The following is a 288,358-nucleotide window of genomic DNA, read 5'->3' on the forward strand; positions in this document are numbered from 1 at the left end:
CTTTAAATTGGGAATACTCTTATACCCATGGCAACATGCCCTACACAGGCAAGAGTTGAGAAGGGCATTTATACCCAGGTCAAGGATCATGACCAAAATATAACAAGGCCGTATTTAATGAATTTTATGATCATTAATAGCTGGAAATAGCAAAGTATTGGATATATTTAGAGATACATTTAACATCTCAGGCTTTAGATACGCCACTAAATTTTCACGTTACCATTGAAGCGCAGTAAACGCGCCGATAAACTAAATTCAAATGAACACTATTTCAGTAATGTAAACGATTACTAACAAAAAGCGCACGATTCTCTGAAATTTCTGTCGTTACGCTGACTTTCGCGAACATACAACCAAAACAAACTAGAATTGCATGTATATGATTGGAATTAATCTTGTTTTGTCGGTTTATAATCTTATTTCTGCTGTACATTCTAATAGGATTTAGAACTTGATAAGTTCGTTTCAATATGTCTGGTACTACAAATATCCGATGTTCTGCCTCGCGACGGCACACCGTGTCATTATAGCCTATCGGAGAAAATTTTTCAAGCAGGGTATTTCCGATCTAGTCGCTTTTTTTATTTCCAATGCTCCACTGTATTTTCCATTCCACATTTCCGAGAAAGTATTTTCAGAACCCAACGAGAATGTAGGCGCGCAATTAAGAGAAATAAATATGTCTAATGATGTTGGAAGCTGGCAATTTTGTCTTCCTCTCTGTCGCCAGATATACATATAAGAGCATGTGTCCCGCATTGAAAGCAGTCATATCGGGAAGTTGCATTGGCAGAGTCGGAACCTAGCATGGCGATGCAAAACTTTGGATTTCTGTGTGGATTTCTCGTTGCTGCGGCGTCAGGTAACATATACGCACCCCCCATACATTTTCTATCGTACCCCACAGCTTAATTAAACAGATCATAAAGCATAACCCGCGATATTGCGCCATGCCTCATTTCTATTGTTGGGGGCGAATCTATAGCACGTCAGTTTACGACGATCTCAACGCAGAATTTGAGCCACTGCCGCTATGTGCATTGGTTGGGTAGATTGAATGGTTGATAACGACATCGCATTGTCAGTACGCATGCATTATATGCCTTGCAAACATGTAACATAATCAAGTTACAAGAAACATATTTCGTTTGAATACGACGAAACGACATTGTATAGCAGAACTAGCAGTCCTACACGCAATCTTTTGCTCCAATAAGGAATACAGCAACGTCACAACACAATAGCACTACGTAACCAGATTCCAAAAGACTGCCCGCAAAAAAGTCAGACATTAGTTAGGTCAACGATAGCCTGATTATGACTTCATATTTTCAGCATACTACTCAGGACAACCAGTGGTACATACAAGGAATCCGCTTATTCATGGACCATCAAAGCCACTCGGATGCCATCCCCCTTTTTTCAAATACGGCTCTTATTCGCCGGCAATTCCTTCCGGTGTCTGTCCTTACGGCACTATTCTTCATTTCCAATGCAAACAAGGATACCGCTTTAATGGGCCAGAGCATGCCAAGTGCACGGCGTCGGGACATTGGAGCCCTCCGCACATTCCGACCTGCCACAGTAAGCAGCACCGACGGATGCCGAATGCATGCATAATACCTAGCCATGATTTTATATGTTCATTTTCATACGCAGAAATCGACAGATGCAAGTATCAAAATCCGTGTGGGCACAATGCCCACTGCATTGAATCCAAAGGACAGTTGAAGTGTCTGTGTAAAAAGGGGTACTACCCAAAGGGAAACAAATGTATCAGTAAGAAGCCCATATTATGTATGTGTTCATTGTCAAGGAATTAATCAAAAGGATTGGTTTTTAGCGAAAGTATGCTCGGTGCCAGTACTGAATGCACATTGCCAGTACAGCCCAAGATCACAACACCAGTGGCTTCCAGGGCAAAAAATAAAATTCGTCTGCCCGCCCGGTTACGTTCTTGAAGGGGCGCAATACGCGAAGTGTTTACACGGTGGCAAATGGGACCAGGCTTCGCCCATTTGTAAAAAGCGTGAGTACTCACAGTTTGAGATCTGCAAAATTTATTCTCGTAACCGGGTGGATGTTTTAGGAGTTTACTGCAACGTTCCCAGTCTTCCACATTACTGTAGCTACACTCCACAATATCAACGTACATGGGATTATGGGCAGAAGATACAATTTCATTGCCCGAAAGGATTCAAGACGGTAGGAAGAGCCTACGCAAGTTGCATGCACGGTGGCCAATGGGACTCCTACCCTCCAAAATGCGAACGACGTAAGTAACATTACCTAGGGACATTTCTTGAAATTCGGGGTGTATTCGAATGTGCTGATAACCAACCCCTCTAAGCGGGGTACCCAACTGTCTCTTGGTGAGTGCCCGTGTTGGAAGTAAATATACGCAAATAACGATATGATATATTAGTCAGATCAACACCTGGTCTGCCCATGTGCATTGTGAATAGGCTACTATACATTTACATTTCATTATTGATACACGAAGAAGATATTCAAGCGATACCAGCATTCAAGACCTAAATCGTTTTAAATTGTAAGATAAGGGTTCCAATGAGTTACGCTATGAACATAATCAATGACTTTTTGAGACTTGAAAGTGAAATATTCTCTCCATACTCTGCCGTTATAATAACAGCGAAATCCATCGACAATGACGAACTGAAGTACGTGCATTTTTCGACATTATGATCTTACTAATCTAATAACGTGTTTTCGTCCGTAAAATTGACCTGACCAACATTATGCGTTCGTCAGTTAAAGTCACTAATTTCATAAGTAATTGCGCTGTATCAATCCGATCTCCTCTGTCTTTATGTAGGTGTTGTGTGTCACAAACCGACACTAACACCCCACTGTGGTTATCAACCGAGGTATCAAACAACGTGGCATCCCGAACAAAAGGTTAAGTTCTATTGCGCGTACGGTTATCAGCTAACTGGGCATCCATACGCCAAATGCGGGTACGATGGAAGATGGAGCAATCCTGCCCCAGTATGCAAAAGTAAGTTGTTGGCTTGCATATCTGTCACCTTGACGCAGGGCGGATCGTGGAACTGTACCTTGTTAAATTCAGAAATCCAAGTGTATTGCAAAGCACCACCTCTGCCGTATACGTGCCACTGTCAGCTGTCCACACATTACAAACAATACTACACAGTTGGAGAAATGGCGAAATTCTCCTGTCCACATGGTCTGAAGTTGAACGGATTTGCGGTGACGAAATGCATGTACAACGGACACTGGTCACATCCTACACCTGTTTGCATAAAACGTAAGTCCTTGTATTTTTGTGTCGACTATCCGCAGGACTATTAATATATCTGTTTGTTTTTGCTACAGCGACACCGTTCAGGTTTGGATTGGGCTTTCTGACAAAACTAGGATAAAGATAGAAGATGTACGCCGAAAAATGGAAACTTTATATCTGTTTATTTCAAATAAAAATTGTTGTACTTTTACAATGATTGTCAGTTCGATATAATTTCATTCCACGTTTTCTATACGAAGACAACTCTATCCTATAATAAACAACTCATTATTACAATTTATGGTGCATATCAGAGATGAGCATGGATCAGAATTGGGATTTGTGAAAACCGGATTTGGGAAATTTTGACGGATTACGATAGGATTAGGACTTGAAGATATTTTGCAGGGGATTAGGATTACGATTGGAGAGAGAGAGAGAGAGAGAGAGAGAGAGAGAGAGAGTCATTATTTTTCATCCAACCAAAATACATAACATGACGATGATGATGGTGGTACAGAAAATATGCATGTACAGTATTCGGTGTCTGATAGGAATGATCGTGAAGGTCGACTAGTCTGATCACACCCGCATCAAACAGGTACACTTGTCTCTATACAGTCTGGCTGTAAAAAATGTTACTTGAAACAGGAAAAAGAAAATTAAACGATGGTCGCAAATGATCATATGATCAATGAAGCAATGTCTGGGCGAGATAGGACAACAGTGTTAATATCACAAGAGGTGATTGAGTAGGTCTTTTTTGAATCTAAGGCAATTCACGGATATCTTGTGGTAATGCATTCCAGATGATAGGTCCTGAGTAGTCGATAGGTCTCTTAGTTAGGTTGCTATTTGGTGGGGGTAAGTAGATATTTCCCTCCGACGAGGATCTCGTGTAATGGGTGTGGACATTTTTAGCAGGTGTGAAAAAGTCATCAAACACAGAAGGCAAACTATTGGAAAAATATTTGTGTATAACTTTTCATACCTCGAAGTGATATAGTTTGTTTACTTGTAAAATTCGATGCTTACGGTAGTAAGGCGATAATAGCAACAGCAATATGTTTAAACTGAAATAAATTTCAGCATTTCAAAATGCTTTACTAAGCGTTCTTCCGTAATTGCAAATCAGGTCGCGGGCCGCAAAATATGACCTCGCGGGTCGCGTGTTGGTGACCCCTGCTATCACCATGCACGCCATTTTTCATCAACACCCCCATACAGCCCCCTGAGCGTCTCCGCCCGCTTCGAAATCCAAATCACCCTCCTGGGTGACGCTGAAGCCCAGGGAATAACTGGTGTAGGTATAGACTAAGCCAGTGGTTCTTAACCGGGGTCCGCGAAACCTCCAAATTTGCAAAATGGTTGATGACCTAAATTTTATTTGTTTTAAATTAAGAGAAATCCCGAAGTACTTTTGCGTCATAACTGCTAAAACTTCAGCACTCACATAAACAGAATGGCCGTCTGAGATGAAATATTCCACTGTGCAAACTCATTTTATTTGCCAAATTGCCAATAGCCTACTTATGCTAATATATTGCTGTTTAGGGATGTTTGTTTGAAGAGATCCATATTCTCCTCTGATATGCATGCCCGCTATTCCAGAGTAACTTAAGACGAGCTGCTAGATAGAAATGACTAGGCGTTATTATTGGCCCATGTATGTTGCGACTTGCGATCATAGCCGTCGTCGGAAGCGTTGCGCATCATTATTACATTCGCCGCCACCACCTGTCCTTGTAGAAATGGATTTTCGGCACTTGCTGTTGTTATATTCATAGTGTTTGTCGACTACTATGGTCATTTACACCAGGCCAATGTTCTTTAATTTCATTCCATAGCTGCCGACTTGTACCATGGCCCACACCTGGGCTTTTATAAGACACCGCTTACACGGATCAGATGGCGAGAACGAGCTTAGATAAACCTCCAACACTTACGTAGCAATTCTGGAGTCGACCTCGGTCGGACTCGAACCAGCAACCCATTGGTGTTGCAGCTGTGGAATATACCACTACGCTATCTCGCCACTGATTGTCGGTGCTCGTTCAAATCAAATAGACGGCGTGCATTTTCAAGATATAACACTGTATTTCAAGAAATGCAGCGACATAATTCGCTTTGAAATAATAAAAAGTCTTCCCAATTTCTACATATAAAGTATGATGTCATTTTCAAGAAAGGTCATTTTGCTGTTGTTTATCACTATTCACTAGCCTACAATTAATAATTGCACAAGACAGATGACGGTTGCACGACGATGGAGGTAAATTTGAACTACGACTTGGGGGTCCGCGAAGGTCCGTGACGGTCCAAAGGGGGTCCACGAATACAAAAAGGTGGAGAACCACTGGACTAAGTATTACAACCCTCTGCAAATTGCGTCAACAGTGTCGCACAAAAGATTCGCGCAAACATGGGTGTCTATAGAAAGTCGGCATCGGCAACAAGATTCAGCTACATACGTATGGGCCTTGAGTAATATAAAGACAGGAGTTGAAATTAGACACCATGCAGTACTTTGTAATATGGAAGGGAGCGCTCACAGTTCAAAATTGGGGAGATATGTCCTTGATCTATAAGCAGGGTTGCCATACCGTCCTTATTTCTAAGATTTGTCCTTATTTTGAAGGGCCAGGTCTTAGAAAACTCGACTGTCCTTATTTCTAAGAAATGTCCTTATTTTCGACTTGCGTCCTTATTTTGTCTTATTTTCAACAACTATACAGAACTTCGATCGTTTCTTCTGGTATCTGTGTTGCATAATATTCTAAAATTACGCTTTTACGTCGAGATTTTATGACATCATAAATGAATGAAACTCCCGTGGCGTCTAGTGGTGAGATAGCTAGGGCATAGCGGGTGGCATAGCAGTTTCGGCTGTACCAAGCTATCGAAGCGGACGTCATTTTAGCAGTAAACAGCAGTACCAGGTTTCTGCAGTATAGTCTACAGCAGAATAGGCTGTGGGAAGGTTGCATTTATTGCATAGTGAAAAAGGGCGCAATGCAGACGACACTTTGGTTAATAAGTAGTAAAGCTATAAACCATTGATAAATTTATCTAAATGATATTGCACATAACAGTTTTAGCTAATAATAACGCTAAATCTGATTATTTAAAATGAGCAAGCTTAAATACGTTTTTCGTGACGATTATGAGCGAGAATTAAAGGCATCAAACGGTGCTTGAAAGGCGCGAGTATTTCACGCATTGCTATATCTGTAATTGTGACATTAACCTGGACGCGATAGGAAAGACCGCTATTTCAACTCACATTGATACCCAAAACACCAGAAGTGTGTCATAGTGAATAATTCGAGCCAGCCGATGAATATTTTTCTCACAAGTCGATCAGCACCAAAGACCACAGACTACAAGGCAGCTGCTTCTGAGGGTATCCGGGCGCTTCATAAATACTATCAAACACCAGCAATCATTCCTCACCCACGATTGCACATCGCAATTGTTCAAAACAATATTCCCCGATTCCAACATCGCAAAGAAGTTTGCTTCGGCCAAGACCAAGACTGCAAGTATTGTTGCTGGAGTTCTTGCTCCATATGCTCAAAATAAGATTTTGTCTGAACTTGGTGTACAGCCTTTTTCCATCTCCGTTGATGCCTCTAATCCCAACGAGGTGAAGAAGTTTGGTGTTTTGGGGGGATGGGGGGGGGGGGGACTGACGAAGTGCCCTGAGTAAAGGTAAACCTAGACCTGAGCTGTCGTAAGATCCATGAAGCACTTTCTAATAACAAGGAGTTGCTGCAGCAGATTATTTCTGGCGAAAAGTATGGAATGTGATAGGCCACGGCTCGTATAAGTATGCAGAAAAACGCTTTTTAATGCTAATCTAATTTTTCGACTGTCCTTATTTTTGGGTCTATGTCGATGGCAACCCTGTCTATAAGTCTAAACTTTACACACACTCTTAGCACATACTCGTCCTATATACCGCGAAATTCATATACCAACAGTAATTAGCGAACGACTTACAAAGCGATCTTCATCGTCATTTTATTAAAATCTGTACACATCGATGACTGGCACACATAAAAACATCCCGCACTGTCTATATCACAAGAGCATCTGCCGTTTATGCGAGAAATCGGCGTACGTGTTAACGCTATGTAAAATACGACAAGAGTCCAATTTGTGCTTGGAAAGAGCTCGTGGAGTTGTTACGATGTTTCGGGTGATTCCCACATTGATACCCGTAGTCATGGCAGCATTCCTTCCCGTATCGTGTGGAACAGAGAGTCTCGCACGAACATTCGTTCACAGTCGTTTTGCCTTCACCGCATCTACCTTTGCAAGAGCCGCGGCCTAGAAAAGTAAAATATGAATGTCTCATTTCCTAAATGACGTCATTTGCTCGTAATCTTAAATTAGTGAGATATAATGAGAGACAATGACGTACATTATTGTCTGTAGGCTCACTCATTAGAATCGTGCAATTCCGTTTAGTGACCAAAACATCGATAACAGTAATACACCAGGTATAGATCCAACTAATTGGGCCTCGGGTAGTATAATAGGCAACTTCTCTGAAGGATTGGAACCTATACGAAATCGGAGTAGCAGTACCATTGCGGTGTGATCAATATAAGATTCAAAACCTAGATTGGTCAATTAGTCATCATAATGTCAGGTAGCTTACTGCATTTGTCTTCATAGTCGTTGCAACAATCTCCTCGTTCCTGGCACATTTTATCGCATTGACAAGGCAGACCCGCGATTTTCGGAAGTGCACACCTGTGTTCGCAACCTTGTTCTGAAATGCAAACACATTGATGGGTGTACACTGTACAGTAGTACATAAATTCTCCTCCAAGCCGACCGACGCTAATATCAAAATTAATGATTATAGTGAATGAAATCCATAGCATATAGAGTGACATCACAATTTACAGATGCAGATTTTAGATGGAGGAAAAGATCGTTTTCCGCACCATCCATTTACACTTTAATGGGGAATAATTAATTGGCCTGTCCCTACCCTATAATGCCTACATATTTACCACTTATCTGGAGTCACTACCAATAATACAAGAGTTGAAGTGTAAATTCAGATTTCTGTTTGATGTCAGCAACCCACGGGAATGTATCGGGCAGTGCATGAGTATATGAGCTAGAATGGAATCTAAGCTACAACCGCAGACTATGCATGGTTTGAAAACAGGATCAGCTCGATAGTACCAACCCTATACATAACCTATTTTCAAACAACCTATTTTCAAACTAAGTGCTGAGCTCTGAGTACATCAGCACAGACCTGGCGAGCTATATAGGTAAATACCAGTGTTGTCATGAATCATGATTAGCTTTTGTCTAACTAGAAATAGGATGATTTCAAGGCCATCTTATTTATATCGATTCCAGCACTGATTAATCCTGTTTTCACTAATTATAAAATTTAAAGTAACGAACAAAGATTAGAGCGCACCTTGACAAACAGGAAATTCTTGTTGCCAGGCTCCGTTGATTTGGCAAATGGAATATGATTCTCCGATGAGAAGATAATTTTCATCACATTCGAACTCGACAGCATCGCCCGGGCTGAAACTCTGCCTCGGTGCCGACAGTATCCGACCGTTGCTGGGTGGCTGTGGCTTGGAGCAGGTGACAGCTGTTTACGAAAGTAATCAACATTTGATACGTATACAACACTGGAATTGGTGACGATCAATAGAAAATACTCCATAATGGGCAATGGATACGCAGCATTTTTGTGATTTTCCAAATAATGGAAAACGCTAATGGGCATGTAAAGTTAAACGCATTGATTACTGCTTCACTCCCCAATCCCAACCCAATGAAATGCTATGTACGGTGAATGAAGTCCTAGAGGTGATGAATAATATACGGGTATGTTTGTAAAAGTTGTCACATGCTAAATAGGTGGTCATTACCTGGCGTTGTAGTGTAGGCTATGCGAAAAGGGCTAAGGTGGAAAGTATATTACCACCATATTAGAGGATGGATTAGTATAACACCATATACCAAGCTACACCGCAAATGAGAATAGTGTTTTTTTACCCAACCGTACGGTGTAAACGACACTTTCAGATATCAAATTGTGCTTTCGCACCTTTTCAATGCTGTGTGAACATGAGTAAAATACACTAATTGTTATGGTGGTATATCCCAGGGGTGAAGTGGATTCTGTCTTACTGTACCATCCCAAGAAATCCCTTTAAGGTTTTACACGAAAACAGATCCACTACACCTATGGGATATATCTCCACAAGCACTGGTGTATTAGAATCATTATCAGCCATTGCGATTGGTGTGAAACCACAAGTTGCTACATAAAAGAGTGTTAACTTGATTTACACCACGCATATTGGTGGAAATCTGATAAATACACCTAATGTCCACTCATGGATTTACAGCGCAGACAATACCAGCCACGTCATGGCATAGCAATGGGAAAGGGATATAGACGACAAATACAACAGTTAATAACCGCCTATCTGCGAAAAAATACCTATATTAAAAAGGGCAATGTCCCTCGGCTTATTGATGGTCGCTGGATACATGAGCATTAGGGCTCTTCAAAAATGACCTTTTTTCTTAAGGCCCTAAGGTGCAGCTAGACTCGCAAAATTTTCAAATTGCGATATTTTATGAACAGTCAATCCCAGATTCTCAAAAATTGGTGTGTAAGCTATTCATACCCAACTTCATGTACGGTATAAATTTCAGCATTTCACAGTAATTCCTTGGGCCCAAATTGGGGGGGAGATTGGTGAATCGGACGGTTAGTACGGGGAAACGCCTGTCTCATTAATGGATGCTGAGAGATTCTAACCAAGGCTTCATAAAGTGTTATGAGGTCTCTAACCACCTGGTGAACTGCTTGAGACTAACGAATTTTCGAAAAAATTACCAAAATATTTGTTTGATATCAGTACGGTGCCGAATTTTCTAATTTTTTTCACAAAATTAAGATCATCAGTAACATAGTAAGTACACCTAAACTCCTATAGCAAAAACAATAAGTTCACCAGGTAGAACAGTCTTATTGCTAGTACTGAGCAAAGTTTCATCAGGATTGAAGGTCACCTGATATCAAAATTTCCTGTCCCCGTGACATCATATTACCAAAAACTAGAAATGGGAGAAAATCAACTTTGAAAATTGAAAAATATTTTGATGAAAAAGTAAAGCAGTCGTATGAAATTTGTTACTTTTAAATGGTGCAGGCATGCTTCAATCAGTATATAGCCAAATTTGAAGACAATTGAATGTGTCTAAATGCAAAATAAGTCGTATAAAGTATGATTGATTTGATGATTTTTTCTCAAAACTGCTATACCATATTCGAAAAATTTGCAAACCTTGAACTAAACGTCAGTTAGATGTTGTGAAAATGGAACAACATGTCAAGAATATTGTGACATTGTCAAAATCCCCATTTCAGTTGGTATGAGTCAAGATACTACACAAATATTTCCCCCCCAACATCTTTCAAACATACAATTTTAGCATCAATTTCATCATAACACTGCGACACTAATTTGAGTTGCATAACCCTTATGCATAGCCTGTGCAGTTTCAATATCCTTTGCCGGATGAGCCACAGTCAGGCAATTCACAGTGTTGAGAACAACTGCATCAAAAATGTAGAAATTGCGAGGAAAAACGATTCCGCCGAATCCGAACCATCATTATCAGATGTTGAAGGCGGTGAAAGCTCCAATCTTTTTCAAAAGATTTCTTCGATTGTTCAGCTCAGGAACGACTGGTTCTTTCCTACCATGGTTTTATCTTTCACTATGCCAAATGACTTCGTAGTGTATGCCTTTGTCATAATCGCCAATTAAGCGATTAGCTAATAGCTATCAACAATATACCAATGCAATCTTGAAAAATATACAATACGATAAACAACGCTCATAATATCAACAGCTTTCAGCTCTTCCCAGGTAAGCGATCGGCTGCTGGGCTGCTGAATGTTTTGAAAGTCACGCTTCATCGATTAGACATATGGCTCTTCTATTTATTGTATAAAATCAGCTTGGTAGAGTGCCTATAGACAATTTTGGGTGAGTTTAAATGAATGAAAGTGTATGGGGGGTGAATTTCTACGAAAATGGGGGATTTGAAATCGTATTTTTACATACTTCTAATTCGAAATCAGACAAGAGCAATACATTTTTGAAAAGAACTAGTTTCATACTTCAAGATTCTGCAATAAAAAAAATTTGGAAAATTTTGTGATTCCAGCTGCACCTTAGGGCCTTAAATCGTACTGGCTACTTGATAAAATTGTTAGGTTACCTAATTTAAGCCTACACACCAAATTTGGTTCAATTCCAACCAGTAGCCGCATTGCTACAGGAGAAGAAAGTTTCTATATATTATATAAAAATAAATAACAAAATTTTTAAAATGTTAGGTTGTCTATAGAAACGATGTTCACCAAATTTGGTTCAATTCCAACCATTGATATACACCTCAAGTGACGCAAGAATTTTTGAATTACCTTTACAGGTCGGCGGTTTTCCGACATAACTTCCAAACTTCCCACATCTCAAATGGGGATCGCCGATCATGCGATACTTCACCCTGCATCGATACGATACAACGTCGCCGGCGATGTACTGCTTTTTCTTGGACGAAACACTTCCGTTGCTGATAGAAGGTGGCAAGCCGCATTTCACAACTAGAGAAGGATGATCGGCAATGTGTCAAGGATATTATAAAGCATGATAGACGGATACAAATCATATAACTTAGTATACGTGGGGGTAGCATCACATTTTTCAAAAATCAATTTCGCTTTCAATTCAATTCTAAATACTATTCATAACTATACTAAGACCACTTCGGATGCCTTCTAAATCAGTGGTTATCAACCAGTGGGGAATTCAGGTTGGGGAACAGATGCACTTGCCAAATAAATACATACTGTATATACATATGTACGGAGGTATAACACTGCGACATTGGTTACCAGTTCACCACTTTGGAAAACACGTTTACCACGAGCACCATGACGTGCAATGAGGCCCCGCGGGTATTTCCCGGAGACCGATGCCCAAGAGGTAAATTTTGCAGTAAAAGGCGACGGCTTATGTCTACTTACAGATGGGATATTGATCGTACTCAAATAAGCAAATAGCATGTCAGAGGCATCCAGCTTATCACTCTTATAAACTAAAGTTTGATAAAACGTAACGAGTAAAGTAAAAAGAAGATACGATCATAGTTAACTCGACCTCGGATTCAAGTTTGTACAGAGAATTTATGGGCAACTGCCACAATCAATGGTTTTCTTTACAAATTTTATTGGAGGGGGCTTTTTTAAGGTTGGATACTGGATAGTGGGATTTTAGGTTGTGGGGAACGAAGACTAGAAAAAAATCAGAAGTGGGGAATGAAGAAAAAAAGGTTGAGAGCCACTGCTCCAAGTTCTTTTATTAAGAAAAAAATGTTATAAGTAGAGAAAGTATAGAAGTACATAACCACTTGTCGAAGCACTTCAAGTAGAGTTTGAAGTAGAATATTGCCCTACTTCTTCAAGCGGTTATGATTTTAGACTTATTCCATTTCTTCTTGACAGTTTTCATGATTTTAAACAAATCTAGGCCGTAGAAATTGACGGCGTTACTTCTAGTTCTAATTGAGTACTGACGACGGCTACTTTTACTACTTCTGATAGCAGTAACATTGTGAATTAGTTTTTAAAAGTCTACTTTTTCTCTTTTCAAGTTAAAACAAAATTCCGAGACCGCTACCTTGGCATGTGGGCGAAGTTCCCTTGAATTTTCCGTTTGGCAAGCATTGCGTTTCAAAGGTGCCGACTCGCCGCAATCCGGCCTTGCAAACGTACGTTATCGCCTGTCCGCATGTGTAGTTTTGTAGCATCGGTTTCAGCATCCCATACTTCGGAACCTCCGGATGACCGGTGCATTGTTTCACTGGTAACCATAGCCAACTTATCGATCTTACGATATTTCCGCCAAAATACGCCAGAAATCTTACGTTCGCATGTCGGTACGTCTTGCGAAAATGCTCCGCTTGACGTGCAAACGGCGGTGCGGCTTCCCCGAATATCGTAGCATTTGTTTTTGCAACTAAATTCCACAATGTCACCTCCTTTGTAAGATGTTTTTCGTGGCACGGTAGCACCGTCGGCGGGCTGACCGGGATAATCGCACAGTATGGCTGGAATTGAAACGAAACTATACTATACCATACTCTTCTCTTTACCCTTGAATTATATACCCTTTAGTAATTCTAACGGATAACAGCTGGTGAAAAATCAACGTATGAATTCGGAATATATATACTGGTGACCTCAACCAGATCCGGTCGCAACGCATTTCTAAATGTTACGGTTTTCTATTAAATACGTCATGGTGGGCGGCTTTTGAATATGTACGGAATGTCAGCAATCTTCTAATTGATATGATAGCATTTAGACGGGTAAAATATCTTTTGGAATACTGACGACCTTACATGTGGCGGTCAAGCCTGGACTTGATTTGCTCAACTTTCGAATTAATAGTAAATTGAATGAGTATACAACACATTCTTTATTTTCTCATTAATTCGTTTTTCGTTGATTATGTCATTTCTCATTTTGGGTCGCACAATATAACTTGCTAAACAGTGGGTCGCGAAATGAAAAAGGTGTGGTTAAGGTGAAGTAAAGATGAAAGTTGAACAAGCTTCAATATACCGATGTCAACGCAACACTAGCAAAAAGTGATCGGCAGATGCATTCGGCATCTGGCATTATACCCAATCTCAATAACAGATTACAGAGTAGCTATTCCTAAAATTCGCTACATGCAAAACGCATTGTTGCTTTCTGCATTTCTACTCGATCGCATTTCATAAAAGGACCTTTAACTCACTTGATGCGACGTCAAACTATTTTTGGACTTGTAAACAAGTTTTCAGCGGCTGGGAAACTTGTAATCCGCTGGATATACTCGCGGCGGCACCAAAACAATTTCAACGAAATAAGAGACACGCGTCTGCATGGCTAATCCTTATGACAGACAGCTTCAAAACGCCCACCGTACTGTTTGATGTATCCTGCAGGGCTTGATTAGATCGAGGCAATCTCCTTAAGAACTTGTTTTTCTCAAAATAGTAATTAAAAGTTCCTTGGGTATATGAACTGGTGAAAAAAGATTTGCTAGATCCACGGAAATTGAAAATAATGACATGGATCTAAGGAGGGGAATAACGATGGGGTGTGCAGGATCATTTGCGATGGCCACAAGGATGTGTTTTGTACACCGTGTAATTTTGAGCGTTAATCAATACTTTGGATGCTTCATTTGTGTCATACCGAGTTAGTTGGCATAAACCAATTTGTGATTACAAACACATTTCTCTCGTAATCGTACTTATTGCATAGCATATCCATTGGTTTGCATCGTAAGTAATGATATGTCTGGCTGCGAAATGTGAAATTTTTCATACATTGCTAATTTTGCAGCAAACAATACGTTCATATTTCCAAATTCATTCCACTCGAAGCTTTTCGACTGATTCTCATCAGTCAGCGAACGTCAGTAAATGCGGTTAATCTAATTCGAAAGAATTTTATATTTGTGACGTAATAATGACAAATATACAGAGTCACGAAATGCAGATAACAACGTTTGGTGCTGATGAGAGTCAGTCGAAAAGCTTCGAGTGGAATAAATTTGTTTGCTGCAATGTCGAAGTTATGTACTTCTAAAAGCATACACTGCTAATTAGACCCGATCTCAAGAAAAGTTAGGATCGTCACCACTCCATGAATAACTGTTGAAGCTTCGATTTCGAAATGTTCAAAGTGCTAAGAACCATTGTTCAACCATACAATCACATCACATATCAGAAAATTTTGCTGCACAGCCACCATGATCAAAATAAGTGATGCTGATTTTACCCGTTTGCTATGTCCCTAGTTGTCCATACCTTTGCATTTAGGCGGGGAAGCTGAGAATTCACCAGTAGTCTGACAAGTCGCAGAATCCTTCCCAACAAGATGGAACCCGTCACTACATTGATAACGTACAACGTCACCGAGACGGTACTGCCTTTTCACCGGGGTTGTTTTACCATTTCCGGACACACCCGGATACCTGCAGATGATTCCTACGCAAAAAAGACGCTTAGACATCGCGTGTAATACGGATAATACTTGAATTCACATACTTCGACAATTCGGAGTATTCGCGGAAAATGTGCCGTCGTTTTGACACGTCGCCGAATCGGCTCCGAACTTCCTATAGCCGTCATCGCATCGGTATTTAATGGTGTCGCCAATATCATAGAGCTGTTGTTTCGGAAATATGCTTCCGTTGTTTAGTTCTACCGGATATTTGCACTGCCGTCCTGTTTCAAAAAGATTTTCTCGTTAAGCAAGCAAACTTTACAAGCGCTCACATATGGCATTCTCCGAAATTTGTAAACAATATCTTATATCAGACGAGTTAGATTCGATGATTCGATGAAAATTGATGATTGTGATATAGAGTATTGTAAATTCAGTTTGTGAAAGCTCAATACAACGGTTGTATACTGTGACGCTAAATGAAATCAGTACGGTTGCCAAATTAGATCCACGATAATTACAACGAGGATCAAAATAGCGCGGATCTACGCAAGCACTTGAGATGAGGTATTTGATGCAGCGCCAATACCATGCTGAAGTTTCACGGAATTATACTTACTGATACACAACGGTGCTTGTGAGGAGAAAGCCCCCGTGGATAAACATTTGGATTCTTCGTCTCCGCGCAGCTGGTACCCAGCGCTACATTCGTAGGTAATGAAATCGCCTATTCCGTATCGTAGCTTAAAAGGCTTGAATCCGCCAAATTTCGGCTTTTCAGGAGTAAGACACGTTATCTCTGCAATAACAGAAAAGAGTTAACATCACTGCATCACCGCAACATTATGCACCAGTGCTCTCAAATTACAATGCTTGATATCGACATATATAAGTTATATACCATGTCTATATATTATAATAATCATCTGAAAGATATATGCCTAATACTTACTGCGGCACAAAGGCGGTTCATTATCGAATTTTCCAGAGGCGATGCATCTTGCCTTATTGCTTCCAATCAATTCGTAGTCATCGTCGCACCGATACTCAACTGTTTGATTGAATGTGTACGAACTTCTTCGGGGAAATGTTTTGCCGTCAGTGGGCGATCCAGGATAGGCGCAGGTAATTGCTGCCGAAACATTGAACAGTAAAACCCTAATGGTAAACCGAGATGCCTACATCATAAAGTTAACTAAGATATTGTAGATTAACTGCTATACACCAGAAATACTGCAAAATGTTGTACTGAAGTCACGATTTCGATAGTAAATAAGAATTATTCCGTATATACAGTCGACGCCGTCTTGACTATACAATAAATAGACATCGCATAAGATCATCGGCCTACACTAAATAGCAAAACAAGCGAAAGATGGTTTTAGTTATGAATTCCATCATTGTTACGCAATTCGGCGGTAAGTTGATGCTGCACATTCATCAATTACGATCGTTCCCAAACTGAGATCATCGAATGAAGGAATGATGATTTTGAATACATTCTACGTTCTGGGTGTAGGGCGTAGGCCAGTGTAACAGATTCAACTGAAAAAATGATCGTGTTTAAAGCACTTTGGTAACGCGGGACCATAAGATTGATATGTATTGGGAAAAGGAGTCCGTAATTCAGAATGGGATCACCTGACTAGCACGTGAGTTTAAGACCAACATTGTACCACCATAATACCATTGAAATATGTGATTGTGCTCAAAGCTCCGTCATCAAGTATGTTATGCGTTGGAAGCATATCGACTGGCGGTCATAGGTAACGTCAAAGTAATAAAATTGTCCATATTTACGTTCGCAACGTGGCTGCGCTCTATCGAATGTCCCGTCTTCGCATTCAGCCGTTTCGTGACCATTGATCCTGTAGCCCTCGTGGCAGAAGTATCGTATAGATTGACCCTCACCGTAATTCAGAATATTTGGGCGAAAGTAGCCGTTTGCGAGTTCCCCGGGGTTCTTACATGTGGTAACTGAATTTACGACAATCAATCGACGTTACAATTTCGTTAACACAGTTTAAGAAGATATACATACTTTTGCAGGTTGGCAACGGCTCGGACCAACGCTCATTTTCCTGGCAAGTGGCGACATCGTCTCCTTGGATTTTATACCCGATGTCGCATGTGAATGAGACAGTTTCCCCAACTCTGTATGAACGTTTGTTTGGTCGCACATCACCTCCATTTAGCAGTCCCGGATTGGAACAGGTTCTTACTGAAAAAGCAAAGATCGAACGCGTTAGCAGCCGCCATATACATGCATATGAGAAGTTGTTTGAAGTGAAGGCTTCATCAGGAAAAGCGTATCGTTTCGATATCGATTTACTTCAATATAGTCGCGATATGTGATTAGATATACCTCCAACATATCGGTAGACCATTGCAGCCTCGTGAATATCAAAACAATAATAGCCCGCGATTGGAGATGCGACGAGATTATTGACAGTCGTCGATAAGCGCCCTGATTGACACTCGTCATCGCCCGACTGTTACACACTTCTCTGATGCTTTAGAAATGCGCGATTGCCAAGTAAGTCTCTTTTCATAAGTTTGCAGTGTGGACATAACATTTTACGTACGGAGTTTCATGAAATTGATCAATTACTATGTCACAGACAAATGCGGTACCAATATCAGTGCGATATAATGATCAAAGTCGCGTCACATATATACTTACTCCGTTTACAAGTTGGAAATGGTCCTGAAAACTTTCCGCTTTCGCGACAACTAATTTCGTCCAATCCCACGATTTCGTGGCCTCGAAGGCAGGAAAATTTGATATCTTGCCCGATCGAATATGTGACCAAATCGGGGAACATTGCTCCGTTGATAGGTTTTCCCGGATTCGAACATACATTTCCTGCAAGTAGTAAGCGTATTGGAAGGATATCGCAACACTTACATAGGCTACTCAGCGCAATCACAGGATGCTTCAGGGGCGAATTTGACTTAATATGGCAACCAGGGCGCGTAGGATCATATTAAGGTCGCGAAGGAATAGTGATGATGACTATAGGGAAAGTTTTTGTTGCAGTCAAATCCGTGGAAAGTTGCATTTATTTTTCACAAAAGTTCCACTAAAAAGTGGACAAGTGCCTTGAAATTATATTAGGGTATGAGATACTCGAATCGATCCGTATTCAAGGCATTGTAGCTAAACTCAGTGTTGGCGACTTCAACAAAATCAATATCCTGGAAAAATTGACCCAGTGAAAACATAATTTTCATCAGTCTAGCCCAGGGGTGGGCAAACTACGGCCCGCGGGCCGCATGCGGCCCGCAACACCGTTCTGTGCGGCCTGCGAGAGTCTAAAGAAAATATTATTATTAAAAATATTGATAAAATGCGTACTAAAAATCGAATTAATGCTGGGCGCGAAATCTTTCACCATCTTAAGGGAGGCGTGTCTTAAAAAGTCTGAGAACCACTGTTCTAAGGTAAATACTTCCTATAGTATTTTTTATGTTTAATTTCTGGCGCGACAACCCGATCTCACGGCCAACGCAGTTTGAATGGGTTCAACTGCTAAACATCACAAAAATCCTAAATGAGATTGACATAATTCGGATCACGAGTGTGATTTCAGATTGGCCACTCCAGTTTTAATTTTTTCAGTGATGTGCTTATAAAAACGATTCGCGCGTGTCTTAGGAAGATTCGTTCTCTGTATGCGTAGAACTAGGGTATTAATATTTTATCTACACATATAGTATCAGAGATATCTGGATATCTGGATATCATCATAGCAATGTTCGGTTTGTTTGAAATAAGCATATATATTATATTCGTGTCCTGTCCTTACTATATAATCAAATACTTATATTGCGTTTTGGTGTATAATCCCAATCTTATATAGTGCGGCCCGCAAAACTTTGCCCACCCCTGGTCTAGCCTGAATGTACGTTAAATTAGAAAGGATATCAAATTCAAACGACAGTGAAATAATCAAGCGATCCATTTACTTATAGTGCCAAATATTTTCAGTAAATAGTTGATTGCATGATAAATCGAAAAAAGTTGTATAAAGTTTCATGAAAAATCGAAAAAGTTGCAAAAAGGTTGAATGAAAAAATGGAGAAAAGTTGCAAAGAGTTGCCGAATAAGACTCCTTCAAACAACCTGAAACGCAATACTACATAACTTCTGAGTATTTAGGAAGCTGCCGGACGCTGTTACAGAAAGTTGCAGAAACTTGCCGTAGATGAGACTTTGCAAATATGAGGGGATGGAAATATCGCCATACCATGGGGTGAGATTCATGACGAGTCGCCAAATATTCTTTTCTAGCTATTTCTCGATTTCACATGTTATGAATCCCGAACACTCGACATATGATATTGATGTTGCAAGTTTGTAGAATGCGAGGCGCTGATTGTAACAACACTAGAGATGTATTGATTTCCTAATAAGCATACTTTGGCAGATTGGATTTAGCCGCCTGAATCGTCCATTGAAATCGCACACATTCTCTTTCGCGCCGATGATCATATATCCTGCTTTGCAGGAATACGTTATAGTCTCGCCAACGGTGTAGTTCGGAATGTCGGGGAAGATAGACCCGAATAAGGGAGCGCCCGGATTCGCGCACACCTCAACTGCAACATTGGATTTGGAATAGACTCTATAACGTTAGAGCATATAGACCCACTATCATATCTACCTTTGCAGGTTGGAACTCGTCCCGTGAAATTTCCTTGACTTGTGCATATGCTAGAAGTCACTCCTGAGATAGTGTACCCTCTGTTGCACCGATAGGTAATCCGTTCAGCCACCTCGTACGAGACCTTTTTCGGTTTGGTGACACCGCTGACTGGATTCCCGGGAAATCGACACGAGACTATTATCACTGAAAAACAATGATTTGTGGATAAGAAAAGCTCGACTAGTTTATCGTTGGTATTTTGGTATTCATGGTGTGGTGATTAAATTCGTCAATGGTTATTTTACATCAGGCCAATGAGCCTTAGAATTCGCGAGCTGTCCACATTTAGCGCCGTGCAATTTCGTTCTATACCTTTCGTAAAACAGTGCTTACGTGCATCCAATGAAGGAAAATATGGATAAACCAACAGCAGTTACGAGGTAATTATGGTGTCGACCTCCATCGGACTCGATACCCGCACGTATTGATATTGCGCATATTCAAATTAATTTCCATCGGTAAGTTGATTGATTGGCCCCTGAATTAATTAATCCTAAAGTTGTTTGAAATATTACAATCGCTGGAAATGGTGCATATATATATATATACAAATGCGACTTCGCATAAACCTCAAACAAAAATCCGGGCGAAGTGTTCAAGCCAATTATCCTTGCAACTCTGGGCTCTACTAGCATTTATGAATATAACTATGATAAGTCATTTACAGCGTAATAACTACACTCTAAATTGCTATGACGGAGCCTAGAATTTTAATGACAATAAGATTGTGGAAAACACTGTGAGGTCGTATTGAAGTTGGAGCTGACTGTGATATAGCCGTGCGGTATATGCCTACTGTCCGGACAAATGTACATGAAATGATATAGATTAATAAAATATCTTCTATTTACGTTCACAAGTGGGCGGATCGTTATCGAACTTTCCGTCGTCTCCACACCGTGCGGTGTCTTCCCCTACCAGTCGATACCCCTCCAAACAATTATATCGCACTATGCGCCCCACTGAGTATGATGGAAGAGATGGCGAGATAAATCCAGAAACCGGGACCCTCGGTCGTCGACACATCTTCCCTGTCAAATCGCAATATAAAGTGATGACACGTTGGCAAATTTAACGGATTGCCTATAGTCTTACTTGTGCAGACTGGTGGCGGGTTGCTAAAAAGTCCATTTCGAGAACACACCGACTCGGTTTCGTCATTAGTTTCGTACCCGTCGATGCACACATATGTAATCGTCGTTTCAAAAACGTACTGGGGCAAATCAGGATTTATCGAGGCGTACGTGGGTGATCCAGGATTGAGACACGTGATACCTGAATTATAGAGCAGTGATCAAATTCGTGCGTGGTGTCGGTAGGGGCTATCTTACGATAAAGTGCGTATGTACGTAATCGCATAGTGCTATAAAATCTTATGACTTAGTATGTTTTGACCCGATTGATGGTAAAACTTTTTGATCAACTTGGAAAATACGTGAAAAAACATTTAGTTTTTTAATGGTGTATCTTTATCAAACTCCCCCTGATATATTATCACCACAACATTTTTGACTAATTCCGATTGAAAACGGTTTAATATTCAATCTCGCCCATGAATGAATCCAGAATTACCATTCATGGCTTATGGCGTATTTAAAAGAATGCTGTCATCATACCATGGGTTACTTAGACAATGGATTGATTTAGGCAGAACATAGCGGAATCAATTTAGTAAAGTAAGTAACTAAGTATAATCCGATCCGTTTTTGATGAAGTTTTTCAGTAACTGTGAAAAACTTGGAAAATTGTTGACAAAATAATACCTTTATGCGATGCAATTTTTCACGTTGGTTCAACATGTATGATATTTATGTCTCAATGCGTTTCGTTTCATAATATACTGTAAATGAACACTGAACAGTACAATGTACCTACTCCGTGTCCCGTTTGTTTGTGTTATTCATTGTTTTTAGCGACTACAATGGTCATTTACACCAGGCCGATTGCCTTTATTTTGATTTCATACCTGCCGACTTGTAGTACGGACCACTTCTAGGCTTTTTAAGACACCGCTTCCGCGGATCAGATGGCGAGGAGGAGCCTAGATAAACCGTCAACAATTAGGTAGGAATTCTGAAGTCGACTGGAATCCAACTAGAATTGGACTGGAATCCGAAACCCATATGTGTGGCAGCTGTAGATCATACAACTACGCTGTCTTGCCACTCCCTGTTCCGTGCTTATTAGTGAAGTATCGTATTTTTTAAAACCGTCTCGCTGTTGTTGTATAGTATACTAAAAATAACTTACGTTCACACGTTGGAAAGGAAGGAAAGAATCGTTCGTCCTCGCCACACGTACTTTCACGCGAACCCCTCAATTTGTAACCAGAAACGCATTCGAATGTCACCACCTGACCCACAGTGAAGCTCAATCCCTCTGGAGTCATGGTGCTAAATTTCGGCGCGCCCGGGTTCGAGCATGACTTTCCTGTAAAATAGTGTGAGCGTTTAAATACCCCGCCAGGATTAATATATTATGACTGCAATTTCTTACTTGCACATGTCGGCACCTTTCCGTTGAACTTGCCGCTTCCCGTGCACTTAGCAGTGACCGTTCCGATCAGCTCGTACCCCGGGTTGCAAACGTATCTGACGGTATCGCCCATGAAGTACGACTTCCGCTGTGGAATTGTAGAACCGCCAATCGGCTGGCCGGGAAATGAACACACGACTCCTGTCGGAAGAAACGAAGGAATAAACTCAAAAGTATGTCTTGCGAGTCTTCATCTTCAAGCATTGTCGGAACAGCGTGGACTTTATAGCAGGGTTAGAGATGCACTACACACGTAGCGGACAGAGTGTCGTAACAAAAATCTACGTTGGATATATCATAATTGTCTTTCTTATCGGGAAAATGAATAAAGGTAATCATAGGTACATCTTCACAGGTCGATAATTAAACTTATGCCTTTACCGTCAGTTGACTTGTGTTGTGATTCGACTCCTGATAATTGCGGAATTTAGTTAAATAGAAGGGTCTTCGAATAATTAACAGAATTACCATAAGTGAACGTAGAAAACGAACGTTTTATTTGGAGAATAATTTAAAACAAAAATACCCCTAACCATCAATAAATCCAAATGTTGAAATAGTGCTAGCATATAAGGTGACCAATTCCAGGGCTTGGACTAGGTTTCAATTTCGGGGACCATTTCCTGAGGATTTTACACATGAGCTCTTTCGCCTTATATCATCTTCAAAGTATGATTGAACATGGTAGTAGTCTAAAGAAAACCTACCTGTTATTGTAATTGCAAGCGACCCAATACATCACTATAGTAATAGGTTGAAATATTTCGGGTATTCCACTATACTGTAATTTTATGTGGATTAATATCCTACTTGTACACGATGGCTTCGGCGCTGTGAACAATCCAGTGGGTAGGCATTCAGCCTGCGTAGTACCGTCCAACGCATATCCAAAATTACAGTCATAAATCACAGTGTCTTTTACGTTAAAGAACGGACGCGTTGAGGATATGGTACCGAATGCAGGTGGTCCTGGATTCTTGCACGTTGGTACACCTGGGGGAGGAACAAAACACAGTCTCAAGCTTGTAGGTCACATACAAAAACACTTATTATTATACGTTCACATTCCGGCTGTGTAGCGGAGAAGGCTCCAGTTTCGAGACAGGTAGACGAGGCTAGACCCTTCAGACGATACCCGTTGTCGCAAGTGTAGGTTATCATCTGATTGACCGCATATTCGGGGAGGTTGGGTGTCAAGAATCCGTTATTTAATCGACCCGGATTACGACACGTTTGCTCTGTAAATTATTAGAAGCAACTTCATTTTGAGACCTTATGCGCGTAACTGTATAGATAGAGTGAAAGTTTGTACATTTAGGGATATTCTTCTAATACTACATGTAGCCGGAATGCTGCTGGTACACAATCTTAATGATTGAAAGAAACATGTTAACAGAATGCTACGTTAATAAAGCATGATATTCTCAGTATACAGGACATTCTGAAATCCCTAGATGTGCTAACACAGGTCACTGATAACCGATTGTATAAAATCACTCGGCCCATGCAACCGTGATAGTATGGCCGATATTTACTAAGTATAATAGTAAATTACTTTGATGAATGAATTTGCAATAAAATGCTAGATACTTGTAACAAAAACGAATCCCTCAATAATCTCGCGACTGCAGGAAATTTATAACACTTCATTACGTCAGTTCCACAAATGGCTACTCAAAAACCGTACCAACAAAGCATCGGATAAATACACGTTTTACACATCGATTTGGGAAAATCATGTAGATTATGATTATATCACGGTTGATAATTGAAAATTGAAAATAGGTGTCAGAATATTGTTGAGCATATAATTCGAGTTTAAATCGGCGTTTATTAAAAAAGTGTTCAAGTGAAATATTGTTTTCTGATCGCGAAATAAATCAATCAAGAATGACGTACGTGAACACAAAGGTGCTATGCCATCGAATAGTCCAGTCGATGAACATTTCCTAGTTTTTCTTCCCACCAACTTGAAACCTTCTCTGCATTCGTAAGAGACAGCATCGCCAACTTCGTACGATACTTGCGACGGCGACACCGTTCCGTCTTCGGGATTTCCAGGGAAACGACAAGTCATCGCTGAAAACCCGTAATTTCAAATTCGCGACTCCGTTAGTACTCATACCACGAATTGGCTTACGTCTGCAAGTCGGTAAATCCGTTGAGAACTTCCCAGATTCCGTGCAGGACGCGGACGTAAAGCCCTTCAACACGTAACCGCTACTGCATTGGTAAGTAATTGAGTCTCCGACGGCGTAAGAATCGGCCCGCGGAAAGGTCTTGCCGTTTGCAGGCTCTCCAGGATAGTCGCAGGTAATTTCTAAGAGCATGAGTGGGAGGTTTTTCAGATTCAAATAGAAGATCAAAACTGATTTGTTATTCACCTTCGCAGGTTGGAATTCGTCCGGCGAAAGCGCCGTCTCGATTGCAAACCATCGTTTGAGAGCCCACGAGTTTGTATCCGTCGCTACACGTGAACCGAACTCTTTGGCCCACCGCATACGAAATGAAGTCAGGCGATATCTTGCCAAATTCGGGTCTACCCGGGTTCGTGCATTCCTTGCCTGAATCGTCGTAATATCGTTGGATTGTTGCAATTGTAAAAGTTAAAGATATGGAACACCCGTTTTAAAATCCTAGTTTATATTTACACCACACAGCAGGTCAATTTATAATAAATTGATGCACGAACATATAGGCCCATCATGTGTACAGGATGTCAATGTTCGAATCCGTGGAGTATTGTAGTAACTACTAACTGATATCATACCCAGAAAAATGGGGTTTAATAATTGTATAGTTTCTACATCTAAACTTTTCACGGTAGAATCTAACGGCCATACTTTGCATAAACAGACCAGCTACAAGCTATTGATCAAATTCAACAAAAATTACGTGCTAACCGCCCATATCAGTACGAGTGTTGAGGATAAACAACTCACGTTCACACGTCGGTACTCGACTGCTAAAATCTCCGTCCGATCCACATTTTGAAATGTCGTCGCCGACCAGCACGTATCCCGTGTCGCAGGAGTACTCCACAGTTTCATCGATAGAATAGTTCTTTCGAGACGGAAATACAGAGCCTCGCAAGGGTGCGCCAGGAAATGGACACGTGATTTCTGAACATACAATTATACATTTTACCGCCTTCATCCGTATCACCAATATCGACCAGCTGAGGGAGCTACATATAGTGGAGCTATCACGCCAAAATTTATATCTATTGGGCTGATGTTTCCGAGTGCGAACTCGCAATTAGTAGATAGTATATTTACTCATTTTGAAATGCACCATTTCAACGATTTTATTCGTTTTCATCAAATATATATTGCCTTGAATCGTTCACGTGCATCTACAGCTGTCACAATTGCCACGGGCGCCGATAATATGTGAAATGTCTAGCCATGACCATATAGTTTTCGATACACAGTAGCATCATAGTATAGTGTAGTTAGTATCATATAGTTTTCGACACAAACCTCTACAGGTGGGTGTTTTAGATCCAAACGATCCACTCGCTTCGCACTTGGCAAAGGAGTTCCCTTCAAGCCTGTACCCATCGTTACATCTGAACGTAACCCGCTGTCCGACGTTATAAGCCGTTCTGTCCGGCAATATGTTTCCGTTCACCGGAGACGACGGTTTCAAGCATACGTTTCCTACAAACAATATTTGTGAGCGGAAATCGATTAAAATGCAACTGCAGCGAAAAAAAATACTTTGACATTTCGGCAACGCGTTTGAAAATGTCCCGTCGGCTTGACAAACGCTCGATGATTTTCCTAGCAATGTGTATCCTGAAGCGCACGTGAAGTACACCGTGTCGAGCACGGAGAATTTGGTGAAGTCTGGTGATATCTCACCGTTCAGCAGCGAGCCAAGACTGCTACATGTGACGCCTGTCGCAGAATGAAAATTAGAAGTCGTAACGATTGTCAGGAATAGTAAAAATCTCATGTCAAGTTGCATACGTTCGCAAATCGGTACTTTCGCTGTGAAAGCGCCATTTCGTTGGCAAGAAGCGCTAGTCACTCCGCTGATCTGGTATCCGTCGTCACATCTGAAGTTGACTGTCGCATTGATAGCGTATTCGGCGCGTTTCGGCACGGTAATTCCATTGGCAGGTTGCCCAGGGAATGAGCAAGTGATTTCTGTGAAGATTCAAAAGTCGCATTTCGCCGCCAACAGATAACGAAAAGTCAGCTAAAATGCGCAGAGCAAAACGCCCACGTCCAAAGCGTGTATTTATGTATTTGCAAGCCTTATATCTTCTAGTATTGTCGTCCTTTAAAGGTATAAAGATGTTGTAGTGGACCAATTGGTTTATCGCGCGAATGTGAAAGACTTTTCGCTTTGGTTAACTTACTTTCGCAAATCGGAGTTTGTTCCGAAAATTCGCCCTCTTCATTGCAAATAGCCGACGAAGCGCCTTTCAAGGTGTATTCATCATCGCATTTGTAGTTTATCACCTCATCAACGGAATACATTTTTCTGTTGGGGAGCACAGATCCGAACCGTGGTCTACCCGGGTTTGCACAAGCCACTCCTGAAAAGAAGCCTCGGTCACATACATTGGTAACATGAGATCACGCTTGCACGAAAAACGCACGTGTGCATTTTGGTAGGTCTTCCGAGAACATGCCCGAGGCGAGACATACCGCACTTTCGGCGCCCAGTAGAGTGTATCCGTCCCTACATTCGAAGGTGATCCTGTCTCTGAAATTGAATTCGGCGCTCGTGGGCGAGGTGTCACCGTTTCTTGGATTTCCTGGGAACTTGCAGGAAGCTCCTAAAATTGCACATAAGGATTCCGGTAACCGCTTCTTAATATTCATGAGGATAGCAATGGGAGTATAAGTAAGGCTATTAAATTCAACTTCCGAGATAGTTATGAATATGTAGTACTTATTTTCAATTTTCGACATGGATCGTACTTTTTTCACGTGATATTGTCATTATACCGCGCAGCACTCTCATTGACCATGGAGTGGAAGGCCGATAGGCGATACGCACCAAATATATTTGCATTGTAAATAAATAAAAACAACCGAGAGTGTGATCTCTTCACTGTTCACGCAGAGTTGGATCAATTACATTATTTCAGTTCAATTACAATTACAATTACAATTACAATTACTTTCATGCATGTTTCAATTACATTACAATTACAATTATTCCATGCTAAAAATATCAAATTACAATTACAATTACTCCTTGCATGCTTCAATTACATTACAATTACAATTACAATTGCTGCTGTTGAACATGTAAATGAATAATCTAAATTCAACCGTGCTCCTTGACAACCGTAGCGTCGTAATTAACAACAATTCAAGTCTAGTTCAGATTGTGTAGTAATAAATGCGTTTATGTGCGTACATAGTATGCTATCTAAGATGTCATTGTGACGTAATATAAGCGTGTTTTGTATGCTAGGTAATTATGGCTCACGTAATTGGAAATGTAAAATGTTATTTACCTAATTTCCTATGGGTTAGGATTAAAGATAGGGTGCAGTATGTCGTTGAAAAAAGTATTATAATTTATGCACGTGTTGGATTTGCGTATATAGTATATAATTAAAGAAATAATACTATTTTTATCGAGGGACGTAGGAATTAGGTTGAGGAGTAAAAACAAAACCGTGCTTTGTCAGATAAGACGTTATATAATATCCAGTGGTCTGGTTAGTTAGCCAGACGAAGTAACGATGCAGCATCGTGATCTGAAATCGTATTGCAGATTGTCAACCCACGGATAGATGCGCAAGATGTGAGTCACGGATGAATGCACCGACAAACGTACTGCAGAGCCGGCTAAAAGCAGCAAACTTTGTAGTCCTAGAGCTGGCGATCCAAGCATTCAAATTTCATGCATCTGGTCTTTATCGTAAGCTATTGATGCAATAATTCCGAAAATACAAATTAAAATCTCGTCAGAGCAATGTAACTGCTCCAAAATAGCCGTTTAAGGCCGACTGTTCTGAAAAGTGAGAGCGCCGCAGCAGCATGACCACAACAATTCAGAACAATGCCGATTCCCAGACTTTCACGACTATTTTGGGATGGTACCATTGCCTGGAAATATACTTTTATTGTGGAATCAGTGCGACACTAGCTTTCGATTAGGACCATACATATCAAATTTCGACGCTTGGATCGCCAGCTATGGGATTATCAATTCTGCTGCTTTTAGCCGGCTCAGCAGTTCGCTTCTCGGCGTATTCAATCGTGAGTCACGTGTTGCGAATCCATCCGTTGGTTAGTAATCTAATAATTGCAGCCGAGGCCAGCATAGCGGTAAAAATAAAAAAACTTCGCCCGCAAGGGCGCAGTCACGGGCTTCCGCGAATGGATCCACCAAATTCCTTGTCGACATTTAAAGAGAATGCATTATAAGTCAATTATTTTATGTTGTGCTTGTCAGGTCTCAATAGCAATTTAATGTAATTGAAATTGTAATTGAGCAAAATTTTTGTCAAATTACAATTACAATTACACAAAATAAAAATGCTTCAATTACAATTACATTACAATTACATTGCAAAATGTAACTAATTACATTCAGCTCAATTCCAAATTACAATTGATCCAACTCTGCAGTGTTCAGATTGATAGATGTTGCAAAACCATATACTATTAGAAGTTGCAAGTACAGAATACTCAATAAAATCATGCAATTTGTCGTGAACTGACTTTTGCATTGTCGTAACTGACTTTGACTGAGGCTTTATTAAAATGACAAAAACCAACGTGTTTTTGAGCGACATAGAACAGAACACAATATTTATTACGGATCACCACACAATTGAAACGCAAGTGCAAGTGAATGTGAAACTTACTCTGGCATTTTGGGATCTCACTATCGAAATGTCCATCGTCTCCACATGTTGATTTTGATTTACCAACAAGCGTATACCCTCTCCTACATGTGAACATCACTTCCTCGTCAATGGCGAATATAGGCTTGTTTGGGGATGCGTAACCAAACGACGGTCGGCCAGGGAAAGTGCATGCGCTCTCTGCGACAAAAGTAATGTTTAAATTAACTGTCACGTTCCTGTGCGAGCGCAAGTAATCCCTAGAGAACTACAGTTAAATCTATCGATGTTCCACATAGAACTAGCAATGGACAAGGCGGTCATGGAATGAGAATTGGGTGGGCGACCGAGGGTTATTGGAAATTGAATATTAGCGTTTCACACCCACGCTGCGGCTCCCTGTAACTTCACCAAAAGTCAACAAATAATATTGGTCTGGAACATTTGATGAAGCGTCACTAGCCCAAATAATAACTATGCTGTGCCAAATAGATTTTGCCTTCAAATACTACTCGCCCAAACGGTTATGTTTTCTGGCGACTTTGACTTGTATACTTAACAGATTTTGACGCAAAGCTGCTACATTTCATACTTCGACTTTTTAAAGTAGAAAGTCGTTTTTGGAATCAACTGGGTGATATTATCCTCTTGAAGGTCAAATAGCTCATCTGGTATGGAAGCAGACTATATTTCCGAAAATTTCTCTATGAGTGAAGTTATCAGTAGGGCCGGGCAAAATCGAGTACCAGAGTGATTTGATTCTGAATCACGTAATATGCTTCGAGTCGGGTCGAGTAATCGAGTAATCGGAATCCACTACGGGGAGGATGCGAATGGAACAAATCATGACAACCTCATAAAAGAAGTAAGAAAGCAGGCCGCCAACATCAAATCAAAAAAGCTATCATGGATCGGGAAAATACAGGCAATCAAGGCATACATAATGACAAAAATAACTTACATATACTACAATATTCAGATCACCGAACAACGAAGAAAAGAACTGGAAAGGATAATCTACAACATCCTGTGGAGTCCGGAAAACTTGGAGCAGAAATCGAGAATCACTCTAATTAGACCCAAACAGCACGGGGGAATAGGGTTCCCCGACGTGGCCAGCACAATACATGCCAGGAACGCCAAGCGCATACAAGAGATCGAATCTATTACAACACCCAGTGAGATATGGCACGCGGAAGCAATCCATAACATGGGGACCAGGGTGAGGTCTATAAACAATAACCTCTATAACAACTTATATACCCACAGATACGCGCCCTCCCGAGACTGGAAGAAGGAAATAGACTCATACGACTCATTGAGAGGAGAAAACACGCAAACGTGGAAACTGACCCAAAAAGAGATATACGTCGCACTAATTCGAACCAAAACGCAACATGATGACCAAGAAACACCAAATTGGAAGCAAATATGGTTATACGAAGAGGCAATCAAACATCAAATATCAAATATTCAACGGGTAATATCCTACAGAATAAACACTGAGGCATACTTTTCAGGTGCAAGAAAAAACCAATCTGGATGGGCCAAGAGAAAAGACCAGGTCCTCAAAAACGATTGTAAATTCTGCCGTAAAAACCACGATACCATGTATCACATCTTCAACGCATGTCCAATTTATAAAAAGATATTCTATATCGTCAGGGCGGACATCGAGGACGTAATCGGAAACAACATCAACGTGTCCATAGAAGAGATTTACCGAAACATCTACACGGGACCACATAAGAAGACCATCATCACAACCTTCATGAATATGAAGACCGAAATATGGATATGGAAGATGACGCTCGATAAGAAAAATGAATACGCAGAAGACGCGAACACCGAAATCGAAAACATAAGAAGACGCCTATTATCGAAAACCAGACGACAGCAAAACAGAAGTTGAAAGAACGCAAAAAACTGTCGAAAAAAAACAGTCGAACCACAAACGCGCGCGCGAACGCCAAAATATCCGATATATGTAATACGCATATCGCGAGAATAATGTAATTTGAATATTTTCACCGCAATCTCAAACCATGACGCCATACTATCACCACTTCTATCTTATTACATCTCATGCATTCATGTATATATTGAAGAAAAATGCGCACCTATACAACCCCCCCCCCAAATGCCCCAACCACCCCTTCCCAGCCACCATACAGAGAGCCTAAGACCATTCCGCCCCATAACCCAACCAACAGTTGACTCTAAACCTGAACCACCTCAAAGCTTAGCAAATCCCGAACAGAAAAACCCGGACCACGCCCTATCCACTTGCTAAGTGAAAGAATGAGCGTCACCCTTTCAAAAATAGCACATCCACCCATACCCCACAAGACAACCCCCATCCCAAGATACGTATATCATTTATCGTAACATTGCACTTCTATACTTATGAAAATAAACCACTAAACCAGTAATCGAGTAGCACGCATCATGACGTCATAGCAGAATGTAATATGTCAAAGTTCAAATATGTACCTTTTATGCGACCAGAAATAATATAATACCTGTTATCCATCAATAAGATACTTCGGTATTTTTTCGACCGTACCGATTTCATTGCACTTGGTGACAATGTTGTAGGATGATCATGACTTCGGAAATGTGCTATTTCAAGTAACGTTCGTACCTTTGTACTACATTTTGTATGCTACGATACGCCCAATCATGGTTTCAAGGCATCAAAAGTGACAATTGATATCGAAACTATATTTCTCTTTGATAAATTACCTTTCAGTTGCGAGGAGCGTATAATTTCTCTATTCGAAAAAATCGCCGTGTACTACTCGACTCGAATCATTAAAATTAATTCTCGATTCAGATTCGAGTACTCGAATCCTTGTGACCAGCCCTAGTTATCAGTCATATAATTAAATAAATTTATAAAATGAGCATGCCAGAATTATATTTTAGTAGCAATATTTCCAAAATAATGATCAGATCTATACTTCTTACTTATGCAGCTTGGAAGCCTTTCGTCGAAAGAGCCACTTTCGGTGCACCTGGATGTTTGAGTGCCTACGAGAGTGTATCCCTCCTCGCAATCGAACTGTACTTCTTCCCCAATCTCGTAGAAGCTGCGGGTAGGAGAGGTGTAACCCTTTACCGGATTACCAGGAAATCCGCAGGAGACTCCTGAAGAAGGATGGCCAGACATGAGATTCCATCTATATTACTATGATTCAACCAGAACTATATGTGGATGTAGAGCCTATGTATGTAGATGTAGAGCAGTGGTGTCAAACTCAAATTGCGTCGGGGGCCGGACCAGGGAACTGATTCCAAAATGTTACCTCGTGCCCTTGCATTTCACCTGAATACTTCATTATCAAGCATATGTAGATAATACGTGGATATACTAGCAAGTCGCAACACCTTTATTGGCGCATGATGGAATTGGCAGAAATACGATGATTTTGTGGTTGAAGAGCTATTTTTGGTTCATCATTTCATAAAACTCCGAGTTCGCTGTGCATTTTTCGCCTTCTCGAAATAATAATACAATAATTTATAGAGCGCCGAATATAGCAATATATCAGTACAGAATAGGCGCAGAACAGGCGCAGTACACAATAGGCAATGGAATATATAAATAAAAGATATGTATAAAATCGCGAGTGCATATAGTTGTTGGGCAGAATAAATACTACTGTAATTCGAATGCTCGTGTAAATAAAACGGTTTTGATTTTGCGCTTGGAAACATATAGTGAGTCAGATAGTCTGATAGAAACTGGATTGATTGTTTGAAACTGATTGTTCCACAGAATGGCGGCTGATGAAGAAAAGTTTCTCTCGCCGCAGATTGATGTTTTGACTCTTGGAACTGATAAGAGTTTATGTGACTGAGAACGTAACGCCTTTATAGGATTGTAGATTGTCACTTCTCTCCATGCAATTGAAAACATACAGAGATGAGGTGTTAATGTCCCCGAATTGTTCGTTATATTGTGACCAGAGTGAAACCGGGTGGTCATACTGGTGCCTATGAACAATGAACATGCTCGACATTTGCTGTGTCGGTGGAATATTTAATGTATGAAATGCCATCTAAATATGTTACGAATGTGATGAAAAATATAACGATTTTTCAATCTACGCAGAATTGCTTCGCTGATGAATTCGTCTGGCGGGCCGGATGCAGCCCGCGGACCGTATGTTTGACACCCCTGATGTACTGTGATGTAGAGCCTATCTATGTAGTTGGAGTTATCTAGCTATTGAAGATTGTCAGATAGTCTGAAAGCTGTGACGGATTCAAACGCAAGAAAATAAAGGATGAGTGAATGCAAAATAACCCTGATTTTATTACTTTTGATTGCAAACACCTCCCGAATATGAACGACACAGCCAATATGAGTAATCACAATGCAATTTCATATTTCGATAAAGTTGAAAAGACAAAGCCAGATGTTTGCTTATATATGATTTCATATTATATTTTATCTGATGTATAACTGCTCAAATTTGGTTATATTCGGGAACCTATTAATCCTAAAAATGACTCATACTTTCGCAAGTTGGCGATGCTTCCGAAAATCTTCCGTTGGTACCGCACATTGATGTCCGACTCCCTGTCAGTTGATATCCTTCATCGCAGGAGAAAGTGACTTTTTGATTGTACATATACTTCGGCAAGTCAGGAGCGAAAGATCCGAACACCGGCTTAACAGGAGGTCTACACGATTGCTCTGAAAGCATAGAGTATAGTTTCAAAGTGCTTAAAGCACGAGTATGGGTTCGCGATTGTGCTCGTTATTACCAGAACAATTCGGCACTGCGTCTGAAAATTGGCCAGATGACAGACATGTAGCCGATGTTGATCCAACAACCTCGTAACCTCGAATGCAGGAATACGTTACGCTGTCTCCTATTCCGTACAACGGCGAAACGGGCGAAGTAAAGCCATTGTCCGGAACACCGGGGAAAGAACAGGATACTCCTGTAAAGCGTACAGCAATTATTATGAATATTCCCTTTCATCGCAGCAACGAACTGTCTTAGTGAATATATGAAAATATAGTTAATGATTTACTTCGATATCAGATAAGCCCACATCCCTATGAATATCAAAAGACTATAGCAAGACTGTGCGTAATAAATGAATATCCATGATTACTTTTACAAACGGCTTGGCCCTTCGAAAATTGTCCATTTGCCAAACAAACTGCTGATGTAACACCCGATATCTCGTAGTTCTTGGTGCATGAGTAGGTAACTTCATCTCCAACAGCGTATCTTGGCTGGAATGGGGAAATTACCCCGAAGCTGGGAGCGCCTGGGTTGTCGCAGTATGCCACTGCGATAAGAAAATATGGTTAATAACAAAGTTGATCGTATGAAAGTCGACAAACTTACATTTGCATGTAGGCAGGAATCCCGAGAATCGTCCACTGTCGGAACAGCGACTAGACTCAAGTCCGACCAATCGATAACCGTCATCACACTCAAAAGTAATGACGTCATTCACGGTGTATTCGTCTTTCTGCGGTTGCGTCTTGCCGTTATCCGGACTCCCAGGAAACTCGCAAGTGACAGCTGTGAAGAAAAACGAGTCATGCGTGAAAGGCTAGTGAATATACACAGTATATACACAAAATGTAGCTAACAATGTAATTGCCAATAAAGTTAAATATATATTCTTAATTCCATGTTTAGCATTATATTATGTAACAAAGTAAACTATAGTTTCAAACTTACGATTGCAAGCGGGAATGGAGTCTGAAAATTCTCCGTTATCTTCACACCTTATGAAAGATGCTCCTTTCAATTCATATCCCTCCATACAACGGAACGACGCTCGTTGGCCCAAACCGTATTTTGACCGGTCTGGATAGATTTCGCCGAATCTTGGAGCGCCAGGATTGTCACAGGTGATCCCTAAAAATAAACAAAGTTCGATAGAGCACGATGAAACCATCACATCATTGATTATCTGAATAATAGCTAGGGAGCATCAATTGAGCTAGGAAAGATATTCAATTGCCACCATAAAGGATGTGAAATTAGTGACTTTTTCAGTCATTGGCTACTTTGCCCAGCTATATTCAATAGAAACTTTACTCAATACATTTGAAACAGAACTTTCATGCAAAGAAAACGTGATTGAACATGTGTGAAACCAAAGCAAAATCAAGACAATTCGTTGACGCGTTTTACGGTAGGGAATATCCAGTCCGTACCGTTATTCTCAACTCGATATCTTGATGTAGGCGTGAAGTAATGAAAGGACATGGTGTCACTTACTGCTACAAATCGGTATTTCATCTTCGAATACACCCCCCACGCCACAAGTAGTTGATTCCAATCCGTCAACGACATAACCGGGAATGCATTCGAAGGTAATCAGACTGCCGACAGAGTAGGTTGGCCTCACTGGCTCGGTAAATCCGTTTTCGGGATTGCCAGGAAAGCGACACCCAATTTCTAAAAATGATATCGAAATTCAAAAAGACGCCAATCCGTTGTACAAATTCCGCTAGTTATTTTCTTACCTTCACAAAGTGGTATCCTGGCAGAGAACACATTTTCGTCGACGCAGGTCGCAATGCTTGCTCCTCTTATTCTGTAGCCGTCATTGCATTTATAAGTGACGTCATCTCCCACATTATACGTAGCTTGATCTGGGGATATGGTTCCGAACGCAGGAGAGCCCGGGTTCCGACAGGTGATAGCTGGAAATCAAGTTGATAAACGTAACGCAATGTCATGCATTGATAAGAGTGGGACATCTCGAAGGAGAATGCAAAATGACACAGAGATAGAAGCATGCTATAGACTGGCGTAATTCACAAGCCGAGATCAACATCTACAATAATAGTAAACGGAATTGTAATGCACTGCGCCTATGTATTAAAATTTGATCACAGTCTCTGAATTCTATATGCAGTTAGGCAATGTACAAAAATCTATTCACCAGAGCACATAGGTAGAGCTTGACTGAACAGTCCACTTTCGGTGCAAACGGAAAACGAAGATCCTTCCAATTTGTAGCCGTAGTCGCACGAAAACGACACCCGATCTCCAACAAAGTATTGTCGTTTTGGGGGGAATATCGATCCCGATTTGATTGAACCAGGAGACTTACATGACACTCCTGGAAAGCACGAAGACGGAGTAATCAAATGATGATCAAATTATATTGAGAAATACTTAAATGTGATAATCACGATATTCAAATTCAACATCAATAATAAATCCTCGTACAGTCATCTTAATTCATGTAATACAGTATAAACTCATAACTGGTGCATCCTGCACACTAAATTTGAAACCCTGGTCAGGTTAAGGGTAAGTTTAGCTTTTGTTATGGAGATTGGATTAGCTCAGAGTTTAGGTTAGTTTAGACGCGAGCCCATTATCGTAGAGATATTTTAAATTGGTCATACTTTTGCAGAGGGGAAGTCCTTGTGAAAATTGACCACCAAGTTGACATATTGAAGACTCTGCGCCCTCCAATACATAACCACTCCGGCAAGAGAACTTTACTGATTCGCCAACTCTATAATTGAGCTGCTGTGGAAAGATTGTACCGAACTGTAAGAATCCTGGACTTGGGCACGTGAAAGCTGAAATAATAAAATAAAACGTTGAATAATCATGATATTCTCTGAAGTAGCTTTGTAAACATACGTTCGCAAGTTGGAATATCCCGAGGGAAAAAGTCATCTTCTCCGCATGTAGCTGAGACCTGGCCAACCAAATTGTATCCTTCGTCGCAGGCGTATGAAATAGTGTCTCCATACTCATAAGTGGATTGCGAGGGAGTTATGTTCCCGTTCACAATTGGCCTCGGTCGCACACACGTAATACCTGCCAAATCGACAGCAATATGATACTAATTCATTTTACGTGTAATAACTATAACATAAACCTTCGAAGTTGACTGTAATAATTGCGTTACTATTGTCGATCATGATTCATGTAAGCCGGTTTTATAATTAAAGATATTTGTGACATGTTCATTAGCTGCTACATATCACGGAGAGCTGCTGGTTATCGCTTAAACCACCAGGTGATTATGGAGTACAGTGGTGGCCCTATTAACGGGGAGGGGGGTGGAGGGTGGGTGGGCGAGACTTACCGGGGGGCCCTATAAGCATCTAATCGTAAATTCTGGGGGCTCCGCCCCCAAGACCCCCTTTCGCATCTGATGGAATTATCTATCTTTCACTGCGTCAAAGTTTGGCCAGATGCTGGATTCGGCCATATCTATCATTGCATGTGTGCAAGGATGGGCTACATCAAAACTAAGTCATTCTACCGCATGCAGAGACGTTATGAATATACGGATACGGGACTTTTCTAACAAATGCAGAGATTGGATGATGATTGACACATCTGTACGGAATCATATTCTTGCTTGGTACACGGTTTCCATGTTTATTCGCTATTATCCCTGAGAAAAAAGCGCATAAACCAAATAGGGGGGCCCTTCGACCAGGGGGAGCGGGCGACTGCCCACCCCGCCCACCCCCAAAAGCCACCACTGATGGAGTACCATTTCTAGGGTTGCATTTAAAACAAAAATCAATTTAAAACACACGTGTTTAAACATGGCCCTTGTTTAAAACATTTTTATTTTTTCTAGCCATGACACGCGAAACTTCAATTGTGACATCACAGTTGATTGACATTGACAATTGTAAATATACGGTAAATATGGCTCCTTCGACGACAAGGGCTCCCGACCACTGTCATAAACAGACACAAAATATCTTCAACTAGGACTACATCGCCATGCAACAATTTTAACGGTCAGCGATCACCATCATCAGAACACCCATTCCGTACCAATAATTATCTATATCTAATTGCTATAACTGTCGAACCAACGGCGATTGCGAGAGTTTCAACTACTCCATTTCGTATACATCGACTATATGGGGTGCAAATCGTCCGTAGACTCACACTACATGTACAATTATGGCATAATTATACAACGTTTGAAAAAAACACAATTTTGTGTTTCAAGAAAAGGCGTTTGTTTAAAACACTGTTCAAGAGATGTTTAAAACACCGTTTGTTGTAAATGCAACCCTAACCGTTTCACACACTGCAGAGACTTTCTGGTCAATCGCAACATATAATAGTGTTTGTTGCTGTATATTTATAGCGATAACTATATCGTATTATCATCATCAGATCACATCGATATAGCTAAATGCACAATAGCATATCGTTCTTGTTGAAGCATGCTACACATGTTCATGTTCAGTCAGCAATGATCGAGAAGTATTGATCAATGCAAATCCACTGAACTTACGATCGCATCGCACTTGTTCCACGTTGAACTTCCCGGATCTCAAACATTCACCGACGCTTCCGCCGACAATCTTGTAACCTGATGAGCAGGTGTAAGTAATGCCGTCTCCAATCGCATACTTTGACTTGATCGGGAAGAACGAATAAGTCGATGATGAGCTCGGTGCATTGCAAGTGATTGCTGTAATAACATTATAATTACCGTACGAATGTATCGCACAGGTTATATACGCCATACTGTCACAGTATAATGTAATGATAAATCATATACACGAGGAATATTCAAGCAACAGTTTGACACACCTTCACATCTTGGCGTTCTCTCTGATAATGTGCCGTCTATTTGACAAGTTGCCGTCTCAGATCCAACCAGATTGTAACCCAAATCGCATGAGAATCTGACACTATCCTTATATGGTATTGACACTAAGCCTCGTGGCGATACGTCGCCGTCTCGGATGAAAGATGGAATTTGGCATGTTATTTCTGCAAAAAATATTGTTTGAAGTTTGGCAGTGCTGTTATAACCCTCGCTAAGGTTGATCGGGCCGAGTGTTGGATTATTCTGATGTTTCACAGACCTACCTTTGCATATGGGCTCGCGGAACGAGAATTGGCCTGTCGCTTGACACGTTCTGGTGCTGGTACCCTCCAAAAGAAACCCGTCGTTGCATTTATACGTTATGACGTCTTGATACTTGAAAAAACTTGACGATTCAACCAGATAACCGTCATCGGGCGTCGACGGTCGTCCGCACGTAACAACTGCACCAATAGATGTAGACAATGAATATTATCTTAGAGCTTGAAGGCCGAAGGGAGACAGTCAAAGATGAGCAAACGTATTCAGCAGATACATGGTGACGTCATGTTGATAGCTAAAGTTGCTTGGGGGGTTAATTCTGTTATAGCCGGTGATTTTAGGGTGTGCCGAAGTGAACGATAGGGAATAAAATTAATAAATGACTATAATACTGATTCTCTTTCTCACGGTGAAAAGTGCTATTTACCGGCTTCGGATAGCACGCAAGCCTCCTCATCATAGTCATTGATCATTCAAGGAGATGTAAAGCTAGGTAGGACCCAAGTTGTGCCCTTACACTATAATGGTGTCGGAAGGGTGTTTTACACATAATTTTACGCGGTCCTGTATTATAAAATCCAGACTAGTTGAACGTTTTCAAAGTCATACACTTAATCAGCCCAAAAGACAAACCTTTGCACTCAGGGACTTTGTCGGAATATTGGTCTTGTCCCACACAAATCGTTTCCGCTTCACCTTCAAGCTCGTAGCCAGTATCGCAAGAGAACAGCACGGCGTCATTCAGATAATACGTCGCGCGATCGGGAAACACATCTCCATTATCTGGGACCAACGGCCGGGCGCACGTTATTCCTGAAAGTAATGTAGGATTGTTACACTATTCTGCGATATCCAGGTATCAGATATACCAGAGGCATACTAAGTAAAAGGTGACCGCTTTCCCTAGTTAAGCAGCAGTCAAACTGATAGTTCTCGGAAGCGTTTTTTGGTACGTAAGGATCCGTTATAAGTTCAGTCATCGGTCTGTCTACAACTGGGCAAGTGGACTTCTACCGGATTCAATAAGCCTTCAATATAAATAAGTTAGAGACAAGCATGTTACAGTGTTACTACATCCACTTACTTGCGATGTCACAAATTTGTCCAACAAGTTACCAAAATACAATATAACCATCTATTCTATATACAATCTAAGGCCAGCATAAATAATGCATAAAATGCGAGTTGTATGTAAACTCAGTATGAACCTATCCATATTGTTGCCCGCGCTATACTAGAATATTACAAGCCAGAACGAAATTACACCAATTTGTTGAAATCCACACTAATGAACACAAGAAGCTTCGCGCTTACGCTCGCAGATTGGTCCAGCCGGTGTGAAGGTTGCCTTATCCTCCGACGTCAGAGTGCAGGTTGACTCCTCGTTGCCGACAAGGCGATATCCAGTCCTGCACGAGAACCTGATCGCATCCCCGATTCCGTAATCTGCCCGCAACGGCTCGACTTGGCCGTTTCGCAAACGATTTGGCCTCGCGCAGCGAATATCTAGACAACGGAACGCCATCATTACTCAATTTCAACGCCTATGGGATTTCGCAATTGCAATGTCTGTCCTGTGGCTGTGCGTGGGGGCGAATCCAAAGACATGGAAAGGAAATATTCCACAGAAAAGCGATTTCCCAAAAACAGTGGTTCTCAACCGGGGTACTGTTTCGACTGATCAAGGCGGCCCGCGAGATCATGAGATAATGAGGGTTTCCGTGGATATAAACATTAGTGAGGACGTCGAAATACTGACAATACGGAAGTGGATCACAAAAAAGGCCATCAATAAATATGCTCCGACTCTAAGGCCGTGATTGCGATGGGCCGAATCTGAGGACCTTTTATGTCATCAGCTTTCCAAATCTTGCACTCGGGGTACTCATAGTGCCGTCGTGTCGCCGTGAACTATTTATATCTTTCGGCGGGTATCGCGAGGTTCAGAACCACTGCCGTGAAACTATGTGGTGTAAACAAGGGCACACTCCGATCAGTTTGGAAGGGACGGATAATAATTGGGGATGGGTAGCAGTAATTTGTAAACAAGGATGTGACGTCGAGGATCGGTTGTGTCTTTGTAAACATACTTATTGTGATGGTTATGCGGTCGACAAGTTTGGAGGGTAAGGATTCGCACATTTCGCCTCTTGGTTACGCCACGGAATGGAAACAAATTCTAGTTTCGTCGCTTTATTACTAACGTTTTTAACGCACCAATGTAGACACGGGATATAATAATATAGACTTCGAGAGCAATAACATGCTCGGCGGTAATGCGCACGCTTACTTTTGCAAGACGGAATTTCGTTTGAATACAGATTTTCGTCAACGCAAATTGCTTCGCTCTGGCCGACCAATGCAAATCCGGACAGGCATTCAAACGACAGCCGATCGCCAACGTAATAAATCGACTTCAACGGCGTAACGCGAAGGTATGTTGTCCGGGGCGGACCGTTGCAAGTCTTTCCTGTAGGGTAAATATACATGTGATTCTGTCTTAATTATATTCGACTGTTTTTGGGACACGTACTTTCGCACAGTGGAGGCTGCGGTTGGAAGGTAAGCTTGTCACCAACTCCCACGCACGTCGACACGCTGGCCCCTACAAGTTTGTAACCCTCGTCGCATTCGTACAGTACTTTCACGCCCCGTATATAATTAGAGGTGTCGCTGACTAGTCGTCCGTTTTGGATCTCTTTCGGGTCTTCACATCGGCGTCCTAATAAGACAGATTGACTTTCAGCATCGCTACTTCCGTCACATGGCAGTCATACGTACTTCCGCAAGTTGGCGCGCTTGGTTGAAAGGAAAGGGAGCCCAGGTCGTTGATTGTGCAAATTGAGCTGTCGCTGCCTTCAAGTTCATAATCATCGTCGCATCTGTATTGTATGGTATCGCCTTCAAAGAATTTTGGTCTCTTTTCCTTGTTTGTGATAATTCGTCCGTTCAGTATTTCTCCAGGTAGAGTACACGTAGGTATTTCTAGCAGAGGAGAAAGTTTGATTCGTATTGTGCGTAATCAGAGGTATAAAACGAATGGTAACATTTCTTTTCTCGAAGGGTCAAGCATTCGCTTCAGTCAATACAATTTAAAGCGCGGCTAACATCAGATCATGCACCGGTAATTAAAAATGGCTCTAACAGAACACCTGTTCACAAACAAACAGTAGCAATTATGGTCCTACGTGAACTACTGGTCCGTAGCCCTATTGTATATTCGATTTTTCCACAGGTCTGGACCAGGCTATAGATGACGTGATTCGTGTTATTCAGCAGGAAGAAAATGGTACGATTGAAAGAAAGAAATGTTCATGAAATATTCGTTAATCACTGGTAGTCAGAATCTCACTTTTAGTTTACAATTTTCGTCAATTCAAACTGGCAAAAGAATCGCGATACAGTAAAAAGAAAAGGAACAGTCGAAGGCACTGCAGTGGTTCTCAACCTTTTTGCCTTCGCGGACCCCTTTTGGACTGTCACGGATCCCCGCGGACCCCCACAAGTTTTCGTTCAAAATTAGCTGAATTATCGTGGAACTGTCATCTGTCTTGTGCAAATATTAACTGTAGGCTACTGTAAAACAAGCCACAAAATGACTTTTCGTGAAAATGGCATCATACTATCTGTAGAAATTGGGTATAGACTTATATTATTTGGAAGCGATTTTTGCAGCTGTATATTGTCTTGAGAATCTGCTTCTTCGATTTAATATGAACGATCATGAGTGCCGAAAATGTTTCCACAAAAATAGGCGCTGAGGAAAGTAATATTACCGCGTGACGCTTCCAAAGACACCTTCTGCTGTGATCGCAACATATATGGCACCATAATTGAGAAACAGGGTTTTAAATGAACATATAACGCCCAGCCTAGTCATTTCAATAATGCATCTCATCTCGAAGTTATTCTGGAATATTCGTTATGTATATCATAGTAGAAAATGGATTTCGTGGCGAGGTTTCAATCCCTTCATTGAAATTCCGAAATTTCCATTTCAAACGTCCCCAACGAGGCAACGAAACGTCTCCAAACAGCAAAATGTTTTTATCAATAGGCTATTGGCAATTTGGCAAATAAAATGAGTTTGAACTTTATGATATTTTATCTCCGACACCATTATTGATGTGAGTCCTTAAGTTTTAGCAATTATGAAACGAAACTGTAACATGCTTTCGCGAATTTAATTATATTACAAATTAGGTTTCAATCATTTTACAAAAAGGTTTCGCGGACCCCCTGAAAATGCTTCGCGTACGCCCGGTTGGGAACCACTGCACTAGGTGAAGTCCATTAATTAAACTATAACCTTGGCCTACTAATACGGTACTAAAATAGAATTGCATGTTCAAAAGAGGCAATTGTACACTCATTTATAGAGAAATATCGAAAAAACATGGGCAAGCGATGAATACAAATGTTTCTGCAAAGGGTATACAGACCCACTCGCTGGGTCAAAAATTCGATCACGTAACCTCAAAATGTAGACTAGTCACAGGAACGGTTGGTAAAATTTACATATGGGCTATTAATATGTCTGAAAAACGTGTTGTAGGCTACATAGTTGGAGTCACCTTCGCAGGTCGGCACCTCCGCGTCAAAAATTCCCGTCTCAGTACATGTCAAAATCTTCGCTCCAACCAGTCGATACCCAGACCCGCAATCAAAGGCAATTTCGTCACCCACCAAATATATGTCTTTCACAATCGATATTATCTTGAGAACGCCGCCTGGTGGCAACTGCGGGTTGTTACACTTGATGACAGCTGAGAGTAAAATACAGCTGTTCTTATTACTGGAAATGATTGTGCGATCATAAGTCTCATATTTTGATACACTGCAGTGCATTTCGAGTTGTCGTTTTCGGTCTCCGTGATGGTAAGAGGAGTAAGATAGGCACTTTCCCTATCAATTCCGGATGGAATCAGACTTTTAATGTTATGTTATTAATGTCCTTGCCGAACCACTCCTCCATTATTACAGTGTTCGCAATACAGCGATGATTGTTGTGCTGAACATCAATACAGACAGCAACCCAGCCGAAAGCACCTGTTGTTTCCTCAGGGTTGCCATACTTTTGAATCAGGAAAGGAAGACTCTTTTTTTCAAAAATCATAAAAGTTATCTTATTGAAACAGAAAACAACTGATTCTGAAATATTTACTGGAAATCTTGTTGCGATGACTGAATAAAAGGTCATCACTATGATTCGACTCGCGAATGACCCACTCGAACTTCCGCATTGCCTATACGTCGCATCATTTATGTCGATTTTCAGTTAACCCCGTCCATAAGCCCAGCTGTAAAAGCTTTGAAGGAGGACGAATTGTCAAAAAGGAGGACGTTTAGGCGTCCTCGGAGGACATTGTCAATTTCCTGGAAAGGGCGGAGAAATCCTCCTAAATGAGGACGTGTGGTAACCCTAGTTTACTACTATACACAATTGCACAATACCCATATGATTATGGATTCTTACCGTTACACTGCGGAATCTCTGCAGAAAAGATCCCAGAGTCTAAGCAAGTCGCCGTATCGGATCCATCAAGCTCATAATCCGGCTCGCAACTGAAAGAGATCGATTCCCCTATGGAATATTCAGTCTTTTCCGGCACAGTGCTTCCTTGGTTCGGGCTTCCGGGGAACAAGCACTTAGTTGGAGGTTCTGCCAGGTGACATGTAATTAAAACATGGTACGAATCCTCGACAGAGGTGGTGAAAGTAGTCAGGATTGTTACCCAAATAGAAGTAGACGGACGTAATGCCGTAAATTTCTACTCAATTACAGATAGAAGTAGGAATTTCGATATATGCTGAAATACATCAGGTATAGGAAAGTGAAATGTCTGAAAAGTACTCAAGTAAGAAATTATATAAAGTAGATTTGGTCGAGTAATCGCGTACTTTATACTATTAAATCGAAACGAATAACGCAAAATGACCGTGGCGCCACCTATTGATCAATTTTTGAAGATATGCTATGTTTCCAGGGGCTATTTCACCCGGTTGTCATGATAAACGTGATACAAACCAATCAAAAGACTACATTATGCCCTACAGAAGCCCGAGTGTAAAAAGTATGAAGGTTTTAGTCAAAAAATACTCAGTAGGAGTGGAAGTAATCTGAAATCATTACCACTTAACTAAATAGTGAAAGTACTCATACTTGGGTACTCCCAAAAGTAGAAGTATACTTCGTTACAGGCTATCTCTGGTAATCTGGGATACAAAACATGAAGTTGAGAATATGCCTACTCACTAGGAATGCTGTGAACGTGAGATTCACGTACGCGTTCTGTGTGTGAACCTCCGAAATTTAGAGGTTCACGTTCACAAACGAACCTTGTTAGGTTCTGCACTGTGAACCATTTTCATATATTACACTTTTCACGTCATTACAATATCTTTGGTGGAAATTTATGGCATTTCAACTGCGGACCACTCTAGACTCTATGCATGGCGCTGACAGCATAAAAAATCAACACTAAACGAGCATGCACCTTGACAATCTCAAAAATGTTACCGGCTTTGTTGCAAAAGTTTGCTTGAAATATCCAGCTTTGTGTTTGTGAATATTTAGTGACTCTCTGCTGTGAGCTTGATCCGAAATCGCACAACATGAAGAGTGAAATACGCTACATGTAGGTAGTCCGTGCATGATGCTTATTCAACCAATCAATGTAATTGATATCATTTTCTGATGTAAAAAAATCTAGGAATCGTACGGGGCCATCTCGATTTCATAAGTTTATTGCATCATTCATGAAATAAAAATCCGTGCGATTTTGGTGTTCACCGATGCTGTATAACTTGTTAATGGGGTAAAACCCGTTTTACAATCAGCTCAATATCAACGCAGCAAAACTCAGACTCCGCATAAATTGTACGGTCTGTCCTAGACCATTAAGGCGTAAGCTTATATGCCCTTGCAAGTCCTCGTTGAAATTGTTGGCAAAGCGTCGGAAGATATTGATTTTATCGGATTATTATATCATTTTAATTGCTCCAGTTGATACATTTGGCAACACTTAAAAAGTCAGTATGAACTTCAGCATTGTGGCATTATGTGGCCCGAGTCATCGCGAAGTATCGTGTACATTAATATATATCACTTCACTGAAATGTAAGGTTGGAATTAGCAATATAACGTCAAGTGACGTCATGAGGTTCACGTTCGCGTTCACACAGAACCTTTCAAAAAGGTTCACGTTCACACGAACCTGAACCTTTCCGAGGTTCACACCATCCCTACTACTCACTAATGCAGGTTGGTATATTCCCCGAAAAGCTTCCGGACGCTGAACACGTTGTCGAATTGACTCCGGAGATCAGAAATCCAGACGAACAGCGGAACACCACCGATTCTCCGACAGCGTAAGTGGATTTCTCGGGAATAGTGTTACCGTTCGTGGGATTGCCAGGGAAATCGCAAACAACATCTGAACAAGGAAGCATACCACGTGACGCAAACACGCTGTCGAAACTATTATTACGGAACAAATTAGCGTGTAATTTTCCATGGGCAGTCAATACAAAGCGGCCAATTTATTTTTGTTTCGCTCAGACTAGACCCTGTCGTTTTGGTGATTGCTACATTCTACGTTGAGTTTTGGCAATTTTCGCACTATTACTCCGACAGTCCGCCGTAAATACGGTCGTAATAACGCGAGGTCAGTTCCAGTAAGCTTATTGGCGTTAATAGTAGAAAATTGTTTCCGCTGTAAATAAAATCCTGACACGCACCAACTTGATAAAAGTGTTGAACGCTGTTCAGTTACCTTTTAATTGTAGTCAAACACACACGGACCATTCTCGATATCTAAAAGTTTGAAATCAATTAACTCTATATGCAGTTACCAACGATATAGTTCGCAAACTGCTAAGCTTGTAATTCCTATTATATATCAACAGACTTTATTGACCGACGCATGCCCACAATGTATTTTCTACTGCTTTATAGCTTACCTTTTGAATAGTATATTCATATTGAAATGAACCCGAATATTTTCGGCTGACACTCGTCAGGGGTAATCGTCAGCAACTAGTAGAGAATTCGAAAGAACAGCGTATATCAACAATCGTAACACAAAATATGACGTCACCAGCATGAAATGTCGAATACGAGAGCGTTCAATGTACTATTTTTAGATGATACACGAACTCTTTTTGTTGACACAGCCTTGGCTGGTGTATTTTGATAAAAGCCGACTCCAAGGCGCACAAATGAAAGTGTGAGCGACCCTTTCCGAGTATGCGAAATCTGTCGTCTCGATAATTTTTCGCACAGGCGGGATTATCCAACAAGTGTTTGCCAATTGCAGAATTTATGGCCTTTGATTGGTCCGCATCAATCTTGAGCGGGTGAGTTAAGGGTGAGCTTTTCATCGAGCGTGTTCTAATGAATCTAGGGACATGCTGATTTACGCGTTCCTGCAAGCGCTTTGACGTTCTTCCCACGTAGCCACAATCACAGTGGCACTTAAATTCGTAAACTACATTGCTTTGCTGAAGTGCGGGTAGCACGTCTTTACGTGTTGCGGGGAGCAGTTGCGTTGTCGTGAAAATCACGTTGGTCTTCACTGTGTCGTAACACTTATTGACCGCTGAAATCAATTGCTTTTCAAAGCGGGTGGAAATAGGCCCTATCCAAGGTAGATGGATGTAAACATCTTTGGTTGTTCGTTCGGTAGGCTCTATTGACTTTTCTGCATTGAAATGCGTTACTTTCCTCTCTATGCCACGGTTGATGACATGTTCAGGGTAACCGTTATCAAGTAAGATTTTCCGGATATTGTCAAGTTCTGAGTTCAGTTTATTACCCGAACATATCATCAACGCTCTATGCACGAGGGTGCCTATGAGGTTGATTTTTCTGCGGCTAGGACTAAATGAGTTCCAACGAAGGTATTGGCCAGTGAATGTCGGTTTCCGGAAGATTGATGTTTCAAATTTATTGGTATCATGTTTTTCGACTAAAACGTCCAAAAATGACAATGAGTTATTTCGTTCTTTTTCAATTGTGAATAACAGAGCCGGGTGAAGCGAGTTTAAGTGAATGAGAAATTGATCACAGTCTATCTCATTTCTGAAAATGACAAAAGTATCGTCTACATAACGTCGGTACAACACCGGTTTGACGGACACACGCTGGGTGAGAAGCTCGACCTCATAAAATCCTACGAAAATGTTAGCCAAAGTTGGTCCCAAGGGAGATCCCATCGATATGCCGTCTATTTGTTTATAGATAACATCGTTAAAGCTAAATTCAACAGAACATGTAGCTGCCTGTAAAAGTTCAACAAAAACTTTACGCGGCATTGAGGGAGGTGCTAGCTTACCGCCGTAAAGCGCGTTCGCACAAATATCGATAGTCTCTTGCAGCGGAACGTTTGTAAAGAGACTAGAGATTCTTTCGAATTCTCTACTAGTTGCTGACGATTACCCCTGACGAGTGTCAGCCGAAAATATTCGGGTTCATTTCAATATGAATATACTATTCAATTGTATATTGAAGTTCTGTACCTCAAAGAAGCTGTTCAGCTTACCTTTTCTACGACACACCGGCGTCTCGGGCTCAAATGCCCCGGACCGTGTACAATAAGATCTGGCAGATCCATGCAGAGTGAATCCATCTTTGCATTCATACATAACGTACTCTCCAGCACTGTAGTGTCCTTTTATTTCAGACAAGGTGATCAAATATCCATTAGGTGGAGCACCGGGAGGTGGGCATTTCGGTTGGGGTTCTGAAATGTAAAAGCTGCTTAGTTAATTGAAAAATTCGAACCGACACTTACAAGACTTGATTCATCTCATATTAAACAGATCAAACTATATTCACAGTAATATGGTTCCTAATATGATAATACTTTGAGTATGAGAATTAGATGTAACATGCTCGCTATAATCATGTGACAAATATTCTTACTTATGCAACTTGGTACTTTATCAGAAAACAGTCGGGTTGAAAGACACTTCTGCGAAGATACTCCAACAAGGCTATACCCAGTGTCGCAAGAGAATGTTACAATGGCACCGACCGCATACGTTGCTTTCAAGGGCATTATCTGTCCGTTTGAGGGCGCTCCCGGATACGTGCAGCTTTTGCTGGTGTGTATCACTATGACGAAATGCATTGAAAATCATAAATGCGATAACACAGGATGCTAAACAAATTCGAGACTTGATGCAGATTCAAGTATTAGTCAAAATGAAGATTGTATGAAATGAAAAGAGTGTAAAGGTTGTCAACGTAACGTTACATATCGTATGATGTGCCGGCTTAACAACTTCCAGATTTAAGACTTCATTGTGACGTCATAACATCTATATGTATTGTAATATCCGTTATCGCAAATTTTCTTGATACAATCTCATTCGCCCTCCAGTCTACCCTTGAATGGTCAGACACGGGCTTTGTGATTGATAGCAAAGTAGCCCAAGCCAAGTCATCAACAGCAGCGCGATATCTTCTTCAAATTGAAATGATTATGCAATATGACAACGTTCTTTCTGATAATTACAAGCAGTGTACCTTTGCAGGCGGCGGTGGAGGAGAAAAGTCCATTCGAAAGGCATGTCGCAACCCCTTGGCCGATTAAGTGATACCCATGTTCGCAACTGTAAGTGATACGCGCACTCTCTTGATAGAATGATTTTTTGGGAGTGATCACCAAGCCAGGGTACTCGGTGGGGTAGCAATAAACTTTTCGCTTTTCTGAAATGTAACGTATACATGTAATTGAGCGGCTACACCTAACCAACGGAGCATCATTGAAATTAGCTTCGCCAGTGAATTGTGACCAGAATATAATCATTACAATGGAGATACCATCGCCCTCGTATAAATGTTGGCTTCCACTAGTGTCGCCTACTCGTCTCTATACCTCAAACGCCCTTCCACCCTGACTTAACCAACTTGAAGATTTCCAGGTTTTCTAAATACGATTAAATTTAGAATTACAGCTTCGCATTTTTTCCGAATTAGACTAGCATTAGAATCATAGCTACGTAGTGTTTTTTTCGAAATTTTAGTTTGGAATTAGAAATATAGCTAAATCGGTTCTTCCAAAATTAGATTAGAATTAGCATCACTGAATCCGCCAACACTTGGAAATCGCATCAAGTTTAGTTCGTATCAATACAGAGTCCATTCTCATAAGGTTGTACAGCAAACTTGGCTCGTTTCGCAGTATACTGTTCTTCTGTAATATTTTCGTAAAAACCAGAGATCAGATTATAATTGAAATTACAACATAGAAGCATTTCACAAGTTAGATTTGATTTAGAATTAAAGCAAAGAAACGTTTAGTAAATTTAATTAGAATTAGATTACTGGCATTTCGCTCTAATTCAGCGGTTCTTAAGCTTTTGTGATCGCGGACGCCTTTGAGTTTTGTGGGCGGCTCGCGTACCCCCAAATTAGAAAAGCCGGTGACTGGAAGGTCCTCACATCGGGCCAAACTCTATTTACGCCTAAAATGAGATAACTAATGACTATAGACAAGACAGTCACAATTCCGCACACAAGGTGCCATTCTCACAAGATAACAGGGTAGTTTCTTGATAACGTATCGCCCGTTCACGGAACCCTAAATGGACCGCAGACCCCAGTTTAAGAGCGCCTGGTCCATTGGTCTAACTTCCTTAACTAGCTAGTTGACCAAGTCCGCTTTCACCTACCAGTCACGACTAACAAAGAACTCCAACTTACCAGCACAGGAGACGCCACTCAAGCTCGGGCTCCATCCTCCTGCTGTACATTTCGTGGTTATCCCATCGCCATACGTTTTGTGTTGGGAAGCAATCTTATATTCGTCTTTGCAGACAACAGTTATTGACGCCCCGATGGAGTATTGCGAATATAAGCTGTAACTCGTGAAGAAATTATGCTGTCCTCTAATACCTGCGTGCGGAATCTTCGGAACACGACAACCTGTTAAAACTGGAAGTAGAGCGCTTGTTAAAAAGAATTTCTTTGCTGCAGCATTCCGTTTATGATACCATGACAACCGACAGTTGTTAACAGCACACAGTTAAAATCAACAATGCGATTACCACATTCGAAAAATGGGATTTACTCACCTGAAAAATATGTACCCTCCGCATTGAATATATAAATGGAAAATGTAATCAGTCCCACTAAACTCTTAATCGCATCCATACCCAGCAGTTGGGATGTATGAGATAGTGCTAACAGTCAACTCGGTTCTTCAAAAGTATGTCTCCACCAAACCGAACCTTACAGGAGACAATCAAATATCAAAATGATCAGGGCAATGTAAAAGCGTCTATTTCACTGAACAAATTCTAATTAGCAGCAGGTACAAAATCCTGAAGGCTGCGATCATTTAGAACACCCATTCTGTTGCTACACGGAGTTGAAAAAAGCAAGTCCGCCTGGGCCAAATATCTCACCGAAAATTTTCACACATTAAAATTCTTTCGCATAAAGACCAAGATCGTGTTAAATAATGTACATAAACATACACATGATATACGACATAACAGTGTGTGAATATGTAATTAGTTGGGATGACGCGTGGCAATTACAGCATTAATTGCAACCGATGGTCTGTGCCTTGAGTATATTTGTTTCGGAGGTTAAACAATCAGAAGCTGCGTCACGAAACTGGTTTGATCGCAGCGATGCGAAGCGATACTTCCGTTGTGAAATAGCGTTTGTTACATCACAAACACCTCAATTATCGTCGATTTAGAAAATTCGGGTGGCAATCTCGGTTTCAGAATCACACGAAACCTGAAACTTGAGGTACTAGTTATGTGTGCAAAAGGGGTATCAGCATCTGTGCATTTCAGAGAGTCTTCGCGTAACGGCAAAAATGTACTAGATTTACGAGCAACATTTGTGCAAATGTTGAACTACGAAACGAGATATACTAGGTTTGTGCTGCAGAAAGTACTGTGTTTACTTTAATATGTCCCAATCGTAATGTGGTAGACGTTTCGAGTTCGCATGCCAAACACTCCAAACCCCAATTCTTAATTAATTACCGGTCACTCTCACTTTTGTGAAATGTTGACGCGAATCTGTCTAAAATGTTGTAGGAAAATTGAAAATCGTCGAAACTTGATACCTGGATTGTAATTTAGCATACTAACACAGTGCTTACCCACCACTTCGCGACCCACAATGAGACTTGACAATACGAATGAAAAACAAATTAATGTGAAAAGAAACAATGTATTGTGTACAGCAGGGGTTACCAACTTGTGGACAATGGCGCCGTAGGGGGCCCATAAATGACTTGGGTAAAAGCTATCGTCTCTATGATTAGACAGATATGAATCAAAATTGAATAATAATACTAATACAGGCTATTTCTTGAACTTGAGTTTACGTTATTTGGTTTTCTTTTACATTTGAAATCATGAGTAGTTAAAAATTTGTGCAATTGCTACCCCTACAAAAAGAAGGAAGTATGATCAAATTCATCTTTAAGAGCGGCTCTATCAGTATCAGTATCAGTATTAGTTTATTATTATTTTCATCATTTCAAAATACCACAAAACTGCAATACAATGAAAAGATAGCTAGGTGTCGAAACGACTTAGAATAGTCCTTGAGATCAGACACCCACCTGGGCCTAGGCGATGTAAAGAGGAGGCATGCATACTGAATGAAAGTAAAAGAAGATAATATAAAATGACCAGCGACAAAATCAGATGGCAAGTGACGGAAGCCGAGATCGATATATCAGGTCGTGGTCCGGTGACTTGTGAGGGCTGACTAGTATTCATTCCGTAGAAATTGCTTGTATTTTGACTTGAATGTGGACATGCTCGACGACTGTAGTCGAGATACTGTTCCACACTTCAGATCCGGCATATTTGATAAAGCGATGATCTTTTTGGCCCACCACACGATAGTTGGACGACGTGGACACGCGTGTGCCATATACTTATGCACTTTTGATACCGAGGTAAAGAAGTCATTGAAGCTTTCGGGGCAGTGACCGCAGTGGAAATGATACTTAAACTTGGCAATTTCTAGTCTCAGCATTACCGAATCCTTTGAGCAGTAGGCTAAGTATCTATACATGACACGGAATTGTACAAGCCACAATGTGCTTCATATTAAACCAATTAAAGAGTAGGCTACCCAAAGCTTGATAAAATTGTCATGCCACTGCTGCTGTATTTCCCATCAACTTGCCGCTGTGAATGTGGGTTTTCAACAATGTTAATTTTGAAGATAAACCAGTGCAGTGTCTTGGGTATGCAATATGACATTCGGCTTGCTCTTTCCACCATACCAAACCAGCAATTAACAGATAGTCAGAGTAAAAGCAAGCTCAATCAACATTATAAATTAATGCGTTTCATAAGAAGTAACCGTCATGCTTGTTACGTGCTGTATTTTATCGTTCTGCAAGCTGCTACTGTATAAAATAACGTTTCTCTCAGGCAAGTCGTTAGGTGCCGCCAGTGAGAAGCCAGAATTTGATGTTTTCAATCAGTGTGGATGACATAAATGTAAACGTGCGTGTAAATAGAATGGTCATATCATGCCCCTGCAAGGTTTGCCGGGAAGCGAGTGGCGCAGCGTCGCGACACAAATGGCAGTGGTTCGAATCCCGGTTAGCACTAACTTCTATGTGGCGACCGTTTTATGGGCTCCTCATCGCCGATCTCATTGCAGTGAGCCGAGCTATAAGTCGGAAGCAAAAGAACCGTTGAAGCGCGCCTGACAGAGACTGCATGAGAGAGTGCAAGAGAATGAAAGTCCTAAAGAAATGCATCGAACTGTACTAAATATTGACATGTCGTGGATCACGAAGTCTTCAAAAGGCTATAAGCACCGCTGTTTTGTGTAATAATCATCATGTCCAAGCGAAGTCACAAGGTGTAGCGCTGTCCTGCATCCGATAATGTATGAATCTGCGTCATATGAAGACACGTAAGCTATATGCATCGCATTTCAGTAAATATGATCCGTCCAATGGAGTTACTTTTGTGCTTGCTATTGACACTGGCCTACATTGGAATTACAAAACTGCCTTTATCAAGTTATCAATCACGCTTACCGTGTAATTACATAAGAAATACAAGCATATGTCGTGATCCGACCACCGCCGTTGTGAAAATTTTGAGACCTGAGAAGCTTATACTACACATGTTATGTCTCTCTGCCACAACTAAAAACACGACCGATAAACACCAGTCCGAAATGTGGCAACATTGGAATAATAGCAAAATTGATAAAATGCTCTTAAGTTGAATCAGGGTGTGCTCCGTTAATAGTACTTTTCGATTGCTAGTTTGACAAACTGTGCTGCAGACCGACAATTCGGTCGCATATACCGGTATATGTCAAAACGCTAATCGGCGATTGAAATACATATATTTCGCTAGCCTTGGATGTGACCATAACTCATTCGAGTATCCAAAAATAACCCATGCTCCGATCGATTATACCGCAATTGTGATTCTATAATGTACCAGAAAGATGAATGCGCACAATGACATAAAACAGTAATTATTACGTTGATTTAATGACGTCTTTGATTGAGTAAAACGAGCTTTAGGCTGGAAAGTGATTATCGATTTACGTGTCGCCGAACCAAAACAGATTCAGTCATTGCAAATAATAATTTAAATACTTTGCTCGCGATCATTTTCAATTTCCTCTGGAGATAGCTGACATCGTTAGTGAGACATCGTGGATACTCTGTCTTTGGTGGTGGACTATCTCGAGATGTAAGCTACGTTGTAATTCATTGTCGTTTCATGCGATGAGGTTACGATTACTCTTGTATGTGGCTATAGTTACTTTGCAGCAGGTTCGGATTGAAGCTAATGGTGAGATATTAGTTGATTTTGATTTTCCGAGTATGTAATCTATACTTTGCATGTAGCCGATAACAACAAGTTGGCACAGATAGTGAAATTTCAAACGATATCGTAACCACAGGCATTGCACAATGCACAGTACAAGAGTCGTGTACGGTAACATCGTGAACACTGAACAGACCCTGTGGGATGTGTGGCGCCAATGACTCGTCTGGATGTAATTATCCGTAATTGCAGAGCAGTGACAAAATGAACGCTTCAACACTATATTTCTGTGCAACTGTTTTGTAGGTTTTTCGGGACTGCAAAATGTTTTAACCTTCTCAAAAATCTCAAGGAATGTAGGACTGTAGGTTCACAGCAGCCCCGCAATAAGTCCATCTGTCAATTCCGGAAGTTGAAATAGGATTGGCTACACTGTAGCATAATTTACGAATGTTATCATCAGTTCATATTGATGCTGTAATAAATACTAGTTCGTCAGAAAAAAAAACGAGAGTCTAACAGCTCATCATCTGTTCTATGACTGCCTATGTTCGCTATAGCAGTTACGTTTATGATGAACTGAATTGTGAACACGCTCGTCTCTTTATATCATTGTAAGCAGCGTGCTACGCGTTCTGGTTTCGATGATATGTGGCTGCTAATTCGTGTGACTTGATGCGTGTCGAAACCTTAATCACCATAAAACCAAGGAAATATTGATAGTTAAAACTATTGACACTATCAACACGCAGGTACCAATGTACCGGTAGAAAATCGGAATACCCATCATTCATTGCTACCAACGTATCTTTGAGTGAAATCGGAATACCGACGAGTGTATGCATATCAGTATATTAGCTAAAATACGAGTTTGCTAATTGCTATGCAAGATGCAGGCCTATGCGTCGATGAATGTTCATTAGGGCTCTTCAAAAATGACTTTTTTTCTCAAATCGTACTGGCTACTTGATAAAATCGTTAGGTTACCTAATTTAAGCCTACACACAAAATTTGGTTCAATTCCGGCCAGTAACCGCTTTGCTACAGGAGAAGTAAGTTTCTATTTATTATATGAAAATAAATAACGAAAAATTTGAAAATTTTCTGTTCACCCCACGAAAGTGTTAGGCTGTCTATAGAAACGATGCTCACCAAATTTGGGTCAATTCCAACCAGTGGAAGCGGAGTTATTGCCGTCGAAAAATTTGGATTTGTATATAATAGTATTTACGGTGAGCACAACTATAATAAATAAACAAAGAATCGGTCACCGTAAATACTATTTTATTCAAATCCAAATTTTTCGACGGTAATAACTCCGCTTCCGCTGGTTGGAATTGACCCAAATTTGGTGAGCATCGTTTCTATAGACAGCCTAACACTTTCATGGGGTGAACAGAAAATTTTCAAATTTTTTATTATTCATTTTTATATAATAAATAGAAACTTACTTCTCCTGTAGCAAAGCGGTTACTGGCTGGAATTGAACCAAATTTTGTGTGTAGGCTTAAATTAGGTAACCTAACGATTTTATCAAGTAGCCAGTACGATTTGAGAAAAAAAGTCATTTTTGAAGAGCCCTAATGTTCATGTCTCAAACCACAGCCTGTACGAATTAAATTACTTCCATGTGATGACATCTCCTGTTTCAGACTTGACACCTTCCTGCCCGCAACCTCCTACTTTAATGAACGGGCATTTTCGACCGTTGAAAACAGATTTTCCCTACGGTTCTGTCGTGTTCTACAAATGTGATCCAGGATATCGACTGGAAGGGAGTAGAAAACTAGGTTGTATTGCGGCAGGAAAATGGGACGGAAAAACGCCCAGATGTTTGCAAGGTACTGCGTCAAATTCTGTGAATTTCCTCTGAGAAATGGTAGATTTTATGCATCCCTAGCTATGCTTATATGACTACCAATCTCGGCAACAGTATTGTACAATATTCGCAGAAAAGGACAACGGGAAATCAACATGTCGAATAAGTGAAACCCCTGCCAATGGTCGCGTTTTTCCGAGTCTTGGGATTACCGTCAACATTGGGAAGCGCGTAATGTATAAATGCCGGAGAGGATATAAATTGATCGGGAATTCACAAACAATATGCGTCGCTGGAAATAGGCTGCGTGAGCCAGTGCCGCATTGTAAACGTGGTTAGTAACATTTTGATTAGCGTGAAATATTGGCCGTTTGTTTACTACCCATGCGCCTGACGTAGACAAGGAAAGTTATGGAATTGGGAAATGAGCCATAAAGATGAATTTTTCGACCGTGTTAGCCTAGGTAATCACAGCACGCTAGGGCTAGATGATTGCATTTTAGGATGAGGAGGGATTTTCAAATAAGCTCTCAAAAATGAATATATCCCGCCCTTCTATAGACATTGAATAAAAAAACTGGCTATTCCGCTCATACTCGTACGACATATATCCAATTCCAGAGATTGCGATTTGAAATAATTAAATGGATCTCATAACCAAGCTACTCTTGTCAGTATCGGGCGGCTGTACGATACCAACCAGTATAAAATTTGGAAAGCTGTCACCCAACTCCGGGAAGCTCAGATACGGAGAAAAGGTTAGAGCTCGCTGCAATCGCGGGTACGTTCTGAAAGGAAGCATGGAAAACACCTGCTTGTATAATGGATCAATATCGAATCGGCCACCGAGATGCACCAGGGTTTCCAGTCAGAGGCTTTCAGCGGCGAGATCACTTAATTTTGGTATGTTATCTTATTATTATAACGGAGTGCTGTCTTAGAAGGTATCATCGCTGCCATGGCTGGATTAACCTATAGGGAAGGTGCACACAGGGTAGTCTCCTTAGGGCCAGCCAAAAATCTAGGATACATTATCACAAGCTTATATCTTTAACCATTGCCACTAAGGTTGCATTTAAAATAAGGGCACAAAATAATTAAGTCATAATTGTGTAAATACTTTCGCGATAACATGTAGTATGAGACTTCAGACGACTCGCACTGGATATAATCGACATGTGCAATATGGAATGGTTGGATCCCTCGAAATCGTCAGAATCTAAGCTCTAATGATGGTGACCACCTATTGTAAAATTGCTGCATGCCAAATGTAGTCATTGATAAGATATTCTTTTGTCCGTTTAAGACACGGGTCAGAATACTTGTTCGTCAAAGAGGTCATATACGCCCTATATTTTCAATTGATCTTCGTAAGGAGCGATACAACAGTGTAAATCCACTATGACGATATTTTCCGACCAGCTCGGCTGTGTATTTTGCGTTTTTGAGAACCCCCTCTAATATCGTGAATCGCATTGAACTGGTTCAAATTCACATTCAATCACCGGAACGGTAGTGCTGGCCATCACATGGCAATCAACCTGATAAATGCGGGACGGAGCCTTCAGACCCTCTTACCCCATCGGGAAATATCGCCACCTTTTATCCGTCCGATTGACAAACTGTGGTATACGCGATTCGCGAACGATTCGAAATAGATGTTGGAAAACGCAAGACTTATTTGGTTCTATCGACTTAATAAGCACTAACCAGTGTTTTGAAATTCAGTGTGCAGTTATTTCTTGTCGTTTATTACAGTTACGGAATCAGATTTGTCAATATTAATAACTGCGTTGTTGAAGCATGCTGTTGCTATTTCGTGAACTCAGGTAAAGATTGTTGCTAATCGCAAGATAAGATACTGTAATCACTCACACGTACCAGACTAAACGAAAGGTGAAATTACTTTTCAATCAGCATTTGAACACGGGGAGCATTATTTTCCTCCGGGTGGCATTTGTACCACGCAGGGTTTAGATTATTCTGTGCTGTATCATATCAATATCGAAGGTTCCGGACTTCTCATGAAGTCACGTGTTCACCAAACATTCATTCACAAGTATTTGGTGTGTAGTGGCGTGGAAATGGTCAGCGCCGAAATGCCGATGACTGTGCGCCTAGACTAAAGTATTTCAACGGCCTCAAGCGATGCTCTCGTAATTGCGAATACAGGTAGACTTATTTCAGTAAAATATGCGCATTTCGTTCGGGAGTTGGGTATACGCAGAATGAAACCCAGAAATGCATAGTGCGACACTAAAGCGCGCGAAGCGAAGCGAGACAAAATTTTAAAATTGAAAAATTCTGCACCACGATATTCTACCTTATGCTGATTAACGATATAAGGCCGTGCCAACATCGAGTTTGCTTTACAATTAAGCTGCCATAAATTTTTTACATTCCAAAAATGTTTTTTTTCGGGATCGTTTGTATATTCTCGCAGTCCTAAAAACTTGTCTCGCGGACCCCAAAAGGACCGCGAGCCCTTGTTAGAGAACCACCGACTACATCTTGGCATGGTACACTTGGTTTTGTTCTACTGAGTTCACTACCGCCTGGTGCCGGCTAGTTCGTGGGTCTCTTGTGTCAATGTGTGGTATGTCGTGTGGATCAGAGTTTGAGGATTTCTGTAGTTCACATAAAATGAAGTGAAATCGGGAGTTGTCCAGCGTAACGCTTTTCGTTTCACCGAACAACGACAGAGACAACAATATATCATAAATGTACCGTTATATTTTTAAGGACAATCGGAAAACCCGTTACCGCAACGGCGCACGCAAGTACTTTGCCGATTACCGAGCCGTAGCATCAAAAACGGGATAGTGATATCCCCTGTTGACAGCGTCAGAGAAGGAGACATAATTTCGTACAAGTGCGACAAAGGATATGCAATCGAAGGCTCCGACACCAGCACATGTTTCAAAAGTGGGAATTTTTGGCCGCGGCCTCCGGTATGTGTCCGCAGAAATCGGAAATCGTCAAGGAAAGCGATATGCAACTTATACGCGTTTTTCAACGGCCGTATGACGACGTCACGAAAAAATGCGAATTTCCTCAAAGTGGGAGAAGTCGCGAGGTTTTTGTGTAACGCCGGGTACAAACTCATGGGATATAAAAAAACGATTTGCGGCAGAGAAGGGAAATTACTGCCGGGTGGAGCTCCGCACTGCGTGAGTGAGTGTATTAAGTGTGCTCGTAGTTGGTGACTTGACTCGACTGGGACGTTGAATTCGCAGGGTATTGCGCGGCGCCTCGCACGGAGGAGAACGGCATCGTTTACGGAATCGAAAACGGGATTGTGTTCGCGGGAAAGCGAGTATTTTTCGACTGCAAGGTTGGGTACAAGCTGATTGGCTGGGATCATACAGTGTGTCGGTCAAACGGGACGTACGAGCACGAACCGCCGCTGTGTGTTAGATGTGAGAAGGATATTTCTTTTCGTTGATATGTGCTGCATTTTATATACCAGGGTGCAGGGCTGTAACCATCAAGTCACAAGGTTCCGAGTTACAAGTCAATCTCACGTTTATGGCTTTGACTCGAGTCATTTGCAATTCACACCCGAGTCCAAGACAAGAATCGGAGGGTCGAGTGCGAGTCATTGTGTTGAGACTCGAGTCCTAGTCTAAGTTACAGTGTTGATTGCTCATTATCAAGCGCATGTCACTTCTTTACGACTTTGTTTTGATGATATCAAGTGCCTCGCATTCATCGTATACTAATTTCCTCACACCTATAACATATATATTCAAACAGATAAAAGACTGTTTCAGACCCTATTTCTAAGTTACCACGGAATGCCTATCGCCATCAGATACATTACCAATATAAATGTACAACAGCAGTCAGTATAGTTCCAATGTCTATACCATTCTATCAGTTCGTTTCTTAATCGCAAAAAGCAGCATTACCAAACCCAGTTTCGAACGTTAATTACCCCTAAAGGTCATCCAAATCCAAATGTATGACTTGAATCGAGTTGTGATCTTGTGAAGAATGTCTTGTATCATATCACTTGGTTGAGTCGGGTACAATGTTGACTCGAGTACAAGCACAAACTGACTCGAGTCATTGCACACATTGACTCCAGTTGAGTCTGGTCATTTTCTATATTTAAAAAAATGCCTCGAGTCAAGTCGAGTCACAGAAAAAATGCGACTTAAGTCGGACTCAAGTCAACACAACCCCACCAGGGTGTAAGCTAATCCTTCAACTGCGGAAGACCCTGATTCAATATGCTAATTTTCGTATTAAGATTGCTGTAAGAAGCCGGTTATATCTGTTTTCGGGAGAATGATTGAGAACCACGAATATTACGTTAAAGGAGAGATGGTCATCTTCAAATGCGTCGAGGGCTACGAATTGGTCGGGTCTTACGCGTCGGTTTGCCATACATCCGGACAGTTCGTACCAAACCCTCCCGTATGCAGAAGGATAGGTAAACTTTAAACGCTATACTTCGTCCATTAATTGCGGAAATCTCGGTCATATCCCGTATATAATGAGATGGATCGTATGAGCCTTCGATAAAACCAGTCCTAAAAATATTGCTGAAGCAGATACGCAGAGGACTGCGTAATATTCATTACTTATTGTGGCGTGTCCTTACATCAGATCCATCAGTAAACATCACGTGTCCTAGTGATCGAATACGATTCCAATTCACGACTTGACTGGATGTATAAATTTACCCAGCATAAATTGGTATCAAATTAGTAACACTGTTTGTATGGTGATTTTTCGGACAACAAACACTAAGCTTGTGTCTGCATGATTCGTGGTAGTGGACATAAAATTTCAATGTCACCCTGAATTAGACAAGACAGTTAAATAAGTTGACAACATCCCGTCATCCATGCCTTGTAGTTAATAGAATACTATCCATTTCTTAAATATTTAATGCCACGAATACGCATTGCGGCTCTGTGCAGATAATTATATGAACTGAATAGTACTACTGTTCTTGCAAACCAGGCGCGCAACATGTAATACCGACGTCCTGCGAAATCGGCAAGATAGACCCTGCCGTGAAAATAGAGCCTGACCGAAAGGTTTTCGCGATCGGATCGTTAGCAGCCTTTTCGTGCGAAGCAACTAGCGAATTGCACGGACCGAACACCGCTGTATGCGAATTGGACGGGCGATTTCACGTGACACTACCTAAATGTAAGTGAAGGGTGATATAGATCATATTCAGAGTTTACCCTGGAGCCCACCCTGGAAAAATCGTAAATGCTATCCTCCACTGTAGTGTACATATCGTAAATCCGTGTTGTTGTTGTTGTTGCTGTTGTTGTATGAGTTTAATATTGGTTCCCGACTTCTAATGGCTTTTGCACCAGCTCTAATGAGAGTATTATATATCGTTTCGTGTCTTTGTAAATCTTGACCAGTTAGTACAGGGGTGGGCAACATACGGCCCGCGGGCCGGATCCGGCCCGCGAAGGGATTTTGTCCGGCCCGCGGACAGTTTTCCGTCTTACATGATAATGTGGCCCCCGGCCCCAGTCTTCCGAGATACTTGCTTACATACGTCGCATTTTAGTGACTGTATGTCATTATACACATTTATGCGCAGCGAGCGAGGGTGGCGCTTATACGCGTAAGTTCGTCGAAGCGAGAAGACTTGTTGCATTATCGCCATTTACGATATACTAAACCCTAATGTCATTTGTGGTAATTATGGTGTCTGTCGACTACAATGGTCATTTACACCAGGCCGTTTTTTTTAATTTTTGATTCCGTAACCGTTGACTTGTAGCACGGCACACGTGCAGGCTTCTGTAAGACACCGCTTATGCCAGGGGTCGCCAACTTAACACGGGTCGGGCGCCACTTTTAAATTTCGTAGAGGCCGCGGGTCGCATGAATTCAATATCGAGATAAAATTGGCCACACAGTTGAACAACCACGCTGTCTCGTCACCTACTAAACTTCAAGGAATTGATATCTTAGAACATTTGGGGTACAGGGCTTATCGAATGCCTCGAAATCCTAATTAAGGATTGCATCGTGTGTTGATTGATCAGAGAGAAGCAGACACGGTGGTGCCTGTATGACAATGCTGTTCTCAAATCCACATTGTCTTCGTCATTATTGGCGAAAAATGGCTTTAAAGTTACATAGCTGTCGTTAAAATACCGTCATTAAATACGATTTATTCCTCTATAGGTGGATAAATGGGCGAATAATGTATCGATTCAGCAATCCGGCCCGCCAAGTTCCTAATTTTCCTATATCCGGCCCGCCGACTGGAGAAGTTGCCCGCCCCTGAGTTAGTAGGACATATTCTAACAGAGTACCCAGCATGGTGATAGGATTAACCAGGAATGTTTCCGAGCGGAACGAAACCGCGTCTCTTGTTTGGTCTTGCAGATAGGCTGCTGTCGAGGGTCTTCATATTTGGTGCAGTGAATGACTAAATGTTCAACTGTTTCAGGTACCCCACGTAAATCTGTGCCGGCTAAAAAGACATCTTGGCAATTTCTAATTCTTTTCACTGATATATGTGGATTAGCTGGCAATAATAATAGCCATCAATATGTCTAGGTGTTGACGCACTGATAAAACAACACCGTCCATTCAGGTTTAGCAATACGCAAGAAATGCTCTCTTCCGAAGCTCGAAGAAGACGTGACCGTCGACCCAAGTCATACCGAATACGATCCCGGAGCAGAAGTCAAATTTTCGTGTGGAAAAAACTTTCTGAAAATCGACGGCCCGGTGTCCGGTAAATGCCGGGACAACGGCGAATTCGATATCAAGCGGATGCCGAGATGCGCCCGTAAGTGATTGGCTGGCGGAAGCATATGGATTGTACCATATATCCTGATTCGAGCACCAGAAAATGTTTGTTACATATAATAATTAGTAGGGCGGGTACTCGAATTCGATTCGATTATTATCAATTCTGATAAGTATTGCGAATTTACCTTGCGAATTTACCCTTGCGAATTTACCAACGAGAATCATAGTTTATTGGTCGCCGTAAGTGGAACTGGAAATTATTGTTGTTTGTGGTTTTCATGGTGTTTGTCGACTACTTTGGTCATTTACATCACGCCAGCTGTTTTCGTAGCTATTAAGTAGCTACCGACTTGTCTCACGGCCATCTTCTAGGCCTTTATAGGAGACGCTTACACGGATGATATGGCGAAGAGGGGCCTAGATAAACCTCCAACACTGAGGTAGGAATTCTCGAGTCGACCTCAGTCGGATTCGAACCCGCAACCCGATGGTGTTGCAGCTTTTAATTATACCACTATGCATGAAAGTTACAGCTTTACAGTTTCCGCATCATTTATCGTGTTATGACGTCATAACAAGGGATACAAGAATATTGAACTCGCCTAGAAGTAGTAACTACACGATCGCATCATTATGTGCAAAAAACCTGTACAGTGTGCGGCACCGCGACTCCGATGAAGAATACTCAATGTGAAAACGTAGCAGCGCAGCATCATTATGAGTACATTTGTCCCACTCACGAGTTGCGGTGTCGACGGACACACTATCCGTCATTTTATATAGCGTATAACAGCGTTCTCATGTCTACACATCGTCTTAATTTCAGTGTCATGGTCACTGCTCGCTCTCCTCGGGTGATTAGCATGCATCTGCTATCAACAAGCACACGGCGGGATCACACCCTTCGCGGCACGGGAAGAACCAAGAACTTCAATCCGCCAATGTTATATTTTGACACACGGTCATTGATACCGTTGCTTTTGATATACGAGCCAAACTGTTCATCAGGAGACAACTGTATATAATTCCGTAATGTATGCAATATGCATACATGTTCTTGAATTTTCTGGCAAATGACATCGATTACGATTACGTTCTTCCGTCGTTCTTCCGTTATTATTCATGGTTATATCTATTCCAGTTGCGTTCAAAATACAGCTACATGTCGAATATAATTCATAAAAAGACCTCTATAGTCAAGCATTCATTCTGTATTGGATGGTAAAAAGTGAAGAATAAAATGACGTATTGCTCCTATTGCATCAGAAAAAAATGACTGTCAATTACTTGATACTAACACATAGCTGATGGGTAGTCTAGTTGTCAGAAACGAGGTAGGCCTACTTATTTACTTTTCGAAGTATTACAAGTAGATATGCCTATTTACTGCTTCATCAGGTGGTTGCCATTTTTGACTACTTCTACTTCTACTTGACAGTGGTCAGTTTGAGAGGTGCCCGCAATTCCAGCCAGTAAAATCTTGAGCAACGTGCAGTCCTGCATGTAAATACGGATAGTCGGATTTTATTTGATTCAAGATCGTATTGGCGGTGTCGCCGATTAAAAGGTCACCAACTCGTCCTAGCTATCCACATGTGCGGAGCTCGTCGACCAGCTCACATTCTGCAACCTGCGTGAGGTTTGAGGTTTTGGAAAATTTATGATAATGTATCATTTAAATTCTGAGATTAATTTAGATTCGCGAGGATGAAAAATATCACGGTAATATCATCTCATACGCTCACCTCAGTCAGTCTTAAATTGGCTGATATCAAGGAATGGGTGTTGAATTGATATGTAAATGAGGCAGAAGCAAAACAATGACCCAGCCACCAACGCACACCGTGTGGCTTTCTCTTATTAGGTGCTCAGTATTATTTACTCTAAAGTGCGCATTACTCTGTAGTACATGTATAGTCAATATTTATTCATTAAGTTGAGATCATTTATTATAATATCTGAGAACAGAAAGTGCATAGACAAAGCAGGATATTTTATGGAAAGAAAGCGTATACCTGCTGTTTGCTTTCCGAGTGCGATGACCAAACGTCTCATCTTCTTTGGAACCAAACTATTGCTTCCAGAAATACCATGCACGCAGTGTTAGTCAGTATTACGCAAGGAGAGATTACAAATTTCACCGGAGCACTAAACACAAGTTTTGTGACAGGAAGTGTCTAATTAGGCAACGCAACTTTCTTCTGAATTTCAACGGAGTTAAAAATTCGATGCTAATTTATCTGCCTAACGCTCGTCAACCGTAGAAGCACTATGGACTACTTGGTCGCTGCTAATCGTTTTCATACATCGCGCGTGGCTCATAATACAAAACGAAAAGCCAAGGCTCATCATAATATATGATATTATAGACTTTTATTCTCGTTTCTTCAATATAGTAAGTAATTGTACCTGTGGCACGAGTTCGAGCAGTGACCCAGTATCGTACAATAGTCGCTAAAGTGTATTGAAGGCCGCAGCCACTTTCATGGTGAAAAAGCGGATATTTACCAGTTTTTAGTATGTGACCACAGGCAAAGACTGTTTTTCTCGTGTAAGCATTGTCTGATGATAAATGTTAAATGGATATACTGAGATAGCCGGGCCTTCAGAATATATGTGTGCATCAATGTGCGATGGCTAAATCATTATGAAATTCCAGTATAGAGTCAAGATCTGTACTTGCTGATTACGATCTTAAAACGTATGGTTCGACTCGCCGACTAGAGATAATTGCAGAGATTTGTTACCAGAAACTGGTCTTCCTATCTCTTTGCGCTCATTATCCTGATAAATGTTTAAAGAGGCAATTTTCGGTCGTGGAATACCGTCACTGTCACAGGTTATAGCAACATCCTGACATCAACCGACGGTCAATCTTTGCATGGATTTGACGCCAACACCCATGATATCTCGATTGGCATCTGCAGGAGCGAATATATAATCCCTCATGCTCTGATTTGTACGACTTCAATGCTTGGTCAGTATTTAGAAATGCGACTTAGCTGTTTGAAGATGCGGATGATGTATCCATTACATGGGCTTCTCTTCTTTGTATCTCCACGCGATCCGTACATGTATCCATATCCGCATCTGCATAGTCTATATCAGTGCTTGCCGATATTTTTCGTCGTGGTACACCCTTTTAACGTTAACTTCAAACTCATACACCCCTCACCACATAACACACTGATTATGTATAGTAAGCCTGATCCAGGGGTGTTCGACCTTTTTTCTATTCACAGCCTTACTTCGATTCAATATATATAGGACATATGGCCCATCTGGACGTCATATACTCATATTAAATTGACTACTGGGGACTTCGCATCGCGGAGAGCCCTTGTGGTATCATCACTGAATTCTTGAGATATACCTTGTGTATAAAAGTTTACACTTGCAGCGGCACAACATTCCCGCAGACTTACTATCTTTGCACAAAAATTGGAAGTGTTATCTGGATTCCCTCTCTAGTCGCGCGGAGCGCGAACAATTTTTCCACCTTGAAAGTTAATCGAAATTTTGGGCACAAAATGAGTGATGATGCATCTTCCGGTTTTCATTAATCACTTTGTTGCATTTTGTCATTTTGAAATACCACCATTAGGCATAGTCGAAATATATATTGGAATCGGCCAAACGTACGGGTGTATTATTTTCCTTTGCGATTCGCATTGGGACGGCGGGGCTCAGATTACACCATTATATGAAAAACGAAAAATCCAATACGCCCTGAACCGCACCAATCGTGAACAAAGTTTTCGAGTCTAATTAAAATCTCTCAAAGATTTGGAACCAATTCGTTAATTCAAATTGCATATTGACGGTCGCCAACTAACGATAGTTTATTATGCTCAGAGGGCTGCATAAATATTGTTTAACTTAACGGATGCGAGCGACCGTACGTTTGCAAGGTTGGCAACTTCTGGCCCGTTGAAATAAAGGCGAACAAGGCTGCAACGGATTGGAAATGCTATACATTAATCAGGGCTCGAGGTTACAGGACCACCGTCTAGCAGAGCGGCCCTCAAACTCGACCCGCCAAGACACCCATTTTAATGTGAATCTGGTACACCCCATTACACCCCATCTAAGTGATATACACTTTCCCTTTTAAACTTTTGGTACATCCCAGGGTGAGGGTGTACGATACACCCGGTTGAAGAGCCCTGGTCTATATAGGTCATTATCTGATGGGCGCGATCAAGCGCTGTGCTGGGACGTGTAGTAATGACAGTGTTTGCCTTTGGAAATGCAAAACATGATAGAGTTTAAGCTGAAAGTCTCTAGGTAAGTGGTCGCTGTGAATCAGGACACTATCAATGTGGGACTTTAGATTGCCTAGAATCTAAACTGTTCCCATACCTTCCTTATCGCCGAAATACTGAAACTTCAGATAATTGTCAGAATGTTGCATCTGGGTGTGTGGCATTCACTTCAAGGTAATTGCATCATTATTTGCTAAGTCATGAATATTATGATCGCGAAATTGCCAGGGTAGGCTAATATTACACCATGATGTCGCGTTTGAATCAGATTTATATTTCGATCAACACTGCTCAGTGCTCAATGAACATCATGATGCCTTAAAGGCTATTCGTGGATTTTGTATGGTCATGCTCATAGATCATTTTTTATTGTGCTGATCGTGTTCACAGCGCGAAGACAAAACTCCGGTACCAAAGCGCCCTCCCGAAGCCGCATATTCGACATTGTAGTTTCACGATGCTAATATAGGAAGTGAAATTGCCCGAGGTGTGCAAATTTTCACATCAGCATAAGTCACAATCAAATTACCCAAACACTTTTGACCGTCATGCACTGGCATTGCCGGATACCGATGAATCTACCGCGTGATTTGTTTCAGCAATCTTCTATAACATATCTGCCTTGCTGCAGAATATCATTCATTCGACATAATTACGTGAAATTCCACATCCTACAATTATACTCTGATGTATTATCATAGTAAGGTACGCATTTAATTGTGGAAGTGTTCCGCGCAATGAGGAAAATATTATATTCATGATGAGGTTCAGGGGATGTTGATCCCGTCACAACAATCTACATACTCGAACCTTTAATTTTTTTCTGAAATTACACATAACATGACGTCGGTGTTCGCCTAAATGATCAAAAATGAATATTACCTCTAAAAGCGGATAATGATACCAAGTGACCGGTTTCGAATCCATGCATCAAATTCTTCTTCGAAAGCGAGGGTTGCTTTGAATAAAATCAGCCGGAGCGATGGGGAGCTGCGCTTTATCTAGATATCAGGCAGAAGACAACGTACAGGAAATATGTGTAGTTGGACAACATATACGATCACAAAGTTACTGCTGATTGCAATGCTAATGAGTTGGTGTCAAAATACGAATGCAAGAACAGGTGAGGTATCGAAAACGTTTCATAGCACAGTGCATCCTACGTACCTAATTTAATATGCGTCGTTCCGGCCATTAATGCATCCGAATTTTAAAAAAAGCGTCACCCTAATGTATGAACGTATGCAAATAATTGAAGTGAACATAGAGATATCAGGCATTTCAGTCTTCACAGTTAATGCTGTATAGTCATAAAATAGTTTTTTTTTGTCGGATGAGAAAGATTATTATTGTCCGCTCTTGGAGGGGCGTGTGCAGCACCGTGACAATTATTATGCAGTATGTAGCCGGTTCCAAATTTCTACTAGTAGTTCTTACATCCGGCTATACAAGATCTCTTCAACACGCAAAGATGTGCTTCCTGCACTTCAATAAAGTAATGTAGTGTACGAATATAAGTGCCACTGTGATTGTGGCTACGTGGGAAGAACGTCAAACCGTCTGCAGGAACGCATAAACCAGAATTTCCTCAGAGTTATCAGAACAAGTGTATCACGCTCGTTGAAGAGCTCACCCTTAACTCATCCGCTTAAACTTGATGCTGACCGATCAAAGGCGGTTAATTCTGCCTTCAGCAAACATCTGTTAGATAATCCAATTTGTGCTCATAATTATCGAGACGACAGATTTCGCGTCGTTGGAAGGGGCCGTTCACACTTCCATTTGTGTGCCTTGGAGTCGAATTTTATCAAAATACACCAACCAAAACTCTGTCAACAAAATGAGTTCGTGTACCACCTAAAAATAGTACATTCAACGTTCTCTCATTCAAAATTTCATGCTGGTGGTGTCAGATTTTGCGTTACGATTGTTGATATGCAATGTTCTTTCCAATTCTTTATTAGTTGCTGACGATTACCCCTGACGAGTGTCAGCCGAAAATATTCGGGTTCATTTCAATATGAATATACTATTCAAGATTAGGATACCAGCATGACTCAAGGGGTGCGAGAATTATTGCTGTGTGTTACATATTCCGTTTTCGACAGATCCACTGCGCTCCGGGCAGATTTGCCGAAGACCTTACATTAGAAAAGGACGGGTTGAACCTAGCTTCCCTGCATATTTCCAGCATGAGATGATAGTAATCCATTGTGCTCACCCGTACATCAAAATTGGACCCGGCGTAGCAATTTGCCAGTGGTCTGGGATCTTCACAAATTTACCGGACTGTGTTGGTAAGTCGCATATTAGACTGGGAAATGAGTTGACGTGACCTCCTAAAGGCATCCTGGAGGCCACAATCCTACCTACAAACAAATCTATATACATATATAGGTATGGTAATTGGTAATGGCTCTTCGACACGCATGACAGATGTCCAGTGTCCATGCCTACAAATATTCTTGTATCAACTCACTATGATTTGCATGTAATGCCAAGTGTGCTTTTGGGTTAGGCTTATCTTTCCTTTCTTTCCAGCTTAATCATTTGATTGAGTGGCTAACTACTGAATAAATGCATAACTTAGGAAGTTACATTACGCGGCACGATAGTTTTAATTATGCATTTATTTGCGATGACCTCCGAAGTGGCGCTGCCCATAGTTGCGTAAACCACGGATGGAAGTCGCCCACTAACGACAGTAATCTTCATACTGCTGAAGATACTATTTGTCAGCTCACTGTTGAGGTTAATCCAACAAGGCCACGTCTGATATGCAATCCCGGTACAGATGATATATTTACACATATAACAGACTACGGACCAACCCGTCGCTTAGTAAATCTATGGGACACGTTGATAATACAATACCATCGTGTTCCGTTAGCCCAGCAATTCTTGACGGTTTTTCTCGCACGAAACCGTAAATTTACTTGGGTGGTTTCGTGAACCCCCTAAATAGGAAAGCTGATAAGTTGATGAAAGTAGAAAGTAGAACACTTTGTCAAAATTTTCAAAATTAAAATACCGGTGGAAAATCCTTAAAAATTGATCAATTTTTCCCACTTCGTAGTCGCTTGACTAAAAAAAGGTCATCTTTCTCGCTCAGCGCCCAAGATACTGTTTTTACCTGCACTTTATCAGGTGGTTGACTAAAAAAATATAAAATAAAAAAGGTCAACTTTCGCAGAGCTCCCCCGTTAGTTCAGTGCTATTTAATGGTATCTCGGTCGAATTTTGCCCATGTTTAACCAAAATTCTAAAAAAGAGGACAAATTCTCTAAAATGAGGACATTTAGTCGTCCTCGGAAGACATTTTCAAAAACCCGAAAAAGGAGGACGTATGGTGACCCTAATATATTGCCACCTGGTATGGTTATCGGCGGAAAAGCGACCTGATAACTGAAAAGCGGTCATGTAAGTAATAACTTTCGCTCGTGACATGCGGTAAGCGCGGAAAATATGACAAAATGAGGGTAGGCCTATGTATAGTTTTAGTTTCAAAATTGGCCTTTCATAACCCTTTTAAACTACTCCCACAAGGTACACGGGTTGCAGACTAAAAACCCATACTTTAGGCGGCCCTATCTCAACGATTAGACGTATTGAGCTGCTTGGCAGAGCCTGTTGCCAAACGTCAATGTATCAAACGCAATGAATGAACCTGTATCTTGCAGCCTGCGTTACACCGCGCCCTCCCAACGGATCGGTCAGACCTCGAGTAGCGAGAGTTTACCAAGACGTTGAATTCCGATGTGGTAAAGGGTACACGCTCGAAGGCGAAGCCCATCAATTCTGCAAAAGGGATGGAACTCTTTCCGGCTCACCGCCAACCTGCAATCGTAAGTACCGGTAGGAATCGACCATCATGATTGAAAAAACGTGTGTGATCACGTGCTGTATACATTTTACCCCTCGGTAAGCATAATGTAAACCAGTGGTTCTTAACCTTTTTTCCTGCGCCCTCTTTCAAAAATTGCCCGGTTCTGGCGATCCTCTATTTTGAGCACTGTTGTAAAAACAATGGTTAAGTGGTCGAAGTCCGGCTTCGGGTAGGTAGGGGAGATGTGGTACCGACGGATCAAAAATTGAAAAATGATCGCTGGCCCCGAAATGTTCAGCCGAAAACAGCAGATCTTTTGCTGGCTCAGCACTTTCATACAAGCTTTACCTATCGCGCACATGTACATGAATATCCGTCTTTCCAAAAAATATTTATGGACGTTCAAAATTTGTTGCTCGAACGTGTCATCGGTCCCCACCCGGTGGGTCCAATGGCACACGACCCGGGGACCTATGAGACATACTCTCAAAATCTCAGATTTCTTGCTCAGTATTTTAATCTAAGCTACAGTAAGGCAAAGAAGAATGTTTGGTCGCAACCGTGAAAAAATAGAATAAATAATAACTCAAATGTTGCCATAAAATCACGTTTCGATTTAGGCTCGAACTTATAAATTTGAGGGTACATACATATTGCCCGAAAATCGACAGTGTGACATGCAAATACCTCGTTATAGCGATAAAACATCATATGCAATTATTACATAAAGAGTTTCTGTACGTAGGCATGTTTCAGTTGTTGGATGATTAATATGCTTGATTATTTTGCTTGATTTGGATATTGTATCATCGGGCCCCACCCTACGAATTTTATACACGAATTGAAAAAAAATCCACTCAAGGAAGGTATTGAAAAAATAATAGGTGCCATTATATAGCCTGATACAAGCCCTACACTTCACATTAAAAATGATTGCTGGTTTGTTCGTGTTGAAGGTTACAAAGAAAAATGTATGTGTCGATCGAAATTTAGTTTACACCCCCAGAAACAAAAAACATCTCTCAGAGACCCCATAGCTCGCGCACGTCGAATTTCTTTGTATGCGAGGAAAGATTTTGCCAGCTTGCAATTGTGGAAAAGTGTGCGGAGTGTAATCATGGAATTATCATGGAGAATTTTCAAAGTATTTTCGGTCCCAGTGATCCATCGGTACCACATCTCCCCTACTTCACTGTCAGACCACTCGACTAATTAACGGTATAATTGTATGTGCTTTTTTCGGGATCATATCCAGGTTGTTATAACAACCATCGGTTATGGCCTCACAGCATGTGTTTCGAGATTGATGCACAGTTGTACACGTGTACACAGTGTGTACACATCCCAAATTCTCCGCTGCGATTGACAAAACGGCGAAGTTAATTGTATTGGGTTTATTTTTATTGCTTTGTGCGACTACTAAATCAACTGAGAATGTGGTAGAGATCTTTGCTCATATTAAATTTAGTACTGCACCAAGCTCTTAATTTTAACATGAATGGGGGTAACAACACTATACAGTATCATCCTTTATGATATGATGAACAAATATTCTGAAGATTTAATTTTGTAGCTCTTAAAAACAAGCATATTTAGTCAATCATTTCGGCCGAAAAGCTTCAAAACATCTTTAATGTACACTCGAAACTTATACAGTACAGTGCATTTTCGATTTCGATACGCAGTGCGCTGCAGGTAACAATACCTAGTTCAAAATATTTTGTGGAAAATTATCCGTGCTATCAGTATCAGTATCAGTTTAATAATACTTTCATCATTTCAAAACACCACGAAACTGCGATACAATGAAAAGATCGGAAGGTGTCGAAACGACTTGGAGCAGTTGGCGTGACGAAAGTGTTTTAACGGGAAATATGCAATCCAAATTCTAAAGTACTCCAAATTCATTTTACATGAATTAAAATAAGCCACTGCATTCATGGAAGCATGGTCGGCGGGTATTTCGTGATGAGCTCAATGAAAAACGTTGTGATTTGACAGATTTTGTCGATTCAGGGATATCCCTGTGTCGAATGTTAGCTTGCACTGAGAACTCGGGGATATATAGAACTATGGTTCTACTATATAATCATATGTCCTTACTACCCATCTACTACGCGGCCATTTTTTCAGATCCCCCCATACTGCCCCCCATTTCGCCCACTGAGCGTTTCCGCCCCCTTCAAAATCCAAATCGCCCCATGGGGGAGGGGCTGGAGACAAGGTTAAGAACCACTAATATAAACAAACACGCAGTCGGCAGTGGCAGTGAGGTTGCGCAGATATAAACTTCGGGAATGGCAAGATATATATTATGCATTATTTATCACAGGGGTCGCCAACTTAAATCGGGTCGCGGTCCACGTTTCCAATTTCGTAGCGGTCGTGGGCCGCATGAATGTAATATCGAGATAAATTAGGCTCCACAGTTTAGCAGCCACGTTCTTCGAACTTTACGGTAGTACAACGCTGTGCTCTCAAACATGGGCGACGGGCATAGTTGCATAGTTGATCTTGTGCGGAAGCCTTAAGTCATTTTCTAAGCGTCTTGCTTTTGGCAGTTTCTGGGCCCCTGCACGTCAAGTATGGTTACCATATTTTGGAACCGGGAAGGGAGGACACTTTCAAGATCTTCAGACTTGGAATACAGGAGTAAAATCCGGAAAAATGGTAGATTTTCCACGATATTGTAGTTAGTTGGCTAAAAATTGAAGGTCAACTTTCCGGCTCAACTCCAAAAATACAGTTTTTTTTTACACTTTACGTTGGTTGACTAAAACAAAAGGTCGTCACTTTCGTTCAAACCACGAATTTCCTATTTAGCGTCATTTATGCTCATTTTCATTCGAATCCATCCACTATCTTAGCTCTAAAAGCTGTAAACGAGGACGAATTGCCAAAAAGGAGAACAAATGATCCTGAAGGAGGAGGTATGGTAACCCTAACGTTAAGGCAATATTCCTATTCCACTCTGTTATATCTTGCTCCGTATAATGCTAATTCATCAGCTAACAGCTAGTGAGGAATAGTGACGTTGGGCACATAGAATAGCTTATTTTGAACAACAAGAGCAATATTTTAAAACTGAAATCAATTTCAGTATTATAAAATTCTTTACCAAGCGTTTACTTCCGAAATCTCAAATCAGGTCGCGGGCCGCAGAATGTGACCTCGCGGGTCGCGTGTTGGCGACCCCTGATCTAACCTAATATAATCCTATAGCAACAACTAGCATGTGATACATGTATGATTTGACAGGAGATCCATCATGCGTTAAGCCGGTTCTGGGATCGAACTTGAAAGCTATACCGCAAAAGGATGAATATGCAGTCGGAGACAAAATCATATACTATTGCCCTCCCCATCAAAACATATATCCCGCTAATGCTACTGTGTCAGTGTGCGGGAAGGATTCAGAGCTTAGTGGAATCATTCCAGAGAAATGCGTTAATGGTGAGTTCGAGATTGTGAAACGTTATCGTGAATGTTATATGGACATTTCCTGAATTTTGGCGGGGCATAAACTAGGGCTGTGGAGTCGGAGTCGGTGGAGTGGGAGTAGGATTAGGAGTCTTAAATTTTTTTAGCACTCTTTGGAGTCGGAATCGGAGTAGGAGTCATGAAAAAAATACTGAGTGGAGTCGGGGTAGGAGTTTGTGAAAATGCTCCTGACTCCGACTCGACTCCGATTCCAACTTTTTCAAGAAAGCAAGTGCTTTTGAAGGTCTCTTAAATTAGTCATAATAAATAAAATAGTATTTGTATGGCCCGACAATCATTGTTATTAGTAACGGTACCGATAACATTGGACATTATATGCAAATTACAATTCATCTTCGTGACCAACGCAAAATTGCTGATGCAATCAGAAATTGGTTCAACTTTTGGAATTATGCCATGATACTGTGAAAGAGTGAATAAATCGTATAGTTTTGTAAGTGTCAACAACATATGTAAAGGCAAAATAAAAACAATATTTCTCTTAATAAGTAGTTCAGCCGCTTGGGCAGAAGAAATCTTTAATAAAGCGTGCAAGTATAGCCCTTGTGTCATGAATACTTGACAGGTAGACATATACTAAGACTTCTCCCTAAATTTCGTTTCTGACCACCATTTATTAGTAGTGAGAGAGTGTAGGCTTGTCATCAGGATAGTGTGCAGTGAGAAAATTTGTACATCTCTGCATTAGTTGATGACTCATACACAAGAACTACACTTTTATTGTTTTTATCCACATTATAATTATACCGGATGGGATATATTTATCATGTTTGAATGATTCATACATATCACAGAACATTCGTGGCTTGTCTATATTATAAAAACTTATAACATATGAAAAAAGGAAGGATATTTCGTAAAAAAAGACTTCCGTGTTTATTGTACGGTGACTGTTTGAAGCTATGTCAAAATGTAACAATTTTGCACGCCATCGTGAATAATCTGTTTGCATATGTTTAATGGATATATGAAAGTCGTTACACCATCACCGTGGCATATAATAATTTTCGAAGTAAATTTGTAGTACTGTAGGAGTCGGAGTTGGAGTCGGAGTCGGAGACGGAGTCGGTATATTGAAAATGCATGGAGTCGGAGTTGGATTTAGTAACTTTTACCACCGATAACCCCTGCTAAACCTAGGGTTGCATTTAAAGCAAATGGTGTTTTAAAACAATTTGTTTAAAACATGTTTTAAACAGTGTTTCAAAAAAGGCAATGGCCAAATGCTTGTTTTAAATTGATTTTTGTTTTAAATGCAACCCTAGCCAAACTTCCCGATTTCGTTCCAGCGACAGACCCCATTGTGTGCACTCGACCGTCGACCTTATCAGCACGCGTCAGTTTAAGACCTCACCGGGATAGATATGCAGCTGGGACTGAAGTGAAGTTCTTTTGTAAAGATACCCGTCAACGTCTGCGTGGAGAAAAAGCATCAATATGTAAAGCTGATGGCACTTTTTCGTTCGTGCGATCACCAACCTGCCTAGGTAATTGATTTTTTTTTATTAGAAGAATAGCGTTAATGATGCTATACATCGGCATAGCCATAGCCAGGTTAAAATTTTATTGTAGTAGCAATTATGCTGTATTTTCAATCAATGACATGACGTGATATAATAAATTATTTTGAAGTGCTAAACCCATATATCATCGTATTTTCATCACATCATAAAATTGGCGGTGAAGGTGTGTTCCTCCACCTGTAAGTGGGAGGTAGGTGGTATCTGTTTAATGGTGGCGAAATATCCTCGTGTGAGAGCTTGAGCTTATATAACCCTACTGTATTGTGATAACTCGTTGGCACCAATAACGTTAGACAACCATTTGTAATTTGGAAGCGGTGTGTGACGATATTTTTCTGACGTGAAATACTAATAAGCCAACAATTGTTTGCGAGAATAAGCAGTCATTTGGCTTTTAATAAACCGCACTTCAAATTAATTAGCGTCATGTGACGTGAGCATATACGGCTATAGACGCCTTTAATTACATGTGACTTTGTAACTGCCTGATTTCTTAACATGTCGCTTTGTGTGTTTCAGATTGAGCAATCTCCTCTCGGCGACATCTCCGCTGTAAGATAGCGGTGCCGATATATCTGATATTTCTTTCTTTAAATTATTCTCAAAATAAATTCGTCCAAGTTTTTAAGAAAGTATTTTACGAGCAAAAGAAAGGGTGTTGGGTTCCATTGTCGTACAATGCGCAATGAATGTGTTCATTGCTGTTACAATATCAATGATCAAAAATTAGGCGTGGACTTGAAGACATATACATTTAAAAATAAGTGCAACACAAGGGCAGCGTCAGTTTCAAAGCAATTACACTTGCTGCGAACGACATTGAAAATGCAAAATTTATGAATTGTTGATGTTAACATCTAAGACAGGTGCGAAGAATCAATGCAAATGGTAACAACTTGAGAAACTGATGTTAGTTGATTTACGAATGTGAATGTCGGATTTCTAATTTTGTTTTATAATAAATTAAGCTTTGTCAACTGAGAAAAACTCCTAGCTGGACTCACAGAAATGGAAAATCTTCTTTTATTCGTATAATTTTACATACTGATTTATAAATTGACTATATATTATTTTTGCATTCCAACACGTCAATTAATTGTGACAGTAAGAAAGGCGACACGTGAAGTTGCATTGACGTAGTCGAGTCTACAGATCTGTGACATGAACATTGTTCACTCGATGGGAAAATACAAAAATAATCATACGAATGCAGAGTGATAACTAATAAGAATGACACATGCGTCGATACATTTTGGGAGATAATATATAGTCAGGTTATTATTGTCTCTGCAGTATAAATTTTTATTTCGTATTGATTGTGAACAGGGCAGGCTTGCGTTTCGTATGATAGATCACGAAATTCTGTAGTACAAATCCAGATTCTCGACGTTATATATGATTGAGAATCTTCATAGCCAATAATCGAACATTATTATCTCCGGTGATATATGATTGGTCAGAATAAAACAGAAATTATAGGAAAGCCAGCCACCGCTTTAGCAGTAGATAAGTGTTAATCTTATGGTGACCAAATACCCCATTGCACACGCAGATTATAAATATATAACTGCAGAAAAGGCTAAATGGGCCGAATGCTATCAAAATATCGTTTAGAAATTAGGACGTCATATGATAACGACACTTGAATTATTGAAAATGCATTGAATTCGGGTCTTTTCACTGACCAACTAATCCAATTGCATCCTACAAGGTTGTTAATAGCCTGAGGCGAATTGAGCGCATATATCCTGTATAAGCTGGGGAATTTTACATACGCCTAGATTAAAGGTCATATTTGAGAGTCAAACTAATCCAATCTCAGGAATCCACTTTCCAAATTAGATTTAAATTTATGTAACCGATTCCAGGAGGAGCGCCTTTACGTAATTAAGGAGATTGCGGTGGATTGCCGCAATTTATTACTATTTGTGCAACTTACGCGTGTCTATTCCAACAACACATAAACAGTTTAACGCCAATATAGCATCACATACTATACATGTAATTGTCACATACGAAACCGGCTATGATGGCATTGAAGCTATGTCGAGGGAATAGCCTACCACTGTAAACTCCCAATAAGTTGGGTCGAATTAGTATTTGGACGACGCAAAAAGCTTGATGATTCTGAAGGAGTGGATTGGACGCTTTTCGCATATACTTCGCAATGGTCCCTAGTGCAAACCCTATACATATGTGCTGTATGTACTCATCTAGAAATTGAATAGTATATTCATATTGAAATAAAACCGAATATTTTCGGCTGACACTCGTCAGGGGTAATTGTCAGCAACTAGTAGAGAATTGGAAATAACATTGTATATCAACAAAATATGACGTCACCAGCATGAAATTTCGAACGAGAGAGCGTTCAATTGTATATTGAAGTTTTCTACCTTCAAGAAGCTCTTTATCTAGGAATATATACCAACAATGCCTACCAATGCCGGATGTGATCCAAATTACCAAAACTATGACCATAAATCGCACAAATACAGCCACCATTGTATCAAAATATGTCATCAGCTTGATCCTGGTATAATGTTTTTGGAGCAAGCAGATAGACTCCGACGTTAAATATTGGCGGAGAGAATGACAGAGCAGTTTAAAGAAAGTCATGCAGTCACATGACTATCATTATCCCGAATAATACAAGGAAAATTAAATATTACCGAAATATAAACCCAGACAGAGTATCTTCTGACACCATATCGGTATGCAGGCCAGATGTGCTCTATTTTGTAATATACAGGCCAGGATAATTGCCAAATTCGCGCAGCGGAATTTGTTCCATTGATTAATGAATGCATTCATTGGAAATACAACTGCAGGGGCATGCGGAGTTTTCTGCGTATTCAAACATGGTATACATGAAGTAATGCATATACTTGTGCTTATCATGAGTCAGTGTATATGCCGCAAAAAACATCAAGGACAAAAATAAACTGCGTCCTTTCCTTTCCAATCCGAATCACAATCCGAAACCAAAGCATATGCAAGTGCATGGTATAGGATTTTCGATATAAGTTCTATGCTAAGTTCGCTGAAAGTAATCCATGATTCGATGACCATCCAAACCGACACGGCCTTACAGCAATTCGCAATGTGGGAAACATTTTCATATTAAGTTTATACGATCTATCAGTTATATTCAAGTCTCAGTGCACGTTGAAACGATTTCGCTATTCATGGTGTGATGTCAATGTGCAGCCGAAATAATGCACCACTACTGATCGTGGCCGGACTCGCAACTTTACACGACAAAACGAAAGCAATGCCAGAAAGCAAAAGTACCTGACGCAACGAAAGCATGACATCATACAGCAGTAATAGAGTAAAACTGTGGCCACTGCTGTGTCGATATTAGCAAATGCATATAGCGGTAAATGTTATAAGCTTATTTCAACAATACTGACTTTGCGGAAATAGGTGAATCTATTTTGAAGCTAGTCGACAAATCCGAAATTTAAAATGATCTGGCCTACCTCATTAAGAAACTCCTCTAATTTTATCCATGCACTTAAACTTAAAGTATATGAATCGCACAATAGATGACTGAGCCTGTCCCCTCCTTCAGTAGATTGCAGAAAATATTTGATGGAACAGCATCAGTGCGAAATGCTCGAAACAGCGAGCGCTTCCAAGCTAAACAACATATAATACTCCTTACGTTATGATAGCCCACAAAAATACCGGCTTACTCCCCGAAATCCCATCCTTACGAGAATAATGAAGAGCCTAATTGTTTCAATTCATCTCACGCAGGGATTACCGCTCCAAGATCTAGAGTGCATCATATAGGAAAACAATGAAGATCCCTATAAATACTCATGCAATCGAACATGCGCTGAGAAAACTCGTAACCGCACCCAGCAGGTCGAACGAAAACGTATATTCATTTGCTGTTGGAATGGGAATTACTTGTGTGATATTGGCAGCGTTGGCTGTCGGGACGCACGCTCAATTCATATACCGTGAGTGAATTATGGTTAATGTCCATTGTCCACGTACTCTCTCTGTTGGTGACATAGCAAATTCGCTAGATATGAGTTAAGAAACCAAAGTCAAATTATATATCATATTGCTTGCCACAGACGCCGGTTGCAGCGACCCGGTTGTAAATACCGTCGGTTACTTCTACCCCTTGTCATCATCCGGTATCCATGAGATCGGGGCAACAATCAGGTATGGCTGTCCTGAAGGCTTCATGCTATACGGTTCCGAATACGCCAGCTGTAAAGGAAATGGACAATGGGACGCAATTCCGAAGTGTTTGGGTAGGTTTCATTGATTCTGGATTCTCGTGTATCAATGTAGTAAATATTAGTGTTCTTTCATACGTGTTCTTTCATAGTGTTCTTTCATACTAATTTTAGTCATACTGTCCTCTATTTGTGTTCAATTCTATCACAACGTGCAATTATATTGCATATACCTCAATTTCAGAATACTGCAATTACCCCAGTCGACCGCAACTGATAGCCATTCCAAATACAGACGCAATAACTATGGTGTACATGGCCGGTCAAAATGTATCTTTTAAATGCGAGCCAGGCTACAAACGAGTTGGACCTCCAGCCGCCACGTGTCTCGGCCGAAATCTCTGGAGCGACGAAGTCCCAAAGTGCGTGTTGGCGCAAATATACTTCGCAACTTACCTTAATCAAGGTAACATGATACGTACGAGGATGAATAATACTGATTGAATATATGATTTGCGTCGTGACGTCAAGTCTTTACAAAAGATTGGCGGCACAGAGAATCGCGTATAATGCACATTTACATATACCATACATGAATGCGAATCCTGATTTTGTAAACCACGTAAACTCTTGGGCATTTCCTGATCACCGCGCTCAGATCATACTATATAGTATATACGAAAGTTGTTCTTCGCCTTTACTAACCAGGCGCTAATCTTCAAGCCTTCGGTGAACCCCAAAATTTCGCCTATAGTCAGTAGAACAGTAATCTTTCACATTACACACCTGATACATTACTGTAGAAGACTGGTTCATAAAATCAATTGTGCATCAACAACAGTGTTAAAAGAAAAGAAAAACAATAAAACTGGATATACACACAACACAAAGGATTATCATTAATATTTACTGCAAATCGCTGTGAATTTTGCTCTATGAGTCTGATGTGAGTCTTTACCTCCAGCGAACCCATGAGACTGTCTCAGCCAACCCCAGTTAAGAACCAATGATCTATACGACCTCGGACAGAGACAGGTTGTCTTTATAAAAATGACTCATACAAATACACTGCGTCACGAAATGCAGTATAGCTATCTGTGCAAAATCGATGAAACGATCAAACCAGACTTTAATTTTTGAGGCTGAATTGAAGTTACCATAATATCGATATATCAGCTTGGTATCAGCTCTACCAATATGCCCATTTGTCCATACATAAAATGACTTCTGCAAGGTATTACCGTCACAAAGTATCATATATACAGCAGGGTGTATATTACCGCCGTTGGACTGGTCAACCATGTCCTACGCACCAAGACCGCCGAAGAACGGTCGTTATCCAGTCGGAGCGAAAGTCACGTTCACCTGCTTTGACCGCTATAAGTTGTACGGATCGAAATACTCATATTGCTTGGAGAACGGAGAGTGGAACGCGTTGCCGGAATGTTCCGGTAATATATTTCGTCTCATTGTGGCTGTGAGCAGTGAGCACATATGACGTATGCCTGGGGTGCTCGCTACTTGGCGGGGTGCGATGTATTTTTCTGATGCAGATGTAACCGTGATACCAACCTTCCTTTGCCGTACCCAGATCCGAATGAAATGCTAAACCTTTTCATTTATCTGTTTTTCTCCTCAGGATAAATTTTTACTAGCGAGAATTCCGAGGTTTCAACCCTTTTGCCATATATTTAGGGTTTGAATTGGTATATGACAATTATATGGTAGTAATCAATATGCTTCAGATATTCCCATGAATGATTGCAGTCATACATGAATTCTCAAAGACAAGTGTTACACATTGTAAACAGTCTGCTGACATGACGGAAATTTTCAGCTTATTATAACCGTTGTGCGATTTTCAGATGGCTGCTTCATGGGCAGCAGTGATCACGCTATTTTGAAACCGGCACTCGGAAAGGGAAGGATGACTTACAATCAAGGAACGCAGGTTCGCATTGCGTGCTCAGACGGATACCGCGTTTTGGGAGCGAAGGTAGTCACGTGCAAAGAAGATGGTTCGTGGACCCATTCGCTCACATGCGCAGGTCGATCCCCTCCACACCTAAATATCGCACATAAAACATTGTGACTTGTAGTGGACTTGGAGCCAGCAACAATACATTCTGATGGCAATCAAAAATATTTATCGTCATGCTGTTCTTTCCCGTAATTTCAGAAGTGTGCGATGCAGTTCCAAATGAAAACTTGGTGTATTTTCCGAAACCTTCCGCCGACAATCATGTGTATAGAGTCGGGCAAACTGTGTCGTTCCGTTGCGAAGCCGGACATCGATTGGTCGGTGCAGACAAAGCCACTTGCCTAAAGAAAATCAAATGGAACGCACCAATTCCGAGATGCGAAAGTGAGCAGAATTGCTTCGACCCAACATCGACGATGGGTCGGGTCATGTTTATTGCCTTACCGATATCGGGCTTTTGAGCCAATACCGCTAAAACCGATTACTAGCACCTTCACCAATACCCCCCATATTCAACAAACTTTTAAAAATTTGTGGTTACCATACGTCCTCTTGCAAGAGGATTTGTCCTCTGTTTTTCATAATTTGAAAGTGTCCTCGGAGGACGCCTAAACGTCCTCCTTTATGGGCTTTTGTACTCTTTACCTATAGAAAGTAGTAATATGCTATCATATACGCGACCCCAACGCAGTGAACGGCAGAGTTTAGTAAATAAAATAGGGTAAATCGGTAGTCGAGTCAAAGTGATGACCTTTTTTTTAGCAAACATCGTGAAAAATCGGGTAATTCGGGGGTCGAGCCGAAGTGATGACCTTTTTTATATTTTTTTGGTCAACACAGTACTATCGAAAATTTGTCAAAATCCCCGCTTTTCTTTTCCGGTGCTGGAGCTTTCATAATATTCGACAAGTGCCCTCTTTTTCGGATCTCAAAATATGGCAACCATAATCTAATTCAACTGGCATTTCCAAAACTTCGGTGCTTCATTTGAACAGCTTTGCATCCTTACTATATGATTGGACATGAAATAAACTAGAATGGCTGTATCTGTACACCTGTACACGGACGTGGTCAGTAACGAAGCACTTATACTTTTGTATAGTACTCAAGTAGGTTTTGCATACTTTCACAACTTACTCGAGTGGGTATGATTTGAGACCAATTCTGCTTAACAATTTGTCAAGCTAAACTGGGCCTAGAATGCTGAATCTTGTTGCTTACATCGAAATCGCTAATTCCACATGTACTTGGGGCAAAATGTACGACATTACTTCTACTTCTACTTGGTCACCAACGATGACAACTTCGACCTCCACTATATTCGTAGTCTAGTGGTTGTTGATTATAGTTGTGATGATTCCCTACTACCATGTTGTGACGTCACGGAAATTGCCCATATTTTTCTACCTTTAATGGCCGATGCCGATATTTCTTTCAAATTTTGATATCGACTTGATATTATCGGCAAAGCGGTAATCGGTTGGGCTTTATTTATGAAAGCTACAGTAATGTAATCTGGTCAGAACTAACGAGAGTCGGGTCGATTCATATGACTATATCACACATATTGTTTCCTGTATAAAATTTCGAAAATCAATGTATGAAACATGTAGGCTACTTCAGTACTCTAGTTTCTCCTGAATCCGTTTCGCCTTGATCAGGACATCGCTCAGCACGAAGATTGCTTTGCTTCTCGTTGCATCTAGAAATCATCACACGTTGCAGCGCGCCAACTGTTTCTCATTCGTACGCAAGCTACGCACCGAAGAAAAGACTGTATCGCGTCGGTGACACTGTCACGTGGAGCTGCGATCCTGGTTTCAAGTTGGAAGGCAGGACCGCCGCGACCTGTTCGATTAAAGGCAAATTCTTTCCGCCACGACCCATCTGCAAAGGTTATCGTTATTGCTGATTTAGTGTTCGTGGTCGAATGGTCATTTACATCAAGCCTGTATTTCGTATTATGATTTCTGATCCGCCGACTTGTGGCACGTCCCAGTTCGTAAAGGTAAGGCAAATGTAATGACAATATCAGGTAATTTTAGGAAGGAATTTTAACAATGAGCAAGGAGCAATGAGCATGCATCCACTTTCTAACTCTTTCTGTATAAGGGCCCTGGGTGACCCTGGCACTATCATATATCGATACCTTTGTACATATGAGTTTGCTTATATGTGTTTTGTATGAGTGTGTTTCCATCTGTTCTTTGCGTGAAGGAATATACAATTGCATATATATATAAATCGGTAGTTATCAGAGGTGGTCAAAGTAGTCAAGAAAGCTACTCAAGTAGAAGTAGAAGTAGCGACGAAAAAATCTACTCAAGTACGAGTAGAAGTACTTCTTCAATAAGCCATCTAAAACTACTTGAAGTAGAAGTAGAATTGACTGACTTTAAATCTACTCGAAGTAAGTAAGTAGTTTTGAAAACAGTCTTAATTCGTTCGCATGAACTGTAAAAAGCTGCGAATTGAGCTATGCGGCAGGTGCAGACAGCTTGATTCGTATTGAGGCATCCAAGGAGGTATCAATTTTCGACAGAATAAGCATTGTTTCGCATCATGAGACGCAAATTATAGTATTGATATGAAAATGCGATACTAACCCTTTGTTTACTAGAAGACCCCGTTTTTAGAGAATATCATAGCATCGCGCCATACCCCATATTATAAGGCCCCAAGTTTAGGCGACGACCAATACTTGTATCGGATACGGTTTCATCACTTTACGCGATTAGTATACGTCAATAACAAATATTGTGGATCGTAAAAGTGATATTCAGTGTAGCTTTATTTTCGGAAAATAGAGGCATTACTACACTTGCTTTTATGCTTCAACATGTATGTTCTGCAGACAAAAGAACTTAAAGTAATTAGAACTCAAAGTATGATACTCGCAATTGAAAGTGAAATACAAATACCACTTCTAAAAACCGAAAAATATATTTCATGTCTTTTGTCCATAAAGCTTCGAAATTGACCTCCTAAAACAGGTGTAACGTTAAAAAAAAAGCTGGATTTTCAAGATTATCAAGACACGTAATGGGCTGTTAGATTACGATATGATAGGTAATTGCTAGATTGCGAAACATTAGTTTCAAACGTTATGGTGGGCCATATTTACTGTGATGAAATATTTGATACGGGCGACATTGCGGTGTGAGAGGAACCAAGCAATCCGGTACCTAAATTATATTCACTGATACTTTCGTGAAAACATATTTGTCACTCCATCACTACTATGCAGCGTTGTAAACAAGGCTCCGAGTCACAAGTCAATTTAACTTTTACAGTTTTGACTCGAGTCAAGTCGAGTCATTTTCAATTCACCACCGAGTCAAGTCCGAGTCCAAGTCCGAGTCTTTGTGTTGACTGTTCAGTTTCCAGTTAAAGTCTTGCTAAACCCACTTTTTGTTACTCTGTTTGGTGATGTTGAATGATTCGCATTGATTTTCCTCACTTTTAGCAGTTTCTGATCGCAATTTCAAGTACCAATACCCTAGACGAAATCCCAATAGCGTGGTTACTTTACTATTCTTCGAAATTACAGTGAAATGTTGGTCTTGGCCATCTGAGTCTCTAGTCATATGACTTGGTTCGAGTCATGCTCAATGACTCGAGTCAAAGTCGAGTCAATACACAGATTGACTCGAGTCGAGTCGACTCATTTCCGTATTTAGAGAAAATGACTCCAGTCAAGTCGAGTCATCAGAAAATCGTGACTCGAGTCGGACTCGAGTCATTCCAACCCTGCTACTATGCATGAAGCGCAACAAAATTTTTGGGCTATATTTGACTTTATGAATATTAAATGTTGGTATATCGTGAAAACAACCCCGAAATTCCTCAGGCTATCTTTCGTAATGGGGGATTAAACTACTTCTACTTGACAAACTGAAAATAGCGAAAAGTAAGTAAGTAGATCACAAAATATTAGGAAGTAGAAGTAGAAGTAGAGAAAATCAGATCTACTTGAGTAAGTACCAGAAGTAGATGAGATCTACTTGAGTACTTCCAAAAAGTAGAAGTACTTCGTTACTGACCACCTCTGGTAGTTATATACGTCAATCAGTTCCATACCGGAAATTCAGTCCCGCCCGATCATTACATCGGTTAAGTGGCTGTAATCATCTAAAAAATCATGCTAAGGGTTAGGATTGCGATTCGTTTATCTTTATGGCATACGCACGATAGTAGATGTTGTATGCGACGGGGTCGCATCTTCAAGTAGAGTGGTTCGCATGGTTAACACACATAGCCTATAACACACGACTTCAATATGAGCGAGGTTATATTGTATATAGACAATGATTTAAACTGAAGTGTACAAATTACAGCCCACATTCCCAAACATTATTGCATAGGGTTGCATTTGAAGCAAAAATCAATTTATAACAAACATGTTTTAAACATGGCATTTTTTCTTGAAATGGCATTTATCCAAAACACCGTTTTCACAGGTTCCAAATGAAGTGTTTTAAAACACCTCTTGTGTTAAATGCAACTCTAATTGCATCCTCAAAACGAACTTCTAATCACATGGTTGTGTATAGGTATTGGTGCCACCGTCGTAAAACCGGGATCGTATGTTGCGTCGAAGAGGGCCTGCAAACGACCGCGTGACATCCCCGGTGGTGTGATAACCCCCGTGAAGGAATACTACACGCACAGCTCCGAAGTGGAGTTCAGTTGCTTTCGCGGAAGATACCTGGTTGGCATCGCGAGAGCTACTTGCAGAATGAGAGGATTTGACGACAATTTGCCGAAATGCGAACGTAAGCGTTGTTATGAGACTTGATGTGCCGTTTGGGATAAAACGAATCTCCTCGTCGTCATAAACAACAACCGCTGCTGTGCAATTAATTCGTGATTAGCCATGTCTGACGATACTAAATGACTGAAGCAGCGACTTATTCCGGTCAATTTGGAGGTAAGATCACAGAGACGAGTGTGACAAGTGGCACCATCAAACACGCCGCAGACAATACCTCTGTATACGATCCGACTTTAATCAGCTGCGTTTCAAGTTACGCAACTGCGTTCTACTGCGCGATTTGTTTCGAGCCGTGTTTGCATCATCATTACCGAGAGATGTCAAATCTGGGTATATCAGAAAATTAGACAATGTTATATGCATAGCGTCACAGCAGATGTGAAAATAGTTTACCAGATTATTGTTGAGTTTTGTTGACTTAAACGCAGTATACACTGTAAACGAAAATCTTGTATTTAGCCATTTTCACCATGGGATAGGTGAACGCCACTTTTTCGTACAAAATCTTACCTGCGGTATTCCAAATATACCAATACATCAAATACACCAATTCTCGCGGACCTATATCCTAGACAGAACTAGAAGTTGTGCGTGATAAAAATCATTCGACTCCTATACTTTCTCCTGTACTGGAATAGGGTTGAAAGAACAATTGTGTACCATCAAGTGTCGATAGCCAGATTTTCACCAGGCGCTACGATAGAAATATACTATCTCCCTCCATATATTGTCAACCCGTGTATTTTCCGTGTTGTTGTTTCATAATTTACATAGAGATCATATGAGCATTTCATACTATATGCGCTGCGCATACCATGAAATATGTATAACACTTGTGACGGAATATCAATAGATATCGAATAAAGACCTCAAAATTGCACGTGCGCACTATTCTCATCCATATATCTCGTCGGGTAATTGATGGCGTCGAAGTATTGTCACTGCGTTTGATACTTATGAATCGGGATCATTCTTACCACAAACAGAAACATCCATCCAAACATACAAATCAATTCATCTGCACCTATATAGGCATCCAGTGCAACCCGCCGCGGCGCCCTGCTAATGGCGTTATTTTGGATTTGCCGAAGAAAACGTACTTCTTTGGAGATACAGTCCGATACGTTTGCAACTCAAACTTCGTCATGTACGGGCAATCGTCGGCGAAATGTTTCGCGAACGGTCAGTTTTTTCCGGGACCACCAGCTTGCAGACGTAAGCCGATTTTCTTTCCATTAGCGATTTTCGACTTATCAAACCAGTTTATTTCATTCTTAACGATCATTCCAGCTTCTAAGCAAAATCAAAATATTAACAAACACGCCTTACACCATATTTACAGCGATTTCTATGTAATAGAAATTACTATCTTGATATTAATGACCAGAATGGCATGTTGTGATTGGAATAGGGTCGAGCAAGGGTTGTGTGGCGAGATAGAGCATTGGTATTATCCGCGGTTGCAACACCAATGGGTTGCGGGTTCCAGTCCGACCGAGGTCGACTTCAGAATTCCTATACCTAAGTGTTGGAGGTTTGTCTAGGCTCCTCCTCGCCACCTCATCCGCGTACGCGGTGTCTTACCAAAAGCCTAGAAGTTGGCCGTGCTATAAGTCGGCAGTTACGAAATGAATATGAAAAATATCGGCCTGGTGTAAATGACCAATTTAGGGTTGTCCAAAATTTGGAAAATCTTACGAATCCTACGTTGCAATGTCTTATTCTATAGATTATTGATAAAAAACGACACTGAGCCTGAAAGAAGCTCACAGGAACGCCGTTAAGATTTCGTGCAAAGCGTTTGAAAGTAGCTGCCGAAGAACGGGCGTGCCACCGACCATAGAACGGCGAGAAGTCTAGCAATCACGAAACCACGACTATTGATTGGCTAATCGGCTATGCTTCAATGACCACGACAGCAGCAGCTTGCTGTGAAGGTGATCAAGGAGTCTGCTACCGGCGGCGATTCTGAAGCGCATTGTATGTAGGTTGACAGATAATGATTTAGGATTGATTCAGGGTATGTTGAGGTACGAAATACATGATGAACAAACAACAGCTGCTTCACAAAAACGTCTAAAGCATGGCCGCTTTATTGTGAAGGGAATCGCCGTAGCCTATATGCCTGGTTTTCAACGAGAGAAAGCATAGGCGCTTATGCAAGTAGCGACGAATTCCTAGTTTCAGAAAGAATATATCATTATTGAATACAAAGATAAATCTTAACAATGACACTATAATTTGTGTGATCTTATTGGGCTCAGGTTGTACCACATAGTTGGAGTTTCGAAAGCTCTAATGATCGGCTGAATCAGCGGGTTATGCTTGGCGCTTGTCAGATGCTTGCATCAAAATGTATTTACTTGCAAGTGTTGTCAAAGTCCTTGATGATGACGCAGAAAAGAGGTGTAAAAGTAAGCACATACTATGCTGGACATCATATGTCAAAGTTCTTAATATCGCGCAGAAAGGGGGTGTAAAAGTAGGCACAGACAATGCTGCATAGTGCATAGCATCCAGCATAGTTTGTACATCATATCAAGCATAGTCTGTACTTGCATTTAAACATCGTTTCTGTGGCATCATTAGGGACTTTGAAAACACTTACAAGTGAATTCAATTTGCTGTAAACATCTGACAAGTGCCAAGCCTTAGCGACGTTTGATTCAGCCGATCCCTAGAGCATTCAAAACTTCAATTATGTACTACAACATGAGCCCAATAAGATCACACAAATTGTAGCGTCATTGTTAAGCTTTATCTTTGTATTCAATAATGATATAGCCTTTCTGAAACTAGGAATCCGTCGCTATTTGCATAAGCGCCTATGCTTCCCCTCGTTGAAAACAAGACATATAGGCTACGGCGGTTTCCTTCACAATAAAGCGGTCACGCTTTAGACGTTTTTGTGAAGCAGCTATTGTTGTTCATCATGTATTTCGTACCTCAACATACCCTGAATCAATCCTAAATCATTATCTATCAACCTACATACAGTGCGCTTTCAGAATCGCCGCCGGTAGCAGACTCCTTGATCACCTACACAGCAAGCTGCTGCTGTTGTGGTCATTGAAGCATAGCCGATTAGCCAATCAAGAACCGTGGTTTCGTGATTGCTAGTCTTCTTGCCGTTCTATGGTCGGTAGCACGCCCATTCTTCAGCAGCTACTTTCAAACGCTTTGCACGAAATCTTAACGGCCTTCCTGTGAGCTTCTTTCAGGCTCAGTGTCGGTTTTTATCAATAATCTATAGAATAAGACATTGCAACGTAGGATTCGTAAGATTTTCCAAATTATGGACAACCCTAATGACCATAGTAGTCAACAAACACCATGAATACCACAAACAAAGAAGAGCAAGGGTTAGTCTTGCTCCAGGACTTCACGGTAACTAAAATATGATGTGAGCTATGATAAGGGTATGGTGGGATCACCGTTACGACAGTCCCGGTCCAAATTCTATATCCATCCAGCTCTAAGATATTCGTAATGCGACTTCTGATCCGAATCCTTGAATCTCTTATCAGCACCATCTTGTCGTCACCATTGCGATTATAAGGAAGGGCGTCCGTGTCAATGTGACCTTTATTGCGTGAGTCGTGGGGATTGTTGCATGGATTTCAGCAATCACTGCCGTAAGTATATGCCCCTCATCGACATGTTGTGGATTTTCCACCAAATTTATATTTTCATACAACAGGGCGGTTAACTTACTGAGGAAACGGTGAAATCTCGTCAGACAATGGACTGTTTCTTACATGAAAGGCATCTCAGGCATCCGTTTATCTACCCTATTTGTTCTGGTGCATTTCAATGATAGTGATCTTTGAACTTTGGCTGCGATTGCATTCCGAATGAATATATATCCATGGTGACTGAAAAATTGGTATGCATTGTAGTAGAAGTTATGTAGAACATTTGGTGGCATTTTACAGCATATTTTCTTCCTTTATTAATTTATCATGTTCCAATATTGCAACGGGACGACAATATAACAACGCAGATATAAGATGTAAAAATGAAATGGTGCTGAACGAGGCGTGGATGTGTAGTGAGGAAAACAGGATAGATATATAATATACATCTTTACTGTGCGTACACAACTGCACCGTGTTGCAATTGAGAGTTTTATATGTGGATGGAAACTGTCCTGAGCTGTAAACAAAGCACATATCCATCTTAAATATATCTTATCTGTCTTTCTGCAGATATTGTGAGATGTATTTCAGTTATACTAGGATTGTCATGGAAGGCGTGGAAATATCGAACAACATGAAGCATTGACGGGCCACTCGCAGCCACTAATTACTCATTAATTACAGCCAATACTTGCAGTGCTAGTGTACATAATACCTTAGTTCCTGAATATGCTACTTATACCTCTCAAGATAATAGATATGAACCTACCATAATCAATTAATTATATGCCTGTAGACAACACTAATTAGCATGACTGTGACCATGAGCGAATAACACGTGGAAGGTATTTGGGGTGTCGAAATATAGCGCTAGTATAGTCGTTAATCAAACCGCAGTTAAGTGGATGGTCAAAACATATTTTGACTATTGTTAATCATCAGGATGTCCGCGCACATCTCATAATTTGGTTTGGTTAAAACTACCAAACTTGCGAGCAATTTCGTGACTTCATCGGGGATTTATGAAGTCCCTGAGTGTTGTGAAACAGATTATTATTATTACTTCGCGTAAAAACCAACAATATTGCTTCGTGTAACCGCCCTCATATCGACTGGATTGTTTCGGGGGATTTTAGCTAAATAGTTAATATATTGCAGTTAAAGGGATATAGAAATTTCAATCGTTGGGTTGCCATATTTTGGAATCAGGAAAAGAAGACACTTTCTTGAAATCAGATAAGTTAGTTTACGGCTGATTTTGCAATATTTACTAGAAATCTTGTTGTTTTGACTAAAATAAAATTGTAACTCCCGAAATTCCCTCTTTCAACTTATCAGTGTTGACTCAAAAAAGACATTTTTCTGATTGGACTCCCGCGTAACACGTCGTCTGTCTTTTAGGCCAAAATTTAACGTCTTTCGTTGTCTTTTGGGGCATTTTAGGCGAAAAATGAGGACAAATTGTCAAAAAGAAGGACATTTGGGCGAAGCAAGGACATATGGTACCCCTAGTATACGTCAGTACCCACTACAATCCACCTGTTTCGTGACGGCTATTTGAGTAAGCCGCTGCTAAGGAAATAGCTGCAATAAAACCGGAAATCACCTATAATCATTCATTTCTTCGCCGATTCCTTCGGAACGTAACGTGATTTATTTTACGATAAGAAGATTGAATGCCAAGGATATATACATCATCGGTCTGTACGCTCAGTTGAAAAGTGTTGCATTTGTTGTCGGATTACTAGCGTAGCTGTCAAAGATTCTTATAGCTGATCAGTCCAGGAGCAGGATTGCATATACCACAGCTGATTGCATAAAATATTTGAATCGAAAGTGTTTGCGAAAGCGAAAGAATTGCACTGTTTCGCCCTTCCTTGGAAATGCATGAGAGGGCTGGGAAGTACCGTTTATAAATATTCGCCAACTGTCTAATTTAATGGACTTACTGCCGTTTGTTTTTGCTTTCAGGTATCATATTCTGAAAGCACGTTCTGAATTGGATAGTATAAAACTCATTAGCAAAAATTATTATAATTGCCGCGGCATCGTAAGCAAACGAATTTGAAGAAGCGTGATAGTGGAAAGATATTGAATACTTTAATACCTCATGTTAGAGACGACTCGTTATCTGTGATGTAAAGAAGCGGCTGTTTATAGAACTTACATCACGTCGTAATGACAATGCAATCACGCGTTCGATAATTCGAGCTTAGCGACAGCATCGGCTCACTTACAATACATTACCGACGGCTCACAGCTGCTGGACTGGTACTACAATCCGTAAGATATGGTCGAAGGAACTCATTCATACTTTATGCCTTTTGGTGAAATCATGACTTTGACGGAGAGACAAAATCGCATACTTATTACAGAAGTAATGCGGAGAGTAAAGTGATAGAGCTGATTATCTCCCACTTTCTTCATCATTTCGTGTAGTCAATCCGTATATTCTATGGAATTATTGCGCTTCTCACTTAATGCAAATGATAAGCGGCCATTTTACATGCTGAGAATATCACCCGTTTATTTTATGCTTTGTGCAAGACACGCCGTGGTAGTCCATTGTATTGCCAATTAATTATAGAGGTGGATACTACGATATCTTAGATCCATAAGCACAGCGACCAATTCAAGTAAAACACATTCGCAGATTATGCATCGCCTATGCAGAATTACAAACGTTTAAAAGCATAACGCGATGTGAACTAATATTGTACGCCTGCATTAAAACTTTTCGGTTCTTGAATTAGTTTTCGTCAAAGTATTCTCATACTTATCGATATTGCGTTGGTCATGTGAAAATCCCCTCACACTGACGGTTAATTTAATGCACATAAAATATCCTCACATACCAGCCAACAAAACATCCGGTCATTTCCCCTCAAGGCATATCTGGTTTGGAGAATATCCACTTCGTCTTTTCTTGTTCAGAAGAAAGGAGAGAGCGCATGTAGTCGAATTGATGTTTTTAGAAGAATAATCCGTTCTTAAATCGGCCATGATCCTTATTTCACTATCGATTTGGATTTAAAAAAGCTCACCTCATTACAGAAGACAAGCAGACAAAAGTCCTAGTTTCATTTGGCTATTATTAGAAGCGCCGATGTTTGGGAATACCGGATCCGTTGTATAAATTCGACACTGCGAAATCTGAATTGGTCATTCCAAGTTTTGCGTCCATCTATAAGCTTCCGCCGCTAAGTATGAAAAGCATTGGGTATATTCTGTTGGCGGTATCTGTTGCCTTACCGTACGCCTTGACCGACGACAATGATGATATCTACACAATATACGGTAGGACTCATCACATCAGACACAGGGGCTGTACAGTGTACACTGTGCATAAATGGATGTTGTATTTATTTCAGATCTTCAAGACAGACGACCAAGGAGAGATTGTTCATACCGCGCCATTCCACACGGCATTATGGAACCCGATTCCGCAACCTACACATCTGGAACTACCGTGAGGTATTCATGCACAGTAGGGTACGCGTTGGTGGGTGCCGGAGCATCCACTTGCGAAGATGGTCGATGGAACAGACCAGTTCCGAATTGCGATGGTATGTAAAAAGTAGCAATGACAGTTTACTAAACGACTAACCGGTTTGATTTTTGCAGTCCAATTTACTCCAACAACCACACCCAGTACAATAGTATGCTCGTATTACGCCCCGGATGATGGTAAAGCGATACCGCAACAAAGATCATACGAGCCCGGAGTATCTGTGGCGTACGTGTGCAACACTGGATATAAGCTGGTCGGGACTTCGATCAACATTTGCCTGAAGGACGGGACATGGGTGTTGAAAGCACCGCAGTGCAATCGTAAGATCTGCTACATTAATCTTTTGCGTGGTAGCTATTGTTGATTTGTATATGACATCAGCACGTAATTTGTAACTGAGCGCTTAGCGTTGGAATAGTGACTCAACTGGAGAACTCTGATTTACTTTATCTACGCGGGGAATCATCACAGTTATCCAACGCATCCCAATCAAGACTCCTGATCTTCTATTAGAACTACCGTTTGAGCTGGTAAAGGTCTAATTTACGTGTAGTTTCGTAACCAGCACCAAGTCTCCCACTATCAAAGCACCTACTATTATCAAGCATTGTAGATATATTACGAAGGAGTTCACGTAATGTCACACTAAATATGATATCTCCAGTACAACTCTACTGTAAGCTATGACCACTGACCAGCAATTGACCATGCATAAGATCAACAAACTCCATTGCCAGCAATTCATTGACCTAATTAAAATTCGCTTGACTGATTTGAAAATAGTAATTGTCATCAAGCAATATAGTTGATTATTTATGATCGAATAGATATGTTCTGATTGGTATATTCTATCTTATTCCGTCTTAGTAAAGAGCCTATTTGGTGTTTGTGTCGAAGCTGTGAGGATGTCTTCCGAGAGGATTCGCTTTGAGGCATCGTTAATGGTAACTCGGAAATATACTTAAATAAGCTTGATTGAATCCCTCATGTCGACAAATGAGGCAGTAGTTGCATTCTTCTACATATATTATTAACATTACTATCTGCGATATATCACATCGTCGCTCATTCCTTCTTAGCTGTGAAGAAGACACCCAAGCCGTGCAAAAAGCGATTGCTGGCCAACGGAGAGGTGATTCCCGGTAAGGCCATGTACAAAAGCAAGGATGTCGTTCTCTACAGCTGTAATGAGGGTTACGTGCTGAAAGGCGACGCGGCTTCAGCGTGCTTTGAAGGAGAGTGGACGTCGCCGCTACCAGAATGTGAAGGTATTGTTGTTGTTGCATCTATGGTTCCTAGCATGGGTCGGAATGGCGAATATTATAGAGCCATAAGATGACAGAACACTTGGTGGTATGATTTTGCAGCTGCTCACTGCTGTGTTTTTATTGCGATATTGACGGTGCTGCAGAACTGATAATCTAAGATAGGGGTATGAGACCTTTTTGAAGCTCTGGACGGATTCTATAAGGCAGTGAAACCGCTGGCCGTACGAATGCGTTCTAGTAGTTGCAAGGCCCTCGTAGTCTCATTGCGAATTGGTAAAGGTGATGGCGAGACCAACAAGAAAATTCGATATCGGCGTGTGGCAGATTGCGTAGCCCTGATCTCAGACATATATATTGAATATCCAAAAGGAATTCGTTCGCAGCTGCAGGATTACTGAAATTAACATATTTAGATAGCGCCTGCAGAGTAACAACGACTTCCAAAAATTTAAAATGTTTTATAGGATTTCGCCAAATATTATTTCGGTTTTTGATCTGAATACAATCCAATCCTACACATCACAATCTATAATCACAGATTAAACGACTCTTAGTAACATTCAAAGTTCACGTTATCATGTCTAAGCTGAAGATAATTGGCCATGTTGGTGCGTCGGAAAATGCGGTCATAACAGATGAATAGAGTATAGACTTGTTACCATGGGAACAAACAAATAGTCTATGCATTGCGATGGTTATGCATAAGAATGACTACGCTTGTGTTATTATCCTCCTTAATCTTACTTCCACTTCTGCTACAAAAACTGTGTCGACGATAAAACCATGGTATGACTCATCACTGCGAATGAGCTTTGAAGCTATTCAATTTTTAGAAATTCGAAGTTATTTGGATGGATAGACACATGACAGTATAGTCTAAAAATTGTGCTATATATATTAGGGGTGTTCAAAAATGACTTTTTTTCTCAAATTATTCTGGCTACTTGATAATATTGTTAGGTTACCTAATTTAAGCCTACACACCAAATTTAGTTCAGTTCCAGCCAGTAGCCGCATTGCTACAGGATAAGAAAGTTTCTATTTATTATATAAAAATAAATAATAAAAAAAATCAAAAGTTTCTGTTCACCGCATGAAAGTGTTAGGTTGTCTATAGAAACGATGTTTTCCAGATTTGGCTCAATTCCAACCAGTGGAAGCGGAGTATATGCCGTCGAAAAATTTGGATATGAATAAAATAGTATTTACGGTGGGCACACTTATAATGAATAATTAAAAAATTGGTCACCATAAATACTATTTTATTGATAATCCAAAGCTTTCGAAGTCAATTACTCCGCTTCCACTGGTTGGAATTGAACCAGATTTGGTGAACATCGTGTCTGTAGACAACCTAACACTTTCACGGGGTGAACAGAGAATTTTGAATTTTTTTTTCATATATTTTTATATAAGACATAGAGACTTTCTTCTCCGCAATGCGGCTACTGGCTGGAATTGAACCAAATTTGGTGTGTATGCTTAAATTAGGTAACCTAAGACTTCTATCAAGTAGCCAGTACAATTTGAGAAAAATAGTCATTTTTGAACATTTCTAATATATATATTATGGATGGTGCGAACCCACGAAAGATTCTGTATCGCGTGAACGCGAACGACCTTTTTGAAAGATTCTACGTGAACGCGAACGTGAACACGAACATATGATGTCATGGGACGTAATATTTATAATTCCAACCCTGAATTTCCGTGAAGTTATATTTTCACGTGCACGATACCAAGGGACGACTCATGCCTCACTTTTTTACCCGCTTCTTCTCACCTGGATAAAAACCGAAGGATAATGCAGAAAAGGTAATGCAACGCACGACTCACGAGACGTTTCGGTTGCAGAGAAGCGCCAAAAGAGATGTACGCGACCACCATTCGCAAATGGTAAAGTGTTTCCGAGCAAGACCATGTATGAAAATTTGGAGGTGATTCAATACGACTGCGAGCGCGGTTACAACTTGAAGGGACAACGCACAGCCGCCTGTTTCGAAGGCAAATGGACCTCTCGTTTTCCCAGATGCGAAGGTAGCAAAATCTAGTTGGTCGCCACAATTACACATGTCCTAATACAAATTCTTCTGTTCTCCGAAAAGATTCAGGGAGGTTTACAGAGACTGAAATTTATTGTCCGCCGCCTTCCGTTGACAATGCATCGTACTCTCCAAAACAAAATCAATATGCCGTCGGCTCCGTAGTAACGGTGGTCTGTGGCGACGATTATTTCCGAAGAGGCAACGGCCCAAGTACATGCCAGGAAAATGGAGAATGGGGCAATCTACCTACATGCGTCTGTAAGTTATAAGGCGTATATAGACACATTTCAGATAATATTAAATGCTCCAATCAGATACGCACAAGCCATAGGGATTATGACTATGGGCCTAAAACTTGTCGTGAGAAACTGTATTGGATAGCTTTGAGTGTATACAGTATATTGATAAGGTGGTATAGTAAGATTCTAAACTCATATGCGATTGAGTTTGAATATAGAAGGCATCTTCCTCCGGATCTTTAACCAAATCTTTCTATTTCAGCTGGGTGCCGAGAACCGATCATACATAACGGCTACTACAATACTCGGTCAGTCAAAACAGGGCCCTTCTTCCCATCCGGTAGTCTGGTTATAGTTTTCTGTAACAACCAATACATGATTGAGGGTGCAGCTGTGCTTAGGTGCGGGGCAAACAATCAGTGGGACTCCAAAATGCCTACATGCGAAAGTAAGATTATATTGAGTTTATTGCAGCAATTATAAGTCGTCACTGGTCAGTAACCAAATACGTCTATCTTGTCAGAGTACTCAATTAGGTTTTGCCTATTTGCATCAAGTGGTTATATTTTAAAATTACTACCAGATGAATAGTTGCTTCGGCGAAACTATACTTGAATTTTGCACTTTTGTACACTACTATACTTGATTTTGAAAAGCATGACTAGTTGTAGGATGAGTTTGATATCACTACTGTGAGAGAAAATGTGATAAGAAACGAGTGAAATAGCCCCTGTACCATGACAGAAGAGTATATCTTCCAAGTCTACCGATTTATAGTGTCACCAGTCCTTCTGCTTTACTCGCAAGATACATCTTGCAATCGCCAAAGTAACCACATCCGATTAACCCCTAAAAGTATAAGACCCATCGAGCAAATTTACTTTTTGAGACCACTGAAGTAATTTTCAGGCCATTCGTTATCCATATCCACTTGCAGTAGTTCTCACGTGTCTTTGTTAACGCTATACTTCTATCTCGTCACAGTGTACTGGTTTGATGCCGGTGTGTTCAGAGCATTTGATCTGTTAAGGTCGTATCAAATACCGAATATTGTACTCTCACACACACACTACTTGTAATCGAGTAGAAATTTATGGCATTACTTATACATATTGAATAGAAAATGACTACTTTGACCGCTTCTGGTAACTATACAACGACTGCTGTTTATCTTAAGGGGGCACTTCTATTTAGAAATAATTTTTTTGTGTTTTTTTTTCTTCATCGATCTAGAACGGAAATTTCACGCTCTTTCCAAATATGTCCTTATTTTTATGATATTACAACTCCTTCTTATCCAAAACTAGTTTTATTTGGGGACCATTTTATGAAAAAAAATGAATTACAGCCCAATTTTTGCTGCAGTCGTGTTCATTCTAATCCAACATTCGCGTTTGCTGGTGGAAATAGCGCCACCTGGCGAAATCTCTCCTGTAGAGCTCGAAATGAGTGTTCTAGCCAGTCTGCCTTCATAAACTACTGCTGTCATCTGGGCCGAATACTTGTATGAAATTTCCTACGCGGAGAAAAGATATGACCTACCATTACAATTTTTAACGAATTGCCTCCGGAAGGATGAGTTAATACCTTTTCTGGATTCAATAGTGGTATAAATTACATACCAATATGAAATAGCTCATTTCCTGCCGAAATTTGTGTGATGTGATCGCATTTCCAACAATACACCATTGCTTCGATCAATTTGACCCTATCAATATATCTTATCGGTAGGGTAACTTATACTTTGTTCCGAAAGATAAGTTATACCTTTTCTGAATCTAATAGTCGTCTATTTTACACCCAGACTAGAGACAAGTTATTCCGAGGTACACAAGTAACCTTAAAATCAACCTTAATATGTCGTATCTGATCGCCACAGATGGCAATTCATCATTGCTTCGATCAATTTGACCAAGCCAATATATGTTATCGGTAGGGTAACTTATAATTTGTTCCGAAAGATGAGTTATACCTTTTCTGAATCTCATAGTCGTCTACTTTACACCCAAACTGGAGAGAACTTATTTTGAGGTACACAAGTACCCCTAAAATCCAATTGAATACGTCGGATCTGATCGCTACAAAAGGCAATTCACAATCGCTTCACGCAATTTGACCATGCCAATATATGTTATCGGTAGGGTAACTTATAATTTGTTCCGAAAGATGAGTTATACCTTTTCTGAATCTCATAGTCGTCTACTTCACACCCAAACTGGAGAGAACTTATTTTGAGGCACACAAGTAACCCTAAACTCCAACTGAATACGTCGGATCTGATCGCTTCAAAAGGCAATTCACAATCGCTTCACGCAATTTGACCATGCCAATATATGTTATCGGTAGGGTAACTTATACTTTGTTCCGAAAGATAAGTTATACCTTTTCTGAATCTAATAGTTGTCTATTTTACACCCAAACTAGAGACTAGCTATTTCGAGGTACACAAGTAACCCTAAAATCCAACTGAATACGTCGGATCTGATCGCTACAAAAGGCAATTCACAATCGCTTCAGGCAATTTGACCATACCAATATATGTTATCGGTATGGTAACTTATACTTTGTTCCGAAAGATAAGTTATACCTTTTCTGAATCTACTAGTCGTCTATTTTACACCCAAACTAGAGACAAGTTATTTCGAGGTACACAAGTAACCCTAAAATCCACCTAAATATGTCGGATCTGATCGCTACACAGGACAATTCAGAATCGCTTAACGCAATTTGACCATGGCAACATATCTTGTCGGTAGGGTAACTTATAATTTGTTCCGGAAGATAAGTTATACCTTTTCTGAATCTAATAGTCATCTATTTCACACCCAGACTAGAGACAAGTTATTCCGAGGTACACATCGGATCTGATCGCTACAAAGGGCAATGCACAATCGCTTCACGCAATTTGATCATGTGAATATATCCTATCGGTAGGGTGCCTTATACTTTCTTCCGGAAGATGAGTTATATCTTTTCTGATTGAAATCGTCATATACCTTCAATAAAAACAATAGTTATGAGTGATGACCGATGTTCAGGTGTAAAAACAATAATTTTTATTATCAACGAAAATGAAAGAACGGGCGATTGATTTTTTTACAATAAAGCTGCGTAGAACAATATTTGCCCATTTGCTCTGATGAAATCGAAGGCTTCTTTGACGTCCACGAAATGTACCTGATAGTCGTTGAAACATATAGCCCCTCCAAGGCAATTGAACGGGTACGACATCCAGTGACCACCAGCATCATTGCAACCTTGATGAGTTATTGCGGATTTCAAAGTATATGTACGGGTACTACCATCTTGAAGCAATACTTCAATCTTTTCGTCAATTTGAATTGGCGTAGCGGCTGTTGAGGTGCCAGTTGATTGTCTTGCCAACGAAATGATTAGAACATTAGAGATCGACGTCAAACTAATTCTGACCAAGTTATTGGCGGAGTTGCAAACGCTACAATGTCTGAAATCGATTTCGTTTTTGAAATGGTCCAAACAAGTTTGTATGCTTGTGGAAGAACTGGATACTGGGAGCATCAGATCTATTCTTCGATTATTCTGCTTATAAATTGAATTACCACAGCTGCAGCATTGGGATTCACGTTCGACGCTGACGAATGGTACGCAGTTGAAACATTCCAAGGCAGTTGATACGTAAGGAGATGATAGAAACTCTTCAGAATCCAACTGATCGCCATACACGAAATCGCAGAAATCGCATGCTTCTTTGACCGATAAGTCATAAAAATCATCAGCAATCTCCTGTCTTGTCGTTACCAGCTTCAATAATTCGGCATATTTATTGCCTGGTTTGAACGACATCAACGAATTCGTCTTCTTCAAAATGTGACATAGTGACTGTGTCACAGCATTAAACCAGCATGTATTTCGGGTGTTTTTCAATGCCGGATATGCTTTAGTGAGGACTCAATGCTTGTCAGCCTTCATCAAAAGAAACGGAGACTGTGTTGAATTAGCAAAGACGAAAAATATGATTTCGATCCTACTACGCATCATATCTGGTAATGTTGGTGGCAATATCCCCTTGCACAGAGCGTTGGCAGCCAAGCAAACGCAAACGCCGCAGCTCATTCCGTCAGTCTGCTTTACCAAACATTTCATTTCGAATTGGAGTCCGTCAATTTTGAATTTCCGGAGAAAAAAAAACCTTGAAAGTGCTTTTCAACTTTGATACCAAAAAACTTGATAATTTGTGATCAGCTAGGGAGTTTATAATCGCAATTTGGCTATTTGCCTATGAAAATGAAATGAGTATAAACTGATCTTCCCATATGAGTGGGAACAGCAACAGGTCGCACACTTCGCCGTCATCATTTTCCAGTCGACGATGAAATTTTTTAAAATCTCTTCCGTCAATAATACTCCTGGTGACATCACACGGGACTGCGCAATTTTTTTTTCGTCCAGCACACAAATTTGTGCTGTTGACCATGGCATTCAAATATGAATCGACTATACTTTTCGAAAGCCAGCCTTTCGGGACTCGCCTCGATGAAAGTTTTTGCATACACAGTAGGGTGTTCGGTAACGGGTCAGCACACACTGAGTTTATGTCTTGCCAATTGCCTCGATGCCCGTCCCCCAGGCGAAATGCAATTGTTCCCAACGATGCAACGGTGTGTGGTATTGAATACCATAATGACTCACAAAATAATTTAATATTTTGAAATCCATCGAGTTCTTCGTAAAGATTGGGTTTGTGTTCTTTCTTGGTAATTGCTACACAGCGATATTTGATCTTTTGCTTCATTCCGGGGCTGCCGTAAATCGATTTCTTATTTTGCGACCTCTTTTTGAATTTTCCGGTGATAAAAATTTGCGGACGGCGCTTGGCATGTTTAGCATCAACTTTGTCATTGTCGCATCGTTTTGCTTTCTTTGATGAATATCCAAGGTGATATACGTGGTCGGCGAATATCTTTTCTGATCGACAAATTTCTTTTTCATAAATTTCCACAAATTTGTCCAGGCGATTGATCCTTCCTTTCAAAAAGTCATGTTTTAGGGTTTTAAAATGCTGTTCAATCACTCCTTGTGTATTGTTATCTGTGTACATTGTACGTTTCCCGTCACACAAGGTCTCTGTATATCGATCAGCGGCGCTTTTGTAAATATCAGATTGGCCGGCCTTATTTTGGTCATGTCGGCCCAAATCTCCGAGCATCAAATTTGAAGTTGCCGCGACACGCCCTAGTACAATATTCAACATCTTATCCGCAAATTTTTCTGAATAATAGGGATTACTTCCATCGCTTTGATTGCCTTCAACGGTGATCATGTTCTCAATTTTTTCCTTCATTTCCCTGTATCTCCTGTGAAATGGAGAAGATTCTTCTTGTTTGTAATCCGCTTTCTTTAGACCCTGACCAAACAAGGTATCTTCTGTATCTGATCCATCCTTGATCGCACATATCTGCATATCAGCACTGTCGCAATTGCATGTTGTGATATGATGTTCGTGAAGGATATTGAAATGGGTCTCAATAACGCTGTCGAGTTTAGGACTCAGTAGTACGACAAATATATTGTGTACAATACTGTCCAACTCCTTCAACGTATTGCAGAAAAAAATGCTATGTATCCAGCACATAGCTGTTGAGCACAATTTCACCCCGTAATGTTTGCGACACATGATTTTGGCTGCTCGCATTGAGTGACTCAGACAATTATGCACGATGGGTTTATTCAGATCCGCAGCCGTAGCATCACCCGTAACGACGCGAAAGCATCGGTTGTAGTACTGCAATCTTGTCTCAGCACAAAATTGCGACAAGGTCGCATTCCATAATACCATACTTCCGTCAGTAATAATAAGACCAGGTAATACCGGATACGTTCGCTTGCATGTTAGTTGAATAAACCGATTCAAGAATCTGGTCATAGTCCCAGTGTCATGTTTGCTTGTTACCAATGAAGAAACCGGTAGAGATATTCCTGCGGGGAAAGGATTCCTGATTAGCAGCGTGTATATTTGAAACTTTCCCCCATCAGAGTCGCTGATTGTCAAAATGCCGCCACTTCCGTCGATATCTGTCGGCGCAATGTCTTGGTAAATTTTGATCTGGTTTTCGCTGCAAATTATTACTTGTGGCGGATATCCAGACCACGATCTTATAAAATTAGTTCCACAAGATTCGTAACGTACTCTCAAAGTCTCCATATTAACCATCCAGTAGGAGGTAAATGTGTCAGATATATTTGAGTTGTACTTGAGGTTACGTAATACTCCGGGCGCAGGCACAAAAGTATGGGAGCCAAAAATCCGTTCAGTATCGCTCAGAGTTTCGTGCAATCTTCGATGCACATCGTAGGCCGAGCTGAATTGTAAACGTTTTCCAACTTCTTGCGCAAGGACTTGTTGACGGGTCTGTTTTTCACACATAATTCGTGAATTCGTGTCTGAGAAATTGCTATCTCACATTTGATTTTACTGAGACCGGAGTATATTTTTATTGAGCCTTCTACTCGACAGCCGCAGCAAGATTTATGCTTACAATAAAATTTGATGTTGCCTTCGTAGTACCAATCTGATGAATCTATTATCTCCAAGACCTTCTCCGGGTGGCGAAGGTAATGATTTTGTATACACGGCACGCAGCAGTCGTATACTTCCTTGATTCGTTGGGAGAAATATGAAGCGTAATCGGAATCGTCGGAAAATCCATGATTTTTTCTATTTGTTGTAAGACTTTTCCATGCGTCTAATGAAATTTCGAAATTATCCTTTATATTCACCTCAGAGGAAAGACTTTCAATTTCCCCAATGGGGACTTTGAAATGTCCCAAAGCTTGTATCGTTTCATGTTTGATGGGCAGCGTCCTTGGTGGTCCAGACTTGGAATCTTTAGATGCTTTCGTGGCATAGTCGTCGAGTACACCCAGCACCGCTTCACTGGAAGATTCTACTTTTATTCCTTTGCTGTCATGGCTAATGTCGGAAGAATTGTCTGGTTGTTCCGTAGTCGTCGCACTGTTATCATCGTTAAACCCAGACTTGACAAAGCATGATGCTTTGAGTGTGGACGATTTCATAGGCTCTCGATCTTTAGACGCTTTTGTTGCTTCGTCGTCGAGTAAATCCAGCAATGCTTCATTAGAAGATTCTACTTCAGCTTTTGATCTTTTTCTCCCGTGGCGAATATCGGAAGAGGTGCATGGCTGTTCCGTATTCGCTGCACCGTTATCAGTGTCAAATACCGGCTCAATAAAGCCTTCTGATTTGATCGCAACCGTATTCGTTGACTCTGAAGCGTGTTGGTCAAACCTCGTAACATGATAAATGACAGGCAATCCGTCAGATAGATCAGGAATTGTCTTGGAACATGCAAGATGACATCGTTGCCATTGCTGCTGGGAATAGCAGCGAAATTCACTTTCAATTGGTAGGACACATTGTGGGTGAAGCCATTCGTGACACGATTCACACTCTACTATCAATTCGCCATGGTACGGTCTGTTACAAAAACAGTACGGGTAGGCTGCTTCTACCGAAAGACGAAAACCTTCATTTTCTGACCAAAATCGTTGCAATTTCAATTTTGCACCCTTTGAAGATTTTTGGTGACACAAGTTGAAATACACACGACAATGATTTGCCGTAAATCCATTCTTTTTCGGCACAGGCAGTCGTAATTCTCGCAGAGAAAGAGCAAACTTTTTGGCTAGAGAAATATTTGCATTTGATGAGCGCCCGGAACTTCGATCTTTTGGAGGTGCATACGGTTGATTTCTTTTTCTGGTCGAGTATTTTCGGCTGTAAATGAAAAATCAATTCAGATCTACATATATACCCGACCAAAGAAGGAAAATTTAGAGCTGCAACAAAACATATGGATGCCCCAAATCACACAGTTCACAATCACGATGGAACATACAGGCTACTATCTCTCATTGTGCGTCACATTCATTCTGAAAATGCGATGTCGCACAGAACTTGCGCTATGCTATGCTAGTTTGTTTTCCAACAAACTGAAATTAACGAAAACCGCTCCGAGAATAGAATAATCGATATAGAGATATCAACACATAAAAATTTACAAATAGCCATAGCATGTGCATGAAAGAGCCACATGCTGCTCGCGAACCGCGAGTTGCCTACTCCCGATCTAATTTATATACCAATCTGACGTGGGATTTTTCCTTCAGTATGCGCGTCCCTCCTTCAATACCATCACATATATTTTCATTGTATCACAATCTTGTAGTGTTTGAAGGAAAAATTATGAATAATAACAGAGCTGTTCTAGGCTATTACTCGCACGAGCGATTCGAAATTTCCGGGTTCGGTGCAATATACAGCATACGCTGTAAATCATGGGTGTAAAAATAGAAAATGTCAGCACCATGTGACGGGTTTTAAACCATACGATTAAACCAAACGGATTTCAACAAGTATAAAGTATATTGTCAGTGCAATACAATAATTTACCTGCAATTTTGTCGATTATCTTTCCCTTTCATGACAGCTTCATTGGTCCATCACATATGCACGTGGATGCGTCAGACACACACAAAATATTTCACTTGAATGAGGGTTGATGTGAGGATTCAGAATGTATTCGCTATTCCCCATTGTCATAGCCATAAATGAAAAATTAATGTGCCTGAGTTGTGACGGCAGGTATTGGACTCAGGTCATGCTGAGGTCAGCAAAGGTTACGCAAAAGCTACGGTCGCAATAGCGACACAGCCAGTGATGTAACAATCGTATCTGCTCCGCAACACCTTACAGCAGTGGTTCTTAACCTTTTTCATATCGTTACCCCCAAGAAGAACATGACGGGATGCAATTACCCCTTTACAAAAAATGATAAATATGACGTCATAATGTACACTGAAATCTACACTGTTAAAAATATCAAGTCAATGCGAATACTGATGCTGTTTTCGTGTTATCCAGTGGTCAAATCTGGACAAAAGATAGGATAATAATAGACAACATCTGCCATGTAATTGTCAATCGCAAGCTCATTTCGTTTTGATAGATACCGGTACACCATTGTAGAAAATCCTACTTCACATCAATAAGTTGAAGGAAATTCAGTCAGAAGGTTCAATGCCATTATGACAAAGATTGGTTATTCTTTTTTGAAGGCGGAACCAAAATGCTCCGAAATCTTCTCCTCGTTTCTTCGAAGGCTTTTTGATGATTTCAGATTTAATTTTACAGATCAGACTAGACCACCACTACACTTTTCAATACTAACAACTATATTTCTACGATATTGTTACTGCATTATAGGTGTAACGTTAAACTTAGACGCCCCTTGTTCTTTTTCAATTTGTCAGCATGCGCAACAATATTTGATCCGCACTACTGCAAAATAAATTGAACTTATCCTAACACTATACTAAACTACATTCGGCCCTGTGATTCATAATCACTAATGGTTACTATAATATCATAGCAATTTACAACGTTGTAAATTGCTATGATAATATCACAGCAAGTATGGTGTGTTAAGTGAAATGATATATATAGACGCTCGCAAAAACATATGTTAGCCTACATTCATATTTCAGTTTGAAAATACTTCAGGCAGCGATTATAAGTATAAAGATTCTAATTACCCCCCAGAAATTGGTAAATTACCCCTTTGGGGGTAATTACCCCCAGGTTAAGAACCACTGCCTTACAGAGTTGCCGGTCTTGGTGCAATTGGAAGGTCACAGACTTCCTTCCGGTAGAATGCACCTGTTAGTCGGTGTTCGTAAAATACGACTGTTGATTAAATCAAGTGTCGTAAGTGTGCCGCGGCATAGTTTTCACCTTACAAATCAGATTTCGAGCTGATGAACTTCCCGCATAATAAAAAATTATGAGGCGATTTTTCCTCTCTGCACAATTGGTAAAATTATCATTGGAATAACAAACATGTCTAAACATCCTCTTTGGTGGCAATATTAGCATACATGTCGACACTTATGCGAACAACTCAGGGCACATGAGATTGCCACCGCGTCTCACCGATTGTGAATTGTCGCCGGGAGCGACCAGATCCATCATATTTAGGTGAATTTTAGGGATACTTGTGTACCTCGCAGTGTTGGGATGACTTGAGTCATGACTTGACACGAGTCAGACTCGAGTCACCTTTTTCGAATGACTTGACTTGACTCGAGTCACTTCGTTAAAATGACTTGACTTGACTTGACTCGGCGTATCGGAAATATGGATTGACTTGTGACTCGGAGCAAAATTCAAGAGTCAATTTCAAGTCCTCAAGTAATCGATGTCGATAAAATCACTGAATCTAGCATATGTTCGGATTGTTGTCTAAACGCTGGTGTAACCGTGATTAATGATCGTGCGTTTTACCGAGCTTCCATTGCCTCACAGATAAATTGATCGCAAACGAAGTGATCGAAGCTTACAGCTTGCGTTGTCGTAAACTTATAGTACAGTAAAGTAAATAATCTCTGTTTTACCTTAACCAAACTTCTTGTTTTATTGAAATTGAATTCGAATATAGTTCATTTATATTGTCCTCAACCATTGGCGCAGAGTCGAGTTGTATCATATCGATTTGCAAATGGGTAATGTATTGCTTCCTATCAATTCGAATCTATTCTCTATTTTGGCTGGTAACTAGGCTATACACTGTGTTTAAGCAGTTCTACGTATATGTGAGTGATACAGCGCTTTCTTACGTGAATATATTTAACTCTATATTCGTTCATCGGTTCAAAATCAATGACCACCCAATCTGTATTTCAGACAGCTAGCAAAATGCAATGACGTTATCATGCCCCATGAAAATGGCGACTTGACTTGAATTGTGATGACTCGTGACTTGACTTGACTTGACTTGACTTGACTCGACTTGACTCGAGTCACGTCCAAAAATCGAGTCACTTGACTTGACTCGAGTCACCTTTGAAAATCGATTGACTTGACTTGACTCGAGTCAAAATGTGCAATGACTCGAGATCACTCGTGACTCGAAGGTAGTGACTTGATCCCAACACTGGTACCTCAAAATAAGTTGTCCGCAGTCTGGGTATGACTATTAGATCCAGAAACGGTATGACTCATCTTCCGGAACAAAGTATAAGTTACCCTACCGACAAGATATATTGACATGGTCAAATTGCGTTAAGCGATTCTGAATTGTCTTGTGTAGCGATCAGATCCGACATATTTAGGTGGATTTTAGGGTTACTTGTGTACCTCGAAATAACTTGTCTCTAGTTTGGGTGTAAAATAGACAACTATTAGATTCAGAAAAGGTATAACTTATCTTTCGGAACAAAGTATAAGTTACCCTACCGATAACATATATTGGCATGGTCAAATTGCGTGAAGCGATTGTGAATTGCCTTTTGTAGCGATCAGATCCGACGTATTCAGTTGGATTTTAGGGTTACTTGTGTACCTCGAAATAGCTTGTCTCTAGTTTGGGTGTAAAATAGACAACTATTAGATTCAGAAAAGGTATAACTTATCTTTCGGAACAAAGTATAAGTTACCCTACCGATAACATATATTGGCATGGTCAAATTGCGTGAAGCGATTGTGAATTGCCTTTTGTAGCGATCAGATCCGACGTATTCAGTTGGATTTTAGGGTTACTTGTGTACCTCGAAATAGCTTGTCTCTAGTTTGGGTGTGAAGTAGACGACTATGAGATTCAGAAAAGGTATAACTCATCTTTCGGAACAAATTATAAGTTACCCTACCGATAACATATATTGGCATGGTCAAATTGATCGAAGCAATGGTGAATTGCCATCTGTGGCGATCAGATACGACATATTTAGGTTGATTTTAAGGTTACTTGTGTACCTCGGAATAACTTGTCTCTAGTCTGGGTGTAAAATAGACGACTATTAGATTCAGAAAAGGTATAACTTATCTTTCGGAACAAAGTATAAGTTACCCTACCGATAACATATATTGGCATGGTCAAATTGCGTGAAGCGATTGTGAATTGCCTTTTGTAGCGATCAGATCCGACGTATTCAGTTGGATTTTAGGGTTACTTGTGTACCTCGAAATAGCTTGTCTCTAGTTTGGGTGTAAAATAGACGACTATTAGATTCAGAAAAGGTATAACTTATCTTTCGGAACAAAGTATAAGTTACCCTACCGATAACATATATTGGTATGGTCAAATTGCGTGAAGCGATTGTGAATTGCCTTTTGTAGCGATCAGATCCGACGTATTCAGTTGGATTTTAGGGTTACTTGTGTGCCTCAAAATAAGTTCTCTCCAGTTTGGGTGTGAAGTAGACGACTATGAGATTCAGAAAAGGTATAACTCATCTTTCGGAACAAATTATAAGTTACCCTACCGATAACATATATTGGCATGGTCAAATTGCGTGAAGCGATTGTGAATTGCCTTTTGTAGCGATCAGATCCGACGTATTCAATTGGATTTTAGGGGTACTTGTGTACCTCAAAATAAGTTCTCTCCAGTTTGGGTGTGAAGTAGACGACTATGAGATTCAGAAAAGGTATAACTCATCTTTCGGAACAAATTATAAGTTACCCTACCGATAACATATATTGGCATGGTCAAATTGCGTGAAGCGATTGTGAATTGCCTTTTGTAGCGATCAGATCCGACGTATTCAATTGGATTTTAGGGTTACTTGTGTACCTCAAAATAAGTTCTCTCCAGTTTGGGTGTGAAGTAGACGACTATGAGATTCAGAAAACGTATAACTCATCTTTCGGAACAAATTATAAGTTACCCTACCGATAACAGATATTGGCTTGGTCAAATTGATCGAAGCAATGGTGAATTGCCATCTGTGGCGATCAGATACGACATATTTAGGTTGATTTTAAGGTTACTTGTGTACCTCGGAATAACTTGTCTCTAGTCTGGGTGTAAAATAGACGACTATTAGATTCAGAAAAGGTATAACTTATCTTTCGGAACAAAGTATAAGTTACCCTACCGATAAGATATATTGATAGGGTCAAATTGATCGAAGCAATGGTGTATTGTTGGAAATGCGATCACATCACACAAATTTCGGCTGGAAATGAGCTATTTCATATTGGTGTGTAATTTATACCACTATTGAATCCAGAAAAGGTATTAACTCATCCTTCCGGAGGCAATTCGTTAAAAATGGTAATGGTAGGTCATATCTTTTCTCCGCGTAGGAAATTTCATACAAGTATTCGGCCCAGATGACAGCAGTCATAAACTTGGCTGCTTCACAGACTCAGTAAACAGGCGAGGTGAGGCTGTTTTTTTTTCATTTATTTTTTGATTTGTTGACTGATAACTGACCATATTGGGTAGTATTTATTGTATGCTTATAAATAAGTGTTCTAGCATGTATGCTTTCATATACTTGGCTGCTTCATTTATTCAGTACCAAGGAAATGGTCGAGATGGAGGTTGTGTGTTCTCCTATTTCATCTGTTTTTATTCATTGACTGCTGACTGACAATATTGGGTAATATTTATTGTTTCAGGATAACTGTCTTGGATTGGTTTTCATTTCTAGCTATCAATTTGCCTAGAATGAGTCGATCAAGGAAATTTAGAGTTTAGAAGAATCTTTGAAATGGAAAGATGCATTGGTGGATTCACCAAATCCCAAAATGAGTCATTCGTCGTGACCATAGGGACAAGGTGCCTGAAGAATAAGTACTTATGAACTATGGCAGTAAAACGTGCTGTAGCTACGTCCGTACCGAACTGGAATATTGGATGTAGTGGGTACTTGAGTGTTCTTGAAAGCCTAAACTTGCCAGTGAACACTTTCACAAAAATGAAACTGGTTTGAAGGACAAAAAAAGTAAGACTGCATCTCGACGGTCTTTCGCTGTGAAAAATTGAAAGAGTTCAAGACTCCTAAGACACATCAGACTATGTGCCTGGCGGCATTTAATGCTCAGGTTGTGTTATATATGGTTCAATGTGTGATGCAAATCAACGAATATGGTCATTGATGTCATGATCAGTGTTCTTATCCTTGTTTTTCGAAGTTATTGTGGTTTTATTTTTTCAAACGCGATTTTCTCAAAATATACTTTTTCTGCACAAAAATTCTATCTCCTCTGCACCTGCTTGTTCGATTCATCTGAAATTTTGTACAAATGATGGTTAGGGTATGTATAATAAAATGATTGAGCGTTTTCTCAAAATTTTGTCCAGAAAAATTTTTACAGAGGAAAGAATTTTGAAAAAAATGAAAATTTAGGGTTCGCTGACAAAAAATATCATAAATTTTGTTAGAAGAACTATTTTTGAAAATCCCTCAATTGTTTTGTAGATATATATATGTACTATTACTACAGCAATATTTGAAGGAAAATCTTGAAAGACTTTTGAGTTTTTAGGATTTTTAATATGCGTGTTCAATATTTTCATTATTTTTTGAGTAAGTGTACCGGTGGGGTACATGCTCATGGTACAACATAAAGACCATATTTGGAAAGGAAATTTCCTGCCCTTTCCAGCAATGTATGAATCATGGGGCTCGCATCTACCTTTACGAATTTATGACTACAAACGTGAACACCTAAAAAAATCATTTTCAAATAGAAGTGCCCCCTTAATGTACTATGCATCATGATCGGCGGCGAAGACTACGCTCTCAGTAAAGAGTATCCTGTTCTAACGGAGTATTCGTTTATATTTTCAGAAATTACCATAACTATTACTGAATCTGGATGCAGTCCTCCATCGTATTCTTTCGTCACATACTCCCCAATGCTTCCCGAGGGTCGTGAAGTGTACTCCGTGGGAGATACCGTTACTTATATTTGCAAAGGAGAATGGCACGCTCTTGGACATAACACTGCCGAGTGCCTGTCGAGTGGGAAATGGTCTAAAAAACCAACCTGTGCAAGTGAGTCTAACCGCGCCCATCCGTTCATTACTCATAAGGGCGATTTTTTACCTAAAAACGGAAGATTTCGTCCTAAAAAATCAAAGTTTTACATTTTTTACCTAAAAAAATTAATTTTGACCTCACATATGCAAATTAGGTGTTTTCGCACATAATGTAACAATTGTACTAGTTATCTTCATTTCTGGTTGGAACTCTCTGTCCTTAGGAAGTAGTTTGGCATGCAAAAACCTTTTTGACTTAAAAACCGACAAATTTTTACATGAAAAAACTAGTATTTAAACGAAATCTGGCGCTATGAAGAATTCCAGTAGTTACATCACGTATTATGGTAGAAATAATTAAATTTTGTTGTAGTACAACGAAAGATACTTTCCAACATTCTTGGATAGAAAGTGTCTGTCCTTACTAAGTAGCTTGTCAAGAATGGGGAAAGAACGTTCCATAGCAGCAGTTGTTGGCTGCCAACACTGAAGTTGTGCGTACACTGCTGGTGACACAACGTGTTGCTTCATGCGCCTCTTGATATAACCATGCAATGCCCAAGCAGTCTTACTTCAGTTAGGATATTGCGGTACGTTGATCATTCATTACACCATGTCTGCCTATTTGTTTTATTTTACCGTTTATGATTCACAATGAGCAGACAATGTGCCGTCTACAACGGTAGGCCTAAAGCTACAAGCTGTAAAATATCAAATGATAAGTTCACCGACACTGCAAAATCTACGATACAAACGAAATGCAGAGGTCAAAAATTTTTGACTTTGTAAACAATTTTGACAAATTTTGACTTATTTTGATATGTCAAAAAAATCGCCCTACTCATAACTAGGGCTGGGCAAATTCGAGTAATTGAATGATTCGATTCTGAATCACGTATTATGCTTCGAGTCGAGTCGAGTATTCGAGTATCACTCATTATGACGTCATCACACAATTTATTTTGACAACGTTCAATTATGTACCTTTTATGCGACCAAGAACAATATGATGCCTATTAACCATCACATTAAAGATACTTTGGTGGTATTTTTCGACCATACCGATTCCATTACACTTTGTGATAATGATGTGGGATGATCATGACTTCGCAAATGTGTTGTTTCTAGCAAACTTTTTACTATGTTTTGTACGCTGCGATACGGCCACAGTGGAAAATAGTATCGTAACTTTAATTCTCGTTGATAAATTGAATTTCAGCGGCGAAGAGCGTATAATTTCAGTACTCGAAAAAATGGTCTTTTACTACTCGACTCGAATCATTAAAATTAATACTGGATTCAGACTCGAGTACTCGAATCATTGTGCCCAGCCCTACTCATAACATATAGCGCGAGATGTATGTCGCAACTAATCAGTTAGAAAAGCCATTGGTGCAATAGTGTCTCATAGCGGCCGAGTAGTCTCTTTATGATCTCCAGTTGGAGTTGGACCATGGCTGTTACGCAATGAGTTATGTTGTAAGGACTTTACTTCATATCTCTCAAAGAGTATGAGAATATTTCTCTGCATTCGAGTAAACAAATATTTTGGTAGAGATATATTTCATGCGAAAAGCGTAATCGTAGCGAAACAGTGCTTATTACCGCCTTGAAAGGTGGTGGATTACAGCTCTTAGCAAAGCGTTTCCCGCTGCAATTAGAATATTTAATCATCACAGTATCATTGATACCGTTTCATGTTAATGCTCCTTAGTTAAATGGCTCTACGAAACTGATATATAGCACGGACACTAGCACTGCGCTAACTTCGATTTTCCGTTTCAGCCAAATGCAGACGACCAAAGGTGATGAATGGCCGTATCAACAAGAAGGACGAGCTCTTCACACAGAACAAGATAATCAGAATAGTTTGTGACGAAGGCTACCTGGTCGTTGGAAAGAAAACCGCCCGGTGTCAATATGACGGTACTTGGAGTCATAAACTGCGATGCACAGGTATTGCATAGTGGGTTACTAGCATGGTGAGATTAAATGCATCGAAAAATATACACGGGTAACACCTGACTGGGACCGTGCTCTGCACGAGCGGATTTAACATTTTCAAGTCCAAATTTAAATAAGCATCCCGATTTCATTTCGTATCATGTCCAAATCCAAATAATAATCAGGTAAATAATCGTATTTTTTTCGAAAGTCGCTTGAAAATCGTAAATTATAATCAGAAATTTCGCTTTCAAGTCCAAATCACAATGCAGCTTCGATAATTTGCAGAATCTGATGCTAATCCTAGCCAAATCCTCACATGCGGTTATCTCAAATCCTGCTCCGTGTTCAAATCCGCATCATGAACGGCATTTGAATCATCTCGAAATTTAAGTACTTATTTTGATCAAAAGCATCAATAAAGTGGGATATTGTTTGAAATTCCCGGTCCAAGTCCAGATCCAGCGTCAATAAAATTCGACTAGCTCGGCCTCAAGTCCTTTTTTGTTCGAGTCCAAATTCCAAATTCACATCCACGCTCATGCTCCTCTCCTATACTTCCTCTCTCAGACGGATGCTATCAGCCGAAAGTTACCGGATTGCAAATATACCCGGCTCCGCTCGAGGGCGGCAACGTCTACGAATTCGGGAAGAGGGTGAACTTCCGATGCAATGCCGGGTTCTCCGTGTCGGTGGCCAGCGCCAAATGCAGAGGGCAGAACAAATGGGATAAGACGATACCCAGATGCAAACTTATAGCTAATACCAACATCGCGGCGCGTAGCGGATGTGCACGACCTACCCTAACCGAAGGACTGATATTGAAGAATGAATTTCTCGCCGTTTATCCGTACAAAACTCAATTCGAATTTCAATGCGAACGGGGATTCAACATGATAGGATCGGCCGTGTCAATCTGCCGCAAGCATTTGCGCGGACCGCTGGGTGGTCTGGATCCGTCTCCTCCACGTTGTGAACGTAAGACATACCTCCGCATGTATTCTATATTAAACTGTATAACTTACAAGGCGGTTAACAACGTACTTCTACAAGTACTTCTACAATTTTGAGTACTCTAAATCGGTTTTGTCTATATGCTTATAAAGAGGAACTGTAAATATATGGGTGGGAAATCTCTATTTGTTCCGTAAATTGTGCTTAGGGTGGGAAATCTCTATTTGTTCCGTAAATTGTGCGGAATTCGAATGCTACCTCCGCTTACATTACCACCTCAATTGTTTCAGGAGTGAAGTGTGGATCCCCCGGACAGCCACAAAATGGACGCTTCAGAGATGGCAACAAAGGCTCGTTCTCATTCGGGGACACTGTATACTACGAATGCAACGACAAACATATCATGTCAGGAGTCGACCACCTTACGTGCCAGGCTGACGGTCAATTCAACGGAGTGCCACCTTTATGCCAACGTGAGTGGACCATACGTAGACGTGTACTTAATTACCTCTAACAATACTATTGTGACATTTAGCGCCGTCTTGTCGCGTGGAATGTAAGCTCGTTGAAGGACGCGAATGCCAATGTGACGCCCTGTGCAGAGTTAGAGGGGACTGTTGCTATGATTTCGAACAGCACTGCAGTACGTAAATCTTTGATATTCACGTTTAATGCAATGGTCAACAGCTGGAATTGCAGTTTCGACATAGCAACTGTTAGTTATTTAGACCAGTGGTTCTCAACATTTTTTTACCTCGCGAACCGGCAAGACTTCAAATCAAACGCTGCGGACCGTCGAACTTTCAAAAACCAAAATTCACTCCAAATTTAATCAACGACAAATGCGTGTAACTTGAATGGAATAATGGAAAACTTCATTTAATGGTGCCTTGTTGATACCACATATTTATATGTGGCTCTGTTGACGCTTCTGCTAGGCAAAGCTCGTGAACTCCTGTTAAAGACCACTAACCTTATTGTGAAGAAATACTAGTTTGCTATTTACTTGAACCTCTATTTTGGTGTCGCTTAATTGCACTGTCGGAATTTAACGAAGTTATTTGCTTGAAAGTATCCGGGGATTTCGCATACAACTTGTCCGTAATATATCTGGCTGACCGGCAGGAAACTTGCCATGGACCGGCTGTTGAGAACCACTGATCTACAACATGAAACGTTGTTTCAAGTGTATGTCCATAGTGTCCTATATGGTGTCGACACAAGCAAATCTCACGGGTCAGTGAAATTGTATCACGTCACAATTTCCATTTGGCTACAGGCAATTTGACGGTCATTTTTGACCGGCTTGCCGAGCATTAAATTTGGTAAAACTGGTATCAATCGAAAGCTGACTCTGCACTGATTACGAAAATATAAATTTTATTCCGCTCGCGGCCCTGGAACCCCCACAATCAGCCTCGAATTTTTCATTGTTATGTAGATTGGCATTGAGACGCAACAATGCTGTCTGGCGAAACGAGAGATTGGCATTGGGACGCAACAATGCTGTTTGGCGAAACGAGAGATTGGCATTGGGGCGCAACAATGCTGTCTGGTGAAACGAGAGAGTTACTCTCTCGTTACTCTCTCGTTTCGCCAGACAGCATTGTTGCGTCTCAATGCCAATCTCCATAACAATGAAAAATTCGAGGCTGATTGTGGGGGTTCCAGGGCCTCGAGCGGAAAAAAAATTATATTTTCGTAATCAGTGCAGAGTCAGCTTTCGATTGATACCCCCGTTTCACCAAATTTAATCCTCGGCAAGCCGGTCAAAAATGACCGTCAAATTGCCTGTAGCCAAATGGAAATTGTGACGTGAATCAATTTCACTGAGCCGTGAGATTTGCTTGTGTCGACACCATATAGGACACTATCTATGGTATGTCCATCGAACACCATTCTTTTTCTATTCCAGGAAGACTCTTTTACTGATGAGAGTCCGCGGTGTAAAGCACTTCAACAGAACACGCTAAACTTTATTCGTTTCCTCTATTTTCTTTATTGCAATAAATCGTTGCTTCATCATAACTCGTATGTGTTCCAATCAATGTCCGCTGCAATGCGCAGAGTAGTGTCTCGAGCAGCGGTGGTCAATATAGTCAGAGCGGTACTGAAAGTAAAAGGAGACATAACGCCGTAACTTTCGACTCACTTACAGAGTAGAAGTGACTACAGAGTAGAAGTGACTATATTTCTAAAACATGTGAAAATACTTCAACAGGATGTGGAAATGTGCCATACAGCTGCGCCAGCTGGGTTTGATGGAAATTACATTACAAGCGGAATTAACAATAAGCTACAACTACACCAGTGACATATTCTGAACCGGAGCTGTACGCGACCTGATAACGGGGGGGGGGGGGGGGGTCTGAATTCAATAAAAATCGGGTGACGCCGCAGTCCTCTTTTTCATTATCGGCTTTCTAGTCGCAGGCATCCCGATTAATAATAATAACAAAATAAGGTTCAGCATTTCCAGAATTGTTAACGCTACCGGTGAAATGCATCCAAAATATCTTATTAACTCCAAGCCTACATCACAACTGCTAGTAGAGATATTAAGATTGAGTCTGTTATTGTTAGTAAATCATTGCCACAAAACGTGAAAAAATTCCATGTTTGTAATGAATTTTGTCGAAAATATTCATTTACTGGAAGGTTCCCCTGTTTTTGTAGCAGTTATGATTGTATCATAAAGTGGGTGATTATTAGATACGTCACATAGTGAATCGCAAGTACTGAGAAGTGAATTTCACGTGATATGCGGAGCCGGAACGTTATTTCAGTGCTGATTTACTGTATCTCGCTCCCCACAAAATTCTCAAAATAGAGGACAAAATCTCAAAAAGAGGACATTTGGGCGTCCTCCGAGGACACTTTAAAAAAAAGTCAAAAAATAGGAAAAATCCTCTTAAGACTTCAGCTGCCAAGGTCTATTATGGGAATTGCTAGGAAACGCCAGCAAACAATCAAATTTAGACTAGTTCGATATTTAGCTGGAATCGGGCGTGATGTTAAGTGTAAACCTTGTGCATCATATGATTTTTTTTTATATCAAGGAATTTTTGAAATATTGCAATTTTTTGGATGCTCATTTTATGAAAAGCCACCTAGTTGTCAAACCAAAATAAGGTTGACCTATTGTATACAGATGTGATTTTAAAAAACTACTTCCGGTAACGAAAATGATAGTTTCTGACAACAAGCCTATTGAGTAGCCTCGAATAAACCCATAATCCGGGGATAGAACCGATTCCGGACTTCACTGTACGCATTTGAAAAATATCCTAGATATAGGATCGCTGGCACTTTATGGGATTAAGTAAAATCCTAAATTTAGGATTGTTGGCAGTCAAAGTGTTAAAAGGGGACGTAGGTAACCCTAGCTTTTATACTTCAACGTGCATGTTATCCAGGCAAAAGAACTGATACTAATTAGAACTCAAAGTATGATACTAAGAATTAAAATGAAAAATAAATTCTGCTTCTAAAGGCGAAAAATGTATTTCATGTCTGTAGTCCAGGAAGGTTCCAAGATGGCATGCTAAAACAGGTCTAAAACTTAAAAAAAGTCAGAGTGCACTATTCCAGATTAGGACACGCCGTAGACTGCTAGATAACGTTATGACAAGTAAATGCTGTTTGCGAAACATCAGTTTCAAACGTTATGATAAGCAATATATACTGTGATGATATATTTCATATGGGCGACAATGCGGTGTGAACGGAACCACGCAACCCGCTACCTAAATTATATTCACAGATAATTCCGTGAAATCATACTGGTTACTCCATATCCACTGTGCGCGAAGCGCGAGGAACATTTTGAGCTTTAATCAACTTTTATGAAAATTAAATGTTGATACTCCGTGAAAACAGCCACAAAACTCCTCAGGCTATCTTCCTGATTGAAGGATTAAACTACTTCTACTTGACAAACTGAAATAGAGAAAAGTAAGTAAGTAGTTCACAGAATATTGCGAAGTAGAAGTAGCGACAATAAGATCTACTTGAGTAAGTACCGGAAGTAGAGCAAAGCTACTTGAGTACTTCGAAAAAGTAGAAGTACTTCGTTACTGACCACCTCTGGATATAATAGACCAAATTAGACAGCACTGCACTATACACTATATACACTATATAAAAACGTGTTTGGCGAGAAGTGGCCGATACCTGGATACCTAGGATACTACCTAGTAGTTACTGCGTACAGGCTAAAGTATCAGTATTGAGCTAGAATTACATTCTTTGACAACAACAAGTTTTGCTACATTTCGATCAATGACACAATCAGCCCTGCATTTAATTTTATTTGAAATTTAGAGAAAAGGAACCGATTTTCTTGAGTAAAACTGATGATAGGCCGAATTAATAGTCGATATAGCCGAGCCACGGAATACGGAATTAAAACCTCGACTTTTGCGTGTACATTCGAACTCTTAAAGTAAAACTCTCCGGGACTTATTCATTGTTTTATTTCGAATATGCAGTATTCCTGTAAAGCGTTCCTTTTATATGTTTGAAATATTGATTTTTCCTCGAGCAGCATTGAACATGAAAATAGTTTCTATTGTGTCGAATACCGTCGACTTTTCGTATTTTTTCGCATATTTCGCTTTTTTATGAGATTATATCCACTCACAACGAACATTCACTAGGGACTTGCTCTCGCAAATAAAGAACGTATCGTGTGTTAATCGCCCAACAAGTTTTAATTTGAGATAACACAACATAAATTAAAGGGACGGACGCCAAGTCACACTATGTGACACGTAGTGCGATTTTAGGGCCCAGTCGATCCCGTCTATTCAAAATCGGTTAGCAAAAATGCAGAAGAGCTCTGAACCCCATCTTCGTAGAATTAGTACATGAGATTAGACTGCATATGACATATGAGCTGCCACCAGCCGATTTGCATATGACGCGCGATCACGTGAATTAGGGTATCTCTTAAATGCGTTTACCAATGAAGAATTCAAACATTCGTGATTATATATGACTTCGGTCCGAATAACGATATAATTAGGAAGTCTTATAGAAGGATTTGCTATGTGATCAATGTAAACTCTTATGACCTGGCTAGGGTAACACGAGGAATAGATGTCACATTGATTTCATCTGGCGCACTTACGGTCACAGAATTTGTCCTCACATTTCCCGTAACATATTCTTTTTATCCTTTGCTGCGTCTCACATTCGCGCAGTCTGCGGCAAAGGCTATTGTAAAACAATCTAAAAATAGTACAAAGGTAATGTCACGTTTAGTGGAAGTTCTAATTTCACTCTATTCTTTAATTATGAGCCCTCATGAACAACTTGATTTTGATACTGATAACAGACGACGTAGCCTACATAATTTAAATAATAAAAAACCAATGTGTATTGTACAAATAAAATGATATGTAATATGAGAAAATTTGGCCTCCTGAAACTTATTCCTGAATTAATAAAGGATTTCAGTAATTGTAATAAACAACTGCCGTGGACTTGTTAAGAGCACACGATCACCAGATTAGAAGTATATTTCTGCTCATACGTTGACTACAGAACTTCTTTGAGTTTTTGCTATTCGAAAAGCACTTCATAAATGAGACTTCATATTTCGCGAGGTACCAGAATATTTCATATCTACACTTGAAGAATTGCAAATCCCATCGACCCGTAGCTACAGTATAGACTGTCTTTATGATTCCACCTTGCGGCCTATATATGCTAATTTCTTATCTTGTTTCAAATGTAAGACTCTATTCCCTCAATAATTAGCAACAAATTGATTGCCGCCTGTAGCAGTTCTATTTCCGGGCTACTCGAACTAATACTTACATTTTTGTCGACCCGACTTTGCCGCACTGCAACTCTTTGGGCAAGTCAAAGCATGACACTCTTGGACAGGTACAAATGTGGACACTTTCATTCATTGTGGTGTTGAACTGTTCCAGTTTTATGATCGACACACATTTACCCAAAAACCTGCAGCTGTTTACGTCTCCTGGGTCGCATATCTTCTGCGCTGACGTAGCGGTGAGGAAGACGAGAAGTATCCAAACTTGCAGGCTGTACTGTCCAGATAGCATCTTTTTTGCGAAGTCCGCAGGACATGCCATTTTTCGATATTCCTGTGAGAAGATTTGCTCAACGGTCGTTATGAATAATAACGGTTACGACCAGCTAAATATATAGATAAATGATTTTTAAAACAACAGGTTTTCATAACGAAATTCCTCTTCAACTAGTGATCTGCTACGTTACGATATCCTACACTTTCATTGAATATAAATATACCAATTTGTCTCGTTTTGACTCGTGGTATGAATAACCATGTCACAGGCCTACAGCAGCCAACTTGCATCACTGAAGCTATATCCGAGCATAAATTCAATCTTTTTCCGGATTACCGATTTTTTCCTAAAGTTTCAAAACCACAGGCGGAGAGGTTGTACTGAAGTTTTTGAAGTGTCTGTCTGCACTAAACTTGCTGGCATAACAAGTGCAAAACACTATTGATTCACTGATTCCGAAGACTCCTCCAAGTCGTTTCGACACCTTCCTATCTTTTCGTTGTATCGCATTTTTGTGGTGCATTGAACTGATAAAAATTGCTAATAAACCTAAACGAGGTGCATGTTCATGCTCTTGTTCGTTCATTATAATCGCGTGGTTGTTATCAACGATGTACACAGGTTTACCATATTTTGGAAGTATGAAAAGAGGACCCTTTTTCAAAATTTTCAAACTTATAATAAGGGAGTAAAATCCTGAAAAATGGAAAATTTTCCCCGACTCTATGGTTGGTTGACTAAAAAAAGGTTAACCTTACGGCTCAGCTCCCGAAAAAGCCGCCGGAGCGCTACTTCAGTACCGATTTACTGTATCTCAGTCGAATTTCACGCTATATTTAACCAAAATTCTCAAAAAAGAAGACAAAATCTCAAAATAAAGGATATGTGGGTGTCATCTGAGGACACTTTCTAATATGTCAAAAAAGAGGACAAATCCTATTAAAAGAGGACGTATGGTAGCCCTACTTTACATAAACTTGCAAGATTCACTGAAGGGGGGTTATTTACATCATTTATCGCAGTGCTTTTCAATCTTTTTGAGCTCCATTCGCCCTATTTTTTTTAAATCATTCGCACCAGCCAGCCGGAATGTATTACGCAAAAAGAAAATGAAGAAACTTATCACTTTTGGATTCGATGAGCTTCTTGGGGTACCGAGCTTCATTATTTTACATTCAGCGTACCGTATTATTGATTTTAATCAAGTACTAAGCTCACTGCAGGAGAAAAATCACAGATATCGCACTCCCGTTGTTCTCACGGTGTTCGTTACTTTTCTCCAGGGGTATCGTCATCGTGCAGTGATTTCCTTCGAAACTTAAAGGGTGAACCCAAGATCAATATTCACCAGAGGTGGTCAGTAACGAAGTACTTCTACTTTTTGAAGTACTTGAAGTAGATTTTGCTTACTCAAACTACTTTTCAAGTAGTTTTGATTTTAGACTACTTCTACTTCTACTTGACAGTTTTCAGTTTTGTAGGCAAAAATAAGCGTAGAATACCTACTTACTTACTTACTTGTGAGCCACCACTCCTACTTCTACTGGAGTAGAAATTCCAGCGTTACTTCTACTTCTACTTGAGTAGCGACGGTGACTACTTTGGCCACCTCTGATATTCACTCGCAACAATATCGCTTTTCCATACGTTACGTCATCGCGATGTGAATGTGTTCGCATTTAGAACGCACAAAATAGTGTTACAATTGAACAGTATAATCATATTGAAATAAACCCGAATGTTTTCGGCTGATACTCGTCAGGGGTAATTGTCAGCAACTAGTAGAGAATTGGAAAGAACATTGTATATCAACAATCGTATCACAAAATATGACGTAGTGTTATTGCACTTCAATCGTAGCATCAATGTTGCGAACAGCACATCGAAAAGATGCTTCACCGTATTAACGTATGTCAGCCGATCGGATGGTACGGTAGGTGTTGAAAACAAGAATGCATTGCTATACAAACCCCACACAGTCCGAGTTGAGTGGCGAGATAGCGCAGTGGTATAATCTGCGCCTGCAACACCAATGGGCGCGGGTTCGAGTCCGACCGAGGTCGGCTTCCGAATTCCGATACCTAAGTGTTCGAGGTTTACCTAGGCTCCTCCTCGCCGTCTTACAATAGCCTAGAGGTGAGCCGTGCTGTAAGTCGGCAGTTACGGAAAAATAAGAAGAACATCGGCATGGTGTAAATGACCATAGTAGTCGACAAACACCATGAATACCCAAAAAAAACACTCCAAGTAATTGATGACGGTTATTTATGGGTAGGCATAGGCTTCAGTCACTTCTTATCTATGCAATACACGAATCAACATATCATTCAAGAGCAGCAACGGGCGTTATTTATGTGGTTGTCAACGCCCAACACTTACACCTTATTGAATTATTATTACTTATTATTATTACTTATTATTATTACTCATGATAAACACACGGTTATATCGGTCAGGGTTGCCAACTGCAGGATGACTCTTAATGCAATCGTACAATATTAGCATACTGACTGAAATAATGCCAAATTATCTTCAATGGCCCAAATATCACTATACATAAAGAGGAATAAGTTTCAACAGTCTAATTAGGCTTAAATTAGGCTGCAGAAGGAATATCGTAAGATATATACGTCTTGGTGGATTTGATATTGCTCTGCAGAGGGTGCTAAAGTTAAATCGGTAGTGTTCTGAATATTACAAGGTTCGTAGTACGAGCCAGCGATAAACTTACCGATAACATGCCAAGGAACGGAGCAGTAAAACATATAGCGCTACGTCCGCACCGATGAGATTCGTTCTGATAACCCAATCTTGGAGTCGCGAATATTGTGAACAACCGCTTTCGAAATTCAAATGAGATAACGCATCTCCAAGTGGATATTCGATATCATGATTTGCACAGAATAACGCTCATCTACACTTTTCGAATTACGCGAACAGTAAAAATCGTTAGAGAGAATCTTAATCATCCAGACAACACGCACCGGTTGCTGTTTCTGCCGTATTCGACGCAGATGTAATATACCGTTTAAAGAATATATTAATTACACCAGTGAAGATGGTTTCGGACTAGGAGTAAGTCGGGGCTGGAAGATACAACGCCGATCATTTTCTATCTGACTGCGATATAATTGATTCAATAGTGTGTCGAATTATAAATTGTTCATTTCACGCTATCGATTGATTCCCAGAAAGACCACATACTTGAGATGGCTAGTTCACGCTTTATTCTAGATAGTATAGTATAGTATAGTATAGTATGTATGTGTATTGTGTATACGTTATACTTGTTGATGCAGTCTATTGGGAGAGAAGAAATGAGGATGTAGTAAACTAATATGTTGTTTAGATAATATATCTCCCAATGAAATAGTTTGAAAGTCTAAATATGCTGGGAAATACACCCTACAAATACTTTTCCATTGGACATCTCGAGATTTTTGGCTCATCACGACATCGTTAAGCAACAGTTACCGTTTCTCTCTTGAAATAAGAAAAGTACCGTACTATATAGCAAATTTAGGATGATCCGGGTTTCCAGTACCTACAGATTGCAGGTGGACTCGCACGGTTGGATGCTGTGCGACCAGATTGTTTCCGCTTTTTAGCACGTCTAAAACGGATATTTACCTACAGTGTGATCTGTCATTAGTTGAAGTTTCACGGTCGCTCAAACCACGCCAGCAGTACGCAGTATACATTCTATACAATACGGTATAATATACAATGCGTCGGCGATTCCCTCAGCCTGTATGAAAAAATACAGGCAGCGGGTCAGATCATGTGGAATCTGTATTACGGGTTACGAGTTCGCCTTCCAATACCTCGTGACAATTTCTGTTGCTATTGAGTAGAAAACGATCTATTTCTCCACACGCTGCAACAAGGAAGCCCTCAAATCATATTATGAAATCTAGCAGCAGGAAACTCACAAGCCTACATTTTACGAATGTTGCTAATTATACACCCGGCTGTAGACTTTGACAACTCATCGCTATTTCCATTAGCACACTGTACAAGCGATCAGATGGTAGATATGCATGTAGGCATGTATATGTACATTTCAGACCAATTTATGTGACTGGACCGAATGTACTTTCACCCGTGCGATTTTTTCTCGCGCCCAGTCGATAATATAACTCGGCAGGTGAAAATGAGAAATGTGCTTTGTCGAATTAACAAACAAACGGTGACACCATCTACAAAAATAATATCGAAGTATCAACACTTTAGCACTTGATCACGGATATGTAACGAGTTTGAATTTACAGCGAAAGAGACTAATTCGCTTTCAATTTTTCATTTCTCAACTTCAAGTTGGCGAGTTCATGGAACTGCTTCTATTTGATAGTGCCGCCGTACATAATTTCTCCATGGGCGTGTAGGCCGCAAGTTTCAAGTGTATACCAACTTCCATTAAAGTTGAAGATTTATAGCAGTATTTTTCTCAAGTGTTTCCCTGTCCTGTATATTTTTGTGGTTGCACACAGACTTCGAACGTAAAAAGTCCATTTTCGCGATATAAGAGATGTAGGAATCAGAATTTCAAGCGCAGCTAGGAAATACCCAAACACCAACAGAACATGAAAAAAACTCGGTGCATACTGGTCAAAAAGTAACGGGCATATGGGATACAACTAGATATTGTCCATATAAAATTTGTGATACAAGGAAACACGGAAAATAAATTCGTTGAGGCAGATCGCCTGGACTTCGTTATGTAGACGTTAACGTAAGACGCCTCTGTAATCAAGATAAATATTATTATTTTTAAGCAGATTAATGCTATTTGAAATTTTGCAATTTAATACTACATATATTGGTATTAATATGGGGACCACGCGGCACCCTCGCGAACAAGGCAATCAAAATTAAATAAAAAGAACCGTCATTTACTGAAATAAGTCTTATTGTAATCGTAATTATAAGATGACGGTATATTCCTAGAGTTGGTTAATGCCGTTTGGATTCTTTAGTTTAGTCAAAGACAGTTGTTCTGAACCTGGGAATCGCGAAGATGTTGGACGTCATCAGCTTCCAAAATAGGCCGTGAGTAAGTTAGGAGAGCTGACTTTTCATTAATCAGCCTATCATTTTTGAGCTGGACCACAGAACATTTTCAAATTGGAAATGAGCTGGCGGCCATGAAAGGTTGGTAACCACCGGATGTGCAAGCGACTGGTGTATTTTATAGTAGTATATCGAAGAACCAATATTATTGACAAGAATTCATTCACAAAATTTAACAAGCAGATGGATATTCTATAGTAAGCCCGCAAGAAGTTGCATCGATTACCCTATTGTGGCCCAAGATTAGTGCTTTTTTGGGCGGACGGGGGCTGAAAAATGTTGTTTCGGACCTGGTTACAACACAAAACCAGATAACCGCACCGACCTAACAGTATAGCATGGCTGGAAAACACACAACAAGCGGGCCGGATAACTTCCACCATGCAGACCACCGCTCACATTAGAGATGGCCCAAATAAAACCTATGTTCCACTCCAGACTAGAGGTCCACCGATTATCGACATGGCCGATTATTGAGGCCGATATATAGAGCTTTCCCGATCATCGATATCGGCCTATGAAGGCCGATATCGCGGCCGATATTTTATATTTCAAAAAAATTCAAAAATTTCAGAAATTCAATGCTCCGTGTTCTCAATCTCAAGAAATCGACGACGCAAAGAGCGACATACGACAGATTTACCCTTGCAAGACGAGTTTAGCTGGGTGAGCTTGTAGAGAAACTATGCTTCCTGCATTACAATCTACCTTTTCTGGACTGATCTGCAATTCTGTATCATATTTTGCTTTTCGGGTTATCCCAAATTTCATCTAATGTGCACAATTGAGCAATAATTCTTTTCAATTTCAGTTTTCTCGTTTGTTGTTCAGCTTTCTGTGGCCTGTACAAGTGTCATCTTGCCTAATATATGATACTTTTGGTGAAATTGTTCTCTGCTCCTTCCATATTAATATCGGCCTATGATATTGGTATCGGCCTCGTGAGTGAGCCGATATATCGGTATCGGCCTGTAAAAATCAATATCGGTCCACCTCTACTCCACACCTGTATAGTCGATTGGCGAGGATTTGCTAGTGTGACGTCATATTGACTGACAATGAGTTCACACCTCATTGTAAATCCGCTAATGGGCGCTACAGAGTGTCCGGAATTTGATCCACAAAATATGGTAACTCTATGATAGAGGAGCAGAAAATACGCTAACACACTTGAAAACGAATAGCGCTTGCAAATGAATGGTAATAGTTCCTGTTTATTTGCCCCTATACAATCCCGATTACTCAAAACCGAAATCGGACTGACTCGAGATCACTAATTTCTGTTAATGGATCAACTCCACTCGGAAATGAGCGGATTCACGGAACGAATGAATGAATGAATGCTTGCATGCTTATGGCTCGAGCCAACTCAACGAATGCTAAAACCAAATCTATACACCCTCAACTTCGTAGACGGGGGTGAGATATGAATTTTGACTGTTACGCCAACAACTAATTGTAGCCCCCACATTTTACTGGCCATGGCCACTCGAGTTAGGGCAGTTAGTTGATAAGGCCACCATCGGACATCATCAATGAGAGCTGTGGGTTTGAGTCAGGGTCTCGAGTTTTTGAACCAGTTCCACTGCGGCCACTGTCCCGAAAACTTCAATACCTTCTTTACCTTTCTATCAAAAGTGCATTAGTACGAAACATGCCCGTCCACGTCGTCCAACTACCATATGGTAGACAAAAAAGATTATCGCTCTACCAAATATGCCGGACCTGATTTGTGGATGTGTGGAACAGTATCTCGCCGGCTATCCGACAGTCACCGAGCATGCCCATATTCAAGTCGAAATACAAATGTTTTATACTGAATCATTACTAGCTCTCCAGTTGACCGGACCACGACCTGACATATCGATCTCGCCTTCCTACACATGTCACCTTTTTGTCGCCTGTCTTTTTATATTATCTTCTTTTACTTTTCATTTAGTGTGCATGTGCATGCCTCCTGTGTTACATCGCCTAGGCCAGGCGGATGTCTGATTTCGGAGACTACTCCAAGCCGTTTCGACATCTCCTTATCTTTCATTGTATTGCAGTCTTGTGGTCTATTGAAATGGTGAAATTTTATCAATATTTCAACTTCTGATCACTATCTCTATGGCGCTGGCAGCATCGAATCGAATTCAGCACTAAACTAAAATGCACCTTGCCAAATTTATTTGCCGTGTCAGAAAAGTTTGATTGAAATATTCTGTTATTTCGTTTTTGAATATTTATTGCCCTCTATACGGTTGTTAATGTTAGCTTGGCCCGCAATCGCACAACCTCGCGAACATAATACACTACATTCCACAGATGAAATTACTGTATCGTGGCTTCGTGCTTTTACAAACATGGCAATACAGTGTTACCATACGAGATGAAAACATCTAACATACTTTCCATTGACGAAAAATAAGCAGGTTCTAACCAAGCCCCGAACTTTCGACTGGACTGTCAATCTCAAATTATAATTATTTACCGCAATCGCTGTGGGAACTATTTCATCTAATCGCCGACTCAAGTCTGTATAGTTCGAAACGCTGGTCGTGTATTGACCGACGAGGACAGTTGAGTTGCAATAGTGAAAGACTGGCATGGGAATTTAGCTGGATAATTATGATTATCTATAGCGATACGATGTAGCGATAATTCTCCGCAGACCACGAAATTGCATCTCTGAATTGTCGCGACTTTCGTTTCACGAACCATCACCAGTCACAGCCTATGGTATCGAATGGGAGCACTTAATTGGCAATTGCTCAAATGTCAATGCTATTATGTACTTCACTGCTGCTAATCGCTGTGATCTCCCGGGCAAATTTTCATGAAGGACATGTCACTCATTTCTGTTTCAATTTTCGGACGAATATGTGAACGTCGCGATTCGGTGCTTTTGAAATTGCAAATCTAGACGTTGAGATGTTGAGAAAGGTTCTGGTTTGCTCCTGAATATATTAATCGCGGTAACACACAGTAGAGCACAAAATAGTTTCTCGCTTACCGTTGATACGAATTACGAAGAAATGCCCTAACTACAACTCTACCAGTGACATATATCTAAACCAGAGCTATACGCGACCTGATTTCAGGGCGGTCCGAATTAAATAAAAACCGGGTGACGCCGCGGTCCTCCTGTTTATTATCGGCTTTCTAATCGCAGGCATTCAAAATATTTGGGGAATAAGTTTCCGCATTTCCTTCAGAATTGTTAACGCTACCGGTGAAACGTATCCAAGATATGTTATTAACTATAAGCCTACATCAGAACCGCGAGTGGCATTATTAAGATTAAAACTGTTCGTGTTAGTAAATCATTGCCTCAAAACGTTAAAAAATTCAATGTTGCGGAACGAATTTATTCGAAAATCTTCATTTACTATGGAAGGCTGCCCTGTTTTTCTACCAGTTCTGGTGAATATTGCATACGTGACATGTGAAACGCAAGTATATACTGACAAGTTGATTTCACATTATATGCGTTTCGTAAATGTGGTAGGTATAGCGAAATAACCAGATTACATCTCAGTCACGAAAGACACTTAATTACAGACCTGTTCATAACTTTATAGGGTATGGTTGGATTTGCTCACGACATTCTGGAGGGGTCTCATATAGCCATAGGTGATGGAAAAGGGGTAAAATTTGTGGGACGGAATCGAAATTCGTCTGGCAATGACGTGGCGTGAGTGAATGAGTGCGGGTGACTACGTGTTGCTGGTCAATTTGAAAAAAAAGAATCTTCTACAAGCAAAGTCTTACGCGACTCAAAGGATTGAAATTGCTCAGATAGACTAGAAAGATAATGAATAGATTCGAGTGAAAATGGGCATAAATGACGCAAAGTATGAAATTCGTGGTTCGATCGAAAGCGACGACCATTTTTTAGTCAGCATCACTAATTTTAAGTAAAAAGTGTGTAAAACGGGAGTCGAACAAAAGTGATGACTTTCTTTTTAGTCAACCCACCAAATTTTCCTGCAAAAATAGCGAAATCGGCTGATTTCAGTTTTGATCAACTAACTTTTCTGATCTGGTAAAAGTGTTCTCCTTTCCCGATTCCAAAATATGTTAACCCTAAATTAAAAACGTGTTTGGTGAGAAGCACTTCTTTGTGGGCCGCGACATTTGTCCATGTGGGCCGTAGTTGGCCGATGCCCGATACCTGTTCTAGGATAATAGCTAGTTATTGCGTAAAGGCCAGTAGTATCAGTATTCTGCTGGAATTTCATTGTTTGACAGCTACAAGTTATGCTACATTTTGATGAATGACACAACGACATCTAGATATAATTTTATCTGAAATTTATAAAAGAAAACAGAGTTTCATGAGTAAAACTGATGATAGGCTTAATTAAAAAGGTCGCGGCCTGCGTAAAACCTTAGAGCGATCCCATTTGGGTTCATGACCCATCGGTGAGGAGCCATGAAACTTGAGCAAAAATCATAAAATCGTCTCATTGCCGTTGTAAGATATAGCTCAATAATTTAAATTGAAGTTAGCCCATATTACAATTCAAATTAGACCATCTATACCGAGACACCGGGGCATTTATTAACCGCAAGGCATGTCTGGTTCTGAAAATCACCTCGCTGGATTTCTTCTAGATAGTGAAAGAGGAACAGCTAGTGTTATTGTAATCGCGAGCGATATTTTTGAGGGAATAATCCATGCTAAACGGCGACCACGATGCTTATTCCAGTAACGCTTTCGCATGTAAAAGTTTCTGCCGCCAGAAATCAAAATGAGGTCCTGTCGGTTTTTTTCCCCATTGCTAGAAGCGCCATCCATGGAAATACCGGATGTGTCCTTTAAATTCGCCACTGCGTGATTTAGACAATCATTCCAAGTTCGGCCTTTGTGTAAGCTCCGACTGTCAAATATGAAAACCACTGGACGGATGTTGTGGTTGATGTCTATTGCCCTCACGTGCGTCTCAAGCACGGAGGTATACCCAATATACGGTGAGAGTTGAGTGTAGCTACGTCAGTATATTTTAGGTAGTTATTCGTATCTTTCATTTCAGGTGGATGCGTGGAGCCGATTATACAAAACGGTTTCTACAATACTCAATCCGTCAAATCAGGCCCACTCTTCCCATCGGGCAGTGTGATTACAGTATCGTGCAACAACGAATATATGATTGATGGCGAAACGGTGCTTACATGCGGGTTAAACGATTGGGACTCTCAAATACCTGTTTGCAAAAGTGAGATTACACGGAATATCAGGGTTGTAATGACTCGAGTCATGACTCGACTCGAGTCAGACTCGAGTCACGATTTTCTGATGACTCGACTTGACTCGTGTCATTTTCTCAAAATACGGAAATGACTCGACTCGACTCGAGTCAATATGTGTATTGACTCGACTTGGACTCGAGTCATTGCGCATGACTCGAACCAAGTCATATGACTCGAGATTCAGACGGTCAAGACCGATATTTCATTGTAATTTCGAAGAACAGTAAAGTAACCACCCAATTAGGATTTCGTCTATTGGTACTGGTATTTGAAAATGCGACCAGAAACTGTTAAAAGTGAGGAAAATTATTATTTTATATATGCGAATCATTCGATATCACCAAACAGAGTTATAAAAGTGGGTTTAACAAGACTTCAACTGGAAATTGAGCAGTCAACACAATGACTTGGACTCGGACTCGAGTCATTATACCATGACTCGGACTCGAACCTCTGCTCGATGACTTGGACTCGGACTTGACTCGGTGGTGAATTGAAAATGACTCGACTTGACTCGAGTCAAAACTATAAAAGTGAGATTGACTTGTGACTCGGAGCTTTATGACTTGGTTACAACCCTGCGGAATATATGCCTGAGTTATCTTGCCTTATAATCACAATGGCACATTTCCAGAAATTTCGGTAGTTATTACTGAGTCTGGATGCGCTCCACCGTCATACACCTTCGTGGCGTACTCTCCAATACTTCCCTATTATCGTCACGTTTATCAATCTGGAGAGAAAATCACTTATTTTTGCAACGGAGACGATCACGCTCTTGGACATAACACCGCCGAGTGCCTGTCAAGTGGGGAATGGTCTAAAAAACCGTCTTGTCCAAGTGAGTCAATCATCTCATACTTGTGCTCATGATTGTGAAACCAATTGGCATAGCCTATATATGTTATTGGAACTGAAACAGGTCCCTTACCCCAGTATGTGCAAAACCATATGTATTTTCTATTCCAGTCAAATGCAGACGTCCGCAAGTACTTAACGGCCGCATTAATAAAATGGATGAGTTTTTCACTCAGAATCAAGTCATCAAAGTAATTTGCGATAAAGGATATCTGGTTGTAGGAAAGAAGACCGCCCGATGTCAATACGATGGTACATGGAGTCGGCAACTGCGTTGTACAGGTATGCACTTGTAGAACAACGTAAAATATTATGTAGGCCTACTCCATGTTTTGTTATGTATAAGTTCGTCTATATCAGTGGTTCCCAACCTTTTTCGGTGTCGGGGCCAAATTTAGAATTTCAGAGTACGGCCGGGGCCGCACGAATACCAGGGCAATGAAACGGACCCAAAATAATCACCAAAATATGAAAATTGGCATTGTTCTGATCAATCGCTCGAAGCCATTAGCCATTGATAAGTTCTTTGTGTTGCTGCGCTTCCATTGTTCAGAACAATCGACCTTTAGTGGCTACTTCGCAGCAGTTTTATTGACCTGGCGAGATTTAAATTCGTATTTTTAGAATCAGTACGACAGTAGTTTTCAAATTATTCGGACGCTTCGGTCGTGAGCTGTAGGACTACCAATTATGCTGCTTTTGGGGCCGTTTAGTGAGTCAGCTTTTATTGCCTAAACGCGCGAAGCGCGAAAATTTTCTGTAATTCATAATTGAATCGGGCAACATGATCGGGAATTGCATATATATTGCTATCAATTTTTATCCTCTCTCTGTCCACGTAATCAGTTTTACAGGTAGAGCCGAGGGAGGTGTGTTTGAAAAGGTAGGACCCCTCAATAATAATTAAGCATCTCTGGGCGTATATCCGTTGGCAGGAACGAAAGAGCACTTCGTGAGCCCCACTCCCCCCAAAAAAAACTTTGGTCTTGGGCTCCCATAGGGTGAAAAGCCTACCCCTATCACCTTGTTCGCATTTACCACGAAATTAGTTGTACCGTTAAGTGAGCCAGCGCGAGGCGCGAAATTTTCGATAATTTATGGTAAAATCGGTCAATATTACTGGGAATTGCATATATATTGCTATCAATTTCTTGTCCTCGCTGCTCACGTAATCATATTTACCGGTAGAGCTAAGTGAGGTGTCTTGAACACTGTAGAACCCGTTGGTATGACCCCGTAACATGATGTTATTTCGTAACCTCCTGTCTGTTATATCAAAAAATATAGAATAGCCCAAACGTATGCTACTAAACTAAGAGGCGCACACTATTTCAAATTGGTATTTCTTCACTGGAATATAATTTTTCCCTGCGGGATGATATGTGTCTAGTGAGGTTCAGATTGCCAAGACAGTATTTTGTATATGTAACGAAGCTTCGGTCAGCATAAGGGCAGTCCTTTTCGGCCAAGGTTTTCTCGCTGTCAATCGTTCTGACACACTTCTTGGAGTCGCATGTTACATGGCGTAAATCTTAATATGTCTTGGTGCGTCGTGGCGCGGTAATGGCAAACGTCGATACGACCATTTCGATAAATATATTTTTTTGGGTGGGATGAGTACCCAAAAGTCAAGATATTTGGCAGCATGAAATCACGTCAAGAGTAAAAAGATGCACAAATTTTCAAAAAATACTCTATAATTTATTCTTATTCACGAAATAATTTTGAGCCCCCTTCGAGCTCGCCCCCTCAATTGGAAGGTGTGTCGTGCCGCAGTTATGGTCCTGTCTACCTATATGTATAGCTACTGCTCGTTCAACTGGAAAGTTATGGCACCTTGCAGTGAAACAGCAGCGACGTAACGTTAGTAGTCTACTCACGACTATCCTGCAATCCTAATTAAAAACTCCGGACTCCAAGCCAAGTACGTGCATTTTATAAATGAAAATTTTATTTTTTGTCAATACTCGATTTCTTAATATTTTGTGAGGGCCGCGAGAAGGCTATCTGCGGTTGGGAATCACTGGTCTATATCCTTTCCTCCAAGCTCCAACTAACTACTAATTTCGTCCGCTGCCATAGAGCAGTATATATTCAAGCTATTGCACTTCGACGTGACACACTAACAGATGCATCGCCAAATCAACACCAAAACGAACGCCAGACAATGTTTTTTTGTTACATCACACTACGATACGCAAGGCAACACACCAATACAATCGACGACTACGGTGTCTAGGATAAAGCCGGCAGTCCAATGCCATTCAAAGCATACAATCCAGTGTTACCATGGATCCTGTCCAACATAATTATATGCAATATATATATCACAAATATTCATGGATTGTTATGTCTCATTTCTTTTGCAGACGGATGTTACCAGCCAAACATCTACAAGTTGCAGGTGTATCCTGTTCCTGTTTCTGGTGGTAACGTGTACGAAATAGGAAAGAGGGTCAATTTCCGGTGCGACGCAGGATACTACGTAACCGAAACGAGTGCCGAATGCAGAGGGAAGAACAGATGGGACAAAACAATACCAACATGCAAACTTATATCTGATACCGACATAGCAGCGCGGATTGGATGTCCGCGACCAGCTCTTGCCGATGGATTGATATTGAAGAATGAAGTCCTCGCGGTTTATCCGTACAAAACCCAATTCGAATTCCAATGCGAAAAGGGATTTAACATGATCGGATCAGCAGTTTCCATCTGCCGCAAGCATTTGAACGGACCGCTTGGTGGACTGGATCCGTTACCTCCACGTTGTGAACGTAAGAATTGCCTATATACAGATAGGTGGTCGAAGAAGTCGCTGGTACTCAAATAGAACCTGAAGAGACGCCGCAAATTTCTACTGAATTACAAGTAGAAGAAATTATTTCCAAGGCATATCAACACTATCTCAAGTAGATGCATAAATTTAAGGGTCTGACTGGCTACTTCAATTCAATTCAATTTATCGCTAGTAATTTAATCATTTCAATACAGCACAAGACTGCGATATAATGAAAGATAGGATGGTGTCGAAACGACTTGAAATAGTCTTCGAAATCAGACACCGACATGGCCTAGGCGATATAAAAAAGGAGGCATATGCACACTGAATGAAAAGTAAAAGAGGATAATATAAAAGGACCGGTGATAAAAAAGGTAGCATGTGTCAGACGGCGATCGATATGTCAGGTCGTGGTCCAGTAAAATAGAGGGCTAAGTAGTATTGATTCTCAAGTTTAACAAAGTAGGTTTGGTCGATATGTCGCATGCTTTTACCAGTTAGTCGGAGGTATCAACTTTTTATATTGAAAGATGCATCTTCGCGACTTATGCCAAATGCCTAATGGAACTACAAACAGGTGCTATCGTCGACCATGTTTGCAGTGAAAGTGATATAGCTATTTCCGTGTTTTCATGACATTTCCACTAATAATTGTGATGCAAACTCGTGAGTCGTAACTAATCTGCTTTCTAATTTTCGACATCCGCAGTGTAATATGTAAGTAGCATAGTAGTAAGTAGCATATTTCAGTAGGCCTACTCGCCAAAAGTAGAAGTAGGCCTACTTATTCACCGATATCTCTTCCTGTAAACAGTACCAGAGCACTAGTTATACGTAACCATGAATTACAACTGCTGCAGGCGTGAAGTGTGGATCACCCGGAAAGCCACAAAATGGACGTTTCAAAGGTGGCGACAAAGGCACCTACTCATTCCGAGATACGGTATATTACGAATGCGACGACAAATATATCATGTCCGGTTCCGACCACATAACGTGCCAGGAGGATGGTCAATTCAACGGACTTCCTCCAACATGCCAACGTGAGCTCCCTTTCGAGACATTTGCGTCAATATCCTAACACGAGTGTTATGACATTCAGCGCCTTCTTGTCGCGTGGAATGCGTATTCGTTGACGGACGCGAATGTCAGTGTGACGCCACGTGTAGAATCAGAGGGGATTGTTGCTATGATTTCGAACAGCACTGCAGTACGTATACCAGTATCAAGAGTTTCAATTATCATGTCGAATGCAACAATCTAGCTGTAATGCGGATAATGGCACCGCCATTGGCACGGTGATGTCTCAAGCATTTTTCAAATCTCACATCCTACTGTTACATTCTAGGATACCTGTTTTACCGATGATGAGAGGAAGAGCTTCACACAGCACATCGTTTCATTAGGCCGCGGAAAAGATCTTTCGTAATTTCCGTTTTCATTCTCGCAATAAATCATTGTTACATCATAAAAATCATGTCTTTCGACTCTCCACCCGATATCCACAGTGACGATGATATGCAGAGGAATTAAGCATTGTCCAATGTCCAGACTAGACTCGGCAACACTATTATGTTAAAACCGACATTTTCACCGATGTGTTGTTGAACAGCAGACAGCATTCATTCAGATATTCCTATTCGCAAATTCGAAGGTACACGATATCTATTTGGAGCTGTGACCGCGCGTATCTTTCTGTCGCGCGTTTTTCTATCACCATATAGTTGCAGGCCAACGTCAGATTGAACGCAATACCACTTCGGAGACGAGAAGCATTTACGGCGAAACAATCAGTATCACAGCAGCCCCTCCCTAATCCAGTCCCCATGCAAATTCTCTTCCAAGCATTTCGAAAAGCTTCTGATTATAAGGCGCATAAAACTTCTGCAATCTCACTTGCAAGTTTTTCGGAAGCGTGTAAGAACTATTGCTAGCTCTGGTCAATCCTTTTTTCGCAATAGAACACACGAGATTGTCCTGCCACGATGCGCGACGCTCATATTCCGCGCGGAAGTCGTAGTCAGATTGCCACCATGGTCTGATACAAAACAAACCAGTTTGTGGATGGCGGACAAAGTCCGTCGCTCTCAACAGTTTAGGAATGCGAAGAAAGTCTTGCAAGCGTTCCACCACCATCCCGGGATCGTTGAGCAGCTCTTCGCCGTCGGTGATGAAAAATCGTTCCGGAGCAAACACTTTTAACCATCTCTTGATATAATACGCGTATAAACCATGCGCGAAAGTGTAGCTGCGAACGTCTTTTTCCAATTCTGCAAACACAGTTTCGTAGTTCCACAGCAATTCTGAATCTGAACTCCAGTTTCGGAATAATCTCTGAACAGGTGGCATGAAAGCGTCAACGTATTGTTCAAATTTTGCTTCACTGATCTTGTTCTTCTTTCTCTTTTGCTGAAATTCAGAAAACTCATGTCTATGCCGCCACAGTGTCTGTTCTGTTTAGCATTACTAACCCGCATTACGTAATCTGAAAAGGCTCTCTGCACAGGGTTGCATAATATCACCCACAACTTCACCCCCGGCAAATCGCGATCGATGATGTCCGGTAACTCGGCAGGCCGACTGCGAAAATAGGCTGGAGTCTTTTCCGCAACCCACTGGTGTTTGAAGGCCAAAGGCATGCGATTTCTGAACATGGGATATTATTGCCTCAAGTTGGAACTTTTATATATATAATAGTTTAATATATATCAGGTTATCAGTACTTCGGTATAGGATATATTTAGTCTTGTAAATAGCACAGCAAATATGGAATAATAACAAAAACTTATTTGATCAGCAACATAAACCTGCCTGTTGGATAATGTCGAATTCCTTACGTTTCGTGTGCATGGCTATAGCGACTGTGTTGGGGAACATGATGAATCTACGAAGTTGCACTCAAAGTCCAACTAATATCACAAAAACTAGCAAATTGGCGGGTTAAAACATCGTCCCATACAGACAGTCGCTAAAAACGCACACGGTCACAAACCTATAAAAATCCAATCCTTCCTTTCTGTTGCGATCGTAAAAATGAGCTTCCCGGATGGCGGTCTGAATCCACGGGTGCTGTCCAATGAAGTTTTCCAGTGCTCCCGTGCCGCATTTCCGAACTCCGATTCCGACTAAATTTGGTAATCTTCGATAAGGATCCTGCATACATCATAGATATACTTGGAGTATATATACTTGGATTTGGAGTTACTTGATCATACATAAATACGTATTTAATTTGCGCCGAGCAGTGACGTACGTCAGAGAAATTCGATTACGATATTGATGACGTTATATGATATCAAACTTTAAATAGGGAAAGCCACAGAGAGAGGACATCTCGCTTCAGCCTGATATATCACAAATAAGGATATGATAGACGACAGAGCCGTACATTTGCGGCTTTAGGTTTGCTGCTGTTGCTATAGGAGCACTCGCCAATTATACTGATTGTGATAGAAAAATAAAACCATTTAGGCTACTCCTACCTGTCATTAGATATATGTGGATGAGTTTAGACTATCTGGTTAACATTGCGTTGGCACTCAAACGACTCACGCTTTCATGCGTGTAACTATCAGAGGTCTTCGAAGTACTCAGCGTTGATACTCAAGTATAGAAATAGAAGTAACACCGTCAATTTCTACTAAATTACAACTAGAAGTAAAGATTTCCAAGACATGTCCAAACTACGTCAAATGAAACTAGGAAATGAACGGTCTGATAACAGTATTCCAGTGAAAGTATTTTATCGAAAAGGCAAATACTAGCGGAAGTGGCTGCTTTCGAAATTTCAAGATCTATCTTCATGACGAACGCGAAAGGACTAACGACACAGAAATATGCAGTGCATTCCAAAATATATTTAGTTGCCGTGACACTGAGGCTCTGTTAATTGGTTCCTATGATGACACTGTCACCAATAAAGGTGATGCAAACCTATCCCACAACTAATTCGTACTTTTCAATATCCAAATTGTAAGATGTTGGCCTAAGTAGTTCTTCCTAAAAAACTGTTAAAGCGGAATAGAAAGTATAGTCTGAAACATAACCAGTTGCAAGTAAGTAGGCTAGTGCAAGTCGGAGAAACTTGAAAACTCAGAAAAAGTAGACTTACTTCGTTACACCTGTGATACCTAATCAATATACATATATATATCTAATATCTAATATTTACGAATGCTTTTCACCTCTCTTTCATCATGTCGCTTAAACCAATGTAACCGCCTTCGCTCAATATCTCCAACAGTTGAATCTGCGAAATGTGAAACAAACGCAGTCAGCTGTACGCTACCTCCACATCTAAAATAGGTATTACTTATCCACTTTTTAAATTGGGCGGTCTCTCTTTCCTCAATGAAGTACAACTTTTGTTGATATTGGGCAAATACGAAAACAACGAAAATAAATGAAGCGACTGCGCAAGCGGCTTTGGTAGCCTTTCGCATTATCCCGAGTCTGTAGTGTGTAGTATACTTGCCACGTCCCTGTGCTATTGATTGCCGTTTATCATCTGTGCAACAGGAAGTAATACTCCAGGTAGGCAATGCACATTTGCACAATGAACTTTGAGGAGCGTACATACCTATGCACGCATTGGTAGGATCTCAGGTATAACACTTGGACTGAGGGAAGGTTGCCAGCAATGTTCCCTCTAAGCTGCGCACGTGCGAAAAGGCGCAGTGCTGACACGGTCTCTGCGCACAGAAAATCTGAGTTGCGCACAAAAAATCCGAAGTGATGATCTTTTTTTTAGTCGTTACGCAATGTCGTCCAAGGGTCTGCGCAGTAGGCTAAGTTGGTGAGTGTGCGCAGACTCATCAAAAATTAGAGGGAACATTGTCCGCAAGTACACTCGGATACCTGATTGCAGAGAACATGGCAATTTCGTCATTTCAATGAAGCTGTGGAATAAACGTGGATCTACACCACTTTCGGCCATGGACGCAATCTGAACATTTCTAACAATCTGGTACTCCTTTGATATAGTCAGTACATGATTGAGTTATCTATGTCAGTCAAACATATGCAGTGGTGTCAGTAAGCTTTGTAGTTTGTGTAGAAAACGGGATAAATATCCTGTCATAAGAATTCCTATTTGTGCAGTAAAAGTTTAACTGGAACAGAACCATAACATGTTAGGAACATTAGCCGATAAGCTTGCTGTGCAATATCCATTGTATTATTCCTGTCAAATAGCCGTATTCAAAAATAAAGCATATCATGAACACGGAAGTGGTGCACGACAACACTACATTGGGAAAAAGCTCCGTATTCTTGCCACGCCTAATAATGAAAGAATGATAATATGGATTTGGATCTTGACATACTGTGATAATTTATAGTGGTAGTTCGACGAAATTCTACAAATATGTTATACGGAAATCGATTCCCGTTGTTGTGCGAACTGTATGTCTAACTTCGTGTACGGTATGCAAACGTCGATACCAAACAGGGGCGCCCGCCCAAAAAAAACATGGTAGTTTGTACACTCCGGTGGCATTTGAGAAATATAAGAATTTTTCAATAATCTTAATATTCTTGATCAAAATGTGTGGAATTACAACTTCATATCATCGGCGCATTGCGGTAAAGGCAAATATACCGTAAACCTTGAGTATTCCAAGGTAACTCACTTTCTTCAACATTTTTAGCAATATAACCCTAGTCTTGCAGTAAAAATATATTAGCTACTTCTGCTACTGCTGTAAGCTCACTCTCCTCTCTGATCATGGGGCTATTTCGCCGCTCAATAGCAAAGTAAACTATGGTTGATGCAAGCGCATATAATACTTGGATTGGGGTGGTCAAAATCATTCCTGGTGGTGGAAGATTCGCCATGCGTCCCAGCAATATTTGCTGCGAGTGAGTGACACCCTATGGCCGGAAGATTGCCCTGATCGATTCGGAATGCGCCGAAAAGTTGCTTTGATGAGTGGGGCGATTTTTGTACCTAAAACCGAAAGATGTTTATCTAAACAAACTGACTTTTGAACAAATTTTGACATAACGTGTGCAAAGTAGGTATTTACCCACACAATGTTATAATTGTACTACTTATCTTCATTTCTGGTTGGAACTGTCCGTCCTTACGAAGTAGTTTGGCCTGAAAAAACTTTTTTGACTCGAAAAATGACAAAGTTATACATGAAAAAACTTTATTTTAACGAAACCTGGCCCTACGAAGAATTCCAGTAGAATTAATTAAATTTGTTTTAGTACAACGAAAGATACATTCCTTCATTCTTAGGTAGAAATTGTTGGTCTTTACTAAGTAGCTTGCCAAGAATGAGGAAAGAACGTTCAACAGCAGCAGTTGTTGGCTACACTGTTCCCTCTAAGCTGCGCGCGTGCGCGGCCGTGCACTGCTTTTAAAATCGCCGCGCACATAAAAAAAAAAGCAGTACTGCTTTTTTTATTAGTCATTACGCACTGTTGTCCAAGGGACCGCGAAGTGAATTGGTGAGTGCGCGCAGCCTCGTGAGCTATATGTACATTGCTGGTGACACACCGTGTTGCTTCATTCTGACAATAGTGTATACATCATAATTTTTATCATGCGCGTCTTGATATAAGAACTATCCAATGCCCACGATGTCTTGCTTCAGTTAGGATATGGCGGTACGTTGAGCATAACAGTATGTCAACCTATTTGTTTCATTTGAATGTTTATGATTCATAATGAGCAGACAACGGCTGTATACAACGGTAGGCCTATAAAGAAGGCTACAAGGTGTAAAATGTCAAATGATAAGTGCACCGACAGTGCAATCATCTACGATACAAGCGGAATGCAGGTTGCAACAAAATGTTGACTTTGTAAACAATTTTTGACATTTTTTGACATAACGCCACAATTTTGACATGTCAAAAAATCACCCTAATGATGACACATCTTGCTCCGTTCACTGACACCAAGTATCTTCTGGGTAATGCCTGTACCAGGGGCGGGCAACTTCTCCAGTCGGCGGGCCGGATATAGGACAGTTCGGTACTTGGCGGGCCGGATTGATGAATCGATACATTATTCATCAATTCATCCACATATATAAGGAATAAATCGTATTTAATGAATGTATTTTAACGACAGCAATGCCATTTCAAAGCCATTTCTCGCCGATAATGACGAAGACAATTACTGCGTTTCCAATGCACGGCCGATGGGCCCAATGTTCCCTCTAAGCTGCGCACGAGCGCAAATGCGCAGTGATGAAACGGTCTCTGCGCACTGAAAATCTAAGCTGCGCACAAGAAATCCGAAGCGATGTTTTTTTTAGTCGTTGCGCACTGTTGTCCAATGGACCACGCAGGCGAGCAGACTCGTGAAAATTAAGATGGAACATTGCCAGGGCCAAATAATGTTATCACTGAAGTCTGAAACCGATGTACAAGTACGGCCCGTAAAGGTAAATTTTACGCTCCGTGAAGAAATGAGAATTTACAATCACTTGCACCGCACGAAGAGATTTTTTTAGTATGATGTAGTACGCGTGAGCGATACTGATATCATTTCGATAGCGCATTGTAGTAGTGTTATGATCCGTTTTTGTGCCCAGACAATCCCCGCCCCTGAGGCTATTTATGTTCATCGTCCCCGCTAGACTATTGCCGTGTGTATTTATGAGTAACTTTCATTGTTTTGTGAATTTCAATACCGATTTTCCATGTGTATTTAGCAACATGTATTGAATAACTTGCTTCCGAGAAATAAAAAACATTCATTATACGTTAGATGAATAAATTCCGAGACTTTATTATAACTTGCTTTCGAAAAATAAATATAATTCAGATTATACATAAGCAGTGGCGGCTCGTCCTATAGGGCAACTGGGGCATTGCCCCACCTAAAATTCTGTTCAATAACAATTCTTTACCATTTATAGACGCACACCTATCTATATAAACCGAAATCACAGCGAAAATCGTATACTTCTTGTCCTTTCGCTTGTAAATGCCCATATATAGCGAAGTCTATGCGAAAATCGAATTCTCTTCTGTGTTTTCGCTTTGCGAATGCCTAGCCGGGGCTTGCCCCGGTAGCGCTCATAACAAGCTTTCACTGTCTATTCTCTCAAAACCGCGCACAATAAAGAAACGGTGATTTACTCTCTCCTATTCATAAAATTACCGAGCAACCGGGGCACGATAGCTCTGTGCCCTTAAGGTGTGATGTAACAATCGTATCTATAGCTGAACTCTGTTACCGTCATATGCGTTTAGTCGACCTTTGCTGGTATAGGTCGATTTTAATGGGGTTTCACACCATGAAAACTCTTGAAACTTGTTATGTCATGTCGTGATGGTGGTATTTAACACTGCACCAAGTTTCAGGGTTTCTACTTAAAGTTTAGGGTAGTAATTCCGTTTCCGAAGTTGAGAGTGTGCTGATCCGTCATGTATCGCAAACAGATTTTACTCAAAAGCCGGTATTGGTATCCATTGGTTTTGACGGTGTTCAATACTGAGATCGGTTATGACATTTGGCACGGTAAGTCTTAATGTTGGTATCGAACGCTGTACCAAGTTTTAAGTTTGTCACTGAACTGTGTTAGTGGTAATTTCGTTTCCTAATTCGAGTGAGAGCTGACTCGTCATTTATCGCTAACAGATTATACGCAAAGCCGGTATTGGTCTCTATTGATTTTAACGATGCTCCTTACCTAGATCCGTCATAAGCTTTTGCACGGTATGTCTTGATTTTAGTATCGAACGCTGTGCCAAGTCTCAAGGTTGACACTCAATGATTAGGGCAGTAATTTCGTTATCAAGGTCGAGTATGGTAAAGATGTGCTCCGATCTGACACTTTAGCCTACAACACATTGCGGATTTCACGCAAAAGCCGGTGTATCTGCGGTAACGTTAAGTGAGATGATGATATCATTCTCAGTTTGCATTCAAATATTTACTTTGATCGTATAGTCTCCAATGTCAATTTCACCGTGAAATTGTGGCCTTCAAGTCATTTGCGTACAACCCCCCCGTCACTTGATCAGCCTATTCCTCAGTAAATTTTACGCAAAATTCGGTGTTGGTCTGTTCGCATTAATTTTGACAGTGTACCATACCGAAAAGGGCCATGAGGCCACTTCTCGATAATGTCATGTAACAGTGTACCAAGTTTAGGGCTTTCATCCACGTATTTATTCGGTAATATATTTTTCAAAGGCGATTTCGCAGCAGACCTATAAGACAGTAATAAAAACGTATGTGTCGTGTTACAGTCTCCAGTTTCAAGGCCAAAATCTCTTATGCTCAGGCCGTGTTATTTTTGGCATTTCAGGAGCCAGATGCCAAAACTGCCAAAAATAAAAATTTGAAAATGCCAAAAATAAGCAATTTTTGGCATATGCCAAAAATAACACGGCTTGCCAAATAGTGTATTTCGTTCATGGTGTTGTGTTAACAGGACCGCGTTACAAGCGACAAGAGCGTTTGTGAAAGGCAGGTTTCCTAATCTGGGTCCAGCCCACCCATTAGGGGTGAAAGCATGGTGTCCTAAATAGTGTGGGCACAGCGAGATTGAACGGCTGACTGCATTTGGTTTACGTCATACTTTCCATTTGTCCGAAGGCAATTTTACGACCATTTTTGACCGGCTTGTCGAGCGCTAAATTTGATAAAACGGGTATCAATGAGAAGCTGCCGCAGTACTGATTATTAAAATATAAATTATATTCTGCTCATGGAACTGGAACTTCCGAAATCAACCACGATTTTTGCATTGTGATCGAGATGAACATTGTGACGCAACAAACTGTCTGGCTATTTCTGAGCTGCATAGACTCGTTTTTCAAGACAGTCTTGTTGCATCAATGTTCTTAAGCAAGCTAACCTTCACAGGACTCTTCCATGCATGCGAGTTGGTAATATTAAAGCCACCTGAAGTGAAAAAATGTCCTCCGAAAATATATCGGTAGACTGAAGGAGAAATGATAGTCAGGCTACTACATAGAATGTGTTGAGAGACAACACAGGAAACTCCTGGAAAAGGATCAGGAAGAAAATTATTTCCGCGATGAGATCGATGGCACTGGCGAAGTGATCTCTTTTCATGATGCATGGCAGCCGGTGCGGCCCTCTAAAGATTTTGAAGCTCTGAAAACCTTTTGTGGATGACTGGCAACATTCTTTCCCTCAGCGGCTACTGTTGAAGCCGATATTTCCCAGATTCGCTGGGTGAGAAATGAATTTAGGAGAAACTTAGCTGACCTGAGTTTGGAAGCACTGCTACAGTGCAGACGACTTAAGTCTATTCAACAGCTGTGACAATCAGCTGTTGAGCGTGTTTGTTAGGCTTTTCTTTCTTTTTTTTGCTTATTGGCACCGATTCCGATGGATACTGCACATTTTGTGGTTTCGTTTGATATAATTAACCAATGAAATCGTTAGGTTTTTTCTTCTCTTATCGTTTGCTGCACATTTTGTGGTGTCTTTTGACAAACTAGCCCAAATAAAGCGTTTCTGTGACTAATTCGAGGCTGAAACTATCTATTTAAAGGACGATGCCAAAACTGCCAAAAATAAAAATCGAAAAATGCCAAAAATAAGTTCTTTTTGGCAGTTTTGGCATATGCCAAAAATAACACGGCCTGCTTATGCTGTACCGAGACCAAATTTCCGAGGCTGCTATTCTTAGTCCTTTACAATGATGTTTTGGATTCAATAGGACAGGCCCAATCTATGAGATAACAATTGCGTATCTGTCCGAATTCGTTGACCTTTCCAATTAGGCTTAAGCTATGTCTCGAGTTATAGTCATTTCCATTTCTGCAGATAATTAGTCAGGTCTAATGCGAACATGAACCGTGTTGAATCTTTGTTCCGTACGCCGTTTACGCAGTTACCACACTTCAAGTCACAGCTCACCAGCGGACCTCTCGTGGCACATACGTTAAAATCACTGTTGCCGGGAAATTCATGTTACCGTACCATCATTAAGTTACTTGTTTACGTTGGAAAACGCCATTGTGACGTCATCTTGATAAAAAGTCGCTTGAAGCCCTTGCCCCACCACCCGATATTGTCACGAGCCGCCACTGTACATAAGCTTCAAAAACTATGATGTCTATGTCTATATTCGCCAGATATTATTATTATGTGTATTTAGGACTTTGTATTTTCACGGATAATATGAGCAACGCTGAACTAGGTGTGGTTTTATATGATGATATATCAAAATTCTACACATCATCACTGATTACTTAATATAAAATGCGATTTTGAGCGCTGCGACTTGATAATATTAATCCCTGCGCTTCTGATGCATGATTTTTTGTGATAAGGACCTAGGTAACATTCAGAGTCTGCAACGATTGTTTGGATATACATTATAGCAGGGGTCGGCAACCTTGTGCTAGTCGCGGGCCAAATTTTGGGTTTACAACCTTTTGGCGGGCCGGATTTTTTCTTAGTACTATATTTTACGCTAACTTCGGTATATTATCCTACATTGCTGCAATCGCAATCATACCAATCCCAAGACACCATGTATTTACACTTCAACGACACAGAATAATTGTGACAATTGACGCAGCTTTCTTTGTGAAAGGTTTTCAACTTCTGGTAACAAGTCAGATGAAACAAGAATCAGACCCTATTCATAATGGACGTCCGAAATACGTGATCTTAGCTTGCTCTTCGTGAATTTCATTGTTCAAAACTATTGTTCACATGCGTACGTGCTTCCTAAAATCAATGCAATTTCTTTTGCATTGCTGGTCAAGCTGGGATAAAGACCAATTTCAAGAACGCACTCTTTGTCAAAGTCATGCAGCGATATGCTCTTTGTATGAAATTTGTCATTCAATTCAACTGCATCGCATTTCAGAAAAGCCCATTTGAAATTTTCGGGCAATGGTATTGGCGTCCACAGAGTACTGAATAGTCAGAATTCATTTTGTAGACAAGGAATGTCGGAAAAGCGGGTGAATATTCAGTAGTTAAATTTCGTATCACAGTTACAAATGTAGTGTTGGTACTAGGTTTTCTCTCCTCCAGTATAGGAAAGTGTGCATAATTTTCGTTCGTACTGTTGACATTTCCATAGTCACAGATTTGTTTTGAATGCGCCTCAACATCTCATGTATGTAGGCCTAATTGTTTTCCCCCTGAAGTTGCAAGATCAATTTGTTCAGATGTGACGTTAAATGTACCAGGAAAGCAAGATGAGATAATCATTTTCGATTGCAAGATTATGAGTCGGCGATATTTGTATTTTCGAGGAAGGTTGCTATTTCATTTCTCAGTTCATACACTCGTGTAAGCATAGCTGCTCGACTCAATGAGCGAACATATATAGGTCTAGATATAGGCCTACATGACATCGCCATATTGATTCTCTGCTTCTAGTAATATCTGGCGTAACTGATTCAGTTGATGACACAAAAATCATATTAACAGTTTTCACCATTGTGGCCAAAACGCTATTCAGGTTTTTTTGTCTTGGCACACAAAGCCTTCTGGAAAACCAAACTATAGACAGGCTAACTAACATACGGAGGCTAGTTATCTATAATTGAATAGTTTGAGATTCCGTCATTGCGTCTGAGATGCTCCAAGCGCTTCTGAAGCAAAGGAAGAACACCTTTATTGTCACACCCTGTTAGAGTGATTAGCCCTTTAAAAAAGCATTGAACACCTTCGGTTGCGAGATACACCCGATTGATAAGCACTGATCCAGTCTAGTCTATCTCCATCTCCTACTTCAACCACCTTCGTTTTATGGCGTAACAATAGACTAATACGATGTAGGCTACTATTATATCGTAGCAATGCCGCATTTTTTTCATGCAGCCCTGCACTGCAGATAGAAACTCATTATGAAGCAGCGGGCCGTATTCTTGTGATAACTAATTATTATGTCGCGGGCCGGACGATTTCGCTTGGCGGGCCGGAACCGGCCCGCGGGCCGTAGGTTGCCGACCCTTGCATTATAGCAATACCCCACTAAACTAAAGGCAGTTATATTACTCTATTGGACAGAGATAACTCATCCGTCCTTATTTTTAAACTTGATTTTATGTATACAAGTTACGGTCTCTGCAGCCTCCACATTTTACGACTTATTTTCATTAGACGCGGGCAAGCGATTCTCAAGTTCGGAGCTACGGAAACAAATCACTAGCATGTGCGCGTTCCGAATAGTCTTGTATAATTTTGTAAAGTCGTAACAGCTTAGTAGCATATACGCGAATCCCAAGCGAAAATAATCGAACGAACTACAGCCGCAGGCGTGCGATTCGCAGGGCTTTAATTATACAAACACTTCCAATGCCTGTACGCGAACCCCAGCGTTATAACGATTAGGTCTAATTAGCGCGTTCTGAAGCCGTAAATTCAGTCAACATCATTGGGATATCCATGATGTGAAGATGGTGATCGAGTGTGACAATAGCACTCGTCAAGGTTAGACAAACATAACCTTAAACTACTCTTTACTTCACAAAATATAAAGTTATAAAAGTAAGCAAATTTCTATGAAAACCCGTTAAATAGAAGTAAAATTAGCCTAGAAACATAACTAATTACTGAAAAATCGTTACGTAGAAGTGGAGTTAGTCTACGAACATAACCACTTAATTACTTTAGATCTCTACTTGTACTTGTATGCGAGCAAAATTGCGACCGATGCATTATTGACTTTAATACTATGTACTTTAAATTATCCACACCTATGAGTCAAAATGTTGTTAAGTTACTCATGTTTTCAACATAACCTAAACGCAAAGTGGACGAATTTCCATGTTGATCAAATACCACAAACTTTGCTTGCTTTCAGAGTTAGTGACTAAGCTCTTTTAAAGTAGAGTCTTTTAAAGTAAATAGAAACGAAAAAACTAATCGACAAAAATTTACGAAGTTTGGATGCGGCATATTTAGGTTTTTTAAAAATTATTCATACCCACGATTCGAAATATTGTTAACTAACTTATGTTTTCGACATAAGATAAGCGTGTAGTGTACAAAGTTCGATGTTACGCAAATACCACAAACTTTGCTTGCTTTCAGAGCTGACAACTAAATGCAAGACTTTACGCAAAAAACTTATACTTGAGCACAACGAAATGTACAAGTACTTTAACTTTACACGACGTTCTTTGTAAAATGAATACTAATTTTAATAAAAAATAAAAAAGAGCGAAAAACTACATTTTATCCCGGAACGCAACATGAGAAATCGATTCGATAATATCCAACATGCTGGTTCACTTCGAGGGTAATTTGTAAAACTCAAATATGCATGGTAGGACTTCGCAAATTTTCGATTTATTTTTGCTATTTTTATATTTCGTTAGTTCTCCGCCTTCAAATATCATGTTATACAAATATTATGTAAACGGAACAAGTATGAATCTGACTATGTTGTTGCTATTTACAAAATTACCTCCCTCAGTAACCAATTTCGCGTAGACTATGTAATTTTGTAAGGTATATAGAAAACTACTTTTAAACTGTTCCACTTATACCGCGAGTAGCGTTACACTGAATATTAAGTTGCTATTCTGAAAATTTTGTCAAGTTAATAGTTTAAAACTTATACTTCTGCACTACGAAATGTACAAGTACTTTACCTTTACACGACGTTTTTGTAAAATGAATACTAATTGTAATCAAAAATAAAAAAGAGCGAAAAATTACATTTTATCCCGGGACGCAACAAGAAAAATCGTGTGAATTTGTAAACTGCTTATTCATGACATAATAATAATTCTACTTGTACACTTTTTCACATTTTATAACACTTTTAGTCGTACTTAACAGTTTTAGTTTTAAATAAAATTTGGAATATAAACTAATCGAAAAATTCGGTAACCAATTTCGCGTAGGCTATGCATACAAATGAGGAAAGTTACATCAACGCGTGTTAGCTAGTTGTATCGAGTTATCGAATGATTTTTTCCTTACATCAAGACAACTAGAATGTGTAACTACATTAAAAATTGTTCCTAACCCTTTACACTCCAGCGATAAATCGTACAAGCAACAAGTTTCGAGAATCGAGTTTTGAAATAACGTGAAAGTATCACACCACAAACTGCGCTAGCCTTCAAAGTTGATAAGTAAACAAGTACTTGCACTCCATCAGAATACCAAAGTAGCAGAAGTATAGACCTAGAATGCTAACTTTCTTCGTAAATAGCTACTTCTAGCTTAATTTAATGGATTTATCTGAGATCATTGCTTTACTTAATCTCTCCAAAATGTGCATTATACAAGTACGTCACCATCGAATCCCTCTGGCTATAACTATCTGGCAGTATAATTGCGACATATACTCGAGTACTAATTTTGAAGTAGCTTAGGTATCTAAATGAGCTCTGGGACATTGTGATTATGCAGCATACCAAATTTCATCACACATTTCATGATGGAACAACTTTAAAACTAACGCAGTTCTTTAGCAACTTTTGCCTAAATCTGTTTTCGGTAGCGTGTACCTGTACATAGTCAGCTTTAATAACGGAATTACCATGCTAATATGTGACTCCTCACATTGAAACTTGGTACGTAGTTGTAGGACATTGTGATTATGCAGTATACCAAATTTCCTCACGCATTTCCTAATGGAACAATTTTAAAATTAACGCGGCTCGACATCGACTTTTTTGCGTACATCTGTTTTGCGGGAGCGTATAGCACGTACCTATACATAGTCAACTTTAATAACGTAATTACCATGCTTAACATTGAATCCCAACTCTAAACTTGATACGTAGTTGTAGGACATTCTGGCAATGCACCATGCTAAATTTCATCACACATCTAATGATGGAACACCTTTAAAACTAACGCAGTCGAACACCGACTTTTACGCATATCTGTTTTGCGTGAACATAGCATATACCTATACAAAGTCAATTTTAATAGCAGAATTACCGCGTCAAACATTGAATTCCCACCTTGAAAGTTGGTACGCGGTTATAGGAGATTATAACAATGCACCATACCAAATCCCATCACACATTTCATGATGGAACAACTTTAAATTAACGCGGCTCTACATCGACTTTTTTGCGTACATCTGTTTTGCGGGAGCGTATGGCACGTACCCATACATAGCCAACTTTAATAACGGAATTACCATGCTTAACATTGAATCCCAACTCGAAACTTGATACGTAGTTATAGGACATTATCGCAATGCACCATGCTGAATTTCATCACACATCTAATGATGGAACACTTTTGAAACTATCGCAGTCGAATACCGACTTTTACGCATAACTGTTTTTCGTGAACATAGCATATACCCATACATAGTCAATTTTATTAACAGAATTAGCACGCTAAACATTAAATACTCACCTTGAACGTTGGTACGCAGTTGTAGGACATAATAACAATGCACCATACCAAATTTCGTCCGACATTTCATGATGTAACACCTTTGAAACCAACGCATTTCTATACAAACTTTTGGCTAAATCTGTTTTTCCGTAGCGTAGCACGTACCTATGCGTGATCAACTTTAGTGATGGAATTACAGATGTAATTAAGTTTCAACACTTTTACAATGATTCGTCTTGCTTCCTATAACATCCCACTCGATGCCCTCGTTATTAGGCTGTAATTTTAGCCTGAGCTATGTCTTGAAGCCTACGGGACTCTGCAAATTGTTTCGATTTATTCTGTCCGTTTCAATTTAAGATAAGGAAGCCCATTTCACTCAATGTATCGATGCCTACGGTACTCTACAGAATTTTCTGAATAATTCTTCGTATGCTTATTTATCATAAGAAAGATGATTTGACACCTAAAGTACGAAATACTTGTTCGCTTGAGCTAAGCCGCAGCGCTTGGAGTGGAATTTTACGGGGTATGTGGACTCATTTCGTAGGGCTCTATGCCATAGGAGCATACTTTACGCTCCAATTCGATTCCAACACATTCCATATCATTACTAACAGAACCATTGAGTACCAGCCTTAACCTTTTCCGTAGTACTAGATGGCATGTATACAATTTCAGTACGACGGAGACTATCAAAATATCAAAAGAAGCCCTCTATTCTTTTCTGAAATAATCAAGGTTTTATCAGTACGACGGAGACTATCAAAATATCAAAAGAAGCCCTCTATTCTTTTCTGAAATAATCAAGGTTTTATCAGGACTTCCCTTCATATAAACTCCAGAAGAATCACTAATAACCTCTCAAGTTTACTCAATTTACTCTTATTTGACACTCGTGTAACAAATCCCTATTTTCCGCAAGTATGATAGAGGCTATCGCTCGATACTCAACGATTCGTAATTTTGCTGGAATACAAGTACAATTAGGGATTGAAAAGTAACTGATATAGGTGGTTATGTTTGTAGGATATTTACACTTCTACTTACCGGTTTTTCAGGAGAAACTGCCTACTTTTAGGACTTTACATTTTAAAGTAGTTTGAGGTTACGTTTGTATCACCTTGACAAGTGCTATTATCAAAAACTGCTTCTGCTAAACTCTTACACTTTCACTAAACTTCTACACTGAATCTTGTAAAGTAGATAGAAAAGGAAAACTATTAACATGAGGTAAGTGAGAAGCACGCAAATTTCGATGGCATACAAATGCCACAAACTGCGCTAACTTTCAGAGAATATTTAAAATGTAGTAAGCAGGCCGATGGGTATTCGTTGAGTTGTATCAACATAAAAAACATTCCCGCGCGCGGGTCTTAGTATTAGGTGGTATAGGGTTAGGAAGAATTAGGTTAAGGAGCGCGCGCGGGAATGTTTTTTATGCTGATACAACTCAACGAATACCCATCGGCCTGCTTACTACATTTTAAATATTCTCTCCACTATTGTGTATACAAGAATATACTTCTCTTACTAAGCAATTTCTCGTGAATTCCGAAGCACATTGACGTGTGTTAATTTCTGAATTAGGTGATAGTATCATTTTCATGTCTGATAATTTTACTTGTCAATGTGATACAAACGTAAGCTCAAACTACTTTAAAATTTAAAGTCTTACCAAATTTTATCTAAAACTGAAACTGTCAAGTACCGATAAAGTAGTCTAAAACCTAGTCACTTTTTACGTGGAGGGAGAACATAGCGAAGTACTTGTTCATTTTGGAGTACTCAAGTATAGGTTTGGCCTGCTTGCACTATACTTAGAGAAGTGATTAACCATTTACACTGCATCTACTTCTATTTCAGAGTTTTTCGGTTTTTGACCAAACTATACCTTCAATACTTACTTTTTAACTCACTCGGAAATCATTACTTCTTGTACTTTAGTAGGACTTTACTGCTACAATGTACTTTTTTCAGTGGACCAGTGGTCTTGGTGAGTGGTGTCAGTTTCATCTATATCCTACGAAAAGCTACTTGAGTACTTTACGGTTTCGTATCATCGCAAATAATATATTCTAAACATGTTTAGATAGCGAGGAGTTGTAATTATAGGTGAAAGGGACAAATTTTATCTAAAACTGAAACTTTAAGTACCGATAAAGTAGTCTAGAGTATTTTTTATGTTTATTCAGCTCAACGAATATCTTCATATTGGCCTGCTTACTACATTTTAAAGATTTTCTACGCTAGAAAAATCGCTGTAGCATGATAAGTATATTATAATTAATCTTATCAGCGCGGCATAGTACATTCGAGTAAATTCATTTAATTAGCTCATGTTTATGAGATTATTTGGTTTCCGAATTCTATCTAAAACTGAAACTGACGAGTATCGGTAAAAGCAGTATTAAACCGTAGTCACTTATTACGTGGAGGGAGTGGATAGCGAAGTGCATTTTGTAGTACTCAAGTATAGGTTTTATCTGCTTGCACTATACTTAATCAAGTGATTAACTATCTACACTGCATCTACTTCTATTTCAGAGTATTCGGTTTTCAGGTAAACTATACCTGCAATACTTACTTTTTACCTCACCGGAAATCATCACTTCTTGTACTTTACTAGAAATTTACTGCTACTAAATGTTGAAATGTACTGTTTTCAGCGGTCTTGATGAGTGGTGCTAGTTTCATCTATATCGTACGACGCATTTTCGCGCTGCAGAATGACTTATCGCAATAAAAATAACAAAAATACTTCGAGAATTTGCGAACTCTCACTGCGCAATATTTGAGTTTTACGAAGTACCCTTCAAAGTGAGCCTACATCTTGGATATTATCCAAAACCACATCAAATTTCGCTTCGAACGAGGTATCCTTTAAAATAAGGTAGAAGTAGTCATTTCCGAGTCAGTAAAACGTTAGTACTCTAGGTTTATTTCTGTTTAATACTCTAGCTATCATGAAGTTGATGTACTCCAATATCATAGCGACTTGAGAGTATTTGGTGCATGTAGGCAAAAACATACTTGGGTATTCTCAAGAAATACGAGTACTATACTTAACAACTCTGAAAGTTAGCGCAGTTTGTGGCATTTGTATGCCATCGAAATTTGCGTGCTTCTCACTTACCTTATGTTAATAGTTTTCCTTTTCTATCTACTTTACAAGATTCAGTGTAGAAGTTTAGTGAAAGTGTAAGAGTTTAGCAAAAGCAGTTTTTGATAATAGCACTTGTCAAGGTGATACAAACGTAACCTCAAACTACTTTAAAATATAAAGTCCTAAAAGTAGGTAGTTTCTCCTGAAAAACCGGTAAGTAGAAGTGTAAATATCCTACAAACATAACCACCTATATCAGTGACTTTTCAATCCCTAATTGTACTTGTATTCCAGCAAAATTACGAATCGTTGAGTATCGAGCGATAGCCTCTATCATACTTGCGGAAAATAGGGATTTGTTACACGAGTATCAAATAAGAGTAAATTGAGTAAACTTGAGAGGTTATTAGTGATTCTGCTGGAGTTTATATGGAGGGAAGTCCTGAGAAAACCTTGATTATTTCAGAAAGGAATAGACGGCTTCTTTTAATATTTTGATAGTCTCCGTCGTACTGTCGGATGTCATGAAATTGTATATATGCCATCTAGGACTACGGAAAATGTTAAGGCTGGTACTCAATGGTTCTGTTAGTAATGATATGGAATGTGTTGGAATCGAATTAAAGCGTAAAGTATGCTCCTATGGCATAGAGCCCTACGAAATGAGTCCACATACCCCGTAAAATTCCACTCCAAGCGCTGCGGCTTAGCTCAAGCGAACAAGTATTTCGTACTTTAGGTGTCAAATCATCTTTCTTATGATAAATAAGCATAAGAAGAATTATTCAGAAAATTCTGTAGAGTACCGTAGGCATCGATACATCGAGTGAAATGGGCTTCCTTATCTTAAATTGAAACATACAGAATAAATCGAAACAATTTGCAGAGTCCCGTAGGCTTCAAGACATAGCTCAGCTAAGATTACAGCCTAATAACGAGGGCATCGAGTGGGGTGTTATAGGAAGCAAGACGAATCATTGTAAAAGTGTTGAAACTTAATTACATCTGTAATTCCATCACTAAAGTTGATCACGCATAGGTACGTGCTACGCTACGGAAAAACAGATTTAGCCAAAAGTTTGTATAGAAATGCGTTGGTTTCAAAGGTGTTACATCATGAAATGTCTGACGAAATTTGGTATGGTGCATTGTTATTATGTCCTACAACTGCGTACCAACGTTCAAGGTGAGTATTTCATGTTTAGCATGCTAATTCTGTTAATAAAATTGACTATGTATAGGTACGTGCTATACGCTCCCGCAAAACAGATGTACGCAAAAAAGTCGATGTAGAGCCGCGTTAATTTTAAAGATGTTCCATTAGGAAATGCGTGAGGAAATTTGGTATGCTGCATAATCACAATGTCCTACAACTACGTACCAAGTTTCAAGGTGAGGAGTCACATATTAGCATGGTAATTCCGTTATTAAAGCTGACTATGTACAGGTACACGCTACCGACACAGATTTAGGCAAAAGTTGCTAAAGAACTGCGTTAGTTTTAAATTTGTTCCATCATGAAATGTGTGATGAAATTTGGTATGCTGCATAATCACAATGTCCCAGAGCTCATATAGATACCTAAGCTACTTCAAAATTAGTACTCGAGTATATGTCGCAATTATACTGCCAGATAGTTATAGCCAGAGGGATTCGATGGTGACGTACTTGTATAATGCACATTTTGGAGAGATTAAGTAAAGCAATGATCTCAGATAAATCCATTAAATTAAGCTAGAAGTAGCTATTTACGAAGAAAGTTAGCATTCTAGGTCTATACTTCTGCTACTTTGGTATTCTGATGGAGTGCAAGTACTTGTTTACTTATCAACTTTGAAGGCTAGCGCAGTTTGTGGTGTGATACTTTCACGTTATTTAAAAACTCGATTCTCGAAACTTGTTGCTTGTACGATTTATCGCTGGTGTGTAAAGGGTTAGGAACGATTTTAATTGTAGTTACACATTCTAGTTGTTTTGATGTAAGGAAAAAATCATTCGATAACTCGATACAACTAGTTACCACGCGTTGATGTAACTTTCCTCATTTGTATGCATAGCCTACGCGAAATTGGTTACCGAATTTTTCGATTAGTTTATATTCCGAATTTTATTTAAAACTGAAACTGTTAAGTACGAATAAAAGTGTCAGAAAATGTGAAAAAGTGTACAAGTAGAATTATTATTATGTCATGAATAAGCAGTTTACAAATTCACACAATTTTTCATGTTGCGTTCCCAGATAAAATGTAATTTTTCGCTCTTTTTTTATTTTTTATTACAATTAGTATTCATTTTACAAAAACGTCGTGTAAAGGTAAAGTACTTTTACATCTCGTAGTGCAGAAGTATAAGTTTTAAACTATTAACTTGACAAAATTTTCAGAATAGCAACTTAATATTCAGTGTAACGCTACTCGCGGTATAAGTGGAACAGTTTAAAAGTAGTTTTCTATATACCTTACAAAATTACATAGTCTACGCGAAATTGGTTACTGAGGGAGGTAATTTTGTAAATAGCAACAACATAGTCAGATTCATACTTGTTCCATTTACATAATATTTGTATAACATGACATTTGAAGGCGGAGAACTAACGAAATATAAAAATAGCAAAAATAAATCGAAAATTTGCGAAGTCCTACCATGCATATTTGAGTTTTACAAATTACCCTCGAAGTGAACCAGCATGTTGGATATTATCGAATCGATTTCTCATGTTGCGTTCCGGGATAAAATGTAGTTTTTCGCTCTTTTTTATTTTTTAATAAAATTAGTATTCATTTTACAAAGAACGTCGTGTAAAGTTAAAGTACTTGTACATTTCGTTGTGCTCAAGTATAAGTTTTTTGCGTAAAGTCTGTCTTGCATTTAGTTGTCAGCTCTGAAAGCAAGCAAAGTTTGTGGTATTTGCGTAACATCGAAATTTGTACACTACACGCTTATCTTATGTCGAAAACATAAGTTAGTTAACAATATTTCGAATCGTGGGTATGAATAATTTTAAAAAAACCTAAATATGCCGCATCCAAACTTCGTAAATTTTTTCGATTAGTTTTTTCGTTTCTATTTACTTTAAAAGACTCTACTTTAAAAGAGCTTAGTCACTAACTCTGAAAGCAAGCAAAGTTTGTGGTATTTGATCAACATGGAAATTCGTCCACTTTGCGTTTAGGTTATGTTGAAAACATGAGTAACTTAACAACATTTCGACTCATAGGTGTGGATAATTTAAAGTACATAGTATTAAAGTCAATAATGCATCGGTCGCAATTTTGCTCGCATACAAGTACAAGTAGAGATTTCAAAGTAATTAAGTGGTTATGTTCGTAGACTAACTCCACTTCTACGTAACGATTTTTCAGTAATTAGTTATGTTTCTAGGCTAATTTTACTTCTATTTATGGGTTTTCATAGAAATTTGCTTACTTTTATAACTTTATATTTTGTGAAGTAGAGAGTAGTTTAAGGTTATGTTTGTCTAACCTTGACGAGTGCTATTGTCACACTCGATCACCATCTTTACATCATGGCTATCCCAATGATGTTGACTGAATTTACGGCTTCAGAACGCGCTAATTAGACCTAATCGTTATAACGCTGGGGTTCGCGTACAGGCATTGGAAGTGTTTGTATAATTAAAGCCCTGCGAATCGCACGCCTGCGGCTATAGTTCGTTCGATTATTTTCGCTTGGGATTCGCGTATATGCTACTAAGCTGTTACGACTTTACAAAATTATACAAGACTATTCGGAGCGCGCACATGCTAGTGATTTGTTTCCGTAGCTCCGAACTTGAGAATCGCTTGCCCGCGTCTAATGAAAATAAGTCGTAAAATGTGGAGGCTGCAGAGACCGTAACTTGTATACATAAAATCAAGTTTAAAAATAAGGACGGATGAGTTATCTCTGTCCAATAGAGTAATGTAACTGCCTATAGTTTAGTGGGGTATTGCTATAATGTATATCCAAACAATCGTTGCAGACTCTGAATGTTACCTAGGTCCTTATCACAAAAAATCATGCATCAGAAGCGTAGGGATTAATATTATCAAGTCGCAGCGCTCAAAATCGCATTTTATATTAAGTAATTAGTGATGATGTGTAGAATTTTGATATATCATCATATAAAACCACACCTAGTTCAGCGTTGCTCATATTATCCGTGAAAATACAAAGTCCTAAATACACATAATAATAATATCTGGCGAATATAGACTTGCATATACATCATACTTTTTGGTTATCATGACAATAACTGGTTCCCGTTATCGAAGTGTTATTGCAGATATAAATACGCACTTAAATCAATTGAATTAAAATTCACATTTTTCGATTAGTTTTTTCGTTTCTATCTACTTTAAAAGACTCATTCAGACCTCAAACCTACGTTAACACTTGTTCATTGTGACTTGAGTCCAACACCAAAAAGCTCTACTTTACAAAATTTTCGGAGTACCGATTTTTTGGGTAAATTCTGTTATGCGCTTAGTTACTAACTCTGAAAGCAAGCAAAGTTTGTGGTATTTGATCAACATTGAAATTCTAGCACTTTGCGATGATAATTTAAAATACAGAGTATTACCGTCATTAATGTATCGGTTGCAATTCCGCTTGAATACAAGTACAAGTAGAGATTCCAAAATAAGTAAGTGGTTATGTTCGTATACTAGCCTCACTTCTACGTAACGATTTTAAAACCGCGCTTAGTTCAACGTTGCTGAGTTTTATCTGAGAGCTCATGTTATCCGGGAAAATACAAAGTCCAAATACACATAATAATATTATCTGGCGAATATAGCCTTGCATAAACATCATCGTTTTCGAAGCTTATGTATAATCTGAATTATATTTATTTTTCGAAAGCAAGTTATAATAAAGTCTCGGAATTTATTAATCTAACGTATAATGAATGTTTTTTATTTCTTGGAAGCAAGTTATTCAATACATGTTGCTAAAGTTACTCATAAATACACACGGCAATAGTCTAGCGGGGACGATGAACATAAATAGCCTCAGGGGCGGGGATTGTCGGGGCACAAAAATGGTTCATAACACTACTCATTGTTTCCTGGGAATGGCGAAATAACATGGTTTAACAAAGTTATAAATAACAATGGGCTAAGCTCAAAGTTAAACTGCGAGAAAGTAATGAATAGTCTTCTCCGCGTGGCATGAACATTGCTTAAGATTTACTCAGTACCGTAACTGTCGCACCCCTAACCCCCAATTGGAGGGGCCGAGCTCAAAGGGGGCCCAAAATTATTTCGCGAATTAAACTAAATCATGGTGTATTTTTTTGGAATTTTTCGATGAATTCTTTCTCACGCTTCGCGTGATTTAATATTTTCAGATGTCCAAATGATTGGTTACCCTTTCCCAACAAAAAAATGCGCATGATTTATAGAAATGGACAGTTGGGCGTCGGCCATTACCGCACCATTACGCGCCAAGACATATGAAGTTAAAGGCCATGTAACATGCGACTCCAAGAAGTGCGCCAAAACGATCAGCAGCGAGAAAACCTTGGGCGAAAAAGACTGCCCTTGTGCTGACCGAAAACTTCGATATATATACATAAATGTTTAATTGTCCATGTCCGTGGGCGCATGAATGGCTGGCGCCGAATGTTTCTGTCCTGGCTATCCGAGTCCCACAACACGACAAATGCCATATCAAGATAACATTATTTTCCAGTAAAGAAATATCAATTTGAAATCGTGTACGTCTTTTACTTTGGTACGTTTGGGTGATTTCAATATCTTTTGACATATCAGATAGGGGTTCACGAAATAGCATCATGTAACGAAGTCATTATACCAACGGATACGCCCGAAGACGTTTTATTATTATTTAGAGGGCCTATCTATTCCCAGACCCTCACGCGATTAGCTCTGCCGGTAAATCTGATTATGTGAGCAGGGAGAGGATAAAAATTGATAGCAATATATATGCAAATTCCCGATAATATTGCCCGATGCAATCATGAATTATAAAAAATCTCCGCGCGTTTAGGGACACAACCACTAAGCGGGCACCCAATATAGATGATAAGTACAGGAAAAAGTCCATAGCTCGAGGGGGTCTGGGGGGTGAAGCCCCCCAGTAATTAGTTTATCACCCTATTAGGGGTGGATGCGCACTGTTGTCCAAGGGCCTGCGCAGTGAGTGGACGTGTTTGCGCAAACTCTTGCAAAATTAAAGGGAACATTGGTTGCCAGTAAATTGGGACTGCAATATGATGACGTATTATTCCTTAAGGTAAGATTGGAGGCGGGGATATCACAAAGATTACTACTATTTTTACGGCGCTTGTGACGCATAGTGCTGTGGTGAAACCCCACAGAACTGTCACAAGCATAGAGGTGGTCAGTAACGAAGTACTTCTACTTTTTTGAAGTACTCAAGTAGTTTTCCTCTACTTCTGGTACTTACTCAAGTAGATCTGATTTTCTCTACTTCTACTTCTACTTCGTTATATTTTGTGATCTACTTACTTACTTTTCGCTATTTTCAGTTTGTCAAGTAGAAGTAGTTTAATCCCCCAATAAGAAAAATAGCCTGAGGAAGTTTTGGGCTGTTTTCACGGAGTACCAACATTTAATATTCACAAAAGTCAAGTAGAGTCAAGAAATTTTGTTGCGCTTCGCGCACAGTAGTTATGGAGTGACAAATATGTTTTCACGAAATTATCAGGGAATATAATTTAGGTACGGGATTGCTAATGGTTCCGCTCACACCGCATTGTCACCCATAACAAATATTTCATCACAGTAAATATGGCCCACCATAAAGTTTGAAACTACCGTTTCGCAATAGCAATTACCTATCCTATCGTTATCTAGCAGCCCATGACGTGTCCTGCTAATCTGGAAAATCCTGCTTTTTGGAAGGTTACCCATGTTTTAGCAGTTCCCGTTTGAAGCTTTATGGACAAAAGACATGAAATATATTTTCCGCTTTTTAGAAGTGGTATTTGTATTTTACTTTCAATTCCGAGTATGATACTCGAAGTATCACACTTTGAGATCTAGTTACTTTCAATTCTTATGTAATATGTAAGCAGTCCATACATGTTTAAGCATAAAAGCAACTGTGGTAACGCCTGTATTTTCCGAAGATAAAGCTACACTAAATATAAATTTTACGATCCGCAATACACGGCTAGTAACGTATAGGCCTACTAATCGCGAAAAGTGTTGAAACCGAATCCGATACAACTTCTCCGTATTGCTCTTCGCCTAAACTATGAACCTTATAATATGGGGTAGGGCGCCATGCCATGATACTCACTAAAACGAGGTCTTCTAGCAAACAAAGGTTAAGTATCGCATTTTCATGTCACTACTACAATTTGCATCCCATGATGCGAAAGAATGCTAATTATGGTGGGACTCAACCGCGCAACCCATTGGTGTTGTAGCCGCGGATTATACCACTGCGCTATCTCGCCACTCCACTTCCTGGAATGCATCAATACGAATCAAGCTCTCTGCACCTTCCATATAGCTCGATTTGCAGCTTTTGGCAGTCCATGCGAACGAATTAAGACTGTTTTCAAAACTACTAACTTACTTGAATAGATTTAAAATCCGTCAATTCTACTTCTAGTTCTACTTGAGTAGCTTTCTTGACTACTTTGACCATCTCTGGTCCCAAGCGTTTACGGGGAGAGGTTTACTGCGGTTCCTCCAGACCCCTAAAAAAAAATTACTATTTGCTCTAGCGTGGGCTCGTCGGCGTGTTTCTGCTCGCGATCATGCTATTAAAATTTAACCCAGCACAAGCTACCCTAACATCTTACCGTAACACTAACCACAAGGCTAGCCGTTACACAAGTCTAACCCCTTATCCCCCTTATCTTAACCGATATCGCCATACCTTAATCCTGACTTTAACCTTGACTGCTGCGCCCGATGGTCAAACCCTATAACCCTAATCTTAATTGTGGGCGTGACACATTACTTCTCTACATTGTTGGTCTTGCTTACCCCTTGGTTCAATAGTTAAGCCAGAATCCCCTTTAAAAACACTGCCTCATGACGACGATAGTAAATGTTCATCTTTCCCGCTCGGACGCCAGTGGAGTTGACTGAAGATCTTCCCCGTTTGCTCAACTGCGGTAGCCGCTGCTTTAGAGCTCTATAATACACATATCCTGCACATGTGACGCATCAGCAAATTCTACCTTAATAGTTTGACCCCCCTTCCCCCTAGAGCGGAGTTCCGCCATCACACAAGCTCTAACGTGCAACGAATCTGCATCTTAGTAACATTGCCCTTGCGCAGGACGTCTTGCAATACCCATACGCCTTATTAATTTACGTCCGTCAAGGTCTAGAGGAGGGCCGCGGAAGATTTTCAAATCGGAAACTGGGTAGCGACCATAAAGGCTTTGTGCACCGATAATATAAGAGAATTCTCTAATTAAGGAATCTCATCCGGTTTCCAGAAATATTAATTCAGATTCCTACAACAATATGAATGTAATGAATGATAGAGTAGAATCTGATTTACTAGCTCGAATTCGTGTGTCAAGCACCAAAAGCGTGGCATATCCTAATTGAGCCCCGTAACTTAGAGGATGTCTGTAAAATCATCATCCAACTCTTTGGACATTTGTTTGAATAATCATAATAACAATCAGCACTTCAGATATTTTTTCCGCTCAAGATAAACAAGACATCCTACGAGGTAAATGAAATAGGAGGGTATCGAAACGACCAAGTGCAATCCCTCTAGCATCCCCATAGGGTAGTGGTTCGCAACATTTTTGTCTTCGCGAACCCCGTTTTGGACTGTCACGGACCCCCTCGAATAAGTTTTAGTTAAAATTTAGCATCGTGCAACCGCCATCTGTTCTGTGCAAAGACTAGTTAGTAACAATCAGCAATAAGGACTTTTCTTTAATATAATATCATACAATTTATGTAGAAATTTGATATGCTTTTATTATCTCGAAGCGAATTCTGCAACTGCATTTTTTGAGATACGTGACCATGTCTTGAAAATTTACGCCTTCGATTTGATATGAACAAGTGCCAAAAATCAATTTTCACAAAGATAGGTGGTGGCGAATGTAATAGTATCGCATAACGTTTCCGACTACGCCTTTGGGTATATTATCGCAACAAATAGCACCAAAATTGAGAAACAGATTTCAATGAACATATAACGTCCAGCAGTGTTATTTCTATCTAGCAACTCATCCTAAAGTTATTATGAAATTGTGGTTATGTATATCACAGGAGAACATGGATTTTTGCAATCATTTCGAAGATTGACCTTACTTCTCCAACTTATTTATTTTATCGACTATTCCCAACAAAACAACGATTGGCAATTTAGCAATTAAAATGAGTTGCACGGTAGAATATTACATCTCAGACGGCAATTCTGTTGACGTGGGTCATGGAGTTATACAAGTAATGAAGCGAAACTGCCTCGTAATTTTCCTAATAAAAAAAAATACAAATTAGGTTATCAACCATTTTGTTACTTTAGAGGTTTCGTGGATCCCCTAGAAATGCTTCGCGGACACCCGCTCGTAAACCACTGCATAGGGTATAGGCCTACTTGTACGTACCTTTCACTACACGCGGTGTCAAGAAGAATCCGCGAAGATCGCGAACTGAATGATGCAAACCTGAATAGGCCTACTAAGCTTTCAAAACTATCGCTAATCCACCTCAACCCCATTCTGAATCCAAATCTTGCCTATGACTACGGTGATACGCAATGCGAGTTCATGATATCATCATTGAAATAAATATCAATTTCACGATCTCGAAACATGTTACCTTTCCGCTGTTCTTGTTATAACGTTCAGATCCTGACCATGCTAAAGGAAAAAACACCCTGCTATTCAATGGACGGATTCGAAGATCATTGTTAAGTTCATTCAAAACCGATCCCTCATATGCAAAAATATAGTGCCTGAAATTAAAAATTTAAAAAATATTATTATCTGTGTGACGTAATAATCAAATGCACAAAGAACCATGCGGGAATGTTGGTCATAGAATGCTACTCTATAAAATACGGGAATGTGCCCTTTTAGAATTTCATAGTGTGGCAGTCTTGGTTAGAGCCTGGACGAATATCTTTCTTTTGATTTGGAATATCGGAGACGTTCACTCTAATCTCAAATTGCTGCTATATATCCACGACTGTGCAGTTGTGCATAGAGTTGGGCAACAAGAAACTTTTAAGCTTTTCCGAATTAGATTAGAATTATAAGTAGAATATACGGTTTTTCCAAATTGGATTAGAATTAGAATTAATGAATTCATAAATAAATACATTAAAAATCAAGTTCATTTTAAATCAGCGTTTATTCTCCTAAGGATGAGAATTGTAAATGTCTGTATACCAGGCTTAGCTCGTTTCACACTACATATAGTTCTTTAGAAACCTTTCGAAGAAAACCAGAAATTAAAGCACAGAGCACAGAAACATTTCCAAAATTAGATTAAAATTAGATAATCCGCATGTCGCTCGATTATTAATAAACAACTATAAATATCTAGTTCTCCAAGCCTACATTGTACCAGTCAGTGTTGGGATGACTCGAGTCATGACTTGACTCGAGTCAGACTCGAGTCATCTTTTTCGTATGACTTGACTTGACTCGAGTCACTTTGCTAAAATGACTTGACTTGACTTGACTCGGCGTATCAGAAAAGCGGATTGACTCGTGACTCGAAGCAAAATTCACGAGTCAATTTCAAGTCATCAAGCAATCGATGTCGATAAAATCACTCTATCTTGCGTATGGTCGGATTGTTCGCGAAACGCTGGTGTAACCCGTCAAAGCGACCAATCATTCAATGATCGTGCGTTTTACTGAAACTCCATTGTTCTCTCACAAATAAATTGACCACAAATGAAGTGATCAAAGCATACAGCTTACGCTGTCGTAAACTAGTATAGTAGAGTAATTCAATAGCAAAATGTATAATTCTGTTCTCTGTTCTTATACCTTAGCTAAACCTCTTGTTTCGTTGAAATTGAATTCGAATATAGTTAATATAGTCATCAACCATTGGCGCAGACTCGCATGTATCATATCAATTTGTAAATTGGTAATGCATTGCATCTTATTACTTCGTTTCTATAGTCTCTATTTTGGCTGGTAACTAAATTGAGGCTATGTAATTACTTCCGTGGTTCAGCATTTCTATGTATATGTGAGCGATATAGCGCCTTCTTGCTTGTATATTTAACTCTATATTCGTTCAACAGTTCAGAATCAATGACCACGCAATCTGTATTTCAGACAGCTAGCAAAATGCAATGACGTAATCATGCCTCATACTTCGAAAAGGCAACCTGACTTGAATTGTGACTTGACTCGTGACTTGACTTGACTTGACTCGACTTGACTCGAGTCACCTCCAAAAATCGAGTGACTTGACTTGACTCGAGTCACCTTCGAAAATCGATTGACTTGACTTGACTCGAGTCAAAATCTGTGATGACTCGAAATGACTCGTGACTCGAAGGTAGTGACTTGATCCCAACACTGGTACCAGTATGTATTAACAGTCGAATTAGCTATACGCTGCGTTGCCGTGTTGCGATGTGCGGCATGTTGCTTTAGAACAGAGATGAGCATGGATTAGGATTAGGTTTTGAAAAAACAGGATTTGTGAAATTTTGCCGGATTTGGATTGGATTTGGATTAGACATTTTTTTCAGAACGGAATAGGATTTGGATTGGATTAACCTATTTTCTGGGAGATTGAAATGTCGTGTGGCGAATGGCGACAAACTTTGTTCAGATCAGTTTTTAATGTACTTATGGTTACTAAGTTATCTTGAATCCAGTGAATCGTTGGTTGTGAAAGAAAATTTTCGAATCCCTCCATTGCATAAATTAGTATTTTTTCTGAATTTCCAGTTGGAATCGGATTAGGATTGGACATGGACTTGAAAATGAAAAAGTTATGGATTAGGATTTGGATTTGGATTTGAAGGTTCGGATTTGGATTGGATTAGGACATAGAAATTTCAAATCCGCTCATCTCTGCTTTAGAAGCGGGGCTGGAGTGGATCGGTTTGAAGTGCGTGTTACAGTATCCTCTTTCAGCTCCTGTGATATGGCTGATAGGGCGTGTAATATACATGATTTGTTGCAGGTCATATTCCATGGTGGGTATATATTGTAAATAGAATGGCTTATTGCGAGATTTACAGTGGCACCTTTCTTTTGACATCTAAATGAAGGAACCAATACAATTAATTCTACTTGAAAAATTGGAGTCATGCGCAAAATTATACACGTTCTATGGAGCTGTCTGATAATATAATAATCTATAGCAGGGTGGGCGAACTGCGGCTCGCGAGCCGCATACGGCTCTACTGTCAGTCTTTAATTGCGGCTCTTCAATGAATGCACATGCGTTTCGCCATTTTGCTCGAGGGGTTTAACCCTGATCATAAATTTGATGCATTTTATCCCGTATTAGCAATACGCATATTGTTTTCGTTATGTTTCTTTTCTTGTGGTTTACGCAAGACCCGTAAAATTGGGGAAAGGCGGCACTACAGGGTTAGAAATATGATAGGGTTACCATACGTCCTGCTTTAGGAGGATTTGTCCTCCTTTTTGAGGTTTTTTAAATGCCCTCCGAGGACGCTTGAATGTCCTCCTTTTTGGCAATTCGTCCTTCTCTACAGCTTTTACAGTTAGAATAATAGACAGGTTCGACTGAAAATCGGCATAAATGACGCTAAATAGCTAACATACGGATGTTCGAGCGGGGAATTTGGGAGTCGAGCGAAAGTGACGTCCTTTTTTTTATTCAATGCCACCAAGTTTAAGAAAAAATGGGTAAATTGGGAGTTCAACGAAAGTGATGATATATATATGATAGTATATATATATGTGTGATATTCTTTTTCGCCTGCACCAGACGCTTTAACCACAGGGATGCGATTCGACCGTAAGGTCGCCTAGTCCGCACCCCCTTTTTTTCTCCTCCATGCTATTCGTCGATGCTGAGCGCCCAGCAGGATAGCTTACCAGTTTTCAAGTCTTTGGTCTGACCCGGCCAGGAATCGAACTAGCAACCTACCAGTCGAGAAGCCGGACGCATCGTCACCATTACACTTCATCGCTCGATAAACTTTTTTTAGTCAACTCCACAAATTTTACAGCAAAAATAGCGAAATCGGCAGTTTTCAGTCTTGATCAACTAACTTTTCTGATTTGGTAAAAGTGTTCTCATTTCCCGATTCCAAATATGGTATCTTCTGCTGCGGGCCACTGCAAAAACTACAACAAATCATCACTGCTCAAAAGATATTGTGTCCTAAAAACAATAAAGATATGCGTGAACTAGAAATCGCCCACTTTATGTATCAGTTTCATTGCCACTGCTTCGAAAATTTCAATGACTTCGAAAATCAAAAGCACGTGTAAGTACAATACCCTCACGTCCTCATTACCGCCATCATCATGTTATTAAAATATTTATCTAATCAATACACCGCGAGATTTCGATATAATGATAAAGATAGGAAGGTGTCGAAACGACATGGAGTAGTCTTTTAACCTGACACTCACCTTGGCCTACAGCTATGCCTACAGCATGTAAATAAAAGTCATGCACACCGGATAAAAGAAAGGATAATATAAAAGTAAGCGGCAAAATGAATACTGGGTTTGTCGGTAGGCGAGGTCGATATGCCAGATCGTGGTCAGGTAATCTCAGAGGAATGACTAGTATTGATTCAGTAGAAATTGCTTGTATTTCGATTTGGATGTGGACTGGACATGCTCGACAACTGTCGGATAGCCGGCGAAATGTTAATTGTTCCACACTACCGGTCCGGCATACTTGTCCATGTCCAGTTGTCCACTTGTCCAGCAATCATTTATGGTAGAAAGGAAATATCATCGCTTACCGGACCTAAATTGTGTCTGATATTAAAATACTACTCTAAGTCGCTTTGACCACCTCCTATCTTTTCTTTATATCGCAATCTTGTGGTGTTTTGATGTTGATTACAATGATGGTGACCGTTTCGCATCACTGCTCAACCCGATCCAATATCCGATGACAATATCAAGGTACTTTCCCAAATGGGGAAGTTGACTGACAGCATACAGCATAACTTTAGCTATGCCATAAGTAAGAACTAAGAACTTTGAACAGTTGAACTACGTTGGAGACAGCATTAATCCTGATATACTCAATATATTGACAGCCTTTATATTCCAGCTTGGTTATAACAATATTCTTGCCGTTTTTACAGAAATTGTTAGTCGTTGCATACTATATGGAAGGAGCCTTAGCGGAAAGATTTTATTATTATGTTGGTATTGTTCCAATGAGAAGTTGGTCCAAGTTCGTTCGCATGCTCGGTTTAGCCGAGAGTGACATTGATGACGTTTATTATGAAAATAGCGATCCTAGTGAACAGAAATATCAGATGCTTTCCCGTTGGAAAAGTTACTATGGTGAGTTTTTCGATGCTACTGTCAACAGTCATGTCATGTTAGATGTTCGTCAAAGCTTTGTTGTGTTTGTGACTCTGAAGCTGACACCTTTCTGCCTTCCAGGTTATAACAGAGACCTAGCTGACATCTCCGATTGCTTGAAATTAGCTTTTGAAGAGCTGGAAAGTGACTGTCATCCAGAGCTATTGAATAGAAAGTTAACACCTTACCTAAATCAAAGTAAGTACCGCACTACAATAGGCTCTGAGCTATATCAGTAATGGACGAAGCATTCTCATGTGTATTCTTTCGCTCTTTGTTTTTTTTGCTACGCTTATGTAATAGATATATTTTGAGTAGGAGCTCTCCACTGTCATGAAGTATCTCACTGCAAGATAAATTTTCATAGAGAATCCGATATATATTAGTTGATGATAGACAGTGTACCTGTACAGTGTACACTGATAGGGATTGATGCATGTCACGCTAAAATTGCTAACTATTGCACATGGTCACGCCATTACCCCTACTGGAATCTCAGTACGTTTTGCCTAATATAACAGGTGAGCAGCGATGATTCTCCAAGTTAAAGTAATTAAATTAAACTAAGTAATTGAAAAAGTTCTTTTGGATTCTCCACTAGTTGCTGACAATTACCCCTGACGAGTTTCAGCCAAAAATATTCGGGATCATTTCAATATGAATATACCATTCAATTGTATATTGAAGTTCTGTACCTCCAAGAAGCTGTTCTGAAGTAATTTAATAAAAAATAAATAAAAAATGAAGGATTGTGTGAGCACAGGAATCAATTCCATACAGGGCCATTACCAGCCTATAAGCTGAACTACCGACTAACAAAATCTCACAAGCTCACCAAACACTGTATTGTCACTATTCTATGTGTAGTATATATGATATCCATTTTGACTAGTAGGCGATAACGATCATGATAATGCTGGATATGTCCATTGACAAATTTTGAGCGATGAAATGGAGGCTGTCATCTATAGAATTCTGGCCAATGTGCGTTGGTCGATTTCACGTGCGATACGGCAATCCAAAGAAAAAATCTTTTTTTGCTCACTGTGTAGATATTTTGTTATCTTTCACAGATAGACAAATCGCCCGAGTGTTTTATAAAGTTATGGGAAGCATGAATTCGAATGAACTGAAACAATTTGCAATGACTAAGCTCAAGGTTACAGACAATCAAGCCGAGCCTATTGGGAGAAACCATGCGAGAGATTTTGACGAGCAGATATATCAGATGTTCCTTGTCTGGATGAGAAGACATACTAGTAAGCTTGTATGATTTTTGGTACTGCAATGTAGAGGTATCGATGCATTCGTGTACTGTACACTGTACATATGGGTACAGAACAGACATGCAGTGATTGCTTTATCAGCGTAATCGATTACGATTACACGGAAAAATTATCCAGGATTATTGCAGGTTACATTTAGTTTGCTTCCTTCAGATTTAGCCTAATACATTCTCATTATAACTATAACCGACAGCGGTGTTGTGGTTTCGCTCTAGTCACCATTACGAACAAGTGGCTGACATTGACACCCAACTCCGAGAAGGCACAGAGTGCATACAGATTTCAGTGTTTTATGGGGAAAAAATTGACCAAAAACTAGTTATTCACAGAAGTGAAATGGCCAATGCGAAACCGTTATATACAGGTTACATAGATAATTTTATAGTTACACGAAAATATAATTCAAATATCTGTTGTCGCACTGCTACATGGCTTTTGACTCAAAAGATCCACGGCCACAAGAGAAACGCTTGTATCGCGATTTAATAATAATGAAGTAAATTTCAGCGTCATCGTTTACAGTTAAATCTGTCGTATTCCTCAAATCGCATACGCAGGGTTAATGCCAGTACGATTAAAACAAAGGTACGGTATAGAAATATGCCAACTTATATCATCCTTACAGCCACTGTTGTAGGGGTTCATAACTGTACAACTGGTCAATCATCGATTTATTGCTGATTCCATTATTTACGAATAGAGATGTAGCAAGAATAGGATGCTTATTATTCATAATAAAGTGTAATACACTATTGTGTATGGTAATAATAAGATATTCAAATGAAAAACAAGGGCATGGATTTTGAACTGATATTTTGGAATCATTTGATTGGTGCGGCCCGCGAGCGACCTGAAGGTTTGAATCCGGCCCGCAACACAAGTTGAGTTTGACACCCCTGGTCTACAAGGATGTAATCCACATATGGTATTACAGATATTGCAACTTGCAAGCCACCTTTACGAACAACGCAAAAGACTAGCTAGTTTATATTTATGGCACATATCAGCAAATTCCTGAGTTCGTAATTAATAATAATATATTTACGATATTGAAATAAGCATTTGGTGCGACTCCAACTCTCTATATCAATTATATCGATGACTCTCAACTCTGTACGGTGAAGGGGTAACTCTTACTCTGCTTCCAATGAGAACACGTTAATAACTACCTCGCAAACCCCAACCTCCCAACCCCTGCATGCGTGAAAATATTGCGAAGTTTGAGGGTTTTTCTTAATTTCTCACACCACAGTGTTGGGCTGGCTACAAGCAATGGTTTCATGCCATATTGTGACGTTATACTTCTTTTTGGTAGATATGTCACATTTTGACATGCGAGATGAGTTGGAGAGATTTGTAAATGATTATCTACACGGTAGACATGCAATGGAGCAAGGTACTAGTCAATTTAATACTGCAAAGATCACCTTTAATTACTGAAGACTTTTTAGGCCCTTCGAGAGCGGGATACGCCCCTTCTGCTGAAAGACCTGCTGATGATATGCGTGAGTATGGAATGTTTACATTCTTCATACTTGTTCTGCTGTTGATTGCATACCCCTTTGAATCACTGAAACGTGTGGAGGTTATCAAAGTAGTCAGCGTTGCCACTACATTAGATGTAGAACTAATGATATAAATTTGAACTCAATTACATGTAGAAGTAGCAATTTCCAAGACATGTCAAAACTATTTCAAGTAGACGTAGGAAGTGCGCGGAAAATTACTAATGAGTCTACATTAGGGTTGTTCAAAAATAACTTTTCTGCCCGGATTCCGGGGATTCACTGATTAAACTGTTAGGTTGCTTGAAAAAAGCCTGAACACCAAATTCGTCTCGATTCCAATCAGTAGAAGCCGCCGCAGAGCTAATTAAAATTTTTGAATTTATTAAAAAATAACTTACTGTCAACCCCATGAAATTGATAAGTTGTCTACAAAAACGAAACAAAAGAAATTTGACGCAATTCCAACCCGTAGAAGCGAAGTTATTTGAGTTTTTCATCAACGCTTCTGGGATTACCCACTATTACATGCTATCTTTGCAAATCCGAAACTTTCAACTGCAATAACTTCTCTTCTACTGGTTGGAAGTGAGTAAAAATTGTGATGCATCGTTCTTTTAGGCGACTTCACAATTTCGTGAGGTTGACTGTGAAATTGTAGAAAAAACATTTCATTTAAAAAAGAAAAAAAAAATTCAATTGACTCTGCCGCGGTTTGTACAGGTTGGAATTGTGCCAGATTTGGTGTGCAGCGTTTTTTCAGCCAACCTAACAATGCAATCAGGGAATCCCCAGAATCCGAAAAAAGGTTAATTTTGAACAACCCGCAACTCTACATATAGGCGCAATCCTAAAATGTATATTCCCTCACCGTAACTCGACAGTGATTTCGGGTGTTTCTCTCTACGATTTCACTTGTTAAATCGATGCTTATAAAACTACTTCCCACTTTCGGAGCCTGATGGTGGAGTGTCCGGCTTCTTGATCGGTAGGTCGTGGGTTCGATCTGTTCCCAGGTCAGACCAAAGGCCTGCTTCGTAACACTGGTATCCATGACTTCCCCGTTATAGCATGGAGGGGTGGTGCAAGACTTTTAGTCTATATCTGCACCTTCCTTGTCCAGCAGCATATGCACATCGTTCACTCATGGTATGCATATCCACACATCGTGTGTATGTATATCATGAGTCGGTGTATATCCCGCCAAAACACCCAGGACAAAAATATACTACGTCCTGTTCCAACTGCCTTAAAACTAAGTACTGTTAGGCCTAACAAACTGTTCGAGTAGTTAAGTGGCAATAGTCAAAAAATATACCGTAGGCCTAACCACCGAGTAAGTAGGTGTAAAGGTGTAAGTAAGCATAGTCTACTTGAGTAGAAGTGATTGGTAAATTATAGTAATTCGACGCTTACCACCTCTGGTAAAATCCAACATACAAAACAACAGTGATCTTTTGCGGCATATACATCGACTCGTGATACCAGGGTTGTAACCAAGTCACAAAACTCCGAGTCCAAGTCAGTGAGCAGAGAATCGAGTCCGAGTCATGGTATTATGACTCGACTCCGAGTCCAAGTCATTGTGTAGACTGCTCAGTTTCCAGTTGAAGTCTTGTTAAAATTACTCTCTATAACTCAGTTTGGTGATATCGAATGGTTCGCATTTATAATATACTAATTTTCTTCACTTTTTGCAGTTTCTGGTCGCATTTTCAAGTACCAGTAACAATAGACGAAATCCCAATAGTGTGGTTACTTTACTATTCTTCGAAATTACAATGAAATGTCGGCCTTGGCCGTCTGAGTCTCGAGTTATATGACTTGGTTCGAGTCATTCGTTTCCTCATGCCCCTCCAGGCCTCCATGCTATCGCGAAAATGCAGAGCCGGCGCCAGCAATATTCCATATAGAAACGATATGAATGCTGTAGGGCCGGATGAGCGCCAGGGCACGGTTAACTTAGTTTTACTGATCAGTATTGAACCCACGACCTACCGATCAAAGAAGCCAGATGTCCTGCCATTTCACCATCTCGTCGACTGTGAAAGCGGTTTCGCAGTTTCTACCATCGAAATCCTGTATTGTGATTTTGTGCATAAGGTGTGTGTTCTTCCTTTTCCAGGTGTGGGACGTTATGCAGCCCCCTCTGGAGACTTAGATGAATACTGAAGTGGAGAGCAAAACGAATCGGTGCGCAATATATCTGAAAGAGTCGCGCTTCTAAAGCGTATGGCGACAGGGCCTCAGACCGATGATCCTAATCATCCGTGTTGTTCCATGACTTGAAGACAAATTGTAAATTACAAGGGCTGTCCGATATTTGAGCATGTGACAATTTAGCATGCGATATTATAAACCCAAAATTAACCCTGAAACTGAAATTGTCCCTTATACGCTATACCCCAACGCTAACCTACCGGTAAATCTCACCCCAACTATGACTCGAAATTTAACCGGCATGCTGAAGTATCGCACGATCGTACGTCCGCGGACCATGACAAGTCAGCAGTAGGCCAGTAGCAAGATTTTTCTGGTAGCAAGATATTTACTCGATTGAATAAAAAACTTGAATTCGTCTGTATTTTTTAAACACAAAATTATCGTTGTTAATAACATGTTGACATACATCTGTTAGAACCGTACAGAGTTACAGAATCAATGTCACACGTAATACCTTTGACAGTGTACCGCAAACTGGCAGACATTCATTCATTGTTTCGTCAAACATAAAATTTGACTAGAGGTGACGATGTGATCTATAAATGCCTTGTCACTCGTCAGCTCCATTGCAGTGAAGTAATCAAGTGTTTTAATTTTAAAAAATATAACGGTAAACAGTCTGCTGCATAAAAGAAAATAATAAACACAAATATATAACAGAGACAGTAGCCGGGGTAACATACTAGTTAAAATCGATATGAAATCAATAAATAAAGGTATAATATATAAATCAACAGGTACTGACTCACATATCTTTTTGTTAGTACCGAAAATGTAATCCTGGTATTGGGTATTAAATTCATGCTGAGTCAGTTCTTCGATATTGTCGGGCACACTATCTCAAATGTTTAGGACCATATATTCAATAGACCAGCGGTTCTCAACCGGGGGTCCGCGAAGCCTCTGAATTTACAAGATCGTTTTTAACCAAATTTGTATTTTTTTAAATTAGGAAAATCACGAGGCAGTTTTTCTTCATTAGCAGTAGAACTCACATCAACAGAATGGCCATCAAAGATGAAATATCCTGCTGGGCAGACGCATTGTAGCTGCTAATTGCCAATATCGTACTGATACAAATATTTTGCTGTTTCGTTGGGGGTTGTGTAAAAAATAAATAGTTGCATCAGTCAGGTCAATCACTGTCACTTGGATATGTGTACAAAATCCAATTTCTCCTGTGATATACATAACCACTTTTCCATAATAACTTCACGATTCGCTGCTGGATAGAAATGAACAGGCTTAACGTTAAATGCTCAATAAAAAAATGTTCGGTGCCATAATTGGTGCGATCATGCCCAATTGTGTCGTCGGAAGCGTTACCCGTTATTATTACATTCGTCACCACCTTTCTTTGTCTAAATCTGTGGTTCTCAAACTGGGGGCGCACCCCCTTCGGGGCGCGTGAAAGAATCTAAAGGAAGGGACAAAGATGTGGTCAACTGAAAAATATTTTCGCGCTTCGCGCGATTTACCTGCAGTTCGTTGTTGTTGCTATGTGTTTAGCCCGAATTTCATATTGAAGAATTCTCTCATCAAAAAGCATAACCAACCATGCAATCAAACTATCCATTGGGTTTGCTAGCATTCTGGTTTCATTTTGTGTTACGACAATAAGGCGGCACGAAATTTTTTACTATTGTAAAGGGGGGGGGGGGTGGACGTGTCTAAAAAATGAGAACCACTGGCCTAAATGGATTTTCAGCATTCGTTCATTTCAAATTGAAGGTGCGGATTTTCAAGGCACGACCACGTATTTCAAGTAATGCAGTTGCAAAATTCTTGAAAATAACATCATTGTAGAAAGTGGGAAGACTTTTATTGTTTCAATGGGAATTCTGCAGCTGAATTCCTTATTTCTTGAAGTATGTGGTCATATCTTGAAAAGTCACGCCTTTGATATCACATGGACGAGGGGGAAAATCCATTTTCACAAAGGTGACAGCGAATGTAATATTTACGCCTGACGCTTACGGTGACACCTTTGGATGCGATCGCAACAGAGATGGCACCAACATTGGAAACATTTTTATGTAGCTGCTCATCCTTGAGATATTCTGGAATTGTGTTTATGTAGGCCTGTAGGGTTACCATATTTTGGAAATCCGAAAAGAGGACACTTTTTAAAAATTTTCAGACTTACAATACTGGAGTATAATCCTGAAAGAATGGTAAATATTTCCCGACTTTGTGGTGGGTTGACTAAAAAAAGTCATTTTTCTGGCTCAAGTCCCGATAAACCCATCGGTCCGTTACTTAGCCGCTGATTTCCTATATCTCAGACAAACACGTACATTTAACCAAAATTCTGAAAAAAGAGGACAAATTCTCGAAAAAGAGGACGTTTAGCCTAGGCGTCCTCCGAGGACACTTTCAAAAAAGTAAAAAAAGAGGACAAATCCTCTTAACAGAGGACGTTTGTTAACCCTAATTTAAGATTGGAGTCAGAAATAATTCCCAGATATTGGGTATGGGTTGATGGTGCAATAATGACGTCTGATGCACTTAGTGAAAAATTAGAGGTTGACCATCCGTCAACATTCCCACTTGTTCACTGTGGACCGCCCAATAGCAATATCAGATTCGAAAAGGAACTGGAATTTCAAATATCAGGCCAATGTTGGAATCTAACGATTTTGGTACGGTCTAAAAGTCGCTAACGGTGCTAATCGGCAGAAGTACTAGAGCAGTTTAGGAAAACGCCGCTGTTTGTTTGTCAACACCTTCATGAGAAGTTTTCCCAATAGCGAGAGGCATCTCCGCGGCCAACACACACACCATGGTTGGTTGTTTTAGTCCTACTAATGCATAATGTATAGCAGTGCTCCACAAACGTTGTGCACGGCGGGCCCAAGGGTACAGCGAAATATGCATGTGGTTCGTCAGTACTGCAGACTTGAAGGGTTTTCTGGATAATCTGTATCAGAAGTATAGCTAACCAAATATCTTATAGCTTAGGCTTTTAGCTGTCTCATTTACTTAACTTGAGAAAGTCCTGATTCCTGTGTTGTCGTACATAATTCTTCGTCGGATATATCAATACACTCATATACTCGAAGTAGATTGCAACAGGAAGTAATAATCGTTTGCCAGTACGGTGTGATAAATACACAAAGGTTGAGACTTACATGGGACTCCTGCAATACGGAAGGGTGCGTGAAAGACATGACACCCTAAAGTAGTGGTTTATAACTCGCCGAGGTGCCGATCTTTTAGCCAGTATAATCAGCCTTCGAAATAAGCCGTAATCATCCGCGCGCGAGGCAGATGAGCGATATATGCGGTTTTGGCAGCCAGATGGAAGTGATGACCTTGATGAACGAGTTCGCCACTACAACTTTCGGTTGTACAGAGCTAAAAACTTATAGTTTTCAACTTGTGTCGGGCGCAGCTGTCCGCATTCATGATGATCTTTCGTGTATAAAAGGGCGTAAATCTATGTCGAACTCGACTTTTTGAAACAGCACGTTATCCAGCCCGAACAACCAACAGTAGTAGTAGAACTCCTCAGTGGGACGGGTCGAAAGTGCACCTACTCGGGAATGTTAAAAAAATACTGTGCCACTGTGTTCAACTTTTATATCTATCCTACTGTGAGCACTAACATATTCTCCCGGCATGCCCTGATTATTTGACTAAAACAACGGTTCCCAAATTGGACTCTGGCTACAAATTGGGAGATTAGGGGCACTGAGAGCGAAAGGGGCGTTATGCACTATATAAATCCGTGTGGAAAATCCATTAATCATTACCCAAAATCGTCACCAACGCTCTCCATAGATGTTCAATCACTGCCTTACGATATTGATCTTTCTAACTAATCAATCATAACGATCAGAATTTTTAGCGAGCGTGGCTTAGCCTATTGTAGGCCTACACATACGTTTATAAACCCCTGTACGTGTACAGCTGTTGCGTAAAAATGGTTGGGAAACACTGGTCTGAAATGACTCGTGTGAAGATATGGCTTTACAAGCTCATCTGCGACCCGGTAAATGCTGCAATGTATATTCTGTAATTTAACTGCGTTTTACTTTGATTTATCACGTCGCATGCGTGTCGTAATAAATTCATGAAACAGCGCCTTTACTGTTTTCCATTATGTGCATGAAGGCCGGAGGGATTCTTCCTATCTAAAATCGTCGAATAGGACTGCGACAGTGCGACACCTTACCTACATGTACGAATCAATTCCATCTGGATTATTTTGAATGTAGTTTTGGGTTTAGGGTTGCATTTAAAACAAAAATCAATTTGAAACAAACAATGTTTAAAACAAGGCCTTTGTGTAAAACATGTTTTTCATTGTTTTTCTTTTAGGCAATGACGTCACGAATACAATTTAGACGTCATAGTGGATTGACATGGAAAATTGAAGATAAAGGGTAAATATAGCTCCACTGACGAAATATCTACGTACTCTATAGCTTTTGAACCGGCTATTTTGAGGATTCCAACCATCCCATATCGTATACATCGGCTATATCTGGTGGTAATTGTCAGTAGGCTCATACAACATGTTTCGGAAAGTCTTTACACAATTATGGCATGGTTTTACAGCTTAAAATAATATATTTTTTAAAGCCTTTGTTTAAAACACTGTTTAAGACATGTTTTAAACCAGTGGTTCTCAACCGCCGGTCCGAGACGATTTTTCCGCCGGTCCGCGAGGTATATTAAGATTTTATACCTTAATTTCAAGATGCAAGATGTTGAAGGCTTGCCCAATGGTAAAATAAATAAAACGTCAAATTTTAAACTGATGCAGAACATCGTGAGGTAAGATTAGTCCCGGAAACATGTTCGATTTGACATGCTGTCTCCGGTGAGCGACTCGCTAAGTAGGGGAGATGTGGTACCGATGGATCACTGGGACCGAAAATACTTGAAAAATTCTCCATGATAATTCCATGATTACACTCCGTGAATTTGTCTACAGTTACATGCTGACAAAATCTTTCCTCACATGCAAAAAAATTCGACCTGCGTGAGTTATGGGGTCTGTGACGAATGATTTACGTTTTAGGGGGTATAAAGTAAATTTGGATCGACATTTGCATTTTTCTATATCACCTTCCAGACTAATAAACCCGCCATAATTTTTGATGTGAAGTATAGGGCTTATATCAGGGTATATAATGGCACATGTTTTTTTAATCAATACCATCCTCGAGTGGACTATTTTCAAGTCAATTACAATATTTAGGGGGTGGGGGACCTATGGTACCATAGCCAAATCAAGCAAAATAGATGGGCCAGCTAATCACTTAACAACAGAAACTCGCCTACATATATATTAGGCTTACCATACGTCCTCTTTTAAGAGGATTTGTCCTCTTTTCTGACTTTTTTGAAAGTGTCCTCGGAGGAAGCCCTTTTGTCCTCTTTTTTGAGATTTTGTCCTCTTTTTTTAAAATTTAGATTAGATTTAGAGGAAATTGCTAGTGATATGCCGCAAATTAGCGCAGAAGTGAAGCTCCGGCGGGTATTTCGGAGGGAAAAGCGGTGATTTTAGCTCTGAGCGAAAAGAAGACCTTTTCATTTTTTAGTCATCCACCTGGCAATGTGGAGAGAAAAACGTGTTATTTTGAGCTCTGAGAGGAAGTGATGACCTTTTTTTTTAGTCAACCGATCACGAAGTGGGAAAAATTTACCGGTTTTTGAGAATTCTTCTCCAGTTTTGCATGTCTGAAATTTCTGAAAAAGTGTCCTCTTTTTACATTTCCAAAATATGGTAAGCCTAATATATATAGGCTGTAAATCATAGGTACCTGTGGTGTTTTATCGCTATTACGAGTTATTTGAAAGTCAAAATGTCGATTTGCGGGTAATATGTATGTCGCATTAATTTTCTAAGTTTAGGTGTATATCAAAACATGATTTTATGCCAATATTTCAGTTGATATAATCTATTTTATTCTTGAAGGTCGCCACGAAACATTTTTCATTGGCTTGCTGTAGCTTAGCTTATAGTACACAACAAAACAAGTTAACAAATTTGAGTTTTTTAGCGTATGTGTCCTAGGTCCCATGGTCGTGTGCCGTTGAACCCACCGGGTGGGGACCGATGACACGTTCGAGCAACAAATTTTAAACGTTTATAAATATTTTTTGAAAAGGCGGATATTCATGTTAATGTCCGCGATAGGTAGAGCTTGTATCGAAGTGTTGAGAGAGCAAAAGATCTGCCATTCTCGGCTGAAGATTTGAGGGCCAGAGATCATTTTGCAATTTTTGATCCATCGGTACCACATCTCCCCTACGAGCTGAATGTGGAATTTTGTGGATGGCCAGGTATCGCTGGTAGCAGTGGGAAATGAGCAAGATAGTTCGACAAGGTGCTTGGTCCTACTCCAAAACGCTTAATCTCTGAGTATTGTCGAAGAGAGGAATATTAGTCCAGTTGGCGCGGTCTGTTAATCAACGGCGTTCGGCGCGAAATTAGTCTAGTACAGATGCGAACAGCGGAGGGAAATGATGCACCCATATAGAAATAACAATTCAAAATCGTGCGCCCCTCACGAAATAAATTTGTTTCTGGTACGTTTGGGAGATGTCTTTCCCACTATACCGACAATCCTTATGGGGGATCAAGAAATAACAACACGCTACAAAGTGACTACTAACAATTGGCCCACTCGAAGATGCATCGCATTCTACTCTAAATTTTCAAAAATACTCCCTCCATCAACTTTATCGATGAATCTGACCACTTTGGTTGAGAATGGACAAATATTTGATATTAATATGTGAAACTACGAATATAATGACGAAATTCCTTCGTGAATCCGAGAATTTTTTCGCGCTTCGCGCAACCATATCCGATCTCGGTCACTATTCGTTACATGATCAGTTGACCACTATGTAGCGGCCGTATAGGCCGTATATGTAATCGAAATTCAGCCGTTAATAGCAAAAAGGTTGGCCACCCCTGTTCTAGTACCATACTTGCATAAAAACGGCTGCTTATATTACATTTGGGGCTGATTTCAATTTTTACGGTCCACCGGTCCGCCAAATATCTCTTGAAATTTTACCGGTCCGCGAGGTGAAAAAAGTTGCGAACCACTGTTTTAAACAACCATTTGATTTAAATGCAACCCTGATTGGATTTGATATTCCAAGGTCTGTATCGCATAAGAAATTGGACATGAGATTTCGCATGCTTCAGAAATTCTGTACATAGCCTATACAATATACATACAGCAGGAACTGGCGTGTTGCTAAATTGCTACCAACGCACCTTACCATAACCGAACTTTTTCGAAAATAGGGATTGCATTAAATCTTGCTTATACTATGGAGAATTCCGCTTCTGCAATCCTGCATGCCTCCGGCGGTACAACAGTTTGCCCTCTCCTAGCTGCAATCAACATCTTTAGGGTAAATGAGAGAAACGCTTGTAGGGCTTATATACCAAGATGCGCATAAGTTCAGTTCTCAGACTGAATCAGCGTGACCGTGTAACTTGATGTTGGCTGGTTTTTGAGATCTGGTAAAGGCGGTGGTTTTAAGCATGCGGTAAGGGGTAACGGGAGGCTTGATGCGACAACAACCGGTGTGAAGTCGACTAGTGCCAGATGCAGGCCGAACTCATTTCCTCGCAGTGGCACACCACTATTGTTATTTGCTATTGTTGTTATTCACTTATCGCAATAAAGAAAAACGCGGAACACAGCAGTCGAATAGTAGGAGGACGATACTCTGTTAGAAGGAAGAGGCCAAATCGTTTTCCGACCAACGTATTAATTAGCCTAAAACCGGAGCCTACGAATATCGCCATTACCTCGGCGAAATTCGACATTGCATTGCGTTCTATGGTACTATTAACCTGTATTCTGGGAGGACTTCGAACCTCGTTTACATTCCGATCACCCACGGATACGAAAGATTGATCGGAAAGAAATATACGCAGAAACTATCTGTGTGATTTAGAAGGAGACTATCCATTAACTTCTGAGGACTTAACTCGATGTTACGATACGACTCCATGTGTGTGACTAATTTGTGTACGAAAGCAAAAACGTTCATTATGATTGTATATTCTCGAAATAAGTGATATCATGGCGGTAATCATTCGGTCACTAATCCAATCATAGGTGACAGACGTTGAGTTCTTGGACATCGTAGTTGAGGTCACATTTCAGTATGGCTATCAGTTTAACGTCAGACCCATTGAGGAGATTTAACACGGTAGGAATAGCCAGTAAACGACTGAGGCAGAGGCAGTGAGGCTACATGTAGAATGGAGCAGGAGTCCTGTCTCAGCGGATCTGTGGCCAGTTATAGGGATATATAGCCTATGTGCATCTGACAATAATAAGGAAAAGCCGTGCGTTTCACTAATAATTGCCTCTACTTCCTGTTTTAGTTCTTCAGTTATCGCATGAGACTGTGTGTACAGACCTCATGGATTGGAAAAAGAAGAGTGTTACATTTATGACAATAGCTATTTCATTAGTAAGGATTGGCATGGTACGTTACTATATATGCATGCTGTATGCACGAGTAGGGTGTATTATACCTCACCTAACCATAGCTAAACCCATATGGTCAAGTGTTGCAAGCCTATTGCCTAATTGTCGATTGATCACTTGTCTACGAATAGTTCATGATACATTGCATTGTGTCTTGATAAATGCATTGTACGCCGTGCCCCGCGTATGCCATGCAGACTTACGTACAACTACTCATTGGGTAGTTATTTTGAGTAGTTCTAGTTCCCGTTCTAGTTTTTGATTTTGAAAATCGGGTAGTTCTAGTTATAGTTATAGTTGCGCTTTTGAAAATCCAGTGGTTTGTACAAGACTAATGCCGTGAGTGAATAGCAATAACAGAACCGCTGATTGTGATTATGTGGACCAGTGGTCGACTAGGATCCTATGACTCGCGAACCATATATAGCTCTTTTGACGATTGCTCTCCAATAATTTTTGAACTCTGCTCATAACCAGCATCTTATTTATCAATATTGCTGCAACTTGTATGTGAGTTTTCACAACGGCCAGATGAGATAAGTGTTCGTGGGATTACGATAGTGGCAGCCATACAGGAGAGTTTTATGGGCTCGTAATCCTCTTTACAGAATCCTAACATTTATGTCAATTATGGCCTGCTCATTGTTGCGCATTTATCAATCCGTCATAGCTTTTTTTTATAATAGGGCTAATACGGTATCACTCATCAGTTTTTTCGCAGCAAATACGGCGCTCACAACGGATCCCGTGTAGAGAACTTCGATTTTCCGTTTCGTAACTACGACGCCATGAATCTTGCATTTTCACGTAACAGTTGATTGACATTGTTGCATGGATCTTTACTCTGACTGACAATTTAAAATAGAGGTCCAATATGATTCTTTTGACGAAAAAGGCTTCCGACTCCTGATGTACACTATGCGTAGGGCCATTCAGGCCGCTGCGTACCGAACCATTTAACCATTTTATACGCCTGCACCATCTATGCCCAAAATGACCAGAATTTGCAATATATCTGAAGGGCTACCAAATGTCGATTCTCGGACAAAATCTCCTGTACCTGGCCGGAAATATGAGCGTTTCCGTTGCGGAACTTTCGGTGTCGTTCGTCGGCGGATTCGCTGGAACGATCGCGGGAGCATTTCTCGCCGCTGGTATCAAAAAGAGGCTTCCCAGGCGGCAGTTTTATGTGATGGGTAACTATAGTAGGGTTACCATACGTCCTCTTTTAAGAGGATTTGTCCTCTTTTTTGACTTTTTTGAAAGTGTCCTCGGAGGACGCCCTTCTGTCCTCTTTTTTGAGATTTTGTCCTCTTTTTTGAAAATTTAGGTCAGATTTAGAGCAAATTGCGTGTGATATGCCGTAAATTAGCACAGAAGTGACGCTCCGGCGGGTATTTCGGAGCGTTAAACGGTGATTTTAGCAATGAGCGAAAAGATGACCTTTTTTTAGTCATCCACCTAGCAATGCAGAGAGAAAAACGGTATTTTGAGCTCTGAGCGGAAAGATGACCTTTTTTTTTAGTCAACCGATCACAAAGTGGGAACAATTCACCGGTTTTTGAGAATTCTTCTCCGATTTTGCAAGGCTTAAATTTCTGAAAAAGTGTCCTCTTTTTAGATTTCCAAAATATGGTTAGCCTAAACTGTAGCATATGTTGATGTGTGGAGGTGGTCAGTAACCAAGTTCTTAATCAAAGTAATCATGTAGGTTTTGGGAAAAGTTTCCAACCACCACATGTTAACTCAATATATTTCCTTGATTCTGTACGTGCAGTGTCGTCAGTCATTTTTCGTTACATCGACAAGGAATATATCTTGCAATTTCGAAATCAACCACCTCCAATCAACGGCTAAAAGTACGCGATGTGCGACCCCACGCCCATCTGATCTTCCAACGTTTTCTAAAATCGAAATATTTTTTAGGTCCATAGCCTCATACGCAGCAGTTAGTGATGTGTTCTGTTTCCCCAAACGTGTTCTACAACCGGGAATAGACGGACGCCGACATGGAAAATAGAATGTTGTTTGTCTTTGCTTCGCTCAGGCATATGTCCACTGCCCAGTCAGCACTGAATTTTGTCCATGCCTATAAAGCTATTTCCCTACCATCAGGTGCTTCTGCGACCACTCTCGCTATTTTCGCTTCTTGTGTTCCGTGGACTAAAGTATTTTGGTTATTTGTCGTGGGTTATTCGATTGGTGGAATCGCCTATGGGATTCTCGAAGCAGGTAAGGTGATCAAACACGAGCCCACCTTCGTACCTTGTGCAGCAGCGGTTCGCAACATGCTGTGTGTTAGGGTTACCTTTAAAACAAAATCAATTTAAAACAAACATGCTTAAAACAAGGCCGTAATTTAAAACATGTTTTTATTTTTCATTTTTTAAGCCATTAAGTCACTGATATTCAGTTTTTACGTCATAGAGGGTTGACATTGACAATTGAAAATATAGGATAAATATCGCTCCTTTGACGAAATATCTGTACCATTAATGTTGAACCGACTATTTTGAGGGTTCCAACCATCAATATCGATATACGTCGGCTATATTTGGTGGTAACTGTCCGTGTAGGCTCATACAATATGTTTTTTGGAAAGTATTTACGCAATTATGGCATAATTTTACAACTTAAAAAAAACAACTTTTTTTTAAATCGCCTTTTTTTAAAACACTGTTTAAAACATATTTTAAACAAAGTGTTTTAAAACAGCGTTTGTTTTAAACGCAACCCTATTGTATCTAGTGTGTCATATGTCAGAATATTAACAGTAACTCGCGTGCCAAATATTTTTTGAGTAGTTTGAATCGATCCAACGCTGAATATGTATCCTGAGGGATTCCAATGGGTCTTGAATTAATTTACGGCTATCTGGTATGCTTACGAGATTAACCGAACTAAAACTGCCGCTCCCGAATCATTTGGCGTGCCTGTAAAATGATCTCGCGTGCCGCTGGGCATATAGCGGCCATTGTATGCCAGGGGCATAACACGCTCTTCCGCTTGTTAATAATAAGATGACGCGCTTGCGTCACTCTGCGTGCTTGGCGTATAGGCCTATTTTGCGTGCATGTTTGGTGGGACCGAAAATGTGTTGACCGTGGTAGATAGTTGCTGGAATCCGGAGAACGGATTGTAAATCCAGTGACAAGACATTTCGTTGTGCGTGACATCAACGAATTGCACCAAAGCGTATTCTCATTTAAATGCTATGCCGGGGGACAGTCAACAGACAATCCAAGTCGCTTTTCAATGGATTTTGGATGAAGTCGTATTGTCGAATGGCACTAACCGAATGTAGACAACTACATGCCTCCTAAAGTATTATATACATTTACAAGGTGTTAGGAGTGATGTGTGCCAATAGCTTCCTGTTCACGGGTAAAAATTCGTTTTTAAATGAACTAGAACCTTTCAGGTGTTCGCACCATCCCACTTACCGACTCGTGTATTTGTTCGTACTCGGATTTGTTACCAGGGCGTAATGTGCACAAGTTACCCGTTTTATGTAAAAAAGATCGGCATTTCAGTTATTTCTTACAGCTCACTTTTGTTACAACGTCCAGGTCTTAACGCGCTACTGCTTGAGCTGTTGAATGAAAAAACCGCACGTGTTCACATGCAGCTTTTCCACCTGACCTTCGCGGTCGGCGCTTTTTGCGGACCCATCATCGGTATGTGAGTTAGGGTTGCCCGACATATGAGCATGCGACACAATGGAAAACGACAGTTCAGCATGGAACACATCAGCATGCGTCACTTCAGCATGTGATTGTATAACCCAAAAACTGACCCTTACCCGAAACATAGTCTAACGCCAGGGGTGGCCAACCTTTTCAGCCAAAGGGCCACATTTGATTGACGAACTATTGCGCGGGCCACTAGCCGCGCGAAGCGCGAAAATTTTTCTAAGTTCATAGGTCAATAATATTGTCACTTGACAATATTACGGGCCTGCTGTATATCGCTGGGCTCAGTTTGCAAGGAATGGACTATTCCGCGCCTGGACATATCGATATCGAAAGCTTCGACCAACACGCGTCAATCATTTTGCGCCTATAGGTTTCATAGTCGACAGTCTTTCTGCGAACGGAAACGCCAGGTCGCATATGTTGAACGACACTTTGTCTCGTAATCGCGAATATAGTTGTACTCAATCTGATACATTAGGCGTTCTTTCATTTTCAGAAAGGGGTAACAATATTAAAAGCAAGAAATCGAGAGACAACATGTTGCGCGAAGCGTGTTCACAATTTGCAATCCATTATTGGTAATATTACTAATTTCAGAAATTACCTCGCGGGCCACTCAAAACCTTCTCGCGGGCCACATGTGGCCCGCGGGCCACGGGTTGGCCGGCCCTGGTCTAACCTAACCTAGCCTAACCTAACCTAAAGCCTAACCCTAACCCAACCATAAATCCAACCCTAACCTACCCCTAAACCGTAATTTAACCGACATGCTCCTGTGTCGCATGCCGAATTGTCGCATGCTGTAATGTCGCATGCTCATATGTCCACGGACCGTGAGTTAGGCCTGCATGCGATATTTACAACTGATGACACGCCAATTTGTAAACTGACGTGCAGGTGGATCTTTGATCAATTTGGGAGCCGACGTGTGGGCTCATGAACTGGAATCTTGCAACGCGGCGCCAGCATTACCGGAAGCAAAACCGAATGTGACTGATCTTGACCATGGTATTGTAAGATATTAGTTAGGTCATTTACAGTGGTGGTCAGTAACGAAGTACTATTTGAGATTACTGAAGTAGGTTTTGCCTTCTTGCACTACCTACTCGCGTGGTTTCCGATTGCATCACTATTATGGGTTAAATTGTCCTAAAAACTAGTGAGATAGCGGCTGTATCACAGTAACGGAATATTTTTTCAACAATTGCGCATACTCGTACCGTCATTCGTCATTTTGCGTTAGTCGCAAGGGATTACGGAAGTATCTACTTCCGATTAACTGCAATTAGAATGTGACTCCTCGACCAGAAGTACCTTTTGAAAATACTAATGTCAGTATGCTTCAATTTTCTGTATCCACCGAAGGAGTTCTTAGGTATCTTGGAAATGACTTACTCGCAATTGAGTAAACATCGCGCATTTTGGCATCCAGTGCCTCAAAATGATGTAAATGCCGATAGGTTGTAGTTGTTTAATTTTTAACCAAGGTAAATTTTCTATTGATGAGCCTTGTAGCGAAAGTGATATTATAATTTTTTACTGTTGATACACATGTTATATTATGATTTAATGCGACCATGACTCTTTTTTGTAGCATTCATGGTGTTTTTCGGCATCTATGGTCAATTTCACCTCGTCAGTTTTCTTCATTTTTATTCCGTGGCTGCCGACTTGTAGCACGCCCCACTTTTATAGGCTCTTATAAGACACCGATTACACTGATGACATGGAGAGGAGGAGCCTAGATAAACCTCCAACACTTCGACGAGAATTCTGGAGTCGTCCTCGGGTCTAAGCCAGTAGCTTCCAAAGTTTATCAGTCGGTGACTTATTAGAGAAAGTATTATGTAGCATATGCAAAAAGTTGCAAAATGACCGACCAGAGTTGAAGAACCCCTGACTTAGTATGGAAAGTTTACGATGTACTTTTTGACACTGATACACTCATGCATATTTTGGTGCAAAGTATGGTGGACCGTGCATGTCGTTTGACGAGAACTAACTGTTGGGTTACCACATTTTGAGATTCTAAAAAGAGAACACTTATCGAAAATTCTGAAAGCTTCAGCACCGGAAAAGAAAACTATTGATTTTGAAAACTTTTCGACCGATAGTACTGTGTTGACTCGACTACCGAATTACCCGATTTTTTTCACGAAACTTTGACGTTCGCTGAGTCGGGGTCACGGTTTTGGTCTCATTTTAATCCTTTTTAAAGGAAAGAAGGACGAATTCCCAAAAAAGATGTCATGTAGGCGTCCTCCGTGGACACTCTCAATTTATTGAAAAAAGAGGACAAATCCTATTAAAAGAGGACGTATGGTAACCCTAACTAACTTGTCTATAGAGTATATTGCTCTATCGTTCTGTTGGCCTCATATACTACGATCACATGGTCCCGCTGTATAGCCTGGTACAGATATAACTAAACTCTCGAACTCGCAACGCATGAGGTCTTGTTAGGGCCGCGACATGGTTTAAATTTTGCTTTCTCGTCTCATTGCCGACATGGATTCTATTATTGTGAGATCTAAAGCATGTGTCAATTAATTTATCGTTATATATATATATATAAACCATAACATGCGTGCGATAAGAGCTGTAACTCAGATGATCAATTTATCTACCATGCAGACCAACTCTAACAGAACGGCGGCATGCTTCAACGGTAACGCTTGGAGCTACCACGTGCTATCACTATGGTTGCTAGTGCCATCGTTAGTGTTTGGCCTTCTGGGTTGGGGAAACATAGAAGGTATGGCTGTCTTTTACTTACTTTGATCTTGCACAACTTTTCAGTTAAACCAATTTACGCCACACATAGGTAAGATGTTAGCGGTTCGCCAGCGCAAAGACGCGGAAAAACTGGCGACGGATGAGCCCAACGCACCACGTGACGAACCGTTCAAGAACGTTGTCTGGATTCTAACTGCCATCACCGGATACATCTTCAGCGTTGTAGCAGCCGATTGCGTTGTTCATAATTTCCTTTACGCCATCGCGCTATGTTCCGTGATGTCCTATAGTGTGAGTATGGCGGGGAGATGATAGTTATTCTTGGATATCTTTCAGCTTCCTCATATTCAGTCGCTGCAAATGCGATTTTATAATTCTTCTCAAGTTTTATCGAACCTGCACGAAAAGAAGTTTACAATGTTTTAAGTCATTCTTTATTCTCTTTTACCAGGTTAAGACCGCGATATTGCTCAATGCCTTGGTGTGGATGGGTATGGGACTTGGACGGCTAGTCGCGATGTTTCTAGCTAAACGTATCAGGCCCGTGACGATCAATTTATTCTGCATTGGCACATGCATTGCGTCTTGCGTGAGTATATCGTAGCTCTTTGCGAAAAACTATAATCATAACCATAACATATGATCTATTCAGTTTGGAAATCTGATTTGCTGGATCACCATACAAAAATTGAAGCAATATTTTCAAATGTCCAAACATCGCCCACTAATGAAGTGTTTATTTTATTGTGCTGATTTCATATTTCCTTGCCGTCTGACGTAATACTTCATCATTTTATGTAAGATATTGATGTCTCTTTTCGGACAATCACACGCCTGGGTGCCGTGGCTTTGGTCGATTGCGTATGGAACCTCATCCTCGATACTCTACCCATCAGGTCAGTGGGAATAAGATCCAAGTCGTTTCAAGTGTCGACAAGAGTTTTGATATACTTTTCTTTCGTTTGGCCAAGAATAATGCTTCCGAATGTAGGCCTGCGTTGCGCCATACAATTTCTGGTACGATGCGTTGATTGTGTGGATAAGATGCGTTCTCAGAATGCGTCCTTCTAGCATCTTCCGACTGCATGTCCTGTATAGAGCTTTTCCCGGTAGCGAAGGCTAGTCTCGCATCACACATATGTGACTTTGCTCAACGGTTTCAAGTCAGCTGTGCTTTGATAGAGCACTGATGGTTATTTTAAACTGTATGAATCAGGATAGGGCGAAATTCTAAGCAGCTCACTGGCATACGTCGATGACGTCCAAATAGACACTACGATAAATGCTCAGTAAAGAAATATATCATTGTATTGCGGTATCGGCGGGCCCATCTGGATATAGAGGTCAAATCAAATATAATAGGCTAATAGTTTGCTACTGTACAGTGTACATGTAGCCTACTTCCAATGTCACTGAACTAACATCTACCGAAAAAAGAAGCAGATGAAGATAATTTATCTAACGCTGCTTGCGTCGTTGCAACCCAAATGAGTTGTGCAAGGGCCAAGGTTCTAAGGCATCGTGCCAGAAGGTCCACATATCATAAATGCAACGTTTTTTCAGGCGTTTCCTGGATATCTGAAAGAGTGTGCGTGTCTGGGAGATACATGTTCATATTCACACTAGGTGGGGCATGCGGAGGTGCAGCCATCCTACCGATAGCTGGTGCTATTTTTGACTTCGATAGCTATGTTGTGGTGAGTGAGTTGCATATTTAGAGATCAGTCAGAGTGGCAAGAAGGCTACGTCGGAGCCGCATGCGGCTGGGAAAGCCGCGGTTGGGAATCACTGTGTTAGAGTGATGAACACGCCGGTATCATAAAGAAGGAGTAATGCTTGTTACCAATAATTTATATATGCATGACTTGCACATTTTTTCTTGCCTCAAGCCGTTTATACTCAGTGCCACGTTTTCGGAGTTCGGCCTTTCTACTGTATTGCTCGTAAAATCAGTCATTTACAAGGTGGTTTATCAACAGATTAGAGCAGTTTTCATTTGCATAGCTCCGTTACATTTGTAGACCCCGCGGCATCGCTTGAACCTTACATCTGTTTATGTACTTACAGATACACCTAATTACCGGATTGTCTGTGACGAATGGAATGCTTTTCCTTCTTTCTATGGCTGCCGCTAGAGGTCGACGTAACGTAAAGATTCAATCGAAGAGCAGTGTCACTAAAGAATGCCATCCGCAAGAGGGATTTCGCTGTACGCTGTCAGATGTATCCCTAATGGAATATGATGCAGTGATATCTAAAACTGCACGTTCCGCGGTCACTACAAAGTGCTAGTAAATGTTAACCTAAAAGGTTGTGAGCCAGCAGCAATCTCAACCCCTAACCTATATTAACTATTATAGAACTTTCTACCAGTTTGCATGTAAACTCTAACTGTATGGCATATGAGCGGATGCTGGATGCTAGCTAGCTACTGTTGTCAAATCTGGAATTAGAGTCGCGAACTCAAAAAGGTTGAAATCCACTGCTGTAAGCAATCTCAACACGCAATTCATATTGAATGTTATAGAACTTTCTGCCAAGTCTGTATGTAAATTGGAGATATGTGGCACATGCGCGACTGTTGGACCGTGGCCCGGTTGGACGCTATTGCTGTATTACTGTAGTATACCAGTGTGCACTGTGGAATTGATATATAATCGTTGCTTCCATATAATCGCAGTATCGATATGTTGGGGTATTGAATCTGTTTCTTGGTTGAGGATTTATCACTACAAGTCTGTATTGACAAGAATAATGAGAATATGTCGACTGTATCAGATATTCATTTCAACTCTAGTATGCAACCCGAAGAGTACTCCGACACGTAGTTTAACAATGCCGTTTCTGATACGAATATGTTTATTCAATAAATAATCATTTACAGTTCACAAAACACAGTTGACTTGGAAAATTCTTCATCCCGTCCGTAAGCCTGAGTCCCTGAGATCTGGCGGACTGTTCGATTAATCAGTTGCTTCTGAACAAATTGAACCAGCGGGTGGCGGAGCCTATAACAAGAAAAATGCAGCAGTAGTAAATATTGGAACGCTCGTACAATGTACAACTTCCTATCAAACGCAGGTCTCTCAGCTTTGAACAGCCAGAGGCGTTTCCGTTATCTTTATGATGTAACACTGCAATTCCGTGGTAGTGTATACTCACATCGTATGACGTCAGGGCAGCATGTAACTTCAGGTTTGTAAAAGCACTTTATATCACAGGAGCAGAATTCAGCCGGCCTCTCTGTGTCACAGCTGCCAAAACAGCTTTGGGGATCTGTTATGAAGAACACAGTAAAAAAATACGTATATTGAAATCAACAAAGCAATAAAGAAATGAGGCCGACTTAATCATAGGATGTGACAATCTAAGCTATTTGTTATGAGTGGCAAAATTTGAATTTAGTGCGAATAGTAACGTACGTATGCATGAGGCTTCAGTGGGCGGAAAGAATCCATCCTGCCCGCAAACTGGCGTGTCATTTCCGATCAAAACGTATCCTTCGTCGCACTGGAATTTGGCGGCTTCTCCTATGGCGTAGCTTGGTTGTTCAGAGAGCAGGACGCCATTTTTGGGGGGTACAGGTGGCACACACAGTGGTTCTGCAAATGCAAACGCAATTACGATATTCAGATCGAATATAATGCATCAATATAATCAGGCAACATCTACCTGAGCACTTCGAAAAAGTATATGTACTACTTTACTGGCCTGCTATGAGTTTGTGATATATACTTACGGATGCATTCTGGTGGCGAAGGCTGGAATGTCCCGTCAGCGCTGCACAGAGTCACTCGGAAGAAAGGGCGGTCGTCGGGAGGTCTGCACACGAACGCAACTTGTTCGTCCAAATCATAGACAGGCTTCGTCGGATAAACCGTAACGTAGTCGCCGATAGGCGGCAGGGCGCAGATTTTCTTTTTTCCCGCGACCTCTTTCTTTTCTGCAAAATATACAGTGAAGATTAAATACACTCTGGTCGTCACAATAGACTACGTTTTCGAGTGGACCGAATGAATCAGCATGTCGGCCAAGCTTGTATGTCATCCAAATGCCGGTACCACGTTTTGAGTCAGAATGGTCAGAAACTTAGGGAACGTCATTTTGTATATGCAATATACATATGAATAAGAGTGACGGAGATGCTTGAAACTTTAGATGGCCTGAAAACATGTCACACAAATGCAGTCCAATTTGATCGAACCACAGTTTATTATTACCAATATATAAAAGTGTTATGACGGTGTATGACACAAATATACTAATTTCATACATAGGGAACACCTGGAACCGGATAATTAGTAATATCTTCAGATAAATGACGGATAATTCAAAAGCTTCGCCCAGATAGTCGACAAGATTTGGCCAAATAGGCGAAATCGTCGCACAATCATATCAAATATATCAATCATATCAAATAACACATGATCACAAAAACAGAGCAAAATATGCATACTATTCGAAAATATCCTTCATTTATGATGAATTATTTTAGATGGATGGTACCGAATTGCATACCGGGCGGTGTGGTTTGAATCACGCGGGACATGGCTCGCAAAGCGGTCTAGACCAGTGGTTCTCAAACTCGGGGGGGGGGGCGTGCATATATCTGAAGGGGGCGCGAAGCCGCAGTTAACGCGATTCACCTCCTGCTCATGGTGTTTACTCTGTATATTGTTCTAATTTCATATTCGAGAATACTATCAACGATTGCAATAACATTACCATCAAACTATCCGTTGAGATTGCTAGCATTCTGATTTCTCTCTTTAATATTTTGTGATATCACGATAAGGGGGTGCGAAATTTTTCTCTATTATAAAGTGGGGGCGTGTTTAAAAAAGTTTGAGAACCACTGGTCTAGATGAGACATACGGACGCATGCATTTGAGCCTTTTCCAGCTTCGCATGATAGCGTACATACAGGTGGCGGTTTCGTCCGCAAATAACCGGTAGATCAAGACTGCACTACTGCGGTAAATAATATAATATCGTATCTATAACCCCAACAAATTGCCTCCATAAAACAGTACAATAAAGCCACGGGCAGCAGTATAAGCAAGACACAATCACAGTGCAGAAGAATTTTATATCATACCTGTGCATTTTGGCAGTTCGGTCCAAGTACCGTCAAACTTGCATGTGGCGGTCGGATTGCCAACCAAGTTGTAGCCTTCTTCGCACGTGTATCGAACGGTGGTACCGATGGGCAGCGTCCAGTGGAACCAGGCCGCCTCCTTCTTATCGTGCACCCCGTTTTCAATGGATGGATCGGGGCAGGTGTCTGTGTTGAAGAAACGAAATAATGTAGGCCCACGCTGAAACTCGCGGTAATAGGAGAATGCAGCATCGAATACACATGGTTTGAATTTGGAGCAATTCTATCTAGATACCGAACCTCCCTGACCGCAAATTGGACAACTATATGAAATTTTCAGTTTTTCCGAATTAGATTGGAATTAGAATTACAGCCAGACAATTTTTTCCAAATTAGACAAGAATGAGAATTATGGTTACAGTTATTTCCAAATTAGATTATAATCATCTAGTTGTCCAAGTCTGCCTGACTGTACCATCAAGGAACAAGCATTTCCGACGCTCGTGCTTTATGGCCAGTTCATGGTCCTTGAGCTTGACCAATGACCATGCTACAATCATGTTTCAAACGCTGCAGGTTTGTTACAGCAGCAACTTGACATGAATAGCGAAATTAGTCACTAACCAGATCTGTCGTTTCTGCCAGTGAAGAATCCATGCACGGCCAACGCGAGGCATGCGTAAACACAAACTTTGAAGCTCATCTTTCCGTTCCTGTCGTAAAACATATATCGAATGAAATTTTGCAACTCGATATATATATTCACGGGCGGAGAGAGTAAATTCGAATTGCAGCTGTCCGCGATATATATATAGTTTTCGTATCTAGGGTTAGATGACTACATCTTTCCCTTAAGGACCGTTACATCAATTAAATGCTTCAAGTGCGAAATTGATGCTATCGAACGCAATTCCAGGATTAATTGCATACTTGTAGCAAAAAATCCTTATCTATGAAAGGAACGCATGTAAATCGCTAAACACGATATTCAGCAGAATTTTCAGTTTTTCGACGCGTATAAAGATTAGGTAATTTGATTGTATATGCACTCGAATTACCCTCGCTAAGAATAAACGGAAAGTAGGCATCATTCAAAGAGGCCATTCACAAGATGAACTCGTATACCTTGTATTCAGCAATGCAATATACACTTCGACAGCTTTCTTCCTTTGCGAATAAAGTGTTTTTGTAGTGCACTTATCGAATGATATTCGAGGACACCATCGACCCTTTATACCTCTTCGCTGGCACCTATATTCTCGGCTGTCTCCTTAAAAACGTCACTACCGTGTGTCACGATTTATGTAGGAAGAGGTGTCATAATCATTTATATTGATATTCCATACGATTGGTCTGTAATCGTGCTCCATAATTGAATCATATCACGTTGCCTTTGATAATGCGTCTAGATTTTGCTCGTGCCAGAGACTTGGAGAGCTTTATTATGGTAATAAAGTATCCCACGGTAAGCGTCTGTGCTAGCGTATATGAAACACAAAATAAAGGCCATCTTTAGCTAAAATCGTACAAGTTCGCTAAATTGTAACTGCGTCCGGTCCATTTTGCAAATCGCGCTGCCATATATTTGTACTCCCAATGTTATTGTGGCCCCTGCGGAACCAAAACCCTGCAAAATACCAGCGGGTCAAGTCTTCATGAGCAACAGGTACATGAACTCTGCTGCCTCAGCGAAACTCCTAATCTGATGTCGCGTAGAACAGTATAGGCCGCAACAAGAAGCGTCGCGTCGCTCTTATCTCGTATATTTACCTACATCTTCACATTTATGGCGACTTAACAATACTTGTGGGGTACGGTCATTAAAGTATATCCAATTACGTAGGCAAATTGGCATGATTTGTGTTTGTGTCGCGAGAGCGATCGTAACACGATCTTTGACTACTGCGGTGACTGTTGTATAGCGTCATATATTATTGATATTAAATTAGACACGAATTGTGGCTGTATCATATAAATCAAAACAAAAACGAATGAATTTTTGTGAGGCAGTACTGCAATAATTTCACAGTTTATAATTGCCGTAGTTTTTGGGCCCGCCAATGGAACAAAATAACGCCACGTCGGAGCAAACCCAATCTTTGGAATGCCATAATCATCGGGTGCGGATCGATCAAGTATATTAAACATAAACACACATGAAAAGTGAACATCACTTCCAATACTACAAATTTGAAATATATGTGGTATCATAACTTTTTGGGCATTTTACTTAATATGGCGAATGTTTTACAATTTCTCCCACACTATAAGGAGAAAGTCGCATGACTTTGTCTGTAAATTTGAAACTATATATACATACACCAATAATGCGCTTTTGACGTGTCTCAGCCAGTGACATAGTGAACTGGTGATCTTGCTCCTAATATAACTACACCCACGCGACAGTGCAGATATGCTTCGGAATAAGTCACTTTTTTGCGGCGAATGAGTCTTGACCGCAACAACGATTGGTGAACAGGTGAAGGTGTAACAAAGTTAATATACGGATACTAACCAATGTAATGCAGCTCGATAGTCATGAAGATATGGAAAACGTTTCAGTGCCAAGATTTTGGACAGTTGCGCATGTAGTATCTGTGTGCGGAATCAACATTTGATCGACGACGTACTATGTCTATTGTCTGGTACGTTGACGCACGTTACCTTTGAGACGTCACAATAGAGCGAAGGATAGGCGACACCGCCAACATTCATTATTCTGTAGCAATTAATTTATTGATTAGATTCGAATATTGTGTTGTACTTGATCTGCCCTTGAATATTACTGTGACAAGTGTGATATCATAATTCTGTTTTGACGTTACGCTAACAAGTTACATTGGCATGCTCGGTTACGGCGTATCTCATCACGTGTGTATAAGAAACATTGTTTTGAAACCTTTGCTCGGTATCGGAATGGTAGCACGGAGCACATTCACCGTAAATACCAAGTATGGCGCAGGTTGAGCGAATGTTGTGGTACGTCGAGATACGTGATGCGATGCAGTCATAGCCCGCAAGACACCTTTAGTGTCCATGCTCGAATGTACGATGTACATACTTGTACACTTTGTACCGCGTTCCTCGAAATCGTTCAGTTATTCAAATTGCAAATACCACTGAGCGGTCAGCAGACAAAATATTGCCTCACCAAAATAAAATATCGCGTCAAATTATCTGATTACGTATGCACTACCGGGATGGTAACGCACTATCCGTTTATTCTTGTATGCTGTGCAATCAATATTTTGCCATTTCAATGACCAGCAACCACGCTTTCATTCGTAACTACGATCACAATGCCCCATTTTTTTCGCACAAAACGGCATCAACTTCACTTCGGTGTACTCAGGTTTCTCGTTTTTTACTAAAAATATGCGCAGAACGAATTTTGAATGATGACAATGTGATCTTACGGCTGCATCATTGGACTTCAATATGACGCGAGGTTAATGTGTCTACGGCCGATAAAAATAATTTCTATTTGCGTGATTGTTGAATTAGACAATGGAACTGTGTATTTTCTAATTTTACACCGGCAATTATACGTTACCGTGTAAATAGATGAGTTTTTAGAATATTACATTTCGTGTTGTCTAATTATAAACAGATGAATGGCTATACGAACGCTAGTGTGAAAAAACAGGTTTGCACTCATGTATATTTGGTAGACTTGCTAGCTACGGTTATGGCCGTAGTCTGTGCGTGGATTTGCGATCTTTCAACTTACTTCAAGTAGAAATAGGAAGGAAGATCTTAAAAGTACGTTCAAGACATGCCTATATATACTTTGAAGTATAAACCAAAGGAATTTTAAGTAATAAAGCAAGTAGTTTAAAGAAATACATCGGGACTAGGCGTATCTGGCTATCGTTAGTCAATCCCGGCTGAAGATTTCAAAATTTACGAGATGCATCCGTGCAAGATGCATCCACATCCGGAGACTGAGAAATGGCCCTACAAACAGGTGCAATTCTCGTCATCCTAGGCCGTTTCTGTGATATGATACAGGGTCTGCATGGCCCGTATACTGTGACAATTCCTGGCTAATAGTGATGTAACTCAATCCTAAACTAAGTTTCTACTTGGGGAAACCGCGAAGTATGTCTTATGCGTAAGTAATGCAAGCAGGCATAGCCTGCTTAAGTGCTCCGAAAACGTGGCAGCAATTCGCTGGTGATCACCTCTGTCCAACACCCGACACTGGCGGGCAAGACTTGAGGAATGTGAATTGAATTCACGTGCATTAAATTAAATTAATGAACACTTGACATATGGCGAGAAGTAAACATGTAAAGGTCGCGTTCTCCGCGGCACGTCGCTGTGGTTCGATCTTAGACGTGACATTGAATTGCAGAGATAGACTTTCAAGTTTAACATCGTCTGCTGTAAAATGCATGGACAATAGAGATATGGATTACTCCGACAGGTGTCAATTTCTTTACGCCGTTGCTGCTGACATTTGGAGACCCGAAACCGTTCATGACGCTCGTCGTAATCATAAGATCTAAATATATATAACGTATCAAACATTGGCGACCGTAGCCGACTATTACACTATGGGATGATTACATACTTGATAGAAGGGCGCAGTAATCACAATGAAGCGATTGATAGCAAGTTATTACCGATTTCGTTTTGCCATTTCCGCTGGAAATTGCAGCGTTTTATCTGAATCATTTCTAACACTTGCGGCTCTTTGAATGCTAATGTAATCTTGTCTTACATAACTGAGTTGTTAGGATACGAATCCCATACGTTTACTGGTAATAATTTTCTACAGTCATTATATTAGGCAGTAATTTATAAACAATCTCAATTTCTGCGCAATATCAGATTCTGCACCGCATGTTCAATTCAAAGTTCGGTAGCTGCATTTCATTCAGATGCCGTGCATTTCACACTCGAAGCTCCGCTATGGTGATCTTGTATTTTGAAAGTGCTACGGTAACTGTCTTTTATCTTTAACTATGTCACCATCTATTTATACTTCCACAAAATTGCAAGTCGAATAATATGAATCCACAAGAACACGGCCTTCTATTACCTTTATGGGTCTGCAGATATAGAATACAATTTCAACTGAAATTTGTCCACTCATGCGTCTAACATTGCCCGGCAGTCAATTCTCGACCTTTCGATCGATACCATACTGAAGCTACTGTATAAGTTTATAAATAGGGAGAGGGAGTTATCTGATCATAAAAATAAAATTTTCCGTATTTTTAGCTATGCTATTCCATTTATCTCATACTTCTTTTGTTGATTTGGTATGTCAGCCTTCAGGATTACCGGACAACGACCTAACATCGACCTGGCCTTCCGCCACATGCCACCTTATTTTATCGCTTGCGTCTTATATTCTCTGCATTACGTTGCATTCGGTGTGCACTGTGCATGCCTCTTCTTTACTTCGCCTAGGCCCTAGGCCAAGGTGGGTGTCTGATCATAAAGACAACTCCAAGTTGTTTCGACACCTTCCTATCTCTTCATTGTATCGCAGTTTTGTGGTGTTTTGAAGCGATGAAAATATTAATAAAACTGATTGATTGATTGATCACTGTGATTTTGTAGCTGAGAGTCGGCACACAAATTCTCTGTTCTCTCGCCCAGAAAAGGGTGCAGGCGATGTTGAATTAATACCAAATACTTATATATCTTTGTTGTTGTTTAGTATTCATGATGGTTCGACATCTACGGTCATCTTAAACCCGGCCGTTGTTGTTTTTTATGATTACATGACCGCCGACAATACAGCACGATCCGCTTTCATTCTATAGGCTTTCGTAAGACACCGCTTATGCGGAAACGTCTAAACTTAGAACGGGATTCTGTAGTCGAGCTCGGTGGAGCTCGAGCCATTAATATAGTATTATAGAGTTATAGCCAATTGCGCTGCAGCGGTGAAGGGACCAATTTGCTACTCGCCACAGTGTGACAATTGCTATTGCTGACAAAAACCTTGTCGTTCCCATTGTTTCTTCATGTTATATATCAGGGGCGGGCAACATACAGCCCGCGAAGGGATTTTGTCCGGCCCGCGGACTGTTTTACGTCTTACACGATAATGTGACCCGTGGTCTCAGTCTGCCGATATTCCCCACAACTTGCTTACTAGGTCCAATTTCAGTGACTGTTATGTTATTATATACGTGTTTGTTTGCGGACTGCGCAGGGTGCGAGAGTGGAGCTTACGCGTAAGTTCGTCGAAGTGAGAAGACTTGCATTATCGGCATTTACGATGTACTCAACCCTAATGTCGTTTGTGGTAATCATGGTGTTTGTCGACTACAATGGTCGTTAACACCAGGGTGATATTTCTTATTTTTGATTCCATAACTGCCGACATGTAGCACGGCACACTTCTAGGCTTTTGTGAGACACCGCTTATGCCAGTGGTTGCCAACTCAAAACGGGTCGCGGGCCACTATATAAATTTCGTAGAGGACGCAGGCCACGTGAATTCAATATCGAGAATAATTAGGCCATACAGTTGAACAACAACGCTTTCTCGTCACCTACTCAACCCTAGTAAATTGATATCTTTGTAAAGTTGGGGTACCGGGTACCGATCGAACGCCTTCAAATCTTAATTAAGGATTGCACCGTGTGTTGATTGATCAGATAGAAGCAGACATGGTGGCGCCTCTAGCAGACTTGGACAACTAGAAAATTTTCAGCGTTTTCAAATTAGATTAGAATTAGAATTAGAGCTTAACAGCTTTTTTGAAATTAGATTAGAATTAGAATTAGAGCTCCACAGCATTTTCCAAATTAGATTAGAATTAGAATTAGAGCTACAGTTGTTTCAGAGTTAGATTAGAATTAGAATTCCTAAATTCGCAAAAACTTGGAAATTGAATGAAATTATGATTGATAAATAAATACAGCAAAAATCAAGTTCATTTCAAATCACAGTGCATGCACTTGCACATAACCAAGAGAATGGTGAACGTCTGTACATCAAGCTTGGCTCGTTTTGCAGGATAACAGGGGTCACGAAAAGGGCTGGGCAAAATCGAGTACCCGAGTGATTCGATTTTGAATCACGTATTATGCTTCTAGTCGAGTCGAGTATTCGAGTATCATTCATTATGACGTCACAGCAAAATGTACTATGTCAAAGTTCACATATGTACGTTTTGTACCACCACAGCGAATATAATGCCTGTTATCAATCACATTAAAGATACTTTGGTATTTCTTCGACCCTACCGATTTCATTGCACTTCGTTACAAAGTCGTGGGAGGATCATGACTTCGGAAATGTTTTTCCAGCAACGGTTGTAGCTTTGTACCATATGTTTCGTATGCTGCGATACGGCGAATCAAGGTTTCAAGGCTTCCACAGTGGATATGGTATCGAAACCATAATTCTAGTTGATAAAATAACTTTCAGTAGCGAGGGGCGTATGATTTTAGTACTCGAAAAAATCATCCTTTGCTACTCGACTCGAATCATTAAAATATTTGCTCGATTCAGAATCGAGTACTCGAATCATTGTGCCCAGCCCTAGTCACGAACACGCGGCTCGCGAGGTCACATTTTGCGGCGATCTGATTTGTGATTTCGGAAGAATGCCTAGGAAAAAGAGGCATTTGCAGGAAAAGCGTGAATTAGATTAGAATTAAAATTAGAGCATAGGAACATTTCACAAATTAGACTAGAATTAGAACTAGAGCATAAGTACATTTCACAAATTCGATTAGAACTAGAATTAGAGCATGGAAACATTTCACAAATTCGATTAGAATTAGAATTAGAGCATACAAACATTTCACAAATTAGATTAGAATTAGATTACTGGCATTTCGCTCTAATTTAGTGAAATTAGACAACTAGAATTATCTAGTTGTCCAAGTCTGCCTGTATGACAACGCTATTCTCAAATCCACATTGTCTTCGTCATTATCGGCGAGAAATGGCAGTGAAGTGACGTTGCTGTCGTTAAAATACATTCAATAAATACGATTTATTCCTTGTATATGTGGATAAATGGGCGAATAAATCGATTCAGCAATCCGGCCCGCCAAGTACTTAATTTTCCTATATCCGGCCCGCCGACTGGAGAAGTTGCCCGCCCCTGTTGTATATGGTAATTTCAAAGGTGTTGGGATATAGTTAGAGGGCCTTATGGACAGTCACGGACGGTTCTAATTCGAAAAAAAATATGGTGAGATTTACAGTGATGTCTTTTCCACCCGAATCGTCACTACGCACCAACGATCCAGCAAATACCCGCACAATAAACGAGTAAAGTTCCCAATATGAGCAAGATCTATTCTATCCAGTCGAACTGCAATGAAATGAAAAATCTCTCACAAAAAGAGCAGCACTGAATGGCATCTATACTTTCGAACATTTGGAAAAGTTATGCATCGGTATCATAACATCATATGTTTGCCGACAAACCTTCATCCTCGTGAGTGGCTCCATGTCATTCGCAACATTTGGAATTGATCAATAGTGTCGTCATATCGTCAAGGCCGATCTGTAAACAATACGTAGAACGCGCGGAAGTTCTTGTTTGTTGTGTTCCAGGCAGCAAATACATCCTCTACACCAGGGAAATGTATAAAATGAACATACACGAGCTGGTGTAACATAACGCTTTACTTAGCATCACAAGATCGACAAGATGATGAAGTTCTCGCTTATCCTACTGTTTATCTGTGTCTTCGTCGTCACTTTTGAGGTCAACTCTGCGAGTTCTAAGCGAAAATGGAGATCACCAGCAGCGCAAAGGGCTTTTCGGGAACGAATGCGCAAGAAGAACGCGAAGATGGGCCAAAAGGCATGGAGTCCACCAATCACTGCCAAGCCTGCGCCGAAGCCTTTCTGCCGTGAGTAGACCTTATCATACATGCATACAGTTGGCGAGAACTATAGATAAACATCCACAATGTAATTATATAATTCCTGATCCAGTTCTATTGGATTGTACGAATGTCATGAATAGCCTTATCTGTAACAACCATTAACGCAACTTGAATTGGGCCTTACCACATCATGAAAACCATGTTTGGCTAATCCAAATTATTACTGGCCATTTGAGGTACAGAACTTCAATATACAATTGAATAGTATATTCAATTATTCATATTGAAATGAACGCGAATATTTTCGGTTGACACTTGTCAGGGGTAATCGTCAGCAACTAGTAAAGAATTATAAAGAACATTGTATATCAACAATCGCATCACAAAAGGGTGGAAATATCACCCTTATCTCCTCCGCTCAAGCTTGATGCTGAGCGATCAAAGGCCATTAATTCTGCCATCGGCAAACATCTGTTAGATAACCCGATTTGTGCGAATAATTATCGAGACGACAGATTTCGCGTTCACACTTCCATTTGTGTGCCCTGGAGTCGACTTTTATCAAAATACACCAACCAAAACTCTGTCAACAAAAGCAGTTCGTGTATTACCTAAAATAGTACATTGAACGCTCTCTCATTCGAAATTTCATGCTGGTGACGTCATATTTTGTGATACGATTGTGTATATACATTATACAATGTTCTTTCCAATTCTCTACAGTCTACTAGTTGCTGACGATTAACCCTGACGATTGCGATCCGAAAATATTCGGGTTCATTCCAACACTATTCAATTGTATACTGGTCATTTGTGCTCACTTCATTATACCACATATGCTTTTTACGAAAACAACAGTGTTGATGACTGTCGTATCTTATAACGTGAGAGTTCGCGATCGAACTTATCGTTATCGTTTCGGTTCGCTTTCAGCTATCTTTCAAGGCATCCAATACTGTTCTATGACCGACGAAAGAATGGAGGGCTCATGCGAAGGAATAAATCCGTGTTCGGAAGACCAGTGCGACGGCTATCCGGGAGCCGTGTGCTTGAAGAACGAATGCGGTGGATGTCATGCTTGTTGGTATCGCGGTAGCTTGGAATTATCAGCGTGCAACAAATAAACAAAATATATATACACTTGAAATGTGTGCGTTGAGTGACAGTTTCAGTCAGCATTAGACGCGCGGGATTGCTGACGTGATTGAAAATCATCGCAATACATGTCATCTCGAGGTTGATGCCAGCTCGCATGCTAATCTAGTATGGAGCAGACATGGCGTGATTACTTCATGAATGTAATCGATTGCGATTACGATTACTTTCAAATCCCGCGATTACGATTACAGCAGAATCAGGAAGCAGTCCAGTACAATTACAATTACATTGGAAAAGTAATCACGATTACGCTACATTGATTTTGCTTCTTCGAACTAATTTTAGAATATATATTGGAAGACAATATAAGGATTGCGAAGAAAAGGACTAATGAGATAACAACTTTCTTTGTAAACGATGCGTCATTTGCTTTTTACGTCATAATGTACCAATTACCAAACATTTTAGGGGACGAGTCATCGCATCCTGCGATTTGCATTCTTGTCAGATCCGTAACTGCCGCACCCCAAACTCCCCAATGGGGCGAAGAGCGAGCTCGAAGGGGACTCAAAAGTAATTTCGTAAACTAACATAAATTATAGAGTATTTTCGAGAGATTTATATAACTCGAAAATTTTCTTCGAGCTTCGAGATTTAATTGTCTCTAGATAGCCTGATTTTGAAATGCATATGCATACCTCTCACCCTCAAGAAAAAATATACATAATTTATGGGAATAAGCATTTCGTTGACGGTCATTACCGCGCCATGACACCCCAAAAGACACATGCAGTATCGGCCAAAATGCGACTCCGCAGAGTGTGCTATTAAGAAAGACCTTGGCCAAAACTTGAGGTATTTGTCCATTGTCAATAGCCGCGTTGGGTGGGCGTGGCTAATAGTCCCGTCCTTCAATCTGAGAACATAATTCAAATGTCACCAGGGGCACCCGCAGAGGAATAAAGGCATGAAAGTTTGTGTGTGCGCCTCATTAAAGTTTTTCGTTTACTTTGCTACGTTTGGGCGACTACAATATCTTCTGATTATATAACACACCGGAGGTCACGCATTAACAACATACAATAAAGTAAATATAGCAACATACTGGATCAGAGGTCTCAAACACGCGGCCCGCGAGTTCATTTTGTGCGGCCCGCGTCGGCATTTTGGATTTCGAAGTATTCGACAATATTCAACCGCCACATCATTAATTCGACTTGAGAACTTCAAATTCGCTCTAAAACCACTCCAAAAACCGAAAACTACTCATTAAACGTCACTATCACATCACTTTCGAAAGTTAGCCTGCAGTGGGAGATCAGCAAATACGTCACACTATCTGTTTATGATGTTAAAACATGACCTGCTGATGATTTGGGATTGAAAATTGTAATTTGGACTTGGGCATGACCTTTTGTAGAATTAGCGTATTCGAACTCGGACTGAATGCGTGATAAAATGAACATGACTCGAGTTGAGTCTGGTCAAACGTTACAATCAAATAACGACTTGTGACTCGGAACGCTGTGACTTGGTATACAACCACAGACGCAACAAACTACAAGACTGTGATGGGGAATATAAATATATCAAAAGGTCGTAGCCTGCGTTGCGTAGCGTATTTAGCTAGCTAAGCAGGCCGGCATGGCCACCATTGGCATTCTGTTGCCCCCTACTGCATAGTTAGTTACATCCTAAGTTATCTTGGGTGTCTTTATCCATGTTATTATCTCCAATCAAAGGTGGCGAGTAAGGTAGTGGTATACGCTAGGGATGGTGTGAACCTCTGAAAGGTTCAGGTTCGCGTGAACGTGAACCTTTTCGAAAGGTTCTGTGTGAACGCGAACGTGAACCTCATGACGTCACGTGACGTCATGTTGCCAATTCCAACCTTATCTTTCAATGAAGTGATTGCCTGTATTAATGTACAAGTATACACGATACCTAGCGACGACTCGGGCCACATAATGCCACAATTCTGAAGTACATATTGGCGTTTTAAACGTCGCTAAATGTATCAACTGAGGCAATCAAATGATATAATTCTCCCATAAAATCGGTATCGTCCGTGGCTTTACCAACAATTTCGACGACGACTTGCCAGGTAATATAAGCTTGCCGTAACGGTCTTAGCCAGTACTAACAATGTATTCGGTGTCTGAGTATTACTACATAGATGTTGAGCAGAGTGTAAAACAGGTTCTTATACTTGCTACCGATGTTAGGCTACCCCACAAGTAATACAGCTGTAGTCAACACCTCAATCGCATGGATTTGGTTTTAATGATACAGTAAACATATGAAGTCAAGATTGACGCCGTACGCCTGCTAGATTTGTTACATCAAAAAACGATATCATTCTCATTGATTGGTTGAATAAACATCATTCGCTGACTACATGTAGTGTATGTCGTGCGTGATGTTATGTGAGTCCGGGTCATCAAGCTCACTGCAGAGAGTCACTGAATATTCACGAACGGAAAGCTGGATACTTCGAGCAAACTTTCGTAACAAAGCAAGTATAATTTTTGAGATTGTCAAGGTGCATGCTCGTTTCGTGTTGATTTTTATGCTGTCAGCGCCATTCTAGAGCGTCCTCCCAGAAAATAGGTAAATCCAATCCAAATCCTAATCCGTTCTTAAAAAAATGTCTAATCCAAATCCAATCCAAATACGACAAAACTTCACAAATCCTGTTTTTTCAAAACCTAATCCTAATCCATGCTCATCTCTGCAGTGCAGAACCTACCAAGGTTCTGTTGTGAGCGCGAACCTCTAAATTTCCGAGGTTCACACACAGAACGCGAACGTCAACCTCACGTTCACACCATCCCTAGTATACGCTCCACAGCTCTAACACCAATGGATTCTTCGGCGACTGGACATTTCTATTCCTATGTCCTGTTCCAATAGTCGAAGGAGAATCTATAGATGATTTAATTTGACTTCGGTAATGAGATGATCAATAGCCTAGTTATCGGGAGTATGCCGGAAACCCAGATTCGGCTATATGCTGCTTCTATGCTCTGATATCAGATCAATCTTTGTTCAATGTTCATATCTTCAATTCTAAAATATTTTACCGAGGCCTACAATTCAATCTAATATTGTGGCACGTCAAATGTCCGCTAGCTGCAAAATGATAACTCGACAGATTTTACGATAGTCGTGACTCGTGATGCATTTATACGATCACACGGTGTCTATCCCTAATTATTTTGACACACTATGCCAAGTGTTTGCGATTGCGCATGTTCTTTGTTCTGTATTTGATGCTTTTAGAGGAATCAGCTTCCAATTCAACTGTCCTTTATTTCTATCTCGCTTTTCTACTCATTCTAATTGTCTGGTTTTAATCCTCATTATTTGATTATTACTGTTCTACTTTCGTATTCGCTTGCCTTTATATTTTCCTCGTTGCCTTTGCATCTTGCTCCTTTCAATCGAGCAACGGACGAGCAAGCACTATTGCGAAACTCGCTCGCTTGCATTTTTGTATTTCGAACAGCGGAATCTCAAGTCTACATTGTTCTTCGACTGCGGTCATTTGGTTGGATTAAATAGAATACAAGACTGATACGCAAGGTTTGCCTTGTCCACGGTGGCCTGCTAAATCGGCACTCATTAGATCGGAGTGTCGCGTCGAAACAATTCGCAATAATGCTGGTCTGGAATTAATTCGCCATAGTGAGTCTGGAAGCGATTCCCATTAAAGCTCCTTCAAGCCGATTTCTTCAAGACTATCTTCGAATCGGGCGCAGGCATTTTGTCTATATTCAGGACTCTGCTGCTCATCGAGGATTGGCCGACTCAGCTTGGCACAGAATCTGCTATATCTTTTGTTACATTCAGTTGAATGATGACGTTTTCTATTTGAACGGAACGGACGATTGCGATCAATTTCCCAATCTATACGTTTACCGTTGCGACGATCAAGATTCATTCGTTTTCGTCTTACAACGTTTGGTGAACAGTCGTTTCGATCAACTGCCATATTCAAGATCGTTACAAAGTTGAATGCTGTCAGCGCCGCCTCCACGATTGCGGCGATGGATTCATCTTCTCAAACGGCAAAGAAGTTTTAGCGACGGTGACAGGATTCTTCTGACATTGATTACCGCCATCAAGCACCTGGGACGAACGTTCGCGTCTGAGCCCTCGTTCTATTCTCCGTCATACAACGTTCTCAACGCTTGCAGATCTGCTGGACGCCTCTCTACCATTTTAAGGTGGTTTATTCTCGTCACTTGTAGAGTTGCTGGGAGGCCTCCGTACAATTGCAGGGGATTTGTTAGTATCACTAGTATAGAGTTTGCTGAACGCCTCTCTACAATTTTAAAGTGATTGGTTGTCATCACTAGTAGAGTTGCTGAACGCCTGTCTACCATTCAGGAGTGATTTATTGAACGTCGATATGATCGAAGGTTGTACGGCATCTAATACGATGGATATTTGTCAATTAACCTCGTCTATTGAAATGTAACTGTAACAGTCGGGGATTGAATCATCTGTTAGCCACTTCAGACCAAATTTAGTCGATCTGGGATCGAGTCACTTATCTTGATGGCTTTAATCGGCTGATCCACCGAACTATTTTGTTTCGACGTTGACTGGATGTGAGATAAGTATTACTTGCCCTTCTTCGTTTTGCGCTCGCAAAACCCCATGGTTCTCAGAAGTTGTGACGTGACCCCCAAAGGACCGTGCCATTTCGAATTGACATTTGTATTGTACAGTCGTCGTACCTGTGCGGTCACAGATTTGTGCACGCTTCATGAGTACTGACTCATCCGATCGTTTACATATTGATGCGATTCTGTTGACTGGGTTCAGTCAAATGGGGGAGTGTTTGCGATTGCGCATGTTATTTGTTCTGTATTCGATGCTTTTAGAGGAATCAGTTTCAAATTCAACTGTGTCCTTCATTTCTATCTCGCTTTTCTACTCATTCTAAGTGTCTGGTTTTAATCCTGATTATTTGATTATTACTGTCCTACTTTCGTATTCGCTTGCCTTCATATTTTCCTCGTTGCCTTTGCATCTTGCTCCTTTCCATCGAGCAACGGACGAGCAAGCACTATTGCGAAACTCGCTTGCATTAGCATTTTTGTACTTCTAACAACGGAATCTCAAGTCTACATTATTCTTCGACTGGGGTCATTTGGTTGGATTAAATAGAATACAAGACTGATACGCAAGGTTTGCCTATAGGCCTGTCTGCTGCACTAAAGTCCTATAGTCCACGGTAGCAGACTTTAGTGCAGCAGACAGGATTCGACGCCTGGTAAATCGGCACTCATTAGATTGGAGTGTCGCGTCGAAACACCAAGTACAACAATTTTATTCAAATATTTAAAAATGTAATGTTTTCGTGCTAGGCGTGAATTCACAATAGTAAATCACATTTTAACGATGCGTATGAAATGCCAGTCTACAAGGTCCGGTTAAACAGCGCCTATTCGCAAATACATTGAGTACCGCTATTATTCGTGCTGCGGCCCGCGGCGCCATCACAATCCAGGAAATTGGCCCGCGAGCACGTTTGAGTTTGACACCTGTGTACTAGATGTTGTAATTATGAATTACGTGCCCCCAGCTGTTGTAATTATGAATTACGTGCCCCCAGCTGTACAGATAAGTCCAACCATTTGGGGCAGAGAGAGGATTAAAAATGAGTAGTAATATAATGCAATTAGCAATATTCTTGACGTGATTCAGTCCTCGATTTGAAAATTGACCAACCTATGGGTGCCCAAGACCAGCGTTTGGAGTGGGGGACCAATCGCTGTTTTGGTTCTGATTCTAGCTACAACTCACGCAAACATGGTCTAGGCCAGTGTTTCGTAACCTTGTCGCCTGCGTCCCCCAAGGGGCGTTTTGGATTTCGAAGGGGACGGAAACGCTCAGGGAGCGATATGGCGGGCGCTGGGCTCAAGGGGGCGTTATGGGGGCGCTGAAGAAAAATAACGTCGCAGTAGAGAGTGCGATATGGACATAGTACAACAACAGTTCTATATTTCCCCGAGTTGTCATTGCAAATTACCATTCGATAAAATCTGTCAAATCTCGAAATATTTGCCGGCCATCTTTTCGCGTATGCAGTGGTTTATTATAATTCATGTAAAATGAATTGCAGGTATTTTTAAATCGCCAATTCCCCGTTAAAATACTACCATCACACTACCTCGGGTTATTTTTCGCAAGATGTTTTGAACTAAGTATTTAATCCCGCTGCGAACAGCGTGTCAAAGTCGAATAAAGGGGGCACAGTACCACTTTTAAGAGCGAGAGTGAGTGCCCTTTGTACATTAAAAATGCTTTGGCGCTTTGGGTCAAAATGATTAACTAAATATATTTACATTTGAGAGCTACAAAATTAAATCTTCAGAATCTTCATCGTATCGTAAAGGATGTTCAGTGTTCGTGACCCGCACCCCGAACGTTATATAATATGGATTGCTTTGTTTGGAATACATCAACGTTAAAGTTAATTGATCCGATGGTTGTTATGACAACCTTGATTTGATCCCGAATATAGCACGTACAATTATTATAGCATTAATTAGTCGAGTGGTTCTCGGGCGCGATTCAAGCTATTTCAAATAGTGAAGTCCCAACCCGTAAAGACCGACCGGACTTCGAACTGTTATCCCTTCTTTTTACAACCGTCCTTAAAATATGGGGGGGGGGGCTCCGAGTCACGAGTCAATCCACATTTCTGAAGCGACGAGTCAAGTCAAGTCATTTTTGCAGAGTGACTCGAGTCAAGTCAAGTCACGCGAGAAAGTTGACTCGAGTCATCCCAACACTGAGTCACATAAGGGTGCAAGTGTATACGAAACTGTTCACAAGCAGCCTGCATCTCGTTTCGGACAAGTTGTGTGTGAAAGTCTCCGCTGCTTTCACACGAAATTCGTTAAATTCCGACAGTTCAGTTAAGCGACACTTCGCAATATAATAAAGATTATAGCAAACCGGCAAGTCGCATATCTTTCAAAGAAAACGGAACAATCACATTCAAATTTTAATGGCCCTTGACAAGACTTCGCGAGTCTCGCCTTGGAGAAACTTCAATAGAACTACGTATATATATCTAACAGCATTAAATGAAGTTTACAATGTCACATTTGAGTTGCATGCAGTTTCCAAGATTGAATTTAGGGTTAATTATGATTTTTTAATGGTTCGTCGGCCACAACATTCATTTTGAAGTTTTACTGGACCGCAAGGTATTAAAGGTTGAGAACCACTGCTGTAGTGACACGTCGTGTGCAGTGGCGTACGCAGGGGAGTTTGAGGTCCGAAATCGAAAATCTGTCACCCCGAAAGGCAAATTTTACATTCAATATTTATACAACGAACGACTGAACTGGATCATTCTCAATGGCACGATGAATAAATATACAAACAATTTCATTTTTTCAATGCAAGGACATTTCCAATAGGGGTATAGGAATAGGGCCACTGTTCCAGCTGTTGACACAGATTGTGTCGCAAGATCGCGATGCCTAGTTCGAAACATTTTGTTGAGAAAGCCCATGTGTGACGGAACTGCTGTGTCGAGGGTGATTGTGATCTAAATCTACGCGCATGGAACACTTGACCCACATTTACACGCAATAAAATGACAACTGCATTTATGAAAACATATTGTCCACTGTCCATCTATCAAGCGCGAAGCGCATCAAGATATCATAAACGTATTTCCAGAGGTGGTCAAAGTAGTCAAGAAAGCTACTCAAGTAGAAGTAGCGACGAAAAAAATCTACTCAAGTACGAGTAGAAGTACTTCTTCCATAAGCAACCTAAAACTACTTGAAGTAGAAGTAGAATTGACCGACTTTAAAAGTACTCAAGTAAGTAAGTAGTTGTGAAAACGATCCTAATTTGTTCACGTGGATTGTATAAAAGTGCAAATTGAACTATGCGAAAGGTGATGAGCTTGATTCACATTGATGCATACCACCTGACCAGGTATCCAATTTTCGATAGCATAAGCATTCGTCCACATCATGGAATGAAAATGATAGGATTGGTATGGAAATGCGATACTTATTCTGTTTTCTCGAACAGCACGTTTTAGAAAATAGCATGGTATGGCGCCATCCCCCATATTATAAGGTCCGTATAGTTTAGTCGAAGAGCAATACGGAGAAGTTGTATAGGATACGGTGTAAACACTTTGCGCGATTAGTAAACGTTAATAAAAAATATGGTGGACCGCAAAAATGCCATATTGTGTAGCTTTATTTCCGGAAATTAAAGGCAATACTACACTCGCTTTTATACTTAATTATGCATGTTATCCATACAAAAGAACTGATTAAAATTATAACTCAAAGTATATGATAGTGGGAATTGAAATGAAACATAAATACTAGTTCTAAAAGTGGAACACGTTTTTCATGCCTTTAGTCCAGAAAGTGTCAGAGGTGGTATGCTGAAACAGCTCTAAAACTAACAAAAAATGTCAGAGTCCACTTTTCCAGGTTAGGAAGCGCCTTGGACATGCTAGATTACGATATGACAAGATTGCGAAACATCAGTTTCAAACGTTATGGTGAGCCATATATACTGCGATGAATTATTTCATATGGGCGAAGGGCGACAATGTGGTGTGAACTCAGGGATATCTAGATATCTAGTTCTAGATATCCCTGTGTGAACGGAATCACGCCAACCCGCTACCTAAATTATATTCATCGATATTTTCGTGAATTCATACTGGTAACGCCGCATCCACTGCGCGCGAGGCGCGACGAAAATTCTGGGCTTCACTCAACTTTTATGGAAATTAAATGTTGGTACTCCGTGAAAATAGTCCCGAAATTCCTCAGGCTATCTTCCTGGTTGGAAGATTGAACTACTTCTACTTGACAAACTGAAAATAGCGAGAAGTAAGTAAGTAGATCACAAAATATTATGAAGTAGAAGTAGAAGTAGCAAAAATCAGATCTACTTGAGTAAGTACCAGAAGTAGAGGGAAACTACTTGAGTACTTCGAAAAAGTAGAAGTACTTCGTAAGTGACCACCTCTGCGTATTTCTTAAAAGTACATTTACAATATTCAATTCTTCAATATATCGCTATGAGGACAACCGTGGAATATTGCTACACCAGCGCCTATACTCATCTTTCGTCAGCGCCCCGATATTGCCCCTGGCGGTGTTAGCGCCAAGGTAAACAACCACTTCGGTTTTGCATTGTCTTCATCAGACTCGTATTTGCGTGTCAAGAAGGCGTTAACAAATTGTGTATGTGCGTGCAGCGACCTGGTTGCATTCCCCGTGCTTGACATTCCGGCACAACGTTATGTAGGTCAACAAGCAACTTGGAGAATTGGTAATAAAAATCGACGAAATCAGATATAATGATGAGATTCTATTTTTATTATGGGTCAGGGATATCCAAATATCCCTGTTCTGTGTTGTGAGCCTCAACTGATGTATTGGCATTGGGCAACGCTCTCAAATAGCCGCCAAAGCGTGCTGATTTACTGTATCTCACTCAAATTTTACCCTATATTTAATCAAAATTCTCAAAAAAGAGGACAAAATCTCAAAAATAGGCCATTTGGGCGTCCTCCGAGGACACTCTAAAAAAAGTAAAAAAAGAGAACAAATCCTCTTAAAAGCGGACGTATGGTAACCCTATAATAAGGTACCATCAATAATTATTTAATTATTCCGGGATTTCGGATTTTCAAATATGGAAACCGTACTTACTAGCCTATACATGTTTGATACAGCATACATTACAGTGTTACATTACGCATTACTTATCTGATGCAAGGGAAATACGTAGCCTACGTGCGTATACTTGGAGTTAAAGGGCCAGCGATCAATCGAGCATTTATATCCCCTGCTTGCATCATGTAGATATCGTCAACAGAACTGTATGTTTAGTCCGAACTCCGAAGAATACATGGAATTCAACATCGATCAATAGTGCGTAACTCACGCACATTCTTTTTAGTTGCAAGATATGAACCAGCATGTGGTGTGTCGTAATCCAAACAGTACATCGTGTTTACTGTACAACGTATGCATGCACACTTCCATATATAAATATATGAAACAATTTCCCAAGATCAATTCCAAAAAACGGTATAGGATGAAGCTCGCGGTTGTTCTTTTGTTATTCTGTAGCTTCATCGCCTTGAGTCTGCAAGCGCGGACCAAGAGCTTACGGAAACCAAAATATAGGCAAAGGGGTAGCAAGTGGCTGGGGCCAAAAAAGAGCGTGAAAAAGGTTGCTGGAAGACAAAACGGCGCGACTAATGGTAACTTCTGGGGCAGGGCAACTTGGCGATCGGCATTATCGAAGAAACCCACGGGAAGCAAGGCTTACTGTCGTAAGAATAACATCAATAGCCTATGATGCTTGTCAAATGAGATCGTAATTACATCTCCGATGATATTTTATCCTTACATCAATCGGCAGACTCGGGAGATATTATAGGATACACAAGTTATTATAGCAACATCAAAAACTGCATCCAGAAGACAAGGCTGCAACTCATTTTTATCGCGGGTCACAGCTACTGTGGTTACCATAACCTAAGAGTATGCAGAATAATGATATCATTCATATCTTGTTCTTCTCAATACCAGTTTACATTATAGAATGTCCCTCGTTGCGCTCTCGCCACCGCTTTTCATATGGGTAAGATGGATCATTTCGTATGTTAGGGTTACCATCGTCCTCTTTTAAGAGGATTCGCCCCGTCTTTTGACTCTTTTGAAAGTGACCTAGGAGGACGCCTAAATGTCCTCTTTTTTAAGAATTTGTCCTCTTTATTGACCAAATCTTGGTTAATTGTACGTGGAAATTGGACTGAGACATAGGAAATTAGCGCTCAAGTAACGGCCCGAAAGGCTTTTCGGGACCTGAGCCAGAAAAAATGACCCTTTTCTCCGGTATTTCGGGAGTTGAGCAGGAAAGAGTTGACCCTTTTTTAGTCAACCAACCACAAACTCGGAAAAAATTAACTTATTTTCAGATTCCCAAAATATGGTAACCTTGTCATATGCTTGCTCCCGGTGTGTAGTTATATGAATTAGGTGCAATGAACATCGCTCGTGATTTTGTAATAATGGTGATTCGAATTTGGACCAACTATCTTCTCGTGAATTCTGGACATTATTTTCAGCATAGTTAACTCTGAAAATTGGCGCGAAACACCTTGTTTTACGTTCTCAGCATTTTTACAAATGGATCAATCGACATGCCTGCCGGGCCCAAAGCACAAGATGATGAAAGGTTCATGCGCTGATCAAAATCCGTGCTCGAATGAATACCAATGTGCTGTACCAGGAGCACAATGCGTTGAAAACGAATGTGGAGGGTGCCATGCCTGTTGGTATTTCGGCAGCCTAACGCTAGACGCTTGCAACAAATAAAATGCGAATTTGACCCAGCTATATCTGGAAAACACAGTGAATGCAGAAAACAAGAACGGCAGGAAATGAACGTCGCAGGCTACGCGGCGGTCGAGTGTGGTGTGAGCGCCGAATAGCGGCGAAAGATGCAGTGAAGCTGAGGTGCTCGAAAACACGAGATAGCGTTGCCTAGTAGTATGTTCCACAGCTAATCATAATCAGCTTTCTATTATTTTTATCCGCTCAAGACACACAAATAATATACTAGTGGGTAGGTTACCATATTTTGGAATCGGGGAAGGAGGACACCTTTTCAAAATTTTCAAACACAGAATACCGGCGGAGAATCCTGAAAAAGTGGTAAATTTCTACCACTTCGTAGTCGGTTGACTAAGAAAAAGGTCAACTTTCGCTCAGCTCCCGAAATACCCGCCGGAGCGTCACTTCGGTGCTGATTTACAGCATCTCAGTCGAATTTTGCTATAAATTTGACCAAAATTCCTAAAAAAGAGGACAAAATCTCAAAAAGGATGACATTTAGGCGTCCTCGGAGGACATTTTCAAAAACCCGAAAAAGGAGGACGTATGGTAACCCTACTAGTGGGAAAGTGTGGAACAGCATCTCGCCAGCTAGCCGACAGTCGTCGAGCATGTCCTGTCGACATTCAAGTTGGAATAGGCCAATACTCGTCGCTTCTACTGAATAAATATTCGTCAGCCCCCAAGATTACCAGACACTTTATCATTGGGTTATTGGTTTAATAGCAATTTTTATCAGTTGAATACACCACAAAAATGCGATACAATGAAAGATAGGAAGGTGTCGAAGCGACTTGGAGTATAGTCTATGCAATCAGACACCCCCCTTGGCCTAGGTGATTTAAAGAGGAGGCATGCACACTGCATGAAAAGTAAAGAAGATGGTAGAGAAAAAATAAAGCGACAAGAAATGGGGCGGCATGTCATGCAAAGCGAGATCGATAGGTCAGTCGTGGTCCGATAATCTTGAGGATGGACTATAGTAGCCTATATTTATTTAGTAGTAATTGCTTGTATTTCGACTTGAATGTAGACATGCTCGTCGACTGTCGGATGGCCGGCGGGATACTGTTCCACACATCAGGTCCGGCATATTGGATGAAGCGATGATCTTTTCGGTCGATCATATGATATTTGGATGACGTGGACGCGCGTGCGTGTGTTGTAGCCTATACTTGTGGGCTTTTGATTCCGAGGTAAAGAAGTCATTGAAATATTCGAGGCAACGACCGCAGTGGAACTGATACATAAACTTGGCGATTTCTAGTTTCCACATATCTTCTGTTTAGGACACTGAATCTCTTCAGCAGCGACTTGTTGGATGGGCAACCAGGTCCCTAATAGCTATGACAGGGATTACTTCATGTTGTAGTTATTGCAGTGGGTCGAGTGCAGTTTTACTGGCAGCCCCCAACAGAGGATGCCATATTGTAACTTCTTCCATTGGATTAAAAGAGTATTAGGAGAACCCAGGCTGGCATGAAGCGTCTAACGCTGTAGAACAGGCCGCACTTCGATGATAATTTAATGTCTAGGGTTTGAATATGACTCTCTCAGGACATGTTTTTTCATGTTATCTTGTTTTACATTTCATTCATCGTGTGACTCCTCTTTACATCGCCTAGGCCCAGGTGGGTGTCTGATCCAAGCCGTGTCCAGTCCACACCGTCCTATCTTTACAATTCATTGCAATCTTGTGGTGTAATGATCCGACAAAGTTGTTAACAAACCGAACTGGACTATGCGATGCAATGTCGAAAGGACCAATCTCAATATAGCATCCACCTATTGGCCTCATGTCCGATGTAACAGCGACTGATCTCGGTCATTCGGCCACCTGTCTTTCTTGTATTTCTCCTATGCGGGATTGCGGGTTCTATCTGGACTTTTCTTAATGTGAGACATCGAAAGAAGAACTGCTGCACCACCAGATCGCTGCTTTGAGTTGAGTTCGACTCCAGACGTCTTGGAGGTTTATCTATAATTGCTATCACGTCCGCATGAGCGGTCTTTAACAAAAAAGTCAAGAGCTAAAGCTCCGTGCTATAAAGCAGGCAGCTCAGGAAAAACACTGAAGAAGATTGACCTGGTGTAAAATGACCATAGAGTTGCCGAAACACCATAACAACAACGACATATTTGCCATTGGCTAGGGATATTGCCATATTTTGGAATCCGGCGAAGAGGACACTCTTTCAAAACCTTATGGTTAGTTTCACGGAATCGAATATAGCTGATTTTGTAATATCTACTGGAATAACCTTGTGTTGACTAAAGAAAAACGTCGTCACTAGGATTTGACTCGCGAATTACCAGCTATAAAAGTTGTAAAGGAGGACATTTAGGCGTCCTAGGGGGAGATTTTCGCTTTCCTGAAAAAGAAGGACGTATGGTAACCATACCATAGGCCCCACTCCTTCCGAAAAGTCTAACTCCGTTTATTCGTTCAAGCGCGAGACAGTGGGCCCGTAGACAATAACTTACGCGACACTCGTGCTTGTGGGTTCAGGGGTCGGGTTATTACAAAACACATGCTCAGATTTCTGGCTGCCGACAATCTGGTCTTGTGCAGATCAGTGTTGGGATCAAGTCACTACCTTCGAGTCACGAGTCATTGCACATTTTGACTCGAGTCAAGTCAAGTCACTCGTTTTTTGGAGGTGACTCGAGTCAAGTCAAGTCACGAGTCAAGTCACAATTCAAGTCATAGTGAATTTTCGAAGTATGAGTGATGATTCAAAGTCATTACATTTTGCTCGCTGCATGAAGGACAGATTAATTGGCCATTTATCTTGAATCATATAACGAATATGGAGTTAAATACATGCTAAAAGGCGTTGTACCACTGACGCACACGTAGAACTGCTAATAAAATACATGAATAACTGTATAGCTACATGTTATAGATTGTTATTATCATCCAAAATTGAGGATCGAATACGAAGCCTCGAAAAGTTGGAACAAATTTATATCGTACAATACCCAACCATCCATACGTCCGTGAGAATACAAACGCATAAACTATATTCGTTCGATTTAAATCATACAAGAGGATTGGTAAATGTGAGCGCTATGCACAATGTTAGCACCGACCACTGAGCCGTCTAAGAAACAGAGATACGTTACTATATTAGATTAATCTACTACTACGACAACGTAAGCTGTGATTATTTTGTTTGCAGTCAATTTATTTGTGATATAACAATGGAGGATCAGTGAAACCCGAAACGTACTATCAGTGAATGACTGGTTGCTTGCACAAGTGACACCGGCGTATCGCAAACAATCCGAACATACACAAGATGCAGAGATTTAATCGACAACGTTTACTTGATGACTCGAGAATTTTGCTCCGAGTCACGAGTCAATCCACATTTCTGAAGCGCCGAGTCAAGTCAAGTCATTTTGGCAAAGTGACTCGAGTCAAGTCATATGAAAAAGGTGACTCGAGTCATCCCAACACTGGTGCAGATACGGTCGATAATCAAAACACAGGATTGAAGCCTGCCAATAAAGCACCAATCTTTACGCCCGTCACATCACGATTGATGCTCTCCGCAAACATTGTTCCTGCTATGAGTATTTTTCCGTGCACAAGTCCAGAACGTGTTTACAATTTTGTGCGTTTTCTTGCGCCCGAGATACACTACGTACAATGCGACAAGGCACAAGTTCTTTATCTCACTATTCATTCTCTCTGCACCGCATGCGTTAATTTGCCAAGCAGATCCTTTTGTCGTTTTTCAAGACGCTGCAGCGCTGCCGACTACACCTGATAAACCTCCGACTTTACGAAATGACATCGGAGCCCATTGCTGTAAAGCGTCGCGACTAAAGAAGACAACCACACCACGATAAAATGTAAACACATCAGATACCGGAAAATTCAAAGGCAAGACAAGGCGTTGTAATTGATCAACCCACAAACGACAGAACTCCAGCAAGCAGAGGCGGCCCAAGGCAGTGATTGTCGCACCGGAGTATTGACTAATCTCGAGAATATCTAGTCGATTACAATCACATTTAGAACTAGTGATTTTCGAGCCACTTCATTCTGCTTATAACAGAAGTACACAAGATGATCTGTGAGGTGGCCAGTAACGAAGTACTTACTCTACTTACTGGTTAAGGTCTCAGACTCGGACTACATCCACCTATACTACGCGAGAGAAATTGTCATAATGAATGGGCGAAATATTCCCCGTACAACTGTAACAAGAGTTACGGTATTGTAAGACCCGAAAAATAGGACACTTGAAAAATTCTGAAAGCTCCAGCAGCGCAAAAAAAAACGCCGAATTTGAAAACCTTTTCGACCGACAGTACTGTGTTGACTGAAAAAAAGGGTCATCACTTCGGCTCGACTACCGATTTACCCGTTTTTTTAATAAACTCCGACGTTCGCTGCGTCGGGGTTTAGTTTCTGATCGCAGTTCATTACTTTTTTGAAAAAGAGAGGACAAATTCCCCAAAACGAGGACATTTAGGCGTCCTCAGAGGACGCTTTCAATTTATTGAAAAAGAACAGTTACTTTTAAAAGATGAAAGATGGTAACCCTACTGCAACTGAATATGTTTCCGAAAATAGCACCAATTACACTACACCAGTGGTTCCCAACCTTTTTCGACTCGTCGCCCCCTTTTTCATCTCGACACAAATCTTCGCCCCCATATTTACGGAGCCGGAAAAGACGGCGTCAAATCGGGAATTTCATTCACCTAAATCTGATTCCTGGTGAATTTATTAAAAAAGGCCGATTTTCCGAGGTGGCAGATGCTCGGAAAACCGTTTCAAGCGTCTAATTTCCATCAAGTCGACTTTTTCTTCGCATCATATGCAGAATGACTGTGTTAATCAAAAATATCTCACTAGACGTTCGGACATTTTCGCCCCCTTGTTTTTCAAAACCGCCCACTGGGGGGCGATATCTCCCGCGTTGGGTGGGAACCACTGCACTATATCAAAGTAGAAGGTACTTTTAGGATATGTTCGCATTACTTTTCTGAGTTAAATTGCAACAAAAATTGTGCAAAATAGACAACAACTTGAAGTAGTTTTGACATACTTCGGAAATTGTTATTTGTAACAGAGTAGAAGTTTATGCGTTACCTCTACTTCAACTTGACTGCCAATGCTGACTACCTCTGCCAACCAGTGACCGCTCTCTCGCCTTCAAAGGCCACTAAATACGCGAAGAGATTCTCGATTCAAGCGGCACCATACTTTCGTTCTAAAGCCTGCCGCAGAAAAAACGCGTGCCACCTCACATCATCAGTCAACTCTGGGTGGAAGGTCATCGCCATGATATTGTTCTGCATCACTCCGACGGGTTGACTGCGGGAGCCGTTCGGTACGGCCGGCATGTCCACGAGCTCGGACCGACCGCACAGCACCGCGACTTTCTCAGAGTCTACCGATTTTATGACGGGCGCGCGCAGGAACACGCCGCTAAACGGTCGCGCGGCAACAACGGCGTCCGCGTTTCCGTAGGGGTCTTTGACTCGCGGGTCGTACACTTCAATGTCGATAACGTGACTTTCGCGCTGCCGCCCGAACCCGTTGCGTTCGCACGTGATGTCGACGCCGCCAACCTAAACAAGGGCTACGTGTATGATCTGCTGCAACGAACGCTATTTCATCACCTGTTTTCTAGCGCGTATCCCTAAATTTTTTTTGAACGGTTGGGATAGACCCCAGGGTTGTAACCAAGTCACAAGGTTCCGAGTCACAAGTCAATCTCGCTTTCATAGTTTTGACTCGAGTCAAGTCGAGTAATTTTCAATCTGTCACCGAGTCAAGTCAGCTAGTACAGGGTCGAGTCCGAGTCGTAGCGTTTTGACTCGAGTCCTGAGTTCAAGTCAATATGTTCACTGACCAGTTTTAAGTTCAATCCAGTTCAACCCACTTTTTTCAACTCTGCTCGAGTGATATGAAATGGCTCGCATTCAAATTAGAGTAATTTTCCTCAGTTTTACCAGTTTCTGGCCCTATTTTCAAGTATCAGGACTGGTAGACGAAATAACAATAATGCGGTAACCGTACTATTTTCGAAGTTACAATGAAATGCCTGTCATGGCCATCCTAATCTCGAGTCATATGACTTGGTTCGCGTCGCGCACAATGACTCGAGTACAAGTTGTGTCAATACAAAAATTGATCACCAATAAAAATGAACACCTGGGATACATACGATAGGGTTGTTCAGGATTGACCAACCAGAGCTTTTGCCTACTTACAACACCTCCTGTTGTGTGTTATTTTCAGGTTACTTCTACTTAATAGTTTCATGTTTTCCAGGCAAATTGAGCAAATTTAGAACATGACTTCTACTCAAGTATCAAAACTGGCTACTTGAAAACATGTGACCTTGTTTTTAGTCAATTTACTGTGCCTTATACATTTATCAAAAATGTTTCATCGTGTTTTGTTTTCTATCACAATTGCACTTTGGAATGCAATTTAGCATCAATAAATAATTCAATACCTTTTAATCCAACTGACAACTGAGATTGGATTGTACATTTACAGATATTATCCTATGGAGAATCCTAAGACATGGTGATGATTACTAGGCACATTTAATGATTCCTAAGGCAGTGTGAGATAGCAAAGTGATGCATAGGAAGACATTGTAGCGATGTAGCACTTTAAGCCATATACCAGATGTAAAAACCCCAGCATATATATTATATTTATGGAGGATAAGCAAAATTGCATCATATAGAATACTCACGGAAACGATGGGCTTTCTTCCGGCATTTTCAATCGTATTACTGAAGATTATCAAACCGGCGCACGTTCCCATTACAAACTGTTAAGAAATAATCAGTTGCTTACGAAATACAGTGAGGTCATACATTAGCAGCAGGATACCTTATTCTGTTGCTTTGTCCACGCTTGGAGGCGATCTACAAAATTGTTTGCTTCTATAAATCGAGAGATGACAGTCGTTTCGCCGCCAGGAACGATCAAAGCATCCAGAGATTCGTCGACCTTTGACACAATAAATGGAAAACGTTCAAGACGTGACTATTCTAGTTGTAAACAGTTTAATATAGACAGAATAATTATGTTCGTTAGTAAGGGTAGGAATTTCGAGATGGACCGGGTCCGTGGTCGGTAACTAGTGATCCACGGACTGTTGCCATTCCGCAAGCCAGCAAAAAGCTGGTATACTTTCATAAGTTAAGTTACGGTTCAAAATTTGAGTGGTCAAGATCACTGATAAAACTCAACATAAAATTCAAGGTGATGTCTTCTATCGATTGAAAATGTGTGTTACTGTCTTACTGGGCAATGGGCATCCTTCAGTGACCTAATAGCCTACTGTACAAACTACTAAATTTCCATTGTTTCGTTTGTGTTTTTTGAAGACCAGTCGATGGAAAAATTCACTTTAGAGCCGCTCCGCAGAGTAAAAAAGTTGCCGACGTCTGTACTAGATCCTAACGTATTCAAGGTTACTTAAAGGGGCACTGGACTCTAAAAATGATGTGGTCTCAAATTGAAGGGCAAAACGAAAGAAAAATTTTGGCAGCAGCCGTTTTCTTCAGAACGCCACCGTAATGGAGCTGTAATGAATTGAAATTTCCATAGTTGCAGCACGCTCCAGCAGTCACGCAGAGATCGAACTATATATAGTTGTCAGCCGATGTTATGAAGGAAATAGAATACACTAGGCCCGATTTTGACATAAATCTCCTGACTGGACATCTTCCGTTGAACGCGGTATCTAAACCACCTTGGCGTGTACGACATATTTCCTTCATAACATCGGCTGACAACTATATAAAGTTTGATCTCTGCATGACTGCTGGAGCGTGCTGCAACTATGGAAATTTCAATTCATTACAGCTCCATTACGGTGGCGCTCTGAAGAAAACGGCTGCTGCCAAAATTTTTCTTTCGTTTTGCCCTTCAATCTGAGACCACATCATTTTTAGAGTGCAGTGCCCCTTTAATCTGTGCATGCAGTTAGTCTTCGGCTGCAATTTGTTACTCCCGTAATTGCATCTTACCTGGTCAACATTTCGCACCGTGACAGTTTCTACTTCCACATTACCCCATTGACTTTCATAGTTTGATCGCAGTTCTTTTGCTGCTCGACAAGTCACATGTACATGCTCAATGAAGCTCCCAATGATAGCGAGAACGCCAACTTTCAGACGTTTTAGGCTGCAAAGTTGGATGGATTCATTATCTCAGATACGGTAGGCTATAAAATAACTAACGGTGACTCAAATTAAGGGTCAGAAATAACTTTATATGCCTGCACTGAGCCTGGTCCCTAGTTATTTCAAATAAGTAGGGATCAGGGTCACTGCAGCAGGTAAATAAAAGGTGCCTGAAATTATCATTTTGAATAGCTCTCACTGAAGTGGAAAGAGACGACAACCAACAGGTGATTGGTACAGTAGTACTCATTCCAGCTCAAATACTATCATTGAATAGGCACGTTATATATTATGTTATAATAGTTATATTAATTAAGTATATTGCATCGATACCTTTTCGATTCTTCATCCGTCATGGTACTGGTGTCTTACTTAGTTGCGGCACTAGCTTTGTTGTATTCACTCGTATCATCCAACCTACGATAATAATAGGCGTAGCTCTCCTTACTGACTAAACCATATATATATGCGTTGGTTCATAACCTAAATACTCGTAGTACGCATGTTGCCAATCCTAACATATGTCGATATCACCTTGGCATGGAAATTTATTGATTTAGTAACGCTTCGATTGTTTTTTCAACAAACAGCAAATCATTTTTGGACTGACATTTACTGCAAAACGGACTTTCCGCAAAATGCAGATTTAAAAAAAAACTGATATCATTAGTAAACTCTCCATACAACGACGATAACAACTCGTTGACTTCATGCCCTAATGTTCTTTGCCTTGTCTACTGTGTTGAGATCCGAGCAGTAGATGACGCTAGAGTTTTGTTTACGTTTTTGCAACATTGCTTGCAGAAGAATGACAACAGATGCACTTGCACACCCATTTCTTTGTTGTGGCGAGTACGGCAGAGGGTTATTGTTGTTGCGCTGAACTGCATCGCTATATCACCGTCGTATAGGTGTACTGTATGCATGTTAGTAGCGAGTAGCCTATATATATTTACGACGTGACCCGAGTTATTTGTTTTGGATTGTACTCGTACTCGCGAACTCAATGTCAGAAGCAGAAATCATAGAGATGAGCCTGATTGGAATTGTTGGCCTTTTTGCCTGATATATCAGGTGAGCAGCGATGATTTTCCAAGTTAAAGTAACTTAATAAAAAATAATTAAAAAATAAAATATAGTGTGAGCACAGGACACCGATTCCATACAGGGAGATGAGGAGGTTTAGGTTTAGGTTGGTTTTTGAAGTATGAAAATCTATATATATATCGATAGGTCAACGATTCGAACATTCCATACATGTAATGTGTGGTTAGTATATTTGGGTTTTCGTGTAGACTGTAATGACGTGATATTTACTGAAATCTTCATTCATTCATTTCCTTCACTAGAGCCAGGGACTGTTCTTATGTCAATATCAATTATAATCTTTAAAACTATTGTTTGTGAAGTAAGCCTGTTGTTATATATTATTATACTGGATCTTTCCAATACCTTTCTGAATGTTTGAATTCATTAAATAGGCTAGTCTGGTAGCCTAACTACTTTGTGAATGATGATGCCAGAGAAGATATAATGGGAGGTTTAGTTTCTCCCGAAGCATTGAGAATTTGAGAGGTGTCACTACTTCTGCAGGCATTGCCTGTAAACCTCCCATGAAAGTATTCCATAAATATGCGATCAGGGCCGTGGGGCTTTTTCACTTTACCACCGAGTGCACCGACTTCAACTCCGACGGTATAGACATTTTCCATATTATACAAACTCCGACTTTAAACACACTGACTCCTGATCGAACTCCTATAATTTCTTCACAGAACTCAGACTGTGACTCCAACATTCTTGTTAATATATTCAGAAAATAACATCAACCTATTTTTTTATTCATTAAAAACTGTGCTCGTATACAGAAATCAAGTTTGTCAAGGTCGCCTAAGTGAACAACTTTGTAACTTATGTAACTGCAACGCCACTTTTTAATCACATTTGAGAGCATTTGATGTGATGATTAAAAAGCATTTTAGCTAAGTACGTCTCCCGTCAGTATGCATTTCCTCAACTCCGTGTTACAAAATTTCTGCGACTCCGACAAGAGAAAATCTAACAAAATTTTGACGCAGCCCTTATGCTATACAGAACGAAATCAATTAGTTTTACTCCATTTTGCAATATGGTTACTACACTAGAAATACAATTTGAATAAGTGTGTGAAAGTTCAAAGGGCAAGATGTGGATAAGGATAATACCTGGTAAATTATTACTATGGATCGGTAACGATATATTAATTTGTTCGCTGTATAAATACTCGCATGAATGCACTTGATCGGTTTAGTGTGCATTCTAATTAATCCTATGGCCGCATAGTCATTTACCAGATAAGAAGAGCATTAGCCGGTAATTCATGTAAATATTTGTAACATTCAATATGGATATCCCACAGTGCAAATCATTACATTATCGTAAATCGGCATATGTTACCCATATCTTTATTTATGCATTTACACATTAGTATGCATATGCTGAATGTGGTTGTTTTTCTTCTAGGGACACAGCCTATGTTCTATTGAAGATTCTCTTTGATTCTGAAAAAAAAAAATTGAATTGAGAATGCCTACTTTCCCTAGTCTACAGATTATTCGCTGTAAATCATCTTTCTTCCACCTAAAGGTTTGTAGCTATGACATTAATGTTACGTCAATTATGCTGGCAACATATTGTACTTATTCCTCCAGTGCATCAGGAAATAATCATATTAATAGGCTGCCATCTTATGAAGGTTTTTGCAATGACTTAGCATTAGTCTGTGCTGTTAGTTGAAGTCATTGATATGCTTGCAATAATACAGGTTCACGAATCATCCAGGCTTGTGATTAAAATGCCAATTGTGCAATTGCAAATCATGTTGGATAATAGCTCATTGCATGCACACTTTCTTGTAACTGGAAGATATTGTGACCAGTCATATAATAAAAAGGCTGGTCTGTCTTTACCGCTAGTGGCTAGCTACTTACTGATACTTGTAGATCACATCGTACGTGGTAGGTACATCGCATTAAAAATGTTTGCTCAGCTTGTGCTGTTAGTTATTGTAATAGTAATGTCCGGTTTTGATATTTTATGTCGATGCTTTGGTAAAAGCTTTATGCTCAGACCTTCACAAAGGACTTCCTGCCTAGCTGCGTCATTCCTGCTAATGGATTGAGAACCGTTAGGGAAGTCAAAATACAGTCGGGAAAGTAGGCAACAGTAGACAGGTCAGGCATAGGACGAAATGAAGCATTTTTTTGATTTTCACGCTGCTTACACACAATTTAACTTATTCTATGGTACCGTACCTAAACAATCATATTTGTGACTAACAGGATGATCCTAATCCTATTACTAGTTTGTTCAATAGATGGAAGATACTGTTTTAATGTGTATTAAAACATGAAGCTCGTATATTGATTGTGTTCACGATTATCGGCAAAGACGGATAATCTTAAGCTCAGTTAATGTAGTGGTGATTATAGCGTTTTACCACATCAGAGAAGGCTGCCTGTATTTAATAATCAGGCTAGTCTGTATGTAGTGCAGTATGTCCGATGTCCATGCACCAGTTTTATTTCATGAGTCCAAACTGTATTTGATAGGGGAATTGTACACAGAGGTGATCAGAAACGAAGTGTTTCTACTTTTCAGTAGAGTAGGTTTAGCCTACACTTGCACTGTTTACTCAAGTGGTTATGTTTTTCCACTTGTACATTTTTTGGGAAAAACTTCTTGAGCAATTTTTAACACTGTGGTAGTAGTAAAGTAGGCTACTGTATTTGTAATATCAGTTATTAGTGAAATTGTCATAAGGACCACTGGAAATAGCCCCTGTTGTCACGGTAACTAAGTATATTGAAGATGGCAACTAATTGGAGTGTCATTGGACCTTTTGCTTGAGTCGCAAACATTGACTGCGTCTTGCAATTTTGAAAGTAGCCACCACCGAATCAACGCTCTTAAGTATGCGTCCTCAACCTCATGACCAAATCTTCTTTCTGAAACTATGTACCGTGCATGATTCGTTTTCTGACCATTCATTCTTACTTCTGCTTAATAGTTTTGATATATTTTGGCAAAATAGCCCTATAGTGCTTACTTTTTTACTTGGAAGTTGCCTGCTCGTAATTGTCTAGAAATTCACGACCTTACAGTTTTACCTGTGTAGCAGCAAGACGGACTACTTCGATAACCTCGGATGGTTACACCTTAAACGCATAAACGCTTTAATGGTTAGAGTGCTAAGGCAATGTTACCACCTCCAGTTCATGGATATCTAGAACTCTATCTCTCTTCCAATTGTAGGCTACGTTGCATACCAGTCAGCCTCTGGATTACCGGACCACGACCCAACATATCGATCTCGCCTTCGCCACACACCACCTCATTTCGTCTCTTGCTTTTTATATTCTCTGCTTTACTTTACATTCAGTGTCCATGCCTCTTCTCTACTTAGCCTAGGTGAAGGTGGGTGTCAGATTTCAAAGACTACTCCAAGTCGTTTCGACACCTTCCTATCTTTTTGTTGTATCGCAGTTTTTTGGTGTTTTGAAATAATGAAAGTATTAATATACTGATACTGATCCCTGAATTTATCTTCAAGGCGCCTCAGCATTGGCTTCACAGGTCTTAAAATCTGCATCTTTTTCAGCTTACTCACCCTAGCTTATAATATTCGCTGCCTGGTTTTACCTAATTTACCACATTTGACCATGATAAACTCGTCATGAAAGTGACTTGCTGCTGTTTCACTTGCATCATCGGCGAGGAGAAGGGTGAACGCACGGAAGAAAACAACCGCCTGCTACAATCTGACAACGATGACGCCCTGCCACCCGTCAAGCAAAGCCGGTACTCTCGGTCACCCTCAGCACTTAGCAGCTCGTCTACTATGAGAGGATTATCGACTGAAAGCGGCGAGCCTCTGTCTGAGTCGCTCGATGGGTCTGGGCCGCCCAAAGAGAAGTTCAGTAAGGCTGTTAATGTGCTGAAAAAATACAATGTCATGTCGTCGAAATACAAAACAAAAGAGCTAGAACGGCAAATGTCTTTGCCCGCGCGGCTGCGTATTCGTATCGGGCTTAAATTAATGACCATGAGCAACACGGTGAAGGTATCTGTGATCGAAGCAACAGATGTGATGCACGCGTTAAAATGTAAAGGTCTACCGGATTCGTCGGCTTCCAGCGACCAGGAGGAGTCTTTAATAGTGCAGGTGCGCACGAAGATACTACACTCGGAAGTGCGCGGGCATACGAAAAAGTACGAAATCCAAGGCGCGCTGTCCGGCCCGTTGAAGTTTAAAAGCGAGTCGGTGCACGCTATTGGTCTCGACGAGTTTTTGCACAGCAAAATTCGATTTCGGTTTTACTGCGTCATGAAGCACACTCGCGACAAGCTGCTGGGAGAATGCACTCTAGACGTGGAGACTCTTAACTATGATAAAAATCAGCCGACTCCATTCGTCGTGTTAGATTTATACGACTCTGCTGTTTCAGAGTTTGGCACCGCCAGTTCTCTATCTCCGGGCGTCACAAGCAGAGCTCCTAGTTACGAAAGCCAGCCCAGTACGGATAATGATACGCGCGGGTCTACTACGCCGAAGATACAGAGACAGGCGAAAATACGCGGACAGGACTCGGAGCTGCGTTCCAGCATGAGAAGAGACGCGGAGAAAACTGATGATTCTGCGGATAAATCCGGGGAGGAGTCATCGATTCGGAAAGCTCTCGGAAAGCTGCGAGGCAGCGCCTCGAAGGATAAGTCGATGGACTCGATCGAGTCGGCGGCTGCTTCGAACGAATTCGAACATTTGAAAGTTTCGCTGAGCGAAAGGACGAAGAAAATCGGGGAGCTTGAAGATTCGTCTGCGGCCATGGCGGATTCCGCCGGCAACTTCAGTCTGCTTAGTGTTAAACTCAAGGAAAAGTACAAGTCAAAGGTAGGAAAAAGCAAATCGTCAGACTCGTGAACGCCCGGTGTGCGGAACATGGAACAGTGACGGTAGCAATATGACACGGTCGCGGTATATGTCGGGATAGGTTATCTGTGATACCAAGAGTAAACCGTGAACTGGACTGTGGTAAATGTCATCGGTCGGGTTCAGCTGGTTCCGTGGTACTTGAGATTTTATGATATCAGCACACTTTTGCGACAGAACCGGATGACCTGAGATTTGAAGCTCACCGCTGGGAAAAGACCCTGGGCTCTGTGAGCCCTACTCGGAATATGGCAGACTATTATACTATAGGCTACCAGGGTTACTCGATTAATTTTATTCAAGTTGAAAATTTGATGAGGCCCGTTTTAAATCTCATGACATAACGTACGTACAGTCATTCAAATGATAGCCTATCACTGTATACAAAATCGGAGCGGTATCAGTAAAACAAATAAGTGAAATGTAACTGTTGTGCTGTCAGTCAAATCTAGTGGGGAAATTGGCACTTTTGTTGCTAGTTTATATATATCTTGATTTTGAAGTGGTGGTGAAGATTTTCACAGGCCATACAGACACGAAATCTATTCTTTATGAAGTACATGTTTGAAAACGCCGACTCGCAGCTGTAAGTGGACGAAAACATAGTGAGTTTATTGCATTCAATATTGTGCGTATAGATTTCCGCAATGGAAATAATGGCGAAATGAACGCATCTAAAAATATATACTGTATCGAAAAGGCATTGAAGCGCCAATAAGGCGAGGTAAATCGCAGTCACCTTGCGTTGTGGACTCGGATTCAGGAAACGGCGCGCATCAGCCAGCGTTTCGTGATACAAAGTCCCTGCAAACGCGCTCATCCTCACAGAACAATGCGCCGCGTATGACGCCGGCTCGGTATATGCCATTGTGTCGATTGTGCGTCGACGCTGCTCATTCAGGAAGAGCACGCAGTGTTCAATACGGGGTAGTCGATGCGATGGTAGCTCAATGTGACTAATTCTTAATGCGTTATTCCCAAATTGCCATGCTTGTAGGTTGCCACCCACTAGCCTAGTCGGTGACTCAATGGATTGCATGTTCACGTTCTCTTGTTTGGCCGTAGGTGTTTGGCGCACTTGCTAATGCAACGTGGCCAAAAATTCATGTCTGTCCCGCTGTGATATCGGATATTTCCGTTATAGTAACGCTTAATGCGTAGTGTACTCGCCGGTATGCATATAACATATGGATGGGAAATGCTGCCTTTTCGGATTTTGTTTTTCCTGGCGTGTGGAGGCTTGATGCTGTGTCGGTATCATCGTCTTCGATTTGAGCATCATTTGCGCAGTTTTGCGTGATGCGACTGCTCTTGCCAATTTTCTGAATTGATCTCTCTAATCATTGTATGTTCGTATGCCCGATATTCATAAAAGCACACTTGGACAACTAGAATTTAATTAAGTCCGAATTAAGATTGGAGCTCAAAAAACATTTCACAAATTAGATTAGAATTAGTAGACATCCGGAACTATCTAATGGTCCAAGTCTGCCTTAAAGATTGCAAGTCTAAACAACTAGCAATCAAAGCTACTCGGGCGTACCTGGTGATGTTTAATGTACAAGATAAACTACGTCATGGATTGCTCTAATTTGTATGTTATTAACTTCCGAATCGAAACATAAGCTCATGATCTATTGTCTTGTGGAAATGTACTCATGATATCGAAGGTGATGTCGCTATGAATTTTCGGTCACACGACACCCGCATGAGAATATCATGTGCTTTGGTTTCGCATATGAAAACTGTCTTACGTCACCGATTTTTCTTCACTCTAAGCTATGTAATGTTATGAGACCTTGACGCCGCAGCCACTGTCAATACATTGAAAGCTGATTATGCATAGCGCAGGTACTGTGTAATCACAACATATTGATCCCCGGCGCGGTGCACATGTATAAGTCCATTTGTTTGGTATCATTAATCCGCGGTAGGATTCCCATCAGAAATCTCCACCGCCTTAAAATCAATTATGGATTGTAAATCCCGATTAGCCTATTCCCAACGCTCTGCCTTCGATACCACGGCTACCGTAATTCCAACGCCGCTGTTGCGATACCCGCTTTTTAGTGATAATGACTAGAAGACTCGCGTAATCCGTCTATGGCAGTGGTTCTCAACTTGCGGTGGTAAGCGAAGTCATTTCAGATGGTACTCACTAAATGCACAAATCGTTAACGTAATTGTAGGAAATGTCTTTATCGAATGCATAGTTAGATATTTTATTCGTCATTCGACTCAGTCGCACCCCGCCGAGATAAGCGTGTCTAAAAGAAACGATTGCAACTATCACATTAAATTTTGCCTTGTTAGTGTGTGCTATTTTTAATCAGGAGCGGATCAGCTTCTGGGCCGCATTTTTTTTCGAAATTTCCGGGCCGTCTTATTTGCTAATCCACCCATAATAATAATCCTATGCACATTTGGAGCAAAGACTTTTCGTTCATCTGTAGGTGCGCAACAAAAAAAGGTTGTGCACGGCAAGAAAAGGGTTGAGAATCACTGTTTTAATTCGGTCACATACAGTTTCAAAATATACCAGCCGATAGCCCACTCCTAATCGTCGACATTCCGTGTTTCATTCACGCCCACATGCCACTGTCGCACAGCTTAATTTTGTGTCTGGTAATTCGCGTTACTTATTTCGACGATGCTTCAAATGACACCGCCAGGTTCATGTTGACTTCCACTGCCAGTTTTCAGCCTCGCAGAGTTCAACTTGTTACAGACGTACTCTATTTCCAGCATATTGGGGCACGTTGCAATGCTATGCTGTGTGTTATGACTCGCTGGCTATTGAGCCTTTTACTTTTCTTGTGCTGTACGTGTCTTGTTCGTTTTCCCGCGTTGCAGAATGAGATTATTATGCTATTGCAGTTTGCAGTGTTTTCATGCCCGGCTCTAGAGCCGTATTCTGCTTTTCTGTTATCGACATCGTGTTGGACTAAAAGGCTTCATTTCCTGTACCGGATCAAAAATGCTCAGATTTCAAATCCGGATCTGAATATGAGCTTCAAAGCTCAATCGGAATCCTGTATTCATTTGATATCATGCCCGTTGATAGCTTGGTTGTGGTATCTCGATCTCGTTTGGATGAATTCTCTGAACTTAAGTTAGGAGCCAGTTGAAATAATTGTCCCACTGACATCTCTGGATCGTATCCGGTTTAGAGCCCATCATGTCTGTTATGGGCCGTTACGGATCTCAACTGTAGCGCTGTGTAGGACTGGGGAAAATTCGAATGCCTGAGTCATTCTGCTTTACCGAAACGTCGATAGCTTTGTACTAAATAATGTTGATGCTGTGATTCGACTGATCGATGTTTCAAGCCTTCCACACAGGAATATAGTATCGAAACTATATGTCTTGATAATATTACTCCAAGTGAAAAGAGGGAGTGTAATTTCAATACTCGAAATCATCGCGTCTAGGGTTGCATTTAAAACAAAAATCAATTTAAAACAAACCTGTTTGGAACCTTGTTGTTTGTTTTTTGTTTTAGCCAACCCTAACCCTTCCGATCACTGTCATAAACAGACACAAAAATATTTCCAACCAGGACTACATCGCTACGTAGCATTTCTACGGTCGGCGGTTATCATCACCGGAACACCCATTTCGTACCAATGATGTATATCTAAGTGCAAAAACTGTTGAGCCGACGACGATTTCGAGGGCTCCAGCCACCCCACGTCGTATTCATCGACTATTTTGGGGGCAAATCGTCAGTAGGCTCATAATACGTGGGGTTTCGGCCGCATTTACACAATTACGGCATAATTAGACAACCTTTGAAAAAAACGCAATTTTGTTTTTTTCGAAAAGGCATTTGTTTGAAACACTGTTTAAAACATGTTCTAAACAAAGTGTTTTAAAACACCGTTTGTTTTAAATGCTACCCTAATCGCGTCTAACCACTCCACTCGAGTCATTACGATTAGTACTCGGTTCGGATACGGGCAGTCGAATCATTGTGCCAGAACCTAGTGTTATGTTGCACTGTATCTGTTGGGAGGTCGTGCAAGCTTGCGGCCGCCAGAGTTCACCTCGTACAATACATTAGCGTTGACGTAGCGTAAGATGCTCCAAAGTGACTTTTCGTGTTTCGAAAACACGCAGCTCGCTAGATATGGTTCCCCCTCCAAACTCCCCACGCTGTTTGGATTCCAAGCTCTTGGCGGCGTCGACGCATTGCAGTGACGTAGGCGTAACGTCTCGCGGTTTAGTTTCTGGGTGTTTTTCGCGTTGTCTGCTTCCGCAGCGATAAGTAACGGTAATGCGCCGCTCATCAAAAATTCATGCTTAGACGACGACAGTTCTGATAGGGGAGCGTCTTTTCCTACGCCGCGACACCGATTCTTCCCTTAACTGTGTAGTTGTTTATTTTTTCATCCGTTTTATTCCGTGATTTTGAACCAAATCTTTGCACTATTTATCGCGGGGCTCGTCAAAATTACGGTTCGCGGGCTATTCTACATTTTGTCTGTGATTTTAATGTCAGGCCGGCGAATATATATTTATGTTTATTTTCATGGAGATTTTATGGGGCAATAAATGATTTGTGGAGTACTGTCTGCGAGTGACTTGATCATCCATACTGGTGGACAGGAAGGGGCGGTTTATCGCAAGCTTAAGAGTATACGGGTACACGGGAATTAATCCCAAACCACCCAGTATGGGTGTACTGTAATCATTCACACCAGCTGAATTTTTCGTCAGATTGTACCCTGCTGTATGGTGAACGGAGTGGCGACATTTTTGGCTTTCCCAAATAGATTAGAATTAGAATTAATGAATTCGCCGAAACTTGGACATTGAATGGAATTCAATTCCTAACAAATCGGAGCATATTATCATAAGTAGGGCGATTTGAAATTTTGACTTTTTTGACATTAAAAAACTTAATTTTGACCTCATGTATGTAGATTAGGGATTTCGCACAAGATCTTAGAATTGTACATGTACTACTTATATTCATTTCTGGTTGAAACTTTCTGTCATTACGAAGTAGTTAGGCCTGAGCTAACTTTTTTGGCGTAAAAGCTAACTAATTTATACATGTAAAATCTTTATTTTGACTAAATCTGGACCATTGAAGAATTCCAGTGGTTAAATCACGCATTATGGGAGAACTTATTAAAATTTGTTGTAGTACAACGAAATATACTTTCCTAGATTGTCGGGTAGAAAGTGTCTGTCCTTCCTAAGTAGGTTGGCAAGAATAGAGAAAGAACGTGTAGCAGTTGTTGGCTGGAGACATTGAAGTTGTGTGTACAGTATACGTGCCTGGTGAGTGGTGACACACCGTGTTGCTTCATTCTGACAACTTTATCTGCATCACAATTTTACATCATGCGCTTGTTGATATGAAAACCAATGCCCATTGCCCATGCAGACTTGCTTCAGTTGGGATATTGCGGTACGTTGAGCATAACACCGTGCCAACCTATTTGTTTCATTTGGCCGTTTATGATTCACAATGAGCAGACAATGGGCCGTCTGCAACGGTGGGCCGACAAATTGGGTTACGAGCTGTAAAATACCAATGACAAGTTCGCCTACAGTGCAAACATCTACGATACAAACGAAAAGCAGGTTGCAAAAAATATATAAAAATTTGACTTTGTAAACAACTTTGACATTTTTTAACCTAAAGCCACAATTTTGACAAAAATTTCGCTAATCGTATGCATGAGAATGGCTAATGTCTTCGAGGTCGGATCGTTTCGAACTACACAGTTCCCCTGTAGCATTTTCAGGAAAACCAGACATTAGATTAGAATAGAATTTAAAGTATAGAATCGTATCACAAATTAGCTTAGAACAGGAAGTGTAGCATAGAAACATTTCACAAATTATATTACCGGCCATTCGGCCTGCGGAGTCTATTTTAATTGGAGAACTAGCACTAGCTGGTATGCTGGTCATACTGTCATGGTGAGATCTGGAAAATCGTATTTTGCGACAGCAATGCCGTGGTATGCGGCGGACATGATTAAGCGGTGAGCGCGCTTGGAAAGGTTGTTGTCCTACCACCGTGGAGCGTTACGGATCTATGCGATTTCATATGCGCATGAATTTGAAACCAAAAGTATACGTCCGCATTTCCTCATATCGTTCGTGAATAATTTACAGCGCGGTGGGAGCTCCAGAAATAGCATTGTGCGGAAAATGTTTGAATAATAACTACATATGGAATGGATGCATTTGTTGCACTGTAGATGAATAGCTTGTGTGATTAGTGAATTTGTACGGCTCTAATCTGTGAAGTGCGTCCTGCGGTATCCCGTAGCAATTATTGAAGTCAATCTGGTAGTCATGAACCCATATGAAGTCTCTGAACACTACCATTTCCACAGGCGTATGGTAGTTATCGGAAAGACTTCGTTGTTGTTCTCGTATGGACGCTCATTCCTCAATGCCTATGCCTGTCTTCTATTCCAAATGATGGCTTGTTATGCACACTGACATGACCAATGATATCATCGTTCAGTATTTCGTGGAAAGGGGTCATGTGATCATAAGCGGCCATTCACGATTACTTAGGGTTATCGTATTATTTTTCAAAATTTTCAGACTTTACGATAATGGAGTAAAATCTTGAAAAAATGGTAAATTTTCCCTACTTTGTGGTCGGTTAACTAAAAAAAAGGTCATTTTTCTGACTCAAGTCCCGAAAAACCAGTCGGACCGTTACTTGGCCGCTGATTTCCTATATCTCATTCCAATTTCCACGTACCTTTAACCCGAAATCTCAAAAAAGAGGACAAATCCTCAAAAAAGAGGACATGTAGGCGTCCTCCGAGGACACTTTCAAAAAAGTAAAAAATAGGACAAATCCTCTTAAAAGAGGACGTATGGTAACCCTACGATTACTTTAATATCCGTTCCTCAAACTCGTAATCAACAACTGCTGAAACGGATTTGGCGATGATAATAACATACATTCCATTGAGGAACAATTAGCCGATGTGAATGGCTGGGCATATTGACTTCACGTGTAATGGCCCAGACAGGACCCAAACCAATGCGCATGGAAAACGACTTGGGCCTTCCCGACAACACTCAGCACTGAGAGTTAATTTTCCTGCAAACACGGTGTATACAGCTAAACCCGATATCGATTCTTTATTCTCTTATAAGTGTTATCAGGTGCGCTTCTCATAGTTCAAAATATAATGAAAGGGGTGATCATGATATTTTTTGTGGTATTCGTATTTTTTTGAAAATATGAATGTGATGCCGTAGATTCTCACTCCATCGCGTTATGGATCCATGGCGTCAGAAAAACTTGGTAAATAATCTTCTCCCCTCATTTAATCCGCTCCTTCTAAATTTTCATCTAGTGCTAAGCCTACGAGCACAAATCCACTCTTTGCCCGCGGATCCTTAAAATGTATTCGCCGATTTTGCGTTTGTTGCGACAATCGAACCTGTGAATGCATCTGTCTACAATTCTCACCGAACCTTCGTACGTAGTCGGTTATGTGCGCATAATTGGATGTTTCATGCATTTTAACGTTGATTATATGCATGGTTATCGACGGATTTGGAGATAATTATGTTTCTCCCGGGACTTCACTGGGCCTTGAAAATTGCGTATTTACTCATTATGAGCAAAAATGAATATCGACGCTCCATAAATTATTCAATAAACTTTGTGAATCATGGGCAGAACTTAATGATACTTACTGACACGTCATTGATTGATTGATTCCTATATACATACTGTAGTGACTAGTGACAGGTATTCGAGGAATGCGTAGACGAAGGCGAATCCCCTTGATAATCGGCGCGTAGACACCAAGTGTCTTGAGCAATCACCACATTCACCCCCACCAAGAAAAATAGGGACTCGGTTTAACGAGGTCCCTTATGCCCGTAACGTTTGGATGCGCGCCTAATGCGCGTAATTCGGCGTAACGGGCTCGTTCCCCTGCATCTCCGCTGCTACTGGGCTGTATGATTTCATCGCGAATCAGAGAAAGGATTTACATGCGGCGCAATGACTTTCGCTGCGGCAAGACTTCGTAATTTTATCGGAGGTCCGCTCCGGTGTATCGGTGGTCGAGGAAACCTCATTCTCCGTTCTTTCACGCGCCTCTGCTGGCTTCTCGGAAATACGGTTGGGTGCGAGATCTGTAACTGAAACCGTCGATTCTACGCCGTTTATGTGTATTTAGGGCTCGTATCCAACAGTGCTACCTCATTTACAAGAGTTTCGACACAAAATTCCGAAGAAGCCAGTTGGTAGTCGCCTAGCATGGATATCCTCTCAAATTGAAGAAACCGTCATGAGGATAACTATTAGTCGCCATACATAAGAGAGACCGGATGGAATGCATAGCATCCGGCAAAACCGATTCCCAATGTTTCTCGGGCAATTTGCGGCTTTCTAAAATCAATCTGACGGGTTTCCACAAAGTGTGATTGAGCCTTTCGCACTGCAATTTGTCTATAAAGGAGTCGACTTGATGATGACAATACGCTTGCATATCTGAAAACCAGTGATTTCTTTAGATAGACGCGATGAGCCCCTGTCACTATCTATGACATATACGTCAGGGGTGTTCAAAAATGACCTTTTTTTTCTCAATTTCTACTGGCTACTTGATAAAATTGTTAGGTTACCTAAGGAAAGCCTACACACCAAATCTGGTTCAATTCCAGCCAATAGCCGCATTGCTACAAAAGAAAGTTTCTATTTACGTCCTTCTTATTATATAAAAAATAAATAAACAAAAATTTCAAAATTTTCTGTTCACCCAATGAAAGTGTTAGGTTATCTATAGAAACGATGTTCACCAAATTTGGCTCAATTCCAACCAGTGGAAGCGGAGTTATTGCCGTCGAAAAATTTGGATTATCAATAAAATAGTATTTACGGTGACCCATTTTTTAATTATTTATTATAGTGGCTTCCACTGGTTGGAATTGAGCCGAATTTGGTGAACTTCGTTTCTATAGACAACCTAACACATTCATGGGGTGAACAGAAACTTTTGAAATTTTTGTTTATTCATTTTTACATAATAAATAGAAACTTTCTTCTCCTGTAGCAATGCGGCTACAGGCTGGAATTGAACTAAATTTGGTGTGTAGGCTTTAATTATAGGTGACCTAACAATTTTATCAAGTAGCCAGTACAATTTGAGAAAAAAAGTCATTTTTGAACACCCCTAATGTACGTATTCCGGTACACCGACAAGCGAAAACAAATATGAAAGACAATTGACGACCGTTGACGACGTCATGTTGCGGCAAGGATAAGCTAATATGAAACGACTGTATTCGTCAGTGATAACAAGTACGAACTTTCTGGGTCCATTAACGGGACCTTTGAAATCGACGGTAATAGGCCTACGCTCCCACGGTCGAGTAGCTTTTATCAACTTGTTCGTATGATTAGAACTGAAACCGAGGCTTCCTTTGCACATATTTTACAGTTCGGACAAGTTCACATGACGTCCTCCATAGAAAACGGGAGATTCTCAGATCGGACAAACTGACGAAGACGTCGAATTCCAGGGTGATTCATGTATCTCTTGAAAAGGCTCATCTGTGGCTGGTCGAGAGTCGAACAGCACACCCGAGACAGAGTATCAGGTCAGATATTCTTGGATCCAGGGCGATGAAGGATTTGATACATTAGATGACTTAACTCGAGTTTACACAGAGTGAGCTTGGCATTTTTAATCCTACTCGAATGGTCTTTGCGAAATATGAAAAGTAGTGCATTTTGGTCCGTTATCAACTTAAATTTATTTTGCTTCAATAGATAACCAAATTTCCGAAGAGACGCAACAATCGCCAGTGCTTCCTTTTCTACAGCGGGGCATTTAATTTCACATTTTGTTGGCGAACCGCCGTTTTGGCCTAGGATCTATAGGCTATCGCAACGTCGGAAGCATCGTATTCAACTTGTAACAGTTCTTCAGCATAGATACAGCTCAAGCAAGCGCGAAATATATTCTAACAAGCATGGGGAACACGACATTTTTCACAGTGTGGCGAGATAGCGCAGTGGTATAATCCGCGGCTGCAACACCACTGGGTGCGGGTTCGAGTCCGACCGAGGTCGTCTTCCGAATTCCGATACCTAAGTGTTGGAGGTTTACCTAGGCTCCTCCTCGCCACCTCATCCGCCTCAGCGGTGTCTTACAAAAGCCTAGAGGTGGGCCGTGCTATAAGTCGGCAGTTACGGAAAAATAAGAAGAATATCGGCCTGGTGTAAATGACTATAGTAGTCGACAAACACCATGAATACCCCAAAAACAAACAAACAAACAGACATTTTCACACATGGGGTTCCATTTTGTCGGAGTAACTTCTGACAGAAGGCAATTGACCGACCGTGGCGCACCAGTCCCTCTGGTAGATATGCGCCACTACCACCTTTAACAATACTACAACTAGGGTTGCATTTAAAAAAAATCAATTTAAAACAAACATGTTTAAAACAAGGCCCTAATTTAAAACATGTTTTTTATTGTTTTTTTTTTTGCTTTTGTTTTTTGAAGCCATTACGTCACGAATTTTCAATAGTGACGTCATAGTGAATTGACATTGACAATTGAAAATATAGGATAAATATAGCTCCATTGACGAAATCTTTGTACTAATAATGTTGAACCGACTATTTCGAGGGTTCCAACCATCCCATATCAATATACGTTGGCTATATCGGGTGGTAATTGTCCGTAGGCTCATACAACATGTTTTTTGGAAAGTATTTACACAATTATGGCATAATTTTACAACTTATAAGAAACACAATTTTTTTTAGAAAAGGCTTTCGTTTAAAACACTGTTTAAAGCATGTTTTTAAAAAAGTGTTTTAAAACGCAGTTTGTTTTAAATGCAACCCTAACTACAACTAAGAATAATACTTTGTCGGAGACGGGCGGAATCCATTTTGAAATACGCATTTTTTCCTTTTAGACGACTTATTCTGTAATGCATCAGCCAATTCAGAGCCGCAAGACAATACAGGCAATTGATCAAGCTGGTATGAAGTCTTCTGCATTTCTTGATTTCCCGGAACCACGTTGTTACCGGTAGGAGGCGATATTTCATATGACGAGGAAAATGCTTCTGTCTGTTCAAGAGACTCGGTGATTTGCATGGCTAGTTCGAGTTCAGCACAGATAATTGACAGAAAGACCATAAAAGCATCAGCTAACGTGCTAACTAGCCCCTACACGCGATCACCAGGTAGGCCTACTCCTAGTTCAGAGACATCGTCTGACCGGTGCAAGGTCCGGTTCGGTCACAATGTCGTGTAATGGGTATGGATGGCAGGCCCCATCATGTGATTTCACGCCTCTCAGTGTGAGAACCATTGGTATACATGGAGTTAAGACATGCACTTCTAAGCGCAGACACAAGCAACTGAGGTAAAAATAGAATAAGCAGAACGAAGTAAACAAATTACAGTAATCAGCTCCTAGACACCAAGAGGCTTGAGCTACCACCACACATACAACGTATTTCATTTGTTGAAGGGAATTATGACGATGTCAAATTCCAATTTGGCGTTCAAAGGCGTATGTCCAACAACAAAATTACATGTCGATTGACACAACTTTCCCGATAGCGCTTTTATCAAAGCTTGTGCCAAAAGACTGTTTGCTTTACAAACTTACGTGACACGGTCTTACGCTACCGATCACAGCCCTTATCGCGGCAAATTACCTGACGGAGGAATGTCAATATTTGGAGTCAATCTGAACGCTAACTCCGCGAGACAACTTCTCACGTTGCTTACCAGAAAACTCAAACACAACATTTCAATCCGACTGTTTAGGGACAAGACACCATGAGCTATTTGAATTTCCTTTTGCCAGTAATCATAGTAAACTTACTTGGGATTAGTGGTGATATAGTTTCAAGCTTAGATGAAGGCCAGCGCTGTCTGGGGTCGTGTTTATGCTACGACAGCTCCAAGACAGTCAATTGTTCAGGTAGAAACTATGATTATGTGCCGGTAGGGATTCCTGCTGAAACAGCTGTACTTGATCTGAGCGATAATGCAATACAGACGATTACAGCAGATAATCTTGCGAATCTGGATCAAGTCAAAAGCTTGGATTTGAGTTACAATGAGATTAGGGCGCTTGGCGAACAAGCGTTCAGGTCGTTGAAAGAAATGACCGCATTGAAGATAACGCACAATGGCTACAGTTTTGAGATTACTGATGAAACATTCGCGCCTTTGCATGCCCTTCAAGAACTGGATCTTCAATTTACACCTGCTCTGGGTATGCTGGATGGCGTTTTTACCTCTCTTGGAAATCTGACGATTCTGAATATTGACAACACAAATGTATTTCCGAATTCTCTAACTATAAGCAGTTTTCAAGGACTAACCAAGCTGAATGAACTCAGCATAGCGTCTTCGTATCTGTACGAGATTCCAGTGAACGTTATGCAGCCATTCCAGTACACTCTGAAGAAGCTGTCAATGCGATTCAGCAGCAGATTTACTGCTATCGGAGCACAAGACACGCAACAGCCTGATTTTCCTAACTTAGAACAACTTGATTTATCGTACAGCCGCATATCATTGATTGTACCGGGGGCGTTAAACAGACTTCCAAAGCTGAAATATCTGGATCTCACTGGGAATGCTCTGAACGCTATTTCACCAGGAGCATTCAGGGGCCTACCAAATTTGCAAATCTTGGACTTGTCTCAAAACAGTCTTTTGACATTTCCGTTGGGTGCTTTGCAGGCTCTGAGTGAAAGTCTACTAGAACTTCGACTCAGTCGAGCGTATTTTTCCCAAATACGAAACATCACCGGGAATTTCACTGACGATTATTTGCGAAATTTGGAACTTCTTGTCATCGAGAACGGGAATTTAGAAAGCGTGGCCGAAATGTCATTCTTCCAAAGTCTTCGGTCACTGAAGTATCTTAGCTTAGCGGATAACAGGCTGTCAATACTGCCCGGAGGAGCGTTAAGTCACTTGGAAAGTTTGAACACAGCAGATTTTTCTGGGAATCCGATCGCAAGGTAAGACTGCGATTATATGAGCATGACTTTAGCCTGGCGTACAATACGCTATAACTGTATTCAAATTCATGAACCGTCCTCGCACGCTAAATCGTGGTAATGTCCAATTTGCGAAATATTGGCCATTGCAGAATTTCGTGTTCATTTTGTATTCTTGTCTACATCAAGTGGGTTACCAATCGTTAGTTCGCCACTGTTTATTAAAAAATTTCGCAAAATCCGATGCCAGCCACTCAATTAGCGTTGTTTTCAAGACTCCAGTTCCAGGAAGCAAAATAAATCTGATCTCGGATAATCGTGATTACTTTTCCATGTAATTGAATTCATAGTCGACTACCTCCGAGTAGGGCTGGGCAAAATCGAGTACCTGAGTGATTCGATTCTGAATCTCGTATCACGCTTCAAGTCGAGTATTCGAGTCTCACTCATTATGACTAGGGCTGGGCAAAATGATTCGAGTACTCGAATCTGAATCGAGTAGTAATTTTAATGATTCGAGTCGAGTAGTAAAAGACGATTTTTTCGAGTACTGAAATTATACGGTCCTCGCAACTGAAAGTTAATTTACTGGCGAGAATTATAGTTTTGATACTATTTTCCACTGAGGAAGCCGTGAAACCTTGATTGGCCGTGTTTGAGCATACCAGGCACAGTTTCAAGCTACGAACGTTACTGGAAATAACACATTTCCGAAGTCATTATCATCCAAAAAAATTGTTAAGAAGTGCAATGAAATCGGTACGGTCGAAAAAATACCAAAGTACCTTTAATGTGATGGATAACAGGCATTACGTTCTTTGTGGTGGCATAAAAGGTTCATATTTGGACTTCGACATAGTACATCCTATTGTGACGTCATAATGAGTGATACTCGATTACTCGACTCGACTCGAAGCATATTACGTGATTCAGAATCGAATCACTCAGGTACTCGATTTTGCCCAGCCCTAATTATGACGATTGTGCCATGTCAACGTTCAAATATGTACCTTTTATGCCACCGCAAAGAACATAATGCCTGTTATCCGTCAAATTGAAGATACTTTGGTATTTTTGTACCGTTTTCATTGCATTTCTCGACGATGTTGTGGGATGATCAATTAATTGATCATGACTTCGGAAATGTGTTATTTCCAGCCCCGTTCGTATCTTTGTATGTCTCGTATGCTGCGACACGACCAATCGAGGTTTCAAGGCTTCCTCAGTGGAAAATAGTATCAAAACTATAATTATTGTTAGTAAATTAACTTTCTGTTGCGACAGGCGTATAATTTAAGTACTCGGAAAAATCGTCTTTTACTACTCGACTCGAATCATTAAAATTAATACCCGATTCAGATTTGAGTACTCGAATCATTGTGGTCAGGCCTACTTCCGAGTTGCCGTAATCGTTATCTTAATCGAGCGTTTGAGAAGTAGCCTATTCATAATAATGGATTACATTGACGCAGTAACCATTCTATGTCGGCTTGATGTATTGCGAGATGGCGTAGTGGTATAATCCACAGCTACAAAACTGATGTGTTGTGGGTTCAAGTCCGACCGAGGTCGACTCCGGAATTCCTACCTAAGTGTTGGAGGTTAATCTATAGGCTCCTCCTCGACATCTCATCCGCGTAACTGGTGTCTTTGGAAAAGCCTAGTAGTGGGCCGTGCTACAAGTCCCAGGTACGGATTCAAAAATAAATAATATCGGTCTGATGTAAATTTAAAAAAGCAAGCCACAAAAATAAAGAATATCGGCCTGGTGTGAATTAAAAAATCAAGCGACAAAAATGAGGTGGTATGTCATGGAAGGCGATATCGATAGGTCATGTCGTGGTCCGGTAATATTGAGGATGGATTAGTATCCACGGCCTGACCTATCGATCTCGCCTTCCATGACATGCCACCCCATTTTTATCGCTTGCTTTTTTCTATAATATCTATTCCTTTACTTTTCTTTCAGTGTGCAACAGTGCATGCCTACTTTTTACATCGCCTAGGCCAGTGGTTCCCAACCTTTTAACACCCACGTACCATTTCGAGGTTTTATACAGTGCTCGCGTACCACCTACATAAGTTACGCGCACCGAAGGCGGTGAAACAAATTTTTCACCATTTATGACGTAATAATCACGTATTTGACCTATGCGAGGTGTAATAACAAATTTTATTCCATCAGGGGTGGCCAACCTTTTTGCGTTTCACGACCGCATTTCGACCACTCATGTAGCCCACGGCCGCATTCCGGAACATAATAGTCGTAATGAACGAGCTGGACGCCCAATACCCAGGTCAAAGTGTATATGCCCATTTCCGGCGAACTGCAGACTAATCTCTTTAATGATATAGGCTTACTATACGCACCGAAATCGCGAGTGGTCACCGGTAATGGCAAGGGACTGTTCAGAGACGCGCCAAGCGCGAAAATTTTTCCATATTCACCAATGAATTTCGTCATTGATATTAGTAGTTTTACATATTACTATCAAACATTTATCCTAGTAGTTTTACATATTACTATCAAACATTTATCCTTTCTCAGCCAATGTGATCAGATTCACCGATATAGAGTTGATGCAGGGGGTGTTTCCAAAATTTTAGGGCCAGTTATAAATTATGATTTTGTTGCATGCTGTTATTTCTTGACCTCCCATCAGGATTGTCGGTATAGTGAGGAGCACACGATTCCGAGTTGATATTTCTATATGAGGCACATCATTTTCCTCAGCTGTTCGCATCTGTATTGTGGGGCTCTGATTGCAAAGGGCGCTATACTATATTAAAATCTAAAAATGAAGTCACATTAACAAGATTAATTAAAAACTTTCAAGAAATCGGAAGTCAATTCGTAAATTCAATGCATGTCGACGGCCGCCAACACATACTAATTGAATTACGTGTCCACGGCCGCACAAATTTCCCTCTACGGCCGCAGGTTGGCCACTCCTGCATTAGGCAATATCAGCCAGGGTTGATGGGATGCATGGAATTGTTTTTTCACCACCGGTTACAAGATGACAACATAATGAAATACCAACAAAAGTCGATATATTTAATGGGATGGCTGCATTTGTTTATTTTCCATAGCTGGTCGATGCGCGGCATACGTTTGCTCACAGCGCATCGAAATTCATGCAGCATGAGCGCAACAAGTGGGTTTTGTTTCTTCGACTTGCCAGTCATCGGGGATGAAAATCCTTGCTCGCACTCTTACGTAGAAGGGAAAATCAGCAGATGGGGAATAGCGCGAGAAGCTAGCGTCGAGTACGAGGAGGCCATGCTAAGCCAGAAGTTTATTGGAGAACAATCTTCTCGAAATCAACCCCACCTGAAAATAACTCCTTTCGGCTGAAAAAAATCCACTCGCGTACCACCTGAAAGACCTTCGCGTACCACTAGTGGTACGCGTACCACAGGTTGGGAACCACTGGCCTAGGCCAAGGATGGTGTCTGATTCCAAAGACTACTCCCAATCGCTTCGACACCTTACTATATGTTCTGTGTATCGCACAAACAAAGTCATTGCAAAGTCATTCCAGTCTCCTTGGGCAATTTTTTTTTACATGTCAAAATTTGTTAAAATTTTGTCAAAATTGTAGCGTCAGGTAAAAATTTGTCAAAATTTTTCATAACGTCAAAATTTTTTTGACGTCTGCATTTCGTTTGTATCGTAGATTTTGCACTGTCGGGGAACTTATCATTTGATATTTTACAGCTTATAGCCTATTTTAAAGGCCTACCTATGTAAACGGCTAATTGTCTGCTCATTGTGAATCATAAACGGTCAAATAAAACAAGTAGGTAAACATGGTGTTATGGTCAACGTACCGCAATATCCTAACTGAAGAAAGACTTCTGGCGCATTGCATCATTCTTATATTAAGAAGTGCATGATGAAAAATTGTGATGCAGACAACGTTGTCAGAATGAAGCAACACGGTGTGTCGCCAGCAGTGTACGCACAACTTGAGTGTTGTCAGCCAACAACTGCTGCTGTTGAACGTCCTTGGCAAGCTTCTTAGTAAGGACATGCACTTTCTACCCAAGAATGTAGGAAAGTATCTCTCGTTGTACTACAATTTATTTTAATCATTTCTACCATAATACATATTGTAACCACCGGAATTTTCGTAGGGCCAGATTTCGTTAAAATGTTGGTTTTTTTCGTGTAAAAAGTTGCCTGTCTCTAAGCCAAAAACGTTTTTTCAGGCCAAACTACTTCGTTAGGAAAGTCAGTTCCAACCAGAAATGAAGATAAGTGATACAATTTTAACATTACGTGGGAAATCACCTAATTTGCATACGTAAGGTCAAAATTTGGTCAAAATTCAGTTTGTTTAGGTTAAAAAAAGTCAAAATTTTTATTTTTTTAGGTCAAAATATTTTCCCATTTTTAGGTCAAAAAAAACCGCCCTACTCATCACTAGCTAAAATTATATGTCGTTGATTAGTCGAGTTATTATTATTTCCAAAGTCGTGTCAGACCCGAACCCGGCAATCCCGACTTGAATTCCCTCTATATGTGTATCACCATGAGAGTGATATTTTGACCATCAAACTATATCATTAATCCGTTACATTTTATCTATACCTACATTTACATGTATGTAATTAGCAGTATGACGACCTGCGAGGTTTGCGTTTACTTCATGACGAACGTGTAAGAAAAGTAAGGGTTCGGACACACATGATCGTAACATCAGTTAACATCCTCCCTACTATTTGTTGCTGGAACCTCTTTGTATCTCCCAAATACTTTTTAGCATTGCCGAAAATGACATCCCGAAAATGCAGAATCTCCGCCATCTGATATTATCCAGTACCGGCCTCGAAAATATCACCGACGACGCATTCAAGGAGATCGACTTACAAACTATGAAGTTGGATAATAACCTGTTGACTTCGCTATCGCCTGTCGTACTCGGAAATCAAAGGAATCTTACCGGGCTTGATATCAGTAATAATGCATTACAGACTCCGGATGTAATGTGGTTCCGCGGTGAGATATATTATGCATTCTGCTCCTCAATAACATGATAACAGTTATCGAAGATTAGTAGTTAAACCTCGAGATCACTGTGTAGAACGTGGACACGATCTAGTATAGTCGTAATATTGCGAGTCGGGGGTCATCATGTCGGTAAGGCATACCTGAATTTATATATTGGTTTCTATAGGGCCGTAACAGCACTTCGTCAGCCCCCCCCCAAAACTTTGGTCTCGGGCCCCCCATAGGGTTATAGGCCGAACTTCTGGGGGGCTTCGCCCCCCAGACCCCCATCCGGCGATACACTTTTACCGCTATTCATAATATTCATTGGGGGGTTGTTTAGTGAATCAACTTTTGTCGCCTAGGCGCGCGAAGCGCGAGAACTTTCTAGAATTCATGATTTCATCGGTCAGTATGATCGGGAATTGCATATATTGTTATCAATTTTTATCTTCTCTCTACTGACGTAATCAGATTTGACGGTAGAGCTGAGTGAGGTGTGTTTGAAAAGGTAGGACCACTCAATAATGATTAAATATCTTCGGGCGTATACCCGTTGGCAGGAACGAAACAGCATTTCGTCAGGCCTAAAAAAAACGTGGGTCTTGGGCTCCCATAGGGTGATAAAACGACCCCCCCATCACGTTGTTCGCGTTTGTCACGAAATTATCTGTACTGTATTGTGAGCCAGCGTAAAGCGCGAAAATTTTCGATAATTTATGACAAAATCGGTCAATCAGATCGGCGATTGCATATATATTATGCTATCAATTTATTGTCCTCTCTACTCACGTAATTAGATTTACAGGTAGAGCTGAGTGATTTGTCTTGAAAACGGGAGGGCCCGTAAATAAGGATTAAACATCTTCGGGCGGGCGGACCCGTTGATATGACTTCGTTACATGATGTTATTTCGTGACTTCCAGTCTGCTATATCAAAAAATATAGAATCGTCCAAACGTAGGCTTCTAAACTAAGAGACGCACACGATTTCAAATTGGTATTTCTTCACTCGCATAAATTTTTTCCCAGCGGGATGGTATTTGTTCAGATTGCAAAGACAGGAACATTCGGCGCCAGTCATTTAGGCGCCTATGGACAATTAAAGCTATATGTATTTTGTATATATAACGAAGTCTTCGGTCTGCATAAGGGCATAGACCAGTGATTCCCAAGCGCGGCCCCGAGGCCGCATGTGGCCCCCAGATAGCCTTCTTGCGGCCCCCAAAATATATTAAGAAATCGATTTATGACAAAAAATAAAATTTATATTTATAAAATACTCTTGCATGGCTTGGCCTCTGTTGTGAGTATAGACTGCTAACGTTACGTCACTGCCGTTTCAATGCAATGTTCCCTAACTTTCCAGTTGAACGAGCAGTAGCTATAGATATAAATAGGTATTGATAACTTTCAAAACCGGAGGAACATCGTAAAAAAATGGTAAATTTTTCCCACTTCGTGGTCGCTTGACTAAAAAAGAAAAAGAGACTCACCTCCTGGAAAATACAGTTTTTCTTTCACATTAACATGATGGTTGGCTGAAAAAAAGGTCAACTTTCCGGTCCAGCTCCCGAAATAGCCGCCTTAGCGTCCCTACAGTGCTGACTTGATGTATATCAGTCGAATTTGGCCCTATATGTAACCAAAAACCCCAAAAAATAAGACATTTGGGCGTCCTCCGAGGACACCTTAAAACAAAATCAAAAAAGAGGACAAATCATCTTAAAAGAGGACGTATGGTAACCGAATGATAACTAGATGTGCAGCACGTGACTCACGGTTGAATACGCCGAGATGCATACTGCTTAGTAGGCTAAAAGCAGCATAATTGGTAGTCCTATAGTCAGGGCCGTAACTGCCGCACCCCAAACCGGGGAGCCGAGCTGGAAGCGGGCCCAAAACTATTTCGTGAATTAGCATAAATTATAGAGTATTTTTTTAAAATTTATGCAACATTTTCAAAAATTTTTCGCGCTAGGCGCGATTTCAATTCGCCACATATCTTGATTATTGGGTACTCTTCCCCTAGAAAAAATACGCAAGATTTATAGAAATGGGCATATCAGCGCTGGCCATGACCGCACCACAACGTACCAAGGCATATAAAGTTTTAGGCCATGTAACACGTGACTCCAAGAAGTGTGTCAGAACGATCGGCAGCGAGAAAGCCTTGGCCGTAAAGGACTGCTTTTATGCTGACCAAAAACTTCGGAATACCAAAAACTTCGGTATATATACAAAATACATATCGGTTTAATTGTTCATATAGGCGCCTAAATGACTCGCGCCGAATGTTCTTGTCTTGACAATCTGAACCTCACAAGACAAATACCATCCCGCGGGAAAGAAAATTATATGCCAGTGAAGAAATACCAATCGTGTGATCTTTTAGTTTAGTAGGTTTGAGAAATTCTACATTTTTTGATATAGCAGACCGGAGGTCACGAAATAACATCATGTAAAGAAGTCATACCTAGGGGTTCGCCCGCCTGAAGATGCTTAATTTTACGGAGTCTGCAGTTTCAAAGACACCTCTCACTCAGCTCTACCGGTAAATCTGATTACGTGGGCGAAGAGGACAACCATGCAATTCCCGATCTTATTCACCGATTTCGTCATGAATTATCGAAATATTCGCGCGTCGCGCTGTCTCACTAAACAGTACAACTTTAATTTCGTGGCAAAAGCGAACAACGTGATGCGGGATCAGTTTATCACCCTATGGTAGCCTGGGGTCCTGACGAAGTGCTGTTACGTTCCTGCCAACGGGTATACCCCCGGAGATGTTTAATTATGATTGCGGGGGCCTATACCTTTTCAAACACACCTCACTCAGCGCTACCGGTAAATCAGATTACGTGAACAGAGACAGGATGAAAATTGATAGCGATACATGCAATTCCCGATCATATCGACCAATTGAGTCATGAAACCAAAGAAATTTCTCGCGCTTAGCGCGTATAGGCGTAAAAAGCTGATTCACTCAACGGACACCCAATGCCGCAGATAAGTAGCGGTAAACAGCCAGGGCAATAAAACTACTCCGAAATAGCCATGATACGATGACTGTTTGGGTCCGTTTCATAGCCGCAGCATTCGTGCGGCCCCGACCGTGCTCTGAAATTCTAAAGTTGGCCCTCACACCGAAAAAGTTTGGGAACCACTGGCATAGACCTTCTCGGCCAAGCTTTTTTCGCTACCGATCGTTCTGGCACACTTCTTGGAGTCGCATGTTATATGGCCTAAAACTTGATTGTATGTCTTGGTGGGTCGTGGCGCGGTAATGGCCCAATACCCAATAATGCAGAGAAACGGCTACTGGAATTCGCGCGCCGGGCGAAAAAATTTTGAAAAAATTGCTTAAATTTTCAAAAAATACTCTATGATTTATGCTAATTCACGAAATAATTTCGGGCCCCCTTCGAGCTCGGGCCCCCCAATTGGAGGGTTTGGGGTGCGCCAGTTACGGTGCTGGGTTTCTATTCGTTCATTATAATATTATTCATATCCTTTTGGGTGCATGGGGATTGTCGTTTCGTTTTTGTTTTGCAGCAAGGGAAATAGTTATGCTTACTTATCGGCTATATTTTTCAAGTTATACTAAGTTACAAAACATTTCAAAATATTTCCAACTCAGTAACTGCGAATGATTTGGCGGGCAGATCAAAATAGATATGGTAATTAATGTAAAAGGGCCGGTGACGGGCGTCAAAATGCATTAACGAAGGCGTGACGGAAACCGAAGACCCGGCATGCTGGAATATAGCCACTTCATTCAAATTGAAGGCTGTAGATTGAAATAAATATTTTCGTTATTCATGGCGATGAGATTCTGTTCGATAAATCTTTGTCAAAATTCGTCCATTCTACTTGATGGTCACCTTTCGATGGATCTAATCATTCGACGACATATTTCAAGATTGCTGATGACTTGTACAATACGTAATATTTTTATAATATTTTTAATTCGATACATAATACTTTATCTAATTAATATTTGGAGCGTATAATATGCTAGGATTGTAATGTGTGGTTTTGAAAGCCAATTTTATTCATTTGATCATTTGAACTTCATAGTACGTGTAGACGTGGAATGTTCATGTTCAAAAGGCTTATTCAAAATCTATCTTCGTCTCAGATAAGCCACTGGATGAAGTGCTTCTTAGCGGAAATCCGTGGAATTGTGATTGCGATATGACAGAATACTACCAATGGAGCACGTCGGAGGGATATCTTGAAATCGATAACATCGACACTATCGTATGCGATCAGCCCAGGAGCCTCAAGGGATACCCCTTACCTCTGTTACAAGAAAATGACTTTACCTGTGAAGTTGGCGAGTGTCCTTCTACTTGCATATGCACCGACCCGTCATTATCCAGAGGCAAGCCAACAATTGGGTCGTCAGTTGATTTACTTGAACCCTGGATTGAACATATGATAACAAGAGCGGAGAACTTTAATAGTATCCGAGAAAAGCGTGTAAATCCAATACATGAAATGTCCCACAGTCTTGCAAGAGTTACCCCGTACGCCACTGCAGCAACTACGGACTGCACGGGATCTGGATTAACTCAGATGCCCAAAGTACCTAACGTGACTGAATATATAAACGTGGCCCAGAATTCAATAACACACATTCGCGCTGTTGATATATCTTTTTTCACTGAACTTCAAACATTCATTGCAAGCGACAATGAAATCGTAACGATCGAAAATGGATCTTTTGACGGATTGATTGCTATGGAGATCATGTATCTAAATAAGAACAAAGTATCGCAATTAGACGCTTCGTTATTCTCCGAAATGGTGCTGCTGCGCGAACTAAGAATAGATGATAATGCCATCGATACCGTCAACCAGCTTGCGTTTTCTGGCTTGTCGGCTTTGGAAATCCTGGACCTGTCTATAAATCAGATATCGTCGCTCGAATCTGGGATATTCGCAGGTCTGGCGAATTTAAAATACTTGAATCTGGCTTCTAATACGATATCGAGCATAGAAAAAGACACTTTTCAGGATTTGGAAAAGTTGCAATATCTGTATTTGCACGGGAACAATTTACAAACTTTATCGTCGGACTTGGTCCAGTCGAATCCGAATTTGGAGTATCTCGAGTTGAGTGAGAATTTTTTCGGAACGATACCCGAGAATTTTCTTATTTCCGAATCGTTGACATTTCTAAAGATGGAATACGGGTATAATCCGATCTTGGAAAACAGCTCCTTCAGCGGTCTTCCGAGCCTGAAAATCTTGCATTTGAGAGGCGGATATATATCCAAGATAGAAGACAATGCTTTCGACGTAATCGGGGAGAGTAAATTGCAAACTTTGGATTTAACCGACAACTATCTTTCAGACATTCCCGTGGTAGCTTTTTCTGAACTCTCGAATTTAGAGAGTTTGGGTTTGGGCGGAAATCAAATCGCTTCGATTCCGAACTGGTCAAATACCGAACAGCTGCTTCCGAAGTTGACAACACTGTATTTGTCCCGAAACCCGGGCATTACCGACATACCGTACGGTACCTTTATGTCTGATTTAATGAACTTAACGGCGCTAGTGATCAACGACTGCCAACTGAGTGCGATGCCCACAGGAGCTCTCTCAGACACCAACTTGCAATACTTGATAATTGACAATAACCCTATCACAGATATTGATAGTGACTTATCTTTACTGCCTAAATTGAAGGATATACAGTTCAGCAGCGCGTACGCCTTGCAAACTGTATCGAACGCAGCATTTCGTGGCATTCCTGGTTTGGAAAGGTTGATTCTTTCAGACGGTCTTGTAACGGATATTCCGGCAGACGCCTTTCAAGATTTGACAAACTTGGAAGTCGTTGATCTATCGAACAATCGTCTAACGGTACCACGCCCAGAATGGTTTTCTGACGTAAACCCAGAGAAAGTTAAGTCAATATTATTATACGGTAATCCGTGGGTGTGTGATTGCGACACTAACACCTACCAGGAGTGGTTAGTAAACGATGACGACAAACCGGACATCCGTTTTTTGGATATCACGTGCGCCTCACCTCAAATGCAAAAGGACTTGGCCATATCGGAAGTCCTGTTTGATGAGGTCTGCGTTTCGAATACTACCAACGCTCCGAGCCCGTCGCCAACCAGCACAGCTCCGACACCCAGCGAGGAATGCGTAAAGTGTACATATGACTCGAACACGAAGAGCGGCAATTGTTCCTATGCAGAGCTACAGTTTGTACCAACGTAGGTTTCTTATAATTATTATCCAAAACCTCGATTCCAATGTGTATATAATGGACCGCATATAGGTGTGCAGACTGTATTGGTACACCTATATAGGCCTACTTATACACTATGGTCACATCGTGATTAAAACTTGCTATCATCATCAATCTGGTAGGCTACCACATCTTCCGCATGGATCCGCTACTGCAGCAACAATTGGCTGCGAATTGCATAGGCCAAGAAATGCCACGCAATAACTCTATGGGTGCTGGAGCATTATCTAGATCAGTGGTTCTCAACCTTTTTGTCCTCGCGGACCTGTAAGACTTCAAAACAAGTTTTGCAGACCAGTGAATTTTGTTACAATGCAACTCAGCGTGACATTGGAAAGTTCATTTAATGCTGTCTTTTTTATTGAAGATATTTCTATGTGGTTCTATTGAAGTTTCTGCAAGGTGAAGCAGCACTAAAACTTAATCAGGAAAATTCGAATATTCTGTATCATTTGAAAGAAATGTGACTTTATTGTTTGCTATTGCCAAGTGTCGGAAACTTCGATTAAAAGTCTCCGCAGCTGTCACCTATAACTAACCCGAAATGAGTTGATACTTTCAAATGGTTCCTCATAAGACGTGCGCCTAAAGTATACGATGAACTCTCTATTATTACAGCATGCAGAAAAATTCTTTTCCAAATTCTAAAACAATTTAAAACTTTGTATTTTTTTCCTCAATTAATCCACAAGCTTCCAAGCTCTTGCATTTTGAAATTGAGATATAAAATTCAAATATGTTTGGCGGACCGGCGGGAAACTTGCCACGGACCGGCGGTTGAGAAGCACTGACCTAGATTGCTGGCCGTGAGCCGGTACAGGAATGGACTTACAGTGTCCTTGATATCGGCATCACAGAAATACCCTGCGCCGTCCTGGGACCAGGAATCTAGATTGTGAATCTGGATAGTGGGCCTCACGTTCATGGGCTATATCATCTGCCAATAAAAGTCAGACACTTGTCACACCCGAACTATGCTTTTTAGATCATGTTTTGATCATGCCTGCAGCCTTTCGTAGTCACGTTTTCCTTTCATCGATTCGTCCTCAAACTTCAAATCCAAGTCCGACTCTCCTATTAGTGTGCGCCACCTAGCTGCAAATTATAGAAAAATTCGTTTCAGAGGCTGTTTTGCTTCCGACATTGAAAAGCTCGATCTTTCCGGCAACTCTATCACGGAAATTCGTTCAGGCGATTTGGCCAACATGAGAAAGCTGCTCGACCTCAATCTCGCCAAAAATAGTATTGAACAGATTCCCGGAGAGGTCTTTATGGATTTACCCGAACTGAGCGTTGTAGATCTGTCATCGAATCTGCTGAATGAGGTTTGCTTATGATCATTCGCGTCTACTCTAGCTATGCGTTCGTTGATGCATGCATCTTACAACGTTATATTGTTGATGAAGGTAATATACTATAATATTTTTAAAGTAATCGAGTCAGGGTTGAATGATATCCGAAATTCATTCTCTAGTAATGGTATCTACGCCAGGTCTGCATTTGTATTCAAAGTCTGAACCGGATGAATTTCTTTATGGAGTACTGCGGATGATGACATCTTTATCTTAACACTTTTGCAAAAAAATTTAGAACTGCAATATTATATTTTCAGATCCCGTCTGCTGCGTTGAGCTGGCTTAGTACCTCTCTCTTGGTGCTAAAGCTTGACAATCAACGAATAAGTAGTCTTCCGGCGGAATCGTTTCTTCTATCCAGCTTGGTCGAATTATCGATTACTGATATCAGAAGTAGCGATATTCTTCCTGTGACGATAGAGGATTTCGCATTTGAGAAATTGCAATCACTAAAAAGGCTTGACCTATCCAAAAATGCGGTATGTATAGGCATAATTCTATTGAAAAAATACGTCTGACGGTATACACAAGTAAAAGTAGAGATTACAAGAATTCCGGGAATTAACTTTAGAACTACTTCAAGAATCAGACCAAAGGGTTGAGGAGTACCCAAGTAACTTTTAAAAGCGGTTTGAAATGTCTAATCAACCATCTACTATAGTTTTAGCAAAATCGCAATATGCATGTCCTTGGTATGTCCTTTCGAAAGTATATTCCATGATCGTGTTAAAATGAAGCTAATCGGTCCATTAATCGTTTTCTAATGGACGAGGTTTGAGATTGAAATGTAATAATTTCGATAATATTGGCATGCTTTTTTACAAAATTTTCCATTGATTGAACTGATTCCGTCTCCCTCGTATCAAGGATAAGCAACGAACCCTGCGGTACGTGATGGGACATTGCGTGGTTAACGTGACATTTATACATTGTGACGTAGTCGCGAGTCGGCCTACATTAGGCTACGTAAAAATATAATGGTGACGTCATACCAACAATGAAAAATTGCCACCAGTGCGTTCGCGGGCTAGGCACAAAGATTCGAGTGCCCGAATCCGGAACGAGCAATAATTGTAATGATTCGAGTCGAGGTAGTTAAATAGAATCTTTTTCACGAAAATAATACTTTCAATACTTTCGACACCGTAGAAGCCTTAAAACTTCGATTGGCCGTATCGGAGCAGTACAAAGCTATTCACGTTATTGGAAATAACATTTCTATGAAGTCGCAATCGACCCACACCATTATTGATAAGTGCAATGCAATTGGTATGCCGAATTACCTTTATTATGTTCCAGAAAGGCATATTGTTTTCTAGTCGCATAAAAGGAACATATTTTAGCACTCCGCATCAATTTCATTCATCAACATCAAGTCCGGTGACGTGAATTAGTTATTGTAATATTTCTCAGATAGGCGCGCCCGGAAAGAACGCCTTAACTGGACTGCACGAACTTACTCATCTAAATATGACTGCTAACGGACTCTCCGACTTCCCATATACCGCAATGTGGAGGATACCCAAATTAACAGAACTCATTCTGGACAATAACTCGATACGCGCCTTACTTGCATCGACCGTGCCGATATTGGAGTCTTTGGAACGCTTCTCAATTCGCAACAACAGTTTGGCGTCAATCGCCGACAGTAATTTTCTGCGTTATTGCGGTAATCTACGAGAGCTGGATTTCGGTGTCAACCCGTTAACGAAGATCCCAACGTACGCCCTGACAAACAAGCCCAAACTCGCCAACGTGTGGTTGGATTTCTCGCTAATTACGGCGGTGAACTATTGCGAATTACCCGCGACAATTAGCGGAGTTGTTAATATTGCGAATTCCCGCATCACTACCATCGAGGAAAACGCTTTCGCGAATTTGCATCAACTAACGGAGATTTTACTCAACGACAATTCCATTACGTTCGTAGCAGATAACGCGTATTCAAATTCAGGAGCAAAATTTATAGATATGTCCAACAATCAACTGGAGTATATCTCGTGCGGTTGGGTTGACGGCTTTTCGGATCAGCGCAACGTATCGATTAACTTGGAAGATAATGAGTAAGCTTTCGCGCGACTTTGTCTTTGGATATTGTCGCTTACCTTTATTCTGTTTAGATTTGACTGCACTTGTGGAATGGCTGGCTATAGAGGATATATTGGCGCGCAAAGCTACCCGTCTCACGTGACTGTGGAGGGAGACGTGTGCTCCAGCCCTGAGGAATTCAAGGGATGGGATGTTGAATCTGTGGAATTGGATCGAATGTTGGACTACTGCGATGAAAGCAGCGCGTCGCCCAATTACTGTGGATTAAGTCCTATGCGGATAAAGCGACGCCCGTAAATATTCATACTGCGTTCTGTGTTAATTACACTTGCAGTTTTGCTTATATTTATTGTCTTCGTATCGTTCATGGACTGCTCGTAACAACCGAGCGTACACGTCGGTCGTCGGGGTCCCTAAACCGAGCTACTCGTACCGTTAGGAGTGCGCGATAGAATTTTGCGGGGTTACGAAAGCAGACCGATTTTTCTGGCCCGTGACAATTTTTTTTGCGACAGCGATTTTCACGTTTCGGTGAAGAGCGTATGGTTAAAGAGTTTGAGCTTAACTCATGCAGCGTTTATTAAGGGTGGCGCCACCGTGCTATTTACATTGCAATACGACGGTATTCGTCTCATGTACATTACCTGTAGTGAATTTCAGTTTCATTACTGCCTCGGTGATGGGAATGATGGGGGCCTACGTTACCTTAGGCTTATATCTCGGGGTCGTTCTGCCAGAACCATAGTGCCATCTGCTTATTACGAAGGTTACTTGGCTATCGCTATTGGAATCTTCCGTGTTTGCTTATACATTGTACCATGATAAGCAGGCTATAGTTGGTGACATTACATTTACGTGTGTGCCTTTCCAAAACAGGTTTAGACGCGGTATTGCGTCAAGCTCATCCATCGCAATGAAATATTGTTGAAGAGTGTAAATACGCAGTACTTTGGTGTGTTTTGTGTTCCAATTGCGTACCCGTTATGCAATATTATTTTGCGGGAGTGCACGATCATGCAGTGGGGGTGAACTATTGAAAAAAGTCTGGGAATCCTTGTATATACGTGAAAGATATCCGATAGCTCTCTCGCATTCATTTTAATGATTGACTTCGAAAAAGTCGCCAAGCGCCAATGTGACGCCGATTTCAAGATTCAAGGTAGAATCGATCAATCTACTCCATGCAGGAAATAATACAAGTGTCGTAGACGATAGGGAAAGGTTACAGCATGGAAGATAATGTTTTGTATCATGGCTCTTATATGTCTTTGTTGGTACTATTTCACTGCGAAATTTACGATTTGTGTTTTATCAAATACAGCTTGTCATGTCGTCATGTCATATAGTCTGCATATTGGATTTATTCTAAATCTGGTAATTTCCACTGCCGATGATTCTTGACATGATATAATAAATCGCTTCCCGCCTCACCCAAAATGAAGGAATTCAGTTCTTCGGAATGTTGCAAATAGTATTTAGGTCGATGTTGCTGTGACTGGCTCCGCTGATATTTAAGTATCTGATCAAGTTCGATGTGAAGTCACAAAATCATAATATTGTAAGCTTAGTGCAAATTGGGTATGAGCAGTGGACGTCAGTAACGAAATAGCTCTACTTTTTGGTGGTACTCAAGTACGGGGTACGTTTGAAACTACTTACTCGAATACGTATTTGATCTTAATTTTCTATTTCTACCTAAAGTAGTTATGAGATGACTGAAATAGCTACTTCTACTTTCAATTGAGCAAAATGAACGCCGTTTCTTCCATTTCTGCTTGAGTTGCAACGTTGACTACATTGACTACATTGGAGATGCGTACATTCGTTGCACAACTCTATACATTCCTGTCGCCGACTCAAAACTGTTCAAGGGACATACTTTTCAAGCTTCGTAGAGGCTGGGAGCCGCATGAATGCAATATCGAGACAGAATAGGCCATCAGATTCGCCAGTTGCACTCGGATATGAATTAGTTCTCTTCCCACTTTGCCTGAAATATCCTGTTCTCGTCTGATTTTGTTTTGGGTATAATGCGAACGCATCGATGAGAAAATCAAGAGCAATACGTGAATTCCATACTTCAATTCACTTGACGCGCGTATACGGCGTACGAGGAAGACACGATAGATTTTGTAGGCGTCTCGGTCATTGCATGTGTCTGGGCCATTGTCACGTCACCGCAATATGCGCAATGCTTAATTGCGTATTCATATCAGCTGATTCTCCTTCATGAGAATGCTATTTTCGTCGCCAAGGCCGTTTCAGTTAGTAAAAAATAGTGCTGCTGCGCACAGAAGAATAGCTTATTTTGAGCAACAAGAACATTTGAAGCTGGAAGTTATTTCATCATGTAAGAAGTCTTTACTAAACGTTCTTCCCAAATGTTAAATCAGATCGCGGATCGCAAAATATGATCTATAGCGGGTCCCGTGACCCCTGCCATAGAGATTTACTAACTGTAGCCGAACAACAAATACGACTGAAGTACAATTTCGAAACAGGTTGAAAGGTCACACAGAAAAAAAAACATTTTATTGCACACTGTAATAATACTACCGTGCATGACATCATCAATTGTGTATAGAAGCTACTAAACAAATATTTAATAAAACCCGAAAGACAATACTGGTCGGGATTGGCCTCTGGAGTTGCGACCCCTCATTCTCTGAACGCTGATGCTGTAGCATATTTTTCATTTTGAGCATGTAAGATACAATGTACTTGTTTTAAGGTCAGTAGTGATATTCCTCTCCGCTCACTTCTGTGGAAAATTACGCCCTGATCGCTTCGTGATACTGATAAGGCAGCAGATCACTGCTTATATTCTATTATTGACTCTGTTGTTTATGGTCTATTCCACCCGATGTTTGCTATTTGCGGTTGTTGAGAAACGCAGCTGTGAGCTAATGGTTAACTGAGTCGTGTAGAACTGATCTATTCGGAGCGAGATTGTTGCGAATATGCTATTGGCAACGCGTTAGGTGGAAGCGGTCGAGGACATGACAGGTGAAACAACGCATTCAGGGCAGCTTATCAGCACATTGTCCCAAAGGACTACTACATGGTCTGCCGCTTCTGACGCAGCACGGTTGCATTGGTATGATGTAATCGGCGAGATAATTATCATTATATGTTGTTTAGCATTGATTATTGCTTTGTTCAAATGCATGAAAGAAATCTTGTCTGATTGCACAATTTGTGAATCGTATCCAAGCAGAGAAACGCAGCAGCCTGCCAGTAGCGGAAGCATGGATGAGCGCAACGCCGGTACAGAATTGCCACCCAGATATTCCACGTCTGAGTTAGACAATGTTTTCATTCCGGAAGTGGATATAAACGCCACAGGTCGTCGAGAGAATCAGGAAGAATCTAACTCAATCTCAGGTGACAAACTTCCAACTTATTCCGAAGTAGTTCGTGAAGGAGTGTGGCATCAAAATTCCTGTTTCGCGAACGATAATGGGAGTGACAACAATGTCAGGCTATCTGATGAGGACGGACTTTCTTCCCCACCTCCATATCAACCGCCAAATATGTGTTAATAATACATCTGATATCTGACTACTGAGGGCACCCTGTGTGGTGATTTGTCTCCAAATTGTTGCGCACGAGTCTTCGTCATCAATCTACTGCTGGTACCCGAAGCGGTCGAAAATGGTGAATTCTGAAAGGGACAGTATACATAGATGTCATTACAATCCGAGGAGGTTTTTTGTTTGGCAGTGTGTACGTGTATAAGTAGACTACGCATGCTGCTCTCAGTAAATACCCGTCGTTTAAGTATAGTGCTTGGGATTATATTACTGTCCTTTTATGTGTTATTCACTATACGTTGGGGATTTTCTTATAAAACCGAATTGACAATATCACAGGTCGAGGATAATGTGTGATATCAATCGATCATAGTTCTGGATATTATTATCTCTATCACATGTCACTCATAAAAGAACGCGTGACTGTATAGATGCGACTTTGCAATATTTTACTGATTTATTACCCTCTGCCCGATAGTGCTTTTCATGGTGTCTATGTTTAGATAACGTTTGAGGTGTGAAGATGTCAGTGCTATAAGTATTTACCAATATAAATATGTATTGGTCATTTACTCTTTGGGCCTGTTTTTTCGTCATATCCATACAATGTGCACTGTGCACTATGACTGCACCAATCACGATTCTATATTTGCTGGTCTCGTTATACCTCGTTGATGATAAGCCACTAAGTATTAATATTTGCAATTCTCTTCTTTCCAACACTGTGTAACTTGTTATTGATATTTCTCTGTGAATTAAACCTGTCGCATGGACGTGTGTATCGAATAAACGGTGCCACAGCGGGCATATAGATTTAAAGGATAACCGTTAACTCACCCTTATTACATATAATGATTGACTCTGAAGTTACGAAGAGAGTGAAGCCCTATAATGTAACGTCGATTTTACGGTCCAGTGCAGTTCAATCAACGTCATGCCAGAAATATAATGCATGTGTCGCAGTCAATAGGGAAAGGTCACAGTGAGAACGTCATGGCTGTGTATTATGTAGGGTTACCATGTGCCCTCCTTATTCAGGAAATCGGAAATGTCCTCTGATGACGCCTAAATGTTCTCCTGTTTGGGAATTCACCCTCCTTTATAGCTTTGACAGCCAGTCCACTATCCAGGCACAACTAACAAACGCCATAAATGACGCGAAATCTGTAATGTGTAGCAGGACTGGAGAATAACATTTTTTTAGTCAACACACGAGGATTTACCGTACAGATTTTTGAATCAGCACTTTTCTAATCCGGTAATCTACCTTTCGTGATTTTTAACAATAAGTGTCCTCCTCCGGATCCCAAAATAAGTTGGTATTATATGACTCTTCTTATTTGACTTAGTTTTCGCTGTTTCACTGCGAAATTCACCATCTGTGTTTTTATTTTCAAATACTCATTTCCAAGTCATAGTCTGCCATTTTGTAATTATTAGGGATGGTGTGGACGTGAGGCACGTTCGTGTTCTGTGTGTGAACCTCAGAAATCTAGAGGTTCTCGTTCACAAACGAACCTTGGTAGGTTGTCGCTGGCAGCATAAGAAAATCAACACTTAACGATCATGCACCATCACAATCTCAAAAATTTCACTTGCTTTGTTACAAAAGTTTGCTCGAAATATCAAGCTTTCCGTTTGTGAATATTTAATGACTCTCTGCTGTGAGCTTGACCCGCAATCACAAAACATCAAGAGCGAAATACACAAGTCAGCAAATAATGCTTATTCAACCAATCAATCAGATTGATATCGTTGTCCGATGTGAAAAATCAAGCTGGCGTACGGGGTCAATCTTGACTTCATATATTTACTGTATCATAAAAACCAAAACCGTGGGAATGGGGTGTTGGCTACTGCTGCATAACTTTTTAATATCGGTAGCAAGTATAGAAACCCGTTTTACACTATGCTCAATATCAACGTAGCAATACTCAGACGCCGAATACATTGTCCGGTCCGGCCTAGACCGTTAAGGTGTAAACATATATTCCCTTGCGACTCTTCGTCGAAGTTGTTGGCAAAGCGACAAAAGATTTTGGTTTTATGGGATTATTATATCAGTTGATACATGTACCGACGTTTAAAACGTCAATATGTACTTCAGCATTGTGGCGTTATGTGGCCCGAGTCGTCGCTAGGTATCGTGTACATTATTATAGTTATCACTTTACCGGAATGTAGGGTTGGAATTAGAAATATGACGTCACGTGACGTCACGAGGTTCACGTTCGCGTTCACACTGAACCTTTCAAAAACGTTCGCGTTCACACGAACCTGAACCTTTCAGAGGTTCACACCATCCCTAGTAATTATTTTAAATCTCCTTATTTCCCATGTCGATATATATCTCTTTGATATGATATAAATTGGTCCCTGACGTAGTATCTACGCAGTATGTTGATGTTGCTCTGACTGGCTCCGATGTTATTAAGGTATCTGATAAAGTTCGATGTGATGTCATGAAATCGTATCTAATCCCAAATAATGCAAGTTGGAGATGCGAAGTGGTGGTCTGGTCCGTAACGAAATACATCTGCTTTTCCGAAGTAATTGAGAATATGTTTTGCCGACTTGCACTACTTTCTCCAGTAGTTATGCTTTAACACTATATTTCCATGGCACTTCTACCGAACATTTCTTTTGGCAAAACTACATACATCTTAAATTTTGAATTTTCGAAAGTAGAACGCACTTTGGGAAAGCTTACATATAACTCTAATGAGTAAAACATTTATGACGATTGGGCGAAAGAGCCCAGCATCAATCGTTCCAATTAAAGAACCCCACCAACCTGAAGCCGACAACGGCATCGGTTACGCCAGTGGTTCTTACGGTATGGGTCGCAAAGAGTATAAATTTTGGTCGTGACGGCACCTGAGCTGTCGTTTATTGTATACGTTATTATGTCTTTCTTAATTTCTTCCAAAAATATTTCTTCGCGCTTCGCAAATAAATGACACGTGCACCAAAGCTGTTCTGAAAATATGACTTGATTGTGACAAATGTGCCGAATCCAGTATCATACAAGCAGGTTCGATGTCACAATTGGATTACTTTGACAGGAAGTTGCTCTGCAAAACTCTAAAGATCGCGGTAAAGATGGTCGCTACTCAAAATGTATTGGTATCGTTTACGCGTTCCAGCCCAAAATAAAAGAAATATTCTTTTCGTGAGACGAACACGATCGCAAATTGGCATTGCATCACAAATTTCATTATTTTCCTGTGCGGATCGAACTTGTTCTATGGGGATCGATCTTCAGGGACAGTACTATTCAGTGCCGGTGATTTCAGCGTCTGGACACATAAAATCGAACGTTTTGGCCAAAATGCGGCGGTCATATTATTTCAAGGTTTTATCTGGTCTAATACTTTTTAGATAATGCACTTCACGGAATCACATTTTTCCAGAAACGTGACACGCCTTGCTATTTCATGGCATGGGAAAACGCTCAGTACGGAAATGTCGGTTCCTAATAGTCCAGACAGGTTGCAATCCGCTTGACTAAAGCATTGGAATACAACGTCTCCGAGATTAAGATATCGTTCTCTCATAATTGCAAGTGGACTCATTTCTGTATATTAGGCATATTTTTCTATATATATTTTGGGGGAATGCATGTATGTATGTATAGGGGAGGTGTGCTTCTCGGCCAACTGAAGCCTTTTTTTACGGAAGGGACCATCGATATTAAAATCAAGAAAACTGGTCACAGTAAATCGCACTTAGCGTGACGAAAATTTTAAAGAATAAGAGATGTGTCTCAAAACACTCTACTTTATGTTGAGTTTCGAAATCACTTTAGACCACCTTTCCCTCCATTGCGGGGTTCGGGGTGCGGCAGTTATGGTCGACCACTGAATATCAGTATAATGGCGCATATTGTTGCTCAGATCATGGTTTTGTGAGATTTTGTTTCTAACGAATCATGTTTTATAGAACTGAGTATACTATCTAGTGTTTATTGTGCAACTGGTTGTAAGCACCTTCTGCCCCCATACGTGAACGTAAAAACATAGCATTTAGTAACATTACAATGCTTTTCCTTCGATGTATGATGCGAGATGTTAATAAAACTCTGATTTGGGTTGCATTGTAGAAAGTTTTAGAACCACTGCTGGGTTAAACCTTACCATATACTTTTGAATCCATGCGGACTAACTTTCAAGAAGACTAGGGACAATCGATTCGAGAAAAGTTGGTCATATTAGTTTAGAAGTCGCTATAGACCGCATTAAGCTGTGGTGTAACATATAGCTAACTGAAGCTAATCGGTTGTTGTCCCGTGGGCGTCATGATTTCCATTTTGGAAACCCCTGTTTCACTCTGGGCTGTTTTAGATATTTCTTCGGTCAATTAAGCATTTCGTGTGAACTTGTGTAACTGTGTATCGAATAAATCGCGTCAGTATACGTAAACTTGTCATATCACTTCATGTTTCTCAGTCGGCAGTTTGCGCAATGCTTAAAGTTGATAAGCACAACTCAAACGAGATAGTAGGCTATACGACAGCACCCTATGCAGTATGCACAAGCAGATCCGCCCTGACGATGAGGCCGATGCACAGAGTCTCGAGCATGAATCCTATACTTATAGCGAGGATATTCTTATAAAATCGAATCGACAATATCACATCGATGAATGTGTGGTATAAATCGATCATATAGTTCTGGATATATTATTATATCACCTTACAGATACCCCTTTTCAATATTTCACTGATTTTCGTCCCTGTCCGATGGTGCTTTTCGTGGATTCCATGCTGTGATAACATTTGAGATGAGATGATGTCAGTAAATGCTACAAGTATTGACCAATATAAGTATATGCATTGGTCATTTTCTCTTTGGCTAAGTTCTTTCTCATATCCATACAATCTGCACTATAGCTGCCGCGAGCACTGATATAAATTGAAAAATAAGATTATTATTCGTTCAGAGCCAGATTCACATGGCATAATGCGTTAGGAGTCTATAAGCTTGGTCGGCCAGCCGCTAGCACCCTATGCCAACCCACCATATAAGGGGCGAGCCCGAGGCAGAAAGCTATAAGTGCGACTCCGTACTTGGCATGAGACGGGATACGACAACAGCACAGCTCACTTGACTGAGTTAGTTGATCGGCCAAGGCAGAGGTTCGTATGTCCGCTCAGTGAACCAGATGATGTTGGTCAGTGCAAGCAATTTCAAATTTTATTCGGATGGCCATTGGACATATGTGTCCTCATCCTCACATAACTCTATGACATAGATTGATACAGAGATATTTGACATGTAGCCAGCTGTTTTAACCGTAAGGTTTGTTAGTGTTTGAAAAATAATAGTTGTAGCCCAGGAAATTTCACGCAATATCTGTATTGGTACTGTGACATTATTGAGATTAGTTATCGCCGAGTCGGCGCCAATAAACGACGTTACTTTTAGGCAAAGCTTCTGGCAGACATGGGGTGATTACTTCACGAATGTAATCGATTGCGATTACGATTACCTGGGAATCCCGCGATTACGATTACGATTACGATTACAGCAAAATCAGGAAGTAGTCGATTACGATTACATTTCAAAAGTAATCACGATTACTCACGATTACATTTGTTTTGCTTCTTAAAACTAATTTCAGAAGAGATATTGGAAGACAATATAAGGCTTGCGATGAAAAGGTCTAATGAGATAACAACTTTCTTTATAAATCATACTTCATTTGCTTGCTACGTCATAATGCACCCATTGCCCAACTCTATGCAGGACTATTCGTCGCACCCAACGATTTGCATTCTTGCCAGGTCCGTAACTGCCACACCCCAAACTCCCCAATGGGACTGGGAGCGAGCTCTAAGGGGGCTCAAAAATATTTCGTAAATCAACATAAATTATTATGAAGTATTTTCAAAAGAGTTAATTAACTTGAAAATTTTCTTTGAGCTTCGGGATTTAATGTCTCTAAATAGCTTGATTTTGAAATGCATACCTCTCCCTCTCAAGAAAAAAGCAAGCATAATTTATATGAGTAGGCATTTCGGGGGCGGTCATTACCCCGCCACGACACACCGAAAGACGTGTGCAATTTCTGCCAACATGCAACTCCAACAAAGTGTGCTACCAAAGAATGACCTTTGTGCCAAAACTTTGGGTATGTGTCCATTGTCAGTAGCCGCGCTCTGTGGGCGTGACGAATAGTCCGGTCCTTCCAATCTGAGCCCCAACAATGCAAATGCCAAATGCCAAATTTTTGTATTGACTCGACTTGCACTCGAGTAATTTTGCATGACTCGAGACTAGAGCGGCCAAGACAGACATTGCATGCAACTTCGAATAGTAAAGTTACTACATTATTTGTATTTCGTCTATCAGTCCTGATACTTGGAAATAGGGCCGTAAACTATGAAAACTGATGAAAATCACTTTATTATGAATACGAGCCATTCTATGTCACTCGAGCAGAGTTGAAAGAAGTTGGTTGAACCGGATTGATATGAAAACTGATCTGTGAACATAACGACTTGGACTCGTACTCGAGTCAAACACTATGACTCGGACTCGGAATTGACTCGGGGGTGAATTGAAAATAACTCGACTTGACTCAAGTCAAAACTATAAAAGTGAGATTGACTTGTGACTTGGAACATTGTGACTTGGTTACAACCCTACCAATACCAACGTTGGGAGTGGGGGACGAATTGCTGTTTTGGTCCTGATTGTGCCTACAAGCGACGCTAACACGGTGCATAAGCGGATGGCTATGGCGACAGGTATAAATTTCGAGTGAAGTAATGTGAAATAACGATTGGTGCCCGTTTCAAGTAGAGTCATATGTGACTAAAATAAAATGAACTTAAAATTCTTACACTTAATACAGATAGGCTACTGAAAGCTGCCGTTACGAGAAACAGCAAAGAACGGCTCGGTTATGATATATCAGCAGCAGGTAATTTTAACCATCGTAATGTTTTATTTGACGAGTACAAAATTTCAAATCTGTGTCCGGTGTACGTACAATACATACGTATACTACACAGATAGGCCTACTGCTCGCCAAGCATCAACGGTCAAACTGCGTTTAACTAAGCATAACCAAACATCAATACATAAGTTACTATTTGAAACTAGGAAGAGTGGTGATTATTATCTTGCTGCGAGGTAGTAGCGTCCGGGGTGTATTGATAACCTGATATACAGCATGGCTTATACTCTTCTAACAATCACACAACAATGTACATCGAATATATATTTACTACGTGTGGATACTTCTTACGCAAGGACGAGCAAAGCTAATACTTCTGACGTAATAATGAGCAGTGGCTTTTGAAAATCAACCGTTTGCGCTATCCATAACCTGGTATAATATCTCTTCCTTGTTCACGAATGTTCGGTTATGTCATATTCATTGTACAGATAAAAAGTAATCGTTCTTTCACAAAGAAATCGATTAGATATGTGAAGTAGTCGATTACGATTACGATTACTTTGGATTTTTCTTGAATGTAATCGATTGCGATTACGATTACTTGAAAATGCTGTAATCGTCGTAATCGATTACGATTACTAATCGCGATTACCCCATGTCTGGCTTCTGGAGGTGGGTACAATGTACAATGTACAGTATTACTTTGTTTATATTATGGAGCAATGGTACTCAACCTTTCTGGCCTCATGGCACCATGTGAAAGGGGACAATAGTTAGCGGCACCTCCTGCACCTCTGAGAGCAAGATTTAGGAAACTGGTGACTGCAAAAAGGTCACCAACCTACGTCATATGTACTGGTTGTGCTGTCTGTACTAACAAATGGTCGCCCCTCTCCATTATAAATTGTGGTCCGTCTTGTACCTTGTTATACGCCTCGCAATTAGGAGAATCCGATAATCAAATTGTGCTGAGAATGCTTTTAATCCACATTGCTGGGTTTGAAAAATTTAGCTCGCCTTTGAAGGATGAAAGCCATGAAATAAAAAAAAACAGTAATAATTACACTTTTATAGAGCAATAGATAGCATATAAAGTAGAGATTGACAACCCTAGACACGCTCTAAAAGTGACACGCCAAATGGTTATACTCGTGCTATTATAACCATGTCTGATGCAATAAGTAGGGCTGGGCATGGTCGAGTACCTGAGTGATTTGATTCTGAGTCACGTACTACGCTTCGAGTCGAGTCAAGTATTCGAGAATCACTCTAATGACGTCACAGCATAATTTACTATGTCAAAGTTCAAATATGTACCTTTTAGGTCACCACAAAGAATATAATGTCTGTTATCAGTCACATGAGCGATATTTTGGTCTTTTTCGACCATGCCGATTTCATTGAACTTTTTGACAATGTTGTGGGATCATCATCACATCTGAAATGTGTTATTTCCAATGTGTTATGTCTTCTATGCTGCGACACGGCCACTCACGGTTTCAAGGCTTCCTCAGGGGGAAATAGTATCGAAACTATAATTCTCGCTTTTTAGTTGCGAGAAGAGTAAAAATTCAATACTCGAAAACATCGTCTTTTAGTACTCGACTCGAATCATTGGGATTAATACTCGATTCAGATTCGAGTACTCGAATCATTGTGCTCATCCCTAGCAATAAGTCAAATAAAAGGGTTCAGAATGGAGAAATCTCGGAGATATAAAATTATTTCGTAAATCAACCTAAAGTGGTCAATTGGGGCAGATTTTATTTATCTCGAAGATTTTCTCTGCGCGTCACGCAATTTAGAGGACTTCTTGATTTTAATATGGGTAGCCTCCTAATATATATAGAAAAATAATTACAGAAATGAGTCATAAACTATATGAGCAGTTATGAGAGAACGACATCCTAATATCGTATGACGCCTTAGGGGTGCTTCATCTTTGTGTTGTGCACACTGAGCTAGCTGCGGGTGCGCGACTTTTATTGGAAACAAGCATTTTAGCCCCGGATAATTCCACGCTAGGAGACACCAAGACATATAGCGTTTGGGGTCACATGCCCCTCCATGAAGTGCGCAGCCGAAATGGTTGGCAAATAATCCCATATGTATTGTACGACCCGTCTTCGATGATTAGGCTAGTTCAGGGCTGTTAAAAAGATATAATATCATCATAACTAATCAGAATACAAACGCCGGAAAATTTCGACAAATCAAAAATGGGATATTATCTGAGAGGTTGCAACTGCGAAAGTACGAAAAAAGTATCAAATATGACATGGAAGAATGTTACTATGTGGTATGGAAAGTTGTAAGTATATGGCATGGAACGAGGAGGCGGGTACGCAGTATGGAAATGTCGCATTCCATACCATACGGGCAGTGCATATACCATGCTCTAGTAATAAAGTTTGGTGATGGATATATTGTAGCGCAGTGCTTTTCAACCTTTTTGAGCACATACCGCACATTTTTGCCAAAAACAAAATCATCCGCACAAACCGACCGAAAATTTTTATGCACAAACAAAGTGAAGATACTTGACAATATTTTGTTAAGATGTGCATCAAGTAAGTATGACACAAAGGCTCCAGTTCGTGGAAGGGGTGCAAAACCCACATGTTTGTTTTGATGTTTCTGCCTGATATAGCTTGGAAAATGCTCCAAAATTATCAAAGAGAGTGAGCACGTTAGAGCTCTCTATTCCTTATGATACGCTGCTCCACCTAGTGTTTTTTTTAGACAGCGGCCCAAATCTGAGTTTTAGTGGCATCCCGCGACCCAAGCCTCGCACATCAACGTGACTGCATTTTTAATATTAGTGTGCTACGACTTTACGGGCATGTATGACATAGAGAACGCGCATACATGAATTGGACGCAGCACTGATTCATACGAAACATGTCTGACGCACGCGATTTCTGATCGGGCAAAATTAAATTCCTCTACGCGTCTCAGGATCAGTTGTATTACTGTTTAATCAGGTTGCGAGGACGTGGATATTCGTTCCCGACTGTCGACCATTTCAACGACGGAGCATATCAATATCGAAAGTTGTGGCCAACGAGCTATAGTATACGGTCATTTTGGCCAAGGTTGTGTCGACACTGGTCTTTTTGGCACCGCACTTTCCCAGTGGGCCAAAACTTCACGTGAATACGTACTAATTCGCAAATATTGATACACTACGGCAGGTGCGAAACAAAGTTATTGTAAAAGCTACAATGCGTGGTAATAGAAACAAGTATTTTTAATTGCGTCGCAACGACAAATGTTAGGGAGTCACTGCATTTGACTTTCCAAATAGGCTTAATATAATTATTCCACGGCAGAAAATATGACAATTAGTTACGATTTTCATCAGCACCCATCTGCACCATGCTTGGCATTCGCAGTACAATTTTTTTCATCCGCACAAGCGCGTACCATCCCATAGGTTGAAAAGCACTGTAGTAACATAACAAGAAAATGAAGAACAATGACGATTACGAAATGTTCTCATGCGGACTTCCTACCGCAAGCGATTGTCTTCCCATAAATGTTCACGGCTCAAGTTTTACAATGCGAAATAAATGTAATCGTGGGTAATCGTGATTCGTAATCGTAATCGACCACTTAGCGATTTTGCTCTGATCGTATTCGCAATCGCGTGACTTAGAAATCATGTAACTCGCGATCTATTACATAAATGAGGTAATTACCCCGTGCCTGCTGAGCACTGAGCAGTGCAATTTACAAGCCAGTATGGCACGGCGCTTCGGCGGAGCTGTATATATAGGTAGACTATGTCTGTAGCCGAACAACAAATACGACTGACGTGCAATTTCGCAACAAAGGTCGCATAGAAAAACCAAGTTTGTTTGTGTTATTCGTGGCGTATGTCGACTACTATATAGTCATTTACACCAGGCCGATTGTTTTTATTTAGATTCCGTATCTCCCGACTTGTAGCACGGCCCTCTTCTAAAACCAAGTTGCTTGCACAGTGTACCAATACCACTGTGCAGTGTGCATCGCGTCATCAATTGTGTATAAAAGCTACTAAACACACGTTTATTGAAAGATGAAAGACTATATTGGTAGGCATGAGCCACTGCAGTTACAGATCCTCTTTCTCCCTTCACTATTCTCTGACCGCGAACGTTGTGGTTTCTAACCGCCGGTCCGTGGCAACTTTCCTGCCGGTCCGCCAAATATATTAGACTTTTATATCCCAATTCCAAAATGCAAGAAGTTGGACGCTTTTCCACAGAGAAAAGTAACATCAAATTTTCAATTGACGTAGAGGTTTGAAACGCATTTTTCTGTATGGCATCGCTCATTTGATTTCGTGGTCTGCTTTGGACTTTGCGTCACTATGTTACATGTAGGCTACTGGCCTACAAAACCGTTTAAAAGTAGCCCACAACTCGCACGTTTCAACAAATTTCGTGAAATTTCGACACTACGATTTAGCGACATTTAACAGTAGAACAGAGGCAAGGAAACAGTAAATTCGCATTTCTTTTTTGTTGCATACATTTGACGTAATGGCAATTTGGAAGAATTTTTATTATTATTGAAGGCTTGCCGGCCCTTGCGATCTGTATCGAAGTTTTACCGGTACGCGAGGTCAAAAAGGCTGAGAACCGCTGTGCTATATATAAATGTTATATATTTTAATTGGAATATTAGTGCACTCTTTTTTTTTGTCGCTACCCTGAAACTGCGTTCGAAATACGATTTTTCTTGTAGATTTCTTATTGATATATGTGCTCAATGAAAAGTCAATTTTTGTATTGCAGATTTGCTCACTGATTCCCGCATAACTCCGTACGCTGTTGAATTTGCATTATCGTGTAACCGTCATTTGTAACTGAGGTGATTCTATCCATTCTGATATTTGATCGCCAGTTCATAGTGCTTCAATTTGTGCTGTCGTGTAATCGTCTATAATATTGGAATCGTAAATTATCATTTTTGTATTTACTGCCGCAGTCCCAAAACCGTGGATCATTTTCTACTTGAAGGTCCAATATATGATTTCCATCGTAGATTTCAGATTGATAAATGTGTCTCATTAAAAGTGAACTTTTGTATTACCAATTTGCATAGAATCGTGTACGTTATTGAATTCGTACGAGCGACGAGTATGTAACGACATTTGTGATATGTCTGAATTTTTCTGAATTTGATCGTTATTCATACGGTGTCCTTTCTTGAGAGTGAATTTCATTGACATCTGGGGTGCGAAACACATTCAGGTAATAAGCACCAAATCTTTTTTGTCGCTCGTGATAAGAGATCCGAACACTGCTTATAGTGCTACCGTTGACTTCGCTGTTAGTGGCCCACTCCGTCCGATGTTTGCTATACGCTCAGCTTGGGGTTGTTGCGAAACGTGGCAGTGAGCTAATCGTTAACTGAGTGAATTGAAGTGATATATTCGGAGTATGATAGTTGAGAAGTCATTATTTGCAACGCTGGGGGAAGTTTGAAGACTATGCCAGGGAAGACAACACATTCAGAGCAGCATATTCGCACAACTTCACATATTTGTCCCGTTGCTGCTGACTCAGCAGAGGCACGGTTGAGTCGGTACGGTGATATTGGTGAGACAATCCTCATTCTAATTTGTGTGTTATTGATTTTGGCTGTGTTCAAATGTACGAAAGAGAGAGAGAGAGAGACTCTTTATTTTCATCAAACCAAAATACATAACACACGGCAGTGGTGGTGGTACAGAAAATATGCATGCACAGTATTCGGTATTAGATAGGAATGATCGATAAGACCGTGAAGGTCATCTAGTCTGATCACACCAGCATCAAACAGGTACACTTGACTCTAAACAGTCTGGCTGTAAAAAATGTTACAGTAGTTAAAGAAAAAATAGAAGAAAAATTAAACGATGGTAGAAATGACCAATGAAGCAATGTCTGGGCGAGGTAGGGCAACAGTGTTAGTGTAACGATAAGAGGTGATCAAGTAGGGCTTTTTTGAATCTATTATAGGGCAATTCACGGATATGTGGTGGTAATGCATTCCAGATGATGGGTCCCGAGTAGTCGATGGACCTCTTAGTTAAGTTGCTATTGGGTGGTGGTAAGTAGATATTTCCTTCAGACGAGGATCTCGTGTAATGGGAGTGGACATTTTTAGCAGGCATGAAAAAGTCATCGAACACAGGAGGCAAACTATTGGAAAAATATTTGTGAATGACTTTTGATACTTCGAAGCGATATAGGTCGTCAACTTGCAAAATTCGGTGCTTACGGTAGTAAGGCGATAGTTTGGTACGTAAAGGTACAGATGAGATCAGCCGTATCGCACGGTTTTGCAGGGTTCGAATTCTGCACAGAAATGTTTTGCATGCACTTCCCTATACTACGATTCCATATTGCAGGTGAGAGTGGAAAAGAGAAAAATATATGGTTCGTAGTATTGATCTGGAAACCAAAGATTGCAGACGGGTCATTATTCCCACACACCGATGATGTGAATGACAACAATGATGTCAGGATATCTAATGAGGACGAACTTTCTTCTGTAACAACATCTCTATAACAACCGCTAAATTCGGTTTATTAATAATCGGGTATAAATCTGATATACCAAACGTAGGGGCGCACTCAAGGTTATTTGTTGGTTCATTATAGCTTAACAGCATTTTCCAAATTACACTATAGAATTAGAAGTATAGCTGTACAGTTGTTTCTAAATTTGGCATAAGAAATCGAATTACTGAATTCGGAAAAACTTGGAAATTCAATTAAGTTAGAGTTCATACTCACATGCACGAGCATGGCAGATATCTATACGGGAAGCTTCGCCCGTTTTGCAGTATACAGTTCTTCCGTGGCATTTCCGGGAAACCATGAATTCGATTAGAATTGGAGCATAGAGACATTTCACAAATTAGATTAGAACTAAAGCAACGAAACATTTCACAAATTTGTTTAGAGTTAGATTACCAGTATTTCCTCTAATTTAGTCTAATCTTGTAGCTAGAATTATCTAGTTGTCCATGTCTGGGACCAGAAACGGATGAAAATGTGGAATACTGAAAGGGACGCGTAACGATGTCGTTACAATTCGGGTATCTTTTCATTTCATAGTGCTTACGTGTATGTATTGCCATCGGCCCATCGCACGCTAGGCCTACTCTCAGAAATTACCCGTCTGTTAAGTGGTGCTATCCATTTTCTCTGCCATTGACTACGGCTAGCATTTTTATATAACGGAGTTAACATTATCGCAGATTGATTATGATGATGATGATCACAGTTCTTGATATTATTATATGTAATATTATCTCCATCGTATCACCCGTCAACGAGCACGTGGCTGTATGTGTATGATACATATACCCTTTTGCAATATTTTAATGTTTTATGCCCTGCTATAGGGTGATTTTGGTTTTGTATGTTGTTTTACAGTCCGATGTGATAACGTTTGAGGTGCGATAATGTCAGTGTGACATGTTCTTGCCAATATAAATATGTATTGGTTATCTTACTCTTTTCGTTCTGTACCTTTTTCATATGCATGCATCCATCCAACTCGGATGACCTCGTTGATGATAAGCCATGAATATTGATGCTTGGGGCAGCTCCTTTTATTTCGACACTGTGTAACTTGTTTTTTGATATTTCTTCAGTCAATTAAGCCTTTCTTATGAACTTGTGTAACTGTGTATCGAATGAACCGCGTCAATATACGTCAAATTGTCATGTGCTTCTCAGTCGGCAGCTTGCGCAATGCTGTATGTTGATTAAGCACAAATTTCATTTATTTAGGTTTTAGGGTCAAGCCCAACCGAGATAGTATGATATGGACATTACTTGGGCTTGGTATGTCGGCCGCCAGGACCCGATGCACATCCGCCCTGGTGGACGAGGCCGCATCAGAAAGTCTCGGGCATGAATGCTATGGTCCTATACTATGCCATACAGGCTGACCACAGTACACCCCATGCATTTAGTTAGTTATAGTTCAGTGCAGACGGTCATATGCTTACTCAAAGGATTAGCTGGTGTCAGTCAGCGACAACAATTTTTCTGTTTTGATTAAATCCGTGAATTCTGTTCAAATGTTACCCAACACGCCATGAAAAGACCTGTATGTCCTCATAACGCTATGGAATATAGATATACATGTTAGGGAGGGTGCGAACCCTTTATTAAAGGCTCTGTATGAACGCGAACATGATCACGAAGTATAACGTCACGTGACGCCACAATGCTAATTCCAACACTTCTGTATAATAGTAAATCAGTGTAGTACGCAAGGGACGGGCAATATAAGTATAATAATGAAAGCACAACTACATCAAAACGTGTCTTATCGTCCCATTGTGCCCCGCTTGTGGAGCGTCTGGGAAAGAGGACAGGATATTAGAATATTTAACAGCTAATTAATTAGCAAATTCATTGCGAAATCTCGAAAAGGACTGGTGAGCAGGTGTCAACAGCCGGTTTTCATTTCCCCATATTTCAAAATAAGCGCATCAACGCACCTACGATGAAACATGTAGACACGCATCAAACGTACATACGATCCAACAGATAAGAAGTCTTATTTTACCGGAATGATGTTTGGGTGCCACTTTCGAGATAAAATTATGATTAATTTAAAAATAATAATTTATTATTGAATTGTGATCTACTCATATCAAGTGGGCCTGGTAAACTGGTACCTTGAATGTTGATGGTTTCCTCTAAAAATGACAGCTATGTAGTGAATCGAAGTTAAAAACGACGCACGTTAGGCGGCCGTACCAACCCTTGTTCAAGTTATGCCAAGACGTTAGGATATATAAGCCCTATACTTAAGACGGATGCAGATATTGGTATGTAGTCTACGTCGCGTTTTCCTATGCTCTTATCATACAATCGATTCTGCTCATGAGAGCCCCGCAGCTATACTTTCTGATGAGCCTAGTGTTCGGAGATTACTCTACTTAAGTACTGAGCTGAGCTGTACATTGACGTCTTGTACATTGTGTCGTGTACCACGATGAACTAAATTAAACACTACTTTCATGAGTGGAATTACACTTCAGAATTGGAACTTCTGCACGAACTGCATAATTTGTATGGCCGAAATTTGAATTAGGACATTCTGTCTTCGATCACATCAACCTGCATTCACGCCTAGGCTACTAGATTCAGTGCAAATGAACCTTTTTAAATCAGAACGCTTTGGCAATGCTTTGCTGTTTTTTATTGAAGGCTTTTGAGCCACAGAGCATTTTGTAAATTTGCGCCGATCAGTTCCAAACGCGCACTATATGTAAATGTAGTAGTATCCTAACTTCCAATTGTGTCAATTAGCAGACGTCAATGTGGGATGTGCAGTTGGGTATCGAGGTATGTTACTTGGGATGGCGCTAAGTGTCAATTTGACCCAGACCTTTTCGTATGGATGTTTTTATATTCTTGACGTTTGGGTACTTGTTATGCTTTGATTCGAATCAATTCGATGAATGTTCGATTATGATTTTGTAGGCCTATACTTGACCCAACGCGGCTATTTCTCCGCTTGGCATATGTACGATTGTACGGTGTAGCAGGTCCTGCATTCAACGAAATATCGCATCATATGAATGGATTCACTGAATCAATGCATTCGCCCGATACAAGCTCCACTCTCATAGACTTCCAGGTGGAGTAACCTTGCGGATATATCCGAATGTATCTGCATGTCATTACAGTCGGAAACTTGTTATACACTTTGGTGTCCATGTCCTGATTTCCTTTAAATACCTGGAACATGAAATATACACCAAGATCCGCTTCACTGCATGTTATGGTATAGCAAAATTAAAAATTTAGTTCATGCAATCTCCTACCAAATTTTATAATTGATTTTATTCAAGCGGTAGGCCACTACATGAATCAACTGGAACACTGTCAAATAAGGAAAACATGACCAAAATAGATAACTTTGATATTAGTCTGCGACAACCAAAAATATAGTGACAAAAAGTATAGCACAGAATCTGGGTATGTGTATCGCCAAGGGTAGGCGGGAGAGTTTTCGGGGGTGCGCGAGCAGCGTCTTTTTTCTAGCACTGGGACAATTTTCTTTAACAGCTAATTGAGGAATTATGCGACAATGAAGAATTAGGCGTTTAGTAAACCGAGGTTTAATCGGGGCCCTGGAGAAGGAGCTGGAGCCCAGGAGCAGTGCATTTTCTCGGGAGCTGGAGCTGGTTGTTTGTAAAGTAGTTCCGGCTCCGATGTATTTAATAAGATGCTATGCTACTATAATTGGCGGATTTCACAGACTTTCACAAAATTGAGAATAGTTGCCTCACTTTGTCAACTAACCACGTTCTATGTTCATTGTTTAATGTTCATACATAAGCGGTGACCTGGTTTTGTTAGATATGCTCCGCATACTCCGTAACTATTGTGGTATTCAGCACACCCGCAATTTCGTCATCAGCACAACCTTGATGGCCAACTTTGCATGTCCCAAAAATAATGGTCACTATGTATTTCACGAAACCGGAATGATGCTTATGTGAGCTGAGCAAATTAACTAATCAGTAACGAAACGAAGCAACACCACCGGATAAAAACATGGCATCGCTGCATATGTCAATTTGGACGCGCGCGCGCCAAGAAACAGCTTCTTATCTATGAATTAGACAAGGAAATGTCCGTTCTCTCGTGATAGTTTTTTTTTATCGGAGCGTGAAATTGGACAATGTGATATTATGTAGCCTATGCCAACAAATTGAAATTTATTCATGTGCAATGTACATTGTGCATGTTCATTTACACCAGTAAGGATGTGCGGTTGGACACAGGGAAATGGATCAAAGCAGCCAAAAACGTCGTTTCAGTCCGCACAAAAATTGTCGCGATCTAAGATAATCAATGCGATGTGTGAGCCCGATTGCGTTGGAAATAAGAGACAAATTACTGATTGGATACGCGTTTTCCAGTTTGTAATCATCTGTTTCGTGAGCTCAGTATTCAGCGCTGAAGCGACTTTGATTTATGATGAAAGAGAGCTCCAGACCTCAAGATGGAGCAATTCGACATATAAGCTTGCTCCAAAGTCCTGATTGGTACTGATCTAATTGAGATATACTTTGGAAATCAAGCACGGATCTCCGCTACGCAACTCTGATTCAGCCGATTCATCTCAGCGCCCTGAACTAACGAAATTAGCAATATCTTTGTAATATCCGGCAATTTAGGTGGGGGCTTTTGCTATTACATGTTAAATACCTACAAAAATTATTCCGCCTTTCGTTACCGGGGCGAGATTATCCACTTTACTACCACACGATATGGTATACGATGTAACCCACTGAGCCATGGCAGGTCTTCCTTGCGTGACTATCCCCGCAACTGTCCTGAGAGCACCCAAATCAATTTCAAGCCATTGGTCAGCACTATCTGGAAATAGGTGGGATTATAGTGAGAGCATATTAGGGTTTAGCTTTTCAACAACGCGTGAATAAACATGTGAAATAATCTACCTTAGAGTAGTGGGAACCCAATAAAACCAATTTCTCCATTGTTCAACGCAATGAGCGTAAACGCTAGCACAAGCAATCATATAACAATTGGGTAATAAGTTCATGTCGTTTCTAGTATAGCAGTGTTAGTATGAAGTACTGGTCAAAATCTTTAGTGTCATCGTGAATGTCCCACGATTGAAATTTAATGTTAAATCCATACTTGAGGCTGGTGACCACGATCCAGTGCTCAGCGCGGAGACCTGGTTGTCTAACCGGGCATTACGGGCTTCATGCTGACTCCCACCCCATTCGGATGACGCAGTTATTGAAACATCAGGAATTGCACCAGACTTCATTCCCATGTAGCATTCCATCAGGGTCTTTTTCTCTAATTGCAAATGAAGAGATGAAATATGTATGGTCTAGGAGTGGGAAGATGAGCCTCGGCCAATGACAGGCATATATTATAATATAGGCTATGAATTAGGCCAGCTTTCCATGCGGGTCGAATTCTGCAATATGCAGTAGGAATTTGTTTGTAATTGAAGAAAGCTTTTCAAGCCATGTGAGATAGTTAAGGACTTGCGCGTTCTACTCACATGAATCGTGACATATCATGCTACGAGCGATTACCTACCAAACGCAGGGATATATAGTAATCTTTACTACGCACCAGAATCGCAATTATTATTGCTATTTAATATCATTAGGCATTAGTTCTCGAAACGCGCGAGGCACGAGAGTTTTCAAAGTTCGTGAATGAAATTTGTCAATAACATATATGTTCTTGGTTAATTTAGGCTGCTATTATTTTTAGCCCTCCCTGAGCCTACAAGAAGGTGCCTTCGAAACTTTTGGGCACGTATAATTGCACATCTTAATCGAGTCATGTTCATGATGCCTAACCACTTTTCTGCTCGTGTCGTTTATTGGGCCAGCACTTGGAAAAGTAAAGGTTAGTCACAGGAGATCGCGCGAAGAAAGATTATTTTTGCAAGAAGTGCAGAAATATCACATACATATTCGGCGATCGCTCTGTTGCTGTCGCGCCCTAAATTTAGACCCTTTGCGACCCATACTTTCAGAATCCCCGTGCCAGGTGAAGAAAGAGCGTTAGTTGCCTGCTTCAATTCTAACAAGTATATAGAATAAGCGACTTTATGATAATTTGAAATTTCCACTTTACGGTGGCAAATTTCCTCGTCGTGTTCCAGGCCTGGCTGAAGAAAGAGTCATGCCTTTTCCACGCTTTTACAGCTTGAGATAGGCGTGAAAACGTTTGGAAAAGATGAAGATAAGGATTGATAATTATTTCAATGACATTAATGGCACTTAAAGATGGAAATTAGGCTCGGTAATAGGATGGCGACATAATTCCTAAATGAAGTACTCGGTGAAATTTGGAAACTTCCCAAATACCAATTAGATAAGCGAGTGCAATATTTCATTACTCTTTTCCCACTTGGAACTTCCGACCTCCCGAGTCATTTCCGCAATGGTTTTCGTACCCTTCATAGAAAAAGCAGCACCTTTATAAATAATCGACGGGTTTACGCCATGCTAATTAACCTGGCAATCTCCTCTCGTGATCCATTTGCCTCCAACGAAAAGCTTGTGACAGAATTGTGCTGTGAAATGCACGGAGAGATGATTTTACTTCAAAAACATCGATCTATTTACTAAACGTCGCACGAATCTAGATACAGCTTATCTATATCAATTGCTAGTCTTGGCTCCGATGCTATTCTTTCGAAATTCCATTGCATAGACATCTCGCGTAATTCACCTCTAACGCACCTGAGGTAATAGGTATACAGGCAAAGACTTGACAAATAATGATGAGACATATTGACTTTTTGCATGCGCTGCATAGTCCAATCATATTCTCGGTATTGTGGGTTGTAATTAATTATCCACCTCTATGTTATCGCCCACGCAAGAACATTCCACATCAGTAACATCTGTGACAGTTATTAATATATGATGCAAGCTTCCTTTTCCACGCATGAACGAGAGGAAATGAGGAGGAAGTACTGCGTTTTAGTGTATCAATAATTAGTGATTGATAGTTATAGTGATTGACGCTCTAGAATTGATGAGGAGAAGTCGGATTACGTAGCCTATACAACATCCTATCAGCAGTGTTGGGATCAAGTCACTACCTTCGAGTCACGAGTAATTGCACATTTTGACTCGAGTCAAGTCAAGTCAATCGATTTTCGAAGGTGACTCGAGTCAAGTCAAGTCAGTCGATTTTCGGAGGTGACTCGAGTCAAGTCGAGTCAAGTCAAGTCAAGTCACGAGTCAAGTCACAATTCAAGTCAAATGCATTTTCGAGGTAGGCTATGAGGCGTGATTTCGTCATTGTATTTTGCTAGCTGTCTGAAATACAGATTGAGTGGTCATTGATTTAGAACCGATGAACGAATATAGAGTTAAATATAGACGCAAAGTAAGGAGCTGTATCGCTCACATATAAGTAGAACTAATAAACTACGTAAGTAATTGCACAGCCTAAGTTTATAGTTACCAGCCAAAATAGAGAATAGAGAAACGAACTGACAAGATGCAATATATTACCCTTTTGCAAATTGATATGATACAATTCGAGCCTGCGCCAATGGTTGAGGACTATATAAACTATTTTCGAATTCAATATCAATAACACAAGAGGTTTTGTTGAGTTAAGAACACAGAACAGAAATAGACATTCTGCTATTAAATTACTTGACTATACTTAAGTTTACGACAACGTAGGCAGTTATAGCTTCGATCACTTCGTTTGCGATCAATATATTTGTGAGAGAATATGGAGGCTCAGTAAAACGCACAATCATTGACAGATTGGGCGCTCTCACGGGTTACATCGGCGTTGCGCGAACAATCCGGACATATGTAAGAAACAGTGATTTTTATCGACACCGATTACTTGATGACTTGAAATTGACTCGTGAATTTTGCTCCGAGTCACGAGTCAATCCACATTTCTGATACGCCGAGTCAAGTCAAGTCAAGTCATTTCAGCAAAGTGACTCGAGTCAAGTCGAGTCATACGAAAAAGTGACTCGAGTCTGACTCGAGTCAAGTCATGACTCGAGTCATCCCAACACTGCCTATCAGTCCGTTTAACCGCTTGGGATAACAGCCTAAGGTAGCACTTGGACAAATACAGTCACATTTACTTACGCACGTTATTTCAACATTGAAAACTACATACGTAACAGCAAAGTATTAAATTTCAGAAATTTTAATTCTCATGACTGTACTAATGTATTGGTACGCTGTTGCATTGGACGCAAATAAATCGTTATGCGACATGATTGGAACAAATCAGCTCTTGTATGCAGACTTTATGCATGCGTTTTTAGTCCACCAATGTCCCATTGAATTTATCGGAGCGAATTAATTAGGTGATTTATCTTGAAATCTCTGCGGCAACAGATTACATCAAGTAACATGTACAGAACCGAGTCTTCGTATGTTTCAGGGGTTCTCAACTTCCCAGGTATAACGGGTCACATTTTACTATGAAAAAGTGCTGCGGGCCGAAGAACAAAATTACTATGTGATCGTAGGCTACTAATAAATTCACTGTAATGACCAGTCGTATACTGACGCTTAATACGTGATTATTTAGGCAAGTTTTTGCAACTTTTGCAACTTTTTTTGACTCGAGTCAAGTCAAGTCAATCGATTTTCAAAGGTGACTCGAGTCAAGTCAAGTCACTCGTTTTTTGGAGGTGACTCGAGTCAAGTCAAGTCAAGTCAAGTCAAGTCAAGTCACGAGTCAAGTCACAATTCAAGTCAAATTAAATTTTCGAAGTATGAATGATCATTTAAATTCATTATATTTTACTAGCTGTGTTAAAGAGATCAATTGGTCATTTATCCTGAATCAAATAACGAATTAACGAAGGTAAATATACATGCAAAAATGCGTTGTATCGCTCACGCACACGTAGAACTGCTAATAAAACACGTAAGTAACTGTATAGCTACATCTGGGGTGTCAAACATAGGACCCGCCAAATGACTTCATTCGGCCCGCGAAGAAATTCTGAGTATATGTTGAAAATTGCGTGATTTTATCCAACACATTTCTCGAATTTGTAGTAAGAAATACTACTAATAAATATTCCTTCAAGATAGCAAATTTCGAGTATGTCCATAGGCCACATTATAACAACCCGGCAGCGGAGTTGTGATTGTAGTTATCGTCAGGAGAAAATCGTTGACATTAACACCCAATTCCGGGAATGTGAAAAACTGCATATATTGAGTTAAGTCTGTTAAAAGTTAGTAATATTTTGGAATCATTTGACTGGTGCGGCCCGCAAGTGATCTGTATATTTGAATTCGATCCGCGACGTCAGTTGAGTTTGACAGCTCTGAGCTATATGCTATACATTCTCTTATTATCAGCCAAAATAGAGGATCGAATACAAAGCCTCGAGAAGAGGAAAGAAATTGATATTGTACAATAAATACACTAGCCATCTATACACATATGTGAGGATATAAATGCATAAAATATATTTGTTAGATTTTAATCATACAAGAGGGTTGGTAAAGGTGAGCGCCGTGCAATGTAAGGACAGAACCGTCCAATAAACAGCGATACGTTGCTATTAAATTAATCTGCTACTACGACAACGCAAGCTGTGATCATTTCGTATGCGGTCAGTGTATTTGTGATGTAATAATTTAGGATCAGTGAAACGTACAATCAATGAATGACTGGTTGCTCTCACAAGTTACAACGGCGTATCGTGAATAATCCGAACATGCACAATGATTTAGTCGACACCGTTTACTTGATGACTTGAAATTGACTCGGAAATTTTGCTCCGAGTCACGAGTCAATCCACATTTTTGAAGCGCCGAGCCAAGTCAAGTCAAGTCATTTTTGCAAAGTGACTCGAGTCAAGTCAAGTCATTCGAAAAAGTTGATTCGAGTCTGACTCGAGTCAAGTCATGACTCGAGTCATCCCAACACTGATTCCAAGAATTGTAAACTATGCCACAGCAACATTTTCGGCAATTTCAATGCCTTAAAATATGGATTGCTGGATTTGACACCTAGCAATGTTTTGTCATAAGATGAGATGTATATGTACTTTGAACCCCCGATGAAACTGTCAGTGATGTCGTTTCAAACTTCCTCATTTCGTTGCGACAACTGTTCTTCGAAAAATATGACACATCGGGTTTCCATGTATCTCTGCGAAAGCTAGTTTATTGTTCCACACTCAGTTGAAAGCTCACTCTTCGTGGTTTCATTTCCCTTTCATTGTTGGGATCTGTTACGTGTCGGTGAGTGTAACACTCTTTACAACTGTACTACCCAGCGGGATTCTCTTAAACAAAAATCCATCAGACGAATACCGATTATTAAAACAGTATACAAATTCCAACCCAAGCGTATCAAGAAACCCGAATGAGGGTTAGTTATGTAGTATGGTGTTTTAAGCTGTTTGGGAAAATCTTATATTGCAACTTCTTGCAACTTTTCTCCATTCTCCATGCATATGTAAATTGATCGCTTGATTATTTCACTGTCGTTTTAATTTGAGGTCCTTTCTGATTTGACGTACATTCAGGCTAGACCGCCGAAAATTATATTTTCTCATGGTCAATTTTTTCAGGCTATTGATTTTGTTGAAGTCGCCAACATTGAGTTTTGCTACAGTACCTTGGTTACTGATCGATTCAATTGAATACTATATTCATATTGAAATCAACCCGAATATTGTCGGCTGACACTCGACATGGGTAATCGTCAGCAACTATAGTAGAGAATTGGAAAGAACATTCCATATCAACAATCGCCCCCCTGACGAGTGTCAGACGAAAATATTCGGGTTCATTTCAATATGAATATATACTATATTCAATTGTATATTGAAGTTCTGTTCCTCCAAGAAGCTCTTGATCGATTCAAGTATCTCACACCCCAAAAATTACAAATAACTTGTCCACAAATATAACTTTTTAGTGCAGCTTTTGTGAAAAATAAACGCAACTTTTTACTGCAACTTTTGTGAAAAATTAGTGCAACTTTTCACTGATTTGACTGCAACACAGACATAGACAGACACAGTGCGATGAGAGAGCTAAAAGTAGGTAGGCCTATATAAATCTGTAACAACACCACATCAGTAATTGCCTCCATAATCAAAGATGTTGCGCGCCGCAAAAAAGTGTCTGCGGGCTGCATGTTGAAAACCCCTGGTTTACTTTGATGTAGACATCATCCTACCTCATGGAACTGAGCGGCAATCTCCAGTGACCTCTTCCTCTTCAGTTTTTAGCACGTTGAAAGCATCTTCGTCAGAAGCAGAGGAAGTTGATGGATCTTTCGACCCAGTTGCGATGATGAACAAATTCTTATAATAACAGTTGCCAGTGCATACAGTAGCCTATGTACAGTACAATCCAGGGGTTCATAAACTTTCTGTCACATCAAGCTCAACTCTATTTACAATAATATGCAATGCCTAATATGAGCTCATCAACGACTAAACCAGGGGTGGGCAAACTACGTCCCGCGGGCCGCATGCACTGGGTACCCTTCCCTAAAGAATAAATACGCATGATTCATAGAAATAGGCATTTCGATGTCGTACTTTACCGCACCACGACACACCAAAACGTATGAAGTTTTAGCCCATGTAGCATAAGCGACTCCGAGAAGTGCGCCAGACCATCGGCAGCGAGAAAACTTGGCCTAAAAGGAATGCCCTTATGCTGACCGAAAACTTCGACGTATATCCATATGGTTAATTGTGCATAGGAGCCTAAATGGCTGGCGCCGTATGTTCCTGTCCCTGTCATAGCAATCTGAACCCCACAAACAATGCTCCCTCCAATTTTTCACGAGTCTGCGCGCACTCATCAATTCACTGCCCGGTCCCTTGGACAACAGTCCGCAACGACTAAAATAATGTCATCACTTCGGCTTTTTTGTGCGCGCCACCCATTTTTCTGTGTGCGCAAACGACTTTGTCAGCAGTGAGTGAGCGGGCACGCACGCGCAGCTTATAGGTAACACTGCCCACAACACAAATGACTTGAGTCGTGACTTGACTTGACTCGAGTCACCTTCAAAAATAGATTGACTTGACTTGATTCGAGTTAAAATATGCAATGACTCGAGATGACTCGTGACTCTTAGGTAGTGACTTGATCACAACCCTGCTATATAATTAATACCAATAGTGCGTTTTTGGTTCATGATCCCAATTTTATAGTGCGGCCCGCGAACGGATTAAGATGTTGAATGCGGCTTGCGAGCTATAAAGTTTGCCCACTGGACTAAACAGACAAGGTAGTTACAGTTACACTCACGTCACTATATATCAAAACGATAATATTGTTTTAGTTTCTCGGTGGTTGATTGATGGTGTATTTCAACATTACCCTTTCACGGACTCTCTTGTGGACCCCTAAGGTACCCCAGTTTAAGAACCCCCGCTCTACAAATTGATGTCTGATTTCAAAGGCTTCCAAGTCGGTTCAACACTTCCCATCTTTACATTGTATCGCAATTCCGTGGTGTTTTGAAATGATAACATTATTGTTAAACTGACGATGATGAGCAAATGTAAGAAATAGGGAGATTTGAACATTGATTTTTCCAAAGTTGCATTTTACATACAAGACTACCGGTAATTATTAGGTTGAGCAGCCCCTATCATCACAATAGTTTTGACAAAAGTAAAATTCCGTGCTGATTATGCTTGTAATCTCCGTTGAACTATACTCTCCATATTTGACTAATAGAGTTATGATACTGTTACATCTGGTACATGTACAATTGTACATGTTTTAAAAGTGCTCTGGACAGCGTTTTTTAGCGTGTATAGGCACGTGTAGCACCAATGGGTTACGGGTTCGAGTCCGACTGAGGTCGACTCTAGAATAGAGGTCGACCGATATTGAATTTTAAAGGCCTATACCGATAGCGATATATCGGCTCACTCACAAGGCCGATACCGATGTCCAGGGTTGTAACCAAGTCACAAGGCTCCGAGTCACAAGTCAATCTCAGTTTTATAGTTTTGACTCGAGTCAAGTCGAGTCATTTTCAATTCACCACCGAGTCAAGTTCGAGTCCAAGTCACCGAGCCGAGGTTCGAGTCCGAGTCCGAGTCATGGTATTATGACTCGTGTCGAGTCCAAAAGTCATTATGTTGACTTCCCAGTTTACAGTTAAAGACTTGTTAAATCCACTTTTTATAACTATGTTTGGTGATATCGAATGGTTCGCAATAATAATATA

General features: G+C 40.5%; 16 protein-coding genes and 3 long non-coding RNA genes across 23 annotated transcripts; 12 read left to right on the forward strand and 7 right to left on the reverse strand.

Moving 5' to 3' along the window:
• Positions 1-720: 720 nt before the first annotated feature.
• On the forward strand, positions 721-3,565 carry LOC145438316 (E-selectin-like). Its single transcript, XM_080315712.1, has 8 exons — positions 721-865; positions 1,339-1,587; positions 1,663-1,782; positions 1,847-2,032; positions 2,093-2,278; positions 2,840-3,022; positions 3,095-3,292; positions 3,361-3,565. The coding sequence occupies exons 1-8, from the start codon at positions 811-813 to the stop codon at positions 3,405-3,407; spliced, it is 1,224 nt and encodes a 407-aa protein (XP_080171838.1). The 5' UTR covers positions 721-810; the 3' UTR covers positions 3,408-3,565.
• Positions 3,566-7,251: 3,686 nt separating this feature from the next.
• LOC145438291 (complement receptor type 1-like) lies at positions 7,252-51,481 on the reverse strand. The gene is made up of 58 exons (XM_080315683.1): positions 51,354-51,481; positions 50,983-51,213; positions 49,804-49,986; positions 49,198-49,389; positions 48,815-49,015; positions 46,529-46,708; positions 44,749-44,934; positions 43,847-44,038; positions 42,054-42,257; positions 41,806-41,994; positions 41,563-41,742; positions 40,587-40,778; positions 39,906-40,085; positions 39,275-39,454; positions 38,993-39,175; positions 38,691-38,870; positions 37,058-37,237; positions 36,814-36,993; positions 36,342-36,521; positions 35,920-36,099; positions 35,672-35,851; positions 35,126-35,305; positions 34,784-34,963; positions 34,545-34,724; positions 34,188-34,367; positions 33,937-34,116; positions 32,382-32,561; positions 29,433-29,612; positions 27,201-27,380; positions 26,958-27,137; positions 26,563-26,742; positions 26,311-26,490; positions 26,071-26,250; positions 25,531-25,710; positions 24,973-25,152; positions 24,729-24,908; positions 24,488-24,667; positions 23,647-23,826; positions 23,399-23,581; positions 22,550-22,729; positions 22,304-22,483; positions 21,149-21,328; positions 20,905-21,084; positions 20,012-20,197; positions 19,767-19,946; positions 18,028-18,210; positions 17,386-17,565; positions 17,145-17,321; positions 16,297-16,476; positions 15,964-16,143; positions 15,446-15,625; positions 15,206-15,385; positions 13,268-13,450; positions 13,021-13,203; positions 11,766-11,945; positions 8,721-8,903; positions 7,935-8,048; positions 7,252-7,600 (listed from the first exon to the last, which is right to left on the reverse strand). The coding sequence occupies exons 1-58, from the start codon at positions 51,430-51,432 to the stop codon at positions 7,401-7,403; spliced, it is 10,464 nt and encodes a 3,487-aa protein (XP_080171809.1). The 5' UTR covers positions 51,433-51,481; the 3' UTR covers positions 7,252-7,400.
• LOC145438338 (uncharacterized) lies at positions 49,563-51,536 on the forward strand. Its single transcript, XR_013914914.1, has 2 exons — positions 49,563-49,891; positions 51,096-51,536. It is a non-coding gene; the product is annotated as an uncharacterized LOC145438338 (long non-coding RNA).
• Positions 51,537-54,376: 2,840 nt separating this feature from the next.
• LOC145438302 (sushi, von Willebrand factor type A, EGF and pentraxin domain-containing protein 1-like) lies at positions 54,377-64,820 on the forward strand. The gene is made up of 10 exons (XM_080315695.1): positions 54,377-55,091; positions 56,720-56,908; positions 57,020-57,220; positions 57,562-57,789; positions 59,629-60,060; positions 60,123-60,305; positions 61,142-61,324; positions 61,861-62,052; positions 63,473-63,670; positions 64,460-64,820. Exons 1-10 carry the CDS (start codon positions 55,025-55,027, stop codon positions 64,489-64,491), a joined length of 1,905 nt encoding a protein of 634 aa, XP_080171821.1. The 5' UTR covers positions 54,377-55,024; the 3' UTR covers positions 64,492-64,820.
• A 3,955-nt stretch (positions 64,821-68,775) lies between these two features.
• LOC145438321 (C4b-binding protein alpha chain-like) lies at positions 68,776-78,359 on the forward strand. The gene is made up of 6 exons (XM_080315718.1): positions 68,776-69,021; positions 70,007-70,195; positions 71,579-71,743; positions 74,983-75,177; positions 76,515-76,712; positions 77,268-78,359. Exons 1-6 carry the CDS (start codon positions 68,934-68,936, stop codon positions 77,270-77,272), a joined length of 840 nt encoding a protein of 279 aa, XP_080171844.1. The 5' UTR covers positions 68,776-68,933; the 3' UTR covers positions 77,273-78,359.
• A 2,182-nt stretch (positions 78,360-80,541) lies between these two features.
• On the forward strand, positions 80,542-137,607 carry LOC145438019 (complement receptor type 2-like). The gene is made up of 24 exons (XM_080315382.1): positions 80,542-80,722; positions 80,843-81,025; positions 81,195-81,416; positions 82,216-82,401; positions 82,816-82,998; positions 83,130-83,315; positions 84,638-84,826; positions 87,485-87,706; positions 88,738-88,920; positions 91,233-91,340; positions 91,914-91,918; positions 94,442-94,640; positions 94,715-94,909; positions 94,968-95,174; positions 95,934-96,122; positions 97,977-98,159; positions 98,228-98,425; positions 98,669-98,854; positions 113,041-113,247; positions 133,463-133,633; positions 135,721-136,128; positions 136,994-137,176; positions 137,236-137,343; positions 137,482-137,607. The coding sequence occupies exons 1-24, from the start codon at positions 80,557-80,559 to the stop codon at positions 137,499-137,501; spliced, it is 4,287 nt and encodes a 1,428-aa protein (XP_080171508.1). The 5' UTR covers positions 80,542-80,556; the 3' UTR covers positions 137,502-137,607.
• On the reverse strand, positions 120,926-123,530 carry LOC145438333 (uncharacterized). Its single transcript, XM_080315731.1, has 2 exons — positions 121,953-123,530; positions 120,926-121,361 (listed from the first exon to the last, which is right to left on the reverse strand). The coding sequence occupies exons 1-2, from the start codon at positions 122,231-122,233 to the stop codon at positions 121,244-121,246; spliced, it is 399 nt and encodes a 132-aa protein (XP_080171857.1). The 5' UTR covers positions 122,234-123,530; the 3' UTR covers positions 120,926-121,243.
• On the reverse strand, positions 134,474-135,292 carry LOC145438342 (uncharacterized). Its single transcript, XR_013914919.1, has 2 exons — positions 135,160-135,292; positions 134,474-135,099 (listed from the first exon to the last, which is right to left on the reverse strand). It is a non-coding gene; the product is annotated as an uncharacterized LOC145438342 (long non-coding RNA).
• Positions 137,531-165,463, reverse strand: LOC145438318 (heparan sulfate glucosamine 3-O-sulfotransferase 6-like). 3 transcript variants are annotated; one of them, XM_080315714.1, is made up of 8 exons: positions 165,319-165,463; positions 163,510-163,660; positions 140,713-140,824; positions 140,446-140,640; positions 140,318-140,382; positions 139,126-139,286; positions 138,605-138,779; positions 137,531-138,542 (listed from the first exon to the last, which is right to left on the reverse strand). In XM_080315714.1, exons 4-8 carry the CDS (start codon positions 140,573-140,575, stop codon positions 137,946-137,948), a joined length of 1,128 nt encoding a protein of 375 aa, XP_080171840.1. In that variant the 5' UTR covers positions 140,576-140,640; positions 140,713-140,824; positions 163,510-163,660; positions 165,319-165,463; the 3' UTR covers positions 137,531-137,945. The 3 variants fall into 3 exon arrangements, with proteins under 3 accessions (XP_080171840.1, XP_080171841.1, XP_080171842.1); XM_080315715.1 differs by lacking the exon at positions 165,319-165,463 and adding an exon at positions 165,105-165,311; XM_080315716.1 differs by lacking the exon at positions 140,713-140,824.
• A 4,285-nt stretch (positions 165,464-169,748) lies between these two features.
• LOC145438326 (uncharacterized) lies at positions 169,749-175,283 on the forward strand. Its single transcript, XM_080315725.1, has 6 exons — positions 169,749-169,985; positions 170,088-170,204; positions 171,080-171,265; positions 172,608-172,688; positions 172,744-172,797; positions 174,923-175,283. The coding sequence occupies exons 1-6, from the start codon at positions 169,805-169,807 to the stop codon at positions 174,967-174,969; spliced, it is 666 nt and encodes a 221-aa protein (XP_080171851.1). The 5' UTR covers positions 169,749-169,804; the 3' UTR covers positions 174,970-175,283.
• A 6,947-nt stretch (positions 175,284-182,230) lies between these two features.
• On the forward strand, positions 182,231-192,824 carry LOC145438309 (sodium-dependent glucose transporter 1A-like). 2 transcript variants are annotated; one of them, XM_080315703.1, is made up of 11 exons: positions 182,240-183,498; positions 184,522-184,696; positions 185,616-185,732; positions 187,070-187,177; positions 188,093-188,208; positions 189,830-189,950; positions 190,020-190,222; positions 190,383-190,520; positions 190,734-190,827; positions 191,495-191,628; positions 191,999-192,824. In XM_080315703.1, exons 1-11 carry the CDS (start codon positions 183,433-183,435, stop codon positions 192,221-192,223), a joined length of 1,497 nt encoding a protein of 498 aa, XP_080171829.1. In that variant the 5' UTR covers positions 182,240-183,432; the 3' UTR covers positions 192,224-192,824. The 2 variants fall into 2 exon arrangements, 1 of the variants encoding a protein (XP_080171829.1); XR_013914909.1 differs by lacking the exon at positions 190,734-190,827 and having other exon boundaries at positions 182,231-183,498; positions 191,999-192,139.
• On the reverse strand, positions 192,773-196,313 carry LOC145438322 (membrane cofactor protein-like). 2 transcript variants are annotated; one of them, XM_080315720.1, is made up of 7 exons: positions 196,155-196,313; positions 195,654-195,742; positions 195,030-195,215; positions 193,671-193,874; positions 193,354-193,533; positions 193,094-193,207; positions 192,773-192,939 (listed from the first exon to the last, which is right to left on the reverse strand). In XM_080315720.1, the coding sequence occupies exons 2-7, from the start codon at positions 195,730-195,732 to the stop codon at positions 192,899-192,901; spliced, it is 804 nt and encodes a 267-aa protein (XP_080171846.1). In that variant the 5' UTR covers positions 195,733-195,742; positions 196,155-196,313; the 3' UTR covers positions 192,773-192,898. The 2 variants fall into 2 exon arrangements, with proteins under 2 accessions (XP_080171846.1, XP_080171845.1); XM_080315719.1 differs by lacking the exon at positions 196,155-196,313 and having other exon boundaries at positions 195,654-195,878.
• A 7,297-nt stretch (positions 196,314-203,610) lies between these two features.
• On the forward strand, positions 203,611-204,996 carry LOC145438334 (uncharacterized). Its single transcript, XM_080315733.1, has 2 exons — positions 203,611-203,873; positions 204,783-204,996. Exons 1-2 carry the CDS (start codon positions 203,669-203,671, stop codon positions 204,971-204,973), a joined length of 396 nt encoding a protein of 131 aa, XP_080171859.1. The 5' UTR covers positions 203,611-203,668; the 3' UTR covers positions 204,974-204,996.
• Positions 204,997-215,042: 10,046 nt separating this feature from the next.
• Positions 215,043-216,370, forward strand: LOC145438331 (uncharacterized). Its single transcript, XM_080315729.1, has 2 exons — positions 215,043-215,301; positions 216,150-216,370. Exons 1-2 carry the CDS (start codon positions 215,061-215,063, stop codon positions 216,347-216,349), a joined length of 441 nt encoding a protein of 146 aa, XP_080171855.1. The 5' UTR covers positions 215,043-215,060; the 3' UTR covers positions 216,350-216,370.
• A 3,852-nt stretch (positions 216,371-220,222) lies between these two features.
• Positions 220,223-225,133, reverse strand: LOC145438324 (pyridoxal 5'-phosphate synthase subunit PdxT-like). Its single transcript, XM_080315723.1, has 5 exons — positions 224,876-225,133; positions 224,387-224,543; positions 223,242-223,361; positions 223,102-223,179; positions 220,223-221,959 (listed from the first exon to the last, which is right to left on the reverse strand). The coding sequence occupies exons 1-5, from the start codon at positions 224,896-224,898 to the stop codon at positions 221,576-221,578; spliced, it is 762 nt and encodes a 253-aa protein (XP_080171849.1). The 5' UTR covers positions 224,899-225,133; the 3' UTR covers positions 220,223-221,575.
• Positions 225,134-225,724: 591 nt separating this feature from the next.
• LOC145438313 (uncharacterized) lies at positions 225,725-233,386 on the forward strand. Its single transcript, XM_080315709.1, has 2 exons — positions 225,725-230,616; positions 230,652-233,386. The coding sequence occupies exon 1, from the start codon at positions 229,257-229,259 to the stop codon at positions 230,499-230,501; it is 1,245 nt and encodes a 414-aa protein (XP_080171835.1). The 5' UTR covers positions 225,725-229,256; the 3' UTR covers positions 230,502-230,616; positions 230,652-233,386.
• Positions 233,387-233,625: 239 nt separating this feature from the next.
• On the forward strand, positions 233,626-235,084 carry LOC145438337 (uncharacterized). Its single transcript, XR_013914913.1, has 2 exons — positions 233,626-233,873; positions 233,909-235,084. It is a non-coding gene; the product is annotated as an uncharacterized LOC145438337 (long non-coding RNA).
• A 7,244-nt stretch (positions 235,085-242,328) lies between these two features.
• Positions 242,329-259,614, forward strand: LOC145438293 (uncharacterized). Its single transcript, XM_080315684.1, has 7 exons — positions 242,329-243,527; positions 248,276-248,511; positions 252,644-254,738; positions 255,897-256,098; positions 256,386-256,607; positions 257,542-258,191; positions 258,249-259,614. Exons 1-7 carry the CDS (start codon positions 242,329-242,331, stop codon positions 258,472-258,474), a joined length of 4,830 nt encoding a protein of 1,609 aa, XP_080171810.1. The 3' UTR covers positions 258,475-259,614.
• Positions 259,615-277,797: 18,183 nt separating this feature from the next.
• LOC145437516 (lactadherin-like) lies at positions 277,798-282,178 on the reverse strand. The gene is made up of 6 exons (XM_080314778.1): positions 281,875-282,178; positions 281,647-281,705; positions 281,529-281,586; positions 280,298-280,465; positions 279,846-280,012; positions 277,798-278,362 (listed from the first exon to the last, which is right to left on the reverse strand). The coding sequence occupies exons 1-6, from the start codon at positions 281,957-281,959 to the stop codon at positions 278,195-278,197; spliced, it is 705 nt and encodes a 234-aa protein (XP_080170904.1). The 5' UTR covers positions 281,960-282,178; the 3' UTR covers positions 277,798-278,194.
• Positions 282,179-288,358: the final 6,180 nt, after the last annotated feature.

Source organism: Botryllus schlosseri, chromosome 4, assembly GCF_051294905.1.
Source record: "Botryllus schlosseri isolate E-star chromosome 4, Bs_hap1, whole genome shotgun sequence".
NCBI classification, from domain to species: Eukaryota; Metazoa; Chordata; class Ascidiacea; order Stolidobranchia; family Styelidae; genus Botryllus; species Botryllus schlosseri.

What these genes read in the sequence shown, in the direction of transcription:
- LOC145438316 (XM_080315712.1), top strand. Translation starts at nt 811, where the DNA reads ATGGCGATGCAAAACTTTGGATTTCTGTGTGGATTTCTCGTTGCTGCG. An exon ending in AAAGGGAAACAAATGTATCA is followed by an intron (nt 1,783 to 1,846) that starts GTAAGAAGCCCA and finishes ATTGGTTTTTAG; the next exon opens with CGAAAGTATGCTCGGTGCCA. An exon ending in CCCTCCAAAATGCGAACGAC is followed by an intron (nt 2,279 to 2,839) that starts GTAAGTAACATT and finishes GTCTTTATGTAG; the next exon opens with GTGTTGTGTGTCACAAACCG.
- LOC145438318 (XM_080315716.1), bottom strand. Translation starts at nt 140,575, where the DNA reads ATGCGAAAGGCTACCAAAGCCGCTTGCGCAGTCGCTTCATTTATTTTC. An exon ending in GAAGGATTGGATTTTTATAG is followed by an intron (nt 138,780 to 139,125) that starts GTTTGTGACCGT and finishes TCCCATGTTCAG; the next exon opens with AAATCGCATGCCTTTGGCCT. An exon ending in TTTCAGATTACGTAATGCGG is followed by an intron (nt 138,543 to 138,604) that starts GTTAGTAATGCT and finishes TCTGAATTTCAG; the next exon opens with CAAAAGAGAAAGAAGAACAA.
- LOC145438291 (XM_080315683.1), bottom strand. Translation starts at nt 51,432, where the DNA reads ATGGATGCGATTAAGAGTTTAGTGGGACTGATTACATTTTCCATTTAT. An exon ending in CGAAATTCCGTCTTGCAAAA is followed by an intron (nt 40,779 to 41,562) that starts GTAAGCGTGCGC and finishes TCCGTTGTCTAG; the next exon opens with ATATTCGCTGCGCGAGGCCA. An exon ending in GGATTTACCGACTTGCAGAC is followed by an intron (nt 24,668 to 24,728) that starts GTAAGCCAATTC and finishes ACGGGTTTTCAG; the next exon opens with CGATGACTTGTCGTTTCCCT.
- LOC145438322 (XM_080315719.1), bottom strand. Translation starts at nt 195,756, where the DNA reads ATGTTTTACGACAGGAACGGAAAGATGAGCTTCAAAGTTTGTGTTTAC. An exon ending in TGGCAGAAACGACAGATCTG is followed by an intron (nt 195,216 to 195,653) that starts GTTAGTGACTAA and finishes TCTTCAACACAG; the next exon opens with ACACCTGCCCCGATCCATCC. An exon ending in CGAACTGCCAAAATGCACAG is followed by an intron (nt 193,875 to 195,029) that starts GTATGATATAAA and finishes TATATTTTGCAG; the next exon opens with AAAAGAAAGAGGTCGCGGGA.
- LOC145438313 (XM_080315709.1), top strand. Translation starts at nt 229,257, where the DNA reads ATGAAAGTGACTTGCTGCTGTTTCACTTGCATCATCGGCGAGGAGAAG.
- LOC145438333 (XM_080315731.1), bottom strand. Translation starts at nt 122,233, where the DNA reads ATGGCATGTCCTGCGGACTTCGCAAAAAAGATGCTATCTGGACAGTAC. An exon ending in AAAGTCGGGTCGACAAAAAT is followed by an intron (nt 121,362 to 121,952) that starts GTAAGTATTAGT and finishes TACTATTTTTAG; the next exon opens with ATTGTTTTACAATAGCCTTT.
- LOC145438309 (XM_080315703.1), top strand. Translation starts at nt 183,433, where the DNA reads ATGGATTGGAAAAAGAAGAGTGTTACATTTATGACAATAGCTATTTCA. An exon ending in CTATGGGATTCTCGAAGCAG is followed by an intron (nt 185,733 to 187,069) that starts GTAAGGTGATCA and finishes TACAACGTCCAG; the next exon opens with GTCTTAACGCGCTACTGCTT. An exon ending in GGGTTGGGGAAACATAGAAG is followed by an intron (nt 189,951 to 190,019) that starts GTATGGCTGTCT and finishes CGCCACACATAG; the next exon opens with GTAAGATGTTAGCGGTTCGC.
- LOC145438302 (XM_080315695.1), top strand. Translation starts at nt 55,025, where the DNA reads ATGAGGTTACGATTACTCTTGTATGTGGCTATAGTTACTTTGCAGCAG. An exon ending in GGCGAGATCACTTAATTTTG is followed by an intron (nt 57,790 to 59,628) that starts GTATGTTATCTT and finishes TATATTTTTAAG; the next exon opens with GACAATCGGAAAACCCGTTA. An exon ending in TCCCGTATGCAGAAGGATAG is followed by an intron (nt 61,325 to 61,860) that starts GTAAACTTTAAA and finishes CTTGCAAACCAG; the next exon opens with GCGCGCAACATGTAATACCG.
- LOC145438326 (XM_080315725.1), top strand. Translation starts at nt 169,805, where the DNA reads ATGGAAGGAGCCTTAGCGGAAAGATTTTATTATTATGTTGGTATTGTT. An exon ending in TAGACATGCAATGGAGCAAG is followed by an intron (nt 172,689 to 172,743) that starts GTACTAGTCAAT and finishes AAGACTTTTTAG; the next exon opens with GCCCTTCGAGAGCGGGATAC. An exon ending in AAGACCTGCTGATGATATGC is followed by an intron (nt 172,798 to 174,922) that starts GTGAGTATGGAA and finishes TTCCTTTTCCAG; the next exon opens with GTGTGGGACGTTATGCAGCC.
- LOC145438331 (XM_080315729.1), top strand. Translation starts at nt 215,061, where the DNA reads ATGAAGCTCGCGGTTGTTCTTTTGTTATTCTGTAGCTTCATCGCCTTG. An exon ending in GGGAAGCAAGGCTTACTGTC is followed by an intron (nt 215,302 to 216,149) that starts GTAAGAATAACA and finishes TTACGTTCTCAG; the next exon opens with CATTTTTACAAATGGATCAA.
- LOC145438334 (XM_080315733.1), top strand. Translation starts at nt 203,669, where the DNA reads ATGATGAAGTTCTCGCTTATCCTACTGTTTATCTGTGTCTTCGTCGTC. An exon ending in TGCGCCGAAGCCTTTCTGCC is followed by an intron (nt 203,874 to 204,782) that starts GTGAGTAGACCT and finishes GTTCGCTTTCAG; the next exon opens with CTATCTTTCAAGGCATCCAA.
- LOC145438324 (XM_080315723.1), bottom strand. Translation starts at nt 224,898, where the DNA reads ATGACGGATGAAGAATCGAAAAG. An exon ending in CGGTGCGAAATGTTGACCAG is followed by an intron (nt 223,362 to 224,386) that starts GTAAGATGCAAT and finishes ATTGTGTCAAAG; the next exon opens with GTCGACGAATCTCTGGATGC. An exon ending in GGACAAAGCAACAGAATAAG is followed by an intron (nt 223,180 to 223,241) that starts GTATCCTGCTGC and finishes ATTTCTTAACAG; the next exon opens with TTTGTAATGGGAACGTGCGC.
- LOC145437516 (XM_080314778.1), bottom strand. Translation starts at nt 281,959, where the DNA reads ATGATTGGACTATGCAGCGCATGCAAAAAGTCAATATGTCTCATCATT. An exon ending in CTGTATACCTATTACCTCAG is followed by an intron (nt 281,706 to 281,874) that starts GTGCGTTAGAGG and finishes TGCATTTCACAG; the next exon opens with CACAATTCTGTCACAAGCTT. An exon ending in CGAAAGGCGGAATAATTTTT is followed by an intron (nt 278,363 to 279,845) that starts GTAGGTATTTAA and finishes TTCATGTTCCAG; the next exon opens with GTATTTAAAGGAAATCAGGA.
- LOC145438019 (XM_080315382.1), top strand. Translation starts at nt 80,557, where the DNA reads ATGAAGATCCCTATAAATACTCATGCAATCGAACATGCGCTGAGAAAA. An exon ending in GCACGCTCAATTCATATACC is followed by an intron (nt 80,723 to 80,842) that starts GTGAGTGAATTA and finishes TGCTTGCCACAG; the next exon opens with ACGCCGGTTGCAGCGACCCG. An exon ending in ACCAGTTCCGAATTGCGATG is followed by an intron (nt 94,910 to 94,967) that starts GTATGTAAAAAG and finishes TGATTTTTGCAG; the next exon opens with TCCAATTTACTCCAACAACC.
- LOC145438293 (XM_080315684.1), top strand. Translation starts at nt 242,329, where the DNA reads ATGAGCTATTTGAATTTCCTTTTGCCAGTAATCATAGTAAACTTACTT. An exon ending in GGATGTAATGTGGTTCCGCG is followed by an intron (nt 248,512 to 252,643) that starts GTGAGATATATT and finishes TCTTCGTCTCAG; the next exon opens with ATAAGCCACTGGATGAAGTG. An exon ending in ATTAACTTGGAAGATAATGA is followed by an intron (nt 258,192 to 258,248) that starts GTAAGCTTTCGC and finishes TATTCTGTTTAG; the next exon opens with ATTTGACTGCACTTGTGGAA.
- LOC145438321 (XM_080315718.1), top strand. Translation starts at nt 68,934, where the DNA reads ATGTGTAGTTGGACAACATATACGATCACAAAGTTACTGCTGATTGCA. An exon ending in CTCACCGCCAACCTGCAATC is followed by an intron (nt 71,744 to 74,982) that starts GTAAGTACCGGT and finishes ATGATTTGACAG; the next exon opens with GAGATCCATCATGCGTTAAG. An exon ending in TCCAGAGAAATGCGTTAATG is followed by an intron (nt 75,178 to 76,514) that starts GTGAGTTCGAGA and finishes ATTTCGTTCCAG; the next exon opens with CGACAGACCCCATTGTGTGC.